Source organism: Simochromis diagramma, unplaced genomic scaffold (assembly GCF_900408965.1).
Source record: "Simochromis diagramma unplaced genomic scaffold, fSimDia1.1 OVJJ01000321.1, whole genome shotgun sequence".
NCBI lineage: Eukaryota > Metazoa > Chordata > Actinopteri > Cichliformes > Cichlidae > Simochromis > Simochromis diagramma.
This window is the reverse complement of record NW_024386772.1, coordinates 4,089,885-4,320,553: the sequence shown is the minus strand read 5'-3', so window position 1 is coordinate 4,320,553 and position 230,669 is coordinate 4,089,885. Positions and strand designations below refer to the sequence as shown.

The window sequence follows — 230,669 nt, the reverse complement described above, 5'->3', positions numbered from 1 at the left end:
AGGGGGTCAGGTGGGAATCTTTTTTCAGATTTGGCTGATTTTAATTGAATTACCGACACACAGGCTGATATCTAACTGTACTGTATACTGTACACCCCAGATTATTCACAGGTGTAAAACATTCAAACAGCTGCCAGTCAAAGTTGCATCTCAACAAACCACATGAATTCAGCCATGTCAGAATCAGTTTCTCTTTTAGAACATAAACACAGTGTGGCTATAAGTATAAGGATGTTGAGAAGACGGTGCATAAAGCTGTGTCTGGTTAGAAGGAAAAAACACACAAAAGTAGAAGAGTTGGGCAGATTTGTACAAAAGGCTGGCAGTGACAGAGAATGTATGCTGAATCACAGCTGGTCCAGATGTTTCACTAACTCATCTACAGATTTTCTAGAGAGTATAGGAGCCATGGCAGTTGTTTGGCTTGAAATGACAACTGTAATCTCCATGTTTTGACTTTTTTCTCAAAATACTATTTTGAGTTTAATCTTGAAATTTCAGTTTAAATCTCAAAATGGACACTTTTCTTAATGTGGCCCTAATACTCTGTCGTACTATAGTGTAACTTCTAGATTAAAGAAAACGTTTTAAAATCTTTATTGGGGCCAAAGTTAGTAAATGCTATAAGTCTGGTCTTACTATATTTGACTGGTGATTCTATGCACTGAAATTAAAGCTTATTTTATATTTTATTTATTTATTTTTATCAATTCTTTTTGGGGGACTTTGGTATTTGCAAGAGGAAATACATTTTCAGAAAAAAATCAGTTTATGTTGAATTTGATTGCAGCAATATATTTCAGAACTGGCTTGTACAGGGCCATTTTTGCCACTGTGTAGCATCCTCTCTTCTTTAAACAACACTCTGCAACCTCTGGGAACTGAGGAGGAGACCAGAGGTTGAACTTTTGAGGGAGGAATGTTGCCCCATTCTTGTCTGACAGACGATTGTAGCTGCTTAACAGTCCTGGGTCTCTATTGTTGTATTTTTAGTTTCATAACACTAAATGTTTTCAATTGGTCAAAGATCTGGACTGCAAACTAACCACTCCTACTATAAACCCATGCTGCTGCAATAAATGTGGTATGTGGTTTTGCATTGTCTTGCTGAAGTATGCAAGGCTTTCCCAGAAAAAAAAAGTACTATAGTCCAATGTGACGTAGGCATGCCCTGGTAAGGAAATAACAGTTGTCCTAGTTCTGCTGCATTAAACCAAATTATATTTCAGTGACATTTGCACACATGTTTTTACGCTTGTGAGGACAAGTGTAAAAACATGTATGCATGAGGTTTGTTGTGTCAAAACGACAAAAAACAGGAAGTGCTTTAGCTCTGCTACTCAAGGATTAGACTGAGTTTGCTTTTATAATAAAACTTATAGACTAAAAGTTTAGAATTTTAGGAGCTGAAAGGTTCTCCCTGCTGTTTGAGTTTTGCACTTCCTTATAGTTGAAGGATTTAAAAGAGGTTTAAAAGAGCAAACCTAGAGGCCCATGCATTCAGATGATTCTCCTTTGGCTGCCCCTTTTAGCAGTCACCACACGGGATCATGTGCCTCCATCTCACCTTGTCTCTAACAATCACCTCTGTCACGCCAACCCTCTGTGCGTCCTCCTTCACAAGATCTATGAATCTTCTCTGTGGTCTTCCTCTTTTACTCCAGTTTGGCAGATCCATGTTCACCATCCACTAACCTCCTCTGCGCATGTCCGAACCATCTCAGCCTTGCCCCTACAAACCGCTCAGCCTATGCATCTTCCCCTTTTGCACCTGTCTCGTTCTCATCTACACAGATATTCTACCTCGCCTCTACTGACTTTCATTGCTCTTCACTCCAGAGCATACCTCCACCTCTCCAGGCTCCCTTTGTGACCTCTCCCTACTTTTGCTACAGATCAGAATGTGCTCTAAAAACATCATAAATCATGGATACCTCATCTGGTAGCCTGTCCATCACCACTCCAAAGAAGAAGGGGTTCAGAGCAGTCCTACTCAAACTTTGAATTCTGTCCTGCACCACACATACTTCGCTGTCATTCGTGACTTCCTCATTCAGCAACACAGTTCTTCTCTTAACACCTTAACATATGCCACAAAGATGCACTGACACTCCTTTTGACCTTCTCCGTACTTCTCCATCAACTCTCTTCAAAGCAAAAGAACTCACTATAGTGCCCTTTAGGACCAGTACACTTTCCCTCCCTTCCTCAGACATCCTCTCACTCTCCAAGGCTTTGGTAAACGATCTGCCAATCTACTTCCCACTTCCCTCTCACCCAGACATCTCCACAGGTATATCATCTTTACCAACCACCTTTCCACTCTTCAGCTTCTTCATGGCTGCCCTGACTTCCTCTTTTCTAATCTCCTGCACTTCCCGATTCACTAACTGTCCTCCATCTGTCCTCCTCTCTCCCATTTTCCTCACTCAGCTCCTCAAAATACTCCTTCCACCTTCTCGACTCTCTCTTCACTCATAAGTACATTTTCATCTCTTTCCTTAATCACCCTGCACATCTTTTCCAGCTCGATCTCTCTGCCTAGCCAATCAATACAAGTCATTTTCTCCTTGCTGAGTGTCCAGCCTCAGATACAACTCACCAAGCCTTTTTCTTTGCCACCCCTCAGTTTCAAGTACACCTAGCCTCCAAGCACTCCTGCCTTCTTTTTTTCTAACCTCTTGCAATGGTTGAACTATTAAATTACAGCATCCCTGATTTCCCATAATGTAAGTGTAAGCCTTTCCACAGGCTGAGTAATCATGACTAATAAAGTGACATCATGTGCAAAAACAGCTGATTGCCAGTTTAAGTCTAATTAGGTTTGGTGTGAGAACAGGTTGCTGTAAATGTGATATGTAAATAAAGTGGGTTCGATTAGGGGTTACCTGAAATTCAGGGTCCTTTAAGAAGCCAGTCTCTGAAGCTGAAACACATGGAAGTCTTCAGACTCTGACAGGTTATTTGAAACATCATCTAAATAACTTTCATTTCATTTGAAATCATCAGCATGTACAAACTGCAGGTGTCCCCAATTGGGAAACTGCTTAAAAACCGAAAATTAGGCCTTAAAAAACTGTTTTTTTTTCCCATCTTTGCTCTTTCCCTCATACATACTTTGTCTGTCTTATGATTTGTCTGATGCCTTATATAAATCTAATGAAAGAATAGCAGCAGATGAGAAGCCTCTTATAGAGTATTTAACTCTAATATCTGCAGAAATCATGAGTCAAAAAGAACAGACATGCACTGACATCCATCACTCAAGAAAATATTGAGTCTTTTTCACGCTAACTTAAACTCTGTGAGCTCTTCAGACATACTGCATTTATCTGTGTTGTTGGACGTGAAGTGGTTTTGATAACCAGGTGACTTCTAAGCAGCAATGGCCTGCGTCTGTTTGCCGTTGTTGGTAAGTGTGGATTGAACTCTGCATTGCACCGCTAGACGCTTTTATCATGATTCAATCCTAGAAAAGATCTTATATGGTGCCCCGTGTTTCACTTTGGTTTCTGCAGCTTGTTGCAGACGGCACATGTCACAGCCGACACCTCCTACTTCCACCTTCGTTTGAAACTCTCACTTCCTCCCTGTCATTTGTCATGTACTTTAACCTACAGTCTCCTCTTGTGTTCTCATTCTGGTGGCAGGGCGTTTGGTGCACTGCCAAAACTCCTTGAGCTGAATCACCCCCACACGACTCCCAGGTAGGCCCGCATCATCTCTTTGCAATCTCAACCTCTTGAAGATATCATCTTACCTGTAATCGGTGCATTGGTTAAAGAAGGAAATAGCTGAAGCTAACCGTATGTCACTAATTTCAGTGACACATTTTTGTTTCTCATCTTCCACATGGCCTGAGTTTCTCCTATTTCAAGGCAGTGAATTGTTTCCTACTTTGTACTGGTCAATGTTTTCCATCACAACACAGAGAGATAGTGGTCGAGACAGATTACTGACATGCATTTAGAGTCCTGATAAAATTATGGCTCACTCTGTAAAGGATTATTAAATTAGCTGCAGAGAAGCCCGAGAGGTCTTGTGATGCACATGCAGCAAAATTGTCATACGCTACCGAATCTGAGCTTAGGCGCGGCTGCAGATTTCAGGAAGTAAACTCTACAAATGGAGGTAAAGAAAGACTTATTTAGTGCTTTTCATCTGTTCCTGCGTGATGCAAAGTTCGTATATTTTGCAGCTGCTTTTGATTGAAGTTCTGATCTCATTGCGCACGCAGACACTTACATTTACCGGATATGTTTCAGCTTACTTCGTCAAATATGTCATTTAAAGCATGCCTACATGCGGGGAATTAAGTAACAGCATGACTGTATGAACTGAGGAAAAGAAAGGTTTGTGGTTTTGTTACTCTCTTTGTAGGATGTGGTGTAACTGCCGCTCGGGCAGCTTCTGTACCTTTTTTAAGGACACTGCATGTGCTTTAGATGATAAAAGGCCTACTTTTTTGTTTCCTTTCTGCTGTTTTTTTGTACATTTGCTTGCTTTTTAATATGTATGTGTTTCACACATATTAAAAAGAGAAGGAGATAGAGTGCCAGAGTACCAGTCACAGAGGAAGCAGTTGTGAAAGCTTTTGCTTCTTCCTTTTTTAGCTTTCCTCTGTTGAGTCTTTCAACGGTTTCATCAGCTTTGTGTCTGTCAGATTATTTCCGCATGAACTCAAAGAGCACCAACAAACAATATGATTTATGATGACCCATAAAATAAATCTCTCTCAACTCTGCTACAGACTTCTTGCACATTAATTTTCTCCTCTTTCCACCCTTTTTGCTTTTCATTCTTTCTCAGTTCACCATGTCCAGAAAGGTTGTGAGGTCCAGCAAGTTCCGTCACGTCTTTGGCCAGGCTGTGAAAGCCGACCAATGCTACGATGACATCCGAATCTCCCAGATGACCTGGGACAGCAATTTCTGCTCCGTTAACCCCAAGTTTGTGGCCATGATTGTAGACGCCAGCGGTGGGGGAGCCTTCATGGTGCTTCCGCTGAACAAGGTGGGTCACAGGAATCACCAGGAAACAAAAGAACACAAATAAACCCACCGTTCGGCTCTATACTGTTTTATATACTTCTCTTAATACTATGTTTAGGTGTGTTAACTATTACAGATGCAGGTTAGGGATTAAATGTTGTTTTAGCAGCATTCTTGCACTTTAAAATTTGAATGCTGCCAGTCACCATCACACATTCAGCTAAATAAGGAAGTTTGATGCTGTCTTTGAGTCTGTCTACACGTCACTTGCTCTGCTGTTGAGAAGTTTTCACCATATTAGGAGTTTGTTGTCAGCTCAGTGTAGGAGGACAGGATGTGGCCTCAACCCAGTTATTGTGCAGTCACTTATAGAGGGCGTTAGGTTAGGCCTTGCAGCTCATTTATTGCATTTTATGTGCCCGAAAAAGTGCAAAATTGCAAACCTTGTGGCCGAGTTAATGGCCAGCTGAATTTGTCAGAGGCTGTGAACTCAGTGAAGTGTTCCCTCGGGCTTGGGAAGTTCGTTCTGTGCAGGCACTGAAAATGCTTACAGTGAGGTTAGGTGTTTTTTATGTGATTGTGGTATGAAGACTGTACTTCAGAAAGATGTGTAATCTTTTTTCGTGGAGTTTTGCTCAGGTTTATCAGACAAAATCACCGAATAATGTCACTGCTTCTTGCTGCTGCAGTTAACTGTAGAGAGATCACTGCCTCTAAACTAAGTAATTACCATCTCATGTAACTAAGTATATCATTAGAAATGACAGAGAAAGTGACCAGAATCTAATGTCCTGGCCTTATTTTACCTGACAATTATATTGTCCCACTTTGTGGTATTAAAAAGGCGATTTTAAACAATCTTATATTTACCTTGGTGAAGCCTGCAGAAATCACATTATTCATGGTCTTATCTCGCATCTAGCATGGGATTCTCAAAGGACAAAAATAAGTGCAGGGACCAGTGGGCATAAAATTGCAGAGCTGCGCTGTAGTGGAAAAAAACTCATCCTGTTTTGAGCGTGATGCTGGCATGGTTGTGTCATCCTGCTTCAGGGCCCAGTGTTTTTTTTTTTAAGGTTTTACCAGAATGAATGCAACTACATGGAGCTAAATGTGACTGACTTATAATGCAAGATATAAAAATAAAAATGATGTGTAATTGTCATTTTTCTCAGACCGCTTCATGACTGGGTTTCCTCTTCTTGGCCCTGATCTCATTTTTAACCCACTTACTAGAAATGAGCACTAATTGAAGGCAAAGCTGTGTAACTGGTGTCAGCTGATAAACTTCTCATCTAGTTTTGTCTTTTTTTTTTCTTGCATTAGCTTTTTGTTCTTTACGTTTTGTAGCTGCAGTGTTTTCTGCACTGCATGCATGAGTCATAGTCAATGTCCTCCTATCCTGATGCTTGCCTCTGCAGACAGGACGTATCGACATGTCCTACCCCACTGTATGTGGCCACACGGGTCCGGTCCTGGACATCGAGTTCTGTCCTCATAATGACAACATCATTGCCAGTGGCTCTGAGGATTGCAGTGTCATGGTAAGGCAATAAAGTCTGACACGGAATATTCCTAATGCTATTTGTGATTTCAAAAACTAGATGTTTAAAAGTCTTTGTCGGTGAATAGATTTGGGAGATCCCGGAAGGCGGGCTCACCTCACCGCTCACAGATCCCGTTGTCAAGCTGGAAGGTCACTCCAAACGTGTTGGCATCCTGAGCTGGCACCCCACTGCCCATAATGTGCTAATGAGTGCAGGTATTATTCGCTGATTCTAAAAACACAGAAGCGTATCATGTGTAATGAGGAAGCAGACAGGGATGATCGTAACATATCGCAGATGTTTTGTTGAATGAGACTCACACCTCTGCTTAACAGGAAGTTCTCAAGCCTCCACCCTCCTTCGCTCCGCGCTCTGAACTCTGATCAGCAGCACCATGACATTTCCGCTCACGGTTTTACACGAATTCTCTGAACCTTCAGTCTGTCAGACGCTGAAGTCACACTTTATTAATCTTTCATCTTAATTACAGACTCAGCGTTCCAGATTAAAAACTAATCACAAAAAATAAAGAAAAAGCACAGGAAGAAGGAGAATATAGATCCTTGTCCTAGAGACAGCTGGGATTGGCAGCGTGTGGTTCTAAATCTTATCCTTAAAAAGAACCCAGTGACTTAATTTTAACAGGTGTTAAGTCTGAAAATAAGTTTAGACTTGGGAATTTCTTTAAAAGTTTCGACTCCTGCTGAATCATTCAGGTGTCTTTAGAAGTAATCTCATGCCATCATTACAAACTTAAGGTCTTATTTTTGCCCAGCAGGGTGCAGCACAAGAGGTTCACAGTGCACATCTTCACCGAGTGGGCGCACATCATTCAGAATATTCTTGAAATATTTTCACAATCTGTAATTTAAGATGCAATAACATTTCCAGCATATTTCACTTTAAAATTGGGGGGTGGTCTAATAAATTTGCTAAGTAAGCACGTATTATAGGTCCAACTATAGTTTTTGCATTTTCTAATTAGTTTCTATTTGATTTCATTTTGACTTTTTTGTTTTTAGTTCAGTTTAGTTTCAGTAAATTTCCAGAGCAGATTTTTAATGTTTCAGTTCAAGTTTTGTTGTTTAAAAATGTCTAGTTTTAGTTTACCGTTCATCAGTTTTTGTGATAGTTTGAGTCTTTTAAGTTACTATTGTATGGGCGACATATGTCAAAGGCAAGATTTAGGAAAAGATTTAAGGTTTTACAGTGAAAACACAAAACTTTTAATGCAGTTGACTCACCATCTAAAGACATCCAAAGTCTCAATATATATGATTATTATTATTTATTTATTTTTACCAAACTAAAAGGTAATAAAAGAATATTTGCTAGTTTTTTAAGCCTTATTTTAGTAACTTTTCAAAGTTCTCAAAATAGTTTCATTTAGTTTTATTTTTTACATTTTTAATTATTATTTTAGTTAAGTAAGCATTAAAAACATTAAACATTCAAACTGTAACATTGCTTCAGAGGAAATGATTTGTGGTCATAGTTAGCATCTAATCAGAACAGAAAAGTCAATTAATTTTGCTCCAGTGTTTCCACTGTTGCTAATATAGTTCAAATCACTTATTTATTGTTACTCCAGCTTTTTTACCTTCTGGTAACCAAGCTGGTGTATCTATTACATAACTGGCTAATTAGGTTCCCCTTAGGTACTGTTCCCCTTATCAGTGTTAGATATTTGAAAATATATAACTATTTCTATGCAAAAAGAGTTAACAATAGAAACTTTATGAACAAAAATACATTTATTTAGACAATTTTTTGCCTGTTAGCTCATACAAAAGCAAGTTCTCCTCTTTCACTAACAGATATTAACATTTAAAGAACACCTTAACAACCAACTATAGATGAAACAGTACAGTGAATTACACATTCACAGTATTTTCCATCCTTTGTTTCTTCCACGTGTCTGTTTGAAAGAAAAGAAAGTTGAATCAATGTGTGTCACTGCTGCAACAATGAGTCAGTTCCTTTAAAGAAAAACTATAAAAAAAATTATATGAGAGGCAGATCATCAGAAACATTTTTTGCAATCAAAAGTTTCACAAATGCACATGCAAATGTTTGGCCACGCGAGGCTTAGACGTGTCTCAGATCTTTATATGGTGCTCTGGTATCATAGTGTAATCCAGAGGCTTTATTTGGTGTAAAACAGCGTGTCCACTTCATTTGTGAACTTCTGTTTTCTGCATGTTCCTCTTCACTGCAAACGTGAAACTTTGAAGCTCTTGACTGTTTAAAAGTGAAAATCTAAATCAGGCTGAATTGCACATGATGCCTGTTTTTAAAAAAAGAAAAGAGAAACTCCGTATCAATCACTTAAATTTAATTCATGAGCCTTTAATGAGACTCTAAGCTTTTTTTGTTTGTTTTTGATGTCACCATTGTGTCCATGAAGGCTGTGATAACGTGGTGATCCTGTGGAACGTGGCTCGTGGCGACGCGGTGGTGAGGATCGACACCGTGCACACTGACCTCATCTACAGCGCCTGCTGGAACAGGGACGGCTCCAAGATTCTCACCTCCTGCAAGGACAAGACCCTGAGGGTGCTGGACCCGCGCAAGGGCACCGTCCTCTATGTAGGTTTCCTCTGATCGGCCTTCGCTATCTCGCTCTGTCACCACCATCACTTCAGTGTCACAGAGGAAGTCTTTAAAAGTCACGTTTCCGCACAAAGATCTTGAGTAACACTGGCCACACTCAGCAGAGCTGCACCAGTTATTTTTATCATTTCTGATGAATCTACAGGGAATTCTCTTAAATGCTCATAAAAAAGATTTATTTTTTGGTTTTGGCCTTTTGCTGTATGACTAAACCAGGAAACCACCAAATATAGAGTTTTTCAGTTGATTTGTTGATAATGATGATGGAAAAAGAGAAATAAAAAAATGATTTAATATTGCACTTTTATTTTGAAAAGTTTTTCTTTCTCCATATAATTTGCAATTTTCTTCCACTTTGCTACTCTGCGCCACCTCTCGCCTGCAGGAGAAGGAGAAGCCTCACGAGGGCTCCAGGCCTGTCAGGGCGGTGTTTGTGTCCGACGGGAAGATCCTCAGTACCGGCTTCAGTCGCATGAGTGAGAGGCAGGTGGCGCTGTGGGATCCGGTGAGTGTCAACAACTGACAGAGTCAGTCTCAGACAAAGCATCTTGCTTACTGAACTTTATGATTCATAATCCTTAGTCATGTCTCAAATTCCTCCGAGCATGTGGTTTGAGATCTCTGGGACATAAAATGTGTATTCGTTAATGTTTGAAAAATTAAAAAAAATAAAATGTAGCACGTCTTTGGGACTTGTATTCCTAAATTCAGAGTGGGGTCCAGTTTAGTCACACTTTCCCACCTGAAATAAAGACAAAACAGTCTCATCAAAGAGTTGTAACCTTTCTCTCAGATAAGACTCTGGGCTTATCCTCAAACAGATTTTGTAAGATGACATGTGCCCCAACTTTAATATTGAGACTCTTTTCTTTTCTTTTACTTAAAAAGCTGAGTTGCAGAGCACAAAACGCCTCCAGCGTCAGCTTTCCTCCTTCAGCACATGATTGTAAGAGCAGCCTGCTGTGCTGAATTGTACTCGTGAATCATTTTGACCTGTTACACAATAAGTAAAAACCCTTTTATAGTGCGAAAATCTTTACAGCTGAACCTTAATGGTGGATTCCAAACTTTAGGTGTTTGCCTTTAGGGAGCATCTCTTCACATTTACAACACCACTGTTTCACAACAGCCAGATTACAGTATTAAGTGTCTGTGCTGAAATATTAGCCTCAATTAAATCCTCAGCTTACCTGCAGTCTGCTGGGTACATGTGATGCTAGAGTACATGTGATTAATTGCTAAATATTTCTCTATCCTTTAACAGAAAAACTTTGGAGAGGCACTGACCCTGCAGGAGCTGGACACCAGCAGTGGCGTCCTCCTGCCATTCTTTGACCCAGACACTGGCGTCGTCTACCTCTGTGGCAAGGTTAGATTTAGATTATGAAACAACAGCCTTTCTGCATCACTACCACCCACACAGACTCAGTCAGCCCTCTTGTTGATCCTGTCATTTTCACAGGGAGACAGCAGCATCCGTTACTTCGAGGTGACAGATGAAGCTCCTTATGTCCACTACCTGTCCATGTACAGCAGCAAGGAGAGCCAGAAGGGGATGGGGTACATGCCCAAGAGGGGCCTGGAGGTCAACAAATGTGAAATCGCCAGGTAATGGCATATCTCAGTGGTTTTAGCTATGCAAGCAGCAAGGTGACCTCTTTAACACCTTTGTGAAGACTTTATGGGCTCAGCCGCTAGTTTGGGGTCATAGTGAAGAAAACATGAAGATTATGAGATCATTATAGGCCTCACAGGATTATCCAGGCTGTGCTGGATCATTATTCAGTGACCATGTGGTTTCACAGTGAATCCATGCCTCACATCTGCTTTCAAAACACCAAGATGGCGAAAGCTTAAGCATTCATAACACTTTCCAAAGCAAATGGTGACTTCACAGCGTCTGCATCCATCTTTTCTGCTTTCTCATTCTCTTAATGCAGAATGGGATGGCACCCACAACATCAACTTGATACTAAAAGCACTGTTAGATGAGCTCCCAGCTTACTGTTCAGCTCTTTAACATTTTGAGGGCAAAATCTTTCTTCTTCCTCCAAATCGAAGCGTATTATTTCAGCCTAATCTGACACAACAACCTAAAATACGAACAAACTATTTTCATTTCAGATTCTACAAGCTGCACGAGAGGAAGTGTGAGCCTATAGTCATGACCGTGCCACGCAAGGTAAGGTTTTAGCAAATCCTAGGTTTTAGGTTCATGGTTCAAGAAAATCTGTGTGGAATTTGAACTCTGACTCTCTTTTTTTGTCTCTGCCTGTGCAGTCGGACCTGTTCCAGGAAGATCTGTACCCAGACACCGTCGGGCCCGAGCCCTCGGCCGAAGCTGATGAGTGGTTTGAGGGAAAAGAGGCCCCGCCTAATCTGATATCCCTGAAGGACGGGTTTGTAGCTACGACTAAAGCTAAGGAGTTCAAAGTTCACAAGAGTCTCCTGAAGACCACCACTGCTTCTGCAGGGAATCAGCATGACAGCAGTGGGGTGAGTCTTTTTAGATCCACAATGGTTTGCTTCTGTTTTAGCTGCAGATAATAAGTGAATGAGTTTTAGGAGTTAGACTTTCCTTAATTTATTTCATAACTGATTTATGAGTCTTTAAACTTTGCTTTTGGTGTCTCAGTTGCAAATTTATTTTTGACTTTTTTGGAGAAATCTGTCAATAATTACATTATTGGCTTCAACCAAACCTTGATGGCTAATTAGACCACCAGGTAAACATGAGCAACTCCATGACATCATTGGACTCCACCCAATCACAAGTGTGTCTCTGTCCCTCAGGAGGTTCAGTCTTTGAGGAAGGAGGTGAAGGACTTGAAAGAAGCGATAGAGGAGCTGACCACGCGTGTGAAAGAGCTGGAGAGCAAGCATTAAGCGGCAAGAAAGCGACAAAGAGCAGAAATCACGCGAGAAGAGTGGAGCAAAAACTACAGCGAGAAAACTTTTGTTAACTTTTGATTACAGTGAGACAAAGGGAGAGATTAAGATGGTAGATGTCATGAAACTATTTTTTAGCGTAAAGCTTGAATTTGTCTATTTGGTTTGTGTGATCAATTTGAGAAAACAAGAACCATAATATATGCTTTTAGTTTGAAATAAAATTGTCTGTATTTTCAAAGTACATTTTGACCCCTTTTTTTCTTTCTTTTGAAGGAAACACACATGAAATGCATACACGCACTTTATTTTGACCCCATTTTAATCATTTATACTCATTACCGTACCAAATGTGAAACAAAATAAAATGAGTACAAACAAACATCTCATGATTATAAAATATACTTGCGGACCTTTGAGAACATATCAAGAGAGAAACACGCGCACCAGATGTTTCCTGAGGTTCACTGAGGTGCATTTGTTTAGACTTTTAAAGAAGAGATAATAAAAATTATCAAGGAAAAAAAGACAAGCAGAGCATTGATTAACATTCAAACTGTAAAATATGAACCATCTAAAAGGCCTTTGATTATTTAATTGCTCAACAAATTAAATATATTTTATGCTATAATTGAAACCAAAACTTTAAACTTTACAAAAATCTTGCAAATTTAATGTGGACTTTACAGCCTTTACTTTCATAGCTTTACATCACCAGCAGCTCTATGAATGTGAAAGTACAAACTGCAGTGAGAATTTAATATTTACATTTTTTGGGGTTTTTTCCCCAAAAACATTCAACCGGTGTTGTCTACTTTATCACTTCCAGTCCGACTAGATCGCCATTCCCTCCTTTCTCTCAAACACCAGTTCCTTTTAAAACACCACTACACGTAGTTTTTGTTTGGGGCTGAGGCGCTGTTGCTGTAATACTTGGCTTTTCCTCCTGTGTTGCCTTGCTTGGGCCTGCTGAAGCAACAGAGCAGACCTCCAGCTATGATGAGCAGCACACCTGCAGCCCAGCCTACAAAGATGCATGCTCCCAGCTCCATCCTTGGGGAAGAACTAAACAGGGGGGTGTAGAAGTCCCTCACGGTATTGTGTGCAAACCAGCTGACAGGGATGATTACCAGGATGCCAGCCAGCAGCATGCCCACCCCGGCCACCAGGCTGATCTTGGGCTTGACGTCTTCGTTTTCCACACAGGTGGTAAAGTCGGACCCGCAGAAAAGAACGAGCAGGCTGAGGCAGCAGAGCATGCCGCTGATGATGGTCAGGGCTCTGGCAGCCTGCCGGTCTGCGCCCAAATCTAGCAGGGATTCGAAGTTCTTGCACTGCTGCTGGCCAGTACTCTGCACCACACAGGTGGTCCACAGGCCCTCCTGACTTCTCTACTCACACGCAGAGAGGAAGAAATATACACTTATAGACATCATTTCATGACATGAGGCAAACTGAGTGCTACATAATTAAATCTCATACACGTAGAACATTTATGAAAAATTGAACTGTAAACATTCACTTACTCAAAATCAAGTAAAATAAGCTCAATAAACAGAAACAATCCAATATTGCTTATACAACACTACACACATATGTTTAATTACCTCTGCTGTCACAATGTTGGATCCTGTGAAGGCCGACACTCTCCAGAGCGGGACGGCACAGCATACAACAATCCCAATCAGGCCCACGACCCCGAGGGCCACACATGCCATCTGAACTACAGCAGATCCCATTCTATAAAAGGCAAAATGGTGTAAAGGCACAGGAGCATCACTAAAAGCTTTTCATTGTTACTTTACAGTCTATTTAATGATGTTCTCCTTCTGTCTTTGGCTTTAAAAAGCTCATTTTCTAACATCCGCTGAATGTTTCTCCAATATTTTTGCTGTATCTGTTTTATTAATCTGCTATGATAAATATATATATTTAAAAAAATTAAATTCACCACTTCTGATTTGCAGCACTCGTTCTGTTGGTTAGCTGTGGAGTTGTTTTAAGTCTCCATCGCTGATTCAAAATATTACATGTGGTGCTTTAGCCTTACTGCTGGGTGGGTCCTTCCTTTGTGGTCGTGTAGGTGAGGAATCATGTGGGTAAACAATACTCTGACAGGCCCTCACAGAAAACATGGCTTTGGGGCAATGTTTTTAAAACAAATTCATGTCCTGAGAGGTCCAGGAGCGCTGAATCTCCACCCAGGAGACGCTGAGCTGCCACATCTGGGCGGAGCTCTTCATACTCTGAAAATCTCTGCTTTACCTAATTGTTTGAAGGCCATTATATGAGTCATCATCATACAAAAGGTAAAGTTTGAGTCATAAATGCTGGAAGTAAGACAGACCTGTAGTGAACAGATTAACTGAGGAACAAAAAACCCTTGTTTTCACGAAAAGTGTAACATTTAAAGTTACATATTTGAGCACAAATTGGAGGAATTTTTTTAATCCACTTCAAATCAAGGGGGTGTTACAATCATTATCATCAGATAAAACAAGTAGGGACACTTTTTCTCGCATTCTTTAAACCTTTTTCCGTTACCCAAAATGTATCGTATTGATGATCATCATTAAATCTACCGTCCAACAAGTTAAATTAGGTGAAATAACGAAAAAAGATCTCGAAGTCCAATCAGGTGCGTACAGGATTAACAGGAGGGGACTGCACTGAGCAAAAATACTCCGTGTTTAAGTGTAACTAACTTTCAGAGCAGATTAAACCCTGAAAATAAATCTGATTTGGGTTAATCCTCATTAAGACTGATTTCTGAGTTTTATTGTGACCGCAGGTGGGACTCGTGAAATCTTTAGAAACAGAAAACAAAAAGAAAAGCAGGCCTTTCAAACTATTTCAACCTTTTTTACTCTCACAGCTGTTTATTTATCTGCACCTTTTAATTTCCCCTCTTATGTCCATTATGAAAGACTATTTATTTTATTATGATTCTTATAATTTTATTTGAGTAATTATCAAATTAATCCTCAACCAACCCTTTCATCCTCAAGCCTTTTCAGATTTCAGTCTCCTTTCAGAGCTCAGGCAGTCTTTTTGAATAAAAAGTGGATAAATAGATTCCTACCTTTTTTTAAAATGGAAAAAAATTAGGTGAGATTTCAGTGGAGATTCTTCTTCTGTTTTCCTGTCTGCGTGTTGTCTCGAAGATGCTGTTTCCTGTTGTACAAATCTTGTACAGACAACATGGGACATATATGGAGAAATGCGAAGGTGTGGGCGGGGCTGAGCACAAACATGGGAACATAGATGATGGAAGGACCACAAGACCTGGCTGGACATGCCCTGTAGCATGCTCTGTACTCACTGAACGCTGCTGTGGAGACAAGGAGCGCTTACCTAATTTGCATCAGGGGAAAAAGAGCCACTAGGAAAAAGATTATTATGTCTCAGCACCAGAAGTCATAAAGCACATACAGAGGTTTGTGGGATTGTAGTCATAACAGTGATGCTGATGCTAATTAAAATATTTTTGGTTGTTGCTATTACAAATAGCCTAGAATAGAAAAGTGAGTCATCTGAATGACTCCTCTTTTTTTCCCTCTGCATTCCCAGTCTACACAGTTACCACCCACCTTTCCTTACCTGCATCCCCCCTCCTCTCACTTACGCACCTACCTCTGTTGAAACTCTGATGACGAGTGTACGGAGATCAGTTTTGGAAACCGAGATGGAATGGGTTTATTTACGTAAGACCATGAGCTGGGTTTCATGGATCATGAGGACATGAAGAAATAAAAAAGGAATGTGGCCTCTATTGTTGTTTGTTTTTGCCTACACAGCTGAATTTTACTGTATTTTCACAGAAACTGAACATCAGCTGTGAACTTTATATCAATGAGAATCGAGAACAAACCAAACAGAACAAGAAAAAACTGTTATTTGTTCTTTTTTAATTAGTAAATGCCTTGAATACCAACATGGGGCTTGTCCTGGCCCAGTTTCATCACAGTGCTCCAGTTGTGGAAAAGGATCTTCTGCTCACATGTTCGCTGTTGTCCACTGTTGTGTTTCCCCGTCTTATCTCCAGTTCAGAGCTGTCTGTGTGATGGAGCTATTCTGAAGAAGGTTTTCACTTTATCTCTGTTGTTTTTCTGTTCTTTTCATTTTTGTGCCATAATTTTGACATATTTAGGGAGCCCACGCAAGATTTACCTTAAAAATATAAATATTTTCCAAATCACAGGCCCCTGACGTGCATCAATATTATGCGCTTTTTAAATTTGTGTGATTTTTCCTGCATTTTTCAGACCTTCTAACTTGTTTACTTGAGGAGATATCCAGGTGAAATCTTCAGGGCTCAAAAACACATTGTGGAAACCTAAACCCACTCTGAGTGTCCTAATCTAAAATCAAAATCAGCATTTCTTTCCTATAACTAACTCTGAGCGTGGGATTTATCATAGCTTCGATAGCAAAACTGCATTAATTAATGTGCATGACTCAGAGGAACAGAGACAGTGAATACTTGATATGTTTTTGTATAATTCAATGGAGGAAAAAAGTGTTTGGGACTAACTTTCAGAGGCCATGTCACCATGTGGGATAGGTGGCAAAACAAGGTCTTCTTCTATCTACATTTTGATGCCATTTTGATGCCAGGCTCATCTTCTAGTCATCATTCCTGCTGTGTGAAAATTATGTGTTAAAGTTGCATTTATTTGACATTTGTGCATAAAATGGAGAATCTTTGTCAAAATCTCTGCAATTTGAACATACAGAAGGAACTGGATCACAGAGGGTCTCTGGATCAATGGCTGGTCTGAATATGCGCTAGAAGATGAAGATAAGCAATCACATGATTCCTTTTGAAGTTTAGCATAAGCAAGTAAAACAAAATGCCAAATGTATATTAATATTTCTGCTTAAAAGCAGTGTTTGAAAAAATCCTTCTGAATAAAAATTTGATTTTAGTTTTATATTGTGACTCTTGGAGTCGGTGTAAACCTAGTTTGATTGGAGTTTAAGTGTGTTTTACTCCACTGAAACTTTCATGTGGTTATCTCTGTGCTAATGAAATCACGAAGGCTCAAAATGATGGAAAAAATGTGGCAAATTTCAGCCCATATGTACTTCAAGAACCTGTAAATCTTAAAATGATTTATGATTGTGATAATAGTCAAATTTAGCATGCCTTCCCTAATGAAGTGGAGATACCATCTAATTATTCTGAGAAGGTTTTTAGATTGATTTATTTGAATCAGTGTAAAGGAGACAAAGTAGGAGACTAACAACATAAATGTCCGCTGTATTTTTTATTTGAAAGTCATATTTACAGTTGTTCTCCTCTTGCTCTCTCAAAGTGTGTGTCTTTGTGTCTTTGGCGTTGATTTTCCTCATTAAATAAGCCTCAAAGCCTCTGGACTTCTTTTATGCCTTAATGCTCTAAGCTGTAAGACAGACAGAACAAGGACTGATGGAGAGCAATAAAATGAGATCCTCACATTTTGAATCAGACCACCAGACTGAGAAGATAACACCTCCCACCTGCCAAATGCTGATAAATTCTGCAAGCAGCCCAATCCAACAGCCACATCATCAGGTAATCACATCGTTTAAAGGTGATGCATTTTGGAAAAAACAACCTACTGACACACAACTATTAATGACAGGATGATGCACCATCAAGCTGGTTGCCACCTGACCAGAGGAAACTAGCTTGATGTCGTTAGCCTTAAAAGGAAGTCTTGTTTGGTTAGGATAAAATTTTAAAATGATCATCTACAAGTTAACAAAATCAGGAGAAAGATATGAAACCTCTTTTAATGTCACAGATGCAAAGACACAGTGAACAAGGAATAATACTTCTAATTTTATGTGCACTACACATTAAGAGATACATTCCAAAAACATTCACATAGGCCAAGTGAAAGACACTCGTTGCTACTTATTTCTTGTTATTTTAGCGATTAATTCAATTACGTTTTATTTTATATAACTCAGAATCATAAACACAATATTTTAGCTTTACACATTCAGTGGGTCTACTGTAATTTGATTGTGCAACCACGATTCCCTGCTCACAGCAGAAAATGCACAAAACCACATGTAAAAATGTAAGTAGAGAGAAGTATGTTAAGTATATAGATCGAACCACTTGTGTAGATCTAGAAATACTTCTAATTGTTTCTCATTGTCGCTTTTGTGTGGCAAAGGGACCCTTTGGTGGCCCAGTTCTTGCTTTAAAGGGTCTCTATCCAAACTATGTCAGCAGAATGTCCCTCAGATTGACTGAGGGATCAATACTGTAGGGGTCAAAGAATTCTGGGTTTTTCTTTGTTAAAAATAGATTTTTACCAAAGTCCTTCTAAAGTCAAGCCAGTTGGCAGGCACCTTTAAACACATCCAGAGACTTTGTTTGAGTTTTATTTTGAAGTATCATTGAAATTAAATTTAATGTCACTAGTCATCTAGGCATAAAAATTAAAAAATGTAGACTCATGCTTTTCACATGAAACTGTACTCTTACTTTTTTATTTAGTTTTGGACTTTGGTTTTTGTATCAGACAGTTTATTTTCCATAGTGGCTTACAGCTGACTGTAACAGATGACTGACAGTACTAATGAAAAGATGCACAAAAGCCCTTTGTATTATTCGTGCGCATTTCACCACATTGACAGACCTTTTTATCATTTTATTTAGTTTATTAGACACACACTTGTGTGTGTCAAATTTTTGCTTGTATTAAAAGCCTCAACTTCAATTAACTAAGATGCATAACTAAGATCAAAGTGTGGTTTTAGGGTTTAAAGTGCAGTTCCACGTCGACACACTGGGTGGCGCGCTTTGAGCTTTAATTTAAATCTTCATTGATGCCATTGTAAAGTGCTGTAGGCGGTGCCTAAGAATAAGACGGACCGAGCGTGTATCCAATCAGATGCGAATATTGGGGAGCTGAGGTCTGCGATTGACCAATCGCTTTTTGAGAAACGTGTGAAGACCTCGGTTTGATTCACCCTCCTGTGTTACCGTAGACGCTTCGCTAGAAACGGCCCTCTTTTAAAGTTCCTGGGGGAAGAGTGGGGCGACCCGGACAAACCGAGGGGAAAAGGGCCAAGATCGAACTCAGGGGATAAATATTTACACAGATTTCAACACGGGAGGATTAATATTAAACCGGACACAAGGTTTGACATGTTATCTATTTTCAGGTTTGATTATTTAGCTAACGTTTGCTCACTAGCCAAGGTTCAGTTTTGCTGCTGCTAGTTTATGATACTTAGCTAATAGCTACCTAGCTAGCAGAAGCTCGGTTAAGCTCATTGACTGTTTTTTGACATTGGTCGACTAGCAAGTGCGACTCATTCAGTGAATTGCGACATTATAATTTGAGTAATTCTCAGTGTCCATTCCCCGTCTTTTCCTCACAGAAATCTAAGGTGAGACACAGAAAACCATCGTCTTGAGCCCGAGAACGTCAGAAAATAAAGAAAATGGCGGAGCCGGACAAATTAAACATCGACTCTATAATTCAGCGTCTCTTGGAAGGTAAGGAGGATCAAATCCGCGTCACAGCCAAGTGTTTGTTATATTAGGGCATGTCTTGGTGGCAGTGAATTGTGTACATCATGTAGGTCAGCTGCAGTTAAAAGCGGACACAGTGTGTTGTAGTAGCCTACTTAGGATCGCTCTACTCTCAGGCTCGGTGGCTGGTTTTGGATCAGCGGTTGAAACCAAAACAACAGTGCTCTTTATAGATTGTTTAGCAAACCGTAAAGTTTGGGGGTGCTGGTTTTTTTTGTTTTTTATATTTTTTTAAATTTAGATGATTTGCTATCGTGCTGTCTACAAAAGAAGGGAAACGCGTGACGTTATAGAGTGCTGTAGAATTGGAAAAGATGAGCATTACTCGCCTATTTATGCAAATTACGCATTCTGATGCGCTATTTGCGTAGGGATATTGTGCTTTTACCTGTGGTTTTTTTTGTTTGTTTTTTTGTTTTGTTTTTTTGTTTTGTTTTTTCTTCTTCTGAGTTTATGTAGGGGAAATGCTCAGACTCGGTAGCCGTAGTGGACTATTTCCATTTTACGTGTTAATTCTCTTTGAGTAAGAGTAGTTTTGCAGTCAGCCCCTTTCCCACTAGTTATTGAGTTATTCAGAACAAAATGCAGATTTTGGTTAGTTGGTTTCAGTTAGTTTCCAGATGGGGTTTTCTCATTGTCGTTCAGGTTTTTTTGTTTCAAAAATGTTTGGTTTTAGAGTCTTTTAGCTTATTTTTATTTATTTTTTTTATTTATTTATTTTACTGTGGAGGTTATTTGTCAGGGATATTTTCAGAAGTTCAGAATGGATGTCAAAATTAAAAGGTATCTGGCTCACACTCTAATAAATACGTGAACCAAAGGTTGTGATAACCAATTTGATCAAATTGTCAACGACTAAAAAAATGAGGATATACCTTGTTTTTATTTCAGTTTGCTTAAATGTTCCTTTACAACTGGTTTTACTTTTGATTTTAGTTCTAGTTGACTATAATAACCTTGCTTCTTGCTGGCTTTGCTGGACTGTCTGGGTTTTTGCTTTTTTGCAACTGCATTTCTGGAGTGTGTTTGTAGTCTGCTTCCCTGAGAGACTTGTTAATGAGCTGTACAAACAAAAATGCTCTGATTGGGACGCACTCCATGTACTCCATGTAATGGTTATTTAAACAGGTTAGGATGCCTCTGTACAAAAGACATGCACTTTAGGAGCAGACAGGTGCATACTACAAAGACTAGATGTTCTCAGGTCACGAAAGTTATGTGCAAGACAATCTGCAGATACACAAATATGAATATGAAGAATGTGCCTTCATATTGTTTGTAGGCCAAGTATTTAAACTTTTGCCTTAGATCACATGTGAGGAAAAGGGCAACCAATAACTTGAATCAAGTTACAGCAACGACAACATATTTTCAAGGTAACATGAAGACCTGTGTCTCTTGTTTTTTGTTTTTTAATCTAAAAGTGGAGTTGAAACACAGTTTCAGCTGCCCTCAAATGGCATCAATAAGTCTGTCCTCCATTTCAGTGTAAAGTGAATTTCCACAGGTGTTTATAATTTCCTGGAATCAGGATTTGCCTTGTTTTATATTCATTTACATGGTCTTTGTATGTAATTATGCAGTGGTAAAACATAGGTTTGCATTTGGTATAAACATACCATGAAAGATGCATTTAATGTTAGTCTGCAGTGGCAATAACTAGGCCTCGTTTAGAAGTGCAGTTTTTTTTTTTTTTAGAAGCCTTGTAAAATATATTAGGGATGTTATGATACTTAGAAAAATTATAAATATAATTTATATAAAAATACAGATTATAAATGCCTGGAAAACTGTAATACTCAATAAAATGCTTAATACTGTTTTTGATACCATGAAGTTCGAACCATACAGACAGCCAAAACAAACAGACAGTGAGATAACTGTAGGGTGAGCGTGTATGGTAAATATTTCAAGATTGGGAATTTAAAAAAACAAAACAACAAAACCTATAATTTAGGTTGTCTGAGGTAGCGCTGTTCGTCCGAGGACTTGACACCATATTTCTGTTGGTGAACAAATATGGCGGGTAAGGTCGGCTGACAGAGTTTCTTTTCTCTGTTTCAGTCTGCAAATTTAAGAGAACACAACATATTCAGACACACACAGTAATATCATCCTGTTAAATTAACATTGTTTATGTTATATGGGCTGGACTGATAACTTTTGCTGACTGGTTTCACATTATAATTTTGTTATTAGCTACACTAGCTAGCCACCACCTTAATGATAACCTAACATGATGCTATTGTGGCTATTGAGCACAGATTTTATGTTTGATACCCTTCCTGATGCAACTCTCCCGTTTATTTAGGCTTGGGAATGGCACTTGGAGTACACTAGCTTGTGGACCCCTCGATTCTGGGTTTGTGTCCATTGAATACCGGCTAATATTAATGCATGCACTAGCCAGATTGACATTAATGACTGTTTGATAATGGAAACAAAACTGACCTCTTGAAAATTTTCAGTGTTTTTAAACATCGAGTACTGTTCAGCTGCTAGTGAGGGGAGGGGCTGTGTGTGCCCCTCTTCACCCTGCTGCCTTCTGGCAGGAGATAACGGAGCATTCGGGTCCTCACTGCCAGACTGCAAAACAGTTTCTTACCCCACGACTCCTGAACACTCAGTGACTGGACTGACACACACACACACGTCACTGCCTCAAGGACTAATCTGCACACTATCGTACATCAAGTTACTTTTTTCACAATGCTCAGTCTTTTGCACAACTTACTGTCATTGTTGCACTTCTGCGTGTGTTGTGTGTCTGCACTGTCTGGTGTTGCACTGTCTCTGTTTTGTGGTTGGGTTTTTTGTGCAATTTTTGCACACTTGCACTTTATGTAGTCCTTTGTTGATTGTCTGTTATATGTAGCAGCATGGTCTTGGAGAAACGTTGTCTCGCTTCACTGTGTAGTGTTCCACTGCAAATGGTTGAAATGACATTGGAGCCACTTGACTTGAACTGGAGGAGCTAAAGATGGCACTGTGGTATCAATGCTCCTGCAAATGAGTATGTAATCCAAAAGTAATTTTTAGTGTTGATTAGCATCTGACAGTCTCTTAAAAAAAACAACAAAAAAAACAAACAACCATACACAAGACAGTGCCGCAGTGAGATACCATCGCTGCTGATAAACAGTGCTCTGTGATAGACTCAAGGGCATCAGTGTAAACAGTATCACCATAATCAAACAGGGGCAAAGTTTTGGATAGTACAGTGAAAATGAAACAACAGCTCCATAAAGAAAAATGCATTTATAATAAAAAAAAGAAGTTTTGGCTTCCATTTGGGTTTTAAAAGTGAGTGTAGCATCCTGCCAGAGTCCTAAGTGTTTAACAATATTGTAACAAACTGTTTCAGTGTTATTACCATAAAAGGTCAGTACTGTTTGGGACTCCTTGCTGCATTTGCTCCACTGCTGCTTTTAAGCACAGGACAAACTGCTTACGTCACTTCTTTGTTTCTCAAAACAAGAATTGCATTAGTATTAAAATTTATTGAAGCTATGTTCTTACTGTAAAATATGTAGTTGTTGTAAACGAATGCATTGCAATTGCGTCACAAAAATCCCGAGACATTCCTGAAGCAGATATGAAGCAAGCAATATTCTGTGTTTGCTCTACATGCTAACTGTCCTGGAAATGCTTGCTTTAAATCTCACTGCTCACTGACAAATTTGTCGTGGCTTTAAGTGTGTGCGAAATAAACAGGACTGTTTTATCTTCACATCCGCGCTGTGGTTGTGTAATAGGAGCCCAGAGGACATCAAACAGAAGAATAAATGTGCTCAGACCCAGCGGTACAGTTCAAACTGCGGTTAGAAGAAACTAGGTTGTGACCTCCTGTAGTTGTCCTTGCATGTCAGTGCACTGGGCACAGCAATTATGAATTTTCCCATGTGAAACTGCTAAAATGGAAAAATCTTTTTGTTATTTTGTCACTGGAGCAACATTAGAAGTGTTGTTTAGATTTTCATTTGTGTAGTAAAGGCTACTTCATATATGTATATAAAAATAGGCTTTGCTGCTTTTATTTTCAGGCCCAAATGTGTTTTGTGGCTCCATGCACATAGAAAAGTTATTGACCTCTGATATAACCTAGCATGACAAATCACAAAATTACTTCAGGGTGCTTTATGGATGAGGTAAATCTCTCCCACACAGTGTGATTCATTGAAATTATGCCTTTAGGGGCCACCTGATAGCTGAGTGGTTGGAGGCCTTACCACAGGGGTATAAATGACGTCAGTAGTCAGTCTCCAGTTTGATTCCCAGCAGGTCGAACCTTCACTCTCAACCACTGCCTTCTGTCTCTCTCTACCACTGCAGCTTTCCAAAAGATGCAAAAAAAAAGTTATTTTGACCAGTAAATTGAGAAATAACATTTGGGATAGTTTTATCCCAGGATCACTGCTGTTAATAAATTTGACCTTAGCCCTCAGTTTGTTTACCTTCTTTAAATATAGGCCCTGCATGATCAGCCTAAGCTGAGCTGGTGGAGGTGATTGGGATTATGTACAAATATGCATGTGCAGTCAAAGTACCTCCCAGAGAGAGTGTGCCTTTGTGGGCCATGCTGGCTGCTGCTGCTGGAGTGTTTTGTACATAGATTGTTGTACTTGGGCTGTGATAAGACTGTCTGCCAAACAGAGGAGAAGGCAAACACGCCTGATAATGGCTGTATTTATATCCACTTATGTAACTACCGTGACCTTTTTTTATCCACATTGGTGAGGATAACCACTCGTAAGCTGATATTTGTATTCTCAGCGTTCTGTTAAAGGCGGCAGACTCCCACTGCAGGCACTACATCAAAAGATTGAGAAATTATCCTCATGCTAGTTCAGTCTCCCATGTGGACAAGGAGGTATCCCTGCTCCATGCTGGCTATGTTTCAAGACCAAACCAATTAAATGTGTTTGGGTAGCAAGTAGTTTCAATTGGATTACTTGCGTAGGTCTAGAGCTAACTGAACTCTTAGCTTGTGTTTCTAATACCATGTGTAGCAAGTGTGGCATCACGTAAGCTAGGCCAGAACAGCCGGCATTGAGTGAAGCAGCGCTGGGGCGATTCAACTGTTGATTCCAGCACCCCTGACATCCCCTCAGCTTTTCTGCTGTGCTCCATCTCTTTGTTTTCCGCTGCCTGACCAGTGTACTGGAAAGCCTTTTGTCTGCACCCCCTCATGATAAGCTTACTGTTGCCCACTGGCTTGTGTGGCTAACTTTGGAGTAAGCTCTGTCAGTGCTTAGCCTTCTGTAATCCAGGTTTAAAGTGGGAAGCAGCACTGCAGTATTTATATCTACTTTCACTGTTTTTAGTTGTCACTTCAGGACACTGCCATTATTCTCTGTCAGTCTGCTGATTTCTACTCTCTCCATCCCTTTTAAAAGTGCTCCGCAGCCACTGTTAAAACCTGGATTATTTTGATGTGAGATGGCCTTTAATTATGTCTCATACTGTGTGTAGCAACACACAAGTATCTTTGGAGGCTTATTCAAAGCCCATAAAGGATTTTTGAATTCTTTAAGTGTAGTTAATGTGGTACTGTAGTGGGTTTGTTTATGTTGGTCATTGTGCGGTGGTGTCTGCATCGCTTTTGGATCACAACTTATTGTTGAACCTGATAAACAACTTTTATTGAAAAGCAAAAAGTAGAGAAGTTTTCAAACAGGATTGCATCTACACATTTCCTGTGTTATCAAAACAAGAAAAAAGAACACTTACACTGGCAGAATACAAGCCCATGTTATTAGCATGATAAGTAAGCGAGAGCTGTAGTAATAATCAGCTGTATTAATAAATATTCGCCTTCCTCCGCTTTAAATATGACAGTGATCATAAGGGCATAACATGGCTGCTTGCTCTGATCTTCATCTCCTGTGTGTTGCTTCGTGGATAACAGGATTATTTTTAAAGGTTATGAATGAGCCTGCAAAAAGTGTTTGACAACTTTACTGTTACAGCTCAGCTGCTTCAGATTCACTAGTCAGTACTTCTTAAATGTTTGGTCTTACTAATGGCATCTGTTACCATGGCAGAGAAATGCACTTTAACCACAAGGGTATGTTCCAAGTTTAATGAAACAACATTTTTAATACGGAGATCAAATCATTAGCACTGCTCTGGTGTCATTAGAATGGCATTTCATTTAAATGTGGCTTTGTGAAGTTAAATTGACTGACATGGGGCATGTTTGAAGTGGGTTTTTGACGAATTGCTTAATGGTTAGGACATGAAATCTGGGTTTTTCCTGGCACGAAATGGCCATTTGGGGTGATGTAATGCGCAACTGATCTTTGTTACCTTACTCAACAGAAGGTCATCATGTTGTTTGTGGGCATTCTGCTAATTTACCTTTCGTGTAAGGTCTTGTTTTTGATTAGCCTTGATGATCTTTTTTCTTTTTTTTTTTGTGTTCACTACAAAAAGCTCGTGACCACAGGGTGAGGGTAGGGATGTAGATTGACCGGTAAATTGAGAACTTCACTTTTATGCTCAGCTCTCTTTTTACCATGTGGACTGGTAGCATCTGCATCACTGCAGCTGCAGCACCATTTGTTCTGTCAATCTCCCGCTCCCTTCACCCCCTCACTAGTGAACAAGACCAGAGATACTTGAGCTAAAACCTTTGATTGTATCTACATGCCATATTGAAATTCAAATTTTTTTTTTTTAAAAAATAAACCAGCCTACAGCTTTTTTTTTTTTTTTTTTTTTTTTTTTTTTTTGTAATTGACAGATACAGTGAAGAAATGACAGGAAAGCAGAGGGAGAGAGAGATGGGGGAAGACATGCGGCAAGGGGCTGCGGGTCAAACCTGGGCTGGCTGCTCTCAGCCGTACAGCACGTGATCGCCTGCTCAGTGCACCGAGCTAAACTGGCGCCCGGGTATCAGACTAAGTTAACAGTTCATCCGCATATTTTGATACAACGTCTGGAGGCTTGCTGCAGATTCTTCACGGTGTAAAACAAATGGCGGTGGATGGAGCAGATATAAAGTTTACTCTTCTTCACGTTGGAGTTTGTTGATCGGGTGGTTTGATGAAGGACTCCTGCTAGCTTTTTTTCCCGGCAAAGGTTTTAAAGGTGATCACAGGAACAGCGCTCCTGTTTTGGACACTAGATACACGTTTTTGGGTTGTTGTTTTTTTTTTTTTTTTTTCTTCTCACTCGGCCTGAGCTCACTGTCTCGGTAATGGCTCCGCCTCTTTGCTCTTCACCGTGTGTAAACAGACTCTGGCGCAGTGTTAAAACTCTGATAACATAACACAAAAGTGATGACGTTGCCAATGTTTTTTTGTTTTGTTTTGGGTTTTGTGTGTGTGTGGGTTTTTTGTTTTTTTTTTTGTTTGTTTTTTTTAAATTTTTTTTATATAAACACTAGGGACCGTTTGACTCTGTATTCAATCGTTGCCCTTAAAGACGTTTGTATTGCAGGTCCCTTTTCACTCGCAGATATGGGTGTAATGCTCACATTTACATCATTTGACACGTCAGTGCACTACAGAAGCCTCGAAACAAAGAATTTGTATCAGGACTTTTTTATAATCGAATTATTCGAAATACTCGACGAATCGTTGCAGCGCTACAAGGAACAGTTTAAATATAATTACACAGTTTTGGCTGAGCTTGTTTTGAGGTTCACCACCAGCAGCAGGTATAGCCATCTTAAATGTTTAATATTGTCAGAGAAATCCAGTTTGAAAAGGGCTGCCCTGCATTGGTTCGCTCTTTTTGGTGTGTAAAAGGGAAGTGTTTATCTCTGAGCCGTTGTACACCTGACAGCCATTAAATCAGTACCATTAGAGAGAGCTCTGTTTACCTGCAGCTTGAATATAATTGTCACTCAGATTGTTGGAGGTAGTTGTTTCCATAAAGTATATTACTCTGTTCATTAGCCTGTGTAGAAATGCACTGGGTGGGAATGAGACTCCTCATTAGAAGGCTTATACAGTTTGTGTCAGGAGCTGCTTTGGCATCAAGCAGCACATGTACGAGCGGGGGTGTGATTGATTCTGTCGCCGATACAAACAAACCTGATTCCAAACTCCATCGCAAGCAGTCTTGTGTAAGTGTGCAGTGGACTGAATTGCAGATTAACATGGCATCACATCCACACCCTGCAGCTGGTGTGTCAGTGGACAAATATTTTGGTCTGAATCATTTCACACTGCCTGTGAGACTCCCAGATACTTTTTTTCCCCCCCCCCCTCTTCCTGTGGCTGTCATTTACATCACACTCCTACCTTTTCTAGCATTAAAGCTGTGTCGGCGACTGCTTTATGTGATGTGGCTCCGACAGTTTGTCAGGAAAATTAGTTGGACTTGTTCAAGTCTTTATCATGACTGTGTGGTAAGTGTGAAAACACATGGCTGAACACACACTAGACAAACCTGCTGAATTCTTAACACACCATCAGCAAAGGCTCTCTATGACAGGAACTGAGTTTTTTGTTTTAAAGAATTTTTATTTGAAAAAAGACGCTAACCAGGATGGTCAAAAAATAACATTTTTTTGGTCATAATTACTCAAGCTTTTTGTTTATCACATGGGCAAAAATAACAGGAAAACTGTTAGCACAGATTCTTTGTCTTAATTATATGCTTACTAATTGTTCCTGAACATTTTCATATCCCATGGACTTGTTTTGAGCCTGTTTACATATAATCAGGATTCCTGCTAGTCATTAAAGTCTTACCTGGAAGATAAAAGTTAAAAATTAGGTTTTCAAAAGCCTTTTTTTTTTTTTTCTTTTTTTTTTCTCACAAGATTGCTGTAAGTATTAAATTTGCAGATGCTCAACAATTTGATCCATTTGTTATCATGCATATCTATCATCTCTTACTATCTAGAACAACATGCTAACCTAATGGCATAATTACAGATGTCTTTTACTGGCTTGTTACCAGTTTGACACCACAGGCTGAGTGTAGATGTTGTCGCTACCGCTTTAATTATGGCTCACTTTGTTGGCCATAAAAGTTACCCCCTATGCCTTAATTCAGCTTTAAGGGTACCTTTATAAAACAAATCCGGTTACCCTGTACGGATCAGGAAGCCAAGTGTACAGTGTTTGACATAACTGACCATGACCTGATAGGCTGAGGACAGTTTAAACAAAGTTGGTGGGGCAAGTTAAGTCACCTGCTGGCCTGTTCGGACCACTGACAGTTTTCACCGACCACTACTACTTATGAGTTTGTCTGTGAAGTAAACCGGTTTAAGCAACACTCACTAATTAATATCAATGTTTTTGTTTTTGTTTTCTTCCTCTTCTTGCCCTCGGTAACATGTTTTTATGTGCTGAACAGAACATTTCATAGTGGTGTGGAAAATGCAGCAGGAAGGTGACTGCTGCAGGACCCCACAGTGCAAGCATTTCACACATTTTCTGCTAAGAACAGATTAGGGTTTAATAAAAAGTGCAAAATTTAAGCACAATTATTACAATTTTTTTTTTTCCACACAACAAGGTTGAAGTTGAAAAAAGCATCAGAGATGTCATAGTTTCTGGTTAAGCTAGCTAATCCTCTTTGATATTGTAAGCAGCAAAGACAGTGGTGGCACTTAGACGTTGAACACGGGTGGAGTGAAAGAAACTGTTTTCTTGGAAACATTTGTGGGGAAAGAAGCAAGAGCACTTTATCATTTTGCCTGTTTAGTGAGATTAAAGGTGAAGAAAAGCTGTCTTGTGGGCTCCTCCCATCCACTGGAGGTTTGCTTTATGTTATGACAAAGCTAAAGAATAAAGAACAAGTTTTAAAAGGTGTGTGCAGATGAGCAGCTTGTTTCGTTTTCCACCATGGTTAATTTTGGCACATTTTTCAGTTTAACTTTGCTACAGGCTACAACATGAAGCAATGTGTCTACTCGTATATTAAAAACGTAAAACACACTGATGTGGAAGGTCATCACAGGCCAGGCTTGTCATGCACTGGTGGAAGCTCTGAGCAGTAATTGTTAAAGCCACAAACCATAGTCACGTCTTCAAATTCCTTGTTTTGTCTTAAAATTAGTCCAAAGTTCACTGCAGTCATTTGTTTGTAAAGAAAACCATGTAGCACAGTTTCAAGGATTAACACATGGCTGGTTAGTTTATAGTCGTTCTTTTAAACCTGGAATATAATACATTGTTGTTGTTTTGTTCTGATTCTTATTTATTACTTTTTGTTAAGATGCATCTTATTTATATTTTATTTGGTGTGTGTGTGTGTGTGTGTGTGTGTGTGTGTGTGTGTGTGTTTTAACCTGGTAGAGGGGCCTTGATTATGTTTATGATACAGCCTGTGTCTTTTTTTTATTTTTTTAATTTTTTTATTTGAGACATTGGTTTTACAGCCAGTAGCGTGCCAATCGTTGCTTCTTCACTGTGCATATTTACAGTCCTAATGAAGTGTTTGCTATCTCTTTGCTGCAGCCACATTAGCGAGAAGGGGAAGTGGGTTTCACGTCCTCTAGCTTTGGTTTAAACTGCAGCCTGAGCAGAAAGACGTGCTTTTCGAGGTTGTGCATATCTAGCAATTTTCCACTGATCAGGTTTTCTCAGACGCTGCCTCTCGTTGCATATTTCACAAGCTCATGTTGTGGTATTATGTTTTGGTAAGCATTTAAAAGTGTGTCTTGTATTAGTACAGTGTTATTTGCAAAATCTGTAGTGTATTATTACCTCCAAATGATGTGTCTACCTGCTAAAGTGTCTGTTGGACTGGTCTGCTAACAGAATTTGTCAGCAGTTGGTTGGTGGGAGGTGTTAATTTTCCAGTCTGGTGCTCTGGTTCAAAATCTGAGGATCACGTTTTGATTGTTTTACGTCAGTCTTCATTCAGTCTTATTTACAGATCTCTTCTCTTTGCGGTGTTGCTGAATCTCTTAAATTTCTCATCCCTGTGTGATGTTGGTTTTTTTTTTTTGTTTTTGTTTTTTTACCCCCTCTTTAGTCAAAGGATCTCGGCCAGGGAAGAACGTCCAGCTGACCGAGAATGAGATCCGTGGCCTCTGCCTCAAATCTCGTGAAATCTTCCTGAGCCAGCCGATCCTGCTTGAACTGGAGGCTCCCCTGAAAATCTGTGGTGAGTTTTAATTAACCAAAGGGGTTGGTGAGTTTCACGGGACAAAGAGATGATGTGTGTCTCAGAGGATGCACTGCAGGCGCACTCTGGCGCAGGAGAAGACGGTCATTATGAGATGGTTTTCTCCTGGTTTGCTTGTCTGTAATTAACGCTTTTATCAGCTGATAAGCGTGGGCTGTTCTGGCAGAAGCAGTGAAAGCGTGTTGGTTTTTAAATTGCACATCTCTGCTGCCCCCTGCAGGTGATGTCCATGGTCAGTACTATGATCTGCTCCGGCTCTTTGAATATGGAGGGTTCCCCCCAGAAAGCAACTACCTGTTCCTGGGTGACTACGTCGACAGAGGAAAGCAGTCACTGGAGACCATCTGCCTGCTTCTAGCCTATAAGATTAAATACCCAGAGAACTTTTTCCTGCTGCGTGGCAACCATGAATGCGCCTCTATTAATCGAATCTATGGCTTTTATGATGAGTGTAAGTACAAAAGAGGCTTCTAAAAGGAAACCAAGGCAAATTTGCAACTTTAAATCTTGCATTATTTATTTTTTTTATTTTATTTTGGGTAGGTAAGCGACGGTATAACATTAAATTGTGGAAGACCTTCACAGACTGCTTCAATTGTTTACCTGTGGCTGCCATTGTAGATGAGAAAATCTTCTGCTGTCATGGAGGTGGGCCTTGTTAATACGTGACTTTACGAAGCCTAAACCATTTGATCCAAGAAGCAAAGGTTGGCACGTATTTATGTATTTTTCAAAAATCTTTCCTCTCTCAGGCCTCTCTCCTGATCTCCAGTCAATGGAGCAGATCCGCAGAGTTATGCGACCCACAGACGTGCCTGACCAGGGTTTGTTGTGCGACCTGCTGTGGGCTGATCCAGACAAAGATGTGCTCGGCTGGGGTGAAAACGACCGTGGAGTCTCCTTCACATTCGGTGCAGATGTGGTGGCCAAATTTTTGCACAAACATGACATGGACCTAATATGCAGGGCGCATCAGGTAATGTTTACTAGTTTAGTCACTGTGTCTAAATTCATCTTTGTATAGTACATTTCAGACTCATTGACTGAAGAAGTGTTCCCTTAATTCTTATTAATCACGATGCATTGTGTGGCTGTGTTTTAATAGGACTAATCAGAGGCATTTTTAGTGTTTTTCTTACCATATTTAAAAAATACAAGGAAGGAAAAATACTACACCTCCAAGTAAAACTATGATAAATAATTTAATTAGTATTTTCAAATGTTTTCAGAAAACGGGACGTGAACTGTAGATTATGAAGATGCATTAGCTAACTTCAAAGCTGTGACAAAAACATCTAAAACACAAAAATAAGCCCCAGACCAAACAAACACTGGTGGAAATACTTATAAAGCAAACTGTGAGGGTGTTTCAATGTAGGTATGATATATTCTATTTTTTTTAACAATGCCTGAGTGACATAACATTAAACGATAGATCTGATTCTTGAATGGCACTAGCCTCTATTTTTTTGTTTAAATTTTTTTTTTAATATGTAACATTGATGGTTTCCTTTTGGTCTTCAGGTGGTTGAAGATGGTTACGAGTTTTTTGCAAAGAGGCAGCTCGTCACTCTGTTCTCCGCTCCCAACTACTGTGGAGAGTTTGACAACGCTGGTGCCATGATGAGTGTGGATGAGACGCTCATGTGCTCCTTCCAGGTGTGGAGAACAGAACTAATAACTTTTCGGGAAACAAATTTGTTTCGTTTAGTATAATATAATAATATATTATTATATAATACATATATTATATTACAATATATGTAATATATGGCTCGCATATCGATTCATGTAGTGATGGTAGAATTTTAATTGTAATTAACTATAAAATTAGAGTTCACTGTGTGTGTGTCTGTCGATCTAATTGATTACTTCTTTGTCCATCTCACAGATCCTGAAGCCAGCAGATAAGAAATTATATCCTTACGGTGCTGGGGGAGGAATGGGATCAGGGAGGCCGGTCACCCCTCCGCGAAATTCAGCCAAGGCCACCAAGGCCAAGAAATAACACCCACTGGGTCCACTTCCCACAACCTGCCACCCCCTGTTGGCCCAATGCTTCTTTTTTTGTTGTTGTTTTATTTCTCCTCCTCTACCTCCCAAACCTTTGTCTCCCTTGTCACCAAACGGCAACAAAGAAACCAACTGTCCAGGGTTCAATCATGTTTTTTCTCACTAAAACTATTTTTAACTGTTCGTTTGGTTGACTGGTTGAATTTTGCGTGAATGAGTGTGTTTAAAAAAGAAAAAAAAGAAAAAAGAAAAAGTGTGAATGATGCAGAGGGAGCTTCTGTGTTCTGTACGTATGTTTTCTGCCTCCTCCTGTGCCCTGCGTTTGGTTTTCCTGTCATTTTGTAGAGGTGGGCTCTGCCCATCCTTCATATAAGCTCAAACCTTGCAGAGGAGGAGTAAAAAAGGGGTGGGGGGGTGGGGGCTTAGCTGTTTACGGTAAGGCCTGCACTGTTTGATGTTAAACACAAGCTTTTGTACATCCTGTCTCTGAGGTCCGTGTATCTCTGTGTTATGTGATGGGTCGGGAGGGGGGTGCTGGGTTTTTGGGGATCAAGTTGCACGGTCATACGGTAACGGCACATACCACACACTGGGTGCACGGGTGGATATATGTGCAGGTGAGTCCTTGAATGAAATGGATTCACAATAATATATATATATATTTTTTTTTCTTTCCTCTTCCATTTTTGAAAACCAATGATTTCAGTCATGGATGTGAAATAGTTTTTTTTTTTTTTTCTTTTTCTTCTTCTTTTCTCTGTAGATAAATGAAACCAATGTGGTTTTACTTTTTCTTTTTCTCGTTTTTAGTTCACTGAAGTTGAATAAAAAATAACCATTTATTTGAGGCATGCCATCATGTTGATCACTTTGCCATTGCTTTATGTTTGTCACGCATAATGGCTGCTTTTTTCGTTTTTTTTTTCCTCTCTGTGGTACCTTGAATTGACAGGCGGTGTTTTATAAGCGAGACTTTCAAAGCGTAGAAGCTAGGTTGTGTAAGTTTGGGTTAGTTTAACACCTAGTGGAAACAAAGTGGCATTTACACATAAGTGGAAAAATCATGAACAACACAAATCTGGTTGAGCCAGACGTTGCTGTTTTTATCAAATAAAATCCTAAATGTTTATTTTTTCTAATGATTGTTGGCTTCTGATGCAGCTAATGATTATTTTTGCAAGGCTGAGAGGACCAGGAAGGTAAATGACATCACCACGTGCAGTTAACATGTTGCACAAATAGGCGCCACTGACACTGCATCTGTATTGAACTTTGCACACGATACTTAAGATGCCTGCTGAGGAGATGACAGATTTTTTTCCCCCCCACATTTTCACTGATTAAATGCAAAAAAAAAAAAAAAAAAAAAAAGCAAAACATTAAAAACAAATGGAGACGAGATGGTGATTCATTCACTCTAACCTTTCAAAATGCTCCAGCTGAGACCACTTCACTCTTTGTTTTCTATGATGAAATGAAGAGTGGGTTTATTTAAATGTAAAAACCCACACTGAATGAGGGGTGCATGCAAGTTTAGCTCGTGTTTTGCCAGTTTTAACACTGATATTTGAGAAGATAAATTAATCCGGGAGCGGGGGGGGGGGGGGATTATATTAAAGATAATCATGTGCAGTGAACTCTCAGTGAATCCAGCACGAGGCTGAGCAGCTAATGCTGTGTGGCAGCGAGGTAGATGATTATCTACGCTTCTTAGATCGCTTTTTGTAAAAATATGTTGCCCAGATTGTGGAATTACTTTAATTGCTTGAGTGCAATCATTGCTTTGAGCACGTTCAGAATTTCTTCTCACTGCAAATTTAAAAAAAAAAAAAAAAAAAAGAGTCATAGACAAGAGTTGAACCTGTTCTACTGGGTATTATTCAAGTGTACCACCTGCTGCCCCTGTTATGTAATCACCTTGACTTGATTCAGATTCCAGATTCATGAATTTTTAATGGGAACCATCTCTATTACCTCCTAATGTTAGAGCTGGTCCAACCCCCACCCCCTCCGTGGCAAACAGGGTGTTCCCAGTGAAAGCGGGCCATAATTCAGCGCAGGCTGTTGTAAACTGCTGGAGAAATCTCCCTGCAGTGTTTCAGGGTGTCTTACTGCCCTTTTCTGAAACTTTTTTTATTTATTTTTTTTGCCCCATTGCATCATTGGTCGGTCTGATTTCATTCATCTGTCCTCGCGTTCTCATGTACACAAACAGTCACAGTCATCCCAGCCCCACTGCGATTTCTATCAAACCCACGTGGCTGTTAGAAAGCCGTGCGTGATGGCTTTTTAACAGGGGAGAGACAGTGGGACTCTTAACTGCAGCGCATAGTGCAGAAAAAGGCTGGTGGGGGGGAGCATCATTAGATTTCATCGTGTGCTCATGTCTGATTCACATTGAGTAATTTCAACTCAGGAAGTGAAATTTAAATATATTCAAATAAAATGATATGATTCATGTACTGAGAAAAATCCAAGCTTAGATGCCATTATTGCAGAATATGTGTACGTGTGAGTGATTTCAGTTTGTGTTCATATTTCAAAGTGGCTAAATGAAGCTCGGGTTTGGCATGCTGGTGAATGGTGCATGGTGGGTGGGTGGGTGGGGAAGCTGATATGATTTACAAAGATATCTGAATATGTATGGAAATTTGTGATATTATAGGATAACAAAGGGTTTATACAAGGCTTGAGGCTATCTCCACAACAGTAAGTGGCTACTGTAAAACGGTCCAATAAAGGCCACTTTCACTCCCATTTCATAGCTGTACAAACGCTTATGACTTTTTAAATTGCTTCGCTATATTTACAGTTGTTACCTCTAAGAATCGGCGCTTTCATCGCTTTTTCTCTCAGTCTTGGTTTTTATTGACAAATTTAACCCCAGATACTGCAAAGCTTCTTAGTCTAGGATTTTTTTAATCAATCAGGGATGTTTTGCACCATGCACTGTCGCTGGGTAGAAATAAAAATCATTAGATTGTTACGATTAAGATAACAAGACAACGGATATAAATAGTATTTTTATTTGTATTTCATTTGTTTTCAAGTCGACCACGATTTGTCTCTGTTTAAAGGTAGAAATAAAATGGAATTTATACACTTGTGTCTGGTTTTCTTTTCATCTTCGATTGTGACTAAAAGCTTTCTGCAGGAAGACCAAAAGCAGCTTCGTTCGAGGGGAGCGAGAGCGTAATTTTTTCCACGTCTTTCCTGCCTCAAGGCTGTTTTGCTTTATTTCTTTTGCGGGGGCTGCCTGTATTGTCTGTCAAACATTTGGAGGATGAGTCAGTGGCACGGTTGGCCCATTTATCCCCCTGGATGTGCATTTACTTATTTATCTGATTTCAGCTGGCTCAGACGGCACCGAGAGATGCTTTACAAAATCAAAAGGAGTGAGACAAGTGATCGTGTTGGGCGTGAACTGGATGATTTTGAAAAAAGTGAAATGAAATCATGTTGCCAGCCTCTTCTTTCCTCTTTTATTACAGTTGGATTCACACCCCCTCTTATTTTTAGAAATCACTATAATAAGGACCAAGCCTAAGCTAAAACTGACAAATGGTGCCTTTTGGTATTTTGTTGATCACAGTGCAATCTGTGACTGCATGTAGGCTGACGGGTTTCACGTTAATGCTTTCCTTCACCACACTAACAGGACGACATCTGACACGCACGTTCATATTTCAATTTCAGTGGAAATGGGTTCAGTGAAATCATGCTTATTTTAAGATTGAGTTTTTCTAACGTGCAGCAGTGGTTCAACGTTATCAAAAGTAATCATTTTAATTAACAAAAAAATGAATGTAAGTCGAGATATTGATGGTAGGTAGTTGCACAGTTTAGTTTGAATTAAATAAACAGGAAACAAAACACGTGATGTGATTGGAAGGCTGTAACGCTCTGCCTTCTAACCATAAATCGACAAAAATTCACCCATTTAAAGATTAAAAACACAGACATCAGGTAAATTTTAGAGTTTTGACTCCAAATTTTACCTCAGTGAGGTGTGTGTGTGCGTGTGCGCGTGCGCGCTCTGTGGGTTTCTAATCAAATGCCTGTTCAATGTTTCTTTCCACACTCATTTTATACATGCAAACTGTATATTAGGTGGCTTATTTCTCAATGCAGGCTAATGTCTCGCGAAATATGGGGCAAAGAGGATGCTTGTGTGGGACAATCTAGGGCACCGAGAGGTACATCTAGATATACAGTATACAGCGTAGCATTGTGCCCATGAATATCAAAAATAATGTATCAGAACTGAATGCATTGTTTTCTAACTCCATCACTTGATAAATGTTCATAAATGAAAGCTGTTTATTTTTAGGGTTTCTGGAACTCCTGTTTCCCTGTTAGTGCTTTTTTTTTTAGTTATTTATCTATCTGGTTATATTCCTTTGGTTTCAGTAGGGATGTAGCTGCAGCTCTGCACATTAGCTGCATGTTCTTATTTATTTATTTGTGGGAGTCAAGTGTGTTGACTCTTATAAACTACAGTCAATAGAAACTGCCAGAATATTTGGGTTAGAAGAACAAGAGGTCACAATTTTGTGCAGTTGCCTCTCTAGTGAGGAAGTTGTCATACCAAACAGCAGCATTGTATGCTCTTGTGTGCAGATTTATTAATAATAAAATATAGAAAATAAACACAAGCTTGGACAGCGTAAACAAACAGTGGGAGCATTTATGGCCCCTGCAGTGTATTATTTGATGTCTTGTGGCCATAAAAACACTTCCTTCCATCAGTTTGTCAGTCTAATACTACAAATTCTCATTGTTTTCCAGGGACATGCCCATTTGTGTATGAACGATAACAGGAAGCTGTCAGGTTTTATTTTCATTTTCCACATCTGTTCACTTGGAATGTTTTGCAGGCCCAAAAGACCCAGAGGAGAAAGATTTACTGCTACAGAAGCTTTGATTATGAATTTTTCTGCATAAAATATTTAAAATCATAAACCTCTACAAACAAGACTCAGTCATTTTAGTCACTGTAACAGCTCGCTCTAGCAAAAAGAGAAAAAATAACTCATAGACAAACAGAGCAGTTACTAAGGTTTCCTCAAGTGCTGAAGGGAGCTACAGTTTCCTCCTCCAAGGAGCTGAGAGACACACTCTTTGATAGTTGAATGAAGTCATCCGGCCACTTGGAATACTCCAGCTGAGCCTTTGTGATGACAGAGCGATTGGTGCTTTCCACTTATGCTCCTTGTAAAGCATGCTGTCACCGGGTTCCTGAATGCTTGACACCCTTTAAAATATGCAGTAACACTACTTTGGATTGTTTTCCAGTTGAGACCTGTCCATAGAGTTTTAGGGGGTGCTTATTTATTTCTGAGAAATTTCAGCTCTCCAGAATAGTGGCTGGCAAAAATCCAAAGAGCAGTGAGGTATCTGCATTCAGTGTGTCTGAAAATAGAAGCACAGAAAGATGGATTGTGTTTCAAACAGCGGGGCTGAGATGGCTGGCACGGCTCACTTTAAAATGTTTTATGTCCGAAAAAAACAGAATCTGTGTGAAGCTACATTTTTAACTCAAATTGGTCCAATGTCTGTATTTCAGACTGCAAACGATCTATTTAAATGAACTTTGAAAGGCAGAAGCAAGATGGCTACACACTGATATCGAAGCAGTTTGCCTGGAGCAGTCATTGGCAGTATGGGAGAACAGAGTGAAGACGTCAGGCTGCTTAGAGGCACCATCTTAAAACTCTTTGTTAGACATGTTCTTTGGCCAACTTCATGTTCACATGTGGTCATGACTTCCGTATTTTAGTAAGCTAAAAAAGCTTGCATGGAACAATTAAGGTTGCCACATGCAATGTTTTGTTTCTATATAGTTTTAAATGGTCTAAGCTGCTTTCCAGGGTGATTTTTTTTCATGCAAATTCACTTTTTTATTAGTTTATATATTAGTTTTAACTTATATCATGAATGCCATTTGTCTGGGGAGTTCAGAATAGTATTACTTTACACCCACGTGAACCCCTTTTCAGGCTTGCTGTGTTCAAATAACTGATATAATCCTATTTTCTTAAGTTTAGTAGTTAATTTATAGTTAACAAGTTGTGACAATATCACAACACTGTGATATTGCAGTATTATGAAGGAAGGGAGGGTCCACAGAGAGAAAACGGATGGACATCGGAGGACAGCAGATGGCTGAAAAAGATTAAAGAAAGAGAATATCAGCTCACCATGCTGTGCCTGTAGCCTGATGTCAGACAACGCTGTAAGTGTGTTTATACTCTGACTTTTATCCCAAGCCTTTATGTGTGTGTTGACTCAGCAGTGATAAAATTAGACCATTTGAGGATAATGCCTGATGGTCTCGTGGCTTTATATTCCATTTTATGTTAACTTGTTCCACTTTAGATGCGGATGGCACCCAAAAATTCGACAAATGTAGAAAAGTAAGTGATGCTCACAGTTTGCTGAGGGAAGACCAAGTGATCCCACACTTTACATGGCCATCCCACCCAGCAATCAAAACCTATGTCGGTGAATGGAAGCTTATCTGTTATATTCTTATCTAAAACATTGACCTCACATGATCCAGGGGTCCATTTGAAGGTCACCTGTTGCCAAAAGCAGGACACCTTGGTGGCTTTGGGCCAACCTGGGAGATAAAGATGACCAGATCCAGACTGACACACCAATCTAATAAGAAAAGACTGGAAAAATACAAACTAGGTCAAAGAGGACTGACCTTTGGTCTTTCCATGCTGTTAGCACATGACTTGATCATGACACTTCTTCCTTGTTATATCATGTCACTGTTTTATCTCTTTCTTTTTCAGGCTAATTTAGGTAACAGGGTTGCACGTGTGTTGTTAGACACAGCAGCAGTGCATAATGACTGTTCTTTAAAAATATGTTGATGTGAAAAAAAGAGACACGTGTCAACAAAATCATCAATCTTAAATTAACTAGTCTATTAGACATGCTTATCAGAAGGCTATGGCAAAGAAAAGAAAAATACTATTTTGGGCCGTTCTCATGAGCTATTTTGTATTTTAAATAATATTTTGGAATCACCTTTCCAACCCAGAGGCTTACAGTTTGTCCCAGGACAAGAGTGATTTACAGGACAAATGTATTATGTGTGTATTATGTACTTTGCGAAGGGATTATTCTCAATTTTCGTGGGTCGGACAGAAAATGTCCTGCAATAGTAGAATGGCTTATTGTTTGTTTTTATTACGACGTAACACAATCTAAAGCTTGGCCCTTAAATTTGTCATCTCAGTAATTAAAACTTAAAATAAATTATTTAAAGGTTAAGCAAATATAAAGTGTTTAAATAGCAAAATTTCAATCCTGAAGCATTAACCTAATGCACGGAGTTCCTCACTGTGAGCTTTAGTGTAATTAACAGTGCAGGAGGGTTTCAGGCAGGTTTTAGTGTCGCTGCTGATGAGCGCATTCTGACTGTGTACTAACAGTGTGATTGTGTGAAATGCTTTCCAGCAGCCAAATAGAGGCAGAGGCCGCTGTACAAGAAAGCACTCCCCTCTGCACGTCGTAGTAAACCCAGGGTATGGATAGGCTCCGCCCATAAAAAGGTCTGACCAATCACAGAGCTTAAAACAAAGCCCTCTGGTTTGATTTGTAAAATTGACCTTGACCTAAGCGAATGGCGCAGCGCAAGGGGCGTGGCTAACAGCTAGTTCGGTTGCATTGGACGTCGCTCATCATCAACTTTTGCTACTAGACGAGCCTGTAAAAGCTAGTTAGCGGCTACAAAACACACACATTTCGTGTCTCAATCGTTCCCCGGTGTTGTGCATTTGTCCCCCTTTTAAAATTTCGGCTGGGACCCGGAGTCGTGAAGGAGCAGTAAAATTCCACAAGCGACGAGGAGACTCCATCTTCGGGGAAAGCCAGCGAGGCGGCAGAGAGCTAGCGGGCTTCGCTGCTGCTGCTAGGCTAACTTTGCCCCAGCCAGCAGAGCGAGAGCCGGAGCAGAGCGAGTGAGCGGCTTGCTGCTAAACGGTCAACCTGACGATACTTTCGTTGACTACAAAAGACTCCCAGGTAGGTTTGGGAAGCCCGCATAGGTGTGTCAAGCATGCATCGATGCGCTGGCTTTCATCAGCGCTGCGATGCAATCCCGTTACTGTAGCTGCAGGCCATAGCGCTAGCTCCCACCGTCCCTCAGCTGATAACATATTTACCCTGCTAAGCTAATGGACTGTGGAAGCCCGTAGAAACACAGCCACATTCCTTTCTCACGCAACGATTTTATCTACTGTTCTTCAACATGATGCAACTCAGCAGCAGACCGGTTATATACGCAGATATTAGGGCACCGGTGAGAAATTTAATGCAGGTGTTGTGTGATGTGCAGAAATGCAAAACTCGTAGGTGATTGTGGTTTGTTGTTGTTGTTGCTGCTGCTGCTGTCACAGCGTTACTTTGATGCCTGTGGTTTCAGCATGCTGATGGTGGGAGGCGATGGACGGAAGCACTAGAATGAGTGTGAAGGAGCTGTGTGAGACGGATGACCTGGCCACCCGCTTGGTGCTGGACCCTCTGCTGGGCTTCAGCACCCACAAAATGAACATCAGGTAATCTGACACACAATACAGCAATCATGGAGTCCAGTGACTACCCAGTGCTATGGTATGGCTGGAAAGAGTGTGATCACTGCTGTTTCGCTGGCTTTTTTAAGGCTTGATTTCTTAGATTTTTGGTTGGGTGGAAAAAATACGAAAGCAGAAGAAAGCAACTGATCTAAACTAATAATCCCACAATAGGGTTAAGGGGTGAATTTCATTTTATAGTGAAATATAAAAATAAATAAATGTGAGGGTGAAAGAGAAACCATAACATGAGCGCTCACGTAAGGTGTATCTGATATCCCGTAGTGGTGTTTTTTTGTGCATCATCAAAATAATATTGGTCCGGTTTTAGCTTTGCACCTGACCAATCACATTGTTGTGATGTCATAGCTTTGCAACTTGAGAAAAAAAGACTGTTATAATGATGTTATGAGGATGTAGGAACAAAACCCACATGTGGATATCAGATTGCGCTCCATTTCAACATTTCATTAATATTTCTTTGTGTCAACAGCCGATTGTGTTGCGTTACATCAGTTTTGTGCTGGGAAAATGTTTAAAAAAATTTAACAAAGAGCTGAAAAGACTTTAAAGTATGTCAGTTATTATTTAGAATGTCAGTGTTTGTTTCCCCAACACAAAGGGGGAATTAATAACAATAAAGAAATATTATTAACAGAAAAACAATATTGACTCAAACTGTTATTTAAACGCTCAAACAGCCGAGCTATTTTAGCATCTGAAATGACAAAGCGGGGTCATGACTCATACTTTATACAGGAATAGAGCAATAATGGGTCTGCTTGTGGTTATCATGCTGTTTCCTTTACATGTAGCAGATCTTGTTAAATCCACTAATGCCTTTACTTATGTGTGTCCATATTGTTGTGTAATAAATAGTAACATTAGATGAACCGGTGACGCCTTCATCAACAGCAACTTACAGTGAAGTTTTCCTAATCAGGCTTTTTCTTCAGCCTTTGTTACTTCCAGGCTTCTGTTTAAAACAAAATCTTAACACGTATGTTGTTTTGATGTGTGTGTGTTTGCGCAGAAACATTCAAATTATTTATGTCACTTTTGCCAACTAATTTCTGTCAGTTGAGCTGTTTTACTTCAGGTGTTCCAAGTGTCTGCCTCAAGGCCTCCGCAGCAGTAAATGGTGCTGCTCTAGTTCTGTTAGTCATGGTTGACTGCAGACCATTACAATGTCGTGATTAGAAGTGGAAAATAAAATGAGAGCCTGTAATTTTATAAAAATACATACATTTCCAGGGTCATAAATTACTCTGTATAACTTTCCATTATCCTCCCAACACCAGTCGGCTAATTCCTGTTATTTGAAAGGTGGAGTGAAAAAAAAGCTTTACATTTTGTTAAAGTAAATTGGAAATGTTTTTATCATTAGAAATATCACTACAGCACACAGAAATGTGCAGTTTGAGTTCTAAATTAACTTTCTTTGGGCACTTGAAGGTTAATCATCAGTCCAGAATTTCGCAATCCATGCATTCCTATTAAAGCGGCCCCTGAGCTCTATAAAACTTTAAGAATACCAGGTGGTTCTGATTATGCTTTAATGCAGTGACACTTCAGGCCAACTGCAAAACCTGGACGTTCAGTGAAAGTTAATATATAATAACGACGAGTGTCCGAATAAAAGCTCACACCTCAGCAGTCATTAGAGAAAGTCATTAAAAAGAAAAACCTGAATTTTACTTTAATGAAGGTGTACGCAGCAGCATCAGTAAACTGCTGTTCATTTTCCTGGGAAGAAAAACAAGATTTTTCATGAGTAGTTTGACAACCGCTTATTTTAAAGCAGTTTTAATGAATGAGTTTGTTAAGTGTTTGTAAAATTCTGGGTGGTGTTTTTCCTGCATGAAATGTATTTAAATCCACTTTCAAACGAATAATTGAAAATAATATAAGAACAGAAAAATGCATAGGCTTTTATTAAATAAGGTAACGTAAACTCTTTGCCTTTACATCCTGACCAGTCATACTTATGGGTGCAGCCACCTCCCAGAGGGCCGTGGAAAAACCCTGTGTGCACCTGTTGTGCATGTTTTGGTGCATTCGTATTAAATACAGAAGTGAAGGAAGGTTAGATTTCTGAGAAAGATGCACAGATATTTATTAATTGTTATTGTAGCTTATAAGAACAGAACTGTGGAACATTTAGTCCAAATATTTTTAACTGTGAGCTGATTTGGGTGTTTTTTGTGTGATTTTCTTTTTATTTTCTTTTTTATTTTTTTTCTTAAAGTTGTTGGTTCAAAAATATATTTGGATGCTATATCTAAAATTCAGTGTTAAAAGGAAGCTTCTTAGACTCTTCTTATATCTGTCCCTCTCTCTTTGTGCAGCCCCCCACCAGAGATCCGACGTTGGGGTAACCTCAAAGAGACGCTTTTGAGGTTTCAGCGTACGCACGACTTCAACGCTACGTTTGAGGCTCTAACGGTGGGCGAGCTGGCTGGTGACTACTTTAATGCTTTGGGGAGCCATCGACAGGAGCTGCTGAGACAACATGTATGCATAAAACAAAAATGTTTGTTATCATTTGACTTTATCGTCTATGCGTGTATGTGTTTATCACCGATACTTGGATTTGTCACTCGAGTGTAACATCACAATCAAAGACCGTGTGTGATGTTTGCAGGTTTATCGCTACCTCAGTGCCTTCCTGTTGGATAGCGGTGTCAAGATAGAGTCCTGTGACAGATACTCGTCAGAGACCAACGGAGCCAAGATAACCTCAACTAGGCACTGGTATTCACACGCAGCAGCGTCACGAGCTGCCACTGCAGCAGCACTGCGTCCTGTACGGTGTTGTTTTTTACAACTGAAAATGTGATGCCTGAATTGTTCCTCTGCAGGTTTGTAGGAGAGCGGGTGGAGGTCCTGCTGGGCTGCATAGCAGAGCTGAGTCCTGCTGACAGTGCCGTGCTGAGGGCGGGAGTCAATGACTTCAGCGTGATGTATTCCACACGCAAACGCTGCGCTCAGCTCTGGCTCGGGCCTGCAGCTTTCATTAACCACGGTGAGTGTGTTTACCTTCGAGACTAGTGGTTGTACACATATATATGCATCTTAATGGAAATCTAGGCCATGCCTTCAGTATTACACTGTAGTTACTCTTAAAGTGGGCCTACTGTGTTTCTCTCTATATGTGTGCTGTTACAGTGATTGATACTGATTTACACTGACCATGCCAGAGTTTCAGATAGTGTGCAAGCAGTCCTTTTAAAATCATTTTAAAATGATTTTAGCTGTCATTGAGCAACCCTTTATTTAAAGTTTGATTGCTCACATTGGAAATGCTGAGGCTGGTGTGCGTACAGTTAACTCTGTGGGCCGAAAGCTGAGGCTTCAGGCTGCTCTGAATGCTCTGTTTCAGATACGTTTCTGCTCTTTGCTTCTGTTACGATAAAAACAGGGACTATCTTGACCCTCGTGCTTGCGATGAGCAGGCAATCAGAAGATGTTGGCTTAAAAAGAGGAAAATGGAAACTAAAACAGAAGAGGAACTGAGGGGCTTTACCAAAGCTTAATAATAGATGAATAAATATGAATAATTATGAATAAAAATAAATAAATAAATCATGCAAACCTGTGCTAAATATGGAGCTGGAAATGAGCATAATAGGCCGACTTTCGGTTCCTTACTCAAGCTGATGAATGTATATAATTCATAGAGCGCACCAAAACAGATTTATCCTGAAATCGGTTTGCACTGCAGTGACGCAGGGATAGCGGTCAATGTTTTGCACCCATGTCTGTGTCGTCATCATAATTATAGTGAGAAATTATAGGTTTCCTCATATGATTTATTGACTTTCTAGTTACAAGAGCGAGAAAATCATGTTAGCAGATGACATGTTGGTGCACAGCAATAAAGATTCAGGAGGTCTTTCATACCTCATGCAATAACTCTTTTATTACACAAAACATCTGTCTAGCAGAGAGTAAATTGTCTGAGTTTATTTCGGCCCTGTGTTGTCTCAACACTTCACATCCTGTTACAGTGAACCACTTTAATGTGACATGACATATGCTGTGCTTGTTTTCACTGCTGTTTCTTTTTGCTCTATTGAATTTGAACTCTTTTACTTTTCAAGCCACTTTGTCATATTATATTATATCAAGCTTTTTTTTAAGCATCTGATTGTATTTCATTTAGATTTGGAGCTTTTCTTTTGCATGTTGTTTGTTTTTTGAACCTTGTTGAGCTGTTTTGTTTTGTCACATTTTTTTTGTGTTGATATATTTTGTATTTGAGGTGTTCTGTTGTAGGTCTGTTTAATGTTTCAGCTCCATATTTTAAAGAAAACAAAGCATATCTTATCCTAACTGCAATTATGCCAAAGGCCTAGTAAAAACTGGGTCATTTTTTCTATCAGAGGGCTATCTCTTTATTTCTTTAGTGAAAATAAATCCAATCTAAACCAGTAGATTAGCAAAATGTTGAGTTTTTCATTCACTGGTGTGATTTTATTAGTGACCTTATTTATCTTTCTTTTTCTTTGTCCCGTTGCACTGAAGACTGCAAGCCAAACTGCAAGGTAATCTGCAACAATAATTCACTAAAACACTTCAAGTTGAAATTATAACATGTTATTTTCATGCTAAATGTTTTATTTTAAGTGCAGATTTAGACCTGCCCTCTGCCTCCTGACTGCTTTGTTGTTGTTGTTGTTTCCCACGGGCCATCCAACCTTTGTCTTTGTCTGTTTTTTTTTTTTTTTTTTTTTCCTTCTTTTTCACCCGCCCAGTTCGTCCCCGGTGAGAAGAATATCGCTTGTGTTGAGGTGATTCGACCCATAGCACCTGGGGAAGAGATCACGTGTTACTATGGAGCCAGCTTTTTTGGTGAAGGCAATGAAATGTGTGAATGCTGCACCTGTGAGAGGTACGTCCATTATCTGATCAGACGTGGTCTTTATCAAAGTCTTTTTTTTTTCTCAACAGATTTTATTCATCTAAGAGATGAAAACTCTGAACTTTTAATCTTTTTTTTTTTAACTCTTCTTTAGGAATGGAGAGGGTCACTTCAAGCACAGAGGGAAACAGCCTGAAATCGAGGAAACAAAGGACCCCGTGGGCCAAAAGTACCGCCTGAGAGAGCGATATCTTCGTCATCACAGAGAGAAAGGTCACTTTTCTACAAGGCCAATAACACCAGGAATACACTCGGGAATCTTTAAAGGTAACCAGTTTGGGATTTTCCTACTAAAGAGCTTTTGTGCTTTCCCCAAAGCACAAATCAGAGGGATTGCACATAAAGGGAAAATCCATAGATTTTTATTGAGTAAGGTAACACAATACCTAAACTATATGCAGTCATGTCGTGCTCAAGGCCACTCAGGAAAAACCCTGATGTTAGTGTGGAAACACACAAATAAACAGAGTTTTTGCCTAATTTTTTTTATTAAATCCTATCCAGTGTTATTTATATAGCTCCAAATCACAGAGACAGTTGCTTCGAGGTCCTTTATATTGTAAAGTAAAGACTACATTAATACAAGCCCCGCAATAATACCTGGTACAGCTTAAATTCTGCCGTGACTGCATTGTTCAGATTAAAATTATTGCTCTGTTTAAAGTATATGTTCAACAGTGGCAGTGCAATTATCCATAACCTGTAAAATATTATGCCTTAAAAAGGGTCTACTATTAAATATTTGTGCAGCTACAACATGACATATATAATATAAAATCTCCAAACTTGTTTACTTATTCTACTAAATAAATAAACTAAATAAATCCAGATGTTTTAATATCCTTTTGTTCTTATCTGTTTGCTTTAGGTAGCATATGCATGCTTATGCAATCATATAAATAAAGGATTTATTATGTGGGGTTTAGAATAATTAGATGGGATCTTCCTCGGGGACAGCCAACATAAACATTATGAGGGAGCACTCACAAATGGATCCTCATTAAAATATTTATATTTATCAAAAGTTATTCAATAATCTGTGTCGATGATTAATAACAATGGAGCTTTAGTTGTGATTAGACTCGGATTTTAAGAGGATTTTAATTCAAATGACAATTTTGGCTTCCAGCAATCATGAAAAGATGGTAATCAGGATGAACTTACTAAATTACTTTTCATCATTCATTTTTGCTACAAAGCTCTCATTTTTTCTTGTCGTATGAATCAAGTTCAACCTTTTCAAAGCTCAACCTCACCCAGTTTAGTTGAGCTCTACCCAAGATGTCTGAAAGTGAGCCCTTGCTCAATGAAATCTGCCTAAGAGGAGTAAATGTAATGAAAGTTTTTTTCCTGCAGCTCTGAGGGCCTCTCACTTGATCTTCTTTTGCAGACCTTTCTCATGGGAGCCTGTGGGCAGGCAAAGAGTGGCGGTTATTCTTGTGTAACGGGCTTTATAGTCAAGAAAACAATCCCTTAAACTGGTCCCCTACCAAAGGACAACAACCCTAACCCGCCTCTTTTCTCAGTTTATATTATCTATTTGTCCTTTAAAGAACTTCTAGGGAACCACTGTTTGTTTTTTTGTTTTTTTAGGTTTGTTCATATATAAATGCTATAGAAATGCTTATGTAGTAGACGAAAGAAATCTTTCAGCTTTGGGCTTAAATTTTAAGAAATAAATGTGTAAAATTACAAAAGAAATTCTGGTAGCTCATTGCCTAGAGTGTCCTGTAATTCTAAAACACACAGCTTCTGTTCACAGAAAATATTCTTTTGTACGTGGACCTATTGTAAGTAGTGAGAAACAGGAACTGTTTTTGTTATGCGATTGTTTATCTATTACTTAATTACTGTTGTGGAGTATGATTGGCCACAGGGAGGTCTTTATCAGCAGAAAAAGCTGTAAAACACATTTAAGTCCAACAATTCATGCCCTTCACATTTTCCAAAGCTATCCAGTGAGTGTATTGGAGTCTTTGTTGAGGGGATTCTGGTGCCCGGACCTTACGTTTGACGTCCATTATTTAGATTTTTAATTTTTATTTTAGATTTTACCTCCTGTTAGAAACAAACTGTTATGTGTTCCACTGTTTCAGAGTAAACATGCTTTGTTTCCTTCTTCTTTTTTTAAAAAAAAGAAAATGCTTCAACGTCTTGATGCAATTTACAGTTGTTGTCTTCACAAGTTTGATTTACACTATAGACCAGACTCTGCACATGAAGTTGTTCACAGGGCAGAAAAGCAGAACAATGGGTTTTGTGTAGAAACCAAAAAGTTAATTTGCTTCTTTGTTGCTGTCTCTCTTTCAAAGCCATCCCCTCAAGGAACTCATTCACTCAGCAGATGAGAAGAAATGCCTTGAAGAACAGAAAACTGAGTCAGACAAAGAAGTGGAGACAGGAGAAGCAAAGACGATCAGGAAAGCACCCACTAAAGTCCTCCTCTACAGCCAAACAGCGGCGAACGGTTCCGCTTTTATCCCAGGTTACACTAAAGGACCTTAGAGTCAGAGTGCGGCGCCACTCTTTGGATTTTTTACTCAATTGTAAGGATCCAAAAAGCAAAGAAAGGGCACTGCTGCTGCAACTCGAGGAAGTGAGGCCACAAGATAACAGGCCAAGGGGACTGAACATGACTGGGGAAGAAAGCAACAACAGTGCGGTGAACTTGAAGCCCTTTACTCTGAATTCCTCCATGTCAGCATGTCAGAAAAGCAGATCTGCGGTAAGAGGCGCAGGCCTTAATGGGAGGTTTGCAAAAGTGGTGGGCAGGAAGCCCGTTCACATGAGGACCTCTTCAAGAACAAAAAGCAGCGTTCGCACCACACTCGCACACCAGACGAAGTCCAGTAACACAACTAACACTACAACTGTTTGTCACCCGGATGAGGGCGACAAAATCTGCAGTGCAATAAAACAAGAGAATGTCGAAACTGCAATCACAGAAAGTCAAAACGGCGCGTGCGGCAGCGGCGCCGTCGAAACCAGCGTCATCACCACGGCTCAAAATCCTGCTGCCGAGCAAACTGAGCGCAAGACTATCAGAGCTTTATCCACGAGTAACACGGATGGATTGAAGAACACTGGAGACAATCCGCTAATATCTCTGAAGCAATATCTTACAGTCAATCTAACGAGGTTATCGGTCTCACAAAGTTTGGAAGTTGGAGAAAGCTGTGAAGACAGGAAAGTAAGGGTGGAGGTTAGAGGAAGGAGGATGCAGAGCCAGCGCCCAGGCCCAGCAACAGAAAAACGAGCATCCAGATTTCAACAGAGGCAGGCGAGAAGTTCAGAGGTCTGCACAGCTGACGGTAACGGAGGGGTGAGGGAAATGTCTTTCAAGTCTCCAGATCAAACCAGTGTAAGGAAACGGCATTCGAGCGAGAGCACGGGCGACTTATCCCACAGTGAGAAAAAGAGAAGCGAGAAATTTAGTGAAATACAAACGGCTTCGGTAGATGACAAAGATTTTATAACAAACGAACAGACGGATTTTTTAAAAGGCAAAACAGAAGAGCAGAAAGACAGTAAAAGTAACAGAAACCTAGAAGAAGTGAAAAGGTCTGATTGCAAAATGGTTTCCAGCAAATGTCAAAATAATGTCCAGGATGTTAAAAATACAGCCAAGGGGGTTTGCACGCAGGAAGGATCAGGACAAATGAGTTTGAGTACGCAGCCAGTAAGTAGGCATGAAGATGATATTGTTATAAAACAGGCAAAGGTTCTGCTATCTGATATTTTAAGAAAAGATAAATCATTAATAGATGGGAGATTAAAGGGAGGTAATGTGGGACGACGGTTTTCTACCTGGGCCTCCAAGGAGAGTGCCGAGGGGGAATCAGAACAAACTGAAATAAATGGAGGCAGGTTCCGGCGTTCAGTGCAGAGGAGGATTATTAGAAGACGAAAGATAAGGCCCAGAGCAGTGAAAAGAAAAGCAGAAGATAAGCCAAGCACCAAGGGACACTTAAGCAAAGACATTACAGCTACAGTTAAGACGGAGTTGAGTCAGGAGAGTTTGGAGCCTAAGTTGCCACAGAGGCACAATGACCCACCGGCCACCTGCCTCAACCCACTACCTCACAAGTCACTGATTTCGGCTAAAACCACGACTAATCCAGACACCAATGCACAAGCGCACGCGCAGTCCAATATACCTCTGAAGAAACGTACATTTCGCAGTTCGGCACTAGATTCTGAACAAAGTCTAAACTCTGCCTTAGATCAGGTTTCTAAAAATGTTACAGAGTTGAAATCGTCTGCAGTGCTGAGGCAGGACCTCGCCCCGTCTTCAGGGGAGAGTAGCAAAGTGAAAAGAGAGAATAAAGTCAGAGTTAGGAGGACAGAAATGCAGCGGTTAGCCCCCAGAAGACACTCCTCTTTTAACAGGGTCCTTCGCTCGAGACCTGCTGAAGCTCAGCGTGGTCATTTAATGAGGAACGCTCGAAAGTGTAAATTAGAGAGGCTGGATGAGGATGACGCCGGTAAAGCACAGACACTAGAGAGCGAGTGGGCTGAGGATGTAGCTGAAAGTCCGACTTCAGATGAATTTCAAAGTAGAAATCAGGGGAAATTGATGACCCTGGAACAAAGTGGTTTGGAAGACATAAAGCCAGACTTTTTTAAAATTCGGCTTAAGAGGAGAAGAGGGAAAGTATGGGAGATGCAAAGTGCAGGGTTGGAAAACATGGCATTAAAAGCAGAAAAGGGAGATGAGTTGGTGGCATTCGATCCTTTTAAAGCTATTATGGACTCGGTGTCAATTTTAAACATGGAGATGGAGGCAGCTCAGGCTCACGTGCAGGCTAGTAAGAAGTCAAAGAGCAGATTGCATCGTTTGAAAAAAAGAGGAGAGAAGTTGCAAGCTATAAATTTCTACACTGGTGCAAAATCAGACAAGGACCTTGAAAATGACAGGGAAAACGTCTGTGGGCCCGATGTGTCTGCCAGCAACGAAGTACAATTCAAAGAGAAAATCGATAGGGACCCCGTGGTTGGAGTCAAGCAGCTGCTAGAAAAAACAGAGAGTCAGAAAAATGACAGCGCAGCCCTGTCAGCGGCAGCGCTGGAAACAAAAATCGAAGAAGGTTTTTTAAAGAGTTCCTGCTTGTTTGAAAGTGGGTCACAAAAAAAGCAAGAGCCGGAACTGGACATAAATGGCTGTCCATTACCGGTAATTAAACTGCGTAGGAAGATGGAGGATATTTGGGAGGTGGATAGTAAAGAGGAGCTCATACAGCCCGATTTAAAAGTAGAGACCATTATTAAGACAGAGATGAAGGGTCACGTTTTAGGTAAACAAAAAGGACTTTCCGATTGTTGCAAGCTCAAAGAAGAGTGCCCATCTTCTGAGAGACTGAACAACAGCTCTCTGAAAACCGAACCGCCACCATTTTCTTTGTCCCTATCACCGCTGTCGCTGTCCTCGCCCCTCAACGACAGTAAAACCGAAGTTATATCCGTAGCTGCAGACAGAATCACTGAAAGGCCAGAGATGATCAGCGGAGGAAGGAAACAGAGGCACAAAATGGACAGAACACACAAGTGTGGGCCTGTCGAAACACCCACCACTTGCCTTAGTCACACTCTTCAGCAAATTGATAACAGTCTCTCTCGGCTTTCCGAGGGCTTGTGTTCATCTCAGACTTTGGAAAAGCCCACAGCCTCTTCTAATTCTGTCATCCAACCCCCGTCCCAGTCTCCTCCATTTGCAACAGCAGATAACATGCTTACCAGCGAGCCCAGCTTCACAAACTGCTGTGATGACATTCTTGACTTTCAGTGTCTCAACTTTGAGGGCTATTACCAGCCACAGAACATGCTTCCATCTTCCCCATCAGATCTGTGTTCCCTGGATCCTCCTACAGATCCTTTCAGCAGTCCCCTCTCTCACAGCCCTACCGACACGTGGACCACGGAAACGCCATACCTTGGCCCTCCCAGTCCTGGAAATAACTTTACCAGTGAGGATTTGCAGTTTTTTCCAGGCCTAATGCCTTCCAAAAGTGACTCAGTTCCTCTGGAATGTGAAGCAAAGGATACCTCTAAAGACAGAAACCCACCCAACACCAGTTTCAGTTATTCAGCTCTGGGCAACCCCGACTTGGCGGCTAAAGATCGAATTATAAGTAAAAATCCGGGAATGAGGTTTTCCAAAGAAGACTTAAAAAATCAGTCTTTCATGGCACCCAGTAAGCCTCGTTTTATGGGTGCGTCATCGTCTTCGGTTACAACTCAAAGCCCTGTTACTTTACCCCACCCTGCCATGAACATAAAGCCAAGCACCAGCCAATCAAAAACCCAGGCTAACCTCAAAACCCAGGGTCCCTTCCATCGTATGACCATTCCCAATAAATCCCAGTCGTTTTCCAGCAATCAGCCAAACGCAGGTAGAGCAGTGTCCCAGAGCTGCTTAACAAAGCCCGTACAGTCGTCTCAAATGTCTAACAAATTCCTCTCTCCTCAGCTCTTCACTGTGAAAAATCCCAACCCTCCCGACAATCCATTCAACTTTCCTGAGAAAACCTCTACAGTTATTCACAGGGTGCTCAAGTTTCAGGGGGGCAACCAGAGTCAGAACTTGTACAGCGCACCTTGCAAAGAGACCACGGCTGCCGGCAGCCCGACCGTCTCGTCCAGAATGCTAGGTGCAAAATCAGGTGCTATGGAGAAAACCCAGCAGAGTCCAAAGTTCTGCTTTAGTGCAGACAGTCATCAGAAAGGCAACTTGTCTGTTCAGGGGTTCGAAAAGGACGTTCACCTCGCTTCCTCCAACAGGTCCAACATTCATTTCAATAAACCCAACTCCTCAGTTTCTCATTCTTATAGTAAAGCTAAGATGTCATCAGACAAACATGAAAGTGCCGAAGCCAACATGGCATACAAAAACTTTTCTATCTTGCCGAGGCAGTTCTACTTTCCTAGCAAAATGTCCGACGGTTATTCAGCACCGCACGAGAAAAGCATGAAACAGGATAAATCCACTACGCCGACCTCAGACAAACACCAGCCGTGTTACACTCAGCAAGACCCCTTTGATTTCAGTTTTGGCACTTCTCTTTCGCCCATGTCTCAGCACAACAGCCCCCAAGTGGTTCACAATACACCACCTGCTACACCAGCACCAGCAAACAAGTCCTCAGCCCCCTCAGCCTCGTTCCCTTACGGTTATCAAGGTCCTCCTTACGTACTAAACTTCAGTGGAGACCATTCTTTGACCCTGGGTCTCAGGGATGGTGCAGAAGGCTACCCAGGACTGGGCTCAACAAACTACACCTACCACTGCCTGATGGAGCCTTCGGGCACACAGGGGCGGCTGGTCGTCGAGCCCTGTGGACCTCAGCTCTCCAACCCAGCTTCTCTGGCTGGATTTTCAGGGCTCAAAGGTCACGACGAGCACTGCAGGAAGGATATGCAGCAGCAGTGCCACGCTGGGGATCACCAAGGCACATCACACTATGGACCTGTTACAACATCTCACTCCATGGGTGCCACAAAACCCAAGAGGGTGAGGTTAGTGGTGACAGACGGCACAGTGGACTTAGATCTTCAGTACTCGGACTGAATTAGTCTCCCAATCCCAGAATACAATTGGGAATATATCGTGTCTGTTGCACACACAGATAACAAAAACAGTTTTGTAAGAAAAAAAGAGCTTTTAAAACTATCTGACTGACATTTTTTCAAAATAATAATTTTAATTGACTGATAATGCTAACATGTACAGGGTTTTATGTAAAGCAAAATTACGAGTGTTTTAATTGCTGTCCGATTTTTTTTTTTTTTCTCAAATAGTATGTCCACTAAAATTTCCTTAGATTACCAAATTTCCAGTGTATGAATAAAACAAAGCATTAAATATATTTGTGTCTGGGAGGCCCTGTAAACATTTAAAGCCCTCTTCGTGTACTGTAACATAGATGTATGCATTTTTCTACACCCCGTAAGGCAGTAGAGGCAGGAGCCACCGTCACCGGTTGCTGGTACTTGTATTGGTGATTTTAAAAAGGCAGCTTTGTGCCTCAGTCTTTGATATGTTCTTGTGACTTTTTGAAGTACCCATTGAAACACCCTCTACCCTCAATTTTATACTCACAGTAAGCTTTTCTCACTTGGTGTGTGTTTGTGCGTGCGTGTGGGTGTATGTGTGTGTGTGCATGCATTTGACAGGCAGACCTGCAGGTGTCGAGGGATCAAAGTGTAAGGTGTGTGTCGCCGCACCCGATCACGCAACTGTTGCTTTGCCAGGTTTAGGTAGAATCGTTAGCGCGTGAACGAAAGGCTCGTGCATGAACAGTGTACAGTTAGCGACTTCATCGTAGGACAGTTTTACTGGGTGACGACGGGTTTCATCAGTGTCCCAGTGTGGACGAGTGACTGAGTGAGGAACTGCGATTTGGTTTTTTCTTGCTAAATGAATCGACATCTCTAACAAGGCTTCATCCAGGTGGCAGACTAAGTGACAATCTTCTCACTTTTGTCCTTTATTTGGTCTCTTTTTCGAAGAAGGAACTGAAGGAAACAATGCCGCAGCAGTTACTAATATTCTGTCGTTGCTGATGGAGCTACGCATCCGTAGGTGTTCATATTGTAACCACAGTTATTTGCTGTTGTTGGAGTCACGTTGTGTCATTACTGTATGTTTTACATCAGTGAGTGGGAGCATTCAGTGTGACTGCACAGCCTTACATTACTACCATCAAAATGTACTGTCTTGATATGGAAAGGCCAATTATTTATTTTAATATCCTCATTCTTGAAAAGGTGCTTTAATGTAATTTATATTTCACATTGATTGTTCAAGCTATTAAATGTTTGTATTATTTAATGGGACAAAATACTGAGCTGAATATTTACACTGAGTATTTAAATTCAAAGCTTTTCACATCTTATCCAGTTTTTCAGTTGTTACAGGTGAAATGTTCTCTCTTTCTTATTGGCAGTTAGTCTCATTGAAAGTCTGCTGTAGAAAATGTACAAATGTAGCCTATATCATTAAAGACACTTAATTCTTTTTTTTGGTATTTTCTTCTTTTACTGCTTCTTGAATTTTTTTTGTTGAACAGCAGTGGGAAAACGAGCAGAAACTACAATCTGCTCCAGCTGGCTGATTCTCAACATTAAATGGGTCTTTTTCATTTTCCCTTAGATGCACGCACCTTCCAAACTTCAAAAAGGGTTCCCAAGCAGTTTTAAACATCCCGTGTGTGTCCTTTAATGTGTTTATATGAAAGCTAATCTGTTCCAGAGTATAATTTGCTCTGTTAGTTTATTTTAATCCCTTTACAGTGGAAAAAAAAAATGGGGAAAGCACAAACTATATATAAAAATGGACGTAGCCATCACAATGTGACCCTGTAGTTTCCGAGTGCTGCATTTTGAAGGCTCAGTGTTAGCGTTTTACCCACATCCATGTTGGTATTTTGGAGCTAGTTGTTATAGTGTAGCAGATAACATTAGAGGAAAACTGTTCACAGGTGGATACTAAGTACCAGAATTAGGACATCAGCTCTCTTTTTGATAAAGGGCCATTAGGCACCCAACTCAAGCTCAGGAGTTTTTCAGTGACAGAAATGAGCTTCCACAGTAATGTGCAGTAGCACAAGTAAAAGAAATAAAGAGAGAAAAATGCTGCTTGTGTCAATGCAAACAGAAAAAGCTTTAACATGCGAGTCTATGGAGATTGACAGACTTTTAGACAGGGCTAAAACAATTCTAACAACATTTTCCCATCTTGTTGGTTTTCTCAAGGGCGCATGTAATCATTTAGTCCATTAAACATCTTGTCAGGGTTGTACCTTATTGTATCATTTGTTCTGCGTCCCCTGATTTAATCATCATTATCTTGGCGTTAGTCTGTCCGTTGTCTGTTGATCTTTCACTTCCTGCCCGCTACAAGGAGCCAGCAGCTGCTTTTCTTAGCACTAGGAGCAAACAAATGCACCCAGTCCCCTAAACTGGAACCAGGAAACCCAATATTTATCCTGGAAAGGAAATCCCCAACCACCTTTTAAAGTAGTTTAGAATTATTTAGTATCAGTCTGGTTTATGGTCTAAATTAAACCGTTTCAGTTTATCCCCTGATGGTAATCCCGAGATTTCGTGCTCATTTTCAACACTTTATGCAGATTTGAGACACAGCACCTTTCGGAAAACCAGGAAGACAACATTTCCTTATAAGTGATCAAACCAGCAACACTTCTGAACCTCACAACTTACATGGTTTTCTGTGTTTTTCCTTCCATGATTATCAACCTGCCCGCTACAGGGAGCCAGCAGCTGCTGACTGTCATCACAGCACTGTGTGAATATGTATTCTGTGGGTAATTATTACAAAAGAATCAGCACTTGCATGAACTTGTTATTCATATTCATGCTCTGGGAGTTAAAAACAGACCTACCTGGGACACATTTGACTTGCTAACTATATAGTTTTGCCTTTCACTTCTTTAATCGTGTTAGACAAATGATCTAATTTTAGAAAAAAAAGTGTTGATTTTACAATGCAAGTAAAATATTTCATCTTGTATGAGTATACAGCGTGGTGAACTCATCAAAGCATTCAGTCAGAAAAAGAAATTCAAATAATTTAATCATAAGATTATGTCAAGTGCAAAGAATTCCTTTTTACTATCAGTTAAAACTCCTTTGCATTCACCTTCGCTTTGCTTCATTTTCTATCCTGCTCTAATTTATTCATCTGGTTAATTTCACAGCTCATGGCCATTGTTCACCCTCCTGTTTAGTGCTCAGCCTTTAGCTCCTTCCTCTCTACCTATGCTTTCATCCTACCCAACCAACGCTTTTGCGTTCGTCTCTTCTTCCCCTCCTCTCTTTGAACATATGACCCACTTCTTTCTTTCCAGCTCTCGGTAGCAGACGAGCAGTTAATTCTGTTGCCAACTATAACAATTTTCTCATAATGAGGACAGAAAAAAAGAGAGCGAGAGAGGGAGAGATTATCCGTTATGGCAGCGAGGACACGGTGGAGTTAAAGAGACAAAAAAAGGGAGAAAACTGTGACAAATTTTAATATTAAAAGACAGTTTTTCAGGCTGTCATAACTGAATGCACGTTTTTATTCTGCTCAGATTTACGCACCGGTTTGGTTGCATCGAATGATCAATTCATGATTTCACAGGGTGAATCCGATTCATGTCATCAGCAAAATTTCCCCTTTCATGGATTGCATCATTAGGCTCTTAATGCACGTGCGCATGTGCGAGAGGTTGAGGTGGAGATGGTTTTTAAGTACTCGCTGAGCAGAAATCGGCAGGCATATAAGAAAAACACTGGCTAACCACACATATTATCATGGATCTATTGTAAACGTGTATTTTTGGTAGGTATTTAACTGTTTGTGAGTCTGAGAGGAGAATACAGTGGCATGCAACATGCGTGACAAAGAGATATTTCAAACTGTCATCATCAAGTTCTTTATTTACCATTTTCTGCATGAAAAATTCATCAACAGTGAAAATCTGTTGTTCATCACATCAGGAGCAAGATTTTAGTGAAACTAAATGCTGTGCATGAATGTTATGGTGTGAAAATGAAAAGGCACCAAACAACTTTGGGTGAAGACCTATTAGGTCGATCACTGTGTGCAAGTGACACTAAAATCTGACCAACGCTCCAGATGGAACAGCAATTCCATGATGACCAGGTGGGAGCTAATGTTAACAATAGCTTTAAATACAGTGCTTAAACACACAAGCAAAATGCAAAGAGAGCAAAAAGCTAAGAGGCGTACAAGAAAACTCCAATTTGCAAAATACAAATTGTCAGTATAATTTATAAATACTAACAGAAGCAATAAAACAATAGAACAGTAAAGATAACACACCAGAAAATTGTAAATGATACACAAACAATAAAAAAGCTCCATATAAGGCAATAAAAAGGGCAATAAAACATGTGTTTTAGGAGGAGATTGACTTCAAGGTAAGTAGCTTAATACTTCCTTCTGTATTGTAGAACTGTAAATGTACTTCTCGGCTGCTTAGATGCTGCTCAGCACTGCTTTTTCCTTTGTCTCCTCCCTTATACAAAATACAGCAGACTTCCATTCTGTGGCACATCAAATATTTTCCAGCCATTTTAACACAGGGTTTCCACACTTTTAATTATTCATCGACGCGTCCCTTTCATCTTACTCATGCGTACGTCGCAACTCCGTTAAACTCAAACTGCAGCACATGCTCAGTGTGCATGCATGTAGACACGTGACGCCATGTTCCCTCTGTTCACCACTCTGGGGATTATAATCTGTCACGTGCATGACAACTGTAGCCCTGCAAAATGGCTGGCTGTGTGAAGATGTTGTAGGATTATATTTGAGTGTAGACTACTGGTGCCATCGTCATCATCACCAGCAGCAGCAGCAGCAGCAGTGAAGTAGCAAGAAAACACCCCAAGAAACAAGTTGAGGCTGAGAAAAGAGGGGAGAGAGAGCTTTGGAGAGGTTATTTCCCAGGTGACAGGTGGCCCAGGCTTCAAATGACCGGCTGCTGGCTGAGGTGTCAGTGCATTAGTGTAAATTATGACTGTAACAAAACCCCATGTGTCTGACAGAGCGAGCTGAATAAATATGTCAGCTGCACAAGATGGGATATTGCTCTGATGTTTATTGTACCTATCTTTCTATCTTTCTGAATTAAGTCTGAGTGTTTGCTAAGAAAGCAACTCCACTTTTTCCTGTGTTCAAGCCACGGCCTCATGTGTCTTTATAGATAAAGCATAACAATACTTCTTTCTTTTAGCTTACTGGAACTGTTTTTTTACTCTTAAGCAGTTGTCGGTCCAGCCTGAAGCTGATAAACAAAAAACAAACCCTTCGATCTGTGCACTCCTCTTCTGCTTTTTCACTTTGCACATCCTCATTTCCTGTTCACATGTTTTATTTGTATATATGACATGTGGTGGAGCTGCGTTATCTTTACTACTAGATTTTATGATTTCTGAGGTCAGATGAGCTTATTGGTGTTTGGGCAGCGTTTAAATAAGACCTGCTTTAAAATAATGTGACAAGAACGATACCATGTTTCTTTTTAAAGTTACCTACCACACAAGTGGTGAACTGCAGAAAGTTTCACCATGCAGCTTATCATTTTTATAACTAAAGAAACTCATGAATAAAATGGATACTTAGTTGTGTTTGATATTGCAGCTTTGTGCAAAGCCTCTTTCATGCCTCAGGAGTAGGAATGCTTCTCCAAAGGATCAGAGCCCATCTATGGGAGCCCTTCCTTTTCCCTGTTAATCCCACTGAGCAGAAATTGTCTGCAGTTCAGCCACATGTGCAGCAGGCGGCGCTTCCCAGTGAATGGAGCTAAATACAAGGTAGCTTTGTCCAGTTCCTGTCATCTCCCAAGTGTCAGCTAGAAATCTTTCTGAGTGGTCTAACTCTCTGACAGCAGCTACTTTGGTCACTGAAAGATAATTACCATATTTATCAGACATGCAAAGTCCATAGTAGAAGATTGGAGAGATGATGGGAAGGAAGGAGGATCTGGGAGGATCTTTGTACTTTGTGCCGTCTTGCTTTTTTACTTTCACTTCCACTTGTCGGTTATATTTAGACAATGAAAAAAACTACTTTGGTAGTTCGGCTTGACTCCTTTACAACACTAACCTGTGCTGGAAGTGACCAATACTCTTTAGCTGCAGTAAACATACAGATATCCCTGGGATGAAAAGGGCTTAACGACTAAAATAATGATGTTTTTCTGCGTCTGGACAAAACTTTCTGTTTTGTCCTCCTTTGTTTTAGTTTCATAAATACAATAGTGTTGGAATGTAAATAATATGACACTGATTGTTTTTGAAGCAGTTTTGAATTAGTGCTCTGCAGAGAACCCTTGTTGGCGAGCACAGCAGTAAGACGTTTCTCGTTGTTGGTCTCCAGGTTTGCACACATCTCAGGAGGAATTTTGGCTCATGCATCTTTACAGAAACTCTCTAAATCCTTTAGGTTTCTTGGTTGCTGCTTGGGAACTTTGAGCTTCGGCTCCCTCTGCAGATTTTCTGTAGGTTTGAGATCTGTAGGATGGCTAGACCATTTCATGACCATAATGTATTTTTTCGGTCATAGTAATGCTGGACTACCCCTTCACGACTCATCTTCATGTCTTTGCTGACATAAGGAGGTTCTCTTCCAAAACTTTACGTCACATGGTCCCGCTGATTGGTGCCTCAATGCCTTGAAGGCTTCCCGTACCCTTAGCAGAAAAACTGTTCCAAAGCACGATGCTTCCACCTCTTTCCTTGACTATGGGGATGAAATTCTTTGGGTGATGCTCAGCATTTCTCTTCCCCAGACACGGCGCGTCAAGTTGATACCAAATAGCTCGGTTCTTTCTGAATAATCGCACCAACAGTTGGCACCTTCTTGCCATCAAGCGTCTCGCTGATGGTCTTGTAGCCCATTCCAGCCTTGTGCAGGTCTAATCTTGTCCTTTGACAGCTCTTTGGTGGTGAAGAGGTTGGAATGGAAGAAATGGATTCTGTGGACAGGTGTGCTTTTTAACACAACAGGATTCTCTATAATCAATTGATTGATTGATTGATTGTAATCTAACACTAACCTAGGTTAACTCTAACCTAGGTCAATTTAGGTTAAATTAACTAACCCTCTTTGCAATAGCCTGATGAAAATTTCTAAAGAATAATGTTTAGCTCATAAAATGTACATTTTTATACAACATCGTCATGCCTCATTCCTTCAAGATACACCAGCATCCTCAGTCACAGCTCCTCTCAAGCCCCCAGTCTGCTCTCCTCTCCCGTCCAAATGCATTTTCGAGAATTGAGACATCCTTCAAGATGGCTAAGATTGATTTCAGTTCACGCGACAGGAGGACGGAACAGCCAAGGGGGCATAAAATAAAGAAATGAGAAAAGCCCCTCGGCTTCATCAGTCAAAAGCAGGCATATGCAGCCTTAAAATTCAGCACAGACCCAATTTATTGAAACTGATAGATCAGATGGTATTTCTTGTAATACTGTGTATGAAAGTGACCTCCGCATGAGTCACTGACTAAGTGAAGAGGTGGACAGGCCTCCCTGTGCGCAGATTCATTCGCATCCATTTCTGAATGCACAGCCTCGGAGCTAATGGATGTCATGTCGGTGAGGCAAAATACAGTGAAGGCTGCTGATATTTATTATTATTAAACCCACTTTAAAGAGCTGAGATGTCAGGATTTTCCTGTCTCTGTAACCTTTGAGTTACAGCACAGACTGCCTGATCATGCCTGTAATATGAATCCATAACACAGCATCAGCTTCGCTCATGTTAACAGTGTGAATCACGAAATGTGTGTGTGTGTCTTTGCCATATTAGAGTGCAGGGCCATCTGAATCAGAGACAGTCTGAGGAGTTTTACTGGACTTCTGGGTTTTTGTTAGCGTAGAACCAAAGACATAGTGCATTATCAGATAAAACCAGCACCGTAGTATGGAGTTTCATAAATCACAGCCTCACTGAAAATGTTATTTCTTTAGCAATCAGCCAGTGAATCACATTTGCATTGCAGCTTGTATGCATATTAGTGCAATACAAAGTTCTGAAGAATGACAAGCCTGAAAAGACAGAGCAAGAACAAAGCAAATAATATGCAATGATAAGCAATTAAAAATGAAAAGACCAGTTAAATAAATACAATTCAATTTAAAATAGCATTAAAAATAAGGACAGATTAAATAAAGCAAAGAAACTAGAATGAAATGAACAGTAATCAATACGCTTTCGTCGCTGGATAAAATACAATCACTGGCCTCTTTATTAGGGACACCTTTTCAGCTGCTCATTAGCACAGATATTTGATCAACCAATCACACGGCGGATGCTGAAGCCATTTAGGCCTGCAGACTTGGTCAAGACGACCTGCTGAAGTTCAAACCCAGCATCAGAACGGGGAAGAAAGATGATTTAAGTGGCTTTGAACATGGCATGGTTCTTGGTGCCAGATGGCTCTGAGTATTTCATAAACTGCTGATCTACTGGGATTTTCCATAAACCATCTCTAGGGTTTACAGATAATGGTCTGAAAAAGAGAAAATACCCAGTAAGCAGGCAGTTCTCTGGGTGAAAATGCCTTGTTGATGCCAGAGCTCAGAGGAGAATGGCTAAACTGTTCATCAGAAACATCGGCTGGTCTGAGGAGTTTTGATTTCTGCTGGGAGATTTAGAATTTAGCATAAACGACATGAAAAAATTGATCCATCTGCCTTGTGTTAGTAGTTCAGGCTGCAGGTGGTACTGTAATGATGTTCAGGATATTTCCTTGACACACTTTGGCCCCATACCATTGATTTATCTACTCAAGTATTGTCGCTGACTATGTCCATCCCTTTATGACCACAGTGTACCCATCTACTGATGGCTACTTCGAGCCAGATAATGTGCCATGACACAGAGCTCAGATCATCTCAAACTGTTTTCTTGAGCATTACAGTGAGCACCAGAGGGGTGATCATCAGATCTCAGTCCAACAGAGCATCTTTAAGCAGGCAAACGGAGGTCTAATCCATTACTTAAAGGTGTAACTACTGACATGAATAAAATAGAATAAAAGCTAATTGTAAAATTAGTTATAGTAAAGTAAATAAAGATAAATAAAAAAGGTAACTGTAAAGTCTTTGAGAGTACCCTGCCTCTCTCCGTACTAGAATAGGCTCCAGTCGCCCAAACCCTGAATGGATAAGTAAAAAATGGATGGAAACATGCTACTGCTATATCTGACTTAAAGGAGGTGCAGAATCAACTATTTCAGGAAAATCAAACCCTTATCGTAAAATACAATAAAATGTCAAATATACAGCAAATCAGGCAACATTAAATCAAAAAGGCAATACAAATCCACACCAAGACCAGATGCCAAAAAGGTTTTTTCCACCCTGCACTTTGAATTCGGTGTACTGAGTTAATATTTCACTCGCAGAGTCCCGCACACCAAAATCAACAGAAAACAAACATGTTTTCTTGGTAATTCTCTGGTTCTGGGAGGTACAAGCGAACCTGATTAAACAAGTACCAGACAAGCCAGCAGGCCAGAGTTTACGCTGATCACACTGGAGAGGAGGAGTAGGAGATCCCAGTGCTACCCCAGTACCCATCTATTGAAATCCAATTGGCATAATGGAACTGGTTTCTACTTGCTAGTCAATTCAGCTCATCAGTAGAAAGCTCCTTCTCCACCCACGGTCCTCTTCACCCCCTCTCTATGTATGGTAATAAGCATTGCAGCAGTGGCTTCCCTCGTCCTGTTTTAGACATCTCTTTCATTCTTTATTCATATATCTGTGTGTGAGATAACTGCTGCACAGTGCACTGTTCTGCGTCTTTGATTTGGATAAACTATCAGATTATGGAAGGAAATAAATGAAAATTGTGGCTCTAATTGATGTGTGTGGTTTTGTTGCTGATATTGCACGGTGATTTTTAGATAATCCTTTCTGCATCTGTGTGCATGAGTGTTTGGTGTATGTATCTCTGCACTGTTGGGTGGATCCCACTTCTTTCTCTGTTCTGTGGTGCTTTCAGAGAGACGGGGGAGAGAGAGAGAGAGAAGAGAAGCAGATTCTTTTCACAGCTAAGAGTCTAACTCCAAAACATCAAAGACACAGAGAGGGAGAGAGAGAAAGAGGAGAGACCGATGTAAGGAGGGAGGGGTATGCCTTGTATCCGGGTAATGATGGAGGAGAGAGAGAAGGAGGGATGGAGAGAGACAGAGAGGTAAGGGAGGGAGGGGGGCGAGGGAGAGCAGCCAGCCAACCAGTAGAAGGAGAGAGAGGAGCGAGAGGGAGCGGGGGGCACTGTGAACAAGCTGAGAGGAGGGAGGGAGGAGGGGAGGATAGTGAGCGAGGCATGGGGAGATTGCCGGACCAAAGAGAGAGAAGTGTTACTACAGAGCTGCTGCCGCTGCTGGAGGACGAGCTGGGAGCCGAGGATAATGCTCCATACTTCCGCGTACAGCGGCACGCCGGACACCTTGTAATTTCTTGTTCTGGTGGCGGTTGTGGAGGAGGAGGAGGGTCTTTATTGTTGCAGCAGTGATTGTCTTTTCTTTTTTTTTCTTTCCTTTTCACTACATCCTCCTGCTCACCCCTACTCACTCCTTATTCCTCTGCAACTGGCAACCGCTGGGCTCCCCCTACCCCTCCTTCCTCTCTTTTCTACTTCTGTCCCCTTTTTTCCAGAGGAGGGATTTCTGTAATTCATCAGGGATTGTAGAAGACAGTAAGAATGTTTTCTGGCTTTTTCTGCTTTTCCTTTTTTTTTTTCTTGACATGCATGGAAATGGAGTAGGGTGCATGCCAAAGCAAAAGAGAGAGTATGATTTTATTTTTGAGGAGAGATGGTGGTGGAGTCTGTAGGGTGTGTGTGTGTGTGTGTAGCAGGAGGTGGGAGGCAGGGAGGAGGTTTGCATGTTCAAGTTTACTGCATTGATGTGAAACATTAATTCCTGTGCCACATGGCAGTCTGTGCATGCAGAGTCCCAGCTTTTAAAGGAAAATATGCAGCAGTTGCAGGAAAACTAGAGGATCTGCTGAGGGATGCACAGACACAGGGGAAGGCAAACAGAGCAGTATTTGACAGTGGATTACTCCTTATGCCAGCGCTATAGCCAGTTTAGTGTTTCACAGCTTTATAGAGAGAGAAAAGAAAAGAGGGCAAAAAGTGTGGGGACGAACAAAAAAAAAAAGAAGAAGAAAGCAGAACTGGAGGAGCAAACATTTGTTGAGGAGGGAAGAATAAGAAAAGACAAGCTGGGGAATGAGTAAATGTATGTGCAGCTACTCCAAAAAAGGAAAAAATATGAGATACGCCAGCTTTTCGATTTATCATTGTGTCAAACTGATAATCCCACCCACATAGATTTGCATGCATGCCAACAATTGGTGATAATCTGCTGCTCAAAGGAGTTCACTGCTCAGTGTTCACATTTAAAAAGCTAAACAGTGCATAAAAATCACCAAGAAAGCCACTCTGGATAACCCGACACACTGGCAGTAGTGCACGGTACGCATGGATGAGCGTGGACACAGATGCGCGTTTGCGTTAGAAATGTGTGGACCGATGGAGTGGACACAGTGGGTTTGCCATGAATTAAACAGCAGCAGAAATTAATGTCAAACTGCTCTCCTCACACTTGAGCGACTGCTTCTACAAGAAAAGGGTCACCTTGCCAGCAGGGAACATGTGTTTGGTTTGGTCTTGTCATTATCTCGCCAACTGAGTTCAGTCTATCTATAGACGCCTTTGTCTCTACTGAACACGGCGGCACAGAAAGGTGACGGCTCTCTACATGGTATACATAATTACACGCAAACTGTTTCTGTGTTGTGCAGATCAGCGGGGTGGATTTCAACATAATGAAGCAAAACTTTAGCTGCATAAGAAAAGACACAAAAGAGTTCTCGATAATGAAAAGTCACACGTGCAATTTATTTAGTGCATGTGGTTTGTCCACAAGACAATGGAAATTTTCACTTTCCATCAATTTCCATCAGTGCATTAATTGTGGTTTTAGAGGAGCGTATCGACTGGCTTGATGTATAACAGTGAAGGGCTTTTCTGTAGTGAGGATTGAGTTAAGTGTTGGTGAACAGATACACAACTCAGTCTCTGCCTTTGAGTGGTGCTCTAAGTTCAAACGCACTCATCACATGCTGATGTCAAGCAGTCATTGCACACTAACGCACGCTACCAGCTCTCCATAGATCAGTGTCAGTGACGCTTCACTTGCTCATATAAAAGTAATAAGTTTCAGTCCGCACAGGCACAATTCAAAGCCATAAGTTTCCGATTTAATTGGCGAATCCACACTTTCTGTGGGAGATTTATAGGCGATGGAGTCTCTGCATAGAGAGGGCTGTGATTATAATGGTCTATCTGCATTAGGCTCTTGTTTCATGAGCATCTGTAACTCTTCACCGTGTCTGATGATCTGTTATTACAGATATCACATTTACAGGACTAACTTGGAAGGTCAGTCTTCTATAAAAGCCAGGAAATCACAAAAATACTTGATACTTGAAAATGATTTTTCAAGTATAAAGATCTCTATAAAGATTTCACTCGCTTTTTTATTTGCCCACAGCAGTAGCATGCAATAGTAGCCATTTAAGTTATACAAGGATGAAAATTCACTGTTAAAATTCACGATTGAAGTTTAAAGTACTCTGTAATATGACAAGCTAGGTCTTATTTATCCATTAAAGGTTTCTTATGCACTAAAAATAACATACAGTACCTTGTTGCACCTTTAGGAGTACAATGGGGCAGTATCCCAGATTCTGCCACGGTGCTTTAAGTTTGCATCTTACAGACGTGAATCTTGAACCTCTGGTGACAGCTTTTTTCCACAAAGATAACAGACTTTTAAAAATGAAGGTGCAAAACTGAGTACCATAAAACTGAGTGTTTTATTCATTCAAACACTTGGAAATTAACTGACATTTGTGTAGAACTCCTTTAGTCCCATTGACTACTAAAAGCTTTATCCATGAACATGTGCACCTTCCTGATATAGAAATCAGATCAAGGTTGAAAGATCCATCCATCCATCCATCCATCCATCCATCTGTCCGTCTGTCCATCCATCCATCTGTCCATCCATCATCCATCCTTCCGCCCGCCCGTCCGTCTGTCCGTCTGTCCGTCCATCCATTCATCCATCTGTCCGTCTGTCTGTCTTCTTCCCCAATCCAGTTCTGGGTTGCACGAGGCTGCAGCCTCCAACCTGTTCATATATGGGTGAATGCACACTGTGGGCAGGTTGCCAGTCTATCAGATGGTTAACACATAGAGCCAGACAACCATTCGCACTCACATTCACGCCTGTGTCCAATTTAAAATCACTGATTAACCTAACACCTTTCATTTTTCTGAACTGTGGGAGGAAACTGGAGTACTCAGAGAGCACGGATGCAAATGCCACATTGAAAAGCCCCAGCCTGTATTCACACCCTGAACCATCTTGCTGTGAGGTTACAGTGCTAACCAGCTAAGCAGTAAATCCTTAAAATTTACAAGTGAAATTAATATTTTAATTCCCTGTTGGTGGACACAGCTGATTTTCTGATGTTACACCGTAAGAGAATTGCAAACGTGCTTTTTATTGCTTGAGAACCTGCATGACCCCCATAGGTATTATGGACACAAGTGTCCCACTTTATGTGGCAGTGCACATCATTTATATCCCTTATTCCCCTGTCCCACATACTGGCACAGTATCCCATATTTTGATTTTGGCTTTACATATATATATATGTGTGTGAACATGTGTCCATATATATATATTTCACCTCACAAGAAAAACGAGGCTCAAAAATGTGATTCCTACTGAAATCCAAAGATGACAATCCATCTTTCAAGATGACCTGAAAGAAAAGCACAAGCAAATACACAGGTGCAAAAAAGGCCATAGCATAAAAGAAACTGTAGCTTCACATGATCTCTTTATCATTTGTTAAGTCATCTATCAACATGTCAGGCTAACTCTCAGCATTATTAGTGTTCCACATTGTCCTTCTATGTCTCACATTTAATTAGTTGGGATCAGGCCATAATATGTATACGTTTCTACCTTTAGGTGCTTGTGCTGTATAAATCTACCCTTATTTCTGAGAGTGTAGAAAGTAAGAACTAGTTCACACCATTATCTCTTGTTTCTGCCTCGTCATCAGGGAGTGAAACCAGTTTGTTTAACTAGTCCTCAGTTTGGTTATATTGGTACAGAATCCACTGAGTGACACAGAAAGAGGAGTCTGAGGGAGTGAAGTTTGGAGATGCGGCCCAGATCGGCCGAATCTAAATCTGTTACTTTGGCTCCCTGGGTGCCGAGTTTAATCGATGTGGTTCAACAGGCCGACGCCTCTGTGGAGTGTTGATTAACTGACTGTCATGTCGTTTGTACTTCAGATCTTGTTTGGCACAAAGCGAGCAAGGTCCAACAAACAGGCACAATCGGATGCCCTTCACAGCTGAATTGCCATTCAGCTCATGTTAGCAGGAAAATACCACAAATTCCTTCTTGGTTGGTAAAGTGTTGTGAAACGGCGCACTTTAGTTCCACTGTATACACAGCGCACAGATGACATTTCCACCCATGCAGAGCCCTCTTTGGGGATCAAGAGACCAAAATCTCTTCTCGCCACTCATTCAGTTTAACAAAGCTTGGCAAAAAGAGGATTTATCAGCACACTAAGGCAGAGCTTACCTGACTCATGGCTGCAAAACGGGCCTTGACGGAGATAAATCTAGATTAATTGGAATTAATTGGATTATTTCAATCCATGTTTGCACTGAATCTTCATCCACAGGGGCGTGGGAAGGAAAGGAGGATGAATGTTGTGACTTTTGGACTGATTATCCCTGTGTTCAGTTGTTGTTGTGGCGACATCTTGTCAAAGCCTTTGTTTCCTCTAAGGGATTGTGTCTCTTATTTTCAGTCTCTCCTGGTTTATTTGCCCGAGCGCAGGGAGTACAGCACGACTTTCTTTTCAATATTTGCCACACTGCTCAGAGCGAGATGTATTTCATAACTCCAGATTTAGCCATGTCGTTTACTCTCTCACTCTTTTCTCTCTGTTTTTCCTCCAGTCTCACTCATTCCTTCTCCATCTCATGTAAACGACTGATCTGGGACAGACAGGCCTCCCCTGCGCTCTGTCCTACTTCAGCGTTGCCCTCTCTTGTCTCTCCTTTTTCCTTTTCCTGTGTCGTTTACCTCTATCCACCTATCTCTTGGTGACTCGCTCTGTCTCTTTTTCCATGAATCATTTTACTGTCTGCGCCTGTTTCATCATACCAGAGTGATGGTTCTGTCTAGTGTTAATAGGCTGTCAGGGTGTTTGGGAGACAGAGGTGCTATCATTACTTACAGTCCATTTTTCTCCACATGACGTGATGCAAAAAACTGATGCTTGTCTGTCATGAAACACCTCCCACTTGATTGGAAGGTGGAACATGGTCAGCAGTGAGTGTCGCTTTAGAGGCTTTGGTTATTATTCAAAATGTAAAGTGAACAGAAATCTATGGCTACCATCTTTCTGCTAACTATAGAACCTGGAAGACATTGGCATGGTAACGTGATGGGTTAATAATGGCTTAGGTGGGTCTCAGCATTTATAGACAGAAAAATGTAAGCTGTGTCTAGGCAACAGTTTTAGCTTATTGGGGCGTTCGTGGGTGTTCGTCTTGTAATCGGAAGGTTGCCTGGTTCGAGCCCCGGCTCGGACAGTCTCGGTCGTTGTGTCCTTGGGCATGACACTTCACCTGCCGCCTACTGGTGATGGCCAGAGGGGCAGATGGCGCGATATGGCAGCCTCGCTTCTGTCAGTCTGCCTCAGGGCAGCTGTGGCTACAACTGTAGCTGCCTTCACCAGTGTATGAATGTGAGAGTGAATGAATAGTGGTATTGTAAAGCGCTTTGAGGGGTCCCGAAAAGCGCTATATAAATGCAATCCATTATTATTGTAGCTCGAGTGTTATCTTATAAAGTTAGGAGCATCACACATGTGGCCCGATGGCACAAACCAGCTATAGCTCCCGGATGAAAATTGCAGTGAAGTTTGAAGAACTAGACTTATATCTGCGACAAAGTGAACCTGTTTTTTCTTTTTCAATTTTCACCTGCAAAAGGACTTCCTTCCTGGCATGTTTCGAAGGCTGCCACACGTGGCACCGCTTTCAATGAAGAGGCCGGCTAGTACAACTATGACTAAGATGGGTGCAGCCTCGCCGTGCGTCATGACTGTCGCCTTTCATGTGGCAGAGAGAACAGATTCAGTAACATCACTGTTTACTCTTTAAATTTCAGTTTTGATAGAGTGAGTGAGAAAGCCAATTTTCACGGGAGCTTTTTGAATCTCAGTCTGGCCCGGTGACAAGGACACCTAATGCATTTCAAAATTCTCCAAAGTATCTCATATCCTTAGGACACAAGGTTGTTCATTTGGCTCTTTTTTGTGGAGCTGTGTAACTGATTACATTTGGGAACTCTTGTAATAACTGCTTTTGGGCTTGAGGAGCTTGTTAGTTAGTATTTTTTTATTCAAAATGTTTCAATTTCAGTGACATTATTAATATTTTTTCAAATATGAAATAACCTCATTTCATATCGAGATATATTATTATCAGAGGTGGGACCAAGTCATTGTTTTGCAAGTCTCAAGTAAGTCTCAAGTCTTTATCCTCAAGTCTCAAGTCAAGTCTCAAGTAATGTCAGGCAAGTCAGAGTCGAGTCTCAAGTCACTGGTGTAAAAGTCCGAGTCAAGTCACAAGTCTGAAATTTTGAATTTCAAGTCCTTTCGAGTCTTTAAAAAAAGACGAAAAAAGCATGTTGCAGTTATATGCTAAATGTAAATATTAGACCATGTAATTTTTAAATCTGTGTTTTTCTCAACACATGACAAAATAGTGAACTTAGAAAATATACACAAATTGTGAAATTGCACCTCTTTAAAATGCAGCTCAATTAAACCTAGCTCCAAGAATAATTTTCACCGACAGTTCTGAGATAAGCTGCATGTTATTCTTGGATGCGGTTGTAGGACCGGCTTTAAAATCGCATGACAAAAATATCATACATAAATAAATGATTTTTTTTTTTTAATATCATTTTTTAAAAAAAAACTGCATCACCAACGTAGCCTGGAAAACATTTGCTAGTTAGATGAAGTCAGCTATCTCATTGTAGCATATTTATATGCATATTTATAATCACACGCTTCTTGGAGTGAGCGCATACACTCATGAAGTTTAGTAACTTCAGGTCACTGCAACAAGCCCAGGTACAGTTTACCGACGGATGGGTACAGGACCTTGAAATGCACCGTGTAGAAAGTAAAGACCATCGTACGTATCATAAGTTTACCAGTCTCACAAATCGTCGTCATAAATACACATTCGTTAACCGTTTATTAATATAACCTTTGAGCTCAATGGTAATTAATTAGTAGTGGAAATAATTTCTGGTAGCATCACAGAAATGTAGCAGTGACAATAATACTGTATGCTGTAATCGTACTGGGCAATTAGTGATACAAAACTGTTTTATCCTGTGAATAAAAGTATATGTTTTTGTCAATGTACCATAATAACAGAAGCGAAACACAATATTGTGTCAGGACAATTCACTATTTATGCACAATAAACAAAGGAGCATAGCGCGACAATTTCTGTTCAGCGCCAGACTTGCTTGTAACCTATATCACTAATTATGTTAAGAAAAATGACGCATTAACTACAACAGCAGACTAACCTGTGAGCTGGAGTGTTCTGGGACGTTATAATTGGTCTTTGAATGGCTGCAATCCAGTCGCCTTTGTTACTTCGGAAACATGGCTCGAACAATTTCTCTTCAACGACGTAATCCGATAACAACCGATCTCTTTACCCGTCGGCTTCCCGTGGCTGTCATGCGACCGGCTATTGCAGTTAATAATACAACAGCTTCTTGACATTTTTGTGTTTCTTTTTATCGCTGTATAACTGATTTTAATTGAAAGCCTGCGTGCGCTAGTACCGCTTGCCACGAGTTCCCAGAATCCTTTGCGGTTCTACCCGTGAATGACGTCACATTTTCAATCTCTATAATATGCATGTTAAATTTTATATTTGAGGTAAAATATCAAGTCTTTTCAAGTAAACCGGTTCAAGTCCAATTCAAGTCCCAGGTCATTGGTGTAAAAGTCCAAGTCAAGTCACAAGTCTTAGAACATTTTTTCAAGTCAAGTCTAAAGTCATAAAATTAATGACTCGAGTCTGACTCGAGTCCAAGTCATGTGACTCGAGTCCACACCTCTGATTATTATTATTTGATTAATATAATTCTGCACCCATGTCCTACAGCTAAAGGTATGAGCTGGATTCTGCAGGTAGAGCAATGTTTGCCATGACAGTTTGGCATGTTCAAAGACACAATTAGGTCATTTGAATCATTAAAGATGAATGGATGTCACCCACTAGCCACTGACCATTGTCATCTTGGATGGTTTTGAAACCAAAAGTGAACATTTGAACGAGACAGTTTAGTGCTAACTTATCAGCTTGGTTAAAACGATACACAACCAGGTAAATGAAATATCAAACTTATATGAGCTCCAGTACAACTGATCATGCGCTTATTAAACAGTCCCATTAGAAACGTTATAAAAGGTTACACCAGCACAAACGTTAGTGGCCTCTAATGAGCTCGTGTGATGCCTGGAACAAAGGTAGCGGCCTAGTTGGCACACGTCTGCCACTGGAAGTGGCCATGCCTCTAATTATTCAATATTTCACCTTTAATACAATTAAAAGTGTTATTATTTGAAAAAAAATCACCATTACAAAAGTTGGTCATTTTAACATAAATGTCAATGGGGATTGGCTCGCTGGAGCAAGCCCCAAGTGGCAGGTTGAGGAATTGCAGTTTTTGACATCTATTGCTCGAGTCATTTTTCAGCTTTGGAGGTTTCAACTTTATTATTCAAAGCACCGTTGAGTCTGATGAGAATGTCACTGTGTAGTTTTTGCTGTGCTAAATCTTATACCAAACCATATGGCAAATGAAATTTTTGATCTAACGGCACTGATCACCAGAACTATTTAAGCCATTCAGTACGAAGGTTGTTCTCCACACTGCCAGCTGTGCATAGAAGCCGGAGCACTAAAAACAGTCCAGTTAAAGCTGATGGGTGTGTTATCACTTTCTTAAGTGCTTATCATTTGTCTTGCATATTATGTTTCTTTCTCACTCTGTCACATTCTCCTACCTTGTCTCAGCTGGTGGTAATTAGAGGGGAGGTTCTTTGGGAGTTTGAGGGTGGAGGGCTTTGACCAGACTCCTCCATGCATCATCAATTCACTCTCAGTTTATTACGGCTAATTGCACCACTGAGAAGCATGGGCTGGGGTGGGGTGGGGGGGGGGGGGGGGGGAGCTTTTTGAGCTCTCCCAACAGTAACCACTGCATCATCAAAGTGGGGTTGCTATATTTAGCAGCAGCAGCAGTGAATGCATGGCGGCAGTGGAGCAATGCTGGCCCAGGATGATGATCGGAGTGTAGGGTGGGGTGTAATTTGTGTGTTTGTGTATTTGTGCACAAAGCTGAAGGCAGCGGTGTAAGCATCAGCCGGAGGGTGTAATGCTGCATTTAGATCCTGTGGGAAAGACAGCAGATGAGCCTCCTACTTGAAGGCACTGTTTGTATCAGCTTTTAGGCGGTAAATACGAGCTCAGGGATTGGCAGCTACAACAATACAGAAAATTAATGCCCATATCCACCTCCATATTTTTATTTCTTAGACTTTGAGTAGCTTTGCTTGATTAACAGTTGAAAAAAAATGCTAACTTAACCTGATTCTGAGCTTTGATACAGACTTTTAATATTGTCTGAAACAAGCTGTTTTAGTTCTGTTCGTCTTCCTTTTAGGACAGCTTACTTCTGATTGGCTGTCGCTTGTAAATAACAACCATATTAGGGATATTCTTTCTCACTGACATCATTCGGAACCAAGAGTAGAAAAAAAGGGCTTAAATAAATCATTTAGAGCAGTCTGATGACTGAACTTTTGGCTCATATGGAGTAGTTGTAATTTGTAGTTTAAACTTCAAACATCTTTAATATAAAACTTCACTGTCAGAACTTTACATATGGATGACAGAGAAGAAGGAGAAGCATAGTAGCTCCACTTTAAATGCCAGTGGATGGGGTTTTTTTTCATAGTAATGATTGATTTGACTGTTCCAAACAGTCATTTATATTTTACATGTGTTTTAACAACCGAAAAATGTTAAGGATAATAAAAAATCTCCAGAAAAAAATCTATTTTGATTCTTTCTTTGATCTCAGATGAGTTCAAACACAAAAACACGTCTGTGTTTTTGCTGGAAATCCCAATTTTAGTCTCCCTGCGGATTCATAGGCTCGTGAGCAGCATTCAGAAGTGTTTCCAGCCACAATGAGTACTTCATGTTCTCCTCTCTGTGAGAGGCCTGCTTTAACCACAGAGTAAAATGTGTAAGCGGAAGCAGGCAAATGCTGGCATATGTTGACGTCAAGCCATTTTTGAACAACAGGTGGTCTTGTTTGGCAGATTCTGGATTGTTTCATGATGTTTTAGACAGTCGTTAGTGTCCTTATGCTGGAATAAATGCAGCATAACTTGTCAGCTCAGTCCAGGACCTCTGTGGTGTTGCTGAGATGTCCACTGACATTGCTGTCATTGTGTGTCACTTGATGCTTTGTGCAAGCTTCAGCTGGTGTCAGGTTTGCTCCTTGTGATTGAAAGGTGCTTTGGTTCAGTTCCAGCGTGTCTCTGTTGTGGTAGCACCCGCAGCTGTCCATAGTTTAGCTTTTGACTCTGCATTTTCTACTGGGGTGATTAACCATGACATTAAAAAAACGCTTAATCTCTTCTGCCTCTTACTGTATCTCAATTTGTTACTGAATCTGAGGAACAAAGAATAAAGCCCAATTTAATTCACCTCCACTGAGCGGAGGCCCTCTGCTTCCATATCTTATTAAAGTCAAACTATAACTGAGCTGTCATCAAGATGCAATGTGTTATTTTTGGTTTTAATGATGGTTCTCCCTCTATGTATGCTTGCTATTTCATCACTGAACTTGTCATGAAGACAAAAGCCCAGATTTCATGTTAGCAAATGTGTTATTAATTGTAAGTCTGAAGAAAAAACTAAATTAGTATCCTATTATTTTGCTTACAGGCTGATTTTTTCCAGCTCATGTACAGTGAATGTGCTTTGACTGTTCAAGCTATTTAAACACCAGTCTGTTAACTATTTATATACAGAGTACCAACCTGATGGTGCTTGTTTCCAAATGATAACTAAGACCAATTCAATCTTACAGTGCATGTGAAATGCCCACAACCTCTGATCTACTGATTTGTGTTTCTGAACACAAACGTTTCATTATTTTTAATGTCATTTTTTAAATCTGTGTGATCTCACATGCGTACTGCCATTTATACATGAAATGCTGTGCTCTGTGGGTTTTGTTGAATTATTATAAGTTTTCTGTTCGGACTTCTTAGTTCAACTTTTGAGATTTTCTTTATTTCTATAATTACAGTAAGGGTTCTTTCTATGCTTGTGCTTATTGCAGCTATTTTCTGTTTAATCTCTACGCTCCGATTAGCTTTTAGTTCTTGCTACTTCTGTTATCTGGTTTTCTTTAGTATTGAGAATACTATCCCTTTTAGTTTAATCAGTTTCTGAGGTGTCATCTTGCACCTTGTTGTCAAGTTATCAGGTTCCCTTTGAAGTTGCTTTCTATTTTACTTTGTTAACCATCTTTAGCTTGTGCCTTGCTTTTACTTTTACCTCCTTTGTTATTGACTTGATTAGTTTCAGCTATGTCTCCTTACCCTGGTGTTTCCAGTCTCCCTGATAGCCCTGCGTCTAATTTAAAGCTTCGGTTTGTCTTAGTTCTTTCTTGAGTCATACAATGTTCTTTCTCATGTGTGCTTGCTCTGTTAAATTTTAGTTAGTTGTTACTAAATTAGCAGTCTTTTCCATTACCATTATTAATATGGATCCTTTTTCAGAAGTCTGCATTGGGGTCTGCAAGCTATAAACCTTGAAATTATATTTTTGACCTTTAACTTATAAAAAAGTTCATGTTTAGAGGAGTAGGTGGGAATCAATTCGTTGCTCCTTCCAGATACCCAAGTTCAAATCAGACACGGCATTTTTTTCTTACTTGATTCAATATTTTTTCAAATTTATTAAGTAGAATTGTGTCTACTTTTACTCTGGGGTTAAGGTATATCTTAAGGTTCGGCTTAGATTTAGACGTCAAAACTGCTGTGTTAGGTTTACAAATAGATAATGGTTTGGTTAAAAAAGCCAAATACTTCTTTTAAAGATCTGTTTTCTTGGTTGCCATGGTGATGCCCACAATTATGCTAACTGGCTGAAAAAATCATGACCATTTTTGTCCAGGATTACAAACAGTTGCATTTATTTTTTTGTGACTATTTCACATTTTTTATGACTGCGGCAACAGATGTGATTGTTGTTAAAAAGTCCAAAATGAATCTTTTATCTTGACCCCAAAGACATGAAGAAAAGTAGAAAAAAACCTTGAGTGTCACAGGGCCCTATTTGTTCTAAGCTATCGTCTCATTGGCCCCTATAAACAGGTAATGTCGCTATCTGACCCGTGCTGGGTAGTGACAGGTGAACATGCTCGTTATTTAGACATTTTTTGGGACAGACCTCGTGAAACCTTCAGCTAGCTATAGCTTGGCTTTTCTCGTTTGACTGTAGTGATAAACCATGGCATTTGAAAAACAAAGCTTAATTTCTTCTGCCTATGTAACCTCCTTTAAACTACATTACCGTATCTCAATTTGTTACTGCAAGAAAGAATAGAGTCTAATTCAATTCACCTCCGCTGAGCGGCGGCCCTCTGCTTCCATATCTCATTACAGTCCAATTGCAACCGGTCTGTCATCAAGATGCAATGTGTTATTTTTGGTTTTCATCCTGATTTTCTCTCTCTGCCTGCCTCCTCCTTCAACAGTGAACTTGTCATGGAGAGAAGTGTGAGTTGGTGTGTGTGCGTGCACCATGCACCTGCTCGCTGTGTGTTCGTTTGCACCAGCAGTAGGCAGCAGTGGGTGTTTTAAAGTTTATGAGAGATGATGAATCGGCGTTGTGCAGGCCGGGGAAGGCTTGGGCGTCTTGTTGCATTAATAATGGAAACACAGCTGGTTGTATTTATAGTAACAGTGGCAGGGGGCTGTGGCAGCGTGAATGGGAGGTGATATATGGGATACAGTACACTGTGGCAGCTCGCCTGGACATCACACAGCTTAGCTGACAGAGGGGACATACTTGGACATATTCAACAGATATTCTCCTGTGATCTCTGCACTTAAGGTGTTTCATCAGAGGAGGCGAGTGGGCAAAAAGACGTGTCACTGACGATTAGATAGCTGTTAGTGCAAGCTATAGGAGGAAAGTGAAAGTAGACAAGAGAGGGCATATGGAAAGGGGCAAAGGGGATGCAGTCTATACAGCAGCCGATATGTGATGGTTTCCTTCCTCTTTAGCTGGAGCTTATGAATTCATATTGAATCTGTGGCTCAAAGTCATTCTGCTTTTGTTACCTATCTGTCACTTTCAAGCCAGAAAACAAAAAGCACACAAGACCACATCAAAAGTCACCAAATTCCAGTGAATCATCAAAGTGAAGGGCAAGGATGTGGAACTGTTGTTTTTTGAAAGAGGAGAGGGGCTTTGTTAGAAAATACAAGCCAAAGAAGCTAGAGAGAGTTTAGATAAAGATGCTCACAGATGAGCTGTTTGAAAAGCTGTGGAAAAAGTATTCACATCTTTTGCATCACGAAAGCAAATGCTACAATTTAAAAGAAATGCACAACAAAGTAACTCATTAAAGTAGTCAGATTATCTTTTCTTGTAACCAGTAATGCAATGCTGGAAATTTGCAGTTCAAATAAATAACTATGTGAACACCTTGAATCGAGATATTCACAGTGTTTCCGTGTCTCTCCTGATCCTTAGCCATTAGATAGTGGAATATATCCTGATTCTGATGGCTACAGCCCCCCAACACACCACCCATTGGTTAGTTAAATCATGCTGTGAGGGCTCAGGCTGAGAGTTTTTGCTTTTTCGTGTCCTTTGGAACTAAATGATCACATCACAAGTTTATAGCACATTCGTTGGGGCTGAGAGGCGATGGTGGGTGTCCACATAAAGTAAGTTCATCATGCACATGAGACATCAAAAACAGGCGTCTTTTAATAGTCTGTGTACCTGGAGCGGAGGTTTTCTGGCTTTGCAAAAATATTTTAACTGGAGCATTATTGCACAAAGGAACAAAGTCAGCATCTGTTTTTCAGCAGTCATCCTGTAAAGATAATGATCATATTTGCTCAGCATCTATCAAAAGCTGAACAAAACTATCAGAAGAAAAAGCTCTATGAATGTTGCTTTTTGGAAGCATCCAATATGAAACCGGAAGGGGAAGTTCAGCTCATTCTGGGGACATTTGCCTCCACTTCAGATATAAAGAAGCCCCATCAAGCAGAGTAAAGCCCTTCAGCTCCAAGGAAGAAAATGATGCTGATGCTGCAGCTCCAAAACAAAATCAGCTCCGTTTGCAATGAGATAAAGTCAGTGAAGGCGGACGTACTGCTGGACACACAAACTCCAGACAATACGAGAAGTGGTAAAGTGGTGGAAAAGATTTTAGTTTTATTTTTTTGTAAATTGTTTAATCAAACAGTTTAGCTACTTTTCTCTCTCTTTTAGCTCTTAAAGTTGATTTTAAAGTAGACTGTGCTACCAAAGTAAATACTTTAACTAAAATGTTTAAAATATCTAAAGCAAAAAATACATTTTCTTTATTAATTTTAGTAACACACTAACATGTAAGTGATCATCTGAAGTCTAAAGAAGATATTCCCCCCTCAGGTAGAGTATCAGCGAGGGGCAGGACCACACACTGGATAACAGAACTGAAACAAATGTAACAAAACAAAAGCCCAAATTTTGCTTATTGTATTATATTATAATATATATTCTGATATCAGTGATGATTTGTATTGTATTCATCCACCTTTCTTAAACTTGGTCAAGAAAAGTGTTTCAGAGGATTCAAACATAAAAGAAACAAACTGGTGTGGCACCCAAGAATTATGAATAATAAAACATTTATCACATAAATGCTTCCTTTTGTTTAGTACAGAGTGATGTCATTGCACCCTTTTAACCCACATACATCAGCTTAATGATAGCATTAAGTTACCAAGTGACTCAGTACCAAAAATAACAAATCTAAAAGCAAATACAGGCCTGCTTATAAATCTTGCTGTGAAATACATTAACTTAGTGCGAGAAGAAATCGTGATGATGCTGATGCCTGATGCATCACCACTCAGTCAGGAAAAAACTTGAATGTGCATTATGTTTAAGAGGGAGATCATGTTTTGGAGGAAAGAACCTTTGGCTTCAAAGTAAACAAAACCTAGAGGTGCCAAATAAATGTGTTTTGGAGTAAAAGGCAGAATATTTGCTTTATCCAAATGTCTTCTCGATCATTTTATTGTCATACAAATGTTGGTATATGGTCGATGTAAAAAAAAAAGGTTCTGAATACTGACTGCTTTTGATGAGCCTGTATGCAACGAGGCCCTTGTGAAGTAGTTAGTGGGTAAAAGCCCCTCCGTATTGTGCCTGTTTAGGATTCTGTATCTGTCTGAGAAAATAGATTTTTCATTCAAGAGCGTTGAAACATGAAACCACAGACCCTGAAAGAAGCGCTGATTCAGCCACTGCTGGACCGCAGGGAGCTAAAATCTCCCCTCACTCGGTCAGAGAGGGCTTTCTCAGACGTGACAGCTTTGTCCGGCTTTTGTCCCCACATACTTTTTTACCTCATTTTGAGTGTATTTAAGTATGAATCACTCTTGTGTCTCCTGATGGATGCTATTGAATTCCAACTACTGCATAAAGCCCATCTTTAGTGTTGTCAGAGCTGCACGCTCATCACAAACTCAGCTTTGGTCAATTCCCAGCGGGTCCAGATCAAAACTCGAATTGCTTTGCAGACTCTGCTGACGGTTGGCACTTTCTGACAACCACTTCAAAGAACGCTGTTCTGGGAAGAGAGAAGCAAAGCAGAAATCCAGCAGGCTGTGGTGAATGTGACCGACAGGGAGACATGTGAAGCTGGTTGGGAGTAGAAAGCAACAGGGACGACCCGGAGGTTGCCACATGGTCAGCCTCTCATTTGGCGCCTGGAGCAGTGGAGCAGTATCCTTTAATATTTCACAGCCCCTCATATGTTCCGGCAGCCTCCTTCCCTACAGCTACTCTCGTTTTGGCTTATTTATTAATGACCTCCCCACGCTCTGCCAACGAAACCCCCCACTTGGGCCTAGACGGCAGCAAGTGGGTCCTGCCTTTCTGGGCCAAGCCTCCGCTTCAGCTCCACAGCCAGACCAGAGAGATGAGTCTGTGCGACGGAGGATATTACTCAGCTCTCTAAAACAGGCTGCACATATAGCTGCTAGCAGAAACCAAGAACAGGTTCTGTGCTGCTCCACAGAGATTTAGTGGCAATGACAAATAAAGCGAATTAATTAGCAGGCTATTTGAAAGTGATCTCAGCTCTCTGACTCCCCAGCTGATCGACTGTCTTCATCACTTCTATAGGAGGGATCTTGAACAAACACGGTGCTCGAATCCACGCATGTAAAGATGAACAGCGCTTGCGTTTCCCGAAGCTTTAGTTTGTTATTAAATGGAGCTGAAATGATCAAGTAGGTGAAGAATAGAAAAATAATCAGCTGCTATGTTCATGAGCAGCAATTACAATCATTTTTCTTTCTTCTCCTCCTTTCATGTGATGCTTAATTGTATATTTTCCACTTCTATGATGGTGGTTGGACTAAACATGGCATTTTAAATGTGACCTTTCCTCTGCTTTATGAAATTATTACAGGCAAAACAAGAAGTTAATTTATTGAACAACTATTTAGTTAAACATAAAGTTTTAGAGTGTTTCCTTTTCATAAATACACGGTATCATATCTACATAGATTATCAAAAATTGCTCCAAGCCCTCATCATTAATTTCTTAATTGTTTAATTTCTTAAATGTTATCAACAAAGTTAATTACGGTGACCTTTCCAGGGAAATTTTTGGTTGATATTTAAAGAGCTTTAAGCTAGCTGTGTGATCTTTGTTCATATTGCTCTTCCTACTTCATAATCAGTGCTCAACAATCGCCTTTTTGTGATCTTAGAGTTTTACAACTTTGGGGAAAAGCCTGCACACGTTTGTCTCAAAAGCCTTTGAATTGCTTCTACTGATTGTAAAAAGGGCTGTTTGATTAAAATAATCTGTGTGATTGTAAAACTAGTCAAGCCAGGACAGAAACTGTAAATGAAAACTAAAAAATCAGATTTTTTTTTAACTTAAACTAAAACGTCAGCACAGTCCGAAAGTAATTACTCTGCATTTGATTTTCATTTTTCATGGGACACAAACCTCAGTGAGCTGGATGAAATTCCTGTGTTTTCATACACCACAAACTCATTTTCATGCTGAGCCCCACTAGATATGCATGTCTCTGACATCACTGACATCCCAACATCGTGACTGGCCAGTTGCATGAAAAACTCAAATGATATCAGAAACACCAACCTTTTACAGTCTTTTGAGTTAGTGCATGTAAAGTTTTTCACTTATTCAGAAAATCAGTGGTGATTAACATGACTTGTTACCATGGAAACAAAGTAAATGAAGGAAAATCACATTGCAGATAGACTGAAACATAGAAGTTGTGAAGTTGCAAAAACTGCAGTCCCTCCAATGTCCACTGGAGGCTCCAATCAGCATGGATTGTCATGGTTTCCCAATGACCAACTGTACTCCAATAAAAAGCATGTTTACATTCTGGTAGAAAAAAGAACAGTGCCCTCTGTGGATAATTTCCTCTCTTTGTAACAACTGCACATTAATGATTTTTTTGTACCTTTCCCATCTGCTTCTCCCCGAATCGCTACCTTATCGTGGTGGAGGGGTTTGTGTGTCCCAGGGATCCCAGGGGCTAAGTTGTGTGGGGGCTTTTGCCCCCTGGTATGGTCTCCCATGGCAAATTGGTCCTGGGTGAGGGACCAGACAAAGCTAACTGCTTAGCAGGAGCTTTTTAAGCCGTAATAAAATGAGTGCTTCTAGACCAGCATTTACTTATTTTAAACTTTAACTGCCCAAACTTTCTTCAAGTTTTTATAAATTAACAACCTAACCATAATTTGATCAAAAGATTAGAGAGCATTTATATACAAATCAACATTACGAGTGACCTAAGTGATCCACAAAAGGAGTGAATAGCTGCTGAGAGCCACAAGAGAAAGAGAAACCTTATTAAATCAGTGTTGCTAATTACGAATTTACTGACTTGAATAAGGCTGCTTCCAGCTAACCTTTATTAAATTGAAATTGTAAGTCTCTAATGCATTGGTTTGACTGTAAAATACTTTAAAATTCACTCTGCTGAAAGGCTAGATTTGGTAGGCTGTAGCCTGTAACACAATTTTGATGCACAGGGAATTAAACCACAGGGTCACTTTTACCCCTCAGCATAAGCCCACATGCTTATTTTTGCTTGTGTCTTTATGTACTTTTCATACACCCACTCACATCTTCACTATAAACCACTGTTGTATATAGATAGGAATCCCTCTTGGGGGGTGGTTTATTGCGTTTCTGCAACATGTCTACATTTTCTCCCTGTACCACAATGCCAGATCTTTAGATGCTCAAAGAAGGAGGCGGAATTGGATAGATGTCTTTGGGCTTTTTGTTGTTGTGAAGGGTTTTCCATTTCTTGTAAGCATGCATGGGTTGGCTACTGTTAAGTAAAATGTGGTGTTTTTGGTTTATGGTACAAGAGTTTTTCAAGTAAAATCAAAGAAAAAAGGAGGTTAACAGTACATTATGAACTTTCAAAATGTTTTGCATGAAAAAAGCACTATCTACATTTATAAAGAGAGAGCAGTGAGAAGACTGGATGTAAGATGTGGGAACTACAACATTTTTGCAACTGACCCTGTTGCATATGTATTTCTGGGATTTTCTTTATCAATATTCAACACAAACTGATCTAATATCATTTAGAAAGTGCAAATTACTGCTAGTTGAACCAATATTTAATGCTGAAAAACATGTCTTATTTTTTGTGCTTGATACTGAAATGAACCAACTGCGCCTGCGTTTAGAAAGCAGCACCACTTTTTGTAAATCACCCGTAAAACTATTTACCATTAAATAAATCTGACCCACAGACTCGCAAAGCTTCCAGCTCTGAGGGGAAGTTTGTGATGAGGTGCCTTAAACTGCCAATCTTTGTGACACTATCTGCAGAATTACTTCTTACTTCTGTGAGTCTTGTTCTGTGACCTCAATAAACTCTTTCCTGCTGACTTTATTATTGCTTCTAACGCTAGTTTCAAGTCAGTAGGAGTACAGGAGGAGGAAAATATGAAGTTCATTTAGTAAATTTTGGGCATTACTGGCATCAGAAAGACGGATAGACCAGATTAGTCTCATGATCTAACAACTTGTCAGTCACAAAGGATTTCACAGTCAGATGGCAACAGTGAGAAATTCTCACTGTAGAAACTCACTAACCACAAGATGAGGGAGGGGTTATGTCCATCCTTTATATACAGTTGATGACAACAGATGACAACGATTGCTAAAAGGAATAAATATCGTGTCTGCTTCATGCTTGTTTGAGCCAGAGTGGGCACCACTGTGTCTGAACATGGCCTCACAGAGCAAAGCCATTAGCCACTGTTAACAGGAACTCTAGCATGGCTGCCAGTGTTCCTGTTAGCATGTTGAGTGTAGTTATGGTGGGATGGCGAGTGGAGGCTGCACAGAAGGGAGATTCTGGGACACCAAATGTGCTGGTGTTCTTTTCAGAGGTGTCCCGAGCCTAATTCTGTGACATTTCCATGATGAGAACACCAGTGATGCTGTTGCACACTCCACCCTTTTTCTTTTAAACTTGAACCAGGTTCCTCCGTCGGCGCTCACCCTAGTTTGATAGCACAGGGGATGGTTACATCAGAATGTGCGTAATACACGTGGCTTCATTCTCCTTTGTGCGAGCACCCTTGGGTCACTACAGTTTAGAGGTGTTTTACCTGACTTACATATCTTTGTGCCGAGAGATGACAACATGTGCGTGCGACTGTAGTTTTATTTATGTGCATCTTTATGGGGCCTGTATGTGTATACGAGACCCTGCTGCACACACAGACGGGCTGTACCACAGATTTGTGTCCATTTGTGTGTATCAGAGCGCCACTTTGTGTGTAGATGTCAAACAAGGAGGGAGGGAAATTGGCCGTTCCAGTTTAGTGGCAGGAAAGTGGGGCGATCTGTTCTTTGGAAGTTTCCCAGTGAAATTTCCTGGGGACCAAGACACTGAAAATATCTATCTATATGCACACTATGTCCTACATAAAAGAGAGTGAACCACAGAGAGAAGGGAGAAGGAGAAAGGGAGAGCGTGTGAAGATATATGTGTGTTTGTGAGAGATAAAAAAGAAAGGGAGGGAGGTTAGATGTCACTGTGCTGGTGGGATGTCAGTCTTTTGATGGCATCACACAGACTGCAGATAGACTGAAGCTTAGTAGAATGAGGTCAAGACTCTGGCAAGTCACCCAGGAAAGTTACCTCATTTCCCTCTCACTTCTGTCACACGAAAACGTCTCAAGCAGAACTGGAAATGCTGCCTCATAACCCCATTTTTTCCCTGCTCATTGCCCTCAGCCTTCAGTAGAAAGTTAAAGTGTGGCACAGATGTGTGATTGTGTATTTAAGAAAAGTTTCGTATAGATTACACTTAATCCAAGTAGCCGTGTGCTCAAATCCACCTTTCCCTTGCCAGACACAGATTTGTCAGACATACCACTTTGTCCTGTGAGCTTTGTGTCTTTCAAAAGCAGATGTTAATGGCTCATCTCGCTTGTTCCCTATCCATGAATATCTTACCAATTCATTTCTGACAAGTGTGATACTACTCAGAGCTGCCAGCCACCTGTTTCATTTGCTGATTTGAGCTCAAGTACATATTGAGTAAATACACCACTGGAATTCAAATTCTGCTACAGGTAATTACAAAGCAGCAATGCAGAAACATTTTAGCGCTGCCAAAAAGAAAAAAACAAACAGCTAATGCTCCTGTGGGCTTACTTTCTGTTATTTGTCCACCACATAGACTGATCCAGCCTAAATAACAAGAGCTCAGCCAGCACAGCATCATATTCTAATATTTTATTTCAATCATGACGAGTGTGGTTAGAGGAAGCAGCTGCAGGACCTCCCCATAGAGAACAGAGCAACAATGTATGACATCAGACATGATTGGGTCAGACACAGCATGAAAGGAGAAACTGGGTGGAGGTGGGCTCAAAACAGCTTTTAGATGCGTAGCATCGATGGGCAAACTGCTCATATAGCATGTCCTTTATGAGATTTGCAAAGAAGACGTATAGAAGGGTGTCAGCTGAGCCGTCCTGGATAGCTGCTGGTTCTTCTTGAATTATGTAACACTGCAATGGCTTTTCACATGTGCAGCACAATATTTCTGCAGAGACAGGGTATGTTGCTGGCAGCGGTTTGTGCTTGCGTGTATATGTGCACATATATGCAGTAGCAGAGGAGACAAGTACTGTACTTAAGTAGAATTTTCAGGTATTTGTACTTACTGAGTACAGATGCAGAACTGGAAATTTAAAGCTTACATGTAAGTCCTCAAGTTTTTAAATCAGATATTGGGTTTGTACACGTGAAATTATTGTGATTTATTTCCCTACACTGACCCATTACAACCAATTTTAGGGTTTCCCCACCTCCTGAATCCCACTTTAACCCCTGACTGTAACTGTACACATTTTCATGTAGGCAACAGAAAATAGAGAGGTTGTTTACTTTCCTTCTTTTCTTCACATTCGAGCTGAGTATAATTAGAATGAAAAAGTTAAACAAACGTTTGTATTACATTTATAAATAATAAAATTATATATATTGTAACAACTAATAACTGAATAATATTCAGCTGCTTCACCAGTCAGTTCTTCATCCCATGGAAGAACTGTCCTTCTTCAGTTCTGTAGCCTCAGTGAGGTCAGCAGAGCAGCATATGAACCAGTTCTCCACCTGCTGCAGGGTGTGGTGAGAGTAGTCCTCCATGTCGAAGTGCATCTCAAATCAGAACAAGAACTACGGATGTCTGTTCAACAGCGGGATGAGAGACTCTTGGAAGAGCAGATGAATGAGACATTATCCCGTTCAGCCTTCCCGCCGGGAAACACGATAGAGAAAAAAATGAAGCAAGAGAATTTGAAAAAGCGTAATGCGCTTGTTGTTGTTATATATCTGGGTGACCCACCCAAGAAAAAAGTCTATGTGTGCAAACACATCGACTCCCCGATGGTAACAAGTTATTAGCGCTCAGTTTAATTATGGAACAACAGACCTGCTTGATTATGGCAAAAATCATGGATATAATTCTTTTTGTTGGCATTAAGATAACAATTATTAGTGAAAAAATAATGAGCTTGTTAAACTTTAAAAAAATAGACCCTTGTCTTTTTAATTGAGTTGATTTGCTTGAACTGAAAATATAACCTGTTGTGGAGTGACTGTGGCTCTATGTTGGGGCAAATAAAATAAGGTAAATGATGTGCTTCAAGGTAAAACGGGAGCATTAATGCAAAATAGAAGGTGGGTAGAATATTTGATCTTAACTGTGTTGTTTTAATAATCATCGGAAACCAAAACTGTAATTGAAATGACATTAATTGATTAGATGGCTGAGGCAAACGTTTCGATTGGAGCGCACATAACAGAAACTGGTACGTTTTTTTTCACATACATGTTTAACAGATCACCTAAAGAGCAAAAGCCAAAACGTTGTTCCGCATGCTGTGTAAGACTTTCTCTAGGATTATTAAAGTGCAGAAATATCATTACTGCATGCACAGCACAGTTGCATATCGTCACGTAAAAACGAGACTGACGCAGACTGTGTTTGCATAACACACTGCTGTGTCTGAACTAAGAGACTCAATGACAAACACTTTTGAGAGCGACACTGCCAACAGAGCAGATAAATATGAAAGCTGTCAGATCTTCTCAGGAGTACAAATGAATCTCCAGCAAATGTGTGAAGGCAGGGGCACGCGAGCTCGACACTGCCAGCAGCAGAACAAATAAAGTTTTCAGTTTGCCAATGTCCATTAACTCATTGTGCACGCCTCGTACTCGTACGCTTATTGATCCAAGTGCATTCTTGGATAAAAGGAGGGTGTTTAAAGTAGCAGTTTGGCATTTAATGCAATAACTTTGCTCAATTTAATGCCAAGAATTAGACAAGAGGATTAATCATCCTGTCATGTCTTTATGATGAAATGAAGCTACTGCCAAAAGCTAGCTAATTTAGCTTAAAGTCCTTTCACTAGCTTAACAAAGTATGCCTACCACCATCTTTTATACAGAAGCTCCCCTAAATCTGCCAAGCAGTATGTCTAAAAAAATCACAAATTACCATTTATGTCCACACAGAAAGTTTAAATGCAGCAAAGTTGTGAGATTTATGTTGTTGGGAGGAAGCTGTGACTTGTTGACATCTTGCTCATGAGGTAGCTTGGCTCAGAAAGCTAATGGCTAGCTCTTCCTGTTAAACTTCAAGTGACCGCAGCTGAATATTAAGTTGCTGCTGACTCTTTCTCTCCACTTCTCCTGCAAATTTTCATAGTTTTCTCATGGACTGCTCCACTGAGGTGGCAAAGATTTTAATTTTCCACTTCTAATTACTGCATTGCGCTGTTGTGCAGTGAAGCATGGCTAATAGACCTATAGAGCATCAAGATTTACTGCTGCAGAGGCCTTGCAGGAGATATCTGATGCCCAAAGTAATCAATGTTTCAAAATGTCTGTCACAAAAAACACAAGTAGATCCTTCAATAAAAACAAAATCTATACTGGGCTCATAAATGGTGATTTTAGTTTCTAAAATAACTTGGTTGCTTGATCGTTCCTGTAAAATCAGTATTCCTGACCAGCCTACAGTTTTCCCCTCCCAGGGGTTCAAATGTGTTTTCTTGCAGAGTGATGGTGGCTCAGAGATATGCACAAACTGCTGAGAGGAAACGTGGCTGTCACACAAATCAAAACGCTGCTTTTCCTGCTGCTTAGTTTTGTTTTGCATACTGTTTGTTGGAACCTTTTTAGGCCAAAAACCTTCACACAGAAAAATGACCCAGTATAGGCAGTATTTGACACCCTGTGAGTGAGAACCATGTGGACCTCCTCAGCAGGGCGAGTCTTCCTGATATCGAGTGATCCTTAATCCATAATCAGCACTGTTCTTGGTGACTCGCTTCTCCCCGCTTCCTGTGTTTGTGCTCAGCTAAGATAACCAGCTGCAGGCTTAATTTTAAATTTACTGGACAGACATGAAAGCCTCTTCAATCTTCTGATCTTCCTCTGCAACAAGGAAGAAAACACATTGTTTCTAAAATACATGTTGCAGTAAGAAACACACTGACGCAATGACGCAACATATCGCAGAACGTCACATGTTAGCAGGCTTTAACAGCACGACCCTCAGCATTGGGTGTAAGGGATAAAAAGCATTACGTTTTTTGTATTTAATCTGATCGACTTAGTCGCTGTTCCCACGTTTTCCTTGCTTCCCTCGTGTGGCTAATGTCAGCCTGATTGCTCAATGAGGTGAAGGTCAGCAGGGTTAATGCAGTTTTAGGTTGCAGGACTGACTAAAGTGTTAATGATATGACCTGAAACTAAAACAGCTCTCCAAGGAGAATGCCGAGAGATGGAGATTTTCTGTAGTCAGATACAAAAGCTGAGGAGACGATTATCACTTGTTGGAATTAGGCAGTATCTAATCGCATCATCGCCCTCTTCCTCATCACTGAGATAGACACACATAAGTGCGCACACACAGAGCATTCATTATGAAGATCTTTTATGTGTGAGTCATGGCTTTTCTCTTGGGAGCTGATTATCACTTTCCCTCTCATAATTTTCCCTCTGACCTGTTCCGGCGTAATTGACGATGAGTGATTCTTTCAAAAGTTTGGATCACGCTTTTTTAGCTGCTGCTCCATCCTTTGGGATCATGCTAGTATCTAGCTTAAAAATATATGAATAAATAGCTAAGAATGTGTGACAAATGGCTCTGTCACGCCAGCCACTTTCAGATTATTATTTCAGACGGCAGATGATCGCTGTGCAGTGTGGGAGGATTTTACTCCACAGCTTCAAGGTACGAGTCCGTTAAAAACCTGCAAAGCAACCTGCTCTGCCTGCTTTAACGAGCTCCTCACCGTAAAATAAATTTCATCATGGCTTTCACTGGAGTGTTTTAGCATCTCATGAGTGTTTTAGTGGTGTTTCAGAGCCTTCTCCAACCTGACAGAATTGAATTATGCATAAAGGTGTTCTCCTTTCAAGTTTTTGGCGTGAAAATGTGGGAAAAGGCCAAATCTAAAAACAGCGTTGACTCTGGGAATTGGCAGCTTTAATAATAATAAAAAAAATTGGCAGTAGATTCATGGTTCAACCTGACCTTCCTCCTCGCTGTCTTCTTTTCCTCTCTTCTCTCCACCATCGGCTCTGTGAGTTCACACCTTCTGGTTTCACAGACACCTCTCACATTCGACTCCCATCCTCACTCTCCTCCTTCAGAGTTCATTTGTTCCATCACAATATCTCCACAGTTTTTTTTTATATCCTTCCTCTCTTTTCTCTCACTCTTCTTCAGTCATCATCATCCATGTGTGCCATTTTCTTGTTGTATTTTCTGCAACGTGCTGCTCTCGCCTCACAGATACCACATTGCCTCTAAGGGTGGCTGTGTGTGTTCTGTTTGTTAATCATAGTTTAGCAAACAGAGCAGAAGTTCAGTTTAAAGTTAGCCTGATTCAGAGTTCAGTTTAAATAAGACTGACTGGCCAGCTGATTAAATTATTTAAAGACTAACACTTAATCTACCATGAGAGGATAAACTGTCTGGACTGTAACTGTTTCTCCAGCGCATTCAGCTGGACAACATTTATCTGGTTCTTCTTTCATTGGTTTGGTGATTCCTTCGGTTACGAGCAGATGTGGCTATAGCAACCACTTGTTAACTGACCACCAAGCAATAGCAAAAGTTGAAAATATGTTGAACATATGTGCCACAAACTGGAAATGGAGTCTTTCTGATCTATCTGTTGATAGATCTGTTCAAATATTTAACTTGAAAACAAAACAAATGACTTATCTGTCAGGCTTAGTTGTAATTTATGATTATTTTGCGAGCATATGCACAGTGTCGGAAACAAAAGTCTAGTTTTCTTTTCTACGATGTGTACAGTAAGCGTTTTTGCAGTACAAAATATTCACAAACACGAGCAGGTGACTAAAATTGAAGTCGCGGTGACCCTTTGAGTTGCTCTTATGGATTGGCAGGATTTAAATTTGCACTTTTCTCTCTGTCTCCTGTTTCTTCATTCCTATCTCTCACACCTCGCTGCTTCCCTGTACATATTTGCTTAATCAGCAGCAGAGGCGGAGCCAGACATTTGAAACACCCGGGGCTTAGCCCAAAAGAGGGTAGTATGCATGTGGGATTTTTTTTTTCCCTTGGGGGGGGGTAGAAATGACTGAAAGATTAATTGGCTCTGTTTTGAGTTTTGTTCAAAAAAGAATGACTTCATATAGGGAAAAATATATATCACATGTGCAGGACACCTTAAACTAGTTTTTTAATTAAGCAGCAAGGCAGAACAAAATCAGGGCCGTATCAAGACACGAGGACTAAACCCCAATTCAACCAGACCCAGAACTGATCCGGAATTAAAACAGGACTACAACAGTTCAAAATCAGGACTACTGAGGACTTAACCAAGACAGAACCAGAATCAGAACTAGATGATAGTAGCACTAAAAATCATCATAGACTTGCGCTACATTTATTTTTTAATTTTACCAAAGTACAATATTTAGATTGAGAAAAGTTTATATAATTATTTAGCCTTGTTGTGCAAACAAGCTGCAAAACTTAATAAATATAGAATTTGAAAAATAACAAACCTAAAAAGAAACACTAGGTACGAGATACATGAGGACCTGTGATACGGTGATACTTTTGGTAAATAACCATTTGACTAACATGTGTGTCTCACCTGCTCTTGTTCATCTCTGTTCTGTCCTCATTCTCCATCTCCCTCTCTGTTCCTCTCTCCCTCTTTGTGCTGACAATCATCAAATATACAGATATTTACAAACTCTTCAGATAAAAACACAAACACTTTTTTAATTGTAACATCAAATCAGACTAAATGTTTATTTTTTTTAGATTGATAAATATAAAAACCATATTTGTTAACTTAAGAGTAAAGAGAGAAACTATCTGTATTTCTTAATTGCAAATGGCACCAAATTGTATTCAAACTGAGCCACACTTATGGAGCTCCACAGTTCTTTTCCTGGTGTTTGGTTGACATCTCTTGATTTTCCCATGTCAAGAAACAGGCTCTGTGTTTTGCCTTATATGCATCCACAGCTGTGCCACCAGTTTACTCACATGGACTCTACTAACCTATCAGAAGCTTCTTCAGCTCAGAATGGAATCGTCTGGAGTTTCTTATTAATTAACAAACTTAGTGTACATGTACTCCTAAAAACAGAAAGCTCTGTCTCTCTTTATTCTGACATTTAACTAATTCAAAATATATTTCAATATTTATCTAAAACAAAAGTTTACTCTAAATTGATGTTGTACAGTAAAAATGTTTATGTTTTCTCCCTAAAGTGTAAATATCTGGTTACAAATGTGAATATCCTGCTGTGTACTGAAATCCCTCTTGTTTTGCATAGAAATATACTGAACAACATACAAAGCATAATATATAAAATAACATTTACCTGAGTTTTTTCTTTGAAAGAACCCTCGAATGTCCATTCTTATATTTCAGTACATAACTGAAACCGATTTAGTCGGGGAGGGTAAGAACTGAAAATATGAAATAAACACAGGTAAGCTAAGACTCTCTAAAAAAAAAAAAAAAAAAAAAAATAGCATTTGTTCGGCTTTTCATTTCGCCATTTGTTGATTCACTTGAAGAGCAAGTAACGTAATATTGGTCAAGTGATCAGTTTGATATCAATCTTTCGTGATGCACCGTCATATTTACATTATTTGTACAGTACGAATGATTTGCTTTGGTACCTGGTCAAACTTAAGCTCTCCTTAGTATGGCTGGCTCCGTTTCTCCAACACCGCACACAGGTAGCAGCTGCCCCGCCCCCTCGCTCAGTCGCTTAGTGCCTGAGCTCGGATCATACCAATATCAGGGGGGGATTCACGCACAGTCGTAAATTCCCACAGTGTGCACTATGTGCTTCGAATATTGTGTGTACTTTTTGTTTTATACAGTTGTCAGCCAGACATCTAACTATGAAAAAATTACACTCCAAAATACCCCGGGCTTCTGACAAAACAACCCGGGCTTAAGCCCAGTAAGCCACCCCCACGCTCCGCCCCTGATCAGCAGTATGCAAAATTATGGATTGTTCACTTCCATTTATTATCATATCTTCTGGAGGTACTTACTGTATCTGTGATTGGTCAGCTTTCTGATGAAACTTCAGAAGGCGGCCTGTTCTCTTTCCTTCTCTCTCTTTGCCCTTGTGTCTTTTTTGTTTGTCAGTTTCCTTTAAAAGAAAATTGCTTCCAATCCTGCTTCTCCATCTCAGCCATCGTCTCTGTATGCTTAGTCAGATTACTGATGTTTCTATAGAGGCCTCATGAATTTGTTGACATTTATGGGAGTTTTAACCTTTCCTGAAAATTTAAAATGCAATATTTGCAAGTTAATACTTTATATATTTACTTGACTCAAGTGCACTTAGGCACTTCTCTATCCGCTACATTTATCTTATGATTGTGTTTACTGTTTACTGCAGTAGAAAAAAGATTTTGTTTTGATTTGTTATTTGCTTATAAAGTCCACAATCTATGTATCAAATAGTGACTGTATACCCGGTCTGCATTATTTTAATTTAAGCTACTCTTGTGTCCAAAAATAAGAAATAATGCAAAGTAAAACAACAAAATCAACAAAATTCTTCTTGCATGTGACCCTCAAATCTTTGTTAGTTAAAAAAAAAAACTGAATCAAGAAGCAAGAACAAATTAAGCAAAAAATAACCAGAATTTTGTTTCTTTAAATGCTTGGTCTTGAAACCATATCTTTCCATCATAAATGATAGAGTACAATACAGCAGCCCTTGTAATCTTTGACCCTTTCTCCTCTACACTGCAAAGCTAATAGTCTCACATCAAGAAGGTCCTGGGTTCACCTCCATCAGCCAGCTGGGGACCTTCTGTGTTTGCATGCTGTCTCTGTGTATGTTTGGGTTCTCTCCGGGTACTCCTATTCCTCCCACTTAAAGAATAGAATAGGAAAGAAGAGTCTTTTATTATGATTGTACATGTACAATGAAATTATGGGTGCTCCATGCCAAGTGTGCAGGAGTAAAATATAAATAGTAAGAGAGCAGGAATCAATAGCAAACAGAAGAGATGTATACAATCCAGAGGAATATACACAAAAAAAGAGAAAGGCACACATTGGGCAAAGGAAGTGAGTAGAAACTGCCACCTAACAAGACATTGCAGCTAACATGAAAGCTATTCTGAAGGCTAGCTGTAACAGCAACTTACAAATGCAGTGGGTTTATACTCTGTGTGCGTTATTTTCAAATTAATGTCAGCTCTGATAACAGCTCTTAGCGTTTTGTTTTACCTTCACATGAGATATGCTGTAAGCTGTGCCTAATTACCAAAGCAAGAGAACAAAAGCCTGGCCAGTAAAACCAAGTTTGCTAGGGCTGATCAACCATTTGTACTCAGGGGCATGAGTATGAGTGAGCACCAAATTATACGCCAAACACTGTGGTTTGATAAATCGCTTATGTTACACAGAATTGCTGACAACTTGAGATTTTTCCTTTAATTTAGTCAATTTGTTTCCATGTTCAGTTATGATCAGTCACCTAGACGTGTTTCTGCAGAAACTCTTACAAAAAAACTCAGTAAGACACATTTTTGAAATACTACTTCTGCGTTAATGTTAATGATAAAATGCTAATTATAAAATAACTGATTTGACATTTCTTTGGTACGTTGGTGGTGGGGGTGGGGGGGGGGGGGGGGGGTTGTGCTCTACAGTTTGCCGCACAAGCCCTTTTTTTCCTGACTGTGAGCAGAAGTTCAGACAGAAATGTTTTCAGCCAGTCAGTAGTTGTCACAACCAGCTCTGCATTGACTGAGTTTGTTTGTGTGTGTGAGAAGTGAGAAGAAAATGAAAGGACACAGAAGGCTGACATAGAATAGCATCTCAAGGCAGACACAAAGTATCAAAACAGTGAGCCGTTTAGCCTCAAATTAAGGTTTTAGATCATGTTTTTTTGTTGGACTCTGGTATTTTTGTATTTTTTTATAAGTTTCATTTATTTCAGCTATTCAGATCGATGTGTATTTTCTACACTCGCATTAAATAAATCAAGGCAACTCTTTGAGCTGGTTATATAAAAGAAAGGTGCTTCTATTTTTCAGGAATTTCAGACTTTATACCAATCCAAATGGCATCTTAAGGTGATTATGCTTTGCCACATGAATAGCCCTGTCAGCCACTCCTGTCTTCGCTGTTTCATTTCCGTGTAGATTTGTTTTATTCGACCCTTTTGTTTCTCTTCGAGCTGGACAGATGGTAGTTTTAACTCTCGCTCCCACGAGGAAAGCCAAAGCCTCAACGTTACAAGTCTGACACATTTTTTCAATCACAACACGACTCCGAGTCCCCCTGAGTCTCTCGGCAGCCTCGTGACACATGCACATAGACACACACACACACACACACACACCACATAAGTCCATTTAAATTGTAAATTTCCCTTATTATATGGGCTTTACATTCATTCAAGTCAAATCAAAACCAACTTAATATTTGATGCTGCATACTTTTTTAGGTCAGCTGTGAGAAAGGCATTTACATCTGCATGTAAAGATTTGCAAAATGACTGGTAATTAGAGCTACTTGAGGAAATCTGTGTAATTGCTTACAAATGGGATGATAAATGAGATGTTTCCTTGCTTTCTCCTGCATCTCTCTCTGGCATCTCTCTCCGTTGACTCGTCTATCCTCGCGTGTAAACCCGAGCGGTGTCTTCCTCGCCGTTTGTTATTCAGCTGTTTGGGTCTGTGTGGAGCTGTCCAGAATGTAGTGGTGCTGAAAATCCTGAAAACAGTGCACAGAGCCAAGCGGAGTCCTTCAGGGACAGATCTGTTATCTTGCTCACTGGCGCTCTGAAGTGGCTTCTCAGCTCTCTCAGGGGTGATGGCAAGAGCACGAGTGTATGGTTTTTCTGTTATATGAAGTGCTATAGTCCTTTACAAGTGTCTGCACTGCAGATGTGCATCGACACATTGTCTGCTATGTATGGTTAGATTTGGCTGTGTTGGTTTATTGATGATTATTACAGGGAAGGATAAAACGTATGAAATAAAAATCAAAACAGCCATGCAGCTGGTATGAACATCCCACAGTTTTTTTTTCTTTATTCTCTCCTTGAAATAAGGGAACACAGTGAGCCTCGGCACAGAACAAGCAGCCAGTCTGTCCCTGATGATTCAGTAGAGGCAGAAAACGCCACACAGAACATGGTCCTGTCCAAAAAAGCTCCATCAAAATTGTGAGAACTCACCAATGGAAAAGTCTATCCTAGATATTTCCCCCAGCTTTGAGGCACTGATTGACCAAAAACTGTCATTTAGTTTAATCCTGCCTAAAAGAAAGTGTAAGAGCAATATTTGTATAGCCCGAGACAAAGGTTTTGGCAGTAAAAACTAATTTTTGTGTTTCATTAACTTTTTCACTTCTGGTTTTATTCAGATTGCTTTCAACATGTTTCTACAATATACTGACTTTAATTTGCAGATAAATCAAACTTATGCAAAGAGTATTTACGGTGTTATCATTAGTGATAGTTCAAGCTTCTGGGTCAAATCCTGAGATGCCTTTGAGCAAGTTGATCTCAATTTGTTGGTTTCAGCCTGTCCACCTGCTTTTTTGAGGCTTGACTGTAGATTCTCAATTGGATTAAGATCTGGGAATATTCCTGGCCATGGATCCAAAGTATTAAATTTAGTAAACTCCAAGCCATTCAGTTATCACTTTTGCCATTTAACATCATTACAGGAAAAAATGCACAGTTGGCACAAAATTGCTCCAGGATCACTGGAAGAAGTTGGTACAGATATTTTTACTGTAGGAGGATTTTTGTATCAAAAGTTTGAAACAATCTCTTTGAAATGTGCTGAAAGAAGTCTTAGGGAATTTCGTAGGCCTAACAGGTTCTGCACACCTGAGCAAAGTAGCAATAATAAAAGTGATTTACACGTACATATGTGTTGTATTTGTAATTGAATAAAAACCATATAAAAAACACCTGACAGAAAAAACCCCGCTGGGAAACACTAGGAAGTAGACTGGAGCAGGATAAATGACTATCTTGCAAAGAATGAAGGAAACAGAGGAGGTGAACACTTGAGGGTGTGAAGCTAACCAAGGCAGGAAGTAAAAGAGTAGAAAGTTCAGTATAAAACACAACAACCAAAACAAAATAGGGAGTGACTATGAGTGATTCAGACATACAGAGGGATAAACAGACCAGAACAGAAAAAACATGGGGGGAAAGCAAACACTCAGCACCACGAGGAAGGAAATATCAAAGAAAAAACAGGAACTAAAACTCAGGCTACCTGCAGCAGCCTTTATCTGCTGATCTTCGAGGGTTTCACCAGGTTCACTTGGGGACCAGCTGATCTCTGACTGTGTCCACCTTGTATATGTAGTACAAGTTGTCTCAGTGGTAACTCCTTAAGAGTCTATGTCAGTACAGAAGCACTTAGTGGTACAGTTCTATTTCTCAGAGTCAAATACCAGCATGTAATGGAGACGGAAAGCTTCCAAAAGTTCAGACTTGTATTGAGTTTAATGTCTGTCGAGAGTCGGGGAGCTGAAAATTAACATCACAAGTGGCTTCAATTATAGATGAGGTGTGAATAGTATGTCATCATGTGTTCAGGGTTAGAAGTACTGCATGTCTGTTACCATAGAGACCACATTATTTTAGAGTGATGCTGTGTAGATGCTCTACTTAAAAACTTTTTCTTCTGCAGTTTGTTCCTGATCATGTCCTCTCCTCCTTTCTTTTTCACCTTGCAGTGTATCTCTGGGAATGATGGTGTTGCCACTTTCGCCGCCCTCTCTGTCGCCATGACGATGCCATTTAGCCCCCTGTCCAGCGACGAGGAGCAACAAAGGATGCTGGGAAACAGTCGACATCTCTATCCTGGGGCAGAGGACGAGGAAGAAGAGGAGGAAGAGGAGGAAGAGGAAATGGAGGAAGATGAACGCGATGATGAAGGGGAAGAGGAGGAGAATGGCGAGCTAGAGGGGGAGGAGGAAGACGACGAGGAGGAGATGGTGGAGGAGGTCAGGCGTGGAGGCCTCTCACGGGGCGGCAGAGGCGAGGGACACAGGCAGTCAGGTAAAATGGCCGGACGTCCCACAGGGGACAGGCAGGTCCGACCGGGGAATCCTGGAAACCCCTATTCGTCTAACCCCGGACCCACACACCAACAGCAGGCCAATCAGATACAGCAGCAGCAGCAGCAGCAGAGGAGGCTGAAGGAACACAGCGCCAGCTCGTTGCCATCTGAGGACGCCCACATTGCCATGATGGTGTTTCGCATTGGCATCCCAGACATAAAGCAAACGGTGAGTGCTGTCTGCACACAGCAACAATCACTGACAAGTTTATAAACAGCCTGAAGTCCACCTGCTGTTCCAACAGTTTCAACACCCAAGAATCAAGATTCATTCAGTTATGAATCATGCAACACAAGGTTTCTTTTTTAAATATAATATCAGAAAATGAAAAATAATAACTGTCTTAATATTGTGTGTATGGAGAAAACATCTTTAGTTTTAGTCTTTTTCAGTTTGATCATAACCATCATGGGGAGGCTTTGGGATGTGTACGCAATACTTACATGTTAGCACTCTATATGTTCTGAACAGCTTAAATGCTCCTAACACACACATTAAAAAGACTAAAGCGGAATAGTTTTAAACAATAAAAATAATTCCATCTAAGGAAACAACTAAAGCTGAACTGAATCCAAAGATCCAAATCAAAAAGTTGTTAGATGTGTTTTTTGTCCTGTCTCCCTCTCCTGTGATGGAGATGGCTGCCCTGACCTGAGCCTGGTACTGCCAGAGGTTTCTTCCTGTTAAAAGGAGGTTTTTCCTTCCCACTGTCGCCAAGTGCTTGGTCATACTGGGTCATCTGATAGTTGGGGTTTTCTCTGAATTATTGGCGGATCTTTACCTTACAATATTAAACGCTTTGATGTGACTGTTGTTGAGATTTTGCGCTATATAATTAAAATTGAATTGAATTGTACTGATGAGGATTGTCAGTGTTCTGGGGAGTTTATTCACCTGCTGCAGAATCTTCTGGTACCAGTTTATGATGTTTCCAGTTGCATATAATCATACTTACTCTGTCCAATTGCTGTTTGGTCAGATGCCTCCTATTTGGTAACTTTATGCATAAAGTGTCTTTTGACATCTTTGACATCATGATGCACTTATTTAGTTTTACAGACCTACAAAGTCTGCATTTGGAGGGTGACAGCTAGTTTACACTTATTGTTTCCCTCACGAGCGGCAGCATGAAAAGTGCCATTATAACTGCCGGTACGGTTTGATATCATTTATTTATGCTGCTGGGTTGAAGACACGATGACACAAGTGGGCAATTTTATTGACATATTACTACAGGAACTCAGAGATTCTTAAATTATACAGTATGGCCTTAGATAATACATGCTGCAACAGCTTGAGAAGATGAGAATTTTTAGAGAAAACCTTGACAAAAAACTCCATTATCACTTTGCATCCTGCCTCGACTGCTTGTGCTGATATTCCAGCACAACAACTACAGCGAGTCCAACCTGGAATCTGCAATTCAGGTTAGATTTCCAACGTAAACAGCACAGTTTTGCCTAAATCTTCCCAGTTTTTGGACGTGACAGCCTACTAACTAATCACTACACTCTTACACTCCTTAACACACCACAACTCCATGCTTTAATGAAGAACTTGAACACAACTGATCCACGAAAGCTGCACTGAAAACCTGCAAGATTTTACATTCTTTAAATGAGAATCAGTGTGGCATGATTTAGAAAACATAAGCAGACAACTGAAGAAAAAAAAAAATCACCAATTTGGTGCCTGCTTTTATAAAAGAGCTGTAAAAAACGCAGCTGCTTTCAGTGACCAGAGACATAGATAGTACAGTTGAGCGAAAGATCTGTGAAGAAATAAAAATTTTCAAGGTGTGAAAACAAGGAAGCCTTCGTGACACCTTCAAAGAAATACACGTCGCCTCAGGTTTACTGTGGAACATCTATGCCTCTGTACTGACTCCTTGGTGTTAGGTAGGAGGGAGCCGTGTTCAGCATTGTTGCCCTGGGGCCAGTCGTTTCTTAATACGTCCACGAATGTATGACAGTACATGCGGCCAGTTCAGTCTAAATGGACAGTGTGGGAGAGTATAATTCTCTCTTTCTTTCTTACTGTCTCACTGCATCCACAGTGAACAACCGAGAGAAGTGCAAACACTTTCAGCAAAGTGGCTCTCTGAGAGAGAGAGAAAGAGAGGGACTTTCAAGGTGACCCAACTCCCGAGAAAAGACGAAGAGAGCGAGAGGCAGAGCCAAAATGCACACAAAAGCAATTAGGATGAGAGTATGTGGACAAGAATTAGATTTTGCAAAGCAGGAAAGGATTCAGCCAAACGGAGTGAAGCTAAAGTGGAGAGAGGAGTTACGGGGGGGCCCTGGCTTAATGTTGCCAAAGAGATTTTAAATGGTGCAATAAAGCATGGTGTGAAAAGCCCTTTTAGGTGTGACTGGTTTTAAGAGGGCTGTCCAGAATCACGATAGACCAATCTGCCATCGCTCTGCATTTCCCCGGATGCGGTCTTACATCACATCAGTGCAACACAAGTGTGTCTAAATTGGCTTTACGGGTTGGAGATGGAGCTGCCTCCGTGTACAGTACTTTACTTTAACCACTCACAAAAATCAGGCAGAAATCGATGCCAGGCATTTTTCAGCCTTTTCCCCCCACTTGAATCTCAGTGATGAGCGATCTGTTAAAATTAAACTCACTGATAATTGAGGAAATCATTGTGGATGCATCTTTGCTCATGTCCAGATTAAAGTCGCTAACGGCGCGATCGTGGTTCAAGAGTTGGGAGTTCGCCTTATAATAGGAAGGTTGCCGGTTCGAGCCCCGGCTTGGACAGTCTCGATCGTTGTGTCCTTGGGCAAGACGCTTCACCCGTTGCCTACTGGTGGTGGTCAGAGGGCCCGGTGGCGCCAGTGTCCGGCAGCCTTGCCTCTGTCAGTGCGCCCCAGGGTGGCTGTGGCTACAATGTAGCTTGCCATCACCAGTGTGTGTGGATGACTGGTTGTGTAAAGCGCTTTGGGGTCCTTAGGGACTAGAAAAGCGCTATACAAATACAGGCCATTTACTATCTGTCCCCGTTTCTTTATTCGGTTATGTGATCTTGGCCTCTGTCATGTATTTATTGGTTGCTTTATACACCAACAGCAAGAATATGACTCCAAACGTGTGGATGGCTGTCCATATTTTGTATTTACCATCCCAGAGCGCTATAAATGCTTCGCTCATGCCTTCTTCCTCCCTCTTGCTGCTCTGTGATTTATTATTGATCTGTGCATGGGTGTTTTCAGCTGTGTTTTTGCTGTGTGTATCTGTGTGCATGCATGTGTTTGTGTTTGCGTGATTTGGTGTTTTTTAAATTAGACCGTAAATAATTCACTTCTCCCTGTTTATTCTAACAATAGAATCAAAGTTTTACTGTAAAAATATGAATAAATGAAAAGGGTTTGGGGGGAAGATGCTCATTTATGCTTGGGGGCAAAACCTCAGAAATTTACTAGACAGTCCCATAAAGACAGAAAATGGCACTGATGCAAAAAGAGAGAGGGGTAAAAAGATGGAGACAGAGTAGATGAAAGTACAAAGAAGATAGAGGTAAAGGTAAATGGGGGGAAATGGGAGTAGATCAAAGTGGAATGAAGCTGTGAGATAGGTAGATGTAGGAGTTAGAGAGGGATTGAGATTGATAAAGTGAAGCAGACAGAAGTAAATAAAGGTGAAATGAAAATAGCTCTACAGAAAGGAGGTGGTTGCAGGTTCATGTTGACCTTTAGCTAACATTATGCCATTTTTTATGTTGATTTTTCTGTATCTTTACATCTGAACATTTAAGAGTCCCTTCAATCTGAAATAACTTGTTACTGCAGCCACCTTAAAAACTGTGATTGCAATACTAAAAATCTCCATATCAAACTTCTAAAGTTTTCTCTATTAAGCACAGCCCTCGAGATTAGCATTAGCATCGCATTAATCAGCTACACTTTAAGTGGAGCTCTTCTGCTTTTCTTTATGTTCCATCACATATGCTGCTCCATTAGTGGATGCCCATATTAAACCTGCCCAGAATATCAATCAGATCGCAGCATGTGCAGGGAATTCATATGAGCTGAAAACCCTGGCTTCGGTCTGATCTAAACACTCAGTTTCTCTACTCTTGGCTCTGCATGATGTCATTGAGAGTGTAAATTTATAATATAGCCGAGACAATCCAACAGCTCCGGGCGTGAGCACAGAAGCGCCACCTGTTATACGTCTCTGTAGGTTCTCCTCCATTAGAAATCAACTTGACTTTTCCTTAGATTCATGAAGAAGTTTCATGACTCATCCAAAAGGCTTCAGGGTGGGTCTTCAACTCTCAGGTACTCCAAGAGGTTAAATACCCAAGATTCCCCATCATTGTCTAGCACTGAAGAAGCTTCACAATCCCAACGTCTTCATGATCCCCCAAAGAAGTCGAGTTACATTCGGCTCCAGCACTTAAACCACCCACCTGCTGTTCTGACACTCTGTTTGTGAGAGGTAGCCAATCAGAAGGAAGCTAAAACAGGCTGTTTCAAACAGAGGATGACGTGACGGGTTCCACCAAAGCTCATTTAAGCTAAATACGAAGCAATTTGAAGTCCAAGAACAAGAATAAGAAGCTGGAAATGAGCATAAAGATTTGCTTTTAATGTGTAACATTTCTCAGTTTTTTTTTTTTTTAAATGTCTTTACCAAGGAGAGAGCTGAGGTAGAGGAATGCAATCAGTGACAGTTTTTTCTCTCTTTTGTGAAACTAGGTGGGCAAGTAGGAAATGAGCAAATCAGGAATCAAATATAATCAAATAATATTTGACATGGATCAAAAAGGATAGGCGGGTACTATCGGAGAACTCCTCCACAGAAGAACCTTCAAATATTTTTTTGAGAAAAACAACAAAAATGAAGCCTGTTTGAGTTCAGTCTTTTAATAGGAAAGATTTTTATGCCTCTTCATGTCACAGCGGGACTGAACGGACTCACGCGCAGGCTCTAGGTCTTGAAAGCACAAGAGTCTTTTTTTATGATACACCAGGTGATTATTTAGAAAAGTGAGGGGAAAGCCGGGCTCCGGGGGTCCACACACGAACGGGAAAGACGCCGATAGTCACACACACACACTCCGTCCACTCCTCACGCTCCTCTTCACACTCCAATCACTCGGGTAACACAGGGGTTGGTCCAGGGAATCTGTACACAGAGACACGAAGGGATTGTAAGGCAAATCGCAGGTGCGTGATTGCGACCCGGTGCGTGGGCCAAGGGCAGGAGCCCACAGGTGAGCTGCGCCCAGGCAGAGGGAGAAGGGAAAGGGGGAAGGGAGAGAGCAGGAACAAAAAAGAATATAAAAACATATGTAGCCATACTGAGCCGACCGGGTAGGCACAGGGACCCTGACACTTCAGATCTTTTCTTTTTGTGCGGGTGGTGCAAAGGATTACACAAAATAAATAATAAATAATTATATGTCTTTAAAGCAATTAGATGCTGAATTGCTTTTGCAGTCTGTGTAATTTGCTTTCTTAAATTACACAGACCTAAAAACAATTCTAAAAGGCTTGTAATCACATTCATTAACTTGTTTTGAAATATTTGTCTAAGTGTGCACTCTTTTAATGTCTTCTTCGGTTATTTAAAGCCCCTTTGATCTCTTCCATTTTTTGTGCTCTATTTCTGAGCTGATTCTAAACATAAACTCACACTTGCAGATAAACATTAACATAAGAAAGAGCTGAAACATAACCTCATCGACTTCCTGCCGAGGTGTACTGACTGAGTGCATATTGTCTTACTCCTCAAGGTCATGAGCGTTAGAACCCAGCGGCATCTCTCTGACATTTACTGTGTCATACTCTTGCACTCTTGCTGTCCTGTCTCAGCCTCCTTGGGTCATTGTTTAACTCCCTTTCTCAATCTCAGACTGTACTTTCAGAATGAAAACATCTGAAGTCCACAGTTATCCCTCTTGGTCAATCTCTTGCTCTTTATCCTCCTCCACCTCCTCTGTCCTGTCACTGATGTGAAGTATCATTCCTTCCCCCTCCCACCTTCACCCACTGCTTTAGCTCTGTTCTACACTTCGGCTAATTCCTCCTAAATAAGCCCTAATTGCGTTTTAATTGTATTATAATGAATCAAGGGACTGACCGTAGTATGCAAATAGAAGGGTTATGAATTGAGGGAGGAGGATATGGAGTGATGGAAGAGCATCTACATGCAGTAATGCACAGGACACAGATATATACACACAGACACTGGTAATTATTTTGCCTTTTTTTTTCCGTTTGCAGAAAACCAGCTCTAATATTTAATGTGCACTAATCAGTGGTGTGCATCTAGGAAATGATGCATTAGATGCAGTTTAAATACAAATTGACCTACACCAATTGACTCTGACATGGCAATTTATATTATGATTTCATTGGAGCTGTTGCACAGCAGATTATATTTGTACAGTAGACAGGAAAAAATCAGCATGATCTTAAAATCTATTCTGGATCATAGGGAAATTTCTCAGTGTATCCACAAATACAAGCTATTGATGACATGAAGTATGCAGTAAAAGTTTGGACTGGCGGTTGTTCTGAGTGTTTTACGCTTTGCTTTCTTTACGAGTGCTGAGATGCTGTGCATTTTTAGCACTCTTATAAGCACACTGTAATCCACATTGTGGGACATAAATAGAAGCGGGCACGTTATCTAGATGCATGGCTCTTATTGGATTTGCTTTGGTGTTTTCTAAGTTTTCTGAGCTGAGTTGACCAGGACATCATTTTATATTCCTTTCAGCTGGTTAGTGGACAAACTCAGTATTTTACAACCTTTTACAACCTGGGTTTGCCACTTATCTGTACTCTAATTTTAATAACTGTACAGTACTCTGCTTTGGTAACCATTGTCCATGATGTAAATATGTAAAACCAAATTTCCCCCTTGTGGGACAATTAAAGGATTCTTCTATTCTATTCTATTTACTGAGGCGACAGATCAAGGAACCTGAACACTGTATTACCATAAATGTCTATGCAATATGACTTCTTTTACAATCCCCCCTGTTTGCTAGGTTTATCACACTTCTGCATAGGCTTCACTTTTTCGATCCATCTTCTACATCCATTTTCCACAGAGAGTCTCTATGGTAGCTGTGGGTTGTAGCTGCAGTCACAGAATACTGTTACAGCAGTCACAGTAACAGTCTTGTGGCAGCTTTTTTAAGTAGTTACAATTTTTAAGCTATTAATTTGTGTCTCCGGATATGAATTTTCCATTTTTTCCATCACCTTGAACATGATTTTTCATCTGACCGATCTCCTGTCTACTGATTTGTGTTCATGTGCATCGGAGGCTGGATGGGGTCAGCAGTGTTAAGAGTGATTGCACCAGCGGGGACGGATTTTTAGACTTTAATTGCATTATTAACTGTCATTAGAAGCTCGGTTAGGGTCAGACAAAGATCATTGTTTGGCTGGAGAAAATTGTTGCTACTTATCTAAAAGCTCTGTTTTCTTGGTTGCCAGGGGTTCCACTGAAGACTCTTGCGAATATGCATGCTGCAGATATGAAACACATTTTCCACTGAAATACATCAGGCTTAAAGTTGAGCTCTGTCATTACACAAAATGGGGCAATTTGTATCCACGAGTATCACCAAAACGATTCCTATCCATCACACGGTCTTAGGATGTTTCACACCTGCTGTGTTTAGTCCATTTAAATTGAACTTGTGTTCGTTTCCCTCCTTGGCACCTGTGAACACAGTAATCGCACCAAGACCCTTTGGAGTAGGTGGTCTCGGTACGGTTCCAAATTAACTCCAGAGCGGTTCGTTTATGATGTGAAAAGTGATCAGACCCCAATCCGAACCAACTTCCAGGTGTACGTTACAAGTTTGAGCTAAAAAACAAAACATTTAGCCACGTATGCTTTGTGTTTTAAATGGTGGACGGTACTATAGATGTGCAAAGGTCTGTACGGGTGAGCAATTAGCTGTGACATGAACAGAAATTCTCAGTGTTGTGTAATTGTCCAGAACACAGCACCTTCTTCCTGCATTTACTTCTGTTGCCTTTGCTACTTTGCTACATCACATGTGGCATCTGTGAAAATCAGGGGATATATCCTTTCTCCCCACACAGTGGCATTTACCTTTGAGGCGTTAAAACTCCCTTAATAGAGCTGCACAATCCTGCTGGGGAGATCTCTCACAAGTCACTATCAATCGAGACTGCACCGCTGGGGCACTGATACTTACAAAGAGAGCAGGAGATGTAGCAGCTTATTATATTTATCAAGAGGGGATTTGAAGCATTGATCTATGTAGACAAAAATATTGGCTTTAGCAGGTAGTGGTTATAGGTTAAGAAGAAGGAAGAGACAGTTCAGGGTGTTATGTAAAATAATATTTTTCACTGTCACAGTCATTTCACATTTTATTCACTAAAGGTCGAAGCTATGTCTGCTATGTCAAATCCAGCTGCTTAAAGTGTTTTCAGATGTCTTCGGTATTTGAAGGAGTCAAAGTTGTGACCTGAGTCAGGTTAAAATGCCGTTTTTTGAAATGCTCTTATTTGTAATCTAGTCCACTTTTTTTTTTCAAAGGTAGGTTCTGACCTACAAATTACCAGCTCAGAGATCACAGTGACACTCTAATGGTGAATTCCTTTTGGAAGTACTCTTTTATATATTGTGTATTTACTACAGATCTGTTTATAATCATCTGGAGTTTGTTGGCCAGCTGGAAACTTTGCATCTATTATTTTGGTTGCTAAAAAGTGTAAACTAATAACTTGCTTTGTGGTTCTTAAGCCAATGTAAAGTGAAAAAACATACAAGGGTCAGACGTTTTTTTTACGCTTGTCAATGTTTCACATCCGTGCTGTAAGTGTAACAACCAAAGAGCAAAAATATGGGCGCGTTATTGTAAGGATTGAGGTTTTTAACCCAATTATTTAAAATGCTTAAGCTTTATAACATTACACTATAGCACGATTTGTGTGCTTTCAGACCTTGATTCATTCAACTTTATTGAGACTCTGTAGTGCATTGAGGTAGACGCCGCTTTTTGGAATGTAGCTGAGCAGAAGTCTTTTTGCTGGTCAAATAAATACGTTCACTTTTATTCTGTTTCATTTTAATATCTCCAGTTTCTGACAACAGTCGTCTGATGGCGCTTTAAATAGTCAGTTGAGGAATCCACAATATTAAAGAAAGACTCTTAGAAATATCAGCTCTAATAAGGCGACGGAGCTTTTAACAGAGCCAGGCTCAGGGATGGGCCTGGTTTAAGGGATGAGGGCAAATAATCATGAGCAGTTAAAGGACATGTCCTGATAACAGAAATGACTCCAGATCTTCTCATATTGCAATAAAGAGTAAGTATCTGATTACACACTATGTTTTTGAAATAAAAGTGCACATCATAATCAAGTGTATGAAGTAGCATAAACATCTGATCCTACCTTATCATCAACTGGTAGCACACATAAAAGCTGCTGGTACATTAACTCACTCGTGTGCACAGAGACACTTAGATCTGTGTATCACGAGTTGTTCATACCATGCTGTCACAGCGGGAGGTGAAGGCAGTCGTATCTGCAGGTTTATTAGATTGTCAGACTCGTGCACGCCAAGTCAAGTTGGCATTTGCCCGCTGAGTGCATTAAACAGCATGAAACAGATGAGTTTTTCTACGCTGTTTGACTTGAGCTGAATTCTTTCAAACCCTGAAGTGAAAGCTGCAGCCCTCGTGCAGGATTTGGCCTCGCAAACGAACTTCCGCACTATTATCTTCCAGTGCCTTGTTAAGATATGTGAACTAGTCAGACTACAAGGCATAGAGTCCGACGTGCTACAGCACTTTAGGGTTTGCATGTTAATGAAAAGATGAGCCCCAGAGGTGAACAGAAGTACTGAGATAATAGAGAGGGAAGTATGACAGGAGGAGAGGAGGCAGGGCAGTATACATGTGAGAGAGATGGAAAGTTGATGAAGACAATGGAGGAAGAAAGGACGGGGAAGATAAGGGATGACAGGAATGCTTTAAAACGAATTCATTGTTCTCATCTTCTGTAGAGAAAACGTCTGGTTGGAGTGCATTACAGGGAGAGAGTAGTTAAATGACGACATGCCAGGCACACACGCACACACTCGCATATGTGTGTGTGTGTCTGTGTGTGGTGGGGGGGTTATTTCCCCGTAGATCTCATTAAAGGCTTCTAGTCCCCCTGCAATTGGCCTGCAGAAAAAGGCCAGAGGGGGCAGCGATAAAGAGAGCTAGAGACAGAAAGTGGAGTGGGAGAGCGAGCACAGTCTCTTATTTCTGCATAGATAAGTGACAGAGCTGTTATAGGAAGATGGAGAGAGTGAGGGGGGGTGGGGGGAGGAGGAGGAGGAGGAAGGAGAATAAGATAGGCAGGGGAAGATAAAGAGCAGCATGGACAGAGTGAGTGGGCGTGTGTGAGTGGGAAAGTGTGATCACAGCTTTAGGAGGCAAGACAGAATTTTCGGTCTGCATAATGATAAAGCCACAAGAGGAACAGAAGGGCTTAAAGATGCATAAAGATTTTAATGTAAAACTAAGAATCATATGGAAGTTTTAAGTGCTGGAAAAGCTGTGAGACTGAGTGCGTGTATGTTGGAGCGTTCTTGGAGCTGGAGTATGAAAATCAGCATCCTGTGGAGTATGAACACCTCATTCGCTGTTATGTTGCTCGCACCGAAAGAAAGAGGCAACAGAGTCTGACTTTCAATTTTTTTTTATATTACTGATGAACAGATGGAGAAGCCATATCCAGCAGAGAAGCAAATGCAGAGTTCAGAAAAGTAAATCTCAGATTTTGATGAGTCAAAACTCACTTCCATGAAAAACTGCAGAAATCTGACTATGCTTGCTATCATGTTAATCTAGATAAACCTGTATTCAGAGATGAAAAGCATGTAAATGCTTCAAGCAGGCTTTGGTTTCATGCACTTAAACAGTCTATGTGTAGCATAAAGGGAGATTGTATATGCTATTGCCTATTGTCTGACATATATTTTCCATCCATCAGTTTTTTTCTGCTTATCCAGGTTAGGGTTGTGGGGGGGTTGGAGACCATCACAGGTACCAAGTTACACCCTGGAGATCAGAGGGCTAACACATAGAGGCAGATAACCATTCACTCCTACAGCCAGTCATGAATTTCAAACATGTCTTTGGATTGTGGTTGGACGTCATAGTATCCAGAAGGACAGTGAATCCAAATCCAAGTCTCTCCTGCTGGGAGGCAATGGTGCTAACCACTGCACACTTGTGATGCCTGTTTTGTTACATTAAGTTTAATTCGAAACATGACCTACTTATGGAACAGAACATCTTAAACTATCTATCTATCAAACTGTCTGGCTGCACCAGAAACCCTGAAAAAGAATCATGCATTGCCCCAGAGATTCACCCAGCAGACCAGATGATGTCTTTCTACACTGCAAAAAATATCAGGGTAATAAATAGCTGTAAAAAAACAAAACAAAAACCCAAACCTATATTGGTTTATCAGCATCTACACAATTACCTAAATATGTTTTTTTTAGGTAATTAGCTTCTCCCCCCCCACAATTTATATTTTATTTCAGCAAAGTTGCACAGGATGAATCCTAGTTCAGCTTTCTGGGACCATAGGAGCACCATGCCTCTCTCATATATCTCCTATATCTCACGTATTTACCTGCATTTTTATGCCTACCGGGGATGAGCTCTTCTCTGTTGTGTTTGCATGTTCTCCTGATGCTCTGGTTTCTCTTACCCTCAAAAACATGTAGGATCAAGTCTGCTCTCTTGACCAAAGGGTCAGGAACACCATAACCAAAGACTCATTGGTTTACAGCTGAAGTTGACCCCTGGGTGAGATGATGACTCTCCACCACTTTGAATTTGACAAATGGGTTAAATGTAGTGAACATTTTAACATTTTCTTTTGAAATAAATAGGGCAGTGGGGATGGGTTATCCTATTTCAGAGGGCAGTGCCGTGCTTCTGCTACATTTATTTCAGACCTACAGTTACATTTCAGATTAATAAAATATAAGAGAATAAATAATTTATTACAAAAGATTAAACCAGTGACTCACAATATTTTGGGATTGCATTCACTTGAAAAAAAAAATACCACTGTCTGGTTGGAGACCAGTTTATTCCAAAAGTGCAGCTTTTTGAGTTGATGTTAATATTAAAAGCCTAATGTAATATTTTTAATAAACCAGCTTGCTTTTTTCCCCAGAAGGGCAATGCTTTCACTTTTGATAATGTGAAAGCTGACTATTTTTCTGACTATTTGCTGGACTCGAAATGTACAACTTTTATGTGTAATGTCCCTTAGAATAAAAGGACTGTTTTGACTGCCTGTGCTGGCACTGGGTCTTTTTTTGTAGGGCTAACATTAGCTAACATGCTGCATGCAAAGAGCATTTTAAAGAAACAAATTAGATTTCCAGGGCTAAAATAGAAGCGCAAAGAAACTAACAGTCGGATTTTTTTATGTACAATAATTTCAGTTCAGGGGAGACCATTTGGAAGAATTGAACATGATTTATAGAGAAAAAAAATTAATGAATCCAGACTGCTGAATAGACCCCAATGACCCATCATGACAGAACCGAATCCCAGCAATGATAGGAGTTCGGACACAGGAACCCCCGGAGTCTAGAAGCTACTTGTGGTGAAGATGACGATGGCAGCTTGGATGGAGCGCTGAGTAACTTGGGTGAGGTGCAGATGGGGAAGAAGTGGGTTGCATGAATGAGAATCTAAAAGCTAGAATGATGGAAGAGCCCTGAGATTTAATGCACACAGAATAATGGCTGATTGGCCTGAAGAAGAAGAAGAAGAAGAAGAAGAAGCAAAAAGCAAGAATATGATTGGACTAGTTTAATGATGTCAGTATGGAGTTTAACAGCAAGAGAAAGAGGAGGTGATAGAACAGACTAGCAGCCAAACACCAAGGAAAGCAGGCAGAAGAGTGATTGCAGATCATTTTTACTGAACTTACGTGTAAGTTTAATTATATTTAGTGAAGGCAGGCTAAATTTTACATTTATAATAGCAACATTACACACCCTAACTGTGGAACCAAATATCACAATTTGAGGTTGAAGTTTTATTTATATTGTGTCAAATCAGAGAAACAGTCTCCTCGTGGCTCTTTATATTATAAAGTCACTAGAATAAGAGTTTGAGCATCATTATCAGAGGATATAGCATGTTTTCAAGTAGGATCTTGTACGTATTAGGTGAACATTTAAACCACTACATTATGGAACTGAAAGATATGCAAGGATGCCATAAAAATCTGCCAATTCAAATATGTGGAGGTACCTGTTGTGGTGGCTCCTTGTGTCTAAGGGTAGCTTGTGACTTATGGAAGTTTATCATATTTTCAAGAAGAAAAGTGCAAAAATCTAATGTCTATGATGTAGACATCCTGAGATCCACAGAGGACCTCAAGATCAGAGGATCATTTGAGTATAAACCACAAGTGTCACAGGGATTAGGTGTTCCCTTCTAAAGTTTAGCAAAGTAAGTAAAATAGATGTGCTATTTTATGCAAAATGAAAAAAAACCCCAACAACCACAAGCTGAACTCACAACAAAGTAACAAATAGCGAAGAGCGAGTGACTCAGATCCCCTTTAATTTCATATGACCCTCACTGGCATTTTGTCCCACCATTTAATAAAGTAAAAGCATGTCGTTGTTGTTTTGTAGATTTATGCAAATGTATTTAAAAAATCAGAGCCAAACAGACATCTGCAAAGCACTGAATAGGCTGAAGGAATTAGCTAGTATATGTGTTTGGTATTTAAGTCTTTACATTTATCCTTGAACGTACAGATTTCTACACCCAGCAGAGGGTGCTCTAAACACTGCAAGTCTGCAATTGGTGGACAGATTAGGCAGCTGTCAGTGTTGCAAATCCCAGACGCAAAAGCATAGTGTTGCTTTTGTTAATGTCGAGCAATACAAAAATGCCTGTAGGATTGGAGGATCAGTGAGAAAACTGAACTAAGCAGCATTTTGAAGGCCTGATCAGAATAATAAATGGGCGATGCCCCTAATTGGCTGGTTCAGTTAGAAGCTAGAGGATCAATCATTTTCCTGGAGGTGTACAGATCAATAAGTAACACGGCTGCCTCAGTAAAGTCTCCAAGCGTCTAAAACCATTTTAGGCCAAAAGCAGGGTTATTACAGAAATGCGTTTTATGATGATAATCAGTGTTTTATGATCTAATATTGTTACGGTTGACTGTGGGAATATTCTTCCTCTCTGATAACCAAATCCTTAACCTTCATTCCCTCATGCTGTGATTGTGATTCATTTTAAAGTGTTTGCTGGCTTCCTTTGATGGGACTGTAAGTGCAGTGTGTAGGTTGTGTGTGTGTGTGTGTGTGTGTGTATGAGAGATAGAGAAAACTAATCTAATTCAAACAGACACACCTCTTCATCCTCTTGCTCCCTCTCACAAACTCAAAATCGAAGGCGTTCGCCTCCCTTTTACTCTGTTCTATTTTGCCACGCTGCTGTAACACACACACACACACACACACACACACACACACACACACATACCCGTTTCTTGGGTTAGAGGGACAATTTCTGAAATTTTTGGCAAATCAGACTGGACATAGGGGTATGGGGACACCGGGTTCCAGAGGTGCTAGAGCTACAATATGCATATCAAAAATCATGAAAAAAATCAGCAAACCTATACACAACTTAAAATTTAAACATTTTCTTTGCTCGACTGAGATATAAAAAAGGCTATTTTTTCAGACATTCTGGTGGTTTGTAGAGACTTTTCTGTAGCTCGGTCTATAAGGACAGTCTGGTGTACAAGGTCAGTGATGTCATCATACATATACACAAAGTATAGTCTGTTCTGAAGGGACACATGGTATGTAAAGCCAGTCTACTGTACACACACACACTGAGTAAATCTGGTTTAAAAGGACACATGGTGTGTAAAGCCAGTTCACTGTACATATACTCACACATGCACTAAGTATAACCTTCTTAGAAAAGAACGTGTATTATAAGACTGTGACTGATACATCATTATAGTAAAATTGAATAAATTTGCTTAGGCTGCTGCCCCCGCGACCCGGCCTCGGATAAGCGGTTTGAAGATGGATGGATGGATGAATAAATTAAAAAAATAATAAAAAGACTATATTTTGGTTTTCTCTGATGAGCATTACAATCTGACATACAAGCTTACATAAAACACCACAGATCATATCTGTTGTGATCTACTAACAGGTGGTCAAAGTGTCATTAAAACAACTAGAAGCATAATAATAATAATAATAATAATAATAATAATAATGGATTGGATTTATATAGCGCTTTTCTAGGCACCCAAAGCACTTTACAATACCACTATTCATTCACTCTCACATTCATACACTGGTGGAGGCAGCTGCAGTTGTAGCCACAGCTGCCCTGGGGCAGACTGACAGAAGCGAGGCTGCCATATCGCACCATCGGCCCCTCTGGCCAACACCAGTAGGCAAGTAGGCAAGTAGGGTAAAGTGTCTTGCCCAAGGACACAACGACCAGGACAGAGAGCCCAGGGATCGAACCGGTGACCATAACACAACAGTGCTTGCATCAACTAGAACAAACTATGTATTATAGAGTTTTTCATTGTCCTGAAGAAACTGGCACTGAGTGGCTGACCAATAAAACAGCACCTTTGCACACCAGGGGTGAGTCGGGCTGACTTATACATAAGACTTATATCAACACATAACACATTTGTTGAATTACTGAACTATATTTAATATAACCAACTCAATAATCAATTCCTTAAAAGGACAGCATTGTAACAATTATTGAAGGAAAATAAAAGTGAATCCTGGCATTAAAAGACTCAGGCTAACCACACATCAAAACAAAACACTGCCTGTGAGCACAGTGAAGTCAACTACATACTTTTTGAATGGAGAACACTAACCTTGAAATCAGGCCCAGAAAGGTAAAGGCTCAGACTGTCAAAAAGTGCATTTAGTGTTTAACATTTATTTATTTTTTTTAAAGGCCAGTCCTCTGTTGCGCACAAAATCTCGAATGTTTTGAATAGATCTCGTCTCCAAGATAGGTTGTTCCTTTTCTTTGCACTTCAGACACTGCTGGTTGGTGACAGTGATACCGTTTTCAATAAAAGGCTTCATATGTTTCATCACCGCTCCTATCTCCTCCTCAGACCATGGTCTCTTCACACACCGCCTTGATGAAACACATAAACCTGTTCAATAAAACAAAACAAATTTGAAGTTTAAAAAGATCATGTGAGATGCACTTGTACAGTGGGGCAAAAAAGTATTTAGTCAGCCACCGATTGTGCAAGTTCCCCCACCTAAAATGATGACAGAGGTCAGTAATTTGCACCAGAGGTACACTTCAACTGTGAGAGACAGAATGTGAAAAAAAAATCCATGAATCCACATGGTAGGATTTGTAAAGAATTTATTCGTAAATCAGGGTGGAAAATAAGTATTTGGTCAATAACAAAAATACAACTCAATACTTTGTAACATAACCTTTGTTGGCAATAACAGAGGTCAAACGTTTACTATAGGTCTTTAGCAGGTTTGCACACACAGTAGCTGGTATTTTGGCCCATTCCTCCATGCAGATCTTCTCGAGAGCAGTGATGTTTTGGGGCTGTCGCCGAGCAACACGGACTTTCAACTCCCGCCACAGATTTTCTATGGGGTTGAGGTCTGGAGACTGGCTAGGCCACTCCAGGACTTTCAAATGCTTCTTACGGAGCCACTCCTTTGTTGCCCGGGCGGTGTGTTTTGGATCATTGTCATGTTGGAAGACCCAGCCTCGTTTCATCTTCAAAGTTCTCACTGATGGAAGGAGGTTTTGGCTCAAAATCTCACGATACATGGCCCCATTCATTCTGTCCTTAACATGGATCAGTCGTCCTGTCCCCTTGGCAGAAAAACAGCCCCATAGCATGATGTTTCCACCCCCATGCTTCACAGTAGGTATGGTGTTCTTGGGATGCAACTCAGTATTCTTCTTCCTCCAAACACGACGAGTTGAGTTTATACCAAAAAGTTCTACTTTGGTTTCATCTGACCACATGACATTCTCCCAATCCTCTGCTGTATCATCCATGTGCTCTCTGGCAAACTTCAGACGGGCCTGGACATGCACTGGCTTCAGCAGTGGAACACGTCTGGCACTGCGGGATTTGATTCCCTGCCGTTGTACTGTGTTACTGATGGTGACCTTTGTTACTTTGGTCCCAGCTCTCTGCAGGTCATTCACCAGGTCCCCCCGTGTGGTTCTGGGATCTTTGCTCACCGTTCTCATGATCATTTTGACCCCACGGGATGAGATCTTGCGTGGAGCCCCAGATCGAGGGAGATTATCAGTGGTCTTGTATGTCTTCCATTTTCTGATGATTGCTCCCACAGTTGATTTTTTCACACCAAGCTGCTTGCCTATTGTAGATTCACTCTTCCCAGTCTGGTGCAGGTCTACAATACTTTTCCTGGTGTCCTTCGAAAGCTCTTTGGTCTTGGCCATGGCGGAGTTTGGAGTCTGACTGTTTGAGGCTGTGGACAGGTGTCTTTTATACAGATGATGAGTTCAAACAGGTGCCATTCATACAGGTAACGAGTGGGGGACAGAAAAGCGTCTTACAGAAGACGTTACAGGTCTGTGAGAGCCAGAGATTTTCCATGTTTGAGGTGACCAAATACTTATTTTCCACCCTGATTTACGAATAAATTCTTTACAAATCCTACCATGTGGATTCATGGATTTTTTTTTCACATTCTGTCTCTCACAGTTGAAGTGTACCTCTGGTGCAAATTACTGACCTCTGTCATCATTTTAAGTGGGGGAACTTGCACAATCGGTGGCTGACTAAATACTTTTTTGCCCCACTGTAGGTAGAGATGGTGTTCAAAACTGTGAAAACAAGCTGGTACTTGTCTAAACAAATTGTGTGTGATAATAAATAGACTGTAGACCTGATAAAATTAAAAGTTTGATTGTTTTCATTAACATGATAGTTCATCACACTGCTTGGTAAACACAAAATACATTCAGCTTCTTTATATGTTATATAATGTCTAACCACATGATGTTGGTGTTGACTGCACATAGTGCCTAGTGATGGACATGGCATCTGATTTATATCATACCTTTAGTAACTGAGTCAGGGACAGGAGGTGAACCAGAAGTCACACAGGCATCATTCCCCTGGTCATCTAAAAAAAAATTGCACAGTATAAATGTATGGGCTTAAAGAGGCTTTCTGCCTACCAATCAAACACCATGGGCACAGAGGGGACAGTGACAGCCAGTTCTATTATACTAACTATACACATGGCAATGCTGCTGAACTGGATGAAGTCAACAATACCTTGGGTAATAAGTTTACTGGGAAATGATGTAGATTTTGCACAGGCCAAATCTTGCTTGGCCAAAACTGATGAAGCATCAAAATACTAGTCATAAAGCATTAGTGTCACAATTAGGAATGGAACAACTAACAATCGACCATGTAAAAATGTACTGATGGTTAGTAATATTGTTCTATTCACAATCCCAGGTTATCGTAATCAGCATAGTAGTGTTAATAGTAAAGTCTGATTTCATTTTTAATGCAATGAAAAACAGAGATGCAAGTGGCATTAATGAAACAAGAGAGCATCGTTATCATACGTGATGTGCGCTGTTAAAATACGTTACTGCACATTTCACTGGACTTGTCTCTGAACAGGACTAACTCACAGATCCCAGCTCATTACATAAGATATGTTGGGCAAACTTTGAGTACAGCATTGAAAATGTACCTTGAGCTGCAGTCTCAGAGACGTGAGGCAAATCAGAAGTCACAGAAGTTAATATTTCTTCATTGTCATTGATAGATAGATAGATAGATTTTTCTAGCAAGCAAAAAAATCAATCTATCTATCTATCTATCTATATCTATATCTATATATATATATATATATATATATCTTAAATTGACCTGACCAAACTACTCATTATGGGCCACATAGGCCATGTTTCAGAATGCATTCTTGGCTCAAAGACTTCTGGCAGAATGATCTAATGAGAAACAGAAAAGCTAAAATGTTTATCCTACATTAATTAATAAGGATTGAGATGAAAAGGACTTCTACTAAAAAGTCATTGAAAATGTGTAGAGACACCATCAAGCATTTGTATTGCAAATTGCCTGATTGATCTATTGGAATAGGTCTGGATTAATCAGACCCAGTACCTTATTGGGCTTCCTATATTGACATTGTAAGAAGTTTGCAAGTTTGATGCAATGTTTACTCAAAGGGTTTATTATCATCAAACATCATCTTCCAAGTTTGTGTGTATATGTGTAATTACAGAATGACAAACAGACTTGAGGGCAGTTTACTTCATACATGTTGATACTCTCTTAAATATAATTAAACATTTGTGCATTTTGCTTTAGCTTTATATAACAGATCAAATCAGGAACTGTGGTTTTTGCATTGTAACATCACAAATAAGCTAAATCAGCATTGTCAGTACGCATGCACGGCGCGGCCGGGTCAGAGTACACCACTACCCACGATGCAAAGGCTGAATTATACTTCTCCGTCAGATATAGGCTTGGTTCTTTTAATACATCCATGGATATAGGCCTACGGGGAAGTGCTGTGCCAGGGTTGCCAGACGTCAGTGGCCAAACCCCGCACGAGCGTCTCCGGGCACCACAGAGGCTGATGGCTCCGGATATGAGGCTTTGAAAGTGAAAGTTTATTTGCAGCTGTCGATTCATTGTACCAACCTTCCCTCAGCTCTAAGGGATCTGGAATTGTCATCTGACAACTGTCAGTCTCGATCTCGAGCAGAGACTTATATCCAAGGTAGCATAGCCTCCCGCTCCTGCTGTTTTGTTAAAACTATAGGGGCTTTTTGTAGTGAAAACGCCCAAGCGAGGGCCACGAATTCTTTCTTTCTCTTCCCAGCAGCACTGTATCCCCGTTTCGTACCAAATTCTTTTAAAACATTGACTTTAGGACGCTCAAAATATTCAATATCGCTATCACACGCGGCAGTGTTTTCTGTTTACGATGCACGCTGGGTAGTCGTGACCCTTGACCTGGACCGGCATGCCTTGCGCGCGGTGAGATGCTTATTTAGCTTATATGAGCTTGATGTTGAAAGAGTGAAACAAAGATTTAAAGTTGTAAAGTTCAACAGTCTAATCAACAAAGAGTAAGAGGGCAATATACATTATTACAGTATGCTCTCTGTTCTCTGCCACACTAAGCAGACAAACTCAAATGCATGATATGTGATAGTATCTACCATTACACTGTGTATCATTGCAATGGTTTGAATTGATAAAACTTTGAAGTGATTTTTTTTATTCTTTACATATGAAAATGTAGACCTGACTCATGGTAACTTATGGTATAGTGAAAAAATGCATTAATTAACACAAGATAAATAATACACTTATGCTTGCATCTTAGACCGTGCCATCTGATAGCTGTCAAAGGTGAATGGCATATCCCGCATTTGTCAAGTTTCACCGATTCAAATACCAGCCTATGAATTGTACACTGGAAAAAATTAAAAACATGAAATGAAACATAAAACATTGTTACCCAAATATTTTATGACGAATTAAAAATAATGTTTGACCATTTTACATATTTTCTACCAATCCTTCAGGAGAGATGGAAAGGGAGATAGGAGTTACTTTTTAGATAAAATAGTGAAGCATATCTATTCAATTCCTGAGATTTGTGAGTTAGAGAGAGGGGAATCTATTTAGATGAAGCAAAAGTAAAATACTAAGAAGCTAAAGTGACTGTGAGTAAAAGGTGCATGTATATGTCTGACACAGAAAAACCCAAGGTTTTCAAGGACACTGTCCATCAGCCTCATAATGACATCTGAGCTCAAACTGATGCTTTCACTGTTTCACCTCCAGTGTGTGGCCACTCAGTAAAACACACTTGTTAAGGGGACACTGTGGTTAGAAAAGTCCTCCTGTTCTAAATAGAGGACATTTCCACCACCGCTGCCAGATGTTTGCTAAAATACTCAAAATGGAGTTTCATGTAAACACCATAACACTTCTAACCATAGGTCAATTTTAAAACAAAGGTCAATTTCAACTCACCTCACAAGCAGAGTCGTTAGGCACAGCTCTGGATGATTGTGGCACCTCTTTCGATTTGCTCTCTGTACAAGGGAACACAAGGAGATTCAGTGCTTGACTTTCGTTAAGTCAAAAAAAAACACATCTACACATAACGCAATCAATTCACATCCCTGACTGTTACAATTCTACTCAAAATATCCATCAAGACACTATAGAATCATCAGAAATGTCCCAATACTGGCACATTTTTCATGCAGCAAACCTTCAGGCATGTCATGCATTGCCAGAAGTTAACAACATTTACTCAAAACTGACCACTGGTAAGTTCTTCTGAGAACGCTTGGGGTGACAACTCCTGATACTGGACACCAACTTCACCAATTAACTCTTTCAGAGATGAAGTGCCACGCTGACCTCCAACAGAATGCACCTAAAAAGATGCAAAGATGAACAAGCATCAATGGTACAGTGTCCATCTGATCAAGAGGGACACTCTCAGTCAAACCTTAAAACACCCAAATGATGTTGAGAGGGAAATGCAATGTTAAATGATGACTACCTGTACTTACAATGATTTACAGACTGTACATGCAGTATAATTGTAATCAATTGATAAACATGATCTTTACAAACCACACTATTTACCAAACTACACATTGATACAATCTTTAGTAAACAGATGAATCCATGCTAACCTCATGCTCAGAGTTGTCTGCTGTAGGTCTAGATGACTGACACTCTGCTCTTAATTCTCTGTCTGTAGAAGAGAACACAAGACATGGAGGCATAGTGCTTTGCAAGACCCCAGGGTTTAACAGGTAGTGCTTACTCAAGCAGGGACTCACCTGTGAATGAGTCTGTAGAGATCACATGGTGCTCCACGTCATGAGCAATAGGCTCTGCAACACACTGTTGACCAGAAGGGATGCTTGCGATCTTTAGCTGGGTATGAAAAGTAGAACAAATATTGTAAACATCTGGCAGCTACAGTGGAAATGTATTTAATCCACTACGAGTGGTCTTTTCTAACCAGTGTCCCCTCAACCCGCGTGTTTTTCTGAGTATGCCAAACACTGGAGATGAAACAGTGAAAGACTCAGTTTGAGCTCAGGTGTCAGGACAGTGTTCTCACATACCTTGAGTTTGTCTGTGTCAGACACACACACATAGTTAAGCATTTTCTGTTTCACCTTCAGTTAAATACAGTTCTAACTCTCACCCTAACTGCAAGGAAACAGAGTGATTAACCCTTACCTAGTTAAGTGAAGCCAAAGTAAGACAATACTAAGAAGCTAAAGTGACTGTGAGTAAAAGGTGCATGTACATGTCTGACACAGAAAAACCCAAGGTTTTCAAGGACACTGTCCATCAGCCTCATAATGACATCTGAGCTCAAACTGATGCTTTCACTGTTTCACCTCCAGTGTGTGGCCACTCAGTAAAACACACTTGTGGAGGGGACACAAAACAGATAAGCTTGCAATCATCACTTGGGAAAGTCATACAAATTCAAGATTTAGATTGAATACCACCAAGAGGACATTTAAATATTGTGACTAGGGCTGAAACAACTAATCGATTAATCGAGAACTAATCGATTATTGAAATAATCGTTAGTTGCAGCCCTAATTGTGACATCTAGATATGTAGGTTTTAAACAACAATTCATAGGGGGAAATTTTTTTTTAAATGACCCACCTTTTTCCGCCAGGGCCATTCTTTCCCACCATAGTCATAAGTAATTTCACTTCCTGCCGCAATTTCCTTCAGTGCAAAAAGGCAGAGATGTGGCTTCCCTTCTGCTTCAATCAACTTCATTCTGCAATTTGGTGTCCTGTGTTCATCGTTTACTAGTCGCCCAAATGACCCATCTTCAAGTGCTCCATCAATACTGCAAATTTGGAAACATACATTAAACAAACATTTATAGTGACACACCTATGAACTATACTATAATTTTTAAGCACCAACACAAACATGTATTTTGTTGTACAGTTATTTTATTTTCAACTTTAATTTATATATTTTATCTTATTCTCCCAGTTAAATTTACCCTTCATTCTAATTTGTGTTGTACAGTTATTTCATTTTTAACCTTAATTTATATTTTATTCCTTCCTAGTTAAATTTACCCTTTTTAATTTTTCATATTTATTTCCTATCTTATTCATAGCCTTTTCCTTTTTTGTTTTCTTTAGGTCACGAGCAGTTGTCCAAGCATTTCACTACATATCGTACTGTGTATGACTGTGTACGTGACAAATAAAATTTGAATTTGAATTTGAAACACAACATCCAATACAAGTTTAGTTGTTAAATGCATAGTTGATAAGTTAAAGAGGGTCCATCAGTCAAGGACGCGTTGCTTTCTGACTGAGATAAGTGTTTGCGCTTCTACTTGTGCTTAGAGCTTAAACGTGGTTTTGTTGTACTGTCGCGCTGACCTAGTAGGTGTAGGTGTTGCTGTTACTCTTCTCTTCCTCCTCTTGCCCACTACCTGCTCTGTGCTGCTGCTTGCGCGTGGCCACTGATTAGACCTTGTGCAATCTACAGCTAAGCGCAGCCTGGTGCGCACTGCTCCGCCAGGTGAGTTGAATTAGAGCAATCAAGGGCGGGCGTGCCTAGTAGACCTTAAAATGCATGCAGCAGTCATTTGACCCGAGTGTGACATACTGAGAGGACAGTAAACCAAGCACAATCCACTTTCCACTGTGAGGAAGACTTTGAGTTAGATGGGCTATCGGTAAGCTTGGACTCATATTTGCTGCTTATGTTTGGGAACTATGGAAGCTCAATTGTGGAAATGTATTTATGCTTTGGGAAATAGTTACTGCATTTAAGTTTAAAAAATTATATTGATATTAAAATAAATGTTTAAGTTTGAATAAACTGTTTATGTAGATAGTGTTTCCCACACTTATGTTAATTAATACTAAAAGTAATTACCCCAAATCCTTGGTTAAATCTTAAAACTAGTGTAAATATGTTTGGTTTAATTTAAGGAAAATAATTCTTTGTAAAAGAAAATCCTTGGTTTCAGTCTTTATTAAAATATTTGTAAACTCTAAAATGTATACTTTAAAAATGTAATTGTTACAGAAAGTGTAAAAAGTGCAAGGTAGACCAGTTTATTTCATCTTTGTTGTTTGAAATTACTCACCTCTGATTTAAAAACTAATGAATGTAAAACTAAAACTAGGATAAATGATAGTTTAGAAAAGAGGCTTTACTGAAGTGTATATTTTTGTTATTTTGTTTGTCTTCTGTATAATGCATTTAATTTATCTGAATGATTAATGAAATGTTCTTTATTTTTTGTGTTGAAAGGTTTTTTCACCTATCCATCAAGCCATCCATCTACCTACCTCACAGACAGAACACTTGACATGTACTATTTTGGCATTGTACATATTATACAGTAGTTTTGGACACAGTATAACAGTGCACGAGTCTCCGTGTCCACATGTGCCAAATGCGCACAGACACAGGGCCGCTCATTCAGCCCTGGCCATTTGAATTTTCTCTTATTATTTTCTCTATATTATATTTTAAATCTTCACAGCAGCGTGAGCACACTGTCTTAGCTGTAAAATGTAGGCTTATATTATTACCCCTCTAACCCCGTACATTACGCCCGTGAGTGTGTATTAGAGAAGGCACACACACAGGCTGAATACGGGGACTAATGGGCCCTCAGCATATGTGGGAGTCCCGTCAGTCCCCAGTACTGCGAGTTCCCGGGGACCACAGGGTCACCGGGAAATGACGGAGCCTCAGTAAGAATGAGATCCCGCTATTCCACGGGTCCGTCACTCCCCCTTCTATAGATTCTGGGGACTGACGGGGCCGGGTACCAGAGGTAAGGACTCGTTAAAGAGCAATATGAGATGTTTGCTTCAGAAATCCTGACCTTGCAATAGAAATGTAAACATTCAGTCATTTTGAATTTACCACAAAGTCTTCTGCTTCCATATGAATTCAAACATGAAGACTGAACATGCGCTGGGGTACAGGTTACGTCTGTGTTCAGCTTCAGTTGCATCAATAAGCTCCCCTCTATACTCGACCACGAAGTCTCCTTGTTTGAAATTGGCTAAAGTGAAGATGCCACGACCTGAAGACACAACCATATTAGAGACACAGGTGTGGCAGCACTGCAAATAATCAATTCATTAAATATGTATATCTGTAAATTGCAAGTATGCAATGTTGTGCTTTTTTCAATTCTACATATATAATAAAGAAAACATGTCCAAGTGCAGAAAACATAAATAGCCAGGCTCGCTAATAACTAAATTATTATTAAAATACCTTTAATTTTAATTTATATTGATGTTTGTACAAGTCACCACTGGTGATGCGTAACCCCTCAGTCTAGCCTGCAGTGTGTCAAAGTAACTCACCTTTAACTGAATTAATAAATTTGATTTCTAACATTGAATTCTTGTCTCTTCTTGCAAGGATGTGATTAATGGCATCCTGAAGGGGAGTGGTTCTCCGTGACATGATTTGCTAAGGAAATCAAGATAAAAATGTAAACGACATCAAAACTTCAAGCCTTTATGCTTACAAGGGCATTAGTAAAGCTGAATGAGAAGCACCCCCCCCCCCCCATGTTAGCGTATTATTAGTTTAAGGTTATTTTAGTTTGGTGATAAGTGCTGGAGGGATTCTGATTAACAGATAAATGGATGGGGGCGAGGCTGTATTTGTGCAGATGAACTTGACTGTGTTCCACCTGTGTTGATTAAGTCAAGTATCTGACATGCTCCACCCAATTTTTCTTATTTCACTAATAGCATGGATACTGAAACTGTTTCAATTGAGTTCTATGCTCTCATTACATTCACATAACAGACACAGACAAGGCTGATGTCTGACTTGTTTTAACAGAAAGCATGCACTTGCAGATATTAAAGATACTTAAATGTCCTAATTTAACTAAAGCCTAACTCTGACTTAGCCTAAACCTGTCTGTCAAACTAAGCTTTAGATCTCTCAGGAATCATGTGCTTCATCAACACAACTATAAGAGCAAAACAAATGTTTGTTTGTTTTTTTTACAATATTTTATAAACAAATGTGTGCAGAGTGACATCAATACTGTCTCAATTTAATTTCATAAATCTACAAGAGTTTATTTGTATTTGCCTTCCAATGTTTCCTTGGTATTTGGGCAAAGATCATCTAATAGCAGTAGCAGCCATTTTACATTAAACAAGTGATCTTGTCGTGAAAAAGGCCTTCTTTCAAACTCAGTGAAACATCACACAGTTGTGTAATTTCTTACCTTGAAACAAGTGATGAGATTAGGCCAGGGTAAAAATAACCATCCCGGTGCTTGGGACAGTCCGGGAATCCCCGCCCCGCGTGTTGCTGTGACCTCCGTGAACCGTTCCGCGTGCTCCGGCCCGCTCCGCCGTCCTCACCTCGTTGTGGTCCGGTCCCCGCGGTGCGCTCTCCGCCGTATGCTTTCCACCGTACCTCGTCGTCGTTCCCTCACCTGCCGCCTCACCACGGCTGTGCCTACTCTGAAGCACTGTGTCTGTCAGAACGCCCGTCTTTTAAAAGTTTTATAATTACCTTCTTACCTTTTCTCCAAAGCGTGTCAAAACTCTGCCAAAATTGGGCGCTTCTTATTCATCCATCAATCAGTCAGTCTAAATCATTGATGTAAATATCAATGGTCTAAATGGGTAATGTTAAAATGCGCATGCGCAGCTTCCAATTTCGCGCCATGTGTATAATGTCCCGCGCTCGTGTATAATTTCCCGCGCTTGTGTGTGCGGCATGCAGGGACAACTCCAACCGACAGGGGGCAGTGGCGGACACACAAATATACAACATATGTCAAGTTTTTGGTTTACAAAGACTTTTGAGAAAAACACTTTTTGGGTATTAAAACCTGCCCAGAAACCATTTTAAAAGGTCAATTTTATGAGGACAGCAAAATGTCCTCCTGTAACAGAGGGTCCTCATAGCTCTTTGATTTGTCTTGAAAATTGTCCTCCTAAAACGAAAAACAAACACACACACACACACACACACACACACAGAGAAACACGCACACTGATGCACATCCTCACACACAAATGCACGCACACCTTCCCAGTACCACATCTCCTAGGGAACACAAGGATGTCTCTATGGCAACAAGCAGCTTGCTCCACTAATGAACTGGTTGCCGTGGTGACCGGGTTGGCTGTGTGCGAATGGAGACACTGAATAAAATAGAGGGAGAAAATGTTGTGTTATTCCTCGGCACCCCCCCCGTGTGGGGTTTTTATCTCCTTTTCTTTGTAGGACACGAACAGTCACACAGAAATGTGTGTCAGTGTGTGCGTGTGTGAAGAGATTAAGATGAGTGACAATTAATGAATGAGTGTAACGTGTTACACGCAGTGCTGGCTGGAGACTTGAGCCCATGCAGAGGGCCTAATGCAGCAGTACGCAGGGATCCTTGCAGCTGGCTGTGCTCTCCGTGGGCCGGCCGTCCTGCTGCTGCTGCCTCAAGGTCAGAAAGCAGCCCAACTGCACTCTGGGCGATAAGAGGGAGGCGGGAGGGGAGCAATGCCAAAAAACCTTTTGTCAGCCATCTGTGTAGTGAGTTACGCTCCACTTTGCTGACTGAGCTTCTAGGCCGTTATGCATTTGGCCATTCACAACCCCATCGGAGACACTTAAAGCTGCACCCAACTGACATTCATATCCCGGAATGAGACCTCTGGGAATCACCCGATTTACTCCGGCGCTGTCTCCCCCTTCTGGATCAGGGGGGCACCGGCCTCAGTGTTCTGCAGCCAGAGAGAACATACACTGTCACAGAGCTTGATCTCATGACCCCTCTCAGGCATCCAAACAATCATTTCTGATTCACTAAAGGATTCTTGAAGAGTTTTTACTGATAAACGATAATTGTGTTTATCAAACAGCCAGAAATAACAGGAAAATGAATACAGCACAGATTTATTACCTTAACTACGCATGGACCAATAGTCACCAAAAATCTCATTATTCTATAAAACCACACACAATTGAACCATCTGCATAATACCGCATAATGCATGCAGCACTGGGAGTTTATTTACTTTTTAAAATTTTTAATTACAAAAAGAAAAAGCTATGACTGCACGGCTAGTTCATGTTTGTTATTAGCTTACCAAAGGCCCACTTTAAGCCAGCAAATAGTTTATGCAGCAGGAGAGAAGTATGTTTATAATCTTTTTACCCAGACAGATTAGAAAAAAGAACCAGATTTCTAGTCTACTCAGATATATGCAGTTTATTATAATACATTTAGACCTTTCACTTTTTTCAAACTCCTGTAAACTTCTCTTTCACCTTATTTTCCTTCATATATATTTAATGTAAGACTGGAGAACGCTCACATTAAATATGGTCAACTTTTCAACAGAGAGGTCAGCATATGCACAAGTAATCCCTGTAATAAGAATATGGAGGTGCTCACACACACAAACTACACCCTTTTTGGCTCCTACCTCAAAGCACACTGTGTGCTGTCGATCTCACGTACTGCACAATAATGTTTAATATTTAGTATTTACTGTTAGATTCCCATATATCATCGTGATGTTGTTTATTGTATTGCTCTCGTTTTCTTCTGCTTGTTTTCTTTTTTCTTTTTCAACAGGCGATCCAGGTGATTGATATATGTATTTTTTTTGTCTGCTTATTTAGTTGGTTTTTGTTTTTTTGCCCTTCATCCCCGTCCCTCTTCTCTGCTGTTTTTCCCCCCTCTTCCTTTCTCCCTTTTCTTTTCCTCATTCAAGTCTGTCCCGTATCTAGCAAGTGAAAATAAAAAAATAAATAAAATAAACAATAAAAGGTGAATCAAATAGACCATTACGGCAAGGCTGGGATGGTCAATTTGGTAAAGTAAATCCGTTGGGCATCTTTCCTCGCCTTTAGACAATAATTCTGATGGCAAAAGAGCCAAACGGGACAGGCAAAAAAAAAAAAAAAAAAAGAATATGGAGGTGGGTAGAAGCTCCTTTTTGTTTGTATGTTTTTTAATAGATATATTTTAAAAATAAAACAAAAGATAATGGAAACTTAAATCCTTCATTTAGAGAACATTCAGAAGTTTGTAGTCTCTTTGGCAGTCGTTATTTCTTCTTAGAACAGCTGGGTTATCCAAGACACTGCTCAGATAAGTCTATAAAGGCTCTGCACACCTGGATTTGGGCAGTTCCTCCCATTCCTCCTAAAAGATCCTGTCAATCTTTGTCAGATTAGATGGGAACCATCTGTGAACTGCCATCGTCTGTGCGAATTCATGCTTCAGTTTTCTGCTGCCTGCTCTCACTGCCACGCTTCAACGTACAGATGATCTTAGCCAGATGATGAGCTGCACCTAGTTTTCAGCAGACACAGTACTGGGAGTTCTGTTCAGTCCAGAAAATCTTTATCTTCATGTTCTCAAAGTCCTTCTCAAAGTTTGTTAAACTGCAAGCAGGCTGTCGTAACTGCTGCTGAGGTGATTGTTCTTCTCAGCTGACATCTCAATCTCTGTGGTGATCTTCTGAAGACTTGTTGCGATCTTCAGGCCCTGCCCACTCACTCAGTTTGGCATCGAATCTGTGGGGAGTCTTGGTTGTCCACAATTGTTCCATTTCACAGTTACTGACGCTGCTGTGCTCTTAGGACACTCGAAGATTCATACAAATAGGTTGAAAACCCTTCCCCTAATCCATGTCTCACCACATTTTTATCATTCAGGTCTACAAAGTATTGCTCAGACTTAATAAGTTATTTCATATCCATCCATCCGTTTTCTTCTGCTCATCCAGCTCAGGGTCACCTGGACAGGTCGCCAGGCTGTTCCAGGGCTAACACAGAGAGGCAGACAACCCTTTATACTCACATTCACACTTACAGCCAACTTTGAATTACCAATTAACCTAACCCCACCCATGTCAGCAGTTGGATCAGTGTTTAAATGATGGTCTGAAATTGCTACATAGATATATAACCCAAAATAACAAGGCTGAAGCCAAACAAGCAAGAAACACAGTGCTGAGTGGACGGAGAGGGAGAAAATACTAAGGCATCCAGCTCCTAAATGCTCCAGGGAGACTGGTCATGTCCTTTAGTTGTGCTGATTAACTCACTAACAGGAAGATGGGGCAAAGCAACACGCAGAGCGAAAGAGGGGAAAAACACACAGCAGGCCCAGGCAGGGCAGGAGGGCCATCACACCAATGAAAAATGAGCACGAGAAGCTTAACCTGCTCTTAACTCCTGTATAGAATAGAAGTTTGTGTTTTCAATATTAGTTTTCACTTGGTTACATATTTGTATATTCAGACATGGGATACAGTTACACCCAGAGGGAAGAGTGCTTGTCAGCACTGTAGTTCAAATCAGTAATTCTTGGACGCAAGTCTGATTTCTTTATCGCTGAGCGACAGCTTATTAGTTCTAATAAGAGTTACATTATATCCTAATACAGGGGGTCAAAAACAGCTGTGGTACTGTAGCTAGCTGACATTTATTTGTTGTTCTTTGTTACAAACAACAAATATATTTCAGCTGTTTAAAGATTTAATCCAAATCAGTTGTGTTTTTGAAAAGTAACGAGTACTAGCAGGTGAAACACTCAGGCAGAAGTTGGGCTGTTCCTGGTGTAGAAAAGTTCCCCTGATTTTAGTTCATCTAATTTTTCCATTAGTTACTGTTCATTTTAAAGGCACAGATTCAAAGGCCACTTCACCTCATATGATCAGATTAAAGCCCTCAGACTGATTTATCACAGTTTACACACTTTTGTCAGATCAGTGAATATGTTTCCATTTGCTTTCTACTTTTTAGATTTATATGTGTTTTAAAATCAGGTTTGTTAACTTGTGTATTACCTGCATTTGATTGTTGCCGTGTTGAATCTGTATCCACTGTATATACTCATCCTGTATATCCTCTTTTTCAAACCACAACTGTTCTCAGAATATTTCACCTGAGCTAGCTTCAATATTTACTTTGGTATCTCTTGCAGAAATGTTTGCGGTTTAATCCAGATGCCACTGTGTGGAAGGCCAAGCAGCAGGTGCTGTGCTCCCTGACCGAGTCTCTGCGAGATGTCCTGAACTATGGTCTGTTCCAGCCTGCCACGGACGGCCACGATGCCAAGTTCCTGGAGGAAGAGAGGCTGCTAAAAGAGTACCCACAGTCCTTTGAGAAAGGTGTACCGTATTTGGAGGTAATAACCGATCCTCTTATTGACAGTTTCATGAAACACAGAGTGTAATACTAGCTTTTTGCCCACAAGATGTCACTTTTGTGCAATAAAACAGATTCTGGTTTGTTTCCTATTAACAGGATTTTAATATAAATCTAATGATGTGTTCAGGAAAAGTCAGAAAAGTTTAATTACCTAGGCTAATTAATCTAAAGTTCATGCCAAGCTGCTGACTATTTATGAAATCTTATATTGATTGTCACCCAGCAAAGCTGCGAGTGCATGACACTGTTAAGTAGATTATAATTATAACTAAAGTAAAAGTATAATTGTAATTATTATTATTATTATTATCATTATTATTAGTTTTCCAACTCTTTAAGCTAGAGAGTATTTAAACTGCTGTGATGTCAGGCTGTTTCTTCCCCATTTCTTGTCTTCGGTGCAACAGAGAAGAAAGCCTGTATAGAAAACCAGATAAATCTTCTCCAGGCTCTATTTTGTGGATCTAGGCCAAAAGCTAAGAGAATTGAGGACAAAGGCCCTCTGTGTTAGGATTAACTCTTGGTTTCCTTTCTCTTTTTCTGTCACTGGTTTAGTTTCGTTATAAAACCAGGGTGTACAAACAAACAAATCTAGATGAGAAGCAGCTGGCCAAACTGCACACTAAGGTATGAAACTTCCAGATCGCTAATATGTGATATGTGTTACAGTTTGCATCTCCATGTTTGTGTAAGTGTCACTAAGCATGCAGTGGTGCATGTGTACATCTGTGCAGATTTATGCAGGATGCGTTTGATTGTTCAGTAATGTTTTATATATGTTAATTTATTGTATTGAAATAAATAATTAAAGCTTAACTTAGACAAACAAACCAATGACATAAAATTGACAAAAACCCTTTTGCAATTGTAAAATCTACTATATGGATAGCTTTTCCTGAACCTGCTTTTGCTGTTTTTATTTTCACCAAACTATCCAATTTTTTTCTGAATATTTATCAGTTACACGTGGGAAGTTTTTGTTTTTGTTTCTTTTACATGTAGGCCAGCCTGAAGAAGTTCATGGATTACATTCAAACCAGCGCTGTGGACAAGATGGCCAAGTTCTTAGACAAGGGCCTCGATCCCAACTACCAGGATTCTGACACTGGTGGTAAGGAGTCCTTCCACTCCCCCGACTGCACACGAGCACTTAGTTATTTTATCTACACAGAGCAAATTTTCTCTTGTTACACGGATAACATTTAACAGCTGTCATGCAGCCCAATTTAAAAAGGTGTTTCACAAGATAAAACAAACACATTTATAAAAGAGTTGGTGATGATCTCTCTGTTACAGTCAGCCAAAACGGGAACTCCAAATATGCAAGCAGCTAAGAAAGCACAAAGATAGTCAGCAGCTATGGAACCCGAAGCTCTCCTGTATGGACTCTTTAAACTGTTTTCAATTCCTCCCCCTCTGTTTTCTGCCCTCAGCTCTGCAGTATGTTGGCCTAACACTTTGTGAGGGATCTGAGCCAGTGCTGTTCACAATTTTGGTGGCTTTTCCTAGATCCTGTTAGTGCTCAGGGGGGCACAGCAGACGGCTCATTTACAGTTTGGGTGTGCTGCTCTGTGTCGCTCCAGCCGTTCAGGGAGCAAGTGTCAAAACACAAAACACAGCCTGTCATGATGGGTGTGAAACACGCTCCCGGCGCACAACACAGGGGGGAGACAGAGAGCCTCCATGAGCCTCCCTCACAAACATGCTGTTCCTGTACTGCATTCATGGTTTTTAGTCATGTTAAAGTCTGCAACAGCTATCTAAATGGGCTGGACCTCAACTCTAGGCACTTATTTGAGCAGATACTTTTCATTTCAGTGGTCACTAGAATATAAAAATGAAGAGTGAAAGGTTGCCAGTAAATCACAGGGTTTTACCCTGAAAGATAGAAATAAGGACCCTCACGTCCATACCAATGCCAGTTTAGAAATCAGATGGAATTAAAACTGTTTAAAATGTCTGTGGCGTTTCCCCCTAAATACAGTTCTTTTAAAAAACATTTCCCCCCCATAAAAATTACACTTTGTTGTTTTGGTTTTTTTTACCATCTTTGCTGGTCTAGCATATCATACACTGAACAGAAGCGCAAGCGTGACCATTTTCCATCTGTTTCGTGTCCTGGATACTCTCATCACCCTTTAAAAGAAAAGAAACAAAGATTTTTTTGTACAAACTGCAAGTTTGGATGATCCACATCCACCAGAGCACTTTAAAATATTAATTCCATTCATTCATTCTCTTCTGCTTATCATTATCAGGGTCGCAGGGGGGCTGGAGTCTATCCCAGCTACCAAAGGGCGGGAGGTAGGGCACGCTCTATGGACAGATCGCCTGTCTGTCGCAGGGCCACTTATTCATCATGTCTTGAGGAGAAACTCTTCTCTTACTTTGCCACTAGGGTTAAAGAAAGTACAGATTATGTGTTTTTAGTCTGATCAGTGATTCTGCTCTAAGCAGTAGTGGGAGCTAATTAGCTAATAGTGCTGTTGTTTCAGGGTCCTCCTATTCAAGGTTCTGGGGCACAGTAGTCTTTTCTATGACTGAGCTGAAAAGGTGTATTTTTAGTACCGATATATATGTGTATATTTAATGCATGTGATTTAACCACTCCTTGGCATTTTGGCTAAACAAACCTGGTAAAAGTAATTGTGGGGCGGAGCAGGAAAGCATTTGTTTTAGCCCCAGTGATGTGATACCACATGAAAACTAATCCTTTGTTCAAATCTATTGACTGGCCACGGCGTTTCCATGTGGAGTTTGCGTGCTCTCTCTGTGCTTATGTGGGTTCCCCCCGGGTATGTTAGGTTAATTGGTGATTCTAAATTGGCCATAGGTGTGAATGTGTCTGTCTCTCTGTGTTAGACCTGCTGCAGATTGTTGACCTGTTCAAGAATGTTTCCTGCCTCTTGCACAATGGCAGCTGGGATAGGCTCCAGCCAATCCATGACCTGAATTAGACAGGTGGAAGAAAACGGATGGAGCGGTGATAAAAAGCCTGCAGACAGAGATATATCCAACCTTGTTAATACTTTTTTGACCCGTTTGTCTCCTTGAAACTTTCTCCGTGGGCTTCCAGAAGCCTCACAGAGAATGCCTTCATTAGGACATGAAATAATTCTGCCATAATTAGCCTGGCACCGGCCAGGACACACACTCATGTCGATCTCTGCCAAGGAAACTCATAAATGGGTATTCCCTGACTCATCCTGACAGTATAACTTCAGAGGAAGCGCAGTCAAAACATTTCTCCAAATTGTTTGAACCTGAGATCTACAGAAAGTGTTCAGTGATGAAAGCCTTCAGTCATTTTCTTCTTTGCCAGAAAAATCCCCTTGCAGACGGTGCTGTGTACCCTGTTTCAACTGGGAACACTTTGAATGGTTTTATTCTTGTAGGTGCTGGTGAACTGTCTTTCTGGAAAGGATCAAGTTAGCCACAAAAGTGACACAGCACTTTTTTGACTGCAATAAATGATATTTTGAGCTTCTTTGTTTCTTTATATGACATCAGGATAACGGCAAAACATCAGTGCACTGGCAAAACATTCAGCTGGAAAGTAATAATGTTACCTGTTAGATGGAACTAATGCAGAGGCTTTTTTCATTTCCCCTCACACTATCACAGAAAGGAATATAAATATTTGCAGAAGACTTAAAGTTGGCTGATCGGGATGTTGTAATCAGCAAGCAAGTTGATGGTGGTGAGATTTAGGATTGTCTAACTTTCATGTTCAAAATAATAAACCAGTGTTGTCACACATAAGGGGATTTTACTTGTTTATATCTGCCCAAATTCAGCTTTTTTATTTTAAATTTACATGTTGTCGTACAAAGGTAGTTAACTAATTTTCTTTATTAAAGTTGTAGAAGTGGAGGACAATGATAGAAACACTTTGTCCAGATGGATTTCACATTAGTGTGTTCTTTTAGTCTATAATGACTCTTGAATAGATTTCCATGAAACATGTGCCATTTGCTATATTCACAACTTTAAAGACAAAAATATGGAATATGGGAAAGCTATGTATTGTATATTCATCGTTTGAAAAACCTTCTTCTTTAAAAATAAATAAATGGTTGCATCATGATTACTGTTGTAAAATTAAAATTATCCAACACTTTTTTAAAGGGTGTTATACGTGCAAGAATGCTAAAAATAGGTCATTTCTGTCTGTTGGGACATGGATGCTAAGTAATGTTATGTTATGATAATATCTGATATAGATAAAAACATTAAGAGGTCTGTGATGTACCTGTGTGCCAAGTTTGGTTGCTCAACTCTTTTGCATAGGAAGAGTTTTTGGACGGGCAGCATCATGTAATTGCAGGATTGATGGTCATCTCCAAAGTGAGTTGTGCACATTTATGTATGTGCAGTCGCTTCATTAAATCCTCTTTATTGCATGTTTTTCCTTACATGGAAACAGGATCTGCCCAGATCTAAAGGTACAATAAGATTACACGGACAGAAGATTTGGTTTGAAAATACATGGAAAACGCAAGAACTTTACATGATTATCAGTAAATTGTAGGTTAGATGTGTAGGCATTTGCTCCAGCACACATCACAGACATTTGCTGCACTTTCTCAGCTTCATTACTGTGATGCACAAACTCTTTTTCACCTCACACGTCATTCAATTGTTAAATCATAACCATAAAAACTAAAATGCATTAAATGTTTCTTTTTTAAATGTTTGTTTCTGTCTCAGGAGTTTGGAAAGAGCTACTGTTCTCCAGCAAATCAGCTGTGAACTCCCTGCTCTATAACAGTCCCATTTAAATAAAGCTGCATATGTGTGTCTCTGTGTGTGTTCTTTAGAGACTCCTCTGACCCTGGCAGTGCAGTGTGAGCCAGGTGGAGGAGAGGCCATCCGGGTCCTGGTGGATGGAGGAGCTCATATTGACTTCCGTGCCAAAGATGGACTCACACCGCTACACAAGGCTGTTCGAGGCCACCACCATACAGCCCTGCTGGTAAACATTTGCATATGTTGGAGTCCTTTCATACTGCTATCTGCCTGTGGAAAGTGATGATTTTGCATGTATTATGTAACAAAAAGAGAAAAAACATCAACCTAGAACAGGGTGTATATCTTGCAAGATGGATATTTGCCCTGAAAGTGACACTGTATTCTCTTCATTTGCGTTGCTGTATATCTAAACAAGCATAAAGCCCGAACAAAAAGACCCTCCCACTCAGCAATCCACACCCACCCACACACAATATGCAAACAAATAACTCTATTATTTGATTCAGCCAGAAAGAAAGAGAGGCGTTAACATCCAGATTGCCTGGTTTTGACACATTTACATTTTAGGCGTTTATCCAGATTTTCAGCTCTCAAATTGCTGAGAATACAGGTAGCTGTAGACGAGAACCTCATTGGGGGAGATAATTGCAAGCGTTAACATTGTTAGAGCCTATGTTTTCCACAAAGGAAAGAAACTCGGCTAAACTGCACAAAGGTTTACATCAGACTCTGATTGAATACATCATTTTCCCCAGCCTGGGGTGTAACGTGACCTCTCTGAACCCCCAGCTATGAGTTTCCATCCTGATTTGAATTCTATGAATATTCCTCAACTTGAATTAGGAAACTATCACCAAGATATATTTTTTCCTTCCTGCTGTATTGTTTTACTTGATGAAGGTTTTAAAGGTTCTCCATTCTATATATTTAACTAGTTGGAGCAAGTTTTGGCTTAAAATACAGTGCAGATTGCCAATTCTTCCATGATAAAAATGGACTAGTTTCGTGTCTTGAAAAGAAATAAGCTGCCTACGCCCTCTCAAGAAGAAAGCAAGGCAGAATGACTTTAGTTACGTATTGTAACCTCAGATTTAAGTGTAAGTGTAGCCCTTTAAGAAGCATCAACTGGGAATAATAATAAGAAAAAAACTCCTGTAGGATCTTTTAAGTTACACAAAGCACAATGTTTTCATTAAAACTGTGTGACATGAGGGTTTTTATACGATAATAAATCTCTCTCAATTAAGATAAACAGCGTCATGGAGACGGATAACTTTCTTAGCAGCAGTTATGCTATTGGCCCACTTCAGCACAACAACTTCCTTGTTCGGACTCCCCATGTGACTCTACAGACCAATCAGAAGCCAGGAAGTCCTAGACTTAGGTAGATGCGGGAAAACCAATGAGGTAGAGTCAACACATTATTATTATTGTTTTGAAAGGTGTATATGTAAACATTCAAACATGTAAATGCCCAAAACACATAAACACTAAATATAATTAGCATTAACATGTGCACCATTAATGAAATGCTAATAAAGGAAGGAGCTAAGACAAAGTTGTATGTTTTTATAGTTCGCAGTTTAATCTTTGGTTATTTTTAAGAGTGACTTTGAAGTTTAGTTTTTATTATTTTAAATGAATGTAGATTAATATTAGTTTTTGTTTTTCTTATTACAATATTAAGGTAATATTTATAATAAGATTTCTGAGTTCTGAAAGCTAATATTATTCATGCAGAGCACTTTATTTTGACAATGCACACTTGCACAAATGCTTTCTCGTGCTATTTCTGTTCATAAATTTGACATAAATCTTGACAGATTACTAAAACTAGTTTAGTAAGTATGCAATATATAGTTTTAGTCTTGCAGTAACTTTTATTAAAGTCTGTGTTCTTTGGTTTCAAATTGGTCTGCATTGTGGACAGTCATGGTTCTAGTTTGTTGGTGATCTAGGTAAACCAAACCAACCAGACTCTATCAGTATCATGACATAAATAATCTGACAGCAGCAGCAACAACAGTCCTATAAATAAATAAAACATTAATCCATAAATGGAGGAAACCATGTTTATTTTGGAGTCAATGCCAAAAACCAAGTTGATCATTTATGAAGTGTTGTGTAAACTGTAAACACTACTGTATATGTTCTTTTAGCCTGATATGAATGCTAACAAGTCAATTACTGCTGTGCTGAATCTGTCTTGGTTTATTTCTTCTCTTCTTCTTTTTTCTTCTTTCTTTTTTCACTCCCAGAAAGATGATGAGAGGCTTTCATTGATATTGTTAAGTTTAGACAGAATCACACAACCATTCAGGAAGTCAGGCCTCTCGTACTGTCACTGCAAACTTGGCACATTTCTCTAGTTTGCCCTCAGTCCCCAAGAACTTGCCTGCCTTTCCCGGTGGCCTCTCTGTCTTTGCGTTCACCATCATTACATTAGCTACATTAGCCACACAACATGCTAAGGGTGAGGATTTTCTTTTTTTGTTGTTGTTGCACAGTGAAAATCAAGAATTACAGTACTCCACTCCAGTTCTCAGTCTTCAGTAGCTCAGATACAGGGAGCGCATAAGGACTCTTGTGTTCACTCTTGCAGCCAACAACTGAACATTTGGTGTGCAACGCCTATGGCTGAGACATTTTAAAGTTAAAGCTGGCAGAAGCTACTCTGGGGACTAAATAAAAATGGCGGACTGTGAAGCAATTGCTGATTTTAAAAAGGCATGTCCGTTCGTCAGCCAGGAGCAGTGCTTATCCTGTTCTGATGCCAAAATCACTGAAAGTGACTGCGAAGAAAACAGGCACCGGTGGTCTCTCTGTGTTGGTGCAAAAAAGGAACGAAGGAAAACACAGAAACAAAAGACAACAACAACAACAACAACAACAACAAACGTCCTCTTACATGGGAATAGCAAATCATTTTCTTCTTAGAGACAGTGCATGGTTGATGAGAATCTATCATTCAAACTGGCTTTCAAATCTTTTATAGATTCATTTATTGTCTCCAAACATTTTTTTATATGTACGTTAGACTTTCTAGTGTTTATCTTATCCGTTATCGACCAAGTGTGTAACATTTGGTAAATGAGGTTTTTTTTTCTTTTTCTAAAGTTAGTTTTTGGCATTTAAAAGACTGACGTTAATTAATATTTGTCCATTTTTAATATAATTATGTTCTTCTGGACGCAAACCAAGTGGAAATAGCTTTGGGTCTAGTGGATTTTGTTTTCAAACATGTCCCCTTTAAAGCATTGCTATTTATCATAGTAATTTATCTTTATCATTACTGTCAGAGTTTAACAAAGGCTTCAGCATGAGGTTTTTTTTTCTTTTGTGCCATCATGCAGGTTCTGCTCTCTCTGGGGGCGTCCCCAGATTATAAGGACCGGCGAGGGCTGACGCCTCTTTACCACACTGTGCTGACAGGGGGCGACACCTCCTGCTGCGAAACACTGCTTTACCATCACGCCAAACTGGGCATCAGGGACGAGAACGGCTGGGATGAAACACATCAGGTAAACACTTTTTAAAAAAAAATAAGTCACCTCAAGCAAATCCAGGACAAAATAAATACAGTTAATCTCCTGTGTTTTCAATAAAAGCGAAAACACCAAATCAACTGTAAAACTTTCTGTTTGAGGATCCTTGAAACAAACTCTTTCAGTCTAATGAGGTCAGTGGCCTGATTTACATCTATTTGGGAGCTGAGATGTGAAAGCACCAGAAAAAGGCGTCTGGACTTTCGGAGCTCATGTTCTTGTTGTTCATATTGCAGAAGTATGCCACATCACTTTTTGTAATGTACCAGTCTACTCTGTGTTCCAGTGTGTGTCTGCGTCAAAACCCATTCATGCCATGAAACACTTCACCTTTCACATCACATCCTACCCATCCTGCTTCAGTGGCCTCATGTAACAGCTGTGAAGTGGACAGGGAAGGCCGCGAGGAAAAATGAAGGTATCAGCTTGTTCATCTCAGTGTGTTCACTGCGTAAGCATCTGTCTCCTCGGCTCTATTTGTCAGACAGGGACTCCAAAAGAAACCGTTGGTGTGTGTGCGTTAAGTATGATTTGACTCATAAATTCAACACTAATAAGATTTTTGGACGAGGCCACTAAAAGAAGCTGCATTTTATTTCATGTCTGACAGATTGAAGATTTTTCTGTTGCATTTGGGTGCCGGGTAATTTCACATCAAGTCAGCCCGCCTCTAGGAATCAGCTGTTACTTTTCCATAATAACTGTTGTACATTCAACGAGAGGATGCTAAACCATGAATATTTTGTGATATAAGGGGGGGGGGTAAAATTTTGCACTCTTTAGTTTGCTATATTTGTCAGTATTTTTGAATACTCAAAATTTCATTAATAGAGGAAAGATCCTCATAACATTTTCTGGGCCAAAACACAAAAAACTGCAACCAAATCGATTTTACATTCACTTCAAGTTCCACAATATCAACCCTAAATCTCATTTTGTTAATCATGACTGAGCGTCAGCATCATGGGATATGTTATAGAGACAGAAAGACATCAAAAACTGCACCAGGCTGTCTTTAAAGCACAATTTTACTTGAAAATAGCAAAACAAATGGAAATGTGTTCAGCTGTGACTCAGCTGTCCTGGTTTGCGTTGAGTACATTAATATATTTACGCACCTTCAGAAAATCTCTCACCTGTTTTGTACACTTTGCCGTCGAAGACAAATATTCTTGCATTTCTATAACTGTGGCTTCATTTCTCTATAATGATGAGATAACAGTTAATGATATGCTTGAATTTTAAATTTAGCCTGTAAAGGTGGCCCAGTGTTATTTGTATAGGATCATCTGTTACAGTGCTATGTACAGAAAAGTGCCATATAAGAACCAGTGGTTTGACCATAAATTAAACAAAAATTAATTAACATTACAAACAAATAAAAAAATCTGAAGAGATAAAATAACCTAGCTTAGGGCTATGATATGTAATAGCTGCAAGATAAATGAGTTGGTTATTTATTTGTATAATAAGTGAAAAATGTTTAAAGCATGTTTGAGACACAGTTGATATTTCAGGCAAAAACGATTTAAAAAGCTTTGACTTCAAGATCAGTGAAGTACATGGATTCTATTATATTATTACATTAAATAAAACAGTTATTCAAAAATACTGTGACTTACATCACATGTACTTTAACATGTTGACTTTTTTCTCACTTTAAATTAAAAAAATAAGTAAATCACGTGGCTCATTGTGTCTGCGTGAATAATGCTGCTCGTTTTTCTAGCAATGACTTTATTACTGTCATACTGTATTGTGTATATTTGTATTGTCAGTGTTTTATTGCCCCTGAGTTTGGAGGTTGTGTTAATTAAATTTGGTGTTACTGCCACCTTTGGCCATCGTCTCCTCTTCACCCTTGCTTGCCCCCCCCGTCTCTCTTTTCTCTCTATTAAACAACCACATAAATCTTTCCTCTTTGACGCCTTGCTTTCGCTCTTTCTTTCGGTTTTACTACCAAACTGTTTTCATTCTCAGGCCTGTCAGAATGGTAACTCCCAGCATCTGGAGCACCTCCTATTCTACGGGGCGGATTCTTCCTCCCAGAATGCCTCTGGAAACACTGCCTTGCACATCTGTGCTTTATACAACAAGGTATTTCACAGAGTACAAATCAAGTATCGCCTTCCCCCGACTGTACCGAAATTTGATGCAATGATCTTTAAAACTGTGTTTTTAAAAAAGATCAACCTGCTTTTGTTTTCATCAACAAACTAAGTAAAAGCAATGATGCCACAGGGGAATGCCAGTAGAGAATCCTGCCCTTTGTATTGCACTTGCATTAAAGATACGTTAATCAATGCTGTTTGTTACAGGAAAGCTGTGCACGAATTCTGCTCTACCGGGGAGCAAATAAAGACACAAAGAATAACAGCGGGCAAACCCCCTTTCAGGTAAATGCTGAGTGTCTGGCTGGGTAATTATGCATGGTGTGGTTTATTGTCTTATTAACTTAGCATAGCATAAAGTATAAAGTGCTAGTGCCTAATTTCACTTCAGGCCAGCACTGTGCTGCAGTGCATACAGATGTCTCAGGTGTTGGAAATGCGCGTGACCCCTAAATATGGATATATATATATATATAAGCTCCAGAAAAGGGAAAACAGCTAATTCAGAAAAGATGTTTCTGTAACACTCGAACACACAAAGAACATGAAAGAAAACATGGAAGAAACATTTTATACTAGTAAAAGCAACAGAACGGTAATAATTTGAGCAAACTGTCTATTTACCTTTGACTTGCACAAGATAAAACCATCATAGATACCTAAGAAAATTACTCCCAAAGAAAAACAAAATATAATTTTAAATTTTATGCATCAGAGATATAGTTTTTATGTAATGATTTTCTATTAATTCTATTTAATAAATAATTATTTATTTCAATTTTATTTACTTTATCAATTTTCATTCTATAATTTTTTTTTAAATTAATATTGCTAATTTCCAATTCCAATATAGTTTAATCTAGTGCTCTGCTTAAGTAGCTTTGCATGATTCATTGTTCAAAAGCATCCTTATTTATCCCACACTAACTTTTAGTACATGCTTAAAACTATAAGATCCCAGGTAGAAAATATTTTTCAGTTTTATTAAGTAATGTGTTGTGCAGACACTGTTATGATTATTAAACTAAGATATTAAGATATTAATTTTACTTAAATTTCCAGGGAAAACACCACCAAAGCTCCTTTGTGCTTAAATATGACTTTTTCTCTGTTATTATGATAATGCTGTGTCACTACTGTGCATTCACACTTCATATCAGAAAATGTGTCGTTAATGAGAGCACTTCACTGAAGAAAGAGGAGGGAAAATGCCCTTCATTTACTTAGACTTATAAATAATAATAAATAAAGTGTTCAATAATTTTTTTCCCTATACTTCTGAAATATCATTATATAATTTTGAGGCTATATTGCTCATCCTAATTAGAGTTATCTTAAACATAAGGAGTGTGTGTGTGTGCGTTTTGTTCATCAGGTGGCTGTTATGTCTGGCCATTTTGAGCTGGGAGAAATAATCAAAAACCACAGAGACACAGATGTGGGTAAGTGCTATAACTGATGTCTGGTCTCAGATTTGTTCTGCAAGGTGTTTTTCTTAAGCTAACACAACACACAGGCTCTCTTACTTAACCTTAAATCAGCAGGACTTCTTTCAGCAGCAAGGGCCAATAGCAATTTAAATACAAAGAAGTAGCATGTGGATGGAGAGTGTAAAGAAACATGCATCACGGTTTGTAGGATGATATGAAAAGAAGAAAGAAATCTCTTCTGTCTCCCCTAGTCCCCTTTGTGGAGTCTCCAAAGTACGCCCCCCAGAGGCGGGAGAGCTCCCGGACGCTGACAATACCTCCTCATCCCTTCCTCAGAGCCAACAGCGACAGCAGCATGAACCTTCCAGACTGGATGGCAGTGCCCAACGCCCCGGGCACCAACATCGTCTCTGTGCAGGTGTCTGTGTTTGTCTCTGTGTGAGGAGGTCAGAGTTCAAATTATCGACACAGGAAACACCTATGGGTCGATTTTGTAACCTTTTCGTTTTTCAGAGAGATTTTTACTGGATGTTTTACTCGTTTTAATTAGAAAGCTCAGATTATTATTATTATTTTTTTTTTTACCAACAATGGAGACAGCAGCTGATAAAACAGCCGTATCTCAAAGCTTAAAACATTTTAGCAACTTGTGTTGTTGAAATGAATGATGCAAAGCACACAGCAAGCATTTCTAAGTGCACAAGTGCATCAAACATAGTTTAATCCATCAGAGCTAGTATTTTTTTCTGCTCCATTCTGCAGGGTTGGTCATGGGATGTGGAGCTTGTTGTCTAATTGGATGGGGATTTATATATGGGTTCTTTAAACTTACTGCTTGCCTGCAAAACACCCATTTCCAACATGATGGAACATGTGCACAATATAACGCAGGGGATGACCTTTATCAACCTCTAGTGGTGAATACTGCTAATTGCAGGGCCTTATCTTCTCACATTTTATATAGTATGTGCTTTGGAGCAGAAGATTAATCACCAGTTCTTATTGTTATCCTCTTTAGGTTTACAGCCCAGAAAAATGTTAAATGTCATTAAAGTAGGTCATATTTGAGATTTCTCACCTTTCCTTCTCTGACCGACAGGGCTACAAGCATACAGGAACCCTGCGGAGCTCCAGCAGTCCCAGGGGGGCACGGACACGCTCTCCTTCCCGTGGGAGGATCGGAGACAAAGAGGACCGGAGCAGGCAGAGTCGGAGACAGGGGTGAGTGGAGGAGTCGGAGGACAAAGTGCTGTTAAACAGGAGCTTTGTTTCCACTTCCTGCAGATTCAGATGGATCAATCGAAGTGCTTTTGAGGCTTTTGTGCTGGGTGACAGATGTTAAACTCTTTTAAGTGGATTATGTCAGTCACGTTCTTAAAGAGCCATGAAAGGAGTTGAATATGGTTCATTTGGTGTAGTATTGTTAGTATTTGTTAGTATTCTCTGAAAATGGAAACTAAGAGTCATTCAGATCAATAATAATTCTGATAATTCAGCCAATTCTTAATTTTTATGTTAAAGAACAAAGTCACACTCAATAGAAATCACACAATGTTTAGGGAACGTTTATAACAGCTCGCTGAAAAGTCATAGAAATAAACACGTAAACTAAACAGTTCAATGGTGACTTTTTCTTTCTTTCTGTAAGATAAAATAGCTAATTTCTCAAAATAATTTTAAGTCACTTGAGTCCCAGAAAGTTTCATTTGATGTACCAAGGGCTCAGTCAGCAGCTCAGTCCTGGCCATAAAATGCTACAGAGGTTCCTGAACCTTAAACTGCAGTTTCAAATCATCCTCCCCTCTCAGGCCTGGCCCAGCCACCACCACGGTTCAAACTGCGGGACAGCGAAGACGCCTGTACAGCGCCGTCCCAGGACGTGTTTTTGTAGCCACTCGATCACATTCTGCACAGGGGGAGAGAGAAATCAGCTTCAACAAGGGGGACAGGGTCAAAGGTGAGTGTAACTCCATTTTCACATCATGTGAAGGTTTGTGTGGCAGACAGTCAAAACATTTTGTCTTCCATGTCAACTCAAAGTTAGTGATGCTGTTTCTCACCTGGTACTTGACACAAAGAGACTGTAAGAAAGCACAAGCTCCACAAGAGGTATCTTTAATAGGCGCACAAGAAAAGCACATTTAAGACATGCAAAGCAACACTGCAGAAACCATTTAACGTAACATGACGTCACATGAGCTCATTTTACCGGAAATCTCTGGGAGTCTGGCATAGCCCCAAAAGTTCCTTCTGATATATAAGCTGCTGACTGTAAGGCTTTAACAAGATCAGAGGTGACAGCTTTTACATTAACATTATTTAGCTAACTGATGACGGATGGCAGATGATGCATCCATCAGAGTATTAGCGGAACCTAATATACTACTGCCTAATCAAGGCTTTATTGATATGTACAACATGCCAAACAAATGACTACAAATACATTCATCAAGGCACAGAACAACACAAGCAAGTTCAATATTTGTTCTTCTTTCAGCTTTTCAGCTTTTGTTATTTGCATCCAGCTTATGTTGCACAGCTTGCAGGATCCAAACAAAACAAAAAAAAGTGGCTACAGTGGCTAAAAATGTGTGTCAGGCTACAGAGTTGGGATTACAGTATCAGCCCTTTGATATCCACTGTAGCTGGGAGTTGGTGAGCGTTCTCAACCAAACTACAGATGGACCTTGAGAAAACAGAGACTTTGAAATGGATGGAACTCCACAACCTTTGGAGAAAAATGAGACATTCACTACAGGCAGGAGGAGCCATCCTCTGGTGACAGTGAAGAAGCCAGAGTTGCTCAGACTTGAATACCTGGAGAACTTTCAGCTGTCGTCCATTAAGGACAATGAATGACTGCAGATAATTTTACTGCAGTCCACCCAAACTTTAAACCGAGATCAAAGTCTTAGAGACATGCAAAAAATATCCATGTTGAAACAGCGGGGGCTACATTTATTTAAGTATTACTCTGAACCAGCGGTCCCCAACTTATTTTGCTACACGGACCAGTATAATGTCAGACAATATCTTCACGGATCGGCCTTTGACGTGTTTGCGGATAAATACAACAAAATAAAATGATATGGGCAACACAAAAACTGTGGTGTTTTGTAAATATAATAATAAATGCGAATTCACTGTGTAATTGTGTAACTTCATTAGCAGCGCCCTCCTGAAAATGTGCCAACAACATTGAGAGTAACATCCTCCCCTCAGCCCTTTAACGCTCCCTGGACGCTATGGTAACATGTAAATATTTCTTTCAAAATAAGACACACAACTACAACGACCCAGGGAGTTAACGATAAAAACCCTGAAAACCATAAACCTCACACCCGAGCTTTAACTTGTGCGGCCCGGTACCAAACGACTCACGGATCGGCCCGGGGGTTGGGGACCGCTGCTCTAAACTATTACATAAACCTAACCAAGTCAGTTTAATGATAATTAAGTTAATTTTAAACGATTGAATTGTTTAAATAAAACAAATGAAGTGTAAAAATCTGTCAGGTGTACGACTCAAACTGTGTCTGTGGTGTGACGGGTGATACGATTCACTCCCCCGGTAACCCTTACATCCTCCAAATGTGGACTTTTTTGACCTTTAAAAGTCAAAAATAATAAGTTCATATACTTGAACATGCACAGACAGATTCATGAACAACACCAGATTCATGTCCAGAAACACAAATCGATAGATTTAAGGGCGTGACTGTTTCGCGAACTGCCGTGAAACCTTCAAGGACTGCCTGACAAAGAGCTCGATAGCGTGTTGCAGCAAAGACAAAATCTGCGGCTGGCGAATGCAATGCTCCGACTTTGCCCAGAGATGAGCTCATTTCCTCATCAAAGTATGGCTTTATAAATAACTGCTTATAAGTGTTTTTTGCTTTGAGCCGTGAGTGTTTTATAAATGAGGGCCCTGCTGTAAAGGCAGCTTCTCTGTCTCGTGGGCCAAATCCAAATCCAGTCCACAGTGTCGTCAGATGAGTTTGTTAGATGGTCATGTCCTGACATGAGTGTAAGGTCTCTATATATGTTTGTATTTAATGTCTGCAGGTATGAATATGTGTGTGTTTGTGAGTGAGTCTAAGGTGTCGCCAGGTATGTATGTCTTGGTGAGTATGTAGGAGGTTTGCATGTCCGTGTGTGTCCACATTTATTTTTTTTCAGTCTGTACTTGTTGTCTTTTTGTGTGCGTTCATTTCTCATCGATGTGTCTGTGTGTGTTTGTATTGGTTGTGTCACCTTTTTTTTCTTAACATATTTCTCTTCCCTGTCCCCGTCTTTAGTACTGAGTGTTGGCGAGGGCGGTTACTGGGAGGGGACGGTCAGAGGTCGCACGGGATGGTTTCCCTCTGACTGTGTGGAGGAAGTGATGCTTCGAAGCCAAGACAACCGATCAGGTGAGGACCACCAGCTGTGGCGCACACTCACAAATGCACAGGAGGAAAAAAGTGCTGAGAAAACATTTCAGTTTTGCATTTACCCTCCCTGAGTATACAGCTTATTTGTATTTGAAACCTTTGTTTTGTGATCCGTTACTAGATCAAAAACTTATGGTGTTGAATTTTAAGGGTGGTTTGTAGAACATTTAGCATCATAAGCATGGGATTTTTCAATTTTAGGGCTATTTTTAGATTATTGGTAAATATGAATCATCACATGCATCATATGGTCTCCGTTTGTGTTTTCCATCCTGTTTTATTTGGAAGGTTAGTTCCTCAAGCAGTTTGCGTCCGCCTTTTCTTCTTTTTTGCAACAGCCTGTGCCTTATATTTTGTGTATTTAGTCTGTTTGTTCCCTTCTTGTCTGCATCACCTTTGTATGCTCGCTCCCTGCCATTGTTAAAATAACCACATTAACATTTAGCTCAAAGCACCACCATCTGCAGATTGACGGAGAGTCCGCTTACAATGCCTTAGTTCTTGTTTAACACTTTCTTCTTATACACCATATCCTATTTTAAGTGGTAAATAAAATGTTTTTTTTCTTTCACCTTATGCAAGACCAGCTCAATTTTTCACTTTGACTATAATCACCAATGTGATAGACATGCTTTTTTAGGGAAATATTCAATATAGTTAAAGAAGAACTAAGAGACCACAAAACGCAACAGCTAACACTATCAGCATGTAGTGGTAAGTATGATATGTAGTAGATATGGTTCCCATCTTCACCTTTGTTTATCATGCTTATGCTGTGCTGATTTATTTTAATGGTAATGACATTTAATTGTTATACAAGACACAATTAACAAGATCCACATTAACACCACAAAATAACAAAGGTGTATAAAACATGAGCAGAGAGAATGACATTACAGTAATCTTATCAAGAGGTGACCAGGAAGTGAAGCACAGAACATGTGGACAGAACAGTTAGCTATAGAAACAACATGTTTTAGCATGCTAACATTTATTGATTAACAATTCATACGACTGGATGCTCTAGTTAAACAGGTTTGTGGGAAGTATGTCAAAAAATGACTTAAAAATTTGACTCTGACCTTGAAATGATGATCAGACAAACAACACACTGGTTAACAGGATTTATCAAAGTGTGAATAAACAATATTCCTTCAAGTAAAGAGGTCGGTCAAACTTTTTTACTTTCTTTCTTTTCTGTTTCTGCCTATATGAGCTCAACCAATTTGACAAGTCTTGTAGCAAAAGTGAAAGATTTTCCAAGTACTTGTTTTATCTTGAACCCAGCCTCCTGGTCAAAAGTCAGTATTAGTCCCTAACACAGATTTCTGTCACTGTTTTACTGTACAGAACTACAAATGACATTTCAGGACACTTACATGAGTGTTTTTTAGATGACAGGAAACAAATGACTACTTAAAAATTAAAGCAGACTTTTTTCCTGCCACACACTGTATGTATGATGTATTGGTATATGCCTATATTAGCGTGGTCAAAGTTTTAAGAGTTGAGTTTTCCGACTCTTGCCTTTGTATCTTACTATAGTGATCATAGTGTATATATGTATATATCTATCTGGTGTACAAATCTGTATGTAACCTATTTCTGTGGGCGTGTGGGCCCATCTCAAAACTCAAAGCATTTATTATAGGTCCCAGTTCTTTAGATTTTCGTATTCATCAGTCGCCTGCAAATGCGATGTTATGGTCTCGGTTTGTGTTTATTTCACGTCCTATTCAACAGTCACGGTTTTCACTAGTAAGGTTAAGGGTTAAATATAAGGTTAAGCCAATCAGAAGAGCTAAAATGGCTTGTTACAGACAGAAGTGAAATTTAAATGGAAATAAGCATAATAAGTTCCCGTTAATTTCTTTAACCTACTCATTAAATTCATTCATACAATTGCTTTTACACCAGTCAGTTAGTCAGCTAATTATTTCATGATTAATATGCATATTTATTTTAGCTTACAGGTGACTTGGGGACAAAAATCCAGAGAGATGGCTCCATATTATTACAGTATTAGCAGTTATGTAATGAAACTGCAAATGTATTTAATATAGGTCAAACTATTCTGATGTCTGTGTGATTTCATGTTTCACAGAGAGCCGCGGAGAGCGTGCCAAAAGACTGTTCCGCCATTACACTGTGGGATCCTACGACAGCTTTGACGCTCCCAGGTAAGAGCTGCCATGCATCTAGCTGTTACTGATACCTGAGCTGAGCAGCTGCCAGTTTCATCAAAAGACACAGTGGTGTGCACAGATTCATTAAGCAGCAGGGGCACAGACAAACGCCTCCTAGCCACTCACAGGACAAGAGGAAGGGTTCGTTTACGGTGAGGTCACATCACAGTGGTACCCCACCTAACAGAGGGGCATTTGAGTTGAACACAAAAGCACTTTGGGGCACTTGGATTGACAAAAGAGGCGTTTAGATGCTCCAGCTGCTTGTTAAGTGTGACCAGAATGATGCAAGAAAGTGTCCCATTGTGGATAAATAAAGGTTTAAACATGACTACCGCTGTTTTCTACCACTGGCCTCTGAGCAGCTCAGCTCAGGAAATGAGGGGTTATGTACTTTGCTAAAGAGCATGATGTGTCTCGTCAGTCCTCCCAGGGGGCACTGAGAGCTGACAGCCTTTTCATTATGACGCTGCTGCTTCACTGTTTAGACATACCGCACATGTTGGCAGGGGATTTGTTTGTATCGTAACATACTGTATCCATCTACCCAGATGATTCATAAGTTCCAGTGATACTTTGATGATGTGATGTGTTGTGAGTGATTCATGCAGCAGGATGACGATGTGTGACGGTTCGCTGCCTCCAGTCTAGAAGCTGATCTGCCTGCTGCTGAAGTTATCCTCCAGGCAGAGGTGTACCAGTTGTGTTTTGACTAGCAGGTTTTGCTGAATTTAACCTGTGCTGAGAGGTAAATTTGTGTCATATCAGGATTTTAGAGTAAGCTTCGTCTTTTTGATGTCTGCTTTTTGCCTCCAAGCTGCAGAGCTGCTTTGCTAGGTTGCAGATTTCAGGGTGGGCTGAACTTGTTGGTGCTTTTAGTGCACTTCGGTGACTAATACATCTGAAATTTCTTTGTGTTGACCGGAGTTATGAAATCACCAGATGATCATTACTGCCCCCGATGACCACGCAAGCTGAAGTAATGCATATGTATTAATGTTCTGTGGGACCGGCCAGAAATAATCTCAGAACAACAGCTGAGATCTTTAACTTTTGACAGAAGATTATTGTACTTTTCTGCGTTAATAGAGCTAGTCATCCACCCACTGTGACTTAATCAGCATCCGCTTTTACTCAGTGTTCGTTCTTAAAGGGCACCTTCACAGATGCAACAACTCGCCTGAGTTGAGTTGAAACTGTGGATATTTCAGTCAGTTACCTCATGCATGCTTCTAAGTAGCTTTTTGGACCCTGAAGTGATGATATTTAAACGAGGGAATGCCAGGAGGCTTGTTGAGCAGGCCCTAGTATATGGGTGCTAATCAGTGAGTAACTAAGTAACAGACTAATATAAAAAAAAAAAGAATTTCACTTACCAAAACTGGAGATAAATATCTTTGATAAGCTGTGGCACACAGTAAACCAATCCTAAAATAGAAGGTGGAAAGATCCAGTTTAGTGACTCATATTGGTGGAGGTGAGGTCTTTCTATTAGCTATAGCTTCCTTGTTCAGCACACTAACTTTAAGCCTAACCCCCAGCCTTTAAGGTTTTTTGGATAAATACAACAAAATAAAACCAGTACCGGTACCAAAAAAAGAAGATTTATTCATAACACACAGAAAAGACCCAGGGAAACCGAGTTAATGATAAAAACTATAAAAAATAACGATAAAAACCGATGAAAACCCTGAAAACCATAAATTTCACACCCGAGCCTCAACTCTCACAGCCCGGTACCAAACGACTCACGGACTGGTACTGGGGTTGGGGACTGCTGCTGTAAAGTTTAGCTTTTTAACAAGGGAGTCTATGGGGACTCACTTTTGGAGCCGCCCTCAAGTGGCCATTAGAGGAAGTGCAGTTTTTTGCAATAGGCGTGATTTTGTAGCCTTCGAGGCTCCCACTAGTTTAATATTCTGGTCTGTAAAAGCACAAGTCTGAAACCGACGTCTTCCCATTAACTCGTCATTCACTGTGTGTCACAGCATCACGGTGAATTGGTTTCAGGCAAACTCTTTTCAGTGTCCAGAACTCGTACTCAACAAAGACGTATAAATAAAGCTATTATCAGTTAGATTATTCATTATTTATGTGAAGCCATGCCTCTTCTATCATTTTCACACTCATCATTATTCGTCTTGATTCCTCAACTTTAACCAAAAGGCCTACATTTGCTCTGACTGTGCTTCTCTCGCATACGCACGTTATCATTTATTATTAACAGGCTTTTCATCAACAGTGACATTTCATGGAAGCGACACACTCAGCAGTGCAAACTCAAACACATATGTTTGTACACACACACACACACTCTATAGCACACACACATCATGGATAATTAAAGGCGCGTTGTAGCAGAGATGCTGGTTTGGCCAGGCAGGCAGGCATGGCTGACTCAGAGCCGCCCTCACATGGGCCCACTTTCACAGCCTTTATCACTACATGTAATATCGCACCTATTCCTCCTTATATCCCTCTATATTTGGCCGTGTCTCCTGACCATCTCTGCATCCCTCCTTCGCTTTCTATTTATCACTGCATTGCTAACCCCCCTGTACTTTTTAATTTTCTTTCTATCACCCTCTCCTCCCTGTGGTGTCTCCATCTGGAGGTCAGACAGTGAAGGGCACTCAAATGGGAGCGGAGAGTTATCGAGGGGGAAGAAGTGCTCGGACAAAGGAAGACAGGAATTTCGTGTTCACAAATAGGTGGCAAGAGACATGAACTGTGTTTTATGGAAGCAACAGGAGGTATGAGGAGGAAAAAGTTTACCCTTTGGCTTACTTTAAGTTTCTTCATCCTGATTGGAATGACCAAAGCGAGACAGCATCTTGTTTATGACGTTGAAAGAAATTTCACCGATAAATTCTTTATCTTTAAAAAATGGACATTTTGGCTCTTGTATAGCTCGGGCTGGCAATAAAAAGTCGAAGAACTTGTGTGCTAGAGAAGTAATTTTGAATGGACGAGTTCCTATTTTTGCCCCACTCTGACCAAAAGAAACAAACAACAACTTGAATTATTTGTACTGACTTTGAAGTAAATTCTCTCTTTGTAAAGTTTTCAAAAGCTTTACTTTCTCTAATACAGGATTTGTTTTGCGGACTGGAATGCCTGAGGCTAGCTTTGCAAATTGCAATGATATTCCTTTTCAACATACTGGCTCATCTCTTAGACACATCTTTGTAACTCCATCTTTATGTCTGTCAATTCTCCTGTTGAAACCTGGATATTCTTCGTAGCCTGACTTGGACAGAATGAGATAAACTGTGCCACTGTAGCAAAACCTGCCATCCTAAACCCACCAGTAGTACCATATCACCCCATTAGAGCACTTCGCTCTCGCACTGCAGGCTTTTCAGGCCCCTCTTCTGTGGAACCAGCTTCCAGTTTGGATTCGGGAAACAGACACTATCTCTACTTTTAAGATTAGGCTTAAAACTTTCCTTTTTGCTAAAGCATGTAGTTAGGGCTGGACCAGGTGACCCTGAATCCTGCAATAGGTATAGGCTGCTGGGGGATTCCCATGATGCATTGAGTTTTTCCTTTTCAGTCACCTTTCTCACTCATTATGTGTTAATAGACCTCTCTGCATTGAATCATACCTGTTATTAATCTCTGTCTCTCTTCTACAGCATGTCTTTATCCTGTCTTCCTTCTCTCACCCCAACCGGTCGCAGCAGATGGCCCCGCCCCTCCCTGAGCCTGGCTCTTTCTTCCTGTTAAAAGGGAGTTTTTCCTTCCCACTGTCGCCAAAGTGCTTGCTCATAAGGGGTCATATGATTGTTGGGTTTTTCTCTGTATGCATCATTATTGGGTCTCCCTTACAATATAAAGTGCCTTAAGGCGACTGTTGTTGTGATTTGGTGCTATATAAATAAAATTGAACTGAATTGAATTGAACCAGTCAGCAAGGCATAATGCTTTGCCTCAGTTTTAAGGTATGATAGTTATAGCAAAAAGATCAAGTTCAATTTAGTTTTATTTATAAAGTGCCAAATCACAAAAACAGTTGCTGTTTTATATTTTAATGTAAAGACCCTACAATAACAATGAAAGGGCCCTCTATGAGCAAGCACTTGGTGACAGTGGGAAGAAAAAACTCACTTTTAACAGGAAACCTCCAGCAGAGCCAGGATCAGGAAGGGGCAGCTGTCTGTTGTGACCGTGTGGGGGTGACAGAAGGGAGACAAGACCGAGTAAGAAGACTGAGATCAAAAATAATAATAATGAGTAAAGGCAAAGTGGTGTTTAAACGCATTAATTTATGTGATCAAGATCAAAAAATCTCGGTGACGAATGAGAAATGTGTATATCTCCGATGCCACTCAACTTTTGATATATATATTCCTAAATTCCTCTAAATAATTCCACATGTATCTTTTGTTTTTTTTCTTTTCGGACCTTGGTATAACGATCTTCAATATCCAAATTTAGCACAGTCAAAACAAGAAATGTGTGAACGTTTGATTGCTACCATCATCATCACAGCACACATATTTTCAGCAGCGTCATTGCTGCTCTGTAATGAGCTGCATCCAATTAATTAAAGAAGCGTGCACACAGGAAGAGACTAGCAGCGATGTCGCAACCAGATAGTGTGGCGTGGCAATGAAATTCAGCAACAGGCAAAATTTGAAAGAAAGAAGGAAAAAGTAAATTCTTTTAATTGTAATATTTTTTAAATATTACCATAAACTAGCTGCATTAAATTTTTAATAATTACTTTGTTGTCGGTGTCTGCTGAAAACACCTGTGTAAATTTGTTCATTCGTTGTTGACTTTGGTGAATGTGTTTATGTTTTCTCAAAGTGATTAAAAGGTTTTTGCACATAATCACGTCAGGTATATGATTCGTTTGGGCACTTGTTTATTTGTCTGTTTTGCAGGATTGTTACGATATCTGGATTGTAATCAAAATTTGTATCAGAAGTCAGTTTAGATTCATTGATTTGTTTGATTAAATGTAAAAGTGGAAAAACTGAACATTTTACATATCATACTGAAATAAGAACAACTGGGAGACATCATGTTGATGTTCTCAATATAATCCAGATCCAGACATCCATCTGGACCCAAACTCAGCCTCTCTCAGGCTGTACAGAAAGACAAGCAAGAAGAGTGAGTTGAGCTCACTCAGCCATCCCATTCTTTCAAAAGGATTTCCTTAACATGAGAAGACACTGCATATATCTGAATCTGCACATGAACCCAAGTGCATATAGCAACTTGTGTATTGTTTTAAAGCATTTTTATTAACTCTGCTACTGTATTTAGGCTGCCTTTGCTACATGCTTAACTTTAAACTGGCTTTAAAATCTTTAAAAGCCCCTACACTTGGGCTCTCAGTGAAAGAGATGAAAGCTAAACTGGCAGATCATTAGCTCTCAGTGTCATTATCACAGATGCACTGAGCAACTGCACACAATCTGTGCATGAGACTCGTCTTTTGGGCCAACAGCGGGTCAAATAAGGACGAGCGGCGCACAGAGAACATCCCGTTAAACGCTCTTGTGGTGGTTTGTCATGTCTTGTTAAGAACATGCTTTGCTGTAGATAAACTGCACACACACGTACACACACACAGGATAACAGAGGACAGACTGACAGGCTGAAAAACAAAAACACATGATCATGTGGACCTTCTGTCAACATTTGCTTCCTGCCCCACCTCTCCCCCTCTCTTCCTCTCTCTCTCTCTCCCTCATCACACATGCATGGACACACATATTATACACACAAATTCACAGTGGTATGGCCTGACATGCACGGAGAGTAACAAATGGGCAGGCATGCGAGAAAAGAGAGGATAAGAGCTGTGATCGTCCTTGGATGCAGGAGGGAGGCAAGAGGATGAGAGAGAAAGGGACTGAGCAAACGTAGATAGAGAGAGAGAGAGAAGGAAGGAGGGAGGGAGGGAGGGTAAGACGGCATAACAACTACGACATACGTGGACGGAGCCTCTGACTAAGAGATGATGTGAGTGCCTATTTGGGAGAATCTGTACCTCTCCTCTCTCTTTCTCTCCCCCTCCTCCTCCTCCTCTTCCTCTTCCTTCTTCCGCCACTCATCCACCAGCTGTTTCTCTGTCCTCTCTCCGCTTCCTGTCTGCATCGATGCCCACCCACCCCCGTTTGCAAGACCCTCTCATTCATGCTTCGTTTACAGCAAATGTGAGGAGAGGGTGGGGGTGGGGGGGGGGGGGGGACGCATGTTTGAGTGTGTGCATGGTTTATGTGAGGTATGTGTGTGTGTGTGCATGTTAGAGGCAGCAAAGAATAGAAGAAGAAAAAAAAACAGGGGGTGGGTGAGGTTAGTTAAGTGTGATTTATAGGCATGCGGGGTCAATAACAGCAGGAGGACAGCAGAAGAGGCTCCAGGACAAACTGTACAAAGTCAGATTTATTTTTATTACACACACAAGCCAAGCGGATTCTTTACATTTTTAAAAAATTGTGTAATGTTAGATAATTTAATTTGCCTTATCTTTTCATATCGTGTCTAACAATGGTAATACCTTTTTCAGTAATGTGAGAGGCCTCTGTCATTCCCTCGATAGCAGACTTATCAGAGTCACATCCATTTTTATGAATGGGAAATCATGACAGTGATAAATAGGCAGAGTGAATACTATACATATAAACTATAGGAAGTGGAGGAGTGAGGGGAAGTGTGTGAAGGGGAAGAGTGTGTACGTGTTTTTGGGGGCTGTGTGTGAGTTAACTGCATGAATGCTGCCATGCCTGGACTGTATGTGTGTGTTTGTGTGTGCATGAAGCCCCCCCCCCCCCCCCCCCGCGGAGAAACCCAATCACCTCTCTTTCTCGCTCTCTTCCTAAATGCCCTCAGTTCTCTCTTTCTCTCTCTCTCTCCCTTTCTCTTTTTAAGCCACCTTATTCTCCTTCCTCTCCCCCTCCTTCTCTTTTCTCTCCCTCTCTCTCTCTCTCTCGCTCTGTGTCGCAGTCACAGCGAACCATCTCCATCCCTCACTCTCTCTCCCATTCCTCCTCTCTCTCTGTCTTAAGTATGAAGGGGCTGGGAGTGCTCGGCCCTCTCCCTCTCCCTTTCCCTTCTTCCATTTCTCTCTCCTCCTCTTCCTCCTCCTCTCCTTCTCCTCCTCTCTCGCGGCTCGCGCTCTCTACTGTCTCGCTGGAAGACGAGAAGGAGAAGGAGCAGGAGAAGGAGGAGGAGGAGAGGGAGGGGAGGAAATGGCGATGGGGGCATGCGGCGAGGAGGATCTCTCCCTCTCCCTCTCCCTCTCTTCTTCCTGGCCATCGCTCGGCCCTGTGAATAGGAGCGTCTGGTTCATTTACAGGTACCTGCCATGGCTTTTTATACCCCCCCTACCCTCCGCTTCCTGCCTCTCTTTCCCCCCCTCTTCCTCCAGTTGCCGGGGGGGAGGAGATGGAGGGGCAGAGGGAGGGATGCATGCATGTGGACATCATGGATGGCAGGGCAGGATCGATTAGATAGACTGACAGATGTTGATGTTACAAAGCATGCCTGCAGACAGATGTTTGTGATTCAGCGTGCCTGAGTGTGAATGTGTGTGATGCATGTGTGTGAAGACGGACGAGTGCTGCTGCTGCACAGCCCGGTGTATGAGCAGTGCAGTCGTTCTGTGTTTCGCTGTATGAACATGTGTGTGTCATCTTCTTTCTCTCTGCTTTGAATCGCTCTCTGTTCTCTCAACTGTTCCTTTGCAATGCTGCACCGGGAGAAGTGACGCTTGCTGCTTTTACTGACGTGCAGATTGATAGCGTGTTTGTTTGCGTGCATGCATGCCAATGTCTGTGTGTTTGTATGTGTGTGCGCGCTCTGGATAGATGGATGGCATGTTTGCTGCTGTCCATCTAAGACAAAAAAAAAAAAAGGTAAATGGCAAGCAAATTACCCCCCCGTCCCCCCATATTGGCTGGTTGATTGTATATGTTCTTGTGTCCTGTTTGCTGTGTGGCGTGTTTCTGTATGTTTACCAGAAAGTACGTACATGTGTCCGTGTGTGAGAGAGATAAAAAAGGGGGGACTGCCGACAGAAAGGAAACAGCGCATGGTGAGGGAGTTTTAAGGATGCAGCATGCATTACAAGTTCCAGCTTCTCTCTGACACCTCTATGGAAGCCTGCTTGGCCAAACCTGTTTAATGCCTTGGCTTCCTACCTATGCAGCATGAGACACACTCTACACTGTGCTGCATTGTCCAGCTCAATCGCTTTCTGATGACAACACTGTGTCCCGGGTCAGTGGCTGGATCCTCTGAGCGATGCAGTGCACAGAGGTGTATCTGAGCACCTGAACCTCTTCCTCCTCATTAAATGAGACGGCAGAAGCTCACAGTCTGAAACCTGTGTTGTGTTCAGGTATCAACTTGAGAAGAAAACAATCTCCAAAAACTAAAAAAAAAAAAGAAAAGTGGAGATTTAATCAGGGATACGTTTAATTAAATCCGCTCACAGGTTTGACAAGCACACATAACTTGGAAATAATGTTAAGATTTTTCTGTAATTCTCTAACATGACCAGACTGCTAACAACAAGTGTTCATGGCTGGCTTCTGTCATTGGGACACTGAACCAAATTCCTTGTGTACATCTGATTGGTAATTATCTGAATAGTAAAACTTGCTTGAGCAGTTTGTTGACCAGTATGGTGAAAGATTCCAAAGATGAGTAAAATTAGGCTGCATTTGCAGTAGCTTTTAAATGGGCAGGTTTTTTTTATTGATGTCCAAAGAGGTCCAAAAAAATTTGGACTGGAGTACAGTGAATGTGAAGTTGATGTCATCCTTGAAGACAGCCTAGAGTCGTTAGGAGCTGTCTGGATGGGAAGCAGCCTCACACACACACACACACACACACACACACACACACACACACACACACAGTCACATGTCGATAAACTAAGTAAGTGACTTTTGATCGCACTCATCTTCCACTGACTAACTTTTAATTAAAAATGTAAATAATTTAAACTGTTTGGTTCTTAAACTTTTGATACAATATTCCACATTTCTCTGCATTTTTTATTTTTATTTATTTTATTTTTATTTTTTTATATTCCCAAATACTGATTGATTAATAGCTCTGGGTTTGGGCACTCATAATGCATCATTTGTTTTCAGAAAAAAAAAGCCTCAACTTTCAGAGCTTATTCATAGGGGTATATCATAGATGTAACACTTCTTGAAGGATCTTTTTCTGTAGTGTTACCTCTCTTCTAAAACTTGAACAAATCTATGAAAACTTTGTGATCAGTCATCTATTTTTTGGCCATTTGTAAAGATGCCATATTTAAGCTGCTTTAACGTCTGCAAGCCACTTTGCAACCCTCTCCGCTGCTTCTCCTTATCATTGCTATAATCACATCTGTTGTCATCAGTGCCTCCTCTCTTCTGTTCTCTGGTCTCACTGCAGCTGCTGCTTTTGAAGATTACAGCCATGCCACTTAATATAAAGGACTGCAGATGAAATAAAAACCACCTTTTGACTATAAACCTTTTCAGTAAAGAAACAAGTTACCTGCACATAAGTCAATGACTTGTTGCTTATGTTGTATGTCGAGACAGAGCAAGTTAACCCAGCATCAGTCTGATGTCTGTGTGCATTTAACAGTTCTGACAGGTCATATTTTATAGAAAATGTGCTACGCTGTGCAATTCTATGGATGAATGCGATTTTTGCTACTGCTCATTCCTACCTTATTTTTTTGGTAATTATGCCTATTGCCGTATTGCGTGCAAAGTCATTAACTTGGTCCTTCATTTGAGATCTGTGCTGGGTAGCAGAAATGGACAGAAACGGATGAGAATAACAAAGAGACACAGCCTTGGCACAGATAGAGAGGCTCTCACAGCTTGTAGAGTACCATGCACTCAATGGACTGAGAGAAAAAGATCAAGAGGGGGAAATGTGATTAGAAAAAAAAGTTACTGTATGATTAGAAGTTTGGAGAACAAGGGCAAGAAGCCAATATTGAGAGCTTTATGGAAAGGCCGTCAGGATGGAAAAATGTAAAATAAGGAAAAAGCCAGTAAAGAGAAAAAGAGAGCGGGATGAACAGATGGAGTGGGTTGGGACTATTTTGGTGCACGGTGGGATTATCAGCAAGTGGTTACAGTATGTTACAGCTGAAACGTGTTTTATGTATATACCTCTCTGACTCACTTGGTGACTGAGCGGTTGCTTGTATGGCCTTTTCATTCATAACAACAAGCTTCGCATACCTCTGAGGTGGTGGTGGACCTTAGATTGTCTCATATGTCTGACCTCTGTGCTAACAGGACAACAAAAGCGTCTGGTTATGAAAATATAATGTACAAATATGTAGTATCTAAATTTGCTTGCCCTTCATGTTGTGAACCACTGTGTTCAGTGATGTAAGAAGTGATTATATTGTCTACATAAACCATTATAAAGAAAACAGCCAAGGTTTTAATAACCAGGAAGTATCAGAAGGAAAAAAAGTACTTGTCGAGAAAAATGTCCGGTGATTATATATTAAAATTTTAGATTATTGTGTGTTCAGCACTGCTGGCTGATAAATCATCGTATCTTTGTCATCACAAAGTAAATATAAAGACAAACACTGAAATGCAATGACTGTGAATAAAAGTCCTTTTATGTACTTGTGTAGTTACCTCATACCAGGAGGCTCTGGGTTCGAACCTGCTGGGATCTTTCTGGGTGGCCTTTCTCTTGTGTTGGGCACATTGGTGATTCTGAATTGCTCTTTGTTTTGTGTGTTTTTGTATGTTAGCCTATCCAGTGTAAGCTGGCCTTTGAGCTATTAGTTAGCTTAAGCATAACTTTGTTTTCTGTGTGTTGTCTTTGGACATACATGGTGTTGAGAGAGTTTCTGTAACCATAACTGTAAAGAGTAAGTTTAAAAGGAAATGCTGTTATACTTGAACTTCAGTAAATGCACTTCTATCACACCTCAGGCTGCTTACACTCCATCTGTGCCACAGCACAGAACAGAAAATATACTATACTATATGAGCCGCACCTGTGAGCATGCAGTGCCTGTTCTCTGCTGTCAGTGACTAATAGTTTACCATTACATTGCTTGGCTCTGGTGTGGACCTACCCAAATTTCCCTGCGTCCAGTTCTAGCTGTTGCTGAGGCAACAAGCAGCGCCATAGAACTGTATATAGCATCTCTGACTGAGGTTCTGGTAAAAACTGGCTCCATGCTCGCTGTCAAAAAGCATACACGAAAGTGAAGCGCAAAAAGACACGATTCTAAGTCATCACTGTACTTGTACTGGCATAGATTGCAATTTAAAGGTGGTTAAAGTTTGGCTAAGATTAACTAGTTTTAGGCTGGAACTACAATATTCCAGGAATAATCCTTTACCTTTGATCCCTCTCTAATGTTTTCAGGAGCAACATATTTCAGAGTATATAAAATGCCGATCACATTAGGCTTTATATTAGATCTGCTATAATTTTAAGCCCCTTTTATAGCTACCTTAGAAATATAATGAATGACAAACTCTGAAGTCTTGGAGGTGGACTTTTCTGGATGTTAGACTTTAAAAACATAAATAGGATGCTATGATATAATTTCATTTGAAAACAAATTCTTGAGCAGATATTAATAATATCAAAAAAATCTAAGCTGAAGTATAACCTCATACAGAGCACCTGTTTCACACCCATACACAGCTGATAGGAGTTTCAGGTGATGTAACCGCAGGGGGGAAGTTGGAATCGTGAAGACTGGACTGGAGTGGTATAGTTGAAAAAAGGTTGATGTGATGTGCTTTTCCAACCATCATCGTGAATGAGCAACGATGTACAGCACGTGTCTAACCATCGTACTCTGTCTCTCCTCTGTCTCCTCTCTGTCTCCTCTCTGGTAGTGACTATATAATCAAGGAGAAGACAGTGCTTCTGCAGAAAAAAGATAGCGAGGGTTTTGGCTTTGTCCTAAGAGGTGCAAAAGGTAAGACGTGAGCACGCTCACAATCATACTGAAAATACAGTATCTTACACGCAGTGCTAATGCAATCTCATATTTTCACACCATCTTCAGCTCAGACTCCTATCGAAGAGTTTACCCCCACCCCGGCCTTCCCTGCCCTGCAGTACTTGGAGTCAGTGGATGAGGGAGGTGTGGCCTGGAGAGCCGGTCTCAGGATGGGGGATTTCCTAATAGAGGTAGTGATTATCATTATTTATTATTTATTATAGTCATTATTTACCGGTGAATCTGATTTCCAAAGTCAGAAAACTTGATTAAAATGCTATATCTGCAACTGAATCACCATGAAAATCAGCAGATGAGGAGAAGCAATCTAGACAAGTGTGAGTGTGAATAAAAAGACATTACAGTAGACTACTTCTGCCCATTTCCTGGTTTGTATTTTTATTCTGTAGTTTGCTAAAGTAGCTCTATAGTTAAATAAAAATGTCATTATTTGTCTTTTACTAAGCTTTGGTGCAGATCATCAGTTTTCCTCTTCGTTTAAGCCAACTTTCATTGACATCACACAGAATCAAGAGTAGCAAAAAACAAAAAGTTTGAAACAATTCCTTGTGAGCCAAAGCTAACAAAGAACAATTTTTATAAATAGTGATGTGTAGAAACTCTAAACTACAAGTGCTTAACGTTGTCAACCATCTGGTTCATTGACATGCTGTAAATGAAGGGGAAAGTTATAAAAATGAATTTTCTTAAAATAAATAAATATCTACACCTGTGTTGTGCCCCAGGTCAACGGTCAGAATGTGGTGAAAGTTGGTCACCGGCAGGTCGTCAACATGATCCGGCAGGGTGGTAACAGCCTCATGGTCAAGGTTGTAATGGTAACCCGCAACCCTGACATGGAGGAGGGTTCAAGGAAGAAAAGTAAGAGTCTGCTTTCTTCTTCCTGGAGTGCCATCCTGTTCTCATTCCTAGGGTGTCAAATTTGACATTGACAAAATGTCACTATTTGACACTTACAGACGACTGCGCAAGATGTCCTTTGCTGTGGCACACAGGTCTATCATAATGCTTAGACAACTCTCTCACTTCCAGCTCTCGCAGAGCCATGTTTAATCACTGTGTAGGCATCATTTGTCAATTTGCAGGGTTAATGTTTGAAGAAGTATATTTAAAGCAAAGGCACAGTCTAACAGAGCTAACCGAGAAGTTTTCTGTGCCTAAACCAACCAACAAGTGAAAGCTCCCAGATGGGAAACACGGTTCAACTACAAATGAGTTTTAGTTCATCTTTAGATTATTTTGGGGTTTTTTTTTTACTGTAGGAAGTCAAAGTCCTAATTGTGGTTAAAATCTGACTAAATAACCAGCCCTACCAGACACCCCACAGATGGTTGAAAAACTGTGATGCAGCACAAACTGCCATTATCTGAATGGACAAAAACTGTGGTCTCACCTTTAAAAAACACTCTCTAAAAGTGTTTGTATAATTTTCCTGTGCAGGCTTGAATCATATGCTGGCTCCCTAAATTGGCACTCAACCATCATAACCAGTGCCAAAGGACATCTTGTGGATATCTCAGTGATGCCAGCGGCATCTGACGGGACGGCAGTATACGGGATGAGAACACGTTGGTGTTGGCTGCTGTTGATGAATTCTGGTCCTAATTGAACCTTGTTCGTGAACAGCTTGACTGACCACTGCTTCCTTTTCTCTTCACTCTCCTCCAGTCCCCCAGCAGAGTAAAAGGCTGAGCACTCCAGCTATTGCCCTGCGGTCCAAATCAATGACGTCAGAATTGGAGGAGATGGGTAAGAAACTAGTTTAAACCACTGTTTTTTTTAAAGAGATGAATTGAAACAAGTAAGGGGAGCTAGGAAGATGTAGACAAAGAAGCGGGGTGCTGTACTGGGTAGAAACAGATTGAGGTGGTGTTGAATGATAGGACAGTGTGAAACCAGAGTTGGGGGTTGTTAAAGATGCTGTAAGTGTGAAGGAGAGTTGAGCAAGGGCTAAATTTAGATGGCAAGACAGTAGTGAGGAGAGAGCGCAGTTATTCAGTGATAGAAACTAGCGCGAAAGAAGATTGGCTGCCGCCATGGATGACGGTCTCAATGCATTTCACTGTTCTTTCAGAGGTTCCACACTGTCACTTCCAGCACCCCCACTACAGGTAACCCCACCCAAAACGAGTGTCGCCATCTACCCTGTGATCCCTCTCTCACTGCCCGCTTCTCTTGCCTCTTACCCCTTGCACCTCTTACTGCTCCCTGGCCCCGCCCACTTAACCCCAGCACCCACAGAGTAGCCTACCAGCCCCTTTCTTCGCACTCATGCTGACACTCAGCAAGCATTTGTCGCCAAGGTAACACTGAAACTGCAAAGGTATCACCTGAACAGAGTTTGCGGGTGCTACATGCATCAGAGCGAGGTGTCTGGTCTTAATACATCTGTGAGAAAGTTGCAAAATAGCCACTCCATTTTTAAATTTATTTATTTTTTTGTTGAAAATCTCTGTTATTGATTTGGAAGAAAATCACACCAAGGATAAAATTATTGAGATGAGTAATTTTTGAAAAAAAAAAATTGAAAGAAAGAAAAAAAAAACTTTGTTCCAGGTCTGTTGCTATGGTGACTGCATTATGTGTGGCTATGCCATCTCTATTTGAGGCAAAATAGTGGGAGGAGAGTTGCTGATCAGAACGCTGGCCAGTATTTTACTGCTGATTGGGTTATATCTTCCAAGCACTTAAAACGCTCTGGTTCTGAGCATGCCCAGTTAACGGCTAATAATATATGAGAGCTGATGACATGAGAATAAGTAGAATGATCAGCTAGGCTTTGTTGGGTAGTCTCAGATCTGTTTTTATAAACTCTTGAGCTCCTTGCATTGTTGACCCATATGTGCTATCCAGAGCTATACACACTCTTCTACATGATGTCGCTGCATATACACTCTCCAGGGGCCAGTGTCAAAAAAATATCTGGGCTTGTTTTAGTGGTTTTACCTAACATGCAAAAGATCCCTGGTTTCATCCTGGCAGGAGATGCCCCCTCTGGGGCGTCCAGTTTAATCATTTTGAAATAGCTTGTTCTTCTTATTATTCTAGTCTTGTCCAAATCAGGTTCAGACTTGATGAACCTGAGTGTAGAGATTAGCCTTTTGCTTAATTCCTCCCCCATCTCCTCCCCTCACCTGCCCTGTTTTTGTGGTGTGATCTCACCTGACCACCCAAAGCATGAGCACCCAGTCTGACACACAAGTACAGGTTTCCTGAACCCCTTAACCCACTCTCCTACTGTCCCAATGCTCACTATAGACTCCTCAATCTTACCAGTAACACTGTATGTATGATCTGATCCTTACAGTTTCACTCCAAGCAACAAAAGTGTTAATGCACACACAATAATAGTCATTAATATTGTTGCTTTTAGTACTGTTCACCTAGCAAGTGAAGGATTCCCTTCCTGATGCAACTCCAAATCCATTTGGGGTTGCATCAGGAAGTGGATTCTGTATAAAAATATGCTGAGCTACCAAATGTGGCGACCCCTTATGAATGAGGGAGGAGCCAAACTAAGCTTAAGAAACATACAAGCATATGCTGCATAATTTGTAACCACTCTATTGTATATCTTTTTCACAATTCCTAACAAGGTATCTGCATCGATATTATCTATTTATGTGTTAATTTAAAACAAGAAAAATCTGTCAGGCCTTATATACTGTTATCATATGATCATACCGGGTTTTTGGCCTGAAAACTTCGTGCCCAGCCAGGGAAGAAGAAAGTCTTTCAACTTTGGAGTGGTTTTTTAAATGTCTCTGGGCAACTATTCTGAAACTCCTGTACTAATTAAGTGAGAATGTATCCATAACTATAACACCATTGGCCACTGGGACATAAAAACTGCATGAAATTTGATGAAAAAAAAGAAGTTTAGGTTCAGGCTTGAAAACTTTGCCCCAAAATATTATACTTCTGTAGAAAAGTTGCACGATATTATGACTTCACCAACAGCAGAGCACTCAAGTTATAGATATAGTAAGCCAAGAACAATGTCAAAAAGTGCATTTACGACATCTTTACCTTTACCTTATGCGAGGCAACTAAATCTGCCGTGAACCTCCGCTGTCTGCATGTGTCAGTGTAACGAAATGAATATCATAGTTGAGTCCCAGTTCGACTATTTTATTGGCTTATTCTAAGGGCAGAGGTGGGACAACCGCCATCTTTGGGGTTACAGTAGTCTCCCATGGGTGCTGTTCACTATACTCCATGGCGATGCTTAGCATGTAAATCTAATCTCTCTTTATCTAAAGTCTGACTCAATATAAAGTGCATTCGTCCTTTAATAACCAAAGTTGAGATCTGGTTTCTTCATTTGCACTTGAATCTGGTTGCTTGTGCCTCCTCTACTAAATCAAGGTGAGAGGAGCACAATGTGTGATGAAGCCATGTCAGCCGCTGCCATATGCTTACTCTAATGCATTAGAATTCATTTAGCTGTGATGCTTATTAAACTATCTCACCCCTGTCATTGGTGCAGTGTCCCGGTTCAGCTAGAAGTCATGCTGCAAGATAACAAGGGCATTAAAACCAGAGTGATCCTGCGGTGCACTTTATTCAACAAATTGTTGTTTTCTTGACAGTAATTACATTCAAGCTTTGCTTAAATATGTTTGGACACTTGTTTCAATAAAAATATGGCTTATTTTGAAAAGATGTGTGCAGTGTAGATTTTGTGAGAGATGAAACAAACACAAGCACAGAAACCCTTCATAGCTGGTTTAACCATTGTGCATTAGATTTAATTGCTGTTTAATCAAGCTCAATAAACCACACATTATGAAATATAACTGCTCGAGTATGAGTAGCGCAGATGAGCACCCCCCCCCCCCCCACACACACACACACGCATACACATACACAAACTCACTCAAACCAGCGAATGCTAAGGGTCACCTTTAATTCCTCGACTTTCCTCCTGCCTGTTCACTCGGTTAACCACTAACTCTGCTTTTCTTTGTCTCCTTTGTCCTCACTCCCCTGCTGACGGGATCTTAACCATTTCACAGTGGAGAGAGGTGGGAGTTGGCTTCAGTCTGCTTCCAATAGTGTGTGTGTTGGTCAGAGCATATTGTATGTGTGTACAGCATATTTACTGTAACACTAGTGTGCATGCTTTAGCCGTCCTAAAGCGTGGGTGTGATGCACGTTGTTTTACATCGAAGATCGAAAAAGCTTGGAGAGGTGACTCAGTTTGTCGGGCTCTGGGGAATATGATTAGTATTCACATTAACAACGCTATTGCACTTTCAATCCTGCCAAAACTTAAGTCTCCTTTTGTCCTCCTTCCAGCTGCTACCCCTTGGAAAAAAAAATCAGGTATGCTCTGGTGCACTCCCGTTTAAGGCATTGTATTTATGTCTGTCCAAAATGACTTGGCACTCACCACGCAGTGTCTTACCGAGCTTGTCCTGCGTTTCTTCCTATAGAATTCGAATCCTCACAAGTTACCGAGAAGAAGAGGACAGTCTATCAGATGGCTTTGAGTAAGAAACCTCGTGTCTTTCAGCGGATGTTTCCTGAACCTCTTCCTCTCTTTCTCATCCAACTTTGTCAAGTGTGGCCCTTCCTGCACATTGTTCCCTTCATTTTGTTGCTGTCCATTTTTCTGTTTCATTGTCGTATGTTCCTTTGTCTCTCTTGCTCTCTTTCTTTCTGCTTCTCTCTGTCTGTCTCTTTCGCCCTTTTTTCTTCTCTCAGATAAACTAGATGAAATTCTTGCAGCAGCTCAGCAGACAATCAGCACCAATGAGGCGCCGGGGACACGGGGACAGGGGCCAAAAAGGGACAGGGGAAGAAGTTTCTATGGCAATGAGGTGTGTATTGTGCTGCAGTAAATTTACGAGTGTTCAGAGATGTGTGTGTGTGTGTTTGTGTGTATGTGCCAACATGGCTACCATAAAATGAGATAAAAATATGTGGGATAAAATTCCAAAGAAAAATATGATAGAAGTAGTTTTAGATAATAGCGCGGTAAAGTGTGGTCAGTTGGCCTTTCTCAGTATTATCAGGTCACTTAAAACAATGCTTAGTCTCGTAAAAAAATGCTATCAATACATTACCAGTTAAACTATGCTTATAAAAGAAGCTTTAGGGCTGAAAAAAATAAAAATAAATAAACTAACTAAACTAAAAAACAAACAAACAAAACAAATAATTGAGTGGCCAATGCCTGTTAGAATGGACATATAGGCCTATGGGGAAAGAAGGTCTTTGTCACAAGTATAGACATTCTTCCACATTGGAAAAATTAAAACAATACAGAAGTGTCTAAACCTGCATTCTATCTAACGACCACAAGATGGCGATAGCTGTAATTGACAAAAGTCTATCCTGTAATATACAAGTCTTTAGGATAGACTAGAAACCACATATAAACCAATTGCTGATGACTTTATGGTCTTAGTCACTCATTATGCGTCATATTGAATAAAAAATGAAGTCTTCTTTGATAATCTTGGTCATACTATGACTAAGCCGAAAGTAGCCAGAAGTAGTATTTACTTTTGTCTATAAATGTTACTGCTATAATCTAAACATGGTCCTACGATGAAAATCTACTAACCAACCATTGGTGCACAACTATTATAAACAAAGCAGATGGCAATAAATGTTCAAAGAAAATAGTTCCTACATGAAACTGCTCACAACAAGTTTTACAATTTATAATAAAATTAACATAACAATATATGGCAAGTCCTGGCAAAAGGAAAAGAACCTTGAAAAAATGGCTGTAGCTAAAGAGAAATTGTGAAAAGAAGAGCAGCACATCTTAAATTTTATTTGCAACAATGAGCAGTAGAATGCTGCCACCTGGTGGCGAAAGTTAAGACAAATTCTGCAGAGGATGATTACACAAAGTGCCTTTAAAATCATACAAATATTGCTAAGTGAACAAGTGCTGTACCGGTGAAGAAGAACAAAACAAGAAACTATTTGCGGACTTGTTTTAGTCTCATCTATTGTTGTTCCCATGCAGTGTTATATACATGTGCGTCTCATGACTCTCAGGCTTTTGATTTTTATCATTTCAGCCAAACTACGGGGATCAGTCCGGGATGGGGGTGATGTCATCGGGCTTGGGCCTAGGCTACGACCGTGGACAATACACCTCAGGTCATGGCCCACCGCACGGTATGCTGCGGCAAAAATCCATCGGTGAGGCTGTCTGTTTTTTCCGTCTGCCCCTCTGTCCACCTGTCCGTCTGTCCTCTGGGCCAGTAGAGGTCTGTGCTGTGCTGACCTGTTTGTCTGTAGCCAAAAATGTCCTGTCTGTGGCTCTAAACTATGTGCATTTTATCTGTAGAAAAAAAAAGATATTTGTTTGTCTTATACTATTTCTAACAGTGCTGGTAGTGCTGAAGTAGTGCTGGTAACCTACATTTTTCTTTCCCTCTGATGGGTTATTTTATGGGTGTGTTGCTTAGTAAGGCTTTGCTAAGGTTCCCTCAGAAATATTCATGTGCTCTCTTGTGATCCACATCAAAAATGCTGCTGTGCTTCGCTTACTAATTACTAGTGCTTGTGGAATATGTAGCACTAACTGAATTATATACTAACAAACATAAGATTTGAGGACAGACTTGCTGGCAGGTGCTTGGGCAGGCAGATTTAGACAGACACTCTCATATATTACTCTCAGCTTCTCTTGTTCTCTACCTTTGTACATTTAAACCCCCCCCCCCCCCCTTTCTTTTTTTCTTATTTCTTATATGCTCATAGTTAAACCCCAATTCATCCCTATTTTTTCCTTTTATGTAGGGGTGCCTGAGGAGGAGAAGCAGTTCCTCCATCCTCCAGCCATGAAGTTTGCCCGGAGTTTGTCGGTGCCTGGCCCAGATGACATCCCCCCTCCTCCCACCACAGCCCCACCGGATCCACCGTTCTCCTCTGCTCCGCCACTCGGTTGGAGAACAAAAACATCGCAGCAGCCCTCTGTCTCCGTGTCCCAGTCCACATCCACATCTGCACACTACCAGCCCTATTCCCAGGCATTACACTTCACTCATGGAGGCAGGGAGAGGACTGGTGGTGCCAGCACAGGCCCCAGTGCTGGAGCGGTGGACCACACAACCCCGTATGCACACGCAGCTGCCCACACTGCTCAAAGCAGGACTGCTTCGCGGAAGGTTGCCTACACTGGGGAGCCTGTTGGAGCTGGCGTAGGGGCTGGTGCAGGGGCCAAGGCAGCTGGTCTTAGGAGAGGATACAGCACTGCCGTCCCCCCGTCTAGCATTGCCACTGTAATGCCTCAGCAACAACAGACTACCCAGAGTCAACCCCAGCGTGCAGACCGCAGTGCAGCTGGCGCTGGAGCAGGTGGTCCTAAAGGAGGGGCGCGGCGAGGTAAGGGTCCATTGGTAAAGCAGTCTAAAGTGGAGGACCTGCGTATGGGCCAGGGCACGCTGGGGGGCAAAGGCTCCATGGAGAAAAGCTCCATTCCTATTCCCACCATCATCGTTAAGGCCCCCTCAACCAGCAGCAGTGGGCGGAGCAGCCAGGGCAGCAGCGTGGAGGCTGATGTTCCAGCATCAGGGGAGGCAGATGAATCCAAAACACCGCATGGTCCTCCACCCTCCACCCCTGCTCCACAGCCCCCTGCTCCACCATCCATTCCAGCACCCCCACCTCCATCCTTGCCTTCTATTCGAGCCCAGGATAATCTGGACTTTACCAGCCAGTTCGGGGCCGCCATTGTGGGCGCAGCTCGGCGAGACAGGGAGCGGTTTCACGAAGCCCGCAGAAAGAGTGCCTCCTTGTTCATGTCTGCTGAGGAGGATGTGAGCCTCGGAGGAGTGAGCGATGGAATAGGAGGAGTAACACGGACTCAGGTATCACAGCAACCGCTTAACACACAGGCTGAAAGTTCATCAACGAGGCTGCGCCCGTCCAAGTCCATTGATGAGGGCATGTTCTCTGGGGATACTTTCATCCATCATACTCGCAGTATGCCTCCTGCTTTTGGCTTACCTGAGTACTCTTCATCTGCTCTGGACTATCAGCCCAAGTCTGTGCCTACTGATTTATACACAGCAACAGGCAGGCAGCCAGCACCCGCTACTACCACCACCTTCATCCACCCTCTAACAGGAAAGGCTCTTGACCCCACATCGCCACTAGGCCTTGCCCTAGCTGCCAGAGAACGTGCTCTGAGAGATGACAGCAGGTTAAGGAGGGGAGCGGAGCATCACTTTACCCGCCAAATGTCGAGCGTGGTGTTTCCTTCATCTAGTGTCACCTCTCAACCAGTGTCATCCGCCTCCCAGTCTTCAAGCTCGTACCTGGTGACCTCCTCTTCTCTGGCGGCCACAACAGCCACTGTCGGACGGCCACCCTCACCCAGAATCCTCAGAGGAGTTGGGACAGTTTGGGGTGAGGACGGTGGCGGTGGGGAGAGGGAGCGTGAAGGAGGAGGGGCCCGTGAGGGGCTAAGAGTTCGCTTTTCAGAGGACAAAACAGTCCACACACACCACTATCAGTCTCAGCCGTATCAGCCAAGTTACAAGGAGAGGGAGCGGGAGAGATCGAGGGAGAGGGAAAGGGAGAGGGAGCTGTCCAGGGAAAGGGAGAGGGACAAGGAGAGAGAGGGCTACATGAGGAGGGTGGAACAGGCAGCTGCTAATGCAGCAGCGGCTGAAAGCGCCGCCCACCAGGCCGCTCAGTCACAGCAGCCGCGGAGGCCCACTTTTCTCAGGATGGAAAGTCAAAGTGATGCCACTATACTATCCCTCACACCTCCCTCTCCTCCTCCTACCAGTGCTCAGCAAACAAGGAGCACTACAGGGAGCACGGGAAGTGGGCTGATGGTTCTCCCTCCCCCTGCCCCCTCAGTCGATGCAGATGATGAATTTGTCTACGCAGACCCACTCCCGCCCCCTTTAGAGTTCGCCAACAGCTTCGACAGGGGAATATCGGGATACTCACAACGCGCAATGCTCTCCAACAACCTGACCTCCCGCCAACAGCAGGTCCCGCCCCCTCCACCACCACCACCCCCACCTCCTCCACCACCGCCCCCTCCGCCCCCCCAAAAAGAACAATTTATAAGTGGGTTTCCTGCTCATACACCCCTTCACTCACCTCAGGCCGGGGACTCCACCGCCTCTAGTCTCACATCTTATGACAGTGAGGTGGCAAACCTGACTCAGTCTGCTCCCTCCCCATCACAAACATCACCCAACCCACAGCCTCCACCCTCACCCTCTACTCTGCAGCCCACCTCGGGCCCTCCACCTCCACCATCAGTGTCACCCCCACCTCCTCCTGGCTCTTACCACAGACCCTTTTCTATGTCCCACCATCTTTACAACAGCACTCACACTCATGGGCGCTCTTCACCAACACCTCCCCCTCACACTGTTGCTCCTCCTCCAGCCTACCGTGGTCCCCCAGCGCCCTCGTCCACTGCTGCCACCACTGTCCCACAAAGGGGCACTGCCTCTCATGCCACGACCGCTAGCTGTGCTGCTACAACCACCACCGCTGCCACCACAACAAGCACCTCCACGCAGCTCTACCAGGAGCGAACACACACCACGCATTCAACATCTTCTGCCGCAATCACAGGAAGCCGAAGGCCAGGAGAGCACCACCGTCTTCCCCCGACCGCCAAGAAAGGAGAGTCCCAGGAGACTGTGGTGGACTCTGGGATCGAAGAGCTGGACAGTCGCAGCAGCAGTGACCACCACCTGGACAGCATCCTGGCTCTAAGGGGAGACAGACTAGATAGAGGGGAGAGAGGAGGACCTGGAGGACGGATGGGAGGGGGAGGGGATGCAGAGAGGGGAGGAGATTTTCTGGAGTCTTACATGAGCTACCTGGATGGACAGACTTTTGAGATGCAGAACGCTACGGCAGCAGCATCCACCTACCCTAAAACAAGCAGGTTCAGAGAGGGAGGTCGTGCCGGGGAGCTACAAAGACAAACCAGCACTGCTCCCGCGTCCTTCCACTCCCACAGGCGGCGAGATGAACGGGAAGAGGATGAGATCGAGGAGGGAGTGGCAGAGGACGAAAGCGGCCAGGACGGATATGGAGTAAGGGACATGCAGAATCTGGGACGTCCCACTTCACCATACTTTGAGCGGCCACGCACTCCTGAGATGAAGCCTCTTTGGGGAGAGAGTCAGATGTCTGGCGATGGGAGCGGCCAGCATGGGGCGCTTTTAGAGGGGAAGAAAATTTACCCTCCCGCATCCAGTATGAAGCCCAGCATCATCAATGAACTGAGCAGCAAGCTGCAGCAAAGAACCAAGGACAGCTGGAGCAGCCAGACACAGCTGAGCAGACACAGGTACGGCTTGCCATAACTTGACTGCATTATGTTTTCTCGTCAAAGCATGAACTTCATTTTTCGTTACTGTCATTCTGTCAATGTCTGAATACATCACTTGTGATGTGCAAGCTTCTGTGGAAAAAAACCTCAAACTGTGCACTGTCTGTTTATGTCTTGCGTAAGTGTGTCTATACTGTGTAAACCTCTCTTGTTTCTCTGGCTTTTTCCATGTTTTTCTCTCAGAAGCAGAAACAGGTAATAGAGCACTTCCACACTATTTTGTTTTCTATCTCTAATCAAGGATATTGCGGCATACCGTATTGACAGTGATAATTAAAAATGAAAATATATATATATATCAATTTAAAAATGTGCACATAATAATATTACAAAACAATCCAATGCCAGGACAGTCATTATTAGAGAGTTGTGTTTTGGTTAATTACAGCTTTCCTGCTTTTCAGTAACTGCTTTAACTACTGCTGACTAAAGTAGGGAGATTACTACGCTTCTCTGTTCCTGCAGCTCCTTTTCTCACATGGGAGATATTCACGTTCCAAAACAAACCCACTGAGTCACTCGCATAGGTTCAGTTAAGCTGTTACACTGCCGAGTGAAGCTTTTGAGGACTTTATTTTCTTTTTAATGACCAGTTTGTTGTCCACTCTTGCTGCTGCTTCTCCTCTACTACTCGCAGCTCCGTTAAAATGCACTACTTTGCCCCGCAGCTTGACTCAAAGGTGTGTCACATGTTGTGGCTGACCTGATTGAGTCTTTGCAGTTTGTTGGTCTATTTCCTTTGATGATGTTTTGTCTACACACTGAACACTACATATATAACACTACAAATATATAGGGAATTATTATTTTGTTACTTAACGTCCACCGGGGATAGTATTAGGTTGCATTTTAGCCACGTGCTAAACAAGTTAGAATCAGAAATGAGAAGTCTCGGGTATTTAGTGGCCTCACAGTTCTTCTATAAGAAGAACTAGAGAAATCTCTATAAGAAATCTTTATAAAGAGGGAGGTTAATCTAAATGATGTGACTGGGAGCCTGGTTAATGCTAGGAGGTTGTGATGATTTGACCAAGATATAATAATATTTTGAATATTATAATGCCTTTTAAAAAGTTTTAAATACACTCTGCTTATTTTGTTTACTCTCATTTTGAATGCCACATACCAAACCATGCTGAAGCCCTTTATCTGTAAAATACTGTAAAACTATGGTTAAGGAATTAATTTTGTGTAAATATTGTGATATTATCATTATCATGGACTCATGGCTGTGATAACTTTGATAATGTGACAGGAAAAAATATAAAAATGTTAACCTCCAAATCAATTTTTTGCACTTTAATCCACACGGTCTAAAATAGCTGGACACTGTTTCCCTTAGCGTGTGTATGTTTGTACTTTTTTTTACATCACTGTTTTTCCCCTGTGATAATTTCTCTCTTTCTTCTCACAGATTTTCAGAAGACTCAGCCTCAGCTCTGAGCCCGCCCTCAGCTCGATCTCTGTCGCCGTCTCCGATCTCATTATCGCAGCCATCGTTGTCTCTGTCTCCCACCCCTGCCTCCCAGTACCCCAACTGGGGACGATCACCATCTCCGCAGCCTCCAGCAACTTCTCAGCCGCCACGTTCACATTCCCCACTGTCACCGACATCTTACTCCCCTTATCCTACTTCTCCCAAACACAGACCTGTCTACAGGACCAAAGCCTTGGAATTCCAGTTTATCCCCAGTCGTGAGTCCCGTAAAGCAGAATCACACATTCTCCAGCGAAGGCGAGCACCCAGCCCCCTCATCTCACCCTCAGAGAGACCCAATATGGGCCCACCACGGCCATCATCCCTTCCACTTCTCCCTACCTCACCTCTGTACAGTGCCATCTATGATCTCCGCGGTTCGGTCACTCCGCCATCACCTGGGAACCCTCTCGGAGACCCCTACTTCTCTCCTTCGCCTCCCCTGTTTGCCCCCTCTGGCGCGCCGCCTCCTCCAAACTCAACCTTAGTAGTTTCTCGATCACTTTCTCCAACTCATTTCCTGTCTGGGGCCTCTTCTCCGCCTCTACACCCTCTCCCTCCGCCTCCCTGCTTGAGTTACCCCCATCTACCTCCCCCTTCTCCCACAAAGCCCTTCGCCTCCAAGCCGCTGCCCTACTGGACCAAGTATGACGTCGCAGACTGGCTGGGATACCTGAACTTGGGGGAGCACAGAGAGCGTTTCCTGGATAATGAGATTGATGGCACCCACCTGCCCTCCCTGACCAAGGACGACTATCTGGATTTGGGTGTGACACGAGTGGGTCACCGCATGAATATAGAACGAGCCCTGAGGAGTGTAATGGACAGGTATGGCTGCTAAGTGCAACCTGTAAAGCCTCTTTAATGACACCTTTAAAATGTGATTTCTATCTGGTTAATACCATTCAGTACTATGTGTGCTTATAGCACTTACACCCGATGTTAATAATAATAATAATAATGGATTGCATTTATATAGCACTTTTTGAGAACCTCAAAGCGCTTTACAATTCCATTATTCATTCACTCTCACATTCACACACTGGTGGAGGCAAGCTACAGTTGTAGCCACAGCTGCCCTGGGGCAGACTGACAGAAGCGAGGCTGCCATATCGCGCCATCGGCCCCTCTGGCCAACACCAGTAGGCGGTGGGTGAAGTGTCTTGCCCAAGGACACAACGACTGAGACTGTCCAAGCTGGGGCTACAAGATGAACTGCCAACTCTTGAGCCACGATCGCCCCAATAATAAGCATTCTCCTTATCTTACCTTAAAAAATCCACATGCTACTGAAGTCCTATGTCGTAAAAATTTCGTACTCATATGCACTAAATTATTCTCATTTGTGCATACATAAGCTATTACTTTGATAACTTGACATACATACAACTTCAAATGTGGACAGCTACCAAATATAGCGTATCTGAAACTGTTAGAGACTCACTGTAAATTATATTCGTCAATATAAAACTTCGCTATTTTATTTCTGCCCATTGTAATGTGGCTGAGGGTAGCTTAAGCTTTTAGAGCAGCATATTAATTTCTGTATGCACAAGACAATTAATTCACCACAATTCAGTGATCTTGTTTGCAGATAAAAAGCTCACCTTTTGGGAATTCCAGGGCTCCATAAGATAAAAATAACATGGCAGTTTCAGTATTTTTAAAATGATTTTTGCCAAGACATAAATTGACCTGACATTGCATCAATGTTACTTTTTTCATTATCAGTGGAATTAGGTAAAGATAAAAGATTCTTGTGTTATTACTCCTTGTTATTCGGGTTATTTTTCTTATTTTGTTATACATCTACATGTCTACACATAGTGGTGATTGGGGACACCATGGGGAAAAGTAACATGGGGCCAGTTACTATAGTTTAAAGGTTGTCAGCCCTTTAAACTAGTCAGCCCTGTCTAGACAGGTTGTCTGTCTAGACATCTGTAGGTGAGCGATTTCCACTTCCTGTTTGTGGTGTGACTTCTGTTGACCAATCATATGTGAACTGACTTTGGTGCATACATGTAAAAAAAGTTTTCAGAACAAATGACTGCTGTAATGCAATCTTTTAACCATCACTTAAAAGTTTTGCTTATCATAGTCCTTAAAAAAAATAATCCTTTGGATTTTTAATCAATTAGTGGCACAGGAAGTCTTTGGAGAAATATCTGCTGGCTACACTGCAAGCCCTGCAAAGTCAGCAGAGGACACCCGGTGGGTTCCTAGAATGACCCCTCTTACCTCAGGATCCTCACAGCTTTAGATTTATTGTCACTGAAGAACAGCACCCTCTTGCTTGAATTGGATTCAGTGATTAATTTCAAGTAGGGCCACAAGTTAATTGCAAGATTAAAGACCAATGCTTTCGAGAAACTCTTAGAGATTGCTTCCTGAATATTTTGAGGTAGGTTGTTCCAACGTTTTGGGCAGGATAAGCTGGCAACAGAAAACACTACGTCCCAAATTTATCTCTCCGAGGAAATTATATGTCTAACGGTTTGGCAGTGACAGATTTAAGAGTGCGAGATGGGACGTAAAGTAACAGACTGTTGTACCATGGTCCAAGACCATTTAGGGCTTAAAATACAATAAGAGGATTCCAAAATCACTTCTATGGGATACTGGAAGCCAGTTTAGCCCTTCCAAAACTGGAGTGAGTTTTAGTTAATAACATTACAGCTGAATTCTGAATAGACTGCAGCCTCTGCATCTCTAGCAAAAAGAGCATTGCAGTAATCAGGCCCACTAGACATGAATGCATGAACAAATTTTCCAGAATGTCTAAAAATAAAAACTTCACAATTACTTTTAGATTTGCATAGGACAAAACTGCAGTCTGTGCAGTGAAATTTAACAAACACAACCTGAAGATTGTGCTTGGAACTGAATTTAACTTGCCGACGATATCTTTTCCTTATGTGAATACACTTTTCCCAACTTTACCAATCAGGCTAGGAGGTGACCGAAAGGTGGATACCAACTCCATAAATCAAACCAGGGTTTCCCAATGTGGCTATGAGAATGCATGTTGTCAGCATTATGACCAGCCATGAGGATGGACGGTTCTACTGGCAGCTGACCAGAATATTTTACAGAGCAAACTGTAATGTTAGAAATATCTGAAGAGTTTAAACAGCATAACTGAGTATGTGTGATAATAAAAGTTCTGTATGAGAGAGTGTGCACTTTAATTAATTTGAAATCTGAACAGAAGGCAGACCTTTCACGATAATGTTAGTATTATAACTCTATCATTAGATACAGGAAGATCTGACAAAGATATAATAATTATTTGTTCTAAGAGTGGCAACTAATTTTTCCAGTGGTCATGCAGAAACTGAAACTGCTGTGCAGGGCAGCACCAATAAGCTTATACAGATATAAAAATAAAGATTTTTCTGATTTTAAATCGGCGTGAATATGAGGCAGATAAAGTGTTGTGAATGGTTGGCAAGAATACAGAAGCACTATATAAATAAATCTGATATAAGGTCAACGAGTACAAATAGTTGCCCTGTTATAAGATCATAAGTTGGGGTTTATGGAACAGTAACACACAACTCAAGGTCAAATATGAAGTTATCTTGCCAAGCCCCAAATTCGGCCTTTTAGTACAGACTTCTGCTTCTTCTGCCATCTTGCTGGTCTTATCACCTCACCTGACTTCCAGAAAACTTTAAAGTCAAACTTTTCCTAACTTGTGTCACAAAGCTGTGACTTCCGAGCACCATGATCGGTCAGCTGCAGTGACGATCCTGGAGCAACATTAACTACAATGTTACAGGAAGAACAGGGTGAACTTAGATACACCCAACTGCTCAGGCATCAAGTGCGATGACCAATGTTTTCCCGGTTTTCTTAGTCACACTGCTTGTCCATTTGCATGAGTCACAGCAGATTTACCAATTTATTCTCTCCATTTTACAAACGTGGGTCAGAGGATAGAACTACACACAACCACACCACGGACAAACAAACACAGAAAGCTGGAAACATCACGCGTGTCCTGCGTTTTTTCTTTTGTCCGCAGGCTGTCCAGCAGCCCCTTTCCCATTTCTGTTCTCTCACCTCGGGATGGACAGACGGACAGGAGGAGGGACGACGGGAGTCGGAGCTGAGGCTGCAAATACAGAGATGGAGAGAGAGGCACAGAAGGAGGGGTTGAAGCCAATGAGGGAGGAAGACACAACTGCTGCTGCTATCCATGGTGGATTCACACAACAAATGAAGGGGGGCCAGATTTCACACAGAGAGCATCAGAAAGAGGAAGTCGAGGCCCAAGGGGAGGTGGAAACACAGGGATGGAGGAAGGGCTGGCGATCCATAAAGACACCGGCTGGCGCTGCTCACATGTGGCAGGCTGATTTACACAAATACACTCCCCACGCGCACGCACGGTCACACCAATCAACACAATTAACGCAAACGCCCTCTCATCCAAAATGTCTGTGGCTGCAGCAGAGATTACAAATACTTGAGAGGAACAAAAATAAGCCAGTTAGACTGGAAAAGAGGCAGGCTGAAGAAATGAAAAGGTGTCACGTAGTCATCTTGTTGAGTAGTGCTCTTACCCCCTCAGCTGGCTGGTTTAAAGTTTACGATTAAAGAGCGGATGCTGACTTCATAATAAATATCCCAGAGGAGTGAGTACTTGAGGGTGAATGAGGATGAATGTGTGCCAGAGTGAGGCTTTATCTGTGTGAATGGTGAACGTAGGGCAGGTTATCGCGACGGCCTCCGCGTCTCTTTAAAACGAGGCGAGGTCGCCGGTGGATAAGCTGCGTGTGGATAAGCTGCGTGTTTGGTTGCGTCTTGTTTTTACCTCACCACTGGTAGGGCTCTGTCCTCACTGCAGATCCTGTGATCGGGATCACGCGTGTATGTGTGTGTTTCTCTATAGCTCTTTATTATCTTAAGTCTTATAATGACGTATATACAGACTGGTCACTGTATCACAAATTTGTAGCAAAAATAAGTGCCCAGACCAACAACATAAAAGTAAATGAACACACAGATATGCACACACAGGCACCCGAGTTACTCTATCCATGCCTGCATGCATACACCAACATGTAAACACAAACACAAGCACTTCCCAGTGTTTGTGTTAGAATTTATGGGACACCTTATATATAGACACACACGCTACGTTTGGATCCGAGATGTACAAAACGGAGACAGACTGTGCTTTCATTGGGATTTGCGACGACGCAAAGAGACTGATTTTATTTACGGAGAAAGACTTTCTCAGCATCAAGGCAAGTGTTGTACTCTCATTCAGGCCTTCTGTGCGAGGCAGACTGGAAAGGAGAGGGGAGGGAAGGAGTAAAAACTGCCATTTTCTTGTTCTTTCCCACTTAATCCCCCCGGCTCCTTCCAGGAGTGGCCTCTCTCCGTCTGTCGACGAAACCCAGGAGGAAAAACCCGGCCGAGGGGATCCCAGAGAAAAACGCTTATATCGAGTTTTAATACTATGATTGTTCTTACACTTTTTAAACTTTAAATGGGAATACTGGAATACTGATATTGATATGAAGAGATTTATTGTTACTATCTATCATTACTATCATCGTCCTTACTGTTATTGGATCTTCAGAGAGTCCCGGTTTCTGCCTTTGGTGGCTAAGGTGGCGCTTTCGTGCAGTCAGCTTATTTCTCTGACTGTGAAGTGAAGATGATTGTCGTGGTTATATAGATATATAAATATATATATGTACATGTAGGTATTTTTGAACTGAAAGATGCATAATGTACCCTTAACATAGCTTCTATGTGACAAGAAGCACTGCAATTAAATGTGAAGCACATTTAAGAATATTATGTTTTCCCCCCTTTCTCCTTATTGTTTCTCTTGTTGTGAGACTGTGAAGCTTTAATCAAAATCACCTTTTAACCTTTAAGGCCTCAAAATATATTTTTCTCACGCTTTTAAAAGTTATTCACCACTTAATATGCTGTAAAAATGTAGCAGCTGTTGCTCTGAGTGAAAATGATTTAGAATAATACAAAATAATATTTTTTAAATTCTCTATAACATTCTAATCTATATATATATATATATATATATATATCTCACTCCCTGGCGATTGATTTGAGACCCAAGTTTAACTCTTCTCCTGTGACCCGGTGTGATCCCCCCGACATCAGCTTTTGTGGCACATTTACATCTCATCCCATCCCCAAGTCCTGCTTGTCTTACTATTGCTGAGATTAAATATAAGGGCTCTGTCATGACCTCTCTACCTTGAACAACGCTTCACCTCTCCTGCTGCTTTTGAGTCCATGAACACATATCAAATGTGCATTTTTTCTGCTATCGTCAGTCTATTTTTGCCAAAAGATTTAAGAATTTTCATAGTCACCTTGCTTAAAAGTGCACATGCATGAATGCATCCATACAGACTATATATGCGATTTAGCAAAGGTAACTAAGGGGGGACAGTTTTTGTATTTGCTCTTTGCAGATGGCTAAGGAAAGACTATATTTGAATTCAAGGGAAATAGCAATAAGGACGATGAAAATAATGGTCTAACTATGGTTTAAGATGTAAAAAAGAAAAAAATATCTCAAAAGTTCTAAAGAATCTCTGTCTTCCAAATAATGTTTAACATGAAAAGGTAAATTGTATTTATTTAACTCTTCTGCTTTCTATACAGTTCGACCTGTTCTCTGCAACCACCCCCTCCTCCCACTGTTGATAATCTGATGGGATTAGGAGCTCTGCTCCGTATTCACCCATCGTTTGCATCTTCCCGTATGTACAGAGCACCCTCTGCAGTCGCTAACATGTGCTAGTATGCTCATAGCTCATTGTTTTATTACCAGCATAATATGCAACGGCCCCGTTTCCACTAGCAGCTTTTTCACATTTCCCTTTCGGAGGTTTTGAAGGGGTGAACAAGTCGAGTGTGACTCTACATGTCTCAAAGTCTGCTAGTGTACATAGGGCCAATTAAGAACTCTGGATAAGATTTAAAAAACATCTTGCTCATACAACGATCTTGTTAAGTGACTGGTGAGATGCTGTTTTTTGTTTTTTAAGCCTTTCTTTGCGTTTCGTAGTCGCATTGGAGAAGTGAATATCAGAGGGAATCGGTCTGACTCTATAGAAAGCACTTCTTTTCCTTTAAGAGATCTTTTAAAAAAATGAGAATATGAACTGCTGAAAAGTAACTTACAGAATATATATGTATATGTGATATGCATATACACACATTCATATAAAACATATATGAATTTCAAATGTTTTAAGAGATAAATTGTTAGAATTATAATAAAGATACAGAAACAAAGTTCTAATTAATGGTTTGTAATTTCTTGAATGATTTCTTTCATCATCTTTCCATCTACCCAACTCACTTTTTAGGTCACAAATTTACCATCATCTGAAGAAATTGTTGAAGACTTCATGCTAATCTGGCAACAGTCTGATACTGTGCCATTAAAGAAAAAACATGGCATAGCAATATTTTAGTACATTAAGCAACCTTAGGGATGAAAGTGTTACTTTATAATCTCACAGTGCAGAATATATGCTGGGTGTAGACAAAAAGTCTACACCCAGGTGAATAACAGAGCAAAAATGTAATATTAAAGGGCCTTAGAATCATTTCTTTTAAGTGACTCGACCTCCAGATAGATATCTATGGAAGCCCGTTTCCGCCACTAAAAAAAAAAAAAAGCTAGTATCCATAACTCGAAATTTCGAGTTATTTTCTCGAAATTTCGAGTTATTATCTCGAAATTTCGAGAAATATAACTCGAAATTTCGAGTTACTTTTCTCAAAATTTCGAGTTAGCTCTGCCAATCAAAAATATACGTGAATGAGGTCGCTTTCTTGTTACCCGGAAGCATATGGCGCAGGACCGCGCACTCAAAAACGGATCCCAACAAATTAAAGTATGTTTGCTGATAGTAACACCATGTTATTCAGCTAATAACACAGGGATTTCATCATTTGTGAAGCCAGGCTGAAAACACTCAGCAATCTGTGCATTCACGACTGGATGTAATACCGGTAGCTTAGCTGTAACATTTGTAGCTGAGGGCTTCAGCTTCCGGGTAACATGGAAATGACGTCATTCACGTAGATTACTGATTGGCAGCGCTAACTCGAAATTTCGAGTTGCTTTTCTCGAAATTTTGAGTTATGGATCCTTTTTTTTTTTTTTTTAGTGGCGGAAACGGGCTTCCATAGATATCAGTCCAAATTAATATGTGATATTTTCTTGAGATCATCAAATTGGTGCCTCCAATTTTTTAATTTGTTAAATCAATACTGAGTGTAAGAACAAGTCACTATCTTATAATAATAGAAATAAAATAAGTTATCCACTTCTAATCTGCAAATACAGCCGTAACAAAGTAATTCTTGCAGCAGCAGCAAAAAAAAAAAAAAAAACAAAAAAAACAAAAAGCAAACTAATCACATTATACCCTTAATGAGGTAACAGAAAATCATAAGGTACAAGTGAAAGTTTTCTTGGCCTGTTTGTCCTCGTATGTTAGCTACTGAATGTCCAAAGGAGCAGTGGTGATGTTCTGTTCTGTTCTTTAAGGCCGGCCTAAGGTGTTTTTCTGTTTTATAATCATCTTTTTTCTCCTGGGAAGCAGCGCTGACCTTACTAGATCAATCAAAATACATAACAGTAATACTATAATACCACACACAGTGAATCAGTGGTTTACATGCTGGCCTAACAAACAAGATCGCTGGTTCAGATCTGGGAGAAGATAAATTTCTCAGCTGCGTCAGAAAAGTTACCTGATGTAAATAAAATAAAGTATGCCAAATCAGACATGTAGTGCTGTGGTGAATGACAGAAGAAAAAACCTTAAGTACCAGAGGTGAACAGTGGTACCCCTAGGCCTCCTAGCAGAGCCACCCATCTGTGTCATGTGCTTCAATAGAATTCCCATGGTGCTTCAGTGTAGCCACGTCTCAATGCATGCACATGTCATGGTATTTTAACTGCTCGATTTTTAAACCAGGATCCACTCAAAGACTGAAAGACACCACTCCATTTTAAATCCTGGATACATGCCTGCTGTTATGAGCACATGAGCATGACACCACATAAACTGAGTAGTCACAGGTGTGTTACCTGTGATGACTCACTCAAACCCCCTTGTTCAAGACTTTTGCTATCCAACACAAAGTCACCACATCTTCAGCTGATATTTGTAGAAGAGAGACCAAACACAAAAACATAAGATGTATGATTTTATTTGATGAATCAGAGCAAATGTGAGATATTACAATTAAAACATCACAACAAATAAGAAAATAATCACAGAATTGTTATGAGGAAGTTCTCTTCTGGAGTATCAGTACCTGAAAAAGTAACAAAACAGCAGTGAGGCAAACAGTTCAGTCAGTGAAGACCTACAAGTTTAATTTTTTTGCTTGCTCATCTCCTCAGACTCCGCCTTGTCAAGGGCAGAGCTGCACTTCTGTCACCACTGATTTCTGAGCCCAGTGCAAAGCATCACTAGAAATGAGACTTTAGATATGAAAAAGCAGTGTTACATGACACGAACCTGATTAATGTCCATCCTCGGAGGATTTCCACCTTTTCAGAACTGAAAGGACAAAAATAAAAAGAGTTAGGGATTTTTTTTTTTTGTCACAGCCATTACTTTTACAGCAGAGTTTCTGATTTTCTCCTCAGAAACTCTGGCTTGTCAGGGCCAAAGATGCACGACTGTCTCCATCCAGACTCAGAGCCCAGTGCAAGTCATCAGGGGAGAAGGACAGCTACAAATCATAGACAGCATATAAAACACAGAGCAGCCACCAAGAACGTAAGGAGGATCCGCCTGAAAAACTGAGGAACGCTGCACTCCTATTGGTTAATAACTGATCAGTCACAATAAAACAGATCCTGCTTTATCTTTTTTTCCTGAATACAAATGATTGTTGTGAACCCTTTGGCTTTCCTCTGAAGGATTGTAATAAAATATTTATTTTTCTAAGTGCGCTTTTATTTACTCTGGCACAGATTAACATTAGAATTTCCATACATGTCCAACAAGGAGCTGGCCCTGGAGCAGACCCAGGACCCACTAGAGATTTCATCTGTTAGCTGGCACGTGAACAGCCCCAAAAGCTGGGTAGAGATGGGCCTTTCTGTTTAGACTGCTGCCCACATGCTCCAGACAAGTATTTGAAAATGAATAAACAGATGGATGGATGCTCACCCCACCATCATAGTCCTCAGGAAGTCTTTAATGTTCTCAAGTGGACACAGACTGAAACTGCATCTGTCTCTTAATTTTGCAAGGACTCATAAGATTACATATCCTAACTAAAGAATGAGTGCTGAAAACCCCAAATAATCCTTACCTTTAGGGCTCCGCTGCAGCTGAGCGGTTTCACTCAAAGTCCTGAAAACATTAACAAATAAAAAAAACAAAGTCAGTGAAGTGTAAAGAAGCTCAGCACGTGTAACACTAGGTTTGCTTTCTCCTCAGAAACTCTGGCTTGTCAGGGCCAAAGATGCACAGCTGTCTTCATCCAGACTCAGAGCCCAGTGCAAGTCATCAGGGGAGGGGGGGGAAGCACATCCTCATACCGCTTGAAATAAAAGCGATCATGCAGTATTATTAAGTTACTAATCACTACAACCCAAAATTAATTCAAGTCTTACTGCCTGATCATACTCCAATTACTCCTCACATGGCAACACACTGTGAGCTACCATGCTAAAGGCTGACCACGTGGAGACAGGCCCACGAAGTTACCGATGGTCGGGTTACTTCCACTGCTAGTAAACATGTGAACCAACAACAGCATCGCAACCAGCCTAAGTTACTTCAGATATGTTCAAAGGTGCCTTTGCTCACAATACTTAGAAGAGACCTTGAAAATGTAATGTCCGAGCAAAAGGTCGCAACTGTTTCCACCTACAGATGTGCCGTCAGTCGGACCGCTTCACCTGAAACTGCCACAGATAACAACACAAAACAAACCTTAACCTGAGCAACATTCATAATATGATCTTACCATTTCCACCAGAAAACAAAGCGTGCCTCTACTCTCTGCTTCTGCTTCTGCTACCGCTACCGCGGTAATCTTCGTCTTCTTCTTCTTCTTTGGCTTCAGTGGCGGACTGTGAAGCTATTTAAAGGCGTATGTCGCCACCTACTGTACCAGAGTATAATAGCACCATGACTTCAGAAACAGTTTCGATTGTAGATGTTGAACCTACAATGTGGTAAAAAGGCCCTTGAAACAATAGATAAAACTGAAAGCATACTTTATTAAAATGTTTATTTTTTTCTTTATTCTAATCTAGAATATATGTATGCGAATGAAAGGGAAGCAGTTGTAATGAGTGAATCTGTGAGGAGTAGAGTTAGTGAAAAACGTGATTTTGTGTTTGTAATTTTGTCTTGTATGGATTTCTGCCCCCTGGTGGTCACAATGATTAATATTACTACTTTATTACCATTAAAGTTAAGGCTAGACCAGAGGGTTGCAGGTACAGTTACCCTTAGTAACCAGTAGAGGGCAGTTTTATTCATAGGTCCCAAAATGTGGTCAGTGGTTGGCTGTTGTTTTCTGCAGTCGTTGGGACTATAAAACAATGCAGGTGGATGAGTCGTCATTTACAATAGACCAAAGTCTGTGACTTGTGGTGAAGGAGGTCTTGGGTTGTGAAGTCTACATGCTCTCCCAGTGTCTACCTGGGTTCTCTGGCTTCATCCCACAGTCCAAACACATGCATGGAGTTGGGCTATTTTTGAAATGTATTTGTTTGTAACTATTCCACATAATGCACCTCACTTTTAAAGTCCCGATTTTCAGATATTTTAATGTATAAGTATTCTGAGCTTTTTTCTGCACAAAGTATTTTAAAATATTCCTCAAATACAAAAAAAAAAAGTTTTAAATTAAAGTTAAAAAGGATGCATGGAAGAAACAGGCGATGTTACTGAGTCATCAGTTCATTTGCATTTTAGGATGAACATGATGCAAGGATAGTTGAAAACATGCCTGAAATTTAAAAGTATGATTTTGTGGTATTATTGAAACAAGAAAATTTGCTTTGTAAGAAGAAGAGACAAGGATTCCTAAATAAATGTGATTTAGTGTTACAGTTTTTTTTATTTTTTGTTTTTTTTAACTCCATGTTGCAGATATGTGCAATACGTCTTGCACAAGGAAAACAGCACATGATAAACACAAAACTTTAACACACTGGGTCCTTTTAGTCACTAAAACATCTTGGCTGTTTGAGGGTTAAACATATGAAGTGTACATGGTGAATACAATTGTACTGTTTGAGTGGGATCTGACATCAGGTGTTGACATTTATGTCTATTATCATTTTAATGACAGGATCTCACGGTGTTGTCATGATATCTGTCTCCTATGCTTCCACATTTGATTATAGTACTCCCAGCATAGGATTACTGTCTCCTAACAGCAGGTTGCAGCTGTGTGTAAGCACTGCAATGTACAGCTGTCTAGTTATTTACATGGCATGTTCTGGCAAGGAGAAGTTTCATGAGTTCAGCACTGCACGGGGCTTTATGTCACCAAAAGCAACATATGTGAGTGCGGGCAAGTTTTCGTTAGAGGGCTTTGCACTCAAACAGCTCTGCCTTTAACACATAAACATGCACATATGCACACTCACACACCGGATGTATCCTCCAGCTGTGGAAGCAGGCCTACCAAATGATCCCAAGGGAAAATAGTGGGGAGCAAAAAGGGGGTTAAAGGCAAGCGCAGAGAGATGGAGTTTCCTTATCTGGCCATGCTGCTTTGTATTTCTTTTTAAAACTCTAAAAGGTGGTTACTAGGGTTATTAACTCCCAAACACACATGCCAAACATAAACTTTGGTTGGGTGACTCAGCTATTGTCTGACTCACTTAGAGATGCACACACACAGACACAAAGAAACACCCCAAACCAATGTTCTGCCACACTTCATTAACAGTGGTGTGAGGGAGGTAAAGTGACCAAATGAAAGGGAAAAAGACAAAGTAGATATTTGACAAAGAACAAGAGGAATACGCTTCCTGCAGCTGTTTTACTGAGAGAGGAGGAGAGAGAGAGTGAGAGACGTTGAGGGAGGGAGGCAAGAGGAGAAGGAGGAAGGGAGGGGAAAAAAGCCAACTCATCTGACACAAACAGTGGGCCAAAGAAAGGGGAAGAGCAGGAGCAACACTGTCCAACAGGGGTGGAAAAATCAAAGTTGGAGAGAGTGAGGAAGAGCATAAAGAAGACTAGACAGAGAGGGAAAGAGCCTGAGAGACTCCACACAGACTGGAGACGGGAAGAAAAAACTGTTTTAACTAGGCAAACAAAAGAAGAGAGCAGGGGGTGAATGAGAGAGGGGCCCCAGCGTTCAGAGGTAAGGAAACTATTAGCCTGCCATGGCTGAATGGATGCATTTCAGTGAGATCAGATGGAGTGACGGCGCTCCTATTTCTGCTCTGTGTTCAGTTGTTGCTATATATTTCCTCTATGCAATGTGTGTGTGTTGAGTTATGCGTGACAGATGAAACGGGGACAGAGGGAGGAGTGAGTGTGTGTGCAAAAGTGCGTTCAGCATACAGGGGTGAGAGAGTTTGGTTGAATCAAAGCTCCAGATGGACTTGAACGGGCTCTGGGTTCAGCTGGTTGGGTTTTCAAGTGAAGAAGTTGGAGTTTTAGATCCATGAAGTCTGAGTTAATGCAAAATACTGATAATCAATCGCGAACCTTTTAGAATCGGGGGGAGCTAATTTTATATCTGACATGCACATATATTATACAAAGTCTGGAGGATTCATGGTGGATATAGATTTGTGCTTGTAGGCGGTAAGTAGTAGTATGTTTTTTGTGTGAAAAAGCAACCACGTGATGCATAGTTTGTGGCTTATTTAAAGTCAGAAAGTAAGAAGTAATGGGGTATGCCTCACTAATACCACAGACGTCACAGTGAGCTAACTGGAAATGACACTAGGGATCACTTTATTTCATCTTTATATAAATATTTCTGGAGGTTTTTAAATCTTTAGGCCAGTCCCACATTTTTAGAGGATCTCAAAATCGATTTAAGGAGTTATGAAATCACTGTTGAAAGGCGTATGTCACTAACAAAACATTCCCAGTAGATACAGAGTTGCACGGCATACTTTTCTTTCTTTTTTTTTTTAAAACACATAAACTGAAGCATAAGGCTGATAAACCTGAGGAGAGGCATACAAGTCAGTCACAGCTAACCCAGAATGGAGGTTAAAGATTTTACTTTCCTACCAGCTTATAAGGGATTTATACATAAATCTGCTATTACACAGACACAAGTAGTGTGGTTGCAACTCTAAAACGTAGTAAAAAGTATACCGTTTGTAGTAAACCGTGCAGTCACATTAATTAATATCGTGACGGGAGCTACCCCACTCCCACATTTTATCTGGAAACTTGGTCATACCCTGAGGAAAGCCAGAAAGCAAGAGGGAAAGGAAGTCAGGGTCAAACGGGTTAAAAGAGAGGGTATTCTTTATTTTCATGACCTCTTGCAGATATCTGGGTTGCGTAATTTACAAGTCCTCAGTGGTGATGATGAAGCAAACTGAGGCAGATTGAGACCAGGAAGAGGCAGGACATTATTCTCTTAGCGGAGCATGTGATGCCCCGTGAACAGCAGGATGTTGAGGGAAGATCATTGAATCTAATTGTGAGCATAACGGAGCCATGAGGGGAGATGTCTGCAGGCAGGAAAAACAGGCCAGTCACGAAGGCTCTGTCAGGGTGGAGTTCAGCTTTTGGGTGCTTCGAGGATTTGAAGCAAAGCTGCTGTGTGCTTAAATATTTAACTGGAAAACTTTCTCTTTTTTTTTGAGGTAGAACCACATGAACATAAAGTAACACTCAGCTAAGAGCATGATTACGTTCAAAGAAAGTGTGATGTTTATGGGTCAATATTAAATGAGCAAAGCGCGACCAGCATGGGAAGAAAATGAGTGTGTGATAGGATGTGCCGACCCTTAGCCCCCGTTTATTTTCGGATAGCTCATGTTTCAGAAGCTGGGAATGCTGGGAGAGGACAGTCCATGTCTGCTGGTGTTGTCAGAGCTTCTGCACTATCCCAGCTGGGTCCTATTTAACGTACACGTCAACTTCCAACGCTTAGATGGGCGTACAAAGCCTCCATATTTGATTCAGTCACTGTGTTACACCTGCTGTATAGTCTCACACTGGTCCTGACATGTGTTGAACTAGTTATTTATCTGAACAGATATGAAATGCCTTCATGTCATGGAGCCTAAAATAGCAGGAGAGAATTGATTTCCAACCCGGAGCACTTGTGCCAGTGGTGAATCATGTTGGTGCCAGGGGATTTATGGGAAGTGGTAATTTGATCAAATACATTATTATATAAAAGGGCTGATTTAATTTAGAGTTATCTCCACCCACTGAGCTATCACTAAGAGCACTGAAAAACACAACAAGGAGAAAGGGATAGCTAAATGCAGTAGACAGAGAAACAGTCCGTCAAAAGTAACCAAGGAAATTGTTAAATAGATGCATAAAAGTAAAAGATAAAGACTTGAAAACAGTGAATGTGTAAAAATAACTACATTTAAAATAACAGAGTGGACTGGTAATTAGCTTAAATTAATATTTGCAGCTTAAATTTATAAAAGCAAAATCCCTGTTTTATCCAGTAGTTTACCATGTAACCATTATAACATAAGAGGTGTCAGTGATGTCAGGTCTGTGGGGCATGTTTGATAAAACAAGAACTCAAGTATTAAATTTTATGAAGTATCTACATTTTGTACCTGAAAATAATTTTGGCTAAACGTGTCCCTTATTTCAAACATTTGTCCCAAATACTGAAGCTGCAACAATCTAAAGCCAATAAATGAAAGGTGATAATGGCAGCTACATAAAGATCATAGTGAAAGGCAGCATGATAGAAAATATAGTCCAAACTAATCAGATATTCTTTACTTTCTCAGAAAACAGGATGTCGACCTTGCCATCAGAAAACAGCCTTGAAGATGCCTACAATCGCAGCTTCTGGATGGTATGTGTACTCAGTGTGTGTGTGTGTGTGTGCGGGGCTCTGGCTTTGTGTGTTTACATGTTTATACCTTATGATGGGACAGGGAGATATACTACACAAGATAGCTCCCCCCCGTATCTCAAGTCTGAGCGAACATGCAGCCAAAACAGTCCAGAGTTTTGTCGTTCAGGCAACACGACTTTTTAAACAAGGCTGTGTTTTCATTTTTAAGTATGAATAGTTACTCTCCGAACCGCCTCGCAAGGATTTAACACAGCTCTCGCCGAAGGCTTTTGGCTCATTGACTTATTCTATGTGTTTGTCTGGACTGAGTCTGGGGACCAAATAAAAAAGGTTTTTTCCTATAAAAACTTAATGCTTTCACAGAAAGTTATTTTCTTTGTTTTTTGTGCTGTTTTTTTTTGCATGAGACTTAACAGAATAGTTTGATATATATACTTAATATCTTGCCACCAGCTAGCCTTAGAACTATGGGAGCCATTTCACTTCCTGTTGATCCCATCGTGGAACATAACTGGCCGAAATTCAGTCTCAGGAGCAGCAGTGACAGCCCGTATGTAGCAAATGAAAATACAGCTGAAATAATTCTATGCAGCTCCTTGTAGAGAAAAAAGAAAGAAACCTGAAATGCTTGCATTCTGCTAATACATCTTAATTTGTTTGTGAAGAATTTACATCAGGACCACAAAGATGAGACGAACGTATCCTGGATTATCCTCCTTTCTAAAACAAAATGGATTTAATGTTTTATTCAGTACGGGCTGAAATCGCTGACTGAGCCCATAAACTTATCAGAAAAGTGTTTACAGAGATCAGCTCCGAGGACTGTCTTGCCATTGAATTATATGGGACACGAGGTCTTTCTGCAGCCACAGGTATCACCCCCTGGTGCACATGAAAAAAGAAATCGGGTTTACGCACTTTCAAGCTGGCTTCACTTTTCAGACCTTGAAGCTTTCTCCATTTTTTTTCTGTCTTTGGACGTGACACACTTTCTTAAGCACACATTTCCAAATGACAACTAAAACAGATGTTAGAAGTCAAGCCATAACAGAAACTTCCACATGTATACACAAAGCAGCTGGCTGTGGTGATTGAAGGTGACTGCTATCAGGGGGTCTGCTGCTGCTTGATGAATAAATATAAATTGACGAGTGCTGTAAAGTATCTCATGGTGCCTCAGTGTTCCCAGTACTGACAGAAAGGCCTTACTTAGGGTTCTGGTTTGGCTGGTTCAGTTAAGCAGGTGTCTCTACCTTATGTCTGAAGTGCAGAAGCCTGAGTTTGAGTCCACTCTCTCTCCTCCTCTTTCCTTTCTACGCTTCCTTGCAAAACTGTCAAAATGAAATCTTAAGAAAGAAAGATATTAAGTTAAAAAATCATCTAAAAATGTAACTATATTTTCTGTTTCAAAACCTCCTCTCCAAAATGGGCTACACGTCCATCGGGATCCATTCAGTGCAAACTGTATCAAAAAGAAGTCTAAAAAGTTCTTGGTTATATTACATTGTTACACTTATTCCACCAGCATCTCCAGATGTCGCTAATTAACATGTTTATTTAATCCATAAGAAAACAACAGTACGCTTAGGACACACTGATATATTAATGATGGATGTGTCCCAGTCCCAGATCGTTTCTTTACCTGGTGCAGTGATAACGAGGCTGCAGGCTAAGTGCCGAGCTCATTTAACAGGATGCAGCTTCACACTAAACAGAGACATCAGAGAGGTACAGAATAAAATCTGCAGCACAAAAGGAAAATAGGGATCAAGTTTAGACCTTCTGCTGCATTTTTATATACAATACAAAAGTGGCTTTTATTTCACAGCACCAACGTAGACAGAATGAGAAAAATAAACAGTCTGTAGAACAGACCTGTTTCCACAAACATAAAAGATAAATCCTAAGCATTATCTTTCTCACCGAAGCCTAAATGTACACACAGCATATCAGCCATATACCCATCTCTGTGAACTACCGTACACTCTGTTTACCAGTCATAGCCCAGTTTTGCCACCATATTTTAAGGCTGTAAACACTTCAGAGTGCCTGACTGTCTAATTTGAGTGTGCTGCCGCTTTAATATTGGCTTTGTCTGCTATTGGCCTCGATTGGCTGCCCCACTTTCATCTCTCCCCTCCTGTAATTTGGAAGCCTCCTGTTGTGCTGGATGTGTTTCCAGGCCAGTTCCCGTCTGTGTCATCCTGCCGCCGTGCTCAAAGGCTGCCTGCCTGTCATTATACTGCAAACTTCAGCTTTTCGGTTTTGCATTGGCAAAGTCACCTCAACTTTATACATAGTGATAACAGTCTCTGGACCCAGTGCATGCCCCTTTTAAAACATTAATGCCCCCCTTTGCCACAGTTATATAAAGGGATTATATATGCTATTATATGCTTTGTTATATTAAATAAGGGCATTCTGTGACACCTGCATGTCTGCTACTAAAGTAAAATTGCCATTATCACATATTTCAAACACATTTTCACTTGTTTTCAAGTAGAAAACTAAAGATTTAAGAGTTTAATTTGTAACAGACTTTCTTTTCCTTTCTAGAACAAACATTTTTGACTCTCTTTCCCTGAATCTGTCATCTGCTCTTTGCTTGAGTTGCGGTAAAGTCACTTTGGAGTATCGTCTGGAAATGTTTCTTTTATGCCATTTCATCTTTTATTAATACTTTTACTGCCATTGCTTTCACTACCTTTTACTTATTATACATTTACTTTAAAACTTTATCACAGCTACGAAGCATCAGAGCAGCGTCTACTGTGGTACTGCTACACTACTACCAGCTAATACTTTAACTTGACACACATATGCAGGTTGTGAAACATAAAATCTGGAACACGTCAATTTCATCGTCCCATCCATTCATCTACATTTAACACTAATGCAGTTCTATAATGAAAACTCGCCAGGCTTTTAACAGTTTGAATGCGATCATTTATTTATATGAGAGGTAATTTTTTTTCAGCAGAAGTCTTTAGTCATTTCCTTCGATACCGCTTTTGTTGCTTGGACTGATTCTCTAGTAGCGGATTTGCATCTGCCTCGGTCATTGGCCAACTGGGTCTCTGCAGCGTTGCCGCTGGCCTCAAACTGGATTCCTCAGCTGTTTCTGCTTAATTCGCAGACGAGTGAGGAAAGTCAGTGCAAACCACAACAGAGGCAAAAAGAAAGGAAGGATAGAGGAGGAAGGAGGAGGGCGCTTGTGTGAAACACTCCTCGTGATTAAAGCATTTAAAACTACAGTGTTTTATTAAAGGCACACTGAGGGCTCTGATTGCTTTTTTTGAAGGGTGTTAATACAGACAATGAAAAACTTTTACATTCAGGGTCTTTGTCCTTCTACATGCAGCACTCTTTGAAGCACTCTAAACTACACTTGAACAGAAACATTAAAATGCAGGATTAGTAAACAAATCATTTGCAATTAGAATGAAAAAGAGAAAATATGAGTTAAGAAAAATGTCACATTATAATAAAGATGCATCGGTTGATTGCTTTAGTTACCTGAAGCACAAAACTGCATATTTGTTTAATGTTTGCTGCTAGCACTACTTTTCACAAACAACAACTGACCTTTCTGTTGTCCCTGCATTTAATTAACTACTAATTAAGAGTCCCATTACAGACTTTGGACATTGGAAGCAAAGGCTGTTGTTGTAACTCTGGAGGCTTATCATCTTACACTGAATTTGCCAAAGAAAATAAGTAAAGAAGCGTATTCTGTGTTACAGTATCCAAAAGTATATGACGCACTGAAAGCACGCAGACAGTTTTACTATAGTCTCTTGGAGCTATCCAAGTAAGCCATGTCTGTGAGCCAACACGTACAAAACCCGTAACCAGAGCCCCGATATTGAGGTTATTAGTTACATGTGTGTTTGACAGGTGAAACATTGGCTTTAGGGACGTCTTGTTCACTCATGTCTTTTTTTTTTTTTGTGGTATTTACATCAACTATATTGCCTCAAGTAATTTAAAACAGCATGGCGAACAATCACACTGAAGCAGCTGTCTAAATGTGTCAGTGACAACCAGATAGAGTCTGACAGAAAGTGAAAAAGAGAGTAGGAGTCAGTGCTGAGAAGGAGCTGATGACAGCTGCCAGGAAAATTGCAGAGATTTCCAAATTCCACATCCACAAACAACACACTTGCTTCAGAGATGTTATTACATTTAGGGCCCTGCCTCTGCTGCTCTCTTGTCCTCACTCTGTCTGGCTTTTTATGGACGGGCTTCGACCGCGCCTCACACTGTGCCCGGCATTTGTGCTACCAGCGGAAACTCAGTGCCAGTGAAGTGTCACTCGTGGCACGTGGGAGGATTAGCCTTACATTGCTGCTGCAGCGTCACAGCTATGGAAGGACTATGATGGAAGGGTAGCATTTCTACCTAATATTTGTCTTTTGTACTACAAAACAAAGGAATACTAAACATTCAAGAAATCACGCTTATGTGGACTTTCAGTTTCATAGGGGATGCTTTCACTAACTGAATCCAACATTTTGATTTCATGCATTAAACAGCAGCAAGAGTCTCACGTAGCAGTCATCATCTGGTCAGACAGTTTTCCATACATTATTTGTGAAAAGTAAAATAAAATTCAGTTTTCTTTTCATGTTGGTGTTTTATTAAGAAGCATGTGGAAATAATTATTTTAGCTGTTTAGCTCAATTCACTCTTATCCTTGGTAGCACCCTCTGCTGTACCCCAGATTTAACTGCAGCCAACGTCTGCACAACACGATTAACAGGAAGACGGTAATGGGTGTATTTCATTTAGCTGTGGTACTGTGCATTATTCAGTGGAACTTAGTAAGACGTCATTATGACAATGATTTAGAGGATCATTTAGAGAAACACACCCATGTAAAAGTCTAACTAAATGAAATCAATACTATATATATATTTACTATACATATGTAGAGTGAATGTGTGCAGCTGGAGTCTGCTTAGCATTGCAGAAAGCTGAAGCAACTGACAGCAAACCTCCAGAAAGTTACAGTTTCTGGCTAACAAATATTCTGGCACAAAACCATTAAAACAAATCATTGTTTTAAACACAAAATGTAATTAGTGAGCTTTTGATGAGCTTTAGATGTGTTGGAGGCTTTGTTTAAAGCCAGGCTTTAAACAAAGCCAAGCTTTGTTTGCAGTTCCTGAGAGCAGTCATATATTAAGGGAACAGTTAAGAGAGGGCACTTCTCTCTCAATGAGCTTCCACAGTATTGCAATCAAATCTCATTTTGAGTATAGATTATTAGTTGTTGCCAGGAAAATTGCTTCTGATATGTTAGTAGAGTGCAGTAAGGTTTGAACATGCAGGATCCACGGCTCCATTCAAGGGTTTAAGGGTTTAAACTGTACTAAATGTAGTTAAACAGTTACCCTTAAAATATGTGGCAAATTTATTTACAATTTAGACGAAGATTTGAATTCCTTTTTCTTGAGGACAAAATGACTTGCTGTTCAAACCTTCTGTTTACGAGGGGCAGCCAATCAGAAGACGGCTAGGTTAAAGGAAAGGGGGTGGACACAAGATTAACTGAGGGTCTGCACCAAGATCCATCATAGGTTAAATAAGGATTATTTTAAACTGTGACCCATACTAAGCTACTCTAGTAGAGCCTGAGATTAAAAACATGGCGCTGGAAATGACCATAATAGGTCTGCTTTGAGTAATCTAAACAACAAAACTGAGTTACTATAAAAAACGAAGCTTCAGGCAGTGGATATTTGCCCTAATATTTCTACTTATAATATTAGTCTATTTTTAATATGTTACTAATATTACAAATTAGAAGCAGTAGCAGTAACACGCAACAGTAGCAGTGTGCTTGTAATACCAGTTGGAGTAATCTTTTTGTTTGTGTTATTCAGTTTTGGGTCTCCATATTTCCAAGAATACACTGAACAAATGTACCGTTTTGGATTCTCTGGCACTGAAATAAAAGAAACTGAATCACTGAACACTGGAACATTCTTTTGTTAGCTTCTAACTTTTTAAAGCCAAAAAATTAAAAAACTTTAGACTTTAAAGCATCAAATCAATTTAAACTTCCATCCACTTCATGTGTTTATGATGTGGAAAGCAAATCTTCCTCTCTCTTTGTGTCCTGGCAGCCTGGGAACTATCAGCGCACTGCGAAGCGAACAGAAGATGCTTTCCAGGCCTGTAATGACATAGTGGCGTGTTTCCAAGAGAGAGCGCGCGTGGAGAGGCAGTACGCCCAGCAGCTCAGTGAATGGAGCAACAAGTGGAAGCCCGTGGTGGACTCTAGTAAGATCAGTAACCGCAACACATATGATGAACGTGGAAATGATCTTATTTCAAAATCATGTCCCAATTATTACTGAAATACAACAGTAATTTTAATGGTGTGTCATCTTCTTCTCCTCCTCCCTCCCTCAGGTCCTCTATATGGCTCTCTTATGAAGGCTTGGCAGTGTTTTCTGTCCTCCGCCGACAGGCTTGCCGCCCTACACGCCACCATCTGTCGCTCCCTGGTGTCGGAGGATGGGGACCGGGTCAGGACCTGGCAGAAGGACACCTTCCACAAGAAGTTATTTGGGGGTTTCAAGGAGTCCCACGACATTGAGACGGGGTTTGCACGTGCTCAGAAGCCGTGGGCCAAACGACTTAAAAAGGTCAGATTTTTTTCCAGATTTGTTTATGGTAGTTACACATCGTCATATTAATTAAAAGCTTTTGTCTGATCTCAGTCACTGAGCTGCGTACAAAGATATAAAATGCCACGTTAAAGTTAGTTTAGTATGTTGTGAAGCAATAAATTACATACTGAGGCAGCCACTAAAGTACAGTTTGTCTTGGCGCTTGTGGCAGCTGTTATTTGTCACACTGCTTTGATTGGGATAATCTTTGAACAATATGTTCTTATTTTTCTTTTTTCTGCACACATGCTTTTTGCCTCTTTGAGCACTTTGTTTTAGAAGCAGTTTCAAAACGTACAGTATTATTTTACATTTAATTAAGCTCTTCCCAAATTCAGTCTTAAAAAATAAAGAATTTGTTTTTACTGATATGTAAATTAACAATAAACTTGCAGCCTGGAGGCTTTTGACGACCGCTACCATCTTACTCACTCACTCACATTTTTACTTAATCAACATTTTGACCATTTGGCTGTAGCTCAGGTGGCAGAGCCGATCAGCCACTAACCAGAAGGTCGGTGGTTCGATCGTAGGCTGCTCCTTGTCTGCATGCCAAATATCCTTGGGCAAGATACTAACCCCACGTTGCTCTCCGAAGCATCCATCGGAGTGCGAATGTGTATGAATGTTACTTAGAAAGCATCTAGAAAAATGTGCTGGTGTGAATGGGTGAATGCACAAGTTGTGTAAAGCGCTTTGAGTGCTCAGAAGAGTAGAAAAGCGCTATATAAGAACCAGTCCATTTACCATTTTGAAATTATTTCTCATTTAATGAAATCTTTAATGAAATAAGCTTCACCGATGCAATATTTTCCTTCCTGATTTTGAGAGATAAAAGTGGAGTGTAGTTCTCGCGCTCCAGCAGCAATACACCTGTTCCTAAAGAAAAACGTAGCTAATAATTTTTTTGTTAGTTTTCTAGTGGTTAAAACCCCAAAGTGATCAGAGAGGTTGAAGTCATGTGTTTTTGTTTTAGATTTCTAAAGATTTAGCAACCACATTAGCTTCATTTATCAGACCTGAGAGGCTACACACACGTTTTATTAGCAGTGTAACTGTTGATAATATATGTAATGAGGATGTAGCCATCTTGAGATTACACATTGGTTTTGAACTCTGCATTTTGAAGCCATAATGTCAGCTGCCATGTTGTTGTTGCACTTTATATGAGTAAAAGGATGCTAAGTAATCAGTGAATGCTAGCATGTTTGGTTCGCAAGTTGCATTCATAAACTGATAAACTACCCAGGTGCAACACACACTAGTTGAACATTTTAACATGGAAGTCTGTGGAGATTCACTCACTCTCGTGAAGCCAGCCTCAAGTGGTCACCAGAGGAACTACAGTTTGTGCTACTTCCTGCTTAACTTCATTTTGCTTAGCTTCTCTGGAGGTTTACTCTGGAGTCTAACTTAGTGCTAGTGGAGTCCATGTAAAGTCTCTGTAACCACTAGAGGGCATCAATACATCTTTTATATACAGTCCATGGCTTCACAGCTCCACTCCAGACAGCTCTGGTCATCATGACATTTTAATGTTCGCTTCTGGGAGCCTTTTCTCTGTGACATTCCCAAGCCTTATTTTGTGCCAGTGCCAGAAACCCAGTTCTCAAGAGTGTTTGTGTTCTGATGCAATGAGCCAGTTGAATCTGTACCTTACAGTGAAATGAGAGCAGCAAGGGACATGCATCAAAAATATAATTTTGCCTCAAAAGACGAGCCCTTAGGGGATCAATTTTTCATATATACTAGAAGTGACTGTGGCATGGCAGATGGTTTCTCATTAAGTAAATGGCCTCAATTCAAATACTATATTTAGAAAACAGGAAGCTAATGCACTGCTATTTCAAAATGAATTTATTCAGTAATGTGCTTTTCAGAGTCAGGTGCATCTTAGCTTAAGTGCCTCTGAAGTGCCTGTAAGTGAATTGTATGATTCCTGGTGTTAGTGTAATCAGTGTATTTCTATCTCTATCTATTGTGCATTGACTCCATATAGTCAGTCTGTGCTTTGGTTTGCATCCACAGCTGGATAAAGCAAGAAGAGCATACCATAAAGTGAGCCGTAAAGAGCAGGTAGCCAGAGAGCGAGAGGCACACGCTCAGGGAAACCCGGACGTCTCCATAGACAAACAGAAGAAGATCCAGGAGGAGAGAGAAGTGGCTCAACAGGAGGCCGAGAAGGTGCACACCACATGTCACTGCTTTCTTATTTTTTTTCTTATTTTTTTAATTTTGTTTTCTTGAACTTTCTGTAAGTTTTGTCTTACGTGCACTGTGGAGTTTCTGGCCACGGAGCATTAAAAAAAAAAATACCATTGCATAATTATTAATTAATTAAAACAGGTGAAGCATGAATGATGAGTTAAGGAATCTCACTTTGGAATCTGAGTAGATCCGTACCCCACCACTGATGCTCGGTGGAAGGGTGCCTGTTACAATCCTGGTTTACCAAGAGAAAGGGGAGTGACATTAATAAACCACAGGGAAAAGGTTTAGTGACTGTTAAGTAGGTTATTGTGTTCCTTTATGGTTTTAAACTAATAAATCAGAGGGCATGTGGATGCAACTCCACATGCTAAGTATTAGGGGTGCAACGATACACAAAATTCACGGTTCGGTTCGGTTCGATACTTTGGTGTCACGGTTCGATATTTTTTCGATACAAAAAAAATGTTCATCCCTTTTTAATTTGTCATTTATTAAAATTATAAATATATATTTTAACTCAAAAGTACAGTTTTTAAATTTAATGTTGCTGAAACAAAAGTAATTAAAAAAAATAAATATATCTCAGGGCTCTCAAAATTTCAAAATCCCTGGTAGCCCTTCGGGCAGGGGACTCTTCAGTTTTTGGTAGCCCAAAGTAAATTTAAGTAGCCCGAATAAAAAAGAGAGCAATTTTTTGATTGATGTTTTGTTTCCTGTTTTTCCTTTACAATATTATACATTAAAGTATAATATTGTAAAGGAAACAAAACATTAATCAAAAAATTGTTGAAAAACAAATTACAACATTGTATAAAAATTACAATCATCAACTCAAATATTTGGTTCTAATTGAACAGAAATTTCTATGAACTTGTAAGAACTGTGTAGGACATGAATCAGTCTGTGTCAGATCCTGAATTTGAAATTTCCGCTGAAGTCACGGGTAAGAGACAAGTGGAACCAAGATCTAGGCCATTTGCTTTTTGAAGTTTGCAAAGACTGCTAAATTTTGCCAGTGGTAGTTCACTCTTTGCAATATAGTACGCTGTTCTAAACAGATTTTTCAGGTTTATTTTTAGTATGTTATTTGCAATTGGTGTTTGTTCTGGGAAAGATATTGCAGACTGAGCAATAATGCATTTCTTGCATTTCTCATGGGTTCTAATGGGGGCCTTTCTTAAAATGACTGGTCCCAGTAACAAAGGCGCTTGTCGACTCAGAAATCGAGAGAAAACCAACAACACACCCGGCAGAACATTATGTTATTTACACGGGTGCACATAAGTGGTCCGCATGTGCGCATTCGCTGTCAAAATAAAAGACGCGCACCAGATAAGAAGTTGCAACGCGCGTTTGCGTCCATATAAAAAGCACTGTTTTTGTCCGCTAGAGTGGGATTTTCACGGCACATTCCGCACCACATCTCTGTGCGTTCATCATTTGTTTGAAGCCAGCTCACCTCCTGCAACTACTTTTCCGAGAATACCCGCTTCTTTTGTGGTTCGGACTCTTTCTGACATTTCTTTGGAGGTGGAGGAACACCAAAGTAATTGCTTAAAGGAGCTTCTTCGACATCTTTAAGAGTTTTAAACAAATGTCTGTCCTCCTCCAGAAAATCTTATGTACGCAAACACGCGTTGCAACTTCATATCTTGTGCGCGTTTTTTTTTTTTTCTTTCTTCACAGCGAATGTGCACCTGCGGACCACTTATGTGCAGCCCTGGTTATTTAGCTCGTCATATTGCAGCCACAGAAATTCTTTTGTCCATGAAACCATAAAGCTGCACTTTCTTTTTGCCTTATAGTCTGATTTGTCATAACTTTTCCGTTTTGTGGTAAGCTTTTCTTTGGCTGTCACTTCTTCACCCTGACCTGTCTTATTTGGCTCAGCAGAACTAAAAGCCCGACGGGCAGGGCAGAGATAGATTTTGGTAGCCCGACTGGGGTTGCAAAATCGCTAGCCCGACGTCCCGGGGCTAGCGATTTTGCGAGCCCTGTATCTGATTGAGGAATCACTCATCTTTGGAAAAGAGAGTTTATTACAGAGAAATGGCTCTTTCCAAAATAAAAGCTATACTATACGCTTCTTCTGGGCTATATTCTCAGCAGCATATTGTAGCGGGTCAGGGCTGTTCGGGGTTCTGTTTGTACAGTTATGTTTTGTTTATGTTGCCATAGTGACGGGTGACGCTCTCTCGCTGCGACGGTGTGTCCTTCCGGGGTCAGAGGGCGCCCTGTGTGTTGTTGTTGTTGCTGTGCGGTTGAGGCGCTGAGCAGTTAGCTAGCGGCAGTGTTCTTCTGCAGATGTCAATAAACGGCTGTGCTCCCTGGCTAGCTCACGGGAAGCAAGACCAAACGACACCTCCGTCTCCTCGTTGTCTGAGCTCGCCACATTGGTGTCAGAAGTGGGATGATGGTGGCACCCCATGTTCTGACCCGAGTGACTTTTCCCCCGCCGGTCGTGACCGGCCGGTGCGCCAAAAGAAGGCACCTGGACATTTGCAAAGTGAAAGCAAAAAACAAGGCAAATTCAAACGCGATTTCAATATGTCACATATTGACAGTGGCTCACCGATGCCAATGACATAATTACCCAGCTACATTTCCGAAAGAATGCAAAAGCACTGACATATATTTTTCCTTCCTATGATAGCCCGACGGGCAGGGCAGAGATAGATTTTGGCAGCCCGACTGGAAAAATCGCTAGCCCCGGGACGTCAGGCTAGCGATTTTGCAAGCCCTGTGTTACAGGCATGGCCCTTTAAGGATGAAGCCTGATGGGAAATGTATTCGGGATGTGTGTAGCGGGACTGCCTGGTGTGTGTGTGAAGAGAGAGAGCGGAGAAGGGGAAAAAGTAACGGTTAGCTACAGAAGAGACGAAAAGAAAATAAATAAAAGGAATATAATAACTCCCTCAACAGCCAGAGTTGTGTCGGCGATGCTCGCTGTGAGTAAACTGTTTCAGCCCACTGTACGCGGTGTTTGTGCCTTAGAGAAGAAATAAAGTTAGGTGAAGCAGTTTCCTACGCCTCCTTCGATCTTTTTGCTAGCGGAGTTGACCTGTATAGTAAGCTGTTGCCGGCTACGATTCAGTTACGGAACCTTCAAGTAACTGCCAGAGGTTTCCTTACTACGGTTCGGGGCCGCGGATCTGGCGCGGTAACACCTGTATCTGATTGAGGAATCACTCATCTTTGGAAAAGAGAGTTTATTACAGAGAAATGGCTCTTTCCAAAATAAAAGCTAAACTATACGCTTCTTCTGGGCTATATTCTCAGCAGCATATTGTAGCGGGTCAGGGCTGTTCGGGGTTCTGTTTGTACAGTTATGTTTTGTTTATGTTGCCATAGTGACGGGTGACGCTCTCTCGCTGCGACGGTGTGTCCTTCCGGGGTCAGAGGGCGCCCTGTGTGTTGTTGTTGTTGTTGCTGTGCGGTTGCCGCGCTGAGCAGTTAGCTAGCAGCAGTGTTCTTCTGCAGATGTCAATAAACGGCTGTGCTCCCTGGCTAGCTCACGGGAAGCAAGACCAAACGACACCTCCGTCTCCTCGTTGTCTGAGCTCGCCACATTGGTGTCAGAAGTGGGATGACGGTGGCACCCCATGTTCTGACCCGAGTGACTTTCCCCCCGCCGGTCGTGACCAGCCGGTGCGCCAAAAGAAGGCACCTGGACATTTGCAGGACTTTGTGTGGGGTAATGGGGTCGTTGGGGACCACTGACCCCTTAGGTGGGGGCTATGTAGCGGGTCAGGGTTGTTCGGGGTTCTGTTTGTAAAGTTATGTTTTGTTTATGTTGCCATAGTGACGGGTGACGCCTTCTCGCTGCCACGGTGTGTCCTTCCGGGGTCAGAGGGCGCTCTGTGTGTTGTTATTGCTGTGCGGTTGCCGTGCTGAGCAGTTAGCTAGCAGCAGTGTTCTTCTGCAGATGTCAATAAACGGCTGTGCTCCCTGGCTAGCTCACGGGAAGCAAGACCAAACGACACCTCCGTCTCCACCTTGTCTGAGCTCGCCACAATATTAAACATATCAGGTCCCCATAAGGAGAATCATGTGCTAACGGCTGTCTAAATGACTCGGGTAAAGTTTGTAGCATGCATGCTTGTTGTTTTTGTCTGCTTCCACTTGTCTTTGCACTAGGATGATGTCGGCGTAAATGTGCAGTCATATTCGTTGTGTTCCCACTAGTGCTGTCAGCGTTAATCTCGTTGAAATGACGTTAACGCCACAACACGGCAAATCTCCTTAACAAGCTACCCCTGCATGGGGCTAGATGGCCAACACATTAACGAGCTAACTGCGCTAACGCACTAGTTCCCACCCATGTAATTGAGCATCGCGTGGCACACCCAACATACTGTTTTACTTTAGTCCATGACGCGCTTACCTTCAGGGTCATATGTCACATGAAAACCAAAATAATTCCAAACGCCAGATCTGAATGAGGGTGGGGGAGGTTCAATTTGCCATGTTGCAAGGAGAGCTTAACTTCTGTCTCGCTAGCTTGCCCTGCGCTCTTCCTTCTGACAATCCTGTCTGTGTTGAACGCTTAGTGGATCTGCGCTCGACAGTGCAGCCTAGGCGGAGTAGTCGAACGCAGATTCACTGAGCGCTCAACACAGACAGCATAGTCAGAAGGAAAGTTGATAAAATAAATTACAAATTTTGTATTATTCGATACATATGCCTACCGAACCGAAAGCACTGTATCGAACGGTTCAATATCGATACGAGTATTGCACCCCTACTAAGTATGTAATATCTGTATTCTAGTTATCAAAAGCAAAGAAATTAATTACACGTCTTACTAGCCTGTCCAAAGCAAACGTTAGAGAGAAAAGAAAGACCCTTATTACTAGTATCTCTAATAAAAGGAATCTAACTGTGTGGTGAACAATAACACAAGTACTGTTACCTTTCCTAATTTACAAATCCCCCAAGTGGAGAGCAAAACAAGCAGGTTGATGAATCAGAACCTAGCAGGCGTAAACCCTTCACTATAAATTACGTGACCAAAGTACAAGTAACCATTCCAAACATGGAAAAGACTGATCCCTGGCCTGACAGCCCCTTTTAAAGCAGCTGCAATAATTAGCCCCGCTGCGGTTGGAGTACGGCGCCTGATGAATCAAAGTGGCAGCAGGTAAAACACAGAAGGAGCAAACAATTGAGGAAGGCAGGATGACGGACAGGTGCCAGCACCAATCAGCAGCATAGTTAGTCTCCAGAGTAGCGCAGAAAACAGTCAAATTATACAAACGGGACAGAGTGGAGCGACCAAGGAGTGCAAGAGTGCTGGAAATGTTTCGTGTGGTTTAAATCAGTCATCTTCATATCCTCTCACAAGTTTATGACGTGGTTTCTGCTGTTGTACTGTAATAATGTCTACTTCACAGGAAACCTGTGATGTCGGCACTGGGCATGGGTGAAGCGTTATATCAAGTTGAAATTCATTACCAGTTATGACTGCATAGTCTATGGGAGGTTAAATGTTGCAATTTTTTGCTTTGTTAATATTTTTATATCAGTTAATCACCTGACTGAACCTGGTGAAATCATTTTGAAATGGTTTTGTTTATCTTGGCGAGCTAGCTTCAGTTTATCAAAGCTTTTTTTTTAGAAGACTGTTGTTGAAGTTCTTTGTTTCGCATGTTTTTAGTGGGATGAAAAGTTGTGTAAGACATTCGACACACATTTAATAAAATTTTTGTTTTGCTTTTTTGACAGTTAGATTTCCACCGCTCAAGTTTTATTTGCCAATTTGGTTTGAAATACTTTCAGGTCCGTGCCCGCTACGAGAAGGTCCTGGAGGAGGTGAACAACTATGCTCCTCGCTTACATGGAGGAGATGGAGTCCGTCTTTGACCAATCACAGGAGGAGGAGCGCAAGAGGATTGTATTTCTCAAACAGGCTTTCCTCTCCATCCACAAACACCTGGACATTACCAACAATGAGAGGTGAAGCACGGTGCTTTGTACGTGTGCGGTGTTGAGAAAAGGTGCTGCTGCCGCTGCTGATTAGAGGATTGATGTATTTGATTAAACAAGTAGCACAGATTCGTCTTATGTGTGAACCCTGCAGCTTGTGTCGGGCTGTCTTTAGAGTTAAGTATGTTGAAATCAATAATTTGACTTAATTTACCTCTAATTAAAAGCTATACCACTACATATTAGCACATCACCGACTCTCTTCTACTCTGATAAAGGAAATACTGGATACGATGGCAACTTAATTACTTTATAAAAATGAGCCAAAGCCACAGGGAGAGGAGAGAAATTATATACACTATTAATCTGCTTAATTTGGGGGGAACACTTAACTTAAAGTGTCCCGGATTGCAGTGTAAGTGAATTAAGTATGTTTTTAATTATATAATCATCAGTATCCAGAGTACACATAAAATTTGTAACATATATTCCAGATCATTGGGTTTCTTATAGCATGGTGTTTATTAAGTACTATGCGGCATACTATACCTAAAGGACACAGGGTATTTCCAGCAGTGTGAACCTCTCTGAAGCTAAATGTGAGAAAAGAGCTGTGGAAAATATCCAAAATTCACACGAGACAGCACGACTGTTTTTGATAAGTAGGATTATTAGAGGAGAGATGATCTCTTCCAGCAAAATTTTAGGAACAGATCAGCATAGATTAAAATCAAATTTGAGATTTTTGTGTTTATCTCTCGGCATTTAGCGTGCGGGCCGTGTACAATGAGCTCCACAACACACTGATGGCCATCGATGAGCAAGAGGACCTTCGTTGGTGGAAAAACACCCACGGCCCGGGCATGCCAACTGACTGGCCTCACTTCCAGGTATTTCCCTTTATTTTCCAACATTTTAAGTTCAACTCTGTGCACTTTATTTATGTTACTTATATTCCAATGTTTTTTCAGGAATGGACACCTGAAAAGAAAAGCAAAAAAGGGAAAAAAGAAGTGGAAAAATCAGGAACAATAGAGAAGAGGTGAGGATATTATTCCGAACGGGAACTGTTAATGTTGTCTAGCTTTTTTTGAAGCAATCAAAGATTAATCTCTTTCTTCTCTCTTTTCCACTGACAGCGTGATGATCGGGGGAGTGAAAGTAAGAGCTCTGTATGATTACGTCGGCCAGGAGACAGATGAGCTGTCCTTTAAAGCAGGTAAACACTGCAAGATGAATGACGTCACTGTGAACTCAGCCGCGTCTCTGTATAGTCATATTTTGAAGCCTCAGCTTTAGCTTTAAGGCTGCAGTCATGTTTTTGGAGCTAGAATGTGGACCATATTTGGAGGAGAGGGCGCAGGGCTCACATAAATACTTTCCTGCCTAGTGTATGGGCTCAGTCACACATTCTGGCTCACACTGAATACAAAATTAAGTCCATACCATATTTCAAAGTGGAGGATTAGCTGTCGTATGAAACCGCACACTCATTGGCTTGCAAACTTTCAATTCCAATGGGGTAGCCAGTCAGAACTGACCCTCTTTGTTAGGTTTTTGCATCCTATATGGTCAACAGCAGAAAAGCTTTTCTCAGTGACCTGAAGCTGTCATTCAAAGAGGCCACATTGCTACATTAATGTCGAGTCAAGCCATTCATTTGTACTGTACATCAAAAAATAACCGTTAACAATCCAAGTATACAAAAGTATATGAAATATACAGAGACCAGCAGTGCCGACGTATTTTGGTCTCAGTGTTTTAAGTTGATTTTAAGTTTTTAGATTCTTTTTCTCACAGTTTTTGATTATTGTTGGGTTCCTGTTTCACATCTTTATTATCCTAGTATAGTGCGCCTTATTTGGTTCCTGTTTCTAGCTCACGATCATTCTGGTAATGAGTTTCAGCATTGTTTTGTTTCATGTCTTGGTTGCTATTCGTTGCAGTTATACTTCGCAGTTCCTTCCTCTATCTCATCTTTCTGTTAGTGTCTGCACCACATTTTTCAGGTCTGGTCTGATTTTAGTGTGTCTTTTGGTTGTTTTCTTTTTATATGTTGAAGGCTGTGTTCCTTTCATGCCTTGCATTATTTTTCCTTTAGTGATTATTTTCATCTGTGTCTCAATCCCAAGGGTCTTCCTCTTTTTTTTTTTTTTTGTTACTCTTTAAGTTTTCCCAGATTATTTGATAGCTTTTGTACATTTTGAATAGTTGCCCTTATTTACCCATCTTGCCTTCTCTGGACTTTAGTATATCAGCTTGAAAATAAAGCTAGAAACATATTTATGTATCGATTGCAACTTTATCTGAGAATCTTTGGGTATTAGCTTTTAAAGGCTGCCTCAAGTGGCCGTTAGAGAAACTGCACTTTGGTGCCTTACTCGCTGAAAGCACCCCTATACAGCTTTATTTCAAATGTACTATGACTATATTACATGAAATTACTAAGCAGAATGGTTTGAATCATTGATTTTACAGTTAAATAAAATATACGTTTAAACTGTTATAGGCTCTTTTTTATGGTTGCTTGCCTGACAAAACAAATATAAGTGTTATAAGGCTTCGCTCACCCCAACTGTTTGCAGCAGATGGCCCCGCCCCTCCCTGAGCCTGGTTCTGCCAGAGGTTTCTTCCTGTTAAAAAGGAGTTTTTCCTTCCCACTGTCGCCAAAGTGCTCATAGGGGGTCATATGATTTTTGGGTTTTTCCTCTGTATGTGTTATTGTAGGGTCTACCTTACAATATAAAGCACCTTGAGGTGACTGTTATATATAAATAATATTGAATTGAATTGAATAGATGTTTAAAAAAAAATGTTGCAATAGTTTTAAAAAACAAATACAGAAATTAATTTTCTCTTCCTCCCTCCAGGTGAAGAGTTTCTAAAGATCGAGGATGAGGATGACCAAGGATGGTGTCGAGGGAAGAAGGATGATGGGTGGGAGGGGCTTTACCCAGCCAACTACGTGGAGGTGGTGTAGTTACCTGAATGTGAAAGATCTTTGTTATATCAAATACCACATGACAGCCTGAGTAAATATATAAACATCTAAAAAACACAAAATCAGTGCTGTAAAAGTCCATATAAAGTAGCTGTTAGCCAAAGAAGTGTGTCAGCACAAGACGATGGAGATTTTGACATACAGAGATTTTTAAAAGTGCCCAGGTTTGTAATCTCTTGAAGGACTTTTGATATATGTTTTAATATACACACTATGCATAGACCACTTGTATTGAAGCCATATAAATAAACAATGCTTTAATGTAAAGAAAGAAATAACATGCTGGAGTATAACGGTACACAGTTATTTGGTGCTGGAGTCAGTGGTGTAGCCAGAACATTTTAAAGGGGTGGCCAAGCTAAGACCATTACATCCATCGTCACATGGATTTTTATTTTTCCTGCATGGAAAATCACTGCAGGTCAGAGAATGTATGAGTATGTTTGTACATAGCCCTTTAATAGGTGTCGTTATTGGTTATGTGGGGTGGCCACAGGGCTAGTCTACAGCAGCCATCTCCTGCCACCCCTTGGCTTATCCCCTGAATAAAATGTGTGTGGGACTGCTATTTTCTTTAAGCTGTTTTTTAAGCCTCATGCGATTAAAATGCTCACAAAGCCTCACAATATATGAAGAAAGCGTTGCTAAAACTGTGATTATAATTATTCCGAAGCAGCCGTACAGTTGGAGTCAGCCTAATAGATGCAGAAAGCCATGTCGACTGTATTTCTCTTCTGTTTTTGTGGTTTAAAGGAACAGAAAGTCATTAGGAATCCTGTATAACCCTCAGTTAGCCAACAGTGAAGCTGTTTTACCCACACCAGCATCCACTCACACCCCACAAAGTCCAATGCTGTCTTAGTTCATACCGAGTTGACTTAAATCAGCTTTCATCACTATTTTCCTATTAAGAATTTATTGCTTGACTATTTGTATGCGATAGAGATTGAACCCAGTGGCAAACCCAGAAGAGAATCCAGAGAATATTCAAGCAACTCTTAATATTTCACCTCGCTGGTTTTACTCTTTCGGGCTCACAGCTTTACAGTTTTGGTTCACTCTTACTCAAGCTGAGAAAATGCTCTTAAAATCCACTCAATGTGACCTTAGCAGCACCAGCTACAGCAGACAAACAGACACACCAAATATTTCCAACAAGGCTAAAAACACAACTAAATGTTTTTATATTGCTTCAAATGTCTTTATCAATTTGCAGCTGTTCATCATTTTGAAATTCTTATTGCTTGTCCTTTTCTGCCCAGCCTCTGCATCAGTGAGGGAAATGCTTGCAGTCAGGGTTGCCATATACTCTTTGTGAAGGCAACACGATCATTACTGGTTTGTTTCCACTGACCCCAATCAGTCAGTCCAAGTTTAACACCCTGCGCTGGAATGACACTGCAGTTTAAGAAACAGTTTATGGTGTAATATTTCTTCACCAGTATTGTACCTGCTAAACTGAACCAGTAACTGTTAGAGGTCTGTTAACACGTATTACATTAAAAACAAGCAGGTATATTAAACTGCAGGTTATTATAAAACACTTATTTTTCACGCCTTGTTACAAAGTATGATGAAGGCTGAAAAACAAATTTAATAACACGCTGACAAAAACAATAAAACATCCTAGCTGGGCCTTGTTAGCATACATTGCATTATATTTTTACACACTCCCTAAATTTTGTATTCCTACGCTTTGTTATTCATTATCACTCACACAGCATATAAGCAGGACAGCTTTACAGTCATTAGAAGCCATATTTTGGGATAGTGGGTCAGCCAGTGGCTTGTGGGCTTTCACAAAAGACATTGTGCAAGGCTGGGCCCGAGCTATTTTAGCAACTAAAATGTCTGAGCGGGGTTATTTAATACCCCGTTATGTTTATTCAGGACTACTTCATTTCTATTTGTGTTTGTTATACCTGCTTATTCCTCTACCTGTGATAGATTTTCCAGTGTTAACATGAGCTGTTTTCATTGTCACTTTGGGCATTAAGTATCTGCGAAGAACATCGCAATGTAGATTTAAACAAAAACTTGCAATGGATTGGAATGGAAAACATGGATTGCAGGGATCATACATATGACTTCACACAACTATCAGTTACCTCTTGCACATCAATGTGCCACCTCATGTAAAACACCATAAAACTGTGGGAGAGGTTCAGTTCAGCTTTATCATATATCGCCAAATCACAACAAATTCCCCTTTTTATTTTGTAAGATAAAGACCCGACTATGGTACAGAGGTGAAAGTTCATTATAGGAAACATTTTAGCAGATAAATATACACAACTTCAAACAGATACAAATGTAAAGATCTGTAGAGCAATTGAGAGAACAGAAAACTGCCCAACTAGCTATGTGATCCAACCTGCATACAAGAAGTAAATCTGTTACCAAGAAAGCCTTTTTTCACCTCACCTGCCTGCTGCTGGCTGCCTGCCTCATTTTTAAGTTCAAATTTGTTCAACTCTGCAGCACAAGTAATTGAAAATATTAGGTTTAGATGTGAAAGTGCCTTTGCACTGAACCTCAGAGTCCCCTCCTGGTTAGGAGGCCTTTCAAAGTTTAGCAACTCTATCACGAAAATCATAAATGAGGTGCATGCAGGGCTTTGAAGATCAAAGAGGAAAAGTGCTTAAAGATGAAGTCCATTCATAATTTAAAAATTTTGATGTTGCACCTTTAGTTAAAGGAGAAGTCTTTCTCCAGGTGAGCCCTATTATCTGTCATTATGGTTCACAATGATCTTTGCTGTGGGACTAAAATCATTAAAGCATCGATTTGCTTTTAGAAAAGGAGAAAATGTCATGGGGAATAGTAATATTTCTTAGCATGTCACACTGTTCCTTCTGGGTAACTCCTGGGGAACAGTTAGTCTTTCTGTCTGTCTGTAATATCTAATCTTCTGTTATTAGATTGTAACTATCACAGAGAGCATCTTTACCAAAGTGAGGAACGTGCTGGGTTTGCCTATTATAGTATCTCTATATGTGCTGTTGCTGTGTGTCATTCTTTGTCATGTAAATGTAAATGTATGACCTTTCAAATCCCCTGTCTTTTTAAAATAAAAACCAAACCTGTTACGCAAACAAAAGAAGTGTTATTAGATGTGGGATGGAAAGTGTGTGTTGTGTGAGACAGAGAAAAAGAGTCATTAGTGTGTGTGTGTGTGAATTATGAATCACTATGACATCACCCCCTGGAGTCCCACAGTCCTCCCTGTGGATGTTATTACATGTACACACACACACACTCACACGCACACAGTCATTTTTAAGTCTTGTGTCCATGTCAAGAGAGCTGTGTCCAGGTCAAACGCTGCTCTTTATCTCGATGACTCCTCTGCAGCGTCAGATGTATTCTTACATCAGCTCATGGCCGCCAGCCAAGAAAACTACCTCACCCTGATGTTTATGTTTAAGCTGGCCAATAGCAAAACGTGAAAATGATAAGACTGAGCATTGTTACACTCCTCACTCTCACACTGTTTTGCCTTGAATACAAGCAGGGGAGGATAGTGGCATGTCTGTTTCCATAGCAGTAATGGAGATAATGATGTCACCCTAGTAGGAATTTCCTTCTGCGTTCATACCTGATGACAGTTTGGTTGCTTGCAGCAAATACACACTGATCTTTAGTCACGGACGATCTCACATGAGCTCTGACACTCTTTTTCTACAGTTTGCCAGTGCTTTTTGAAATGGTACAAACTTCAAATAAAACCAAGCATAAGGTATGCTGAAAAGGGCTGTGATGGATTTCATCTGGGATTTTGATAGGCACAGAAAAGCAGCTGCATTAGCAAACAAAAGGCATGAGTAGAAGAAAGTCTTCAAAGCTCCAATCTTGTTTTAATTTGGCATTTGGGCGCAGCGAAAAGAAGCTGTGAACACTGACAGACTGGTAATCTGATGCTAAACACTTTGTTTGCAGCAGCTACAGTCCAAGATCATTATTCATTCATTGTAATAGCCACTTGATGAATGTAACTCAAGCATTTGTTTTCTTTTCCACAAGCTAGTGAGGAGAGAGAAACAGGCTGTAGAGCCTCTATGTACTCAAATGTTCAGCAGAGAGTTTCTAAGCATGTCTGCTGTTTGGTTTTAAACAACTCAATTACCCTATGGAGCGACTTTTACCTTCTGCAGCAGAAAAATAGGACAGTGATCAGAGGTTAAAGTTGGATTTGGCAGGTGGAGGAACACAGCAGGATTGGGTGTAGCAGTTCAACACAGAGAAAATTATTTACATTACTTACAATCTCATAATAACTTGTTTTGTGATGCTATGGTCACTGTTTTTTTTTATGGACTTAGACATCTGAATTCAGCAAAACAAGATACATGCAGATAGTTTATAAGCAGCAAGGATGATTTTCTAACCTCTAGATAGTATAAAGCTAGTATATGAGGTAGAGTGAGGTCAGTTCCTTCATCATAATTATGCAAATTCTCATGACCATTGATCAACAACCACTGATCAATAACCATGAGTACCATTCACAGAGAGTTGGGGAATGGCTGCAATCACAGCATTGTAAGATGGCGAAAGATGTACCCTTAGGCCCCCTCCTCGATTCAGAGATGGTCGTTCCCTTTTCACGTAAATGGCCTCCTTGACTCCAAGCTCAAACCAGCGTTCCTCCCTGTCCAGGATGTGTACATCCTCATCATGGAAAAATCCTCCACTGGCCTGTAGGTCTAAATAGACTGCAGAGTCCTGGCCTGACGAGGTGGCTCTTCTGTGTTGTGCCATTCGCGTCACCAGAGGTTGTTTGGTTTCCCCGATGTATAAATCCTGGCAATCCTCCTGGCACTTAACAGCGTACACTATGTTACTCTGTTAGTGTCGGGGGACCCGATCCTTGGGGTGGACCAATTTTTGGTGCAGTGTGTTTTAGGGTTTTAAAGCCACAGAGACCTGGTGTTTAGAAAAAATGCGTCTCAACTGTTCCGATACTCCTGGCACATATGGGATCACTGCAGGTTTTCGCGTGAGCAGCGGTTGTCCTTCTCTCCTGGATCGGCTGGAGCTTTCTTTTGGCGCCTTCCCAGCTTTGACAAAAGTCCAGCTGGGATAATCACATTTACTCAGGGCCTTCTTGATGTGCTGTTCTTCTGCCTCTCTGGCCGCTGTGTCAGTGGGGATGGTGTTCGCTCTGTGTTGTAACATCCTGATGACACCCAGTTTGTGCTCCAGTGGATGATGAGAGTCAAACTTTAAATACTGATCCGTATGTGTAGGTTTTATGGTACACATCAGCTTTTAGATGCCCCCCATTACTGATGGAAATCTCACAGTCTAAGAAAGCTAACCTGCCATTTTTAATATCCTCCCTGATGAATCTGATGTGTCGGTCCACCGAGTTAATGTGATCCGTGAATTGTGGTACGTCCTGAGATTTGATTTTCACCCAGGTGTCATCCACATATCTGAACCAATGGCTTGGTGGTGTTCCAGGGTAGGATAGCAAAGCCCTCTTTTTTCCACTTCTTCCATGTACAATTTGGCCACGATGGGTGAAACTGGGGAGCCCATGGCACACCCATGTTTCTGCCTGTAGAACTGTCCTCGCAGCAAGAACGTCCTGGATTCAAATTCACCTGTTGGGTGGTGCTTTTCTGTGTGGAGTTTGCATGTTACCCCTGTGTGGACTGTCTCCCAGCACCTTGGGTTAATTGGTGATTCTAAATCATGTGTTTAAGTGTGAACGTGAGTATCAGTGGGCGTCTGTCTCTCTGTGAGAGCCTTAATAAACTTGTAATAAACTTGAAACCTACCCAGGGTGCACCCAACCTCTCACCCAATGACAGCTGGAGCAGGTTGCAGCTCTGGGACCCTAAATTGGATAAGTGGAAAAAAAATATGGATAGATGGGTGGATGTTGAATGCGCCTACTCACCATGATGTCACCCCCATTGGTTTTGGACTCAGCACTCTGAAACCTCAATGCTAGCTTTTTGGCTGCCACCAAGTTGTTTTTCTGGATCTAGAAGTTGTCACATTTGAATGCGAGGGTGGCCTGCTGATGCTGCATATTAATTGAAATAGAACGCCAGAAATCCCAGGATCCCAGTCAGAATTTACAGCTAGAACACCCACTCAAGTCAGACTCCCCACTTAGCCAGACAAACCCGGATTTCACAAGATGACAGCAGCATGCATAAAAAGTAAAACTGTAAAGCCTCTGATCTGCACTAACTCTGCTGTGTATTTCCGACTCTCTAAATAAACTATACACAGTGCACCGGCGAGGACCTCCCCGTGAATATAGTGCACTTTTGTTTTGTGTTGCTAGCAATAGCTAGGGAGCAAAACACCATGCACTTCATAGTCTCCATTGCCTGCATGGGTGGAAAACAAAGACCACACGTGGACATATCAACTCACAGGTAACAGGCAAATAAAACTTTAGAATTTCATTCACCAGATCTGAAGCACAAACTTCTGAAGTGGACTGTGCCACATGGTAAGTCTTCATTTAAATCAGACTGTCCATTTAAAATGCTCCAAAGGGCAAACACAGTGGCGTTGACATGAATTAGGAATGTGAGGCCTAACAGCTCCCTATGAAAAAACACCTGTCAATCAAAGCAAATGTGGCCCTCACTCAATCATCCAAGTTTATTTTATATGGAAAAATTCACCCCACTGCATCTTGGTTTCTGTTCTTTTTATTCAAGAATAAAGTTTGCCCAGTGTGGAGCTTTCTTTACAAGCATCTATATGTAACAAGCTGAGATCGGGAGACCATTAAAAAACCTTCTGATGTTACGTATCGATAGAATGATGATCGGTTGGCTTGGACATTAAAGGGAAGGACACTGGAATTCACCACGAAGAAGAAGAAGAAGAAGAAGAAGAAGCATAAAAAAAAAAATTAAAAAAAAAAAAAAAGTCCATCAAAGATGAAAAAAAAAGCAGACATGATGAACACAGACAGCCACATTGGAGCGTTATCATTATTTTTAACACTTGAATTCACTTCAGTGCATAGAAGTTCTTTGTATATTACCTCTTCTGTGGTCTAGCTAAAAGAACCAACAGCAGAGCAGCGCACATTAAACGTTGTTCCACATATCCTTGACACCGGCCCCTGGAGAGAGTGCACTGCTTCCTATCAGTAGTGCCTAAACCCGGTGCTTCACAGCACTAATGCTAAAGGACACCTGCGCGCTTTTCAGCCAGCAGCGTTTTGTTTTGTTTTTTTTTGTTTTTTTTAAATGGCGTCATACATATGACTCCTTGGGTCACTGAGTGATGGCTGGCCACTACAAAAATACAGAGGCATCCTGTCATAAACAAGTTCACCGGTGAATAAACCTTTTATGACACCTAAAAACACTCTTTAGCAAGGCACAAAGGCCACCGGCAGCGGCAGTGGTCAACTCACGGGTGGGGGGGTGGGGGAAATCACTTTGTCATGAGTCACCCTCCAACAAGCAGAAGAGTACATTTATGGGGAATGACAAACCCAGTGCATGACCTGAGTGCTTGTTTCCTGCAGTAAAGTGTTCTGCCAGCCCTCTTATGGGCAAGTCTGTAATTTGTCTTGGCTTCCATCCACAGAACGTCTCAAAAGAAAATGGTTATTACAAGTAAATACACCGCCGTTAAAGAGCGATCACGATAATCTTGCTTTGATTGCAGCAGCTTCCATGATGAGGATGACCCTTGCTCATACTTTGATAAATATAAAAATAATGCAGACAACAATGCGAGGAAATAAATAACGTAAAAGCCATGAGTCTTCCCAAGATATTTCATTTGGCAGCTTCACCAGTGGATCACTTAAGACACAACACAGAAGCTTGTAATTGGTGGTGCAGAAATTTGAGCTGCACCCACGGCTCAGTTTCTCTTTCTGTCACGTTAGAAGAAATGCTGAAGGGCAGCAAGCTGTTTCATGCTTCAGCTGTTTTACAAGAGAACAAGAGAAAGGTAAGCGTGACGCTGAGAGAAATAGACTTTAGCGGTTTACACCGTGTATCCAGCTTCTTCTATTTCTCACTTTTTCTGTAAAAAAAAATCTTTTGTGACTTTCATATCAGCTGTCACGTTTCAGAGCAAACCGGTCGCCCTCGCCAAACTGCACTCTGAACTCTGCTCGTTTACATTCATTAGCTCTAGCTCATTTCAGACTGTAGGTGCATTGTAAACACACACTCATTAACAGACGCTTGTTTGTCAGAACAATAATGAGTGGAAACAGCTCATTTGCATGCTAATAGCCTTAATGCCGCTGAGCTCTCAAAATTCAAAATGCGGCCTGAGCCATAAGACCCAACATACAAGACTTCCACCCACCAAAAACGTACTAAAAAGGCGGTGAAAAGACACTGCGGGCGAATTTGCCTGATGGCTTAACAACACAGGGATTTGATGAGGGACTATTGATAGCTGAAAAGACTCCTCCTCAGACCACCAACCAGCAGATTCAGGACTTTTATCATTATGACAATACCAACCGAATATCGATAGTACCAACGCTGTTATCAGATTAATATTAATACAAAATGATTGATACTTTGTTTCAGTATAAAGCCCAATGGACTGTGTTTACATTTTTGAGGGGGAATTGAAAAAAAATGTACCTCAAACACAAACTATTAAAAATGTCTCAACCTTTTGTGCATTGGCTGTCACTTCTATTTTATTTTTCCAGGTCTCCAAAAGTCCAGTTTCAATGTACATGAAAAGCTGTTGTTGTGTTAACTAACTACAGCCGTCAATAAAATGTGTTCAGAATTTGCAAACTGATGATTATTCATCTCATAAGTCACGAGACACTGCTCTCCCACGCATAAGCTGCCTTTATGAGTTAAAAGGATTGGTATCGGCATTACAAGCCCAGTACACATTTGGTACTGGATCGATAGCAAAACGTGCAGTATTGTACACCACTACAACCCCTTGACACCCTGACATGTTGGGACAAGTAGTTTTCACTGTTCAGAGACACCTACACCTCAGCTTTTCTATTTAAAAAAATGAATTCTGGTAATATTAGTCATAGTTACTGTATGACTCTCAGATCAAACAATAAAATAAATACTCTAAAGAGATGACCAGTTAGGGGTGATGACTGGTGTTACAGTTGGGTTTATTAGGTTTTCAGCATTAATAGCCACGTATCGTTTCCTCGGTTGACCTTCAGGGGTAAAATTTTGTGGACACAACAAACATGTGAATGTTTTGGTACATGAATTCGAGTTAGTGGTCTTCACATAGGTTTTCTGTGTTTGACAATTTTAATAGTATGACTAAAGAGTAAAAGCAAAATTAAGAAACCGTCAGCTGTAGAAGAAAGTTTTCACAGTACTTTAAGCAGTCATGTCAAAAGCTTGGCAGCTTGTAGAGCCACCTTTAGACAAGTACAACGTCATCAGTTTCTCACATCATGGTAGAGGAGTTTTGGCTCACTCGTCTTTACAACGTTAAAATTTCATTCAAGTTTGTGGGCATTTGTTTATGAACAGCTCTCGTTTCATCAGGTTTACGTCTGCACGTAGACTGGGCACCTGCATTAACCTGATTCTTTTCTTTTACAGACATTCTGTTGTTGATTTGCTGCTGCTGAGTGACCCAGTTTGGGCAAAGCTGTTGGACAGATGGCTTCACATTTGACTCGACTTCGGTATGCGGAGGAGTTATTTGTTGACTTAATGAACACAAAGTGCCCAACTCCTATGGCTTCAAAACAAGCCCAAAACATGCTTGAAGTTTATATGAAGTGTTTGTGACAATATCCTGTTTGGTTTTCACTAAATGTGGTGCTGTGCTTCCACTCATTGTTATGGAAGTCTTGAAGTTTGCTCAGGTGCAGCTTTGCAGGTTGCCCGTCTGACACAAGGCTATCAAAGAGAGACAGACAAGCACTCACGTTCACACTCATGGCCTATTTTCAATCACCAATTAACCTAACCCCACTAATCTTCGAAGAAACCATAGTAATTCTGTCCTTTCCATTAACAATTAATATGCTAACTGAGGCCTGTAGATTCTGAGATCTTACACTCCACAGTCTGACCTTGGGGTGGATTTTTTAGGACATCCACATCTGGGATGATTGTCACATTACCTCATCACACATACAAATGCTCCAGAATGCTCTGCTGACCCTTTTAATTCCTATGGAAACAGATGCAGTCAGTTTTTCACTTGACTGTGAAAACTTTTTTTTCTGTCACATGACTGAGAATGGAACTTGAACAAACACTTTTGAAACAATAAAAAACAATAATTTTAAAAAACAAATCCTGAAAACAACCACTTACTGTTAGTTTATCTCTCTGCCGTGGACTCTGGCCATTGCCCATTAGATAAGCGGTTAGAGATGAAAGATTTTAGGTTACAACCTTGCTAAATTAAATTGATATTCACCTATCAAACAGCAGAGGGAGCTAATAGATCACAGCATTCTGCAGGTCTGTCTTGAGGAGAAATATGCACTCTTGGGTAGCAGCATAATGGGAAAACGTCTTTATTCCTTCATCTCTCATGTGGTGACAGGCAGAACTTTAGGTTGCCATGGAGAGAGCTGCTGAAACGGGGCCATAATTAACAGAGCTACAGAACTTGGTTCAATGACTCATTACATTTCAAGAAGTTAATGAGGAAATTGCATTGCTCCTCGAAGGCAAATGACTCCATATGTGTATAATGTGTACATATGACAAATGACTGAATTCACATCATGAGGTGAATATTACTGTACCCTGTTGCAACCCCCTCTCTGCAGGGCTAATGATGAGCAGGCCTAATGATCTGCCCCCATGCAGTCTAGGCAAGAGATGAATGTGTGTGTGTGTGTGTGTATACGCATGCTTGAGTGGGTGCATTCGTGTGTGAGTTTGTGTTGAGGGAATGACTCACCACCTTGTCAGGAAGACACAAAACATATGAACATTTTCTCAGGCTGTCACACACATGCATTCGCTCCTCGGCTCTTTGCTCCAGATGTACTCAGGTGTATTTCTCTCTCTCAAAAAAAAAAAAAATAAAAAATAAAAAAATCTCTCTTTCTTCCCCCTCTTGTTCTCTATAAGCTCAGGCTGCCCTGGGGAGGCTCCTGTCACAGTTAAGGGCCAAGAGTGGGCTTGCTCAGGGGTTTACAGAGTCGCCAACAACACAGCAAAAGCCGACAAACCACCTGTAGACCTGCCAAGAGCACTTAAGCACAAACCGCCTCTTACAATTTGTCTCAAGGATGTCTGGAAAATCCCACTTGACTCTCTTACTTAACAACACTAAGGCCACTGGCAGGGGGATGCTCCCTCTGGAAAGACAGAGGTAGGAAGAAGCCAGAATGTCAACGATGCAAGGACAGCAGGGTAAAGTGAGAAGGGGAGCCAACCAGGGCCGAGGGTAAGACTGCCGAGCCCCGGTCTGCAGAGGCCATCCTCGCCAGGCAAGAGGGTCGTCCAAGGAGAGAGGTACTGTAAGCTTGCCTCTTTATGGCTCCCGCATGTGTAAGCATGCTTTACATTTTAAACTGCCCCAAAATAATGAGCAATCAAGAAAATGGTTATTCTCGCATTTCAATTAGCCTAATTAAAGAGAGGGCAGCGGGCTACTCAGAAGGATGGCAAGCACTACACTACACTAGAAGTGTGTATTTGTCGATGTGTGTCTGTGTGTGTGTGTGTGTGTGTGTAAGAGAGAGAGAGCAAGAGGCTCTCCAAGGGGTTCAGCTGGAACACTGCATCAGCAGTCAGAAAGAGAAATTAACCATTTGCTTTCTTCTCTCCACAGCCTGAAGCAGATACACAATCTGGTCAGCATGCAGGCTGCCAGAGAAGAGTCAGAGTCACGCGGCGTCTCCATCAGCGTGTCATCAGTCATCTGTATTTGTGATTCTGCAGCCTAGATCTTTGAGTAGTTCCGTTTGGACGATAACAAATGGCCAAAGATGTCCTTACCTCTGTCTGTCGTCAGTGGGACAAACGTAGCATCTGTTCAAGGGCCTTTTTTCTGTCATCTGGATGCGATGTGGATGCTGGCAGTGAGGGAGTTAACTGTAGGTTCAGCATCCAGTCTGACAGTGAGAGCCAGATGGTCATGTAGAGCACTTACAGTGACATGGGCATGCACAGCTCCCTCTGCTGGAACACACATAAGCACACAGTCCCATCAGTACACACACAAACAAGCACATATACTCATTTGCATGCAAGCGCACACATGAACGTTCTTGGCAGATAACAGCGGCTGTGATTCCCAGGTCATTTACTCCCCCCCTTTCAAACTCTTTTCCCTTCTCTCACTTCCCCACTCCTCCTCTTATCATTTCCCTCTGTCTCAGTCTGATGGCCAGAGTTAATTGGCTTCTGTCTAATTGCTGCTCATTAGCTTGAGTAACCAAACATGTGAGACTTAGCAAACAAAACCCCCGTTCTCTCGCTCGACTCTGCTCTCCGTCTTTTTTTATTTTTGGTTTTTTATTTTTGCAATTCCCATTCTGACGCTTCTTCAAAAGGCGTTCTGCGCATTACCTGCCTTTGTTGATTCACTCACCCTGAACTAGAAAACATCTGAGCAGACACCGATGAGTAAGTTAAAGGACAAATCGAAAAAATTCAGAAGCTTGACAACAATGCGTTTCATGCTACTTTTATACACTCACAGAGGTCACCTGTTCAATGTCAAAACCTGCCCTGTGCTGTATCCTGGCTCTTTACCTCCACTGCATGTGCATAACATGTGTGCACAGAGACACACACGCATATACAGGAGCAGACATCTATAGTTTTACACACATCCTCAAAATCCTCATAATGCATGCATGCACCCACCCACACGTACAGACACACACATCAGAAAGGCCAGCCTCTCCGCCCACACCCCACTGGCATTTGGCAGGTTCTCTATATTTGGGTAGTGCCCCTCCCATGAGCCCAGCGTTCTCAGCTCCCCTCCCTATTTAATCTATCTTAGAAAAACCTCAGGGGTTTAATTCCTTTCTCAAGGCAAAGTGCTTTGCTGGCATGGCAGCCAAATCCATACAGAAGGAGTGCATCAAGCTTTAAAGTGGACATCTCAACAGCGGAGCAGTTTAGTCAGAGTGACATGAAATATAGACCATAGTGTGTCACTGTAGGAGAAGAAAAAATGGTCTAAGGCTGCTGCTGTCTTCAGGAGAGAAAACGCTGGAAAGAGCAAAGTGAAATACTTGTACACACACACACGCACACACACTCGTACCTACTCAAAAATCTTTTGAAATGCCAAGAAAATTATTTACTACTCAAGCACAGGCCCTAAATGATTAGATTAGTCTCCTGGCTTTGTGGTTCCTGTAGCGCCACGAGATGGGATTGGATGAGACATTACCAGCGCTAGATAGAGACAGCGCACAAGAAGAGACAGAATAACAAAACGACGAGAAAGAAAAGGGAGAAACACAGCCTGAAAGAAAATTCTACATCTCACAATATCACTAAAACCTACTTCAGCGACCCTGCGCATAGCCTCGAGTGAGTCAGACCCTTTTCTCCCGCTATACACACTGACATTTGCTGCCCTCTAATATTCATTAGTGAAACAAAAACACTCATTCTGACAAAATATGTACATGTTTTGTTGGAGGGTGAGAGGCATGAGCACAGGAAACCCTTTTCTAAGTTAAAGCAATTTTCAAGTAAATGCAAACACGATAAAGTCAGACAAAGAAATGCAAAGCAGCTTTCTGGTAGAGATGAGCCTGCAGAGAGTTATCACCTGAATCTGGAATTCAGTGTTTAGCCGTCTGATCCTCAGGCTTACTAAAAAAAAATTCTCATAGCAGGCGACTGTTTCCACTGAGAAAGTTCTTAAAATGCACTGTTGATTACCCGCCCAGCACCACAGGTACAGCAATAAGCAACGAGAGAGCGAGATAATTCCCACCAGAGTTAATACAGACCAAAAATAGAGTTTAGAAGAGAGTGAAGATTAAAGCTACATCCACTAGCTAGATGAAAACATGGCTCCAAGTGAGTGAAATCAGAGAAATTTGTGCTTCCTATCAATCATATGGCTCCAAAAATCCACCCAGAGGGCGCTCCCGAGATGGGCCTAAATGATAAATGGAGCCTCGATTTTAGTTTGAGCAAACACTGTCACACTGAAATGAAATACTAGTTTTTTTTTTTTCTCTGACATGGATTTTGATTGTACCCTTTAAACATTAGCACTTGTTAGCTAAATGTATGCTGACTGGTTAGTTAAGGTTATACGATGGAACTTCCTCCCTTCAGGGCACCTGTTTCCGAGTGATAACGAAAGCAAACCTTGTGAGTGCAGTTACATCAAAAGACAAACTTGCATGTGTGTGTAAGAAGCAGCTGGTAGTCGATGGCGACTGAGGCCTGTCTGATGTGTGACATCAAAATGCTGCATGCTGAAAAGTGAAAATTACCAGAAAGAAATGTTTGGGCTACAACTCCACAGGGCTCCTCTCAGTCTGAGCTAGCAGTCAAGTACTTATATGAAATCTGACGAGTTAAACATCTTAAGTATTTCAGAGTAACTTTGTATGATGCACACGTAAAAAAAAAAAAAAAAAACATTCATATTGAGGTCATCCTTGATCTCAAACAAGCTGTTCTAGCTGCAGTTTTTAAAGGTCCCCATATCTAAATGCTGGCTTTCTTCTGATTGCTAGCCCTTCGCCTGGCTTCCTTAAAGCCAGAACCTGGAGCTTGTGAGCACCGCCCAATCAGTTTAATGTTGTACAAGTTACAAAAAAACCCAAACAAACCTTGGTCTCATAACACAGTGATTACTTTAATGTACACACTGGAGTCATTCCAGTACCCTTTCCACCTGAATTAAGTTTCCACCATTGGAAAACAAAAAAAAGGTCCGCTGAGAAATAATCTGCTGTAGCCTCATTAGCCAACTGTTACTGCTCACATACAAGACCAGTTTGTAAGAGTGTGTAGAATCATTAAGAGGAGCTTAGCAGAGACTATTCTGATTATCTGATTACAAGACAAACATTTCTGTGATATAATACTTCCAGCTTGTGATTCTGACTCATCAACCTTACCCTTCATAGATGGAACAGCCTTGTCTTTTAACATTCATTAGCCTAGCCAAAAATGCAGCTTCTTACAAACAAAAAGGTTGGCCTTTCATTATTACTGTATCGTCTTTATCCTTATCATCCCATTCTTCACAATCGGAAAAAAAAATTTCTGATCAGCCTTGCTTGAAAAGAACTCCAAAAGTGGAAACATTTCCAAGACAGACTGAGCAGGAGGGTGGGCCTGCTGTGCTCAGAGCCACAGCTCCATCCATGCATGAGATAACAATATAAGGGCCCCATTATACCCATCGCACTGGTCACTTAGCACAACAACAGTGATGTTGCAACAGCTCCATATATTTATACGACGCTTAGGGGACAGGTACCCACTGCAGTATTCACCTGAATGATCGCCATTGTCACTCGGACAAAACCTCCACATCAGCAATGCTATATGAGGAGAAAAAGTCAAAGGCAGAAGCAAAGTGAGTTTTTTTTTTTAAACATAAAGTCTCATCTTTTCAAACTTTAGCAAAATCACCCTCTGTAGAATCTCTGAATTTCTGAATTTCTGCACTGATCTTTAAAATGGCAGTAAAACCTGACACAATTGTAAAATCGTGTCTTCAGCCTGGCTGCAGAGGCACAATACGCAATCTTACAAAACTCAAGAGGTGCACCGCCAGCCAAACTACACAAAAGCAGCAGCCTCCGCCCACGGATGGTGTTCTTCACTGGGGGGAGTACTGCAAGCACAATGGAACCATCAGCTATCCACTCCAGCTGAAGTCACTCGGACCAACGAGTAGAAAAAAAACTTTACCTATGTTTGAAATGAGCATTAAACATCATAAGAGCAAATGAAAGGTCGTAACCATAGCAGCTCCTTTATAATCAATGTTATTAAGAAAGGAAAGAATGTTAACAAGAGCTTGCTGTTTTATGTGGTTTTAAAATGCTGATGAGGGCGTGCCATAGAACTAATTAATATTCTATGTACACACAAAAAAATCATATTATGTAAAAATATCAAATCACGAGAGTCCACTTACATATCCAATATACTGACAAGCTTTCACACTGCATGCTGCACAATGTCAGAAAATTGTTTGCCTAACTGGCAGCATCAAAATGTGCCACAATGTAGCCAGAGGTGGAAACATACATCAAAAATGGTTTGTTAGATTTATATTTATACTAATTTTTACTAATCATAGTCTCTTACCATGAGACAAACTTCTTAGCAAATAGTTTCCCATGCCTACAACCTCAACTATCATCAGCACTGATCCAACATTCGCTCTCTTTTTGCTATTCTCTAGAAAATATAAAAACAAAATGCTCCACTATGCATAATGTCGTTAACTTCATGTGTCATTTCAGGATTATTGGGGAGATTTTTTGCTTTAAACATTGATCTGAAAATAAGATTGCTGCTACATAAAGGCCGACAATGAAAGAAATCAGTAAAGCTTCTGACAGAAAAAAAAATCCATATTAAGCCCCAGAGAGGTCAGGGAACTGCAGAGTTTGGTGATAAATCTCTGTGGGTTCACCACTATAAGCAGCCCCTTTCACATGCAGTCATGTGTTCCAGCATTAGATATTTTTCTTGTATAAAACAATTGCATGTGGAAATTATAACTAAAAATTCGAGATTTTCAGCTCTCTTCTGATCCCCTTTTTTTGACGTCATTCCAATAGTTTTAGGAACATGGGAAGTCAGAACAGCTCCACCAAATGTTGTTCTTGCAAAAGTCCAACTTGGACACAAAATCCAACAATGCGAGCCTGTCCCTAAACACACAATGTTCAAAAATCACTGTGTAAACACATTCAGGCAGCAGATTTTGAGTCCTAGAAGGAAAGCAGTGCCTTAGTAGCAGTTGGATACCAACTGTCTTATGCTCTGCTTCCTCACCGCTGACCTCAAGTCCCAGTTTGTGTAAGGCTGCACTTAAAGCCTCAGCTACTGCGCCTAACGCCACTGGGGTTCACAGAAGACTTTGAAGTTCTTGACCTTAACACATACTGCATACAGGGCCTGTCCAAATTGCTCCAGTCTAAGGTCAGGGAGGTTGGAAAACCCCCCAAAGAACCTCGCAGAGACACTGGAGTGACCTCGCCAAGTTTGCTGGAGGGGTACTCTGCCAGATGCTGTGACTGTGCTGGCTGGTGATGCCAACAAGAGGAAATGCGACTGATTTTCCCACAGCTGAAGGTATTTCATGAACAAAAAAAGCAAAGGAAAGAAACTAAGAGGAGGGTAAAAAAAGATTAAGTAAACGAAGAAAGTGGAATCCTCTGTTAAAAAATTAAAGTAGGTGATGGCAGTGGCTGATGGGTGAGTAGGAGTCACGACAAAGAAAATGGAGACCAGCAGAAGAAAGACAGCTAGTGAAAGAGAAAGAGAGAGAGAAAGAGAGAGAGGTGGGCGATTGGTCCTATGAGAGAGTTGTCATGGTAACAAGTGATCATGATGAGGTTGGGAATGATCAGAGAAGACTTTTGGAAAGAAAGTGCAAACACATACAGAAGATGCATAATTACATGAGGAGAGAAATGCCAGTACAGGAGACCGTCACGTCGATAACAGGTGAGCAACAACGTGCAATGAAAACTGATTCAAAAGTTCATGTTTACAGTTCACTTTTAAAGATTTCATAATCAAACATTTAATTCCAGTGGATTAGGCTGAAGTACAGCAAATCAGCTCTCACAAGAAATAGTGTTTAATTCCATAATAAAAGGCAGTTTCATAAATTAAGTGAAGCTAGTCCTTATTGCTGAATGTTACGGCTGAATTTGCAATCTTATTCTAAAAAATATCACGCCTTCCACTGACTTGCAGGATAGAAACAGCTCTGCAGCAGGCCTTTCTGAACTATGCTCTTCAAGGTCAACTTCTTTCACTTGACCTCTCACATGCAATTTACTGCGCATTCTGCATTCACACCAAAAGTCACCCCATGTTTATTTTATGAACAATGAAGGGAAAAGCTCCAGCTCCTTCTAGCAGCAGCTCTGAATCATGTAGCTATTTAAATGTAGTGGGCAAGTTCAGATTGCATATAATTTATTTCTCTGCAGGAGCCATTTCAGCCCAGATCGCTGACATACCTGAGCTAGTTCTGAAACCTATTCAGTTATATTCAATTCAATTTTATTTATATAGCGCCAATTCATAACAGTTGCCTCAAGATACTTTATATGGTAAGGTCACACAACCCCTCAGAGCAAGAGCAAGCACTTGGCGACAAAGGGAAGAAGAGCCAGGCTCAGGTAGAGGTAGCCATCTACTGCCACCGGTTGAGGATTAAGGCGAGAGAAGAAAGCAGAGGGAGACAGAGTTTAATAATTGTTAATGGTTAAATACAGCAGTGATGTATACACACATAGACATAAATGCCTGAAGAAGAAAACCCCAGCAGTCTAAGGCTATTGCAGCAAAACTAAGTGAAGGTTCAGGGTCACATAATCCAGCTCTAATGTTAAAAGTAGAGAGAGTGACTGTTCCATAGTAAAGAGGCCTCAAAGCTCACATATGGTCAAAAGTCATGAGCCAGGGTTGACATATGTTACAGAAAGTCAGTGCAGTCAGTTCAGGCCAAATATGGACCTGAGAAAATTGCAGATTGCACATCCTACACCATCTACGTCCCCTAGAACTTGTGCTTATATAATGTGCCTAATTTATATGTGACGTAGGATTCCAAATACGGATGCAGAATGTTTTTATACTTTCCTCTGAAATCCTTTTTCATTTGTTCGCCTCGAATAAATGCTCCTGCAATATATTAGTAAAAGCTTCTAGCAATAAAAACATGCTTTTAGTTTTTTATGGTTACATTTAGGCCCTCACACATCATCGTCTCGGTTTAACAGTAAAAGAGTGTCTTGAAGTGTGAAACGCATTGTGTTGACTTAATCAGCATTTAACAAAAGCCATCAATTAAAGGGAGCTTTTATTTTGCTTAAATCTAAGCAACCTTATTAAAGATATGAATGCCGGTCTCCCTCAGTGATGTAAAAAACATTAACAGTCCTCTTTGCCAAAGACAAACTTTGCTGCCATACATAATGCAAGAAAAAATAGATATATTTTTTCTTAGAGAACTTATTTGGTAAACCATGTTAGTAGAATAAAAATCTGACTGGCGTTGCTGGCAGAATCAAAATGAGTAACTACACATATTCAGATCCAACATATATTTAAAAAGATTTTGTGTCTGTGTACCTTTAGTTTAGTTAACTACTATCTAGGCTTTTGGACTTTTTGGCTTGCTGTAATAAAAGCCCAGTTAATTAATGACAGCTGCATTCCCACTGTGCATCCTGGTTCACTGTCATGGCATACTGGGACACTTAATGGAATTGCACCATCATTAATTCCACCTGCTCTTTTCTACCAAACTGTCACAAGTGAAAATGTCTGTTGTGAGAAATGTGCCTATACTTTGGACCATTAGCTGGTCTGGATCTGGAAACCTACAACTATAAGTACAAGAGAAGCCACTGCAGAAATGCCTGCATTATTTCTGGCCACTAGGGGGCGACTATTCTGGTTACAAACAGAGTTAAATGGAAATCAGGGGGAAAACAGCCCTGGGGACCTCACTTTGTGACCTCAAGAAACACTTTTCTGATGACTTCATGTGCTCAGTTGTTAGTTTGAAGTCTTAATGACCACAAAAAGAAGTTAATTTTGTAATCATTATGATGATTATTAGAGTTAGAAATGTAGAAATACAAGGACTTGTTACGCAAGTTATACACCAATGAGCATCCAGGGTCTCTCTGTTTCAGAATTGGATCCACCCCATCTTTGTCAAGCTAGTTCAAAATACCAAGATGATGACAGCAAAAACCATGAGCTTGAAAAATATTACAACACATCTTCACTAACCATTGGATGATATCATGGTGGCTACATCCAGTCTGTTTTGAATACAATCTGTGATTAATGCTGAGTGGTTGCTATCTTGGCAATGCTAATCCTAGCTTGCTTACGGCAGCAAATAATGCTGATGAATTCAGCATTGTGCAGTCAAAGTCTCAACAAATTGTAAATGTTCACAAAAGGCAGCAGCTAGCATGACAATCATGGTGAATCTTTGCAAGTAAAGCCCACCTGATCGATCAGCGGGCAGATATTATTGGCTAGTATTGGCTATTAGCTATTAGCTATTAGCTATAAGCCATCGTTTATCCACTAGAGGGCACTCTGCAGGTTCCCTGTTGTTAACGTGCATCATGAATGCCTCAAACAACAACCTGCTGAGGAGAGTAGGACAGAGTGTAAACATAAATAACTGAATATAAAAATTGTTAGGGAAATCAGTTTCTGTTTTGGTATCTGAAAGGAAAAAAAAATCATCTGATATTTAGGAATATTGACTTTTTGAACCACTAAATATCAGTATTAGTATTGATATCTCTTATGGGTCTAATTGCAACCTTCACTTTTGGTAAGTCCACATGTTTGATTTGTGATAACACACTACACAATCAAGTATGTGGTATACAAAATGTACTGCACACAAGTCTACTAATGGAAGTAACCAAATTGAGGCGACGTATTAGTCTCTGCTGGTCATTGTTTACAAATGCAGATCAATTTTAAAAAGCAATTATAATGTTGATGGAGAATGCATTTCAGCAAAAGCACTCCCTCATTTGCTCTCCACTTAGAGACCGTATGATTGGTCAAGTCAAGCTGATTAGAAACAGAAACCAGAAGCTTCCAGCAACAGATTCTACAAATTCATTTACAGATAGCTGATTATAAAGATTAGCGTCAAAACTCATCGCACATTGAGGTAGCTAATTTGAAAGCTTATTTACAGCCTGCACGACCACTTGTCTCCTCAACTTTATTGACTTTTTTTTTTATTGATGTCTCCAGTGAACTGAAATGATGAGAGTTGCATAAATGACTAAAACTGTGCTAACTGTAGTTGTCCTTTACTTGCTGGATTGGTACAGGAGTTTGTTTCACAGGAGTTGAGTTCTACATGTCATGTATTGTTCACTTCTCCTGAGAAAGTAAAACTTGGTGAGCAATGGGCAACTTTTTATATCTGTCCCCTTCGGCGTGACAAGACAGAGCAGACACACAAAATCACTACTTTTATAGTGATGACTGTGCCTTTCTCCTCTGTCTTACAATGCCAAGAGGGACAATCCCACTCGCTCTTGTGGTCAGAGCTTTGGAAACACCTCTGATATAAAGGTGGAAAATAATACCACAGAAATGTTAGTTGAGGGGAATGATAGCCTCAGTCAGCTAATTCTCAACAAGTTATTTAATGATAATGGTGGTGAATATTAGCGGCTTCTGAAGATGACAAATGGTGATAAAAATCCAAGAGATTAAAGTCAGAAAAGAGGATTTATTGGCTCACTTGCCAAATTCTTCAACAGGAGGCTTCTAGTATGTGTCAAGATATAGAAGGGGAGGCTAATCCCTATAAACATACTCCTCCATATAAATTTGCACATTCTAGAGGAAAAATCAGAAATCAGATTTTTCTGATTTCCTGTTTTAATCTACAAGAAATACTGACCAATCACCTTTGAGCAGTCTGAAAACCATCGGCCATCATCTGACGAGCTTTTGAAAGTGCACTGTTAGGAAGTCTTGAATACCATTATCCACTATCTAGATATTGTGGCTTCAACTGGCCATTACTTCCAGAGACAAATCAGAAGAAAAGCCAATGGGTTTCTAAATTGGATAGACCCTGAGGTTTGTGTCAGAGTGTTAACCGCTCCGAATGAGTCACACCAGTCAGTGCTCAGATTATAAAAATCTCTTGGCTTTTCAAGGCTGGAATTAATCTTGGCTGCAGTTATCCCAATGGGTAATCATGGATCTCTGCACAGAATCTGCTGACTATTCATGTCAGCGAGAGTTTTTTGCCCTCTAACGGCACAACTGGGAGTGAAGGAGTGAAAAAGCAGATACAGAGAAGACTAGAAGGAGAAGAGCAGAAGGAAGGGTGTGACCATATCTACAAATCCTGAGAGGACAGAGCCTGTCTCCACTGATTTACACAAGTGAGGTAACAGAGGTAATAAATTAAAGTCTTTGGTTGAAGTTACTCAACACACGTGATGCACGTGAGTTTGAGGTGATTTAAGGAACCTTAGATTTGGGGAGTTACATCATCAAGTCTCAGTCTTTATCAGCAAAAAAACCCCACTTTATTTGAAAAGCTGAAGAGTATCTTTATTTCTCAGATTTACTTGTAGTCCATGTAGCTAAATCATAGATTTTCTTTGTAACTGAGTCCAGAGAAATGTCAGCCCATAGTTTGACTCACTTTATTTTGACAACTGAAAGATACCAATTTTAGTCTCTGCGAACTACACCTCTCGAAAGTTAGAGGCAACTCCAAGTGATGATTCATAGCAGAAACTACTTGCGAGTATTCCGCTTTGGGAATTAGAAATTTCTTGTAAGGCAAAGTCTTCTATTAGTAAAAAGAAGATTACTAATCTAAAAGCAAAGCTACAAACTAACCTCACCCACAAATTACATCATATTAAATAAAAATATTAATATTTTTTTTTTTAAATTTAAGTCCTATTTAATCAGATTCATAACCCACATTCCAAACAAATTATTTTACCCTGCCCTATATTGTTTTTTTTTTAATGGCTTAGGGTTATTGTAAGGAATTAGGAATACAAGCCTTACAAGGTTAATAAATCTTTCAAACAGGGCTCTTTTTACTCATCACAGCAGAAGTTACCAACAGTGGCAAAAAATCTGAAGGGGGCAAAAATTAGCATGCACACCTTGATCTCATGTTTTCATCACTAATGACTGGAAAAGGACCGGATAAACACCCTAAATACCCCGGAGACAGTTTTCCCGGAATCGATGTAATCTGTACTCTTTCATGGCGAAAACAAACATCAGATGTTGGGCTTTTTTGTCCAGGATGAAGAAAGCTTACGTTTACAGACTCGCCTTTTATTTATTGGTCCTAAAATGCCACCAAGCACAGAGTGAAACACTGTCTTCAGGATGAAATCTGAAACCAAAGGCGCTTAGTGTTACTGTTGCTGAAGCTACAAGATTTATGTCTGAAATGGGCATTCCCTAGTCTGAGGAAGAAGCACAAGAATTGTTTACTGTTGCTTATATTTCTAAGACAAGTGAGAAGTTTAGTATACTCTTGTATACTAAACCCTAAGGCCTAAAAATTGAACCTGCAATCCCACGATTGCACTTCAGGAGCTGCGTGAGATCCTTAATTAATAACGGCATGAGCTCCATAGACTGTAACATCCCTCACTACCAGTTAAGATACAGCAAAACATCTAATATCATTTATCACAGGAAACTGCCAAACCTGCTTGTATCAACAAAATTTCTGCAGACTAAAGACTTGAGAAGTATTTTGTACATAGCCAGCGTCATAAACTATTCGGCCACACTATTCGTCCACACTATTCGTCCACACTATTCCTCAACAATCCATTTACCCTTATTTTCTTTTAGGTTTGGAAATAAAACTCTAACACTTTTTGCAGCTTTGTTATTTACGTTATTCTTAAAACATATTTGAATTTGGACTCGGACACATTTCGCACCATTGAGTTGACACCAACGGTCTTAGTCACTCTTAATCTCTTCATGGCTCTTCTCCCCTCCAGCCTTTTCTCGGTCTACTTTCTTTAGTACGTGTGCACGTGCTATTACATACATGCACGCTAAGTGCCTTGGAGTGTGCATGTGTGAATCGAGTGCCTTAGAGTGTTTTGTGTGCACATGGAGGAGTGGATAATTTGTTCCACATAAGAGCGATATTATAATGCCAGCACTCGTTTTAGGGGGAACAAGATTTCTGGTCTGACAGTGGCAGCTGCCTCCAGCTGAGCTCTCAATCCATTTGTTGTTTAACTTTCACTCTCTCTCGCCTCTCCTCTGTTTTTGTCCTGTTTCCCCCTCTATGTGTTCCTGTCCTCTTCTGTTGTGCGTCTCAGCCTCTCTCTGTGCTCTGCTTTGACAGTTAACAGAGGTCACTGTTTACTCTCATTTATCGGTCAATCATCGCCCGCTGCAGGGTTCCAAACACAGCTATTTTTCCATCATCTGTCCGTCTTTTTTCATCACTGCTTCCAGATGATGAACACAGTATAATATAATTATAAGGTGTTAATTTGTTAAACTATGTGTGGCAAATACTCTTTTTAATATTATTTCCCGCCTAACTCTGAGAACATTCCTGCTTAATCTTCTCGGAATACATAAATGCTGTCAGGGTTTTATTATTTTTGTCAGCGTGACAAGTTATTAAAAATTGTGCTGGGAATAAATGTGGTCTGTGAAATAATATCACTTTGTCCGTTTGGATGAGTTGTAAGATCATGTTGAGTTATGGGATTTTATTGTTTTGCCATTGTGATCACTAAACGTTCTGCAGGAGCATTAGTCCTGAATTAATGTGTTTTTTTTTTTTATAGATGTGGATTCCAAATGTTTTTTTCCAAATCTATGTCTTGATCTTTGCTCCCCATTAGCATAATAAAAAGCCCAAGATCAAATTTGGATTCACTTAAGCCAGCCTAATTCAAATAACACCCCCACCATCACCGCCACCCCTTCCCCTTCTATCTCCCTCTTAGACCCATCTGAAGTCCGTGATTAGCATTTTTATGAATAAATAACAGTTTGATCTGTGCTATTTTTATTTTTTTAAGAGCTTG

General features: G+C 40.7%; 7 protein-coding genes, 2 long non-coding RNA genes and 3 other non-coding genes across 18 annotated transcripts; 6 read left to right on the top strand and 6 right to left on the bottom strand.

Annotated features, from left to right (window-relative positions):
- Positions 1 to 3,576: 3,576 nt before the first annotated feature.
- Positions 3,577 to 12,284, top strand: coro1a (coronin, actin binding protein, 1A). The gene is made up of 11 exons (XM_040043787.1): positions 3,577 to 3,707; positions 4,810 to 5,013; positions 6,413 to 6,535; positions 6,624 to 6,753; positions 8,946 to 9,127; positions 9,537 to 9,656; positions 10,416 to 10,520; positions 10,614 to 10,759; positions 11,276 to 11,333; positions 11,432 to 11,647; positions 11,945 to 12,284. Exons 2-11 carry the CDS (start codon positions 4,816 to 4,818, stop codon positions 12,035 to 12,037), a joined length of 1,371 nt encoding a protein of 456 aa, XP_039899721.1. The 5' UTR covers positions 3,577 to 3,707; positions 4,810 to 4,815; the 3' UTR covers positions 12,038 to 12,284.
- Positions 12,285 to 12,313: 29 nt separating this feature from the next.
- cldni (claudin i) lies at positions 12,314 to 15,244 on the bottom strand. Its single transcript, XM_040043827.1, has 3 exons — positions 15,123 to 15,244; positions 13,648 to 13,780; positions 12,314 to 13,431 (listed from the first exon to the last, which is right to left on the bottom strand). The coding sequence occupies exons 2-3, from the start codon at positions 13,777 to 13,779 to the stop codon at positions 12,928 to 12,930; spliced, it is 636 nt and encodes a 211-aa protein (XP_039899761.1). The 5' UTR covers position 13,780; positions 15,123 to 15,244; the 3' UTR covers positions 12,314 to 12,927.
- A 3,787-nt stretch (positions 15,245 to 19,031) lies between these two features.
- Positions 19,032 to 34,556, top strand: ppp1caa (protein phosphatase 1, catalytic subunit, alpha isozyme a). Its single transcript, XM_040043801.1, has 8 exons — positions 19,032 to 19,183; positions 19,427 to 19,544; positions 30,525 to 30,656; positions 30,898 to 31,128; positions 31,221 to 31,325; positions 31,430 to 31,653; positions 32,202 to 32,336; positions 32,569 to 34,556. Exons 2-8 carry the CDS (start codon positions 19,490 to 19,492, stop codon positions 32,683 to 32,685), a joined length of 999 nt encoding a protein of 332 aa, XP_039899735.1. The 5' UTR covers positions 19,032 to 19,183; positions 19,427 to 19,489; the 3' UTR covers positions 32,686 to 34,556.
- A 5,778-nt stretch (positions 34,557 to 40,334) lies between these two features.
- Positions 40,335 to 55,216, top strand: kmt5c (lysine methyltransferase 5C). The gene is made up of 9 exons (XM_040043695.1): positions 40,335 to 40,730; positions 41,131 to 41,263; positions 43,627 to 43,792; positions 43,923 to 44,032; positions 44,140 to 44,303; positions 45,806 to 45,825; positions 46,036 to 46,172; positions 46,297 to 46,469; positions 48,515 to 55,216. Exons 2-9 carry the CDS (start codon positions 41,151 to 41,153, stop codon positions 53,764 to 53,766), a joined length of 6,135 nt encoding a protein of 2,044 aa, XP_039899629.1. The 5' UTR covers positions 40,335 to 40,730; positions 41,131 to 41,150; the 3' UTR covers positions 53,767 to 55,216.
- An 8,831-nt stretch (positions 55,217 to 64,047) lies between these two features.
- On the top strand, positions 64,048 to 179,244 carry shank1 (SH3 and multiple ankyrin repeat domains 1). 5 transcript variants are annotated; one of them, XM_040043640.1, is made up of 28 exons: positions 64,048 to 64,443; positions 97,076 to 97,630; positions 128,585 to 128,788; positions 129,367 to 129,438; positions 129,814 to 129,922; positions 133,632 to 133,786; positions 136,917 to 137,084; positions 139,089 to 139,205; positions 139,427 to 139,504; positions 140,595 to 140,661; positions 140,901 to 141,067; positions 141,749 to 141,870; positions 142,458 to 142,606; positions 144,948 to 145,061; positions 147,187 to 147,262; positions 159,133 to 159,215; positions 159,306 to 159,430; positions 159,986 to 160,121; positions 160,929 to 161,009; positions 164,279 to 164,287; positions 164,562 to 164,588; positions 164,699 to 164,755; positions 164,994 to 165,085; positions 166,304 to 166,427; positions 167,031 to 170,562; positions 170,788 to 170,799; positions 172,019 to 172,909; positions 176,112 to 179,244. In XM_040043640.1, exons 2-28 carry the CDS (start codon positions 97,127 to 97,129, stop codon positions 176,197 to 176,199), a joined length of 7,359 nt encoding a protein of 2,452 aa, XP_039899574.1. In that variant the 5' UTR covers positions 64,048 to 64,443; positions 97,076 to 97,126; the 3' UTR covers positions 176,200 to 179,244. The 5 variants fall into 5 exon arrangements, with proteins under 5 accessions (XP_039899574.1, XP_039899566.1, XP_039899555.1 ...); XM_040043632.1 differs by having other exon boundaries at positions 164,970 to 165,085; positions 166,304 to 166,403; XM_040043621.1 differs by having other exon boundaries at positions 164,970 to 165,085; positions 170,791 to 170,799.
- LOC120741045 lies at positions 113,200 to 123,971 on the bottom strand. Of its 3 annotated transcripts, none has more exons than XM_040043653.1 (10): positions 122,976 to 123,106; positions 122,524 to 122,686; positions 120,271 to 120,463; positions 119,418 to 119,514; positions 119,268 to 119,329; positions 118,888 to 119,002; positions 118,591 to 118,652; positions 117,922 to 118,024; positions 115,610 to 115,675; positions 113,200 to 113,688 (listed from the first exon to the last, which is right to left on the bottom strand). In XM_040043653.1, the coding sequence occupies exons 1-10, from the start codon at positions 123,076 to 123,078 to the stop codon at positions 113,462 to 113,464; spliced, it is 1,191 nt and encodes a 396-aa protein (XP_039899587.1). In that variant the 5' UTR covers positions 123,079 to 123,106; the 3' UTR covers positions 113,200 to 113,461. The 3 variants fall into 3 exon arrangements, with proteins under 3 accessions (XP_039899587.1, XP_039899608.1, XP_039899596.1); XM_040043674.1 differs by lacking the exon at positions 117,922 to 118,024 and adding an exon at positions 123,863 to 123,971 and having other exon boundaries at positions 113,576 to 113,688; positions 122,976 to 123,084; XM_040043662.1 differs by lacking the exon at positions 113,200 to 113,688 and adding an exon at positions 123,863 to 123,971 and having other exon boundaries at positions 115,465 to 115,675; positions 122,976 to 123,084.
- LOC120741056 lies at positions 121,829 to 124,636 on the top strand. The gene is made up of 2 exons (XR_005697548.1): positions 121,829 to 122,431; positions 122,563 to 124,636. It is a non-coding gene; the product is annotated as an uncharacterized LOC120741056 (long non-coding RNA).
- A 2,049-nt stretch (positions 179,245 to 181,293) lies between the features above and the next one.
- Positions 181,294 to 183,241, bottom strand: LOC120741014. The gene is made up of 4 exons (XR_005697533.1): positions 183,089 to 183,241; positions 182,429 to 182,469; positions 181,624 to 181,665; positions 181,294 to 181,417 (listed from the first exon to the last, which is right to left on the bottom strand). It is a non-coding gene; the product is annotated as an uncharacterized LOC120741014 (long non-coding RNA).
- On the bottom strand, positions 181,495 to 181,583 carry LOC120714235. Its single transcript, XR_005691380.1, has one exon. It is a non-coding gene; the product is annotated as a small nucleolar RNA SNORD88 (small nucleolar RNA).
- Positions 181,744 to 181,835, bottom strand: LOC120714226. Its single transcript, XR_005691378.1, has one exon. It is a non-coding gene; the product is annotated as a small nucleolar RNA SNORD88 (small nucleolar RNA).
- LOC120714230 lies at positions 182,546 to 182,637 on the bottom strand. The gene has a single exon (XR_005691379.1). It is a non-coding gene; the product is annotated as a small nucleolar RNA SNORD88 (small nucleolar RNA).
- Positions 183,242 to 185,513: 2,272 nt separating the features above from the next.
- On the top strand, positions 185,514 to 209,022 carry si:ch211-51c14.1 (protein kinase C and casein kinase substrate in neurons protein 3). Its single transcript, XM_040043598.1, is given in 11 exon segments — positions 185,514 to 185,898; positions 188,046 to 188,113; positions 194,248 to 194,404; positions 194,537 to 194,772; positions 196,825 to 196,980; positions 202,786 to 202,839; positions 202,841 to 202,962; positions 203,702 to 203,822; positions 203,904 to 203,974; positions 204,072 to 204,151; positions 205,803 to 209,022. Coding segments are annotated over 10 exon segments (1,167 nt in total). The 5' UTR covers positions 185,514 to 185,898; positions 188,046 to 188,053; the 3' UTR covers positions 205,913 to 209,022.
- Positions 209,023 to 230,669: the final 21,647 nt, after the last annotated feature.

Coding starts and splice junctions, on each gene's coding strand:
- ppp1caa (XM_040043801.1), top strand. CDS start 19,490: ATGGCGGAGCCGGACAAATTAAACATCGACTCTATAATTCAGCGTCTC. Junction 19,545..30,524: donor AATTCAGCGTCTCTTGGAAG/GTAAGGAGGATC, acceptor CCCCCTCTTTAG/TCAAAGGATCTCGGCCAGGG. Junction 32,337..32,568: donor CGCTCATGTGCTCCTTCCAG/GTGTGGAGAACA, acceptor TCCATCTCACAG/ATCCTGAAGCCAGCAGATAA.
- shank1 (XM_040043618.1), top strand. CDS start 97,127: ATGACGATGCCATTTAGCCCCCTGTCCAGCGACGAGGAGCAACAAAGG. Junction 129,923..133,631: donor CCAGGATTCTGACACTGGTG/GTAAGGAGTCCT, acceptor TGTGTTCTTTAG/AGACTCCTCTGACCCTGGCA. Junction 139,206..139,426: donor TCTGTGCTTTATACAACAAG/GTATTTCACAGA, acceptor TGTTTGTTACAG/GAAAGCTGTGCACGAATTCT.
- cldni (XM_040043827.1), bottom strand. CDS start 13,779: ATGGGATCTGCTGTAGTTCAGATGGCATGTGTGGCCCTCGGGGTCGTG. Junction 13,432..13,647: donor CCAACATTGTGACAGCAGAG/GTAATTAAACAT, acceptor GCGTGTGAGTAG/AGAAGTCAGGAGGGCCTGTG.
- kmt5c (XM_040043695.1), top strand. CDS start 41,151: ATGGACGGAAGCACTAGAATGAGTGTGAAGGAGCTGTGTGAGACGGAT. Junction 41,264..43,626: donor ACCCACAAAATGAACATCAG/GTAATCTGACAC, acceptor CTCTTTGTGCAG/CCCCCCACCAGAGATCCGAC. Junction 43,793..43,922: donor AGGAGCTGCTGAGACAACAT/GTATGCATAAAA, acceptor TGATGTTTGCAG/GTTTATCGCTACCTCAGTGC.
- coro1a (XM_040043787.1), top strand. CDS start 4,816: ATGTCCAGAAAGGTTGTGAGGTCCAGCAAGTTCCGTCACGTCTTTGGC. Junction 9,657..10,415: donor AGGTGGCGCTGTGGGATCCG/GTGAGTGTCAAC, acceptor ATCCTTTAACAG/AAAAACTTTGGAGAGGCACT. Junction 10,521..10,613: donor TCGTCTACCTCTGTGGCAAG/GTTAGATTTAGA, acceptor TCATTTTCACAG/GGAGACAGCAGCATCCGTTA.
- LOC120741045 (XM_040043653.1), bottom strand. CDS start 123,078: ATGTCACGGAGAACCACTCCCCTTCAGGATGCCATTAATCACATCCTT. Junction 119,515..120,270: donor AATGGCCCTGGCGGAAAAAG/GTGGGTCATTTA, acceptor TTTCATACCCAG/CTAAAGATCGCAAGCATCCC. Junction 118,653..118,887: donor CTCAGAAGAACTTACCAGTG/GTCAGTTTTGAG, acceptor TCCCTTGTACAG/AGAGCAAATCGAAAGAGGTG.